Below are 288,358 nucleotides of genomic sequence, written 5' to 3'. Positions count from 1 at the left end.
CAGAGCAGGTTTGTGGCATAAAGGCTACATGTTAAACCATCCTCTAACAAGCTACAGCCTTGTGTTTGGCCTAACTTGTCCACGTCCACTTTCCTTTGAGTTGGACAAACACCATTGTAGCCTCCAGCTTGTGGGACGAACATGCGGGCACCATCTAAATACACAATCAGCGCGTAAAATCCTAGCTTGGGCTCCAACACTGAGATGATCGTGAAGGGACATGGAGTCAAATGTCTTGTGACACTTCCTTCCTGTGTGGTCATTTCATTTTGGCAAATCATGTACATGTACATGTGTGCACGTTATGCTGCAGCTCCATCCAGCTGGACAGAGGGCCATATTTTCTAAGAAGGGAGTTCCTATGTCGTGCATCACCTGCATAAACAAAATCCACTCTGCAAATCTAAATAAAAGCAGCTGTCATTGATGAAAGTTTTATATCTTCAATGATTATTATTGCCCACCTCCCCACATACAGAGGGATGCCGGTAGAACGCGGTAAATGACTTTTTAGATCACAAAGTAGGGCAACTTTAGATGCATTCTGTTGCTTGGAAGTTGATTCAGATCAAAAGACCCTTTATCAACAGTTACCAGACTCTCAGAGGACAACCAGACTGGCCCTGCCACCATGTGACTTGTGCTGTGTCGGTCTTGTGATTTTTGTGATGCTGTTTTTTTTTTTTTTGTGTTGTTGTTTTGTTTTTTGTTTTTTATAACCAAGAAGCCATTTAGAAACCACTGAACTTTGTACAGTAAAAAAATATTTTACATGGCCATATAATTGTTCCAAGATGAATGGTTTTAGTTGCATCTTTCTGCTAAAGGAGTTAAACTGCAACACAAGAGTTCTACAGCAATGGCAAGTATTAGAGCCTGCAGCAAATTAGGCTCATGGATATCAGTCTCCCAACTGGGAAATATACTGAAAAAAGGGAAACTTTTCCTGGTTCCCAATATCCATTGAGTTTGATTAAAAGATGTTCTTCCTGAGGTTTGTCTCTCTCAAGATTTGTAAAATATCTGTTGAAATCCAGATAAGTGACCAATTAAACACTGACAACAAAATCCACTGACTGGACTGATGTGGCACACCAGCATGCTGAGTACGAGATTATGACCAAAAAAATCCTGAGGAAGTTTCTATTCTTTGTTGAGTATAGATGAAATGATTCTACAATACTTTGCTGATGTGTAAGATGTGTATCTACTGATAATCAAAATTTGATGTGTCCATAATATACTTAGTGGCAGCCATTATAAAGGTCACAGAGGTCCTCCAGAATGCCCTGGGATGTTCTAATGGATGTTCCCCTGATGCCTCAACCAGCTCAAAGAAGCAGAGGCTGGTCCCTCTGGGTCCAGGAGCTCCTCCTCCACCTGCTGACTTTAGCCTCTCTGTATCTATGATTTCACGATTGCTATCATTGATTCCGCAGACTGTGAGCCAATGGAGAACATTTTCTGAACATTAAATGAAAAAATACCTTTGGGTCTGACTGTTTCACATCAGAAACACACACCAGTCCTCTCTTATCAGACGGCCCTGATGACAGAGCATCATCTGTGTTTGGATCAGCTTCATGCTGTGACAGCAGAAATCACATCAGATTGGAGACAACTTTATTTTCATTGAGCCGAGTGGCAAAGTCACTGCTGGGTCTATAAATGTTGAGTCTGGCTATGCAGCCATCACTGACATTAACACCATGTATGGAGTGACCAAGCAAAGCTCATAGTCTCATAGTCACAGAGGGGAGGAGGGGAAAAATCCACGGACACAAGCCAAGACAACTCTATTTTTTTGTTTATTTACCAGCAGCTTGGAAAACCCTCAAGTTTGTTTATTCACTGTTCTACTCAGTTCTTTACTGAGGTGTGGGCTACAGAGGTCTGGCTGTGCAGAGACAACTGCCAAGATTTCATTAAGGGTCTGTTCAAGAAGAACTTTTTGTTGAAGAAAATTCCAGACCTGAAGAACCTGGAAGTATCTCTGTAGCAGCCATGATTAGACTTCCAAATTTGATTAATCAGCACGAACAAATATGCAATGTATTGTCCTTATCTATCGGCCTTGGCCTTCTCCCAATGAGCTTCATGATGTCGTCACCTGAAATGGTTTTTATTTTACATGTTTATCTTGTCTGGGTTCATTTGTAGAATTTCTTGCCTCCTTAACGGGGTTGGGACCATCAGTTGTGTTGTGCAGAAGTCAGGTTGGTACACAGCTGACAGCTCTGTTTGACAACCATTACGATTCATGTTATGAAGAACCAATCAGCTCAGTAAAAAGAAACAACAGTCCATCATTACTTTGAGAATGGAAGGTCAGTCAGTCTAGAAAATTGCAAAAACTTTGAATGTGTTCCCAAGTGCAGCTGCAAAAGCCATCAAGCGTTACAACGAAACCGGCTCACATGAGGACCGTCCCAGGAAAGGAAGTCCAAGAGTCTCCTCTGCTGCTGAGGATGAGTTCATCAAGTCACCAGCCTCAGAAATCCCAAGCTAACAGCGCCTCAGAATTCTAGTAGCAGACACGTCTCTACATCAACTGTGCCAATCAGGCCTTTACAGTCGGATAGCTGCTAAGAAACCACAAGTAAGGAAAAGCAACAAGCAGAAGAGATTTGTTTGGGCCAAGAAACACAAGAAATAGACATTAGTCAAGTCAAGTCAAGTCAATTTTATTTGTAGAGTGCCAAATCACAACAAACGTTATCTCATGACACTTTACAGGTAGAGCAGGTCTAGTACCCCACTCCTTCAATAAATCTACACCTAACAATTCTCCATCAGCAAGCACATAAGGCAACAGCGGCCACCAAAACCTTCCTTTTAACAGGCAGGAACGTTGAGCAGATCCAGGATCAGTGGGGACGGCCTTCTGCTTTGACCGGTTAGGGGCAAAGAGAGATAATGGAGGAAGACAGATATGCAGAAGGAAAGAGAGGGACAGAGATAAAGAGAGAGAGAAAGGGAAGAGACTGATGGACAGACAGGGACGTGAGCAGGTGGAGCTACGGGTGGTAGCTTGAGCCTCTTCAGGTCTGCAGCCTCCTCCAGCAGCACCCGGGATCTGGGATGAGGGGAGCCCGAAGGCTCCGGAGAAGAAGGCGAGTTAGTAATACGTATGGGTATGATTTATGTATGAAACATATAGGAGGACAGAGAGGACAGAGAGGAGGAGAGAGAAGCCCAGTGCACCATGGGAGATCCCCCGGCAGTCTAAGCCTGTAGCAGCATATCTAAGGGCCAGCCTAAACCAGACCTAAGAAAAGATATAGGCCAAAACAAAGGCAACACAGACAGATGCAAGCAAGCTAGCAGAGCTACAATGAGGATCCATACTAGAGACACTTGAAACCGCTGAACAAACGCTAACAGCTCTGACCACCTGACTGAAGAGATACACCAAGGAGGTAGAGTCCAAGAGAATAAACAAGATGTTCTCCACTGATCCAGCCAAAGTGTACTCCCAGTGGCAGGGGAATAATGACCAACCAGACCCACCAAGAGCTGAGATGGAGAAGATGTGGGGAGTAAAGGCAACAGTGGTGCCAGTCGTCATCAGGCCACTGGGGGCTGTGACCCCGGTGCTTCAATAATCTCACAAGGAGTTTCCAAACTCAAAGCACAAGGAGAGTTAATTGTCTTTTAATGTTTCTGAGAGCTTGCACTTGTACTATTTGAGCTGGTAGAAACTAATTTGTCACAGGTTCACGCATTCATCAGCTCCTTGATTAGGCCCACATAATTTTCTGAAGGCCCACTCCTACCATTCTATGACTGATATACAAAATCAGAAATCTGAGGTCCTGGTTAGACCTGGTATTACGATGTGGTCACAAGAGGACAGCTAAGACTGTGTTCACACTTTAACATTCATCTCCAATGAGCACTTTTGATCGCATTTCAGTTCCCCACTCTATCTGCTCCACATTCAACAAAAGAGTGATGGGCAGAGCAAGCAATAGTCTTCCTGTCTTAAGTCACAAATTTAGAGCAAAAATGGGTAAAATCAAAGCCCCACACACCAGGTCTGCTCCTTGGCATGTTCGTGACAACCAAACCAATCGAAACATTTAAGGCAAATGTTTTGGATCAGGAGTCAACAGAGGACATAGGTTGATGAAGTGGTCCCTTAGTGTGGCCCAGGAGACATTTGCATTCCCACTATTGGAAAAATTGCCCACATGTGGCCCAGTCCTCCTCCAAATGTGCTAACAATGATCTTGTACAGTATATGCTCACCTGTTAACCACGGGTGTTTGTGATTGTATGGATTCCAGGGGCAGGTATGAGCGGTCACAGTCAGGGTTGGAGGGTTTGTCTGACCACTATTCACCCAATTAACTTCAGATTTGTAGGCGCTGGTGCCTTAAGGAGATGCAGTGCCATGTTTGAAGTCTGGAGGTCCAAGGCTCTTGAGTCAGACTGAGATGGCAGCCAGGATTTTGGATAGCTTTTGAGATGCTCTCAAAGGTTTTCGTGTGACTGACAGGATTCCTGCTTTGGTTCGGCCTTGACTGTACGTACATTATACTGTATGTGGTGACCGAAGTGGTTAGAGATCAAAGACAACAGAATGAATTCGGGCACTATATTGGCTGGGATAGCCAGCCAGTGCATAATGAGAGAGTTCAGACATGATGCTTGAACATGTTGCAGTGTTAGTTGCTGGAACTTTGTTTTTCAGAAGCAGCTGAGGTGAAAGAAGTATTCTCAGTGTTCCTGGAACAAAGTTAGTGAAGGCAGCTAACATCTCTGAGCCACTTATTGTGGCACCCTGCAGTATTTTGTAATTGTCTTCAAACTGAGTGAAAGACTGACCAATGAGTGCTCATGTAAATGTAGAAGTGGCTGGCTACTCATGCCCATGAGATCATGTAATAGTGACTATATGATCCCACTGCAGGATGGGCTGTAGATTCCCCTTCATATCCTGCGTGTCAGGTCTGTGTGATCCTTGCCAGCTGTGGGAAAGAGGATTTATCCTCACTACAGGCCTGGGGTCTAGGAAAACTCTGCTCTATCACGATTGGTCAGCCAACTCTGTCACTGGATCCTCATCTCTGGACACATGCTGTGGTTATATTTGGAAAATGCCATCTCTGTGACCTGCCCCCCCGACTACAGGGCAATACAAGAGGCACACACACTGTCATAGTCACATGGAAAGAGTCTGTGTGGAGGACTGGTCATGAGGCCAGAGGCACCATTTATGGTCTATACTGTATACAGGTGTGTGTGTGTGTGTGTGTGTGTGTGTGTGTGTGTGTGTGTGTGTGTGTGTGTGTGTGTGTGTGTGTGTGTGTGTATGGTCCATAACGGATAAAAAGTTGACCAGAAAACACCAGCTGAAACAATGTGTATGCAGTATATGTGTGTATTAATATCTAAAAACACACACTCCTACAGTATGTTTGTCTTAATGACATGGCACTAGTTAAATAAACTGCAGGAGGCTCATGTAAGATGTCAGCATAGGAGCGGTGACCCCCACGGCCCTGTACTGGTGGGATTCTGAGCAGGCGTTCCTGGTGGCTCTGCGCAGCTCTATTATTATCATAAAATGAGGTTCCAAGGCTCATTAATAGGCTGGATGTTGTTATCCTTGTTAGTTAATATTACAGTGAATGATACTAATAGCAGATGAACAATGCTGCCTAAAAATATATATACTCCTACTAGCTTGATGCTCAAACCAGTGGTAAACAAATATTAATATAGGAAGTAGGATGATGCCATGCCATTTTCGGTTGAAACTCTGTATGAAGGAGCGTTGACTCTGCATGTTTTTTGTTTGTGGTTTGTGTTTCTCTTTGTGTTTTGGAAAATACCTCATGGCAGTTTCTGTTTGATTCCTTGTTCTACTTTGTTTTTTGTTTTTTTTGTCTGCTCTTTTGAGCCATGTCAGCACATCAGCCCTGCAGCCACATCCTAATGCTAGCAGTACCCGCTAGTAGGGAGTGCTCGCTAAATTAAGCTTTGGTTTCTCCAAAAACCAAAAGTGGCATAACTCAAGTTTAACCACAGTAGAATACATCAGAGTTGGTCGCAACTTTTGGGATGATTTGCTGAGGCGAGGCTGTATTTGATGGCGGCCCAACGCCAAGAACAGTCTAACATGGGCAAAGCATGTGGAGGTTTGCTGCTGGCTTAGATGGCTGCAGTGAGATGTGAGGTCATGTGAGCAGGATATAGTTCATTTCGTGTTTATATTGCAGTCATTTAACTTTCTTCCAGCTACATGTTGGGCTGTATTTCCATCATGAATCAGGAATTTGTTTCGACTTCACCAACCCCAAAAGAAAAGTGGCTCAATCATATTGATTGTGTCAGATTGCCACGGACTCAGAGCATATAAGACAAGCTGGTTTGTTGATGGTCAGCTGTTATTTCATGACTCATGTCCGCCTCGTCTCTGCTCTCTCTCCTGCATGCTGCACAGAGTGGAGCAGCTCATTAAGAGCATGTTTATCAATGAACATAGAGACAGACATTCCTTTCTTTATAAAAGACTCCTGTAGACTGGTTGGGAAGCTTTGGCTGGCTGGATGCGGTCTGCAGGCTGTCAGTTGATGATCCGTGCTTTTAGGTGTCAAGTGTGTATCAGTGAGAGTCTCAGGGAACGCTAGAGGTTGGCATTTAACTCTGAAATCAGTGTTGAATAAATACTGTCCTGACTGGGATGAGGCTTTTTCAGTTCTCTTTGGTTTTGCGATGCAAAGCAGGTGGCCTGTAGGTTCAGTCCAGCTTAACTGGTCTTCGGTCACCATGATAGTCAGTGATTATGTCTGGCTCTTCTCACAAAACACATACAGTAACATGTTGGATTTAGTTTTACAATTTAGGGAACACTTGCACTATGTAATCTGCTTGGCAAGGGAAGCCCTCTGCTCCTCTCAAGACAACATGAGGGGGGTTCAGCGACAGTTCCAAACCAGGTGATAAAGTTTTAGAGTTACTGCCACTGCCTGGCTCTGCTCTCACGTTTTTCACATCCATGTGATGCTGGGGAGGAAACTGTTACCCGCTCATAATGCAGGTAGTCCACAAGCTGGCTCTTAGACTTTTCTTTGGTGTTTGTAAGTTTGGTTCCCACCTGTGTCTCTTCCGTGTGTCTCTCTTTGATTATTTTCTCCACATTTGCCATCTCTCTTCACCGCTTACTTTATGAAAGAAACACTCCCATGAAGTTACTTGATATGAAAGGAAAGACGTTCTCACTGCAAATCTGAAAAATGCTTTCAGGCTCAGTCGACCTCATTCAGTTATAGAGAGGAAACCGACAATAGATGCTCCATTCATAAAACGTCCTCAGAATGTTGCTGGGGGGAAATATGGTCTCATACCCCTTTCACACTGAAACACGCGTGTCAAACTGGGTTCTTAAGAATATTTAACTCTTTAGGAACCTTATTTATCAGGATGTTTAAGAATATATCCAAATTAAGATGAAAAGAAAACTGGAGGTGCATGCATCATGTGCAGCTCCTGTGTTGGTGATCGAAACTTTGCTCCGGCTGCTCTTCGGCAGCATGCAGTTCTTCTCACCTCATTTTGATTTTTTGATCCAGCTCCTGGACAAGACTTTTAAATTTTGTGTATCCCACAATCTATTTAATACAGACAAAGGCACAACACTGTTGTTCTCGTGTTATTCTGTGTGAAATGGTGACAGACATATAGCCCATTATGACGACACAAACTAGCATTTACTGAGGCAATTTCCTGGCAGAAAAAACTCTGATTTGCAAATTGTGTCAGAACTGCTGCGTTGTGTTTGTCTCTTAATGCACTGAAATGCTCCATCAATGAGAAGTTACAGCAACAGAATATCTGTCTTTGTTTTTTTTCTCTCCACCACAGCTTCCTAAAACCGTTCACAGGAGGTGCAGAGAGATATCTGACTCTCCCTAGCAGCTTTTCTCGTGCTATGGAAAGCACTTAGAGTCTCTCAGAAATGTTGCTAAATCAGGCACCAGGTGCTTTTTAAATGAAGGTCTCTAAAGTTGTCTAAGAAGTCAAGGGACGAGACTGAGAATGGAAAAGCTCAGAGACGAGCAGCTGACACGGCTCTCAGTCACATTCAGTCGTAAGTCACATTCACTGTGACTTGGAACATCAGTGTTTCAGTGAATCAGCTATGAATCAGAGCTTTGCATGTGTGTGTGTGTGTGTGTGTGTGTGTGTGGGGAGGGACATCATGTGTTGCCAGTGACTCTGTCTCCCAGTCCTTAAACACAAACCACCATCTTTTGTTAGTTTGCATCCATCAAAGTTTAGAATGTTCTTATTCTGGTTTCCATGCTGTCTCCCTCCAGAAGTTGACTCTGAACTGTTATTTTGGAACAGTGCTTTCAACAGTGGGCAGCTCTCCTTAATACTGTTGACATGTTAAGTGCAAACAAGATAGCAACACTCAGTGGAAGCTGCAACACAAGCTGTCAAGTTGTCTCACTGCCAAATGTTTTTCGGAATGCTGCAAAAAATTCCAGTCAACTTGTCCACAACAGTGGTTTTCAAAGTGCTGCTGGGGCGGGGGGGCTCAGAAAGTTGAAGGGAAATAAAATATATAGAGGGATGAAAACATGTTATTACATTTTGTATGCTAAACAATTGTAATAATTATTGAATGGTGAACACAAACACACAACTGAGAGAGGTTTGATTTCTTTTGTCCTGTTTTTGTCTGTCAACAATACAGGGGGGTACAACACAGTTATGAAAACATGTCAACAATGTTACTATGCTAAACAAATATAGTAATTTTTGAACAGTGGATGAAAGTAAGAAAATCTTTCTAAAAGTTGATGTTTCTTTACATATTCTGTACCATTGTCAGTGGGTTTGCAAAGGGGGTCCCCAGCCAGAAGCTCGTGCTGTTTGGGGGGTGGGGGGTGGGGTGGCATGGCATGGAAACGTTTGGGAACCCCTGGTCTACAACACACTTCAATATCAGAATCTTCCTTTATCTGATGACTGTTTACTCAGACTAAGTGGTTGCTTAGTGGCGTTCTCTGTTGGCCCTCGGTCCACCTGCGGTTCTTAAATGACTCTTGACGAGCACGCAGTGTGTTTGCTGAGTCACTCCTGATGGTATGTGTGGTGAGGTTTTTAGGTAATGCATCAGCCAATTGTTTTGGATCAGGAGTCAAACAAAGTGGCTGCCAAGCAACATGTGCAGGAGGATGAGCTCCTGAGCTCAGCATGGCAATATTTAGATGAAATGATGAAGACCCATGCCTGAGGAATTCCCAGCTGTGAGTTCAGCACAAGTCATTTGTAATTAAATTAAAACAAACATATGCTTGGAAATATAAGGATAGCACTCACCCCATTTGAGAAAACCTGAGACATACTTCTCCCTAGCAAAGGGTGAGGAGTAGAACTCCTGGTAGACGCCTACAAGTAGGTCCAACAAGGTCTGGAGCCCAACTGGTCCTGTGGCAAGGGGTGCCTCAGCCAGGTCTGGTGCACCAAGGCCAGGGCCTGATGACATGATGGCCTTTGGTTGGCTTTAGAGTTTCAGTGAGCCCCTGGTGTCCATGGTGCTGGATCTTCTTCCTCTTCTGGGTTTGCGGTTGCTCTAGTTCCTCTCTTGAGTTGATCACATGCACAGGGACCTCACCCTCCCCACCAACACAAACACACACAAGCAGTCCCTAGATGCTTGTATGGATCACAACCCGGCCCCCTGCCCCGCCTTTCCTGACTTTTTTTCACCCTACCTACTCCACTTGATGACAATACAATGTGTTCTCTATTTTAAGAGTCCATGTTCTCTCTTTCTCTACTTTTAGTTCCCTGTGCTTTTATTCTCTGCTTTGTGTCTGTCTACTTCTCTCTGCATGTTTCTCTCTGCGTAGTCGTCTTTCCCTGCGGCTGTGCAGCATCTGTCAAGCCTCCTATTTCCCCAGCAGCTCTGTATCCAGACCTTTTTTGGTCTTTGAGTCTCCCTCTCCCTCTCCTCCTGCTCCCTTTATTGAAAGTACTCCAAACTTGTGCCTACAACAGAGAGCTAATGCACAAGCACAAAGCCTACAGTGCATGCTTTTACACTCGTCTGGTTTTCACCCTTTTCTTTCTCTTGTTAATTCATGTTCATGAACAGATGTATTCGCTGTCCTTCTTTCTTTCCCATCCACTTTGACACGAATCATTGTCAGTTTATCAGAGCAAATCTCTCATTTTGTCAACCATCCAAGGTTTTTTTTGTCACCTTTGTTTTGATCCACTCTGTCTAACAACTTTTCAAGTAAACAGCCTCGATCATCTCCTTTCATAATCATCCTTGACCTCATTCTCTCTGTCTGTATTCTCTGTGACCACTACCTTCTCTTTCTCATTTCTAACTTTTATGTTGTAAGTTTTCAGACTGGTTCCTCCTTGCTAGAACAGTAATTCTTACTTACTTACTTACTTACTTTAATCTTTATTGTCCCTCTTGGGGAAATTTGTCTTGGACTCTGAAGCTGCACCATAAATGCCAACAGCAAACATGAAAGAAACAAACACAATAAAGCAACAAGCAATAGATCACATCCACCATCAGAACATGAATTACACAGCCGTATTTCACACATCCCATGGATATACATATTGCACTTGTGCTCATACACCCCGTAAAAACACATGTTAAAAGCCACTAATATAGATAAAAATGATCGCACGCCATTTAAACACATGCTTAAAGACACTAAAATAAATAAAAATGATTGCACGCTGTAGAAACACAAGCTGAAAGGCACTAAAATAAATAAAAATGATTGCACGCTGTAGAAACACAAGCTGAAAGGCACTAAAATATATAAAAATGATTGCACGCTGTAGAAACACAAGCTGAAAGGCACTAAAATAAATAAAAATGATTGCACGCTGTAGAAACACAAGCTGAAAGGCACTAAAATAAATAAAAATGATTGCACGCTGTAGAAACACAAGCTGAAAGGCACTAAAATAAATAAAAATGATTGCACGCTGTAGAAACACAAGCTGAAAGGCACTAAAATAAATAAAAATGATTGCACGCTGTAGAAACACAAGCTGAAAGGCGCTAAAATAAATAAAAATATTGCACGCTGTAGAAACACAAGCTGAAAGGCACTAAAATATATAAAAATGATTGCACGCTGTAGAAACACAAGCTGAAAGGCACTAAAATAAATAAAAATATTGCACGCTGTAGAAACACAAGCTGAAAGGCACTAAAATATATAAAAATGATTGCACGCTGTAGAAACACAAGCTGAAAGACACTAAAATAAATAAAAATGATTGCACGCTGTAGAAACACAAGCTGAAAGGCACTAAAATAAATAAAAATGATTGCACGCTGTAGAAACACAAGCTGAAAGGCACTAAAATATATAAAAATGATTGCACGCTGTAGAAACACAAGCTGAAAGGCACTAAAATAAATAAAAATGATTGCACGCTGTAGAAACACAAGCTGAAAGGCACTAAAATAAATAAAAATGATTGCACGCTGTAGAAACACAAGCTGAAAGGCACTAAAATAAATAAAAATGATTGCACGCTGTAGAAACACAAGCTGAAAGGCACTAAAATAAATAAAAATGATTGCACGCTGTAGAAACACAAGCTGAAAGGCGCTAAAATAAATAAAAATATTGCACGCTGTAGAAACACAAGCTGAAAGGCACTAAAATATATAAAAATGATTGCACGCTGTAGAAACACAAGCTGAAAGGCACTAAAATAAATAAAAATATTGCACGCTGTAGAAACACAAGCTGAAAGGCACTAAAATATATAAAAATGATTGCACGCTGTAGAAACACAAGCTGAAAGACACTAAAATAAATAAAAATGATTGCACGCTGTAGAAACACAAGCTGAAAGGCGCTAAAATAAATAAAAATATTGCACGCTGTAGAAACACAAGCTGAAAGGCACTAAAATAAATAAAAATATTGCACGCTGTAGAAACACAAGCTGAAAGGCACTAAAATAAATAAAAATGATTGCACGCTGTAGAAACACAAGCTGAAAGGCACTAAAATATATAAAAATGATTGCACGCTGTAGAAACACAAGCTGAAAGGCACTAAAATAAATAAAAATGATTGCACGCTGTAGAAACACAAGCTGAAAGACACTAAAATAAATAAAAATGATTGCACGCTGTAGAAACACAAGCTGAAAGGCACTAAAATAAATAAAAATGATTGCACGCTGTAGAAACACAAGCTGAAAGACACTAAAATAAATAAAAATGATTGCACGCTGTAGAAACACAAGCTGAAAGGCACTAAAATAAATAAAAATGATTGCACGCTGTAGAAACACAAGCTGAAAGGCGCTAAAATAAATAAAAATGATTGCACGCTGTAGAAACACAAGCTGAAAGACACTAAAATAAATAAAAATGATTGCACGCTGTAGAAACACAAGCTGAAAGGCACTAAAATAAATAAAAATGATTGCACGCTGTAGAAACACAAGCTGAAAGACACTAAAATAAATAAAAATGATTGCACGCTGTCGAAACACAAGCTGAAAGACACTAAAATAAATAAAAATGATTGCACGCTGTAGAAACACAAGCTGAAAGGCACTAAAATAAATAAAAATGATTGCACGCTGTAGAAACACAAGCTGAAAGGCGCTAAAATATATAAAAATGATTGCACGCTGTAGAAACACAAGCTGAAAGGCGCTAAAATAAATAAAAATATTGCACACTGTAGAAACACAAGCTGAAAGGCACTAAAATAAATAAAAATATTGCACGCTGTAAAAACACAAGCTGAAAGGCATTAAAATAAATAAAAATGATTGCACGCTGTAAAAACACAAGCTGAAAGGCACTAAAATAAATAAAAATGATTGCACGCTGTAGAAACACAAGCTGAAAGGCACTAAAATAAATAAAAATGATTGCACGCTGTAGAAACACAAGCTGAAAGGCACTAAAATGAATAAAATGAGCATTTTCTTCGTCAAACAGCCTTGTTTAGTAGTTTGACGTCGACAGTGACAAATGAGTTTTTAAAGCGTTTCAGTTTGCAGTTGGGGACTCTGCATTGTCTACCAGATGGCAACAGTTCACACTCTGTGAGGAGACTATGGGATGGATCGGTCACTATTCTCTGGGCCTGCCTAAGGACAGTCTTCTCACAAATGGACTCAGGACTCTAATAGTTATTCAATCCTATCACCTTCATGCCAGTGTGCACCAGACGAGTGAGTTTGTTTTGTCGTTTTACAGTGAGGTTGCCATACCAGGCTGACATCCTGTATCTTACTAAGCTCTCCAGTACCTCCTGGTAGAATAAAAACGTGAGTGATTTGTCCACACCATACAATCGGAGTCTGCGCAAGAAAAACAGTTTCTGCTCTAGAAGGGAGCAGACTGTCAATGCGAATGTTCCAGCTTAAAGAATTGTCTAGATGAACCCTGAGGTATTTGTATGAGCTGACCCGCTCTATGAGTGAATTGTGTATGATTGCAGGGCCACGATCCCCCACTGATCTCGGGTCCAAGACCATCTCCTTGTTTTTTTTTAACATTTAAAATGAGATCATTGGCATCACACCACAGCACAAAGTTTTCAAATTCCAGCTCGAGTCTTTGTGCAGCAGATTAAGGATGGCGGTATCATCTGAAAATTTAAGAACAAAGTACCTGGGTGGCTGTTTGAGTATTTGTTTGCATACAGAGTAAAAAGGACTGGCAAGCTAACGCAACCCTTCGGGGCAACTGTGTTGATTGATTTGTTATCTGAGAGGGTGTCAGTACCTCAAGTTTGAAGTGATTCATCTAATATTTGTGGTCATATAAGCTGTTCCACAAATGTGATCATGTTTATGTCAAAGTAAACTAACTTTACATCCCGATTAAAGTATCAAAATCATCGCATCTTACTTCTCAACATGGACTAACCCTCAAGATGTAAGCACTTTGACCAAATATCAACACACTTGGGATATTTTGTGTATTTCCATGCTCATGCGTACCATGTATTGCAACATGGTTATATACAAATGCTCCATTACTCAGCTGTTTCACCCTGTCTTCACCCGATGAGTTTCTCGAGGGGAAGCTCGTCTGTCAGCATGTGTAGAGCCTGCACTTAGTTTGATGGGGATGGAATGAGAAGAGAGGCAATGCTCATGATGGAGGAACAGGGAGTACATGAGTAAGCCTGAGGGGGAACATGAGGATTCTCCTTGGAGTAGATGCATGCATGCTGCTGCTGCTGCTGCTGCTGGTGAGGGTGGTGCATTAGCATGGATGGGCTCAGTAACATACCTGTGATGAATATGTTGAGGAACCACCATCAATGGCCTGAGGAAGAGGAACTGTGGAAGTCGAAGTGCAAAGTTAGGCTGGTGCTGATGAACCAAAACTGTGGTCAGGGTCAGATCCTGTTGGAGCACCGAGCACATACAAGGTAGAGTGATATAACTGAGTACATACAGTCCACAACAGCCCAACAAAGGATTTCCATTGCTCAAATGTTTGATGGCTGCTCAATTTGCCTTTAAAATGTGCAATAAATTTATCACCACTCTGCAGAATTCTAAAGCAGACTCGTGGATTGTGTTTCTCCAGATTGTCGATCAGTGCAAATGTCATTCCAGAGCAGGTGTCAAGCCAGTGTTTAACCAAACTCATTGAGGGAGGAGGCTTGTGGGTAGAATGGTCCACATGGTCTTCATGTCCCCTGGTGATGGTGTCAAAGTCTCCTTGAACAAAACACTGAGCACTTATTTGGTCCCACCCTTGGGACCCAAGTAGCAGTGCCAAGCTCGGATAAACAGGGGGGATATGTGAGGCGAGCCCTGCTAGGACCAGGACCAGAACTCCAGCTTCTGTCTTTCAGCTATGACAGTATTTGAGTGTACTGAAGTGTTGAATGTTTATGTTTAGCATCTCTCAATGAGCGCGTGATGTCTTAGTCCTTATTCATCTGTGCTCAAAATCCCAGCCTCATTCAGTTTATTCATGCAGCAGATGGTGTGTTAAAATGCAGGCTGTGCAGCCAAAGTTAGTTAGCACCTCCTGCTGGTCAGACAGGAAAATTACTCTTTTAGCCATATGGCAAGTAGGAGGGAGCACAAAGAACCCCTTTAGGTCTGACTTTTTATCAGGATCTTTTATCAGATTACTTTTAAATATTTTTCAGAAAAAGTTCCACGTAGTATTTCCAGCTAAAGGAATGTGTCAGCTACATCTGTTTGTCTCGGTATTTGTATCATTTATGTGATGAAAATATTGAAGTAATTTAATCAGCTTGGTCGAGAGCAGCTGGGTCACCTGTTTGTCTGTGAGCCTGAAGCACTGCGTTGCTGTTCGCTCACATGCTACATCAAGGATTTGTTTGTAATTGAAGGTGACACTAAGCAGGTTTGCATGTTGGCCTGAATGCGCAGGTTTGTGTGCGTCACTGAATGGGACACTGGGAAAACTGAACTGATGGGGAGGGGGGGGGGGGTGATGAGCTGAACCCGTGGAGGAGGAAAGTGAACAACACCACAGCTGAGGCCACACTTTTAGGCTTCGTTACTGTTTAGGTAAAGGAAGATATTTGGATTTTTCTTGATTAATTCTCTGGGGCTTTGTGTCATTGATCGAAGATGAGTTGTATTCCTGCCTCACACAGGTAAGCAACATCATTACAGGTTTTACAAACATGCTCAAAATACATTGGACATGACGCAACTCAGCTGCTGTAGCTTCTATAACCATGACTTGTCTTGTGTCATATTCCACTAAAACAGATTCAGGATTCTTACACTGCAAATGTATTGAAACATTAAAAACAAGTACACACCAATAGCAACAAGTAATTGTATCCGAACTGTGTGACTGAGTGGTGTAGAATTACCTTTCTCTGAGTGTCATGAGACAGCATAAAGCAGGAGATTATTCTGCTTTTGTGATTTTACTCAAATGTCTGACGCATGTTCCAACCATTCATTTACGTTCTAGCTAGAAAACAATGTTTACTTAATTTCTTAGTCATACCAATTCTTTTCACTTCCAACAACCAGCCATGTTCGGCCTGTTGGTCAAGCCTGTTATGTCATTAAGTGCTTATTTGCAGATTAAGACTGCAGCGATAAGTCATTGCCACACTTGTTCCTCCTCATCCCTGCACCTTTTAACATCAATCAAGTCAGCAGAATGATAACACACTCACTCCTCCCTCCACTCGTTGAGCCTCGTCCAAAATTTCATAAATAATCTAATGTACAAGCCTTAGTGGTCATGCAACTATCTCTCCCTTTAGTCAAATATTTTTGTGTTACTACATCAAGTTTATGGATGACTTTGGCTTATGTACCTAAGTGTGGTTTGAATGAATATAAAGTTTTACCATGAAAATTAGTTAAGCTGATTTGGACCAAACAAGATTCCGTTTCACGAGTGATTTTCAGTATGTTTTCATTGTCGCACTTGAAATATCATTCAAAAAGTGCAGAAGGAAAATTGAACATAACCATGAGTGATCATCAAAAACCAGATGATCACTCAAAATACTGAACTCTGAAATTCATTTATTGCAAAGTATTGAAAATGAGCCAGCTGTGTCACTTTAGACGGTCATCTGTCTTTCAACAGTGCACACTAGGCATGATGGAGGGCACCTTTAGACCTGCAACAGAAATATGACAAAACAAAGAATTTAATGATGAATATGAAACATCTGATTGTCTAAAGTACTATTTTGTGACAAAGCTTCAAACACGTCTTTTGTAGTATTTCGTCACTCAGGGTAATTCTCTCAGAGCACTGCTGTCTTGGGCAGGATCAGCTTGATCAGCATGGAGCAGCTCGAGGCCTCCTCACTCACTCTCTCACAGTCACCCTGACAGTCCAGGTGTTAGACAACCACTGACCCTCACCAGCCTTTGGCAACCGTGGTTCACACTTTTTTGTACAGCCTCAAGAGTGGCGCTCATATACCTCAGCTCCAGTCTGTCTTGCACTTTGTGGATAGATTCTGTAAAAAGGTTTGCCTGCTTCATTATAAGGTATGTCTGAAGCAGTGTTCCATCCAGGGAGCACATGTACATTTGTTATTAATTTTACTGGAGAAACCCAAGAACGTCACCTGTTGACCAATATTTAATTAACCCAAAATGTGTGTGTGTGTGTGTGTGTGTGTGTGTGTGTGTGTGTGTGTGTGTGTGTGTGCGTGCGCGCAGTATGAGCACTATTCTGACTCAAGTAGAATCTCAGATGGAGGAGCGTCCGGGTCAAAGAAGAGGGAGTAAAGCCTACCAGGTAAGTGACATCATCACTCAGGTGTCTTCACAGAACAGCTGACGAGTTCATTTGAAAGATTATATCACATAAATGTCACAGCATGAGCAATGTGGCACAGTCTGTGATACACACACACACACACACACACACACACACACACTCACACACACAAATGCACATCTCTTTACATGCCACATTTAATTTAAGTGGCTTTTTAGCAGAAATCCTTAAAGTCAAAAACAGGAGTGGCCTGTTTTCATGTTTTAGAGTTGATAACTAAATCTGTATCCTTTGATTTAAATGTCTGAAATAAATTAATTCTTTTTACTTTGTCTACAATCACTTTCCTTGCATCTTCATTGTCTGTGCCTGCCTCTCTCATATTCTGGTGTCCAGATATTTTCACTTTGACTTTCACTCCTCTGATATCTTTAACTGTTTGTACCATTTAAGTCAAACTAAATGATGAGACTGACCCTGACTTAAATCATTAGAGGGAATAATATGGAGCCTTGTTCATTTCTCCCTGGTGGAGATCTTTCCTGAGGTCAGCCAAGAGTCCGATCCCAGCTCCTACCCGGACGACATCTTGTTCAGGAGGGAGCGTCTCCCCTCCATCGTGGTGGAGCCCACTGAGCAGCTGGAGGGTGGAGAGCTGCACTGGCTTCCACGGTACAACAACAGCGACATCATTGGGGAGGAGCAGAGGGAGGAGGACTCTGGTGCTGACCAGACTGACGGCTCGGTGGATGGAGAAAACCAAGATGACATGATGGACGAAGGGTAAAAATCACACCGAAGAACGATTGAGATGTTAACGCTATGTGGATCATTCTTGATTGATTGGGATTTGGTTTCACCTGATGGCTCCCTTTCATTTTCGCTGTTGCAGCTCTGTTGTGAGGAAGTCATCTATTGGACCGTCTCAGAGTCAACTATCCCTCTCACGGCTGACCCCACCTCCCTCCCCCACCTCCCCTGAGGCTGCCCCACCCTGTTTGAGGAGCTGAACTAGAACTGCCAGTATGGCCTGACGGCACTGCACTTCACCTGAACTGTGTTTAACCATTAATGTGTAACCATGTTTGGCCATCCCACCCAAAGAGAACCCTTTTGGGATGTTGAGATGCATACACATGCCATGTTTGGCGAACTAATGCTAATCTGAGTCCAGTTTTGCTATTTTTGGAATGCAACCTGTTGCATATACTGGTGTTCTTTTTGAAGCAACTTTCATCTCTCATGTGATGACTGGTCCAGGCCCAACACCTCTGCAAAGGCTATTTCTGAGTTAATGAAATTAATTGTGTCATTGAATGATTCAGCCATGACATTGGACCAAGTGAAATGAGGGCGCCTCCATTGCACAGCTGCAGTGCATCAGATGTGTAGTTTCAGTTTTAGAAACAAGAAAATACACATAGTCGGCCCCATCAGAAGTAATCTGTGTGGTATAGTTTATAAATTGTTATCGTGTACAACCATACAACTTTTCTTTCCTTTCTGTGTACGGTCCCCCCTCAAAAAAAAAAGGACCAGAGACACACACACACTGTAGAGGTCTTTCCAAACGCGTCAAAATGTAGCGTATACTTGTGCCGTGTCCATTCTTTGGACATGTATCAAAGTCTTTCAATTTACAACTCTTAATAAATAAAGTTGCACTATGTTGGACAAACGCCCACCACAAAACATCAAAGCCGTCTAATCATCATGTGATGTCATTATTGCTTCATTCCCCACCCCTTGATCTAACTTCAAAAACAAAGGCAGCACATGCATACATACAGTTAGGGTGATGTAGACATGTGCTAGTCCTTGGCTAGTGAGGTGCCTGTGTGATGTCACAAAGCTTCCTTCTAATCTCCTACTTTGAGGTTCTGTCTTGGACATTGATCTTAGGGTCCAGGTGTTCACTTCTGACTTTGGTTCTCAACTTGCTTCGTGTAGATTGTTATCAAAGCTTTGCAGCCAACAGTATTAACCCTTCCTCAGCACTGATGAGATCGTTTGAGAACCAGTGTTATTGCTGGCATTCGGAATAGGGCGTTACTGTGCACCTTGTGACGAGAAAATCTTGGTCTGAAAATAATAGAGAAAAAGCTGTTGTGTTTCTCCGGGGGGAGGCTGCGGTGCTGAACCAGGCTGGCTGGAGAAGTTTAGTTGGGTAGAGCAGGTTGGGGGGGGGGGGGGGGTCAGTATTTTATACCACCAAATAAACCATACAAGCGAGAGCAAATCGACATATTAATAAATTCATGTACACCTCTTTTACAAAAATGTTTTTCAGCTTTTATCTGAACGTAACAGTTTTATGTGAAACAAATCCTCATTCAAATATGATAAAAAAGAATTTAAAAATGAAATTCTTCATTCAAAGAAAATTTAGGTTTTTCCCTTTCTTCTGATGAATTCAGCTTTTTCTTAATCATGGCACACAATTTTCTAGGGGGTTAAGCAGACAAGTGAAAACGTTAAAAAAACAACCCTGATGATGGCTGGCAACTGTTGACCACCCCAGTTTCTAGTTGATATCAGACTGCTGATTGCAGGCTTTTAGGCCTTCATGTTCCCTAGTTTACGCTTTTGTTTTTGAGGAAGGGGATGGAATAATTGAAGGATATCCACCCATCCATTTTCTTCCACTTATCCGGTTAAGGGTCGCAGGGGGCCAGCGGCCTTCAGCAAGAGGCGGGGTTCCCCTGGACAGGTCACCAGTCCATGGCAGGGCCAACACATATAGACAGACAACCATTGGCTCTCCCAGCCACGCTTACGGTCAATTTAGAGTCTGGATTAACCTGGTCCCCTCTTGATGTCTTTGGACTGTGGAGGAAGCTGGAGTACCAGAGGGAACCCACGCAGGAACAGGGAGAACATGGAGACTCACACAGAAAGATCCTGTGCTCCAGCTGGGGCTCCAACCTGGAACCTTCTTGCTGTGCGGCACAGTGCTGACCACTGCACCACTGTGCCGCACATGAAGATATCTTCATGCTATTTTCGTGCAGTGTGGATGTTTCTCTGACAGTCAGTTCTGACTTTTGGGTCCAAAACTTACTTCCTGTCATAAAATGATGCCCTGGTCTCATCCTCACACCATTCAAAATAACAAGCAGTGGCAGAACCATCAGTGCAATGTTCTGTAGTCAGGAATCACTTCAACAACAAGCAATTCATGCCCCTCTGGCTCGCCCTCACCCCCATCACCCAGATCATTTATGCCCCATATCATTCAGGCGCACTGAGCAGTGGGGTGCATCTCGGACAGGTCACCAGTCCATCACAGGGCTGACTTACTGAGGCAGACAAACATTCACAGTCATGCACAATTAAGGTACATTTCGACATGAAAGGCCCTTCGAAGAACAGAGTCTTTGTTTGTGTTTAAAAAAAAATTAAATCTGGATTTATTTGATCTGCAGTCGAATGCATTCTTTCACAGAGCTGAGAGCACCAACAAACAAGAAGGGGATACTCAGCACCTGTATGTTACACGTCTTTGCTGATCACAGTGGCACTGCATTAAGTCTAAATTTGGAGGAGCGCTAACCAACTGAGAAGAGGCAGCAACACAAACACCACTCATTTATCTGCCAATTATTATCACTGTAGTCCTCCATGGCTGTTTGACTGAAAACATGATATGCATTCCTGAGGTGGGGCTGTGACGTCACCCTTTGCACAGGGTATCATACTGCCTGTTAACATGGCGACAGATGGTTGCCTTTTCAGAAAGATTTCAGAAAAGATTCATGGACCCAAGTTTCAATTGTTTGAATTTTCAAGACCCCAAAACCATCATTGTCAAGGTTCCGGGTTCAAGTCCCGGCTCGGGCACGGGATCTTTCTGGGTGGAGTCTCCATGTTCTCCCTGTTCCTGTGTGGGTTCTCTCTGGTACTCCAGCTTCTTCCCACCATCCAAAAACATGCAATTGGGGACGAGGCTGATTGAATACTCTAAATTGACTGTAGGTATGAATGTGAGTGTGAATGGTTGTTCGTCTCTCTATGTTGGCCCTGCGATGGACTGGCGACCTGTCCAGGGTGAACCCCGCCTCTCGCCCGTTGACACTGGGATAGGCTCCAGCCCCCCCGCGACCCTTAATGTGTAGGAATAAGCGGAAGATGACGATGGACCCAGAGAGAAGGTGCGCAGGCATGGGGAGAGCATCCCAGCTGGGCCATTAGGAATAACAACACTGTGAGACAACAGTCAGAGTTTAGACTCACATGTCTCTGAGGTTCCTTGCTCGATAGATAACAGTGAACAAGCTAAACCATCCATCCATCCATCCATTTTCTACACTGCTATCCGTTACAGGTCGTGGGGGGGGGGGGGGGGGGCAGGGCTGGGGCTTCTTCCCACTGACATTGGACACGAGGTGGGGTTCACCCTGGACAAGATGGCAGTCCATCACACATCAGGAGCAATCAGGGGTTCAGTATCTTGCTTCGACCAGGGGAAGTGAGGATCGAACCAGTGACCCTCGGGTTGCTAGACCGCCGCTCTACCTGCGAGCCTCGCCGCCCCTTGCCATGCTTAACCTTGATAGAGATTTCTTAGAGAACCTCTTTCCAGGAATTCTCTCATTTTTCTGCACCGGGTGTCGTCATCGCTGTTTTGTTTAAATCATTTGCTCCTGAGTGATAATTCAAGGAAGATGCATTTTGCAGCTGATAGTTTAGAAGTTTTTCTCATTGTCTCATTTTTATTTATTCCCATTCTGAAACAATAACATGAACTTCCATATTGATACTATGCAAATGATCAATATAAGAAACATAGTTTTTTTACGCGAAGCATACAAGAGAAGTTTCTGAGAAAAATGTAGGCAGACAAAGCTAACATTAAAACCTGGATGTCATTGTTATCATCAATATTTTCGCTCTGTTCTTTCCCATGACACGTTCTTATGTCCTGGGCCAACTGTCTTTCTTTGAGATTCCACCCTAGCAATATTGTGTCCCCTGAAATATTTCTGTTGAACTTTATGAAAATGAAAATAAAAATTGAATCACAAAAAAAAACTAAAAAAATCTGGATGTCCTAACACTCCTGCTTCAAGACATAAAAAAATAAAGAAACACTCAAAGAGGCTTCAATACACAACCAAATCTTAGGGCTGTCTCTTCTATGAAAAATCACTTTAGAATAACCTTTGAATGCTCTACAATAATCTGAATGCATTAACCCCCCCCCCCCAGTGCATGCGTGTTCAGTGAGTGTGAGTAATGTTACCCTTTGTGAAGTCACATATTTTTGTCAGAGTTGTGCATGAGAAGCAGAAGCAGGTAGTGGATATGGATGTGAATAACGGTGGGATGACGTCCGTGTGACAGAGACTCACTGAGCCCCCAGTTTGGTTGTTGTCACAGTGCTCATCAGTGCGGATCGGCATTTGGGGCTTGCTATCTTAACTGTGATAGCTTGTACAAGCTTCTGGTGGGGGACCTGGTGAGACTGAGTGTTCCCAATTCTGTGCTCTCAATTGAGACTGCACATTTAGCACTGTTCCACCCGTCTGTGGAGCCTCTGTCCGGTGGTAACCTAGCAGGTAAGCTAGTAACATTTGCAGGTGACTTCTTTTTCTTGAGGAGTGATGTTAATGCTGCTGCCCTTAACAAAGCTGAAACATTTCCACACAAGAAGGGCTCTGCTTGCTACTGTCCTGCATTTGCACAACAAAACAGCATTAGCTTAGTTTACTGATATGTCAAAGGGCTTCAACAGGTCAAGCTGTTAGAACTTTTAGAGCTCCCTCTACTGGATAACAAGGGAGGTACTACAAAATTGTCCTGTGAGCTTTTAAAGACGTCACTTCAATCAGGTTATTAAAGTTTGAAGGTGACATTTTTACACCACCTTCAAATAAACAAAAATTAGAATAAAAAGTGACTACCTCCAGTTTAGAGAGAATGAAAGTGCTTTGAGTGAGGATCATCTCCTCTTGTTAGTTTTATTCAGCAGTGTGACTGCTGCAGGTATAAAACTGTTCCTGTAGAGTTTTGTTCTCCCCTCAGGCACTGCCAGAGCGAAGGAGCTGGAATTCAATGGGTGGGAAGAGTACTGGCCTTATGCCGCAGGCGTGTGCAGTCAAGGGCTGACAGGCTGAGCTGAAGTCTGCTGGCCCACTTGATACTTTGGCCACAATGGACGATGATGACCATGACTCATGAAAGCATGATTAAACAATCGTCAACATGGTTACATCAAAGTCAAGTAAATCACTCTTTCTTCAGGCAAAACTGGTGGTGATGTCTGTGTCTGCACTCCACCTCAGTGTTCCTATTTAAGGTTAAGATTTTGTTTTTTTTTAAGTAATGACTGCCCCAAGGTACTTGTCATTTTCCTCAAAGTCTCCATCATGGCCCTCAATAACTGAAAAAGCATGGATTGGAGCAAATCAAAAATCATCTCCTTTGTTTTGGTTGTTCAGCACCAACAAAAGAATCATCACATCCGCTGATAAAATCACGGGTTCAGAGGAGAATAATTGATAACTAAATAACGGATAAGAATGATGCCATTTAATGGTGAGCAATCAGTCCATTTTCTCTCTCTTTGTTTGCACAGTTGGAATCTGCTGTTACAGCTGTAGATAGACATCTAAAGCTACAAGGACTAAACGGAAAGTGCACCGAATCATTTGTGGACTCACAGATAGTTTGTACGCAGTTAATGACGAGCCATCTGGCACTGGCACAGTAGTTTATGTTGGCAATTTGCCTCCAGCCCAGGACACCCTAATCACACAACCCTCAAACCTCTGATTTTGGAGGTTAGCCTTTTTGTTGATGGAACTGAGTAGTGATATGTTTTCCCTCCCTGTTCATCTGTGAGGCAAATTATCCAGACTGCAAAATACATTTCTGACGAAGAGTTTTGAGGCCACGTTGTGGTTACAGGTGATGAGTAAAAAAGTGGTCAAAAGAGTCACAAGAATGAGTTATATAATACATACAGAGATATTTTAAATGCCATATCAAAATGTTTCTGCAAATAACAGCTGTAATTGTTTTCTATTATTTGCTGTGTTTCTGCAAAACAGAAACAGTGAACCCAGCTCATATTTGTATGTCATGTCTGTGCACCACCATCTCAAGTCCCAGACATTCCTTGGTGACAAAAAACATTTCTGTTCCACAAAAATTAGAAGCCGAACCTAACAAGCGAAAAAAAAAAACCTGGACAGCATTGACATGCCCATATATCTATGTGTTGGCAGCTGAATGTTAGGGCAGAGTCATGTCCGAGTTCCAAATCCATGATTTTTACACATTACAAGTACACTCCAGACAGTTCCAGGAAGTTATTGGACAGAAATTAGAATCCTTTAGACTTCCCAGGGTATCAGAACACGATCTTCTTGTCGGTAATAATACAGCATTCAAGGGCAGACACACTCTAACATCAGCAGGCAACACTGACTTTGCAAAACAGACTGGAGCAAAAGAACAAAAACAAAACAAAACAGACACACCGTTACCGTGTCCTCCATGCTGCCTTTACTACAGCTACCAAAGATAGTCTACAAGCCCGAGATGCTACCCTGGACAAATCTCTTCTGTCTGAAAAAAACAGAGCGATAGCTCCTCATTAACTTGGGATCGACTGGCTTTTATTAGCAGGTTTACACACATTGGAAACACTGTGTCTGCAGGTATGTGCAGTGGGGAAGGGCTATTAGTTTCAGCAGTGTTAATTGGAACTCAGACATCAACCCCATGTCAATACTGAGCTTAGCTTACTTTTCTTTAGTTTGCTTCATGTAACTAACTGACTAACAAAAACAAAAAAGATTAATGTCGGCAATTATATTCATAGAGGACTGCACTGGTTGGCAAAAAATGCATTGTGATGGGGCGTCCCAAATATTGAGAGTGGCATAACATCCAAATGTTTTTGGGAAGGAAGGATTTACTAACATTAGTTAGATGAGTGTGAACTAGGGTTTTTAGACTGTACATTTGTTAGGCCCATGTTGACCTCCCTCCTTTCTTGTGGCCTACCAGCCAGTCATAACAAATTGGAGACACGTTGTTTGGGGAAGTGCTGAAAGGCATTGGTATGTTTTTCCATTTTCCCTAAGTGAGTTTTTCAGGGAGTTATTTTTGTTGAATACACTTCATTTGGTGGAGTGCTTTGTGTTTTTGAACGCATCACGTCGGTCCAGTTTAACTGGCTGGGTGTGTGTGGGGGGGTCTTTAATGGGGAGATTTAGTTCTCATGCAAAAGCCACATGAGAGGGTTTTCCTTTGTGACTGCATAGTGAACTGTGTATGTAAATGTTTGTGTGCTCAGGGAAATGTACTTCAGGGTGAGTTTAATTTTGTTCTTCCAACGACTTTTTTTGTGTGTGTTGTTGCAAGGGAGAAAGATTTTCCTTTTTGTCATTTGGCGTAGGTTTGACATGGTCAATGTTGATGCAACTGTACTGTATGTCTGTGTGTGCATTACTTGTAGCAGTGGTTCCCCTGGTAGTTTTTAATCTCCCCTTTAGGTTTCATCACAGGAGGGGGGTCTTGTGGTGTTCGGGTATGACAGCTACAGCTTCCGTATCCCTTAAATTGCTCAGGAGCACAGCTGTGGTTTTGGGTGGTTGCCAGTTCATCTGGTTGCTTCCACTGGGGCAGCAGGCTCTAGTTACCTAAGTACCCACAACTACGCCTCATGAAGACAAGGGGGAATTATTTAGCCAATCATTAAATAGTCAGGTAGCAGGAAGGCTCTGTCTGAAGGCTGCATCGGCTTTTTTGTGCAAAGTGGTGGGTCTAAAACTTGAGTTACTCGTGGTCGTAGTCTCCTGTGTGGATGCACATATTTGTAAATTATGGATGAAGTGGTAAAACCATTTGTGGAGACACCATCTGAAAAGTTTCTAGATTAGTGCACAAGGTCGTTAGGTCAATACAATATTCTAGTGATGATCACAGAGATGAAAGAATCAAAGAGACAGTAAAATTTGAAAGTTAATTACAATCGATTCATCTTCAACTGCTTATCTAAAGTGGGAGGCAGCAGCTCCAGCTGGGAACCCCAAACTTTCCTGTCCCTGGCCACATCGACCGGCTCTCACTGCAGGATCACAAGGCGTACCTGCCTTCCCTCCACCTGGTTCTCAGTCTGCCCCACAACCTCATCCCAGCTGCACGTGCCTGCAACACCTCCGTAGGGAGGGGCCCAGGGGCATCCTAACTCGATGCCCAGGGGCATCCTAGCTCGATGCCCAGGGGCATCCTAACTCGATGCCCGAACTATCTCGACTGACTCCTTCTCAAAGATTACTGAGCTCCTCAGCAACTGAGGAAACCCATTTCAGCTCCTTGTGTTCATGATCTTCTTCTTTCAGTCATGACCCATGTTTCATAGATGACCAGTTTAGCATGTCATATAGTTCAAAATGGAAGTGTTGGGTGTGGCTGTGTCTTTGTCCACCCACACTGAGGGATCATTGTCTTCCACCAATGGCAAGTCCTGCGTTGTCTTTTTAACGGCAGGAGTTGCTCTTGTTACGAGGGAAACCAGCAAATGAGGAAGTGGTCATATGGGAAACAGCACAACATAGCATAGAATTTGGAGAAGATTTACCAGTAGAGAAGATGAGGCAGGAGACAGAGCAGGCAAAACCAGGGCTGCAGTGGTAGAAATGAGCTCTGATTAGTGAGGGGAAAGTTGTGGCCAATATTAAGTTTCCTGACATCCCTTTTGTTCCAAAGTGAGGCCTTGAGCAGGTCTGATGACTTGAATGATTTGAAGTTAGTTCATAGGCTTAACAAGAGAGATCCTGAAACCTTTTTCTCCTTATTTGAGAATCTTGCTGAGGTGCGTGGGTTGCCAGATTCCCCTCTCACTTTAATGTAGCAATGCACGCTGAGAGGCAGGGCCAAGGAGGCTTATTTGTCTTTGAGTCACACTGATGGCTCGAATTATGCTGTAGTCAAACTTGATGTTCTCAAAGCTTCTGAGCTTGCATCTTAAGCTTGCTGCTTAACAGTTAAGAAATTGGAAAAGCGGAAATAAGTGGACAAATTCCGATAGTGAGAAGAAGGTAAAGACTGTGGCCATGTGTGATTATGTTTTCAATATAGTGAGGATAGTTTTATCCTCTTGTCTGTAAAGGGCATGAGAATTCTGGAAAAAAATTTGGGGTTGAGGCAAAAACACCAGTTTACTGCATGTCCAACATTTCTAATTATTGTTACAAATGTGGTCACTGGAGATGGGACTGTTACACATACTAATCAGTGTGGTCTAAATCTAATGTTAACCCCAGATCAGCCTTATTTGTTGTACCTGTTTCTCAACAGGTGTTGCAGTCGTCACATGGTGAATTAGTCACAGTCCTCTCCTGCTCAGTCACACCCCTCATCAGCTTAACAACCTTCACCTGCTGCTCCCACCTGCACACCATCTCCAATCAAGCCAGAATATATGCCGCTTCACTCCACTCACTTGTCGCCAGATTGTCTTTGCGCTCATGCCTGCCTTGCCAGCATTTGGGCCCTCATTGGTTTCCCGGTATTGACCTGACTTGCTGCTGACTGTCGCCTCTTGTCTACGCCCTGGCAAACCCACCAGCCTTCTGCACCTGACTACAAGTGTTGCCTACCTGATCTCTGTTCCCCATCTGCCTGTGGCTGGTTGGTTCTGTCTGTTCCTGCTCAACCAAGAGACCCACCTCCCTGGGTGATGTTAGCCCCGCCAATTCCGTCTCAAGGTCCGGACCCACACCCAGCCCTAGCCCAAGCCACTTTCCAGCAAGATCCCCATCAGCAGTGAATTTGCACTACTTCCCCTTCGCTACACTCGTTGAGCCAGTCTCGAACTGTTGGACAACTACCTGCTCATGAGTCCCACAAACCCCATACCCTACCTGCCATACTCACCTGAATCCAGTCCTCTGCTGCCATCCTCTGGCTGGCTGTGTACCAGCTCTAACCTGCTGGATGACGACTGCTCAAAAATGAAAACTTTGTTCATTTGTGCTGCAGTTGGGTCCACTCCATATGTTACAGAACTTCATGTCTCTGACTCTTTCATGACTGAAGGTTTTGTTTCTCAAATAAGGAGTAATGTGAAAATTTTGCATGATAGTCATGCTTTTGATGCATTTGATGATACTTTAGCATCAGTCTTGCCATTTTCAGATGGGTTCATTCATACCAGTTTTCAGAATGGGATTAAATATTTTGTATGTTTGCATAAAGTGATGCTGTTATAGGATCTGTTACCAGGATCCTGGGTAATGATACAGTAGGGAGTTGGGTGTGGGCTAGTGTTGCACCCCCAGCTCTCTAGTGTAAGCCTACTCAGGGCTTAAAGCCAGCTGCATGGTCTCCCCCACCTGTTTTTTAGTCAGTCCTTTAACCATCTTTCTAGTGATCGATCATATACATTGTCAGTCCGTTGCCTCCATTACAGTCAGAGCCTAGTTACCTGTAAGCTGATTCCACAGTACAAGGTACCCCACTGTGTATAATTTTTGCACAATTACAGTCAGGTCTGTGGCCTGTGCATTGTTGCAGTTTTTCCATCCTTGGTTCTTGGTTTTCCTGGAGTCACTCAGTTGGACCACGGGTTTAAAAAAAAAAAAAACATGGTGCAATTATTTCCACAAGTGTAAAAACAGCTGCATGTTAAACACAATCAGGCCTCTGCATCCTGCAGCAGTTTCAACAAACTGAAGACTGTTATGTGCATAATGCATTCAAATGAATGAGAAGGAAGGGTTGTCGTGGCTTTTGTTTGCTGCCAGGCGAACACAGGGTTTAGCCTTCACTTGGTGTTTGGTCATGCTGTGTGCAGCCCCTTGGTACTGTTGTAGGATTTGAGGGCTGAGTCAAAACCCTCACTTTTGAGGATAAAGATTTTAAGTGAAGGCTTCATGGAGCTGCCACCTGGCCAGTGTTCCCAGGTCACTGAAACCCACCTGCCCAGACATTAATCACCTTTTCCACTGTGTTGCTTCCATTGCTGTCAGTCCCATCAACCATGTTGCCCTTAGTTTTGACAGAATACACATTTTTGGAGTAACTGTCACATGACACTGTGAAAGCATCCTCGTCTCTGATGTTTAGTCTCACTCCACTCACAGCAGCAAACAAAAAGTGAATGAAAATTACATTTCACCTTAAGAAACCTTGCATACAATTTTAAAATAAATGAAGAACATTAAAAGTTAAAGGTTCCAACCTTTCATATTTATTTTTTAAATGATCTAAATATTGCCCTGATTTGGCTCCATGGAGAACTGCTGCATCTGGAACCAGCAATGCTCATCAGTCGGAACAAATGCTGTTGTGGCAATCAAGTCAAAGACATACAAACAGATGTTTCTCGCATTTATTGTCAATTAGATTGATTTTACTTATTTTGGCCTGTAGCTGGAAAAAAAAATCACAAAATAACAGGAGAAAATCGTTCGCACCTTTTTTTAAAGTTGGTTTCAGACATTTGACATAAGAATGAACTGAGTAGAAGTATTAATCAAATTGGGCTAAGAAGAAAAAAAAATAGGTCAATCATTGTATCCCCCAAAGCACCAAAAATAAAAGCCACTCTGTCTCGCCCCTCCTTCACTATCACCCTCTCTGTCTGGCTAATCAAACCCAGATGAATGCACACACAGCCTTCTATCAGCCCTCTACCCCCCCCCCCAACACACACACACACACACACACACACACACACACACACACACACACACAGTCTCTCTAGCCCTTTTTCTTGTTTTTCGTTTTCTCCTCTAGCTGTGTGACTCTCTTCTCTTCTCATCGGCTCCTCCTCTTCTCTTGACTCTCCCCCCTTGCTCTCTGGCAAAGCAGGAAATACTCCAGGTTCCTGGCCCTGAAGTGAGCATGTTTCTTCTAACTATTAACAGATGGTGGGATGAAGGAGGGGAGGATATGAGAGTGAAAGGATGGCGGATGGAAAAAATATAAGCACAACCCTGAGATAGATTGTGGGATGATTAACAGCTTTGCACAAGTTTAAGGTCTGTTTTCCTTTGGATTTTAAATGAGTCATTCCCCGATGTCTTCTTTGTCCTCTTACCCACTTCTTTCTCCTCCATCCCAAACTGGGGTTGCTGGAACTGTCATTCCCTCCTGCAACAGTCCAGCCGCCCTTGGAAATCCCCCTTTAACACCCATGTACAAAAGTGAGTTTGAATGTAATGAATGATTGGTCTGATTGTTTGTGTTTGAAACAGTAGAATAAATCATTTGCAAACTGAGTGTACAGTGTACATGTATATGTGCAAGAGGCACATTGGTATTAGTAGTAGTACTGGTAGAAATAGTCATATAGATGTAATATAACAAAGTCAGCCGTTTTCATAGCAGTATCAACAGTTATGGAGTGCTGGAAGTTTTAGTACAAGCTGTACTGCCAGAACTATATTATCAGTAGAAGGCATTAAATACCAATAGTCTCCTGGATCATGAAATTCAGATGACCACACAGTCAGTCCACTCTTTTTCTAGTGTATCATTGTCAACATTTAACTTAAACAGGACAAAGTTTCCCATTGAGCCTTAAATTTAGACTTTAATCCCATCTGTCACCTCCCCCACCCTCTTTCTTCATACTTTTCAATCTTTCAGCACTGCCCTCAGTAACACCAGGCCCACGTCTTTCTGTATGAATGAAAGTATTGTGTGTTGCCTTTACCTGTGTCACTTCGTGTGGTCTACCTGGGAACAGTTAATGGCCATTCATTGACACCTATGTGCATTAAAAAGTTGACAGAACCACATGTTGATGAAGTTTTAGTAGACTTAGAAAGACACACAAGTACACTTACTTCAGCATTTTTTTAAACAAACGCTTTAATATACAGTGCATTTGGTAAAACACCATTGATACAAAAAGCTAATGGTGAGTCGGCTAGTGCACTTTCAATGATAATACTGTCCAATTCTCAAAGTGACATTGTAACATGAAAAACATTCTCTGGGCAGACACATTTTACTCGTCTCACAACCACAACAGTATAATGTAATTTGCTGCTTAACATTTTATATGAGTTCCCTTAAAAAATACTGTTTAGAAGTTTAATCTCAACCAAACATTTACATGTCAGTTTTGTACCTGCTCCTATTGGATCTTGTTGATTTGCTACAGTAAAATGTCAAGAATTGAAAGACATCTTTCATACTGAAAATAAATTCTTCTCCAGTGAGATTTACCATCTTAACCCAAATCTCCAGACAAAATATTTCTCAGGTACACTACAACAACTAATTTGTTCACTGTAGTAACACTTCTATATTTCTACTAAACTTACTCATAAAAGCTGACAGATCAAGTTCTTATTGCAAGTAGATGAGGAGTTGCCTTTTGGTGTTTTTTCTTTCGTGTGACAACTTTGACGTCGCAAACGCGGCCACTGTACCGGAATGATGAGAGCAGTGATGTCAAAGCAGCACCTGAGTATAGTATCTTGAGCTTGCATATGTCTTTGGTAGCTGTGGTAAGAGCAGCATGGAGGACAGTGACAGAGTTTCTGCTGTATAAATGTTATCGTCTGTTTTTAAAACTCAGCCCAAAAGAAACCAGTATCAAATTAAGAAACGTGTTTTTGCTAAGCACAAGACAACCTGGCCAAGTGGGTGCACTCAATAAGTGCACTGTCGGCTTTGGCCATGTTGACATCTCACTGCCATGCAGTGGTGTACCTCCTACCATCCCCTTGTGTGACTGGAACGTGTACTCACAATCTATGAAGTGTGAATGGACAATCCCCTACAGAGGAGACATCTTGTTTGGCAGTATAGCATGAAATAAAATTGAAGCTGCAAGCAGCCTTGAATGGGACTTTGCACCCTGACACGTGTGCAGTTGAAGGGCAGGCACGTAGATATTTTCAGACCTGGGCTGACAGCTCTGACTTTACCCACCTCCATCCTTCCTTCCCTCTTGTGTCCTGTCAGTTTGACAAGGATTTTAGAGTACTCTTGTGAAATATTCTCATAAATCCCATGACTTGAACAAATCTTACATTAGAATTCACATTTTAGAAGGAAAATTTGTCCCGAATCCTGTGATACAGGTTGGAAAGTGGTCAGATATAGTTAAGACATCAGAAGCCCCAGTTTGACACAAAGTATATGTCCAGAGATTGCCTCCCCATTGGTTTACACTGTAATAACTCAAGCGGTTTGGATTCTGTAAGCCCCAAAATTTGCCGTGCCACACTGTACCTTACAAAGTTGTCAACAACTTTTGTCAGCATAGTGCCACAAATCATGTATTAAAGCTTGAAGGCGATACCATTAACACCCTAGGGGCATTTGTTCAGGTTCCAAAATTGCAACAACATGCACCTTCACGTGCATATGTTGACAGCTTAAGGTCAGGGGTGTGGGTGTATGATTTGTAGGTCTTAATGAGATGAATAATTGAGTTTTGGTTTGATGTCTCTATGATATTCCAACGGCCATTGCGCCCCTTTTTAGATACCTAGGTGGTGCTGTGGAGCACATTTTGGCACATTGGGGTTTAATTTTTCCATTTTATAAACTTTTTCACCAGACCTGTTTGGTGAGCTTTTGAGCATATTTAGGGGGTCAAATTGAGGTCTAAAGTGGCAGAATAATTAGAAAGAAAGAAAGAAAGAAAGAAAGAAAAGGAACAGATACAATGAGGTCTTCGCCCCCTTTGGGGCTCAGGCCCTAATAATCCAATTCTATTAGGATGCCTTGATCACCCCCCAATATCTGATCTTTGAGGTCAGATGGGGACATCCAAATAACACACAATAAAGACAACAAACAGTTTACACCAGTGGCAGAGGACATTGTCATTTCAGTAACATATTGTACTGTGTATTGAAAATGTAGTGGTTTGGAAAGCATAGAAAAAACACAAGAAAGAACCTAAACCTAACCTAAAAGGATCCCTTTCAAGTTCTTTGAAGTTTAAGTGATGTGAAGCTCAGGGTTTCTTATTGTGAGGTTCCCATTCTGAGAGAATGTTCTTTGACCCCCCCCCCCCCCAAAAAAAAACCCAAACCAAAACAAAACAATACTGAAACAGAGAGCTGGTTTGGGTTTGGTGAAAGCTACTTCTTTCATGGCTTGTTAAGGCCATGGTACTTTTATGTACACATTGGAACTTGCATAATAAAATTTAAGGTCCCCTGTTCTACATAGTTCAAAGCTATGCAGCTGACATTAATTAAAGGAAAGCATAAACAAAAAGCTGTCCTGTAGCCACTAACTCACACATACAATGTTGTTGGATTCAACTTGTTCAATTATCCACTTTATACAGTTGTCATTACTTTCAATGAACCAGTGCGGAAGCGCAGGATTTTCTTCTTCAGGGCATGTGAGGCCTTAATCTTGACAAATGCCTTGGGCTGCAGAGGTGCCCCAGGTGGGGCAGGGGGTGATGGGAGGGAGAGATGGGGGGGTAGCTGTTGGGGCCAAACCAAACCACCACTCTCATCTGAGTCACTAGACAAAGAGCTGGAATCAGGGGAGTCAGCCTCACTCATGCTGGACTCAGACTCACCTTGTCCTGGAGGAGAGTAGTCCTCACTATTCTGACAAAGAGGCACTTGGTTCCTTTCCAACTGGTACTCGATGGGCTCATGCTTGTGGGAGTGGTGGTGGTTTAAGTTGTGGTGTGGGTAGACATATGATGCGTGTGCAGGACGAGGTTTGCGTGTGCGCCTTGCACAGTGGTCCCTTTGGTTTGAAGTTGAAGAGCTGTGCATGGGAGCTTGAGTGGGTGGCTGATCAGCCTCGTCTTGGCTGAGCTCCAAGGAAGACTGCCAGCGCCGATAGCTTCCGCTACCTTGCTGCTGTTTCTTGCCCCTAGATTGACTGTTGCGGCTTCCCTTTCCACCACTTCCACTTCCTCCTCCATCCCTCTCTACTGTATTGTATTTGCGCTCTGGCACCCTTTGCAAGCTATTCTCTGATTGAGACCGACATGCTTTTTTCCCGTGTTTCCTGCTGGCACCACTTTTATCTTCATTAGAACGACACTTTTTTGGGCCTCCTCCTCGAAATCTGGAGGTTTGGATCTGAGATGTGCTGGGCTGCTGTTCCTGATGGTGATGGCCTCTTTCTGGAGAATATGTACTTCGGTTAGGTTTGGGTACTCCAGAGCCCTTGTGTGGATTGGATGGGTAATGGGCATAAGCTTTGGCTAGGCATGGCTGGGCTGGTATGTATTCTGCCTTGACCAGCTGCTCATCAAATGAAGGCAGTTGTTGAGGCTTTGGCAGTGCTAGAGGGGAAGGGTAATTGTAGAAATGTTGAGGCAAATCAGGCTCACTGTTGTTGGAGTCTGGGTGGGCATGCAGGATTCTGCTAAATGCATAGTCAGGTAAGGTGGAGCGTAAGGTGTTGATTATGGAGGCTTGCTTGGGTTTGTGGCTCAACCCTGGCTGGTGCTTGATATTTTGCTGGGGAAGGTTTTGGTAGGGGGGTGGGGCCTCTTCAGGGAGCCCTGTTCCTAAGTACTGCTCCTCTTCCAAGTTCTGGCAAGCCTGTAGAGCAATGGCCTCTGAAAGCTGGGGCAGAGGGGAGTTCTCCTGAACAGACACTTGTTTAGATGGGTGTTTGTCATCCTTACAGCATATGCTGCTCTGCCTCACCACACTGACAGTTCGCATGTCATGTGCTGGGCTGGTGCGGGGCTTGGAGGGACGTGAGGGTAGGGCTCTGCGCTGGATCAATCCAACTATATAAGTCTCTAACTTTTGAACTTGATGACCTTCCTGACAAGAGGAAGCATCTGTCCTCTCCCCCAAAGTATTCGCGACTGAGGCCTGCCCTGCTATACTTGACAACCACTTTTCAGCTGCCTCTGTCTTTGGTGTCTTCTCAGGGGATGAGAAGGAACATGGTACCATGGTGGTGAAATTTAATACAGGGAATCCATCTTGCTTTGATACAAAGACATCTCCTGATAAGTGAGAACAGTGATAAAGTTTAGAGTCCTTTAAAACATAATAGAACATTAACATGTACAACAACCTGTAAAAACATTATCAATACTGCTACATGTATTGTACTGTACATGAAATAAATCAGCTGACTAAACTGGAGGCCTGTCAAAAGGAGATAAAAACTTGGATGACCCATAATTTCCTTCTATTAAACTCTGATAAAACTGAAGTCATTGTCCTGGGCCCAAAACATCTTAAGAGACACCCTATTTAATGAGATAGGTACCCTGGACGGCATTACCTTGGCCCCCAGCACGACCGTAAGGAACCTAGGGGTTCTCTTTGATCAGGATCTGTCCTTTAATGCTCACATTAAGTAAATTTCTAGGACTGCTTTCTTTCATTTATGAAACATCGCTAAGATCAGACACATCCTGTCTCAAAAAGATGCAGAAACACTAGTCCATGCCTTTGTCACTTCCAGGCTGGATTACTGCAATTCCCTCCTATCAGGCTGCACCAGTAGGTCCCTAAAGACTCTCCAGCTGGTCCAAAATGCTGCTACCCACATGTTGACGAGAACTAGTAGAAGAGACCATGTCTCTCCTGTACTGGCTTCTCTGCATGGCTCCCTGTCAAATTTAGAATAGAATTCAAAATTCTCCTTCTAACATACAAAGTCCTCAACAGTCAAGCTCCTTCATACCTGAAAGGGCTCCTAGTCCCCTATGATCCAGCTAGAACCCTTTGCTCCCAGGATGCGGGGTTACTGGTGGTTCCTAGAGTTTCTAAAAGTAGAATGGGAGCCAGAGCCTTCAGCTATCAGGCTCTCTACCTTTAAGAGCAGACTAAAGACCTTCCTTTTTGATCAGGCTTATAGTTGGGCTGCTTAGGCTGGCCCTTAGATATGCTGCTATAGGCTTAGACTGCTGGGGGATCTCCCATGGTGCACTGGGCTTCTCTCTCCTCCTCTCTTCCCTCTCTGTCCTCCTGTATGTGTCATACATAAATCATACTCATACATATTACTAACTCGTCTTCTTCTCCGAAGCCTTCAGGCTCCCCTCATCCCAGATCCTGGTGCTGCTGTAGGAGGCTGCAGACCTGAAGAGGCTCAAGCTACCACCCGTAGCTCCACCTGCTCACGTCCCCGTCTGTCCGTCAGTCTCTTCCCTTTCTCTCTCTCTTTATCTCTGTCCCTCTCTTTCCTTCTGCATATCTGTCTTCCTCCATTATCTGTCTTTGTCTCTGCCCCGCTCTCCTGCTCTCTTTCCCCCCAACCGATCAAAGCAGAAGGCCGTCCCCATTGAGCCTGGGTCTGCTCGACGTTCCTGCCTGTTAAAAGGAAGGTTTTCGCCGCCGCTGTTGCAGGATGTGCTTGCTGATGGAGAATTGTTGGGTGTAAATTCATTGAAGGAGTGTGGTACTAGACCTGCTCTACTTGGAAAGTGTCATGAGATAACTTTTGTTGTGATTTGGCACAATACAAATAAAACTGACTTGACTTGACGTGTTGAAATTTGTGATGTTAGCATATAAGTATTTTTGTAGTACAACATCTCAAAATATACCCCACATTTAAAAAAATATTAATTCTAGTAAGATTTCTGTATCTTAAAAAAGATGTGTCATTATTATCCAATTAAAGAAATCTCCTCCAACTTCCGTAATAACCTCCGAGATTACTGTTTGGGAAAAAATAGACCTGCTGTGAAAAAAATAGCAGTCAGTGTTAGCTACTCAAACTTGATTGACTGCCACGACCATCGCTACATTCAAAGTTATGCATTTAGTCTGAAAGGACTCCGTGTCTTTAGGGGGGTAAAAGTTATTTAGAATGACTGAGTCAGTTACTCTTACTCTGTGTTATTGAGCTTGTACATTTATATAAACAAGATCATGGGGAAGAGATAAGAATTTCATTAAAGCATTTTTTGGGGGGGGAAAAATTGAGATATTGAACATACTGGAAGAACAACCTCAGCAGAGTTGATGATTTTACCTGAACTGGGTGTCTGTCTGCCCTCCACCGTTCCAGGAGAGTTTACTGACTTGGCCCCAGCGTTGACCTTAAGTTCAGCTACCTGCTGCTCTAAGGATGCCATTATACCCCAGGGAGTACACTGTAGACTGCTCTGGAACACAGAAACATACAGAGAGTCAAGAGATTGTGTTTAAATGGGAGAAGAATAATTAACTGCACAAACAGAAGAGACACACGTAGGTTTGTCTTAAGAGCAGTAGAGGCCTCAGTGGTATCACACCCTACTAAGAGCAAGATCTAAATTTTGCAAGCATAATCATTTATGCAGTTGACAAAAATGAAGTTTTTACCATTATAGGATGTGGCTAACTATAATTACACTACATTTATAGCGGCATGCTCCCAATAACAACAACAAAATAATAATAATAAGAATAATCACCATCATTACATAACTGAAACATGATACACTTTTTAAAAAATGAAATTGCCGTTTTTCTTGATAATCCGAACTTTACCCGCCAACCACAGAAAAGATAAATTCTTGATAATTCACTCATGACCATCCACTTTGTCTACGTTCTGTCCTTTATTTATTTTGATGGAAATACATATTGATGTCTTTATTTTGATACATTTAAGATTTTTTTAAAAGCAACAAATGAACAAAAACAACAAAATGAACTTGAAAACCCCAAAACCCACCAAATATGATATGTAAAAATTAGTTAGAAGGTGTGATGGTGTCATCACTGATCTTTGATTATGCTTCTTGTGTTTAAATGCTTGTTAAAGGCTTTTATACTGCATGTTGTCATTTAAATATTAGTTCCTACCAAGTCATTTGACTGGACAAGGGTCATTCCATGGAGTCTCTATGTTCTCCCCGTGCCTGCGTGGGTTCTCTCCGGTACTCCGGCTTCCTCCCACAGTCATGCAAATGGCGGACTAGGTTAATTAAATACTCTACATTGACAGTAGGAGTGGCTGTGAGTGTGAATGGCTGTCTGTCTATGCGTGTTGGTCCTGCGAACTCCGCCTCTCGCCCAAAAGCCACTGGGATAAGCTCCAGCCCCCCCGCAACCCTTAATCAGGATAAGCAGAAGAAAATGGATGGATGGGTCATTCCATGATTGCCAGTATAGAGTAGAACACCACTGTATCACTCCCCCACACAAGTGTTCGCCCTGTGAATCAGCAAAGCCTGTCACTTTAATATTTGGTCCCTAGTTTACACTGTGACAACTGCACTGAAAGTTGGCATTTTTTTCCAGAGCCGTGAATGGTTGGAGGAAGGCCAAGAGATGGAAATAAGCCTCAATACTTCATGCAAACCTCCAGGTAAGCTTATATGACATCAGCTGGCCTGGAAAAATGATTAACACACTTGGCCAGGTCGCCCCGCACCAGCATGATTGCTCCCCTCCCCACTTCTCCACTCACACTGCTGCAGGTGTGAGCACGCTAACATCGTCATTGAGCTGCATGAGCCTACATGCGGTGACAAAGCCAAATGAATATTTAGACAAACAAGCATGTTGTGTTTTTACTTATTACTGCTAACTAATATCTGGTATGAGTAGAACTACAATCTCACACTCAAGGTTCTGATGTTCTACTGACATTTGGTAACAAACTGCAACCTGGGAACTCCAACAAAATGAGACCAGACAAGGATGCTTCCTAAGTGAGAGTCTCCTTCTGTGTTACAGATGTGGTTTGGTTTTGAAGAGTTGGACACAGGCCAGAAGACTAAAACCAACTTTGCAAAGTATGCCACTGTTACTGCAGACTGGTCCCCACAACACGTCTGACGTCTTGCTACCCCACAAGAATCGTGTCAAAGAGTATGGAGTACTTAGGAATGACATAGAAGTCCACTTAAGTGGTCAAACTCAACCCTAGAAACGGATGCTACAACACCGTATGATACAGAATCAGGACAATGAATAGATCTTTAAAGTTCATTACACAGGACTAAAATTAGTCAGCGTACTGAATAAAAGTGTGAGCAAAAACTTTATCTGCAATCTTATTTGAATTCTACAAAATAGGACTTTCCTTGTGGTGATTTTAAACAATTCATAAATTAAATCTTTGAATTAATTTGCTATATCAGGACACAAGACTTTTGCTTTTTTCTCTGAATATAAGGTTCCTATTCAGCAAAACCGCTTAAAATGGGGGGTCTTATGAGAGTCAAACTGGGCATCAGAGTATAAAAACCCTGATGTAAGTTTCCTCTTGGGGTTTAAAGGAAAACTGGTATTTTTGTTTTTGTGTCAAAGTCAGAACAGGTTGGTTTAAGTAAAACCACTAAGAGGAGAATTTTTCAGAGGATAGTTTTTTTTTCCTTTCTGCTAGTCTAGCCAATAGCTGACATCAGGTTGTGCTTCACTTTGTAAAATTTGTATCATCCCTTATTGAGGGTGAAAACAGCCACAGTCAGCACACAGTACGGGCCAGTTGCTCAGCTCACAAAAACAATTGGCCTTAATATCAAAGTGTATAATAATAATAAGAATAAGAATAATTTTGACCCTGTCAACAAAGTAGCAAAATAAGCTGTACTAAGAAGACTAGAACGTTCCTTTAAGAGACAGAGGGAGCCACGGCGTTAGCATTCACGGAAGCGTGTGACCACATTCTCTTGTTATCAAAACTGTGGAACAATTTACAGGTAGAGTTTGAAGGTACATTATATAAGAGGAGAGCAATCCACATCAACTCAAGAGACAAGCAAGCGACACCCCCCCCCCCCCCCACACACACACACACACTTTCATAATACTCCTCACTGCATTCATTCAATCTTCCATGAGGCCTGAGTAAAAACAACCCGTGGTCAACAGTCATGCACGAGGTGTCAGATCACCCCAGAATTCAGCATTCAGTCAGCTGATTTAAACAGGAATCCTCACGTTTAACCAAAGTCATATGTTTCAAATTTGAGATAAATCCAATGCGACACTTTCCCAATGCAGAAAATTCATCAGCACTCTGGACTGCTGTTGAAAAAAGCAGCGTTTGTTATACCAGACAGGCGTGAAGGGGCAGCTTGGCTCTTCCTTAAACCAGAGCAAATGATCTAAACTCCACAGGACACCACAAAACACTATCTAGCTGGATCAAGCTGCCACGATCTACCCGACTGGCAAAGAATAAATGTTGTTTTTAAAAAATGCTTAATAGAATTCAAAAGTATCAATGGAATTCATTACTTAATGTTGTAATTGAAATTATTAAATTTTTACAAATGTGTTTGTTGTTTCATTCTTGTGGTTCTTATTATTATTATTATGATTGTTATTAATAATAGTAGGAGTGGTGGTAGCAGTAGTGGTGGTAATCATCTAATAGCCTTCATTATTGAAATCATAATTTAAATCCATCCATCCATCCATCGTCTTCCGCTTATTCCTATTTAGAGTCGCGGGGGGTGGAGCCTATCCCAGCATCTACGGGCGAGAGGCAGGGTACACCCTGGACAGGTCGCCAGTCCATCGCAGGGCCAACACATAGAGACAAACAACCATTCACACTCACTTTCATACCTACGGTCAATTTAGAGTATCCAATCAGCCTCGTCCCCAGTTGCATGTCTTTGGACTGTGGGAGGAAGCCGGAGTACCAGAGAGAACCCACACAGGAACAGGGAGAACATGGAGACTCCACACAGAAAGATCCAGTGTCCGAGCCGGGAAAATTTAAATCTTCTTCATTCAGTCGTGTATCTTGTATAGTTGTCTTCCAGAATATTTAAAGCAGGAAAAAGAAAAAAAAAACAATCAAGAAAATCTTTAAAACATCAAAAAAATTTAACCATACAGATTCCCATGAATCTTTGTACTGCCATCATGATCTAAGCCCCACCAACTGGCCTCTGTTGACTGACAGATCAGTGGAACAGATCAGCGGAAGGCGGCAGGACATTCTTTCAAACTCACTCACTATAAATCAAAGCTTAAAATGTGTGGTTTCTTAGTTTTATGAACCAAATAGATTAGAACTTGGGCAGGTTTGTACTGTTCAGTATCAATCAATGGAAGTCAGCCTCAGAACGAGGTCCAGCAGAGGTAAGATGAATACGGAATATTTTTTCATGTGGGAGTTTCAGGTCGAACGTGTTGCGCAGTTGGCAGGAGCATCTATAGATGTTCTCGGTTGATCCAACCTGTTGTCTTGGGGTTCAAAAGAAAAAGTTTTGCAATTTTAAGGATTTTGCAACCTCAAAAAAAAAACAAAAAAACCTGCGCATCTCTTTGCTCATTAAAAAAAAAAAAAGAAAAAATGTACTAACACCCCAGGAATCTACACGTTACAATGAAATGATGTTTCATCAAGATTTAAAACCCCTGCCAGAGCCCAAAATGTTTGTATAACAAATTTTGTAAAAAGTCCCATAACATTGCGCTGGTATTGGTTCATTTACTGCTGTGATCGGTGCGAGGACCAGCCTGAAGAACCTGGCAAGTTCTGTGGCATCCAAAACCGTCGCTTTGATTTGTGCCCCTCATGATGCACTTGGATTCAAGGACGCTTGTCACTAAAACTCAGTGTACTGTATCTTGGATTTTCATCTCTAAATGTTGAACTGTCTTCTAACTGCTGAGGGGCACTCTTTCAGAATGCATTAGCATGTGTTTGAGTGTCGAGGAGAGACCTTAAAATATCTATAAATGTAACCCTTGTATATACTAAGAGGTGACTGATGGTAGAGGTATGTATATGTATGTATATACAGTATGTATATTTTCAGATGTTTGTATAGTAGCATATGTATGTATGTATATGAGTTTATGAAGATTGAGACTTTTGCACAATATTCATAAAGGATGAACAGAGTTTCGTCATTCATTCATGATGAACAAAAGTGAAGATATGTGGCAAGTCAAGTTTTTTTCTGCTTCCAATTGCATTAATTGTCATCAACGGTCTCTGTGCTATCAGCGTCACATGTGCCTTTGGCATACGGAACAAACGAATGAAAGCACTACCGGCAAAGCTACTGAGTGCGCGAGTCTTCAAGGACCCTTTCATTGAGGTGATGAGGTATTTGCAGAGACTGCCTGTAAGCAAAATCATATTTTGATTGATGGCAACAATCAAGATATTTCAATTGGATGTGGAATGGTAATCACTTCTTTCTTCATTCAGTGGGTTCCTGCGAAATGTCTCCCTTTGAGGAGAAGATTTCTCTGTCATTTTTTTCAGACAGCTCCACGCGCATGTCCGGCAGAAACGGACCAGGACGTGGTGGATTTCTCGTCTCCACTTGATGAAGCACTCTCTTCAGCAGATCCGCAGCTTCCAACACTTGACTGATAACTGTGAATGGAGGAGACTGGTATGCTGTTTTCCATTCTCGTGCTTGGGTTTCAGTCGGATGTGTCGGCGGTGATGGCATTCGTGTTGCGGTGTATCAGAAACAGAGTCATTGCTCAGACATTCTGAAAACCCTCTTGCAAAGACCCTTAAAGCATTTAACACTCAGGTTTGAAGAGACGAGTATCCAAGGTGTCAAAAATCTACAGGCCTCCGTAAACCAATACCACAAGGTGGAGAGGTACACAACACAACATGATTATAACACAATAATACGCTTCGAATCTTCAAACATCTTTATTATTCAATGATGGAATTGGGATTTTAAGTCATGTCGCAACCTGCTTCAGCGCGATGGAAATTTTGTGACGATAGGATTTTATATCAGTTCTTATCAAAATTATCATGACGAATGTCAAATTATAATTTCTTTGAGGTTTAGAGGCTGATATTTGCTCTTGAGTGAAAGCTGAAGGAACTGCTTCCATATTGCGAGACCTTCATCCAAACACAAAAACACTTGCAGTGAATCAGCAGAATATTTCACGACATATTATTATTATTGCGCAAACACCCAAGAGTAAGTCCCTCCTTGGCTAAATGAATATTTTGATGTAGTGATACAGCATACTCAAAATGTTCTTAAACTGCAATAAATTTAAAAAAAAAATTCCAATTAGCTCGTACAATCATTCTCACAGTGTTTCTCTGACATGTAACCAAAACGACTGAATAATTACATATTAGATCCAGATGTGTAACTGGATCACGTACTGGAAGGAACGCCGGTTTCGTCACCTCCTTCACTGGAAATCTCCTTGAGTCCTTCGTTGTCTACAGCAAAAGTAGTTTTTATCAGTGCTGGAAAGTGCTGATGCTTTGGTCCACTGCTGGGCTGCTTCGCTGGATGTCAACTGGCTGTTCGTCCGCAGTCCAGTCACACTCATTCAGGAAGCTCATGTTTGTTATGAAGATGAAACAGTTTGTTGTGTTCTTTGGCACAATTTGCCCTCTTTGACTCTCCAAAATGTAGAAGCTGAGTGACCTCCCTCTTCTCCGATGTCTTCATCCTTCCTGCCATTGCTTCACTTCCGAACCCACAGCTCACTTTGCTTATTTTGGTAACTTAGTTCAGACTAGTAGCCTGTTAGCCTAGCTTCTATGAACATAAACACAAAGGAGTTTTTGCTTTACTTCTACAGTTACAACTCACAGCAGCCTTGCAGACTAAAACCATGCTGTGTTCTAACAATGTCACACATTTTTCGCATTTCTATTGGGAAAATGTCCATCGTGATAATCATCGTTGTATCACCTAGTCCTACCCACACATTTAGCTTTGACTACCTTCTACATTCTACAACTTTCAAGGCCATAAAGAATATTCAGTATGCCTTTATGTCAGACTTGCAAAAGTCCGTCCTCAACACCCAGATAAGCCCAGAATATTGCCATCATTCTATGAACACAAAGCAGAGAGCAGACCAGCATTGCTCAGTGCTCTTCCTATATGTGATTATCATTTCACAATGCCCTCGCAGTCACACACCAGGAATTATTTCAGTGTGGCCTCTCATTAGTCCCCGGACATACAGGAGGCCAGTGACGGTTGTGCTGATTCCACAGCTGCTGTCGGCAGTCACATGGCTGTCAGCAGCTCCTGCTGAGGAATAAATACACATCTCTCTCTCTCTCTCTCTCTCTCCCTCCCTCCAACACACATACTTGCATTATTTCCCTGCCAAGCTCTGCTTCCCCAGCATCACACACATGCCATTACTCTTGCGCTTCAGCCCCCCTTATCCCTTCGTGCGCGCACACACACACGCACACGCACGACCACACACAAGCAACTGAATTAAAAATATCCAAGTTAGCAGAATCTTCTACAACTTTCATACTGTCTGAAAGCTACAGCTTTATGTGCTGAGTTACAACCCCTCTGATGCGCAGTAGGACGCTCATGCTGCAGCAGGCTACAAAATGACAGTGTTCATGAGGAGCACAAGACACCAGTGGACCCACAAACATGACAAATATGAGTACTGAGTAAGCAGATAGAAACGCTGTGGGAGAGGGATGATAGTACATGAAGAGAACTTAAGATTTGCTTGATACAAGTCACCAGCTCCACTAACAGCAACTGCAGACGGATACATGTGGTAAATATGGTTGTTCTAAGTAGAGTTAAACCAGTGCAGGACCTTCAGGGCCGATACTGATGCTAAGGAGTAAACAACTCCTGCGGGTGGATTGTTATGTGTGTGGAAAATGTATCCAATACATGGACAAATGCATGACGGTCATAAATCAGCACATAAAATTCCGCAGATTAGAGTCATGTCAGAACGAGGATGTCCTTGATGTGACGGCTTGAACGTCTTAAATGTCTACTGGTTTGGGCTCTAACTGCAGACAGTAAGCCTACAAAAATGTTTCTTAAATGGGGAGAACATTTACTGTGAGAGCCCATCAAATGATTGGCTGATCACCATTTGATTCCCTCCAACTGGGTTGACTCAAAAATGTGAGCTGAATAAAACTTATTTGATGTCCAGGAATAATTCATCTAGTGTGGAAGGATGCATTTGTTCAGCTGAGGGTCTTCAATCATCAACAGAGACCTGCGCTCACCTATGCAAGGTTTAATGCAGAACCACTGCAACAGAAATGCAAGCGTGTTATTGGGCTACAGTTGAGTGGTGAGTGTCAGGGTCTTAGGTCTAGAACCTTTGTGATGACACGCTGAGCTGAGAACTTTTGGCCGTACAGGTATTTTTATGACAGCAAAGTAAAACTTTCCAACAATACCTTCCTATTTATGTTCATCAATGATGGTAAAGTGAATAGCTCCGTCGCTAACGGTGAGGTTAGCTACACTAACGTGTTCAGCAGTAATTCAGCTCCTACAGCTACACATTAGCTTGCCGTTAGCTTTGTTCGACGCTAACGTCATTGCAGCTGTTGTTGACTGTTGTCTGCAGCATTAACTTCCAAAACTGAGTGTTTTCTGGTTATTCATCAACATTCCTAAGACATTTAACTTACAAAATGTATCCTTAAGAGAAATGGCACAACTAAAAACTTTGGTGAAGGGGGGGGGGGGGGGGGCTAGAGAGACTTGAGACCTGACCTGGACTTGCAAAACACTTGTGAACATCTCTGCCTTCAAACCTGAAGTGACCAAACAGAGAGCATATTTATGTCCTCGTCCCATTATAAAAGGAAACAGACAATATCTTCACTTTGATGTCAATCATCTTTCATACCTCACTTTCGTGTTTCTTAGAAACATTAAAGGCACAGACTAGAATTAGATGGTTACTCAGTGCCACAGCGTAAATGCCAGTGACGACGTACTTCTGTTGTCCTGGTTTCTGTCTACAAGCTGCAGATGAAGGGTGAAGTTTTTACTTAAAAAAAAAACATGAAAATCTTATTATATTTTCCAACCCATTGGAGAGACATTAACCACAATTTAAAATAAATACATCTGAATAATCCTCCATCATTGTGAACAGGAACAGCCATTAGTTCCCACTGATGTGTCCTTACATGGTCATGTGTGCCCTGAGACTGGCAGACTTCGAATTTAACATCAATCAGTGCTCAGTAATTAACTCCAGTCGACTACAAAGATTTGATTTGATGTATATTTCAGTCAGTTTCTTAATGCAGCTGCAGAAAAGGAAGCAGCTTTTTTTTCTCTTTTTTTTTTTTTTTTTTGTTGCTTCAGAACTACGTCAATACAAATGAATCCTCACAAATAAAACCTACCGTTTGAAGCCTGAGGCCATGCACATCCGATGCGTCTTTTTTGGGGGCGTCCGGGGCACAACTTTGCGACCCCAGAGCTCCCCAAACCTGGCGCCCTGGAAACGGAGAGTCCCCGAGACAGAGGGCGGTCAGAACTTGGTACTCCTGCCTCTGTTTGAGCAGCTGAAGCTCACATAAACCAGCCAGGCTCGCCTCCAAGCGCTCTTTATTTCGACTGCGCTCGGCTTTCATGGGCAGAGCAAACGCCGTGAATATTCCTCCGTTCGAGCCGGGTAATAAAGACATCCTCGCCTTCTTCTTCGATGTTTTCCAATCAAGCAAGTCTAAATGAATCCGTCTGTGGGTCTAATGACTCCTTTTATTAGCGCAAAGCTGAGCGGCATTGGCGCAGCTGCTGGACTCACCGCTGTCGGATCCGTTCCCCTCCTCTCCCTGTCTGCCGTCAAGTTTGGTCCATTACGGTGGCCCCGAAGTGCAAATCTCAACACAATAAGGACGGACCGAAACAAATCAAACAAGACTGGGCCAGGACGATCTGTTTTCTGCATTTCTGGATTCAATATTTTTGTGCAAATTTCTGTCCCAGTAAAATTTGATGGTAAATTAGCACTGGGATCAGGGTGCTGCTCGTCTTACCAGCCGCAACTGATCCTATTGACTGGACTGCTCCTGTAAATGTTAACATTTGCTCCAGTGAAAAACCACTCTTACAGTGTGCAGTTGCTCCTGGTCAGTTTATCATCCCTTCATTCAATTCTTCAGTTCATGCAGGCAGACTAAAAAAACAAGTGATAATATCGTTTGTTTTTCTACATTAACTAAATATTGAAAAAAGTATGTTTTTCCATCTTATGGTTGAAAGGAAAATTAAGATAAGTAAGGAAACAAAAACAAAATAAGTAAAATTTATATTGTTTTTTATTTAACAGATCAGGGGTATTTTTTTCCTTTCTTTCACACTCGTTTTGTTTTTTTCCCCCTGGCTGTATTAAAAAAATGGAACAAAAGGATGATACATTGATTGATACAGGACCTGTTCAGCAGGATACTGATGGCCCTGCTGGAACGGGAGTGTGAACAAATACAGTAAAGATAGATTACAGATTATAGGATCCAGTGCCATATTAATCATTTGAACATTGGAATTTCTCACGTTAGCGTAGGTTGAGGACGTCACCTCTCAGACTGCAACATTTCCAGTGCTCTGGAGTGTGTTTGCTTATAAATTAGAACAGACTTTGTTTTGCTACCAAGCGCATGAAAATCTGGACAATACAACATGATTTTTCTTACTCGGTGACTCTCAGGTGAAGCTGCTCTGAATCATCCACTCCTCAGGTATGATGGCATCCCTGCAGCTGTTCTTAACTTTGTTTGGAACATCATTTTGCTCCTCCACCCATCCATCCATCCATCCATCCATCCATCCATCCATCCATCATGCTCATATCCTGATGTGTCATTTCATTTCTTACCCAAGTGTTTGGTCTGCCTTCACAGATTATTTTAAAAGACCGTGAGTTTCAAAGTCTGGGCTGCGGGTTTATTGATTTAAGACTTACGAGATATTTTTCAGCAGTTTTGGATCAAACTTCTCTTCAGCAGCCAGGGCCGGATTAACACTCCACAGTGCCCCTGGGCAACAACCTGTTAGTGCCCCCCCCCCCAACCCCCCAAACCCACAAACCCAACCAACACCGCGGTATCAACAATTAACCACAGAAGATTATAATATTGTCCAGTCAGTGCTTTAATAACAAACAGTCTCCAAGTAGAAATTAAATCACAGAACATTTAACTTGGACTTTCTTTAGAACAAAAACAAAGAGATTATATAATAGTCACTCTCATCTTATCTGCTTATGGCTTTTCCTTTTGTAAGCATATCTATAGCATATGCTATGCCTTTGGTAAGCATATTTTACACTGGCCTCTTTCTTGACTTTAAATGGGCAAACTGGTGTATAATATCTTCAAAATCAAGACCACTAACAAGTTTGTGTTCAATGGCCAAGAGGGAAAGTGCAGAAAGCTGTCTCTGTGACATTGTGGTCCTCAGCTCATTTTTAACTCTTTTTAAAACAGAAAATGACCTCTCACCCTCACAGTTCGACACAGGCAAAGTTAGAAACATTTGGAGTGCAACATATACATTTAGAAATGTTGTTTTGAGCCCATTTCTCTCAAGAACTTGCAGCAACTGTCCAGCTGCGCTAACGTCAGCGGTTGCATCAGCAGGTGGAGAAATGCTGACGCCGTCAATTGATGAGCTGCTCTCCGCAGAGCAGGCGGGGACCGAAGGAAAAAAATTACCTATTTTCGGTATATTCTTTAAACTTTCCGCCTTTTTAAAATCCCTGTCCTTTTTTAATTTTCGTTTAGCGCTCCCACTAAGCTGACCACCAGGTTTCTCCATTTTCGTTTTTTTTTTTTTTTTTTTTTAATCGAAATCTCCCTTGCCTTGATTGGCATCACCATTGCTTTGACCCGCCCCATGGCGGGCTGACGACCAATGAGGGGGCTCTGCCCCTCAACTTGGACTTGCGCTGACAAAAGCTACAGCGGCAGCTGTCAGGCTTAAAGCATAGTGAGACTAATATTTTTTTTTGCTTTTGCACTGATTGCCGCGGGATCCTTAGAGGGCCCGCCGCGGGCCCTCTAAGGATCTAGGGCCCCTGGGCAACTGCCCAGTTGCCTTAATGGTTAATCCAGCCTTGTCAGCAGCCGGAAGGAAAGATGGAGAGACGTCAGTGATGGTGAGAGGATGTAGGCAGATTGGTAACCATCCTCATGAAACCTTACTGTGCAGATATGTTATGGTTTTGCAGCTAACAGACTTTTTGGCCTGTCGTCACTATATTTCCATTGTGTTCACAGGTCAAGAGCCATTAATCCTCTGTATGAGTTGGGCTTTCAAAAAAAGTTTCAATGCTTTGTTAATGTACTTATTAGGGTTTTTGCTTGGAGACAGAAAAAAAACCTTTATTAATGACAAATTAATATCAAGCAAAGCTACTTAGTTACTTAGAGGCAGTGCAATTATTTACTTCCAATAAATGTATTACAAAAGTAAGCACAAGCTAGAATACATATGCAGTTGTTGATCAGATACTTGCAGGCAGGTCTGATGCAACAGCTGGACGATATACAGACCCAGTGACAGCTGGTGCAGTTCAGTGTTGAGGTGCGTATGAAGGGCAGTGCCCTCTGTTGGTCGCTTTGAGAAATACAACATTACATTAGATGTGTGGCCAGCACTATAATGAGGAATTCTGACTTTTCTCTTCAATGATGAGTTGATTCTTCTGATTCCACAGTTAATTAATATGAACAACAAGAAAGCTCCATGTCTCTCATACCACTGCAGAGGCAAAGTGGCGATGAGCAGACACTCACTGTTCTGCAGAGCTGGAGGGAGGAGAGACCTGAGAATATGTAGATTTTGCACGATGGTAGTAGTGGTTCTGGACTCCTTTTTGGCTCAATCAATCAATGAGACTTTCATTGGTCAGGGAACACCAGAGGCAGAATAAAACATGACATTAATGGATGGTAAATGGACTCATTTTATGTAGCGCTTTTCTACATAAACAGCACTCAAATGCAAGGTGCCAACCTACTGATCAGGAGCAATTATGGGTTCAGCATCTTGCACAAGGACACTTTTACATGGTCACTGGGGGTGGGGATCGAACCAGCAACCCTTCCATTGCTAGACAGCCACTCTACCTCTGAGCCACACTTTCCATAAATAAAAAAACAGTCAATCACTGAGGGGTAAATCAGCAAGTAGGAACATGACAAAATATTAAATAAATTAGTTTTAATAGGGACACAATTAAATGATAAAAAACAGGATGGTAAATATTGTTTGTAAGCTGATATAAGATTTAGGAAAGCATTTTGAAATATATAAATAGTCAATAATTAAGAAGATAAGCTTATCAATGAGCAATAAACCTCATTTAAGCACCTTTAAATAAGTAATGAAGTTTCACACAATCCATGGTTGCTTGTGACGTTTTACTCTCCACTTGGTAAGAGAGGATGAGGAGGATTATTAAACCCTTAAAAAAACAAACGATGGAGAAATGACCCACATGTTCTTCCTTGAATCTGCTTTTTTCCATAGTTTTTCACTTATTTGTTAACCACTGACTCAGTCTTTTATAATAATAATTGTTTTTTTGATACTCGGTTACAGTGTTTTATAAAATCAGCAAGAAAAACATTCAATATATGGGATCAATTTCATCTCACAACTTGATCTTGATGTAGTTAACTGTTTTAACTTTGTGAATCAATAAATTCAAATTTAAAATAGTCAATCTTATGTGTCACATTGCATTAATTTTCTACTTTAAACAATAATCAACCCAGAGACCAGATTTATTAAGAATTAGTTGACCTCATTCAAGCAAAACAAAACAATATTATGCCAACATTGATAACAACAACTATCCACAATGATCAAATTAAATACAACCAGGCCAAAACTTGAAATGCTGCCACGAACCTGCTTCTGCACGTTTTTTCTTTTTTCTTTACCTTCCATGTAGTGTCAAAAAGCAAAAGACACTGGTAATGGTACAACTGTTACTAACTTCTAATATTTGTTCATCTCATTTATACAAAATATTAGGAACAGTTCTCAGTATAAGCTGGTACTCTACAACACTACCACAAATGACAGCACGGTGAAGTTAACTAAATTACAACCTGCACAATGATTAACACATCTGCTCAGAGGGCCTCCTCCTGAAGGGGGATTTATTGTAGTTGGTCTGTACTCATTATGAAAAGGTGATATGGCTGCTGGGAGAGTCAGAATTGTGGTAAGCCACAGCTGTTTGAGCCACCACCGAAATGTGGGCTCCATGACCTTGAGCGACATACAGTAGTAAGACTGGTATCTCTCAAATCTGACCGTTTCATTGACACATGCCTGCAGAAATGCTATATTCCCTCCAGACAATATTTTCATAACTGTTAGAGGATCGGAATGTAGTTTTTCATTGGGTGTGGTTTCAGATTACAATGCGACGCGTTTGCTCAGCAGTTAAATGACTTGGAGGGGATCAAAGAGCTAATGTTGCTACAGTTGAATCACGCTGACTTTTCTCTCCACTAGCACTTCCTGCTCACCTCTGTTGGGATGTTTGCCAGTTGAAAGTTCTGTTTTTGTTTTTGGATAATCAAAAACAGAGCAATGGAGAACAAGGATTTTATTGAGAAAAGTGCTGGAGCCCAAGCCCATGGGTAAATGAAAATGTTTTCTTAAGTTACATTTTTTATGTATTCAGATGTATTTCAGAAAAAGGTACATTTTGTCACTGAAAGTATCTGTTTGTCTGTATGAAGAAGGTCAGTCCAAGGAAGATGCAGTGAACATGGCGCTCAGATGAGCTCACACGTTGACCAAACAAATGCATTTTTAATAGGTTGATAATTTAACTTAAAAACCAGACCCAAAACACTTTAATTAATAGAGCAAATGTCCGGTGATTGACAAACAAGAAGGAAAGCAAAGGACCTTTTTAGACAGAGAATGTGCCAAATTTGCAGCAAGGTAGAGGTGGGAATGTAGGTCAAAAGAATATTTTGCCCGCTTGACAGAGGCAAATCTCGTGGTGTCCCAGTCCAACCTCCCTCTGCCGCTGCTGCAGTTGTGGTCATAGACCTGGTGGTACTTTATTTCATAAGTTTTTCAACTTGCTGGTGACATTTCGTCATCCAGGCTCTGCGACCTTTTCATACAACAAGCCAACCTTCATAGTCCCCTGAGGTGGTGATCCACGGTCCTCTCAGCAGTGATTGTTAGCAGCTCCCTGATCTCAGCGGCTCCCAGGTGCTATCACACATTGTCAATTGCTGAATTGACAATGTGTCAGAAGATTATTGAGCCCTGTGACATTTAGCAAGTTTCAAAACAGCAGTTCACTACTCTGGCTACCAGCAGCGTCAGTGTTGACATTCTCAGAGGTGTTTGATGCAGGAGAACCGGCGAGCGTTATGTTTGCGAGTTTGCGTCATCATCGACACCTCCACCCACCTCACACCGAGCCGGCACATTGATGGCTTGGATTCACATAGCAGTGGAGGCGGTAACAAGTGTACCCACAGAGGAGGAAAATTGCCAGACGAAGACTGACCCCAAATTTGCCGCACTCTGTCTGAAACCTCGGATCAAACAGGCGAATTAGCAGCTCGATGGCCAGTGTGAAAGCGCCTAAAGTTACAGCAAGAACAAGACATAGCCATGGCCATGAGTTGGCACACCCGTTGACTGCTAAGGACGTACCTGCCTGGGCCAAATTGCTACTCCGCAAGACCATGGCAGTTACAAAGTTGGAAATGAATGAGAGGTTTGAAACACTGGACGCTAACCTTGAGAATATGGAGAAATCCATCAAGTCAGTTCAAAAAGAAAACAAGGCCACCACAAACAGAATTTCTAAAGCGGAAAATCGCATCAGCACACTGGAAGACTCAAAAAATATCTACCATCTGAAGGTAAATACACTGGAAAGAGAAATAGTGAAGCTCCAGAGCCAGATGGATGACTTGTTCAGCAGAAGCAAATGAAACGACTTATACTTGGTGGGCGTGAAGGAAGGCACTGTGGCTGGTGGCATGGATTCATCCAAACCAAAAACACTGGGTTACATCTTGAACCTCAAAGACAATGAAAAACCCCCAGAGGTGGGTGCACAGGGCCCTTCACCCACGACCAGGCCCCAACCAGCCGGCCAGACCTGTTTACATCTGACTTCCCCGGTGGCCAGACTGGCAACGCATCCTATAGGCTGTGGGGAAGAGATCTACAACCTGGGATGATGAGCACTTCTACGTTCGGCAGGACCTTTACCCAGCAGCAACAGAGAGCAGCATACAGCAATATAATGACCCTGATCAAGGCTAAAGGATACAGATTCAGAATACTTCACCCAGCGAAACTGGTCATCACTATTGATGGACAAAGACTGACCTACATCTCAGCAACTGAGGCAGAGAGCAACCTTAAAGCCAGATTCCTCAGTCTGGAATGGGCTTGAGTGAGTATTTCGTGATCTAACTCACTTTATACCAACATCACTCTTCCCACTCTTGGTCTCAACACCCAACACCACGCCTGGATCCATTCCAGGGGTGGGCAATCATGTGCCATGGAGGGCCGTATGTATGCAGGTTTTCCTTCCAAACAAACACTTTAACAGGTGATTCCACTGATTAACACTCCTCTGTGGCTGAAGGTGTGTCAATCAGTGGAATCACCTGTTAAAGTGTTTGGTTGGAAGGAAAACCTGCATACACACGGCCCTCCATGGCACATGGTTGCCCACCCCTGCATTAGCCCATTCACTTTGTTGTGCTGAACCTGTATGGACAAACGGACTTCAAAGGGACATTAAAGCTGGGTCCATGACAAAATACAGAAGAGCTCATTTTGAGAAAGTAACACATTGAGTTGCTAGGCCTATCATCCATTGTTGGTGTTTTAGTCATAATAGTGATGATAATGGTAATTCTTATTTTTGCTATTGTTATTATTATGGTGATTATATGTTATTGCTGGTTGTTAGTGGGCTAGTCTTTACTTTTTATTTTTATCAGGCCTAAATGATTATCATACGCTCCTCCTGGCTCATAGATTGTATTTTGGTCCTTCTCTTTTTTTTTATTTTTTCGACTTTGGTCCGGCTCAAGTAGCCCGCCCTGTCATGATCCCTGTCTCATGTTCCTGTTTTGTATTTAGTATTTTGTATTTAAATTCTAAAAGATAAGGTGGGGAGATATTATATTTTGTCAGGAACTTTTCAAAATATTAAATGTGTGCTTGTGAACATATATGCTCCTGACACAGTACAAGCTGCTTTCTTAAAATCCTTCAGTCCTATACTCTCAAAGTTTTCAGGTTTACCCATGGTTATTGGAGAAGACTGGAATCTTGTACCTGACCCAGACATGGACAAATCCAAACACGCACTCCCTGCTGACAGGGCCTTATCTACTGCGTTCACTGAATTTCTCAATTCTCTAGGGTTATGTTGAGGTATGGTGCGCATTGTTTGCGGACGCAAAGGAAAATACCTTTTATTCTCTACCTCATAATTCCTTTTCCAGGATTGGCCACGTAGTTATCTTGAATCATATGCTGACCAATGTTATTAATTGTGAAAAACAAAATATAATTTGTGATCATGCTCCTTTGATATTTTCTTTTGTTTCTACGAGGAAAACAATGCCTCAATGCACTTGGACATTTAACAATTCCCTCCTTGGACACAAAAGTTTGTGTCTCTTATCAGGAGTAGGATTTCTGAATTATTTCACTAAACATTATTTCTATTTCATCCATTCAAACTGCATGGGAAGTGCTGAAAGCTACCAGCCGAGGCTGGATAATTAGCTATTCAACAGCTAAAGAGAAACAAAGTATTGAAGAGAAACAAACTACCGTTATTAAAGGAGCTGGAAAGAAAACACAACAAAAACTCTGATGAATTAGTTACAAAAAAGGAACTTTTCCTGATTAAAGCTGAACTTCATATTTTTCCAGAAGAGGAAAGATGGCCAGTGAGAGATTTTCGGCAGAGGAAGTGGCTGAAATGGTTCTTCAGTCGTCTTACTCGGAGGAGGAGCCTGAGGTTAACCTTGATTCCGTCGAGCAGTTTCTTGCAGGAGTGGACCCAGACATGGAGCTGTGAGTAACTGATCCAGTTGTACCAGATGCATGTTCATGTACAAACAATGAATAATCGCCGTTATTTTTTTTTACTTATCTATACTTATGCCGGCCAGTCAGCAGCCTAATTTGCATCTGAAATGTGTGAGTGGATAAAAGGCAAGTTTACTTTATTCGCCTAACATGAGGAATGTGTGAATTATGTGCGTGAGAGGAGGGATGGGCACGTTTTGTCTACAGTAAGTGTGTGAGTGGGATAGAGAGGGTGGAATAGCCTCACAAAAGCCAAACAATTTTAATTCAGAATTCTTTACTGGCGTGACACGGGCGTTTATATTGCCAAAGCAGGTACAATACAATGAACATAAAATTATTAATTGTACATGAATGTGTGCATATGTTCTGTGTGTGTGTGTGTGTGTGTGTGCGCGTGAATTTATTGTAGATTTGTATTTAGTGTCTGTGAGTGTATGTTGTTTACTTGAAAGGTAATAGTGTCTTGAAAATGTGTCCTGAGCCACCGGAGCCTGCTGATCCGGATTGGGTTCCAGATGTGGTCCTGGATGCAGATGAAGAGGAGGAGTGAGAGGAGCATGCTGGAGGATCCGGAGGGAGATAAAGACAAATAGGACAGAGAAGAGGAGAGAATGAGGAAGCCAGTGGGAGGGACAGGACACCTCTTCATGCTGCCAGAGGACGAGTGGACCCCCCAGAGCTAGCCAGAGGGAGAGGATGAGGAACGGGAAGGATGGTGCTGGCTGAACAAGGATGAGGATTACAGCGTGCTGCAGCTTTTCCAGCAGTTTTTCACGCCAGCCATGTTGCAGACGGTGGTCATGAACTCCCACCTGTATGGCCAGTGAGATCACCCAGCAGCATGGAAGCAGATAACTGTTGGGAATCTGTGCTCATACATTAGCTTGATCATCTACATGGGGCTGATGGAGACCAGGTCCATTAAGGACTATTGGAGGAGGGTCTGACCTCTACTGTATGACCTTCCCTCCCTCTCTGATGTCAGGATGGAAGTTCATGGCAGTGTCCTGCACCCTCCACCTCAGCTCCCCTGACAATGATGACGCCAATGACCGGCTGAGGGGCACAGCAGAGTATGAGCGGCTCTGCAAGGTCAAGCCATATATGAGGACATCTGTGTCACCTGCAAGGCTTGATACCATCCTTGGCAGAACATCATTGTGGATGAGAGGATGGTGAAGAGCAAGGCCCGTTTAGCCCTCCGTCAGTACATGAAGGACAAGCCCACCACGTGGGGTTATAAACTCTTTGTGCTGGCGGACTCCTCCAACGGCTATATGTGGGAGTTTTACATTTATCAAGGAAAGAGTGTTCCAGTCATCAGCAGGCTGTCATGGCCCTTGCAAATACTACAGAGCTGGGGTATGGTTATAAGCTGTTTTGCGACAACTTTGATACCAGCCCCACATTGTTTCAAGACCTCCTGGCACGCCATGTCTGGGCCGGTGGGACCATCTGGGAGAACCGTGTAGGATTCTCCCACAAGCAAGCCCCCACAAGATGTCTGCAGAGCAAGTCTCCCTGGGGCACCATCCGTTTGTTCCGCGAGGGTCCACTCTTGTTTGTCCAGTGGATGGACACCAGACAATTGTTGTTCTGCTCCACCATCCACACAGCACACAACACAAATATATACAACACTTTACAGTGTATATGTTTTTGATGTTGGTGTTGATGTTTTGCTGTATTGTTCTTTATTTGTTCTATTCGTTATTTATATATTTATTGTTGCACTACGAGCTGCCTGCATCCTCTGGCAAATAAAAAAAACAACTTTGACCTTTGTTATCCCGTCCTAAAATGACCAAAAATATCCAAATCCTCTGTAAGGCTGCATCCTGGCAGTGTTAGTTTTCATTAGAGACCAAGATTATGTTTGTAAGGCAAAGGGATCTGATGTTATTGTGTTTGGGTATCCAGATGTCCTTTTGGAGTCTCCAAATAGGACCCAAGGACAACACATAGGACTTTGTGTGCCAAACACTGTATACAGGTCATTTTTTGACATTTTGACTTCAGATTTGTACTGTATGAAGTCAGGACCTGTGTCTGTGGACCAGTGATGCCTGTTTCCCCTAGAAGGTTACAAACCTAGATTTTCCTTGTCAACATTCAGACGGATTAGTTAGGCGGAACTAAAAACCCTTTATTTTAACCACTGTATCTCCATGTTAGTAAATCACAGAATCAAACGGACACTTCTGCAAGATCCCTGTGAATGTAAACTTTCCAAAGAGACAAAGAAGACCACATCTGAGTCTTGAACTATGTGGCAATTTTGCTGCTTTGAATGTTGGCATGGCGTTTTAACAAAAACACTGAAAAATGCAGTGATCTTAAGGGGTTAAAAGAAGAATACATTCTGAATAAGTCTTTTTTATTCTTTCAACAACTATTCTCCTTAATTAAGGAAGAAATGCTGAAAGGCATACTTTTGGTGTTAACAAATCAATAGATGATAAGCTCCATAAAATGTCAGAAAGAGGACACGACAATAGCATTTATAAACTACTGAGCCTTTCCTCTAACCAGAACAACTCAGCAATACAAACATGTTGGGAGAAAGACATTGGTGCCCCTCTCCCATCAGCCAACTGGAAGAGAATTTAGAAAACTTCAAAAGTCTCTAAATGCATTAGATACAGAATAATCCAACTTAAAGTTCTTCATCGAGTGCATATCACCCCCGTCAAACAATAATGAAAAACACAGATAAATCATGGTTGCGGTGAGAGAGGCACCTTGTGACATTGTCTGGGGGATTGCCCTGCAGTGAGTTTGTTTTGGACCTAAGTAACAAATGCACTTTCAGAGTTTTTCCAGGTGCTTATCCCTTAATGCCATGCACTTTGTATATTTGGAGACAAAGTAGATGGTATATTGGTAAAAGAAATGAGGTTGTCTTGCTGCTAAAAGGAAAATAACTATACATATACTATACATATACTATACATAACACTGGGTCACGTGTTCGAACATACAGCAGTAATGGAAATCCAAAGGATACGGCATGTCAGTGAAGGTGATCATAAATGAACATGAAAGTAAAAACAAAGACCGTGGCGACTTTATAGCCACAATCAGATGTGGGTAACTGTACTTCGAGACAGCCCAGACAAGACAGCAGTAGAGTCCCGGTGAGTGGAGCACCACAGCGCACAGCCAGGCCTGATAAGCACACACACAAAACAACAATTACAAATATGCTGAAAATTCATGCAGAGAAACGGGGTAGCCTGGTTACAGGCCACCTACCACATGGAGCATCAGGACAACCTCCGGCAGAGAGAAGGAGGAGAGCAGCGGGCGGCAGTGAAACGCTGCTGAGACCAGAAAAATAGAGTTAGTGATCAGTTGGCGAGCTGAGTTACAGCTGCCGATTAGAGGAAAAATACCTAAGGAAAGTGGACTACAGCACAGGAAAGCAGAAAGCAGCGGACAAGTCGGGGCCCACACAGCCGCAGCCAGCAGGCACCAATTTTGGGAGAGGTGACGAAATCCATCACACTGTTCAGGCCACACAAAGTGCCACGCCACACATGTACACCAGCCCGAGGGAGATGAGAGAGCAACTGAACAAGGTAGGTAGGACACTCACCCGTAGCCACTCTGACACCATGTTGTGTTATGCAAATATAAAAAGAGGGTTCTGCTATGACGAGGTCCAATACTGTAGGCTTTATTTCATGTAGCTTTATTCACATGCCATTCACTGAACCAACCACTCACGCAGCGCGCACCCATCTAACATGTGCGGGCCAATGGACCATACCAAATACAAAGGGATGTCTGGGCCAAACTATTACACAGTGTTTCTAAACAGATCACACCACATCTCCCCTTTTAAGTAAAACAATGAATCTTTTATATTGTTTTTCTGCAGATATAAGCATGCACAACTCAGGTAACAAAATCAAATAGACTCTTCTTTTTGCCCAAATCACCACATTCCCTAATCAATTCCTACTCAAGCAAAATATGAACATCAAATGAACTATTTGCACTGTATGCTTCAATATGTAATAAAATAGCATCAACAGCTGCATCAAAAATCACTCACCAATCAGTTTACACCCATCCTTTTTTTTCACATTTTTTTTTCACAAGTACAGTCAAATGGGTTTCACTATAGGTCTCCCAGAATTCGTTCTGGGAATGCTGGATTGAGGGCTGGCCCTGGATGTTGGGGCCTTTGCGGCTGATACAGGAGTGGGTACAGCTGCTCGGGTAGTGCTAGTGTTCTCAGGCTCACCCATTGGAATCAAGTGATGCCAGTTTCTGCACACAGTCCCATAAGGCACATGGACCATGTAGGATTGTGGTGTTGCATGCTCGCCAACCACAGTCCCTGTGACCTTTGAGTCAGTCACCCACACCTCTTGTCCAGGTGCAAGCTTGCAAAGAACATGCACCCGGTGGCGTCTGTCAAAGCGTTTCTGCTCCGCCAGTCTCAGCTCCTCCTCCTTCGAGCTGACAGTCGCGCGGTGGGGAAGAGACGGGTTCAGCAGCGATGGGAGGGTAGGGACAGTGGTCCAGAGTCTACGACCCATCAGCAGTTCTGCTGGGCTGAAGCCGTTCTGGAGAGGAGTCGACCGGTACGCCAGCAAGGCAAGGTATGGATCCTCAGTTTTCTTGAGACCTTTTAATAGTCTGAACCGCGCGCTCAGCCTCACCGTTGCTCTGTGGGAACTTGGGACTGCTAGTGATGTGTTTGAATCCATAGTTTGCAGCGAAGGTGGAGAAGCCATGCGCAGCCAACTGGGGCCCACTGTCCGTCACCAAAGCCTCAGGCACCCCGTGACGGGCAAACATGGACTTGAGATGTACAGTGATGTCAGCAGCCTTTGTGAGGGAAAGGTTTGCTACTTCCACGTACCTGGAATAGTAGTCAATGACCAGCATGTACATTTTCCATCTCAAAGTGAACAGGTTGGCCCCCAGCTTTTGCCAGGGTCTCTCCGGGAGCTACGAGGGCATGAGTGGTTCGATGTGGTTTGTGCACTCCTTAATGCACCTTCTACATTTCTGGACCAGTTCATTGAGTTGTTGACTTAAGCCAGGCCACCACACACTTTGTCTTGCGCGCTCCCGGCACTTCACCACTCCCTGGTGACCCTCATGTAGCTTAGCTAGGACGTCGTTCCGCATGGCTGACAGAATAACTAGTCTTTGCCCCCTTTAACAGGAGACCATCGTGGACAGTGAGAAAGGCACGTTCCACCCAGTACAGCTTCAGGACACCGCCACAGGAACTGTTTTCAGTCCAACCATCTTGACACAGTTTCATGATGGCAGAGCGCATACTGTCGGCCCTGAGGTTCTCTCTCAGTGTGTCCATGTACATGGCACTCACCGGAAGATTGTCCATGATGCTGTCCACATAGATATTTGTGCTCTCCATGAACTCGTTGTCTGCGCATGTTGTTTCCGCACGCAACGGAGCACGCGACAGAGTGTCGGCTGTCCACAGGTTCTTTCCGGGAACATGAGACATTGTGTATGAGTATCCCATGAGCAACATCCTGAAGCACTGTATGCGTATGGGCAGAGTGTCCAAGGCTTGAGCCCCCAGGAGACTCAGCAGAGGCTTGTGATCAGTCTCTAATTCAAAGTGCTGTCCGAATAGGAAGTCTCTGAAGTGTTCACATGCCCACGTGGGTGACCTGTGCGTACCTCTGTTCCACAGCTGTAAGAGAACGTGATGCATAGGCTACAGGCCTCCATTCATCACTCCACTTTTGCAGAAGCACCGCTTCCAACCCAAAGGAAGACGCGTCCGCCGACACCTTAGTCTCCTTTTTTGGGTCCTATAGCGCCAGCACAGGTGTGGATGAGAGCTCCTCTTTCAGTCTTTTGAAAGCTTGGACTTTGTCAGCTCCCCAGACCCAGCAATTATTCTTTGAAATCAGGTCCCTTAGGGCTTTGTCCTTCTACAATTCTACGATTTCATTTAGCAGATGCTTTTGTCCAAAGCGACCTACAACACAAGCAAGAATTCAGACTTAAGGAAAAACCCATAGTAAGCGCAAAAGTGCGTCAGTCACAGGTATTGCCATTTAGTAGCAGAAGACGTGTCACCCCCCCCCCCTTCTCTGCTAGCTGCGGCACAAGTTTTCCCAGCTGGTTCACATGCCTAGGAAGCTGCGCAACTCACTGACGTTTGTCGGCTCAGCCATCTCTCTGACAGCTGACGTTTTGGCCGGATTGGACTTCACTCCCTTGTCTGAGATAATGTGGCCAACCACTCAAGCACTGCGCACCCATCTAACATGTGCGGGCCAATGGACCTTACCAAATACAAAGGGGTGTCTGGGCCAAACTATTGCACAGTGTATCCAAACAGATCACACCACAGAATCCATGCACGTTTCCTTTATACATCCCAATCAGCGTGGAATTGAGTGCAGATGTCGGAGGACCGGGCCCACCCCCATTACGCCCACCTATAAATACGCAAATTCATTTAAATAAGGTGTCCGCTGTCTACGCTCGCAAAATAATGTCAAAGAAAAGGAGGTTCACGGCGTGCGAGCTGGAGGTGCTGGTTGGGGAGGTGGAGGAGAGACAGCAGATTCTGTTTGGCAGCCTGTCCAGTGAGTGGTGTCAGTGTAAACAATAAACGTTGTGAGTGGGATAAGAAGTGCGAGAGGGTGAACGCGGTGGGTTCGGAGCAACGCACCCCCGCGGAGATGAAAAAAAAAAGTGGTTTGACCTGTTATTGGCTAAAGTTCCCTTCTTATCACCAGTGTTGTTTATCATCATGTTCATACATCTTAACCACTTCTAATGACGGAAAGAACGAGTTGCTACGCGTGTTTGAGGTTTTATGACGACAGTAGAAAAGTGTTGGCTCCTTCTTCACTGAACAATCAAAGTGATACAAAGCACAGTTTTCCTCACTAAACCTGCGCGAGCATAACTACGTCATCAGCTTGCACCACTGCTAGCGCTCTGAAAGATTTCCTCTCTATTTCTAATGCATGTCTGCAGTTCTAACTTCCTAAACAATGCAAGCTAAACGTAGGACTAAATTCAACACAGCGCAATCACTAAATGCAATAACTTCAATAATCAATTGGTGTAAATCTAAATTTAAATAATATGGAAAATGACACGAACATGACCTCAAGATGGAGGTCAAGTGGCGTACTGCTGCCCTCCGGAGGAGTGCGAGCCAGACAGGTGAGGGTCAGGGAGAGGGGTACCTGATGGAATTTGAGCAGCGGGTGGCGGCAGTCATGGGCAGCACCTCTGTGGGGGGGATTGTTGCCGCCACCCACGCTTAAGCCAAGAGACTGGAGGGTAAGTGGCAACTCCATTTCTTATGCAACATTTCCACATGCATTGCCACAAATGTAAAGACAACAAATACACAGAATCAGACATTTAAATAAACCAATGTTTTCAAGGGAAAACAGCAAAAAAGGAAAAGACCTTCAAAAACAGAATATCAAAATAAATACAGAAATGAAATTGCATCCATTACAAACTGAAAATGTATTACTGTGCTGCCCTATGATCCTACCAATCAAATAAATAAAATAAAATACAAAAATATGGCAGACAAAACAATACTTCCTTCAAAGAAAAAACACGTCTTGTGGAAAAAAAAAGTAAAATTATAATTAAATTAAAAGCTGAAAATACGTTACTGCTCTGTGATGCTCACTTGTTTGAGGCTGAGCCTGATACTTGGTGGTGTCGTGTTTTGTACAAGTTCATCAATGTTTTCGGGGTGAAGCTCTGAGCAGTGAAATGCCTTGAACTGGCGGTGATTTAAACCTTTGCCTCTGATGAAGTTAACTACTCGCGTTATGATGCCCATTACATGCTCCATTGTCAAGGTTTTGCCTTGATGCAATGATAAGCTGTCAGCTCACCTGTGACGTCTTCCTCCCACATCCTCTCTCGCATCCTTGCCACCAATCCACTCCTGTGCCCACACATCGCAGGTGCTCCGTCTGTTGTCAATCCCATGAGTTTTTCCCAAGGCAGATCCATCTCATCTACACATCTGGATACCTCTTCATACAGATCTTGTCCTGTAGTTGTGCCATGCATAGCTGCGTCCGAATTGCCAAGTAGGTCGGATCGTAGGTCGCAGAGTTGGTCGTAGGCTGTCCGAAACCACAACTGGCGCAAGTAGCGACCTACTTCGCAACCTAAATTTCAGCCTAAACACCCCCACATCATAGGTCGGTTCAGGTGCATCCTACGGAGCTACCTATGGCCCACAATGCACCGCGGACTTCTTCTTCGTCCCCGAAAAACTTGTGGACGCGCAATCCAAATTTGCGCCACCAACAGTCTCCCATTCTGATGAAATACAAGCGTCAGCTGTTTGCAGCCCGTTCTATGACATTCCTGGCCTTCCCATGTGTTGCGTTGAACCTGGCCTGCACTGGGTTTCCCACAGGCTCCCGGTAAGGCGTCAGGAGGCAGATGGGTGCTGCCAAACAGGGGTAGCCTCCATCCCCCAGAATGCACCAGCCCTCCGGAGGGTACAGCTGCCTGTAGTACACCAGGCTGTTCCGCAGCACACGGGCATCATGTGCAGACCCAGGGAAGCCCACACACACATCATAAAACCTCCCCTGGTGGTCGCAGATGGCCTGGAGCTGGATTGAATAGAACAGCTTGCGGTTCAGGTAGTCCTGCCGATGTGCAGCTGGTGGCTTGACTCGCACATGGCAGCCACCAATTGCCCCTGCTACTGTCCCAAAAGCTGGACAACCAGCAAGGTAACTGAATCCAGCGCCGATGTTCTCCAGCTGGTTGGGAGTGGGGAAGTGGATGGTGTGGCCCAGGATGGCAATGACAGCCTTGCTGACCCTGTGGACTATGTCGTGCACAGTAGATTTTGATACAGTATGTCAATGGCCGTACACATCAACCTGTAGGATGTAGCGTGGGCCAGCCAAAAAACAAAAACAGGAACTTCAATGTCCTTTGTCCAGCCACAGGTCACACTGAGGTCAAGGGCAGCAGTCAATGCAGCAAGGGACTTACGAGAGAGGCGAAGGTTGGGGCACAGGTCCACTGTGTCATCCAAAAATTGCTGAATGATGGGCACGGTGGTGTTCAGCTGGCAGTATGGGCCGCGGGGTCCACGCTGGAATGTCAGTGGCAATAAGTCAGTGGAATAATATCATTATATTGAGTGAATGTTGTAAAGTCATTACAACGGCTGTGCTCTCGGCTACGCTGATGACAACATCTGGTTTGCAGGTGCCAAACCTCAGACACTCCAACACGTCCTAAACACTACGTAGGGTTTTTTTTTTTACTCCCTTGGGTGAACAAGAAACATGGATAGGCTGTGTTACAGGTCTATATGACAAATAGCACTGATTTGTGACTGCTGTGTCAGTGTATCTCTGTAGGTGTGTACATTAACCACAAAAATATACCAGTGAAAGGAAAGCTATAACAGGAGGACTTCAAAGCTCTCAAATGTTGCACTTCATGTCATAGCTTACCTTTGCAAAGACATTCAATAAACCCTGAAACATGAGCCGTCTGCGGGCCCTGGCCCGGCATTGCCGTGCAGTCCTCCCTGACATCAGAAACTGCCCTACAGCAGACATGATGCTTTCGACAGTAAATGTGCCACTGCTAAGGCAACTACATTTATAGTCATTGTTAGGACTTGCAGGTGTGTTAATGTGCTTAATAATAGAAAATGAGTGAAAGGTGCGCTCAGAGTGGAGTGCAGTACAACAGCCAGGCCAGCAGGTGGGGGCTTTCGTTGGTGCTGTCTACCTAATTGTGGTATCTGTGCTATGCCAGCAGAGGTCGTGCTTCACCACCAATCCTCTAGGGTGTCCAAATGGTACTGCCGTATTTAGGTTGTAGGAGTAGGCTGTAGCGGTAGGTCGTAGCAGTAGGACGTAGGTTGCCACTTGGCAATTCAGACGCAGCCCATGACTCATCTTAACATCCTTGTGCTGCTTGATGTGTGATGCAGGCTGAGGAAACTGTGCATTCACTTCCTTCCTTTCCCTGATAACCAATAACAAGGCCTTAAGTCTCAGTATCCAAGCCATCACTCTTAAGAGACGTGTCCAGGACGTGTCTTGCTCCACAGACCCCACTTTAGCACATAGCCCTTTTAGGTCTTCATACAGGCATATAGCTTCCTGTTCTGAGGCCAATGAAACAAGGAGATCATCAACATAAAAGCTGTGCACAATGGTTTCAATCACCTGCTGGCTGAAGAGCTCTTTGTTGTCTTCAGCGCACCTCCGGAGAGCAAAATTAGCACAACTTGGAGAAGATGTAGCCCCAAACAGATGGACAACCATCCTGTATTCCACCGTACACTGGCTAAAGTCTCCATTGGGCCACCATAGAAAACGTAACAAGTCTACATCTTCCTCTGGAACTTGGACCTGATGAAACATAGCCTCAATGTTAGACATCAGAACAATGGGTTCCTTTCTGAACCTGGTTAAGACACCAATCAATGTGCTTGTGAGGTCTGGTCCTTGCAGGAGATGTGCATTAAGTGAGGCCCCTTTGAATGATGCTGCACAATCAAAAACGACACGTAGCTTGTTTTCTTGAGGATGGTATACCCCATGATGAGGGATATACCAAATCTTACCATCACTGTGCTCCAAATCTGTATCTGGCACTCTCTCTGCAAATCCACCTGCTATGAGGTTATTCATGACTGCAATGTAGTCCTTGTGAAATGATGGCTCTCTTACAAACCTCCTCCTCAGGTTAAGAATGCATTGCTCAGCAATTATGCAGTTATTAGGCATGTTGATATTTCTGTCTTTAAGAGGCAAAGCAATGCTGTAATTACCATTAACCAATTTCACAGATCTGTCAGCCATTTCCAGGAACCTGCAATCATCCCTTGACATCCCCAGCAGTTCATCTTGGTTGTTCTCAGGGAAGAAACAAAAATACTACGTGGCACCTACATGGGTGATGAAGAACATTTGTATTGGGGAAAAAGGCAACTGGAAACCCGTGCAGTAAAGTGTCATACTGTCCACATCATCAATTCTGGATGTTCCCTCTCAGGGCTTTACATATGTCCTGACATCTTGGTTCTCCCAGGTTTGCCTGGAAAATCTCTTTGACTGTATAAGGATGAGAAAACCAAAACCTACCACCCTTGAATTTAAGCTGGCAATTAAAGTCGTCATCACTGCACAGTTTTTGAAATGTCCTTCAAAGGGTAGTTACCAAGAAGATGATCGTGCTTTCCTGGCTGAGTTCCTTGATCAGCCAGGAAGCCCTGTCATTACCCTGCCTGTGGATCTGGAGTTGCAGGATCTTTCAACATCTACAGGGCTGGTAGATGCAGAAAGGTGCAGCCTACATGATGTTGGTGGGTACTGTATCAACAAAGTGCTAAAGCTGAAAAAACAGTGTTCAGAATGTGTGAATGCTGTGAAGGATGCTGCAACAAAGAAAGGTCAAAGGTTCAAAGGCTCACAGCTCTGAAGGAATAAAAGAAGGCTGTTTGGTGTTCTGCACAGATGTCTGCTAGGCTTCCATGTTTGGAAGCAGGGACACATTCGTAAAGCTAAACTGAAACAAACACAAGCAAGTGGAGTACTGGGGAGCAAGAGTATGGCCATGCGACAAATGGTTGAAAAGTTGAGGTAAAGTGAAATAGATTTGTATGGCTTTTGATTGTTGATTATGACATGATATATATCTTGATCTGTTTGTATATAACACTGGATGTTGGTCTTGTCTCATCTCGTCGTCCTCCGCTCATCCGGGTCCGGGTCGCGTCACAGGGGCAGCAGCCTCAACAAGGAAGCCCAGACTGTCCTCTCCCCAGCCACTTCCACCAGCTCTTCCAGGGGAACCTGGAGGTGTTCCCAGGCCAGCCAAGAGATATACAGCATGTAATACCTCCAGCATGTCCTGGGTCGGCCCCGAGGCTTCCTTCCAATTGGACATGCCTGGAAGACCTCCTGAGGGAGGCGTCCAGGAGGCATCCTCACCAGATGCCCAAAGCACCTCAACTGACTCCTCTCGACATGGAGGAGCTGCGGCTCTACTCTGAGTCCCTCCCGAATGACGGAGCTTCTCACGTTATCTCTAAGGGAGAGCCCAGCCACCCTGAGGAGGAAACTCATTTCACCCACTTGTATTTGCAATCTTGTTCTTTCAGTCATTACCTCCACCACCCGGCTGCGCCTAGAAATTCTGTGCATAAAAGTTATGAATAGAACTGGTGGCAAAGGGCAGCCTTGGCGGAGTCCAACCCTCAATGGGAACAACACTGACTTCCCTCCTGAGGTAACGGTCCATTCTCCATCATTAAAATTTACAGGTAAACCGAAATGTCCCCACACCGCAGATTTGAATGAAGCCAGTGCTTCTTCAAACTCTGGTCTCTCCACCCCTCTGCTCGCCATAATATTTTTTGTTATTTTCTTCGTCTCAGTGTGTGTGAGCCATGAGCTGCGCTGAGCTCTTAAGTGAGACAAGCCGCTGCTCCGCTATGTGCTTGGCTCATATTACACAGTAGGTGCTTGACAGCGGTTGGATATTTACTCGCGGGGCAGGTTTTTGTCCAGAGCTGTGCGAGGAGGGGGAGGAGGGGTTGTCTGCAGAGTCGGAAAGCAGGCGCTGGCTAGACAAATGTGTCCCACAGCTGTTAGAAATGAATTAATTGCAAGACCGAAAAACTAAAGGTGGTCACAAAGGTGTATTGAGCCGTGCATGGCGTACTGTACGGTTCAGTTTTACACCGTCAACCGTTGCACCCCTAGTGTCCACCACCGAGTTCGGGGATTACGACTACGACAGGCCCCAGCTGCAGCTCACAACAGCCGCTTCAACAATGGCAAAGTGGAACATGGTCCATTCGGACCCAATGTCCCCCACTGCTCCCAGGATACGGTCAAAGCTCTGCCAGAGTTGGGAGTTGAAGATCCTCCTGATAGTTTCTTCTGCCAGGTGTTCACATCAAACCCCTGGTGCCATGTGCACCAATGGACATCCTTATGTTCGAACATGGTGTTAGTTATGGACAAACTGTGGCTTACACTGAAGTCCAATAACTGCACACCACTAGGTTCAGGTTGTGCCTGTTCCTCCCAATCACCCCCCCCCCCCCCCCCGTCATACTCAAGTGGCAGCACTATTCTATCACCATCTAGTGGCCATTGTCAGCAACGCACCAAACTGTCCCCTCGACAGCCGTTTGTGCCAAGAAGAGAGTTCAGTGCATCTTCTCAACTCTCCCTTATCAGTCACCACTTTCCTCCCACTTGCTCCCAGGAAATAGATCTCAGAGCGCCGTTTTGAGGGACGTCTTGATTCCCACATTGCATCTGGAGGAGAGAGCAGGAGCTCGGATACGCAAGTGTATTAGGTACCACAGTTACAAGGGGCATGGCAAGCAGCACGAATCTACAATGTTTCTACTGTCCGAACCCAAACTTCGCCTGAATGAAAGCCGGTGCTGATCCAGACTACTGATCCAGTTCTTAAAATACAAGTGACAAAACTCTAGATTTAAAATAAAAAAAAATATTGTGTAAGTATAAAAGTGATCAGATAAGAGGTCAGGAAGACATACAAAGACAAAATGTTACACATTTCAATTTACTGGAATATAGAAGATGAAAAAAATTAAAAAGAGGCAGCATTATCTATCGAACAGATCATTATAATTGTTGAGGAATAAGGTTTTTTTCTTATCATGAATGGTTCAGAGACATGACGAGATATTGAAATTCCATGATGTATGCACTGAATAATTGTTGTGTTTGAGGCATTTATGACTGAAATAGCAAAGAATGTATCTTTTGGTTAAAGAGTGAGAGTCAGCAAGAAAAGGAGGCAGGTGTGAAATGGTGGGGTTGTCGACGTTGTCGTCTCATCTCGTCGTCCTCCGCTTATCCGGTTGGTCCATGTCGCGGGGGCAGCAGCCTCAGCAAGGAAGCCCAGACTGTCCTCTCCCCAGCCACGTCCACCAGCTCTTCAGGGGGAATCCCGAGAAGTTCCCAGGCCAGCCAAGAGATGTAATCCCTCCAGTGTGTCCTGGGTCGGCCCCGGGGCCTCCTCCCGGTCGGACATGCCTGGAACACCTCCCGAGGGAGGTGTCCTGGAGCTTCTCATGCTATCTCTAAGGGAGAGCCCAGCCGCCTTGCTGAGGAAACTCATTTCAGCCGCTTGTATTCACAATCTTGTTCTTTCGGTCATTACCCAAAGCTCATGACCATAGGTGAGGGTTGGAACATAGATTGACTGGTAAATCGAGAGTCTCGCCTTTTGGCTAAGCTCCCTCTTCACCACAACAGACTGGTTTAACAACCGCATCACTGCGGATGCTGCCCCAATCCGCCTGTCAATCTCTCGCTCCATCCATCCCTCACTTGTGAACAAGACCCTAGGATACTTAAACTCCTCCACCTGAGGTAGGACCTGCCCCCCGACCTGAAGTGGGCAAACCACCCTTTTCCAGCTGAGGACCATGGCCTCAGACTTGGAGGTGCTGATTCTCATCCCGGCTGCAAACTGCAGGTCATTGCTTGATGGAGCTTAGAAGACCACAGCATCTGCAAAAAGCAATGGTGTGGTTCCATTACTTAAATGATGAATTGAATGTTGTATTTGTGTTGATACAAACAGTATATTTAAATAATGGCACACACATGTTAGTGGTAAGGTTTATTGAAGTAGCAAATATTTGAAACATGTTCTGTGCCATGTGGGAGTTCCAGAATCGTGAAAGTCTCGTCTCGTCAAAGGACTGTTTCCCGTTAAAACGAAGCCTTGTTGTGTCCTAACGTTTGAGAGAAAAAAAACACGAGAAATAACACTTTGACTGTCTACATGTATCTTGACGCTTTCCTACCAGTAGGAGGCAGCAATTGTCCGCACGCCCCACTGGACCTAACAGAAGAAGAAGAACTACAGGAAGTGGTCATCGCTGTTTGACATCAGAGTTAGTGAAGTGTCAATAGATGAAGAGAGCGGTATGGGACTGCAGCAGTGGGCCGGCTAGGATGTTAATAACACTTTGCTACGTCTATCTTTGGGTGCGCTTCCACAAATTCTATTCGGTGCTGATCCGCAACAGACTGTCCGGGCGGACAAGCAGCAGCAGCAGCAGCAGTCTCAGTTTCAGCCTCCGATCAGACCCGGCCTCGGTATCAGCTCTGCCGCCGGGACGGCTACCTCCACCGGAGGACAACGTTTTTCTTCAGCTGGGAAACAAATCCGTCAATGTCACCGAACCTCAGGTGTGATAACTGAGCTCTTTTTTAGTTACTTCCGCCAGGTACAACTGTCCGACAGTGTCCAGGAAATTACTGGGCCTGTTTCTGTTGGTTTTGGGGACCTCCAGGATTGGAGGACATTAATGTCCCACCCATGAAAGGTCAATTATTCCACACACAAACGACTACAATATTGTCTTGTTGTTTGAATTATATTTGTCATGAGACAAGATGTAAACATTGATACAGCAAAGAAATACCACACAATTCTCAAGCAGCAAAATGTCATTTCTCTCTTGTCCCACCATCTCATCAACCAACTGCACTTCAAATGTAACAGAACTATGACAACAAGTTTGACCCTCAACATCTTACTGGCTTGAATCTAAGACTTAGAGAAGATGAGATTTAATGCCTGGCTGTCATAGTGGTTTTGTATGAAAAAATCAAGTGACTTCTTAGAGGCTGATTTTTTTGCTGCTGAAAGTTGATAATCAATGTAAAAACCTTCTTAATGGTTAGAACAGATCAAACAGTTTCAGCAAAACGCTGGAATGTTTTATTAATTCAAACAATTGTAGTGTCAAAAGTAGGCGTGGGTATGGGCAAGGACCTCACTGTACCTGGGTCACAGTGTCACAGTATCCTGATATCATGTGAGACTCCATATTTACGAATGACTTTATGGCTCTAATTTCTATAAAGCAGAAAAATCGGAGTTGCTGTGTGTATTTACTTCAGATGTCAAACAGGCGCTCTAAAGTTTCCAGGTGTGTTAAGTTTCTGTGCCCTCTGACGGGCCGCCTCCTCAACTGCCTCACTCACTCCCACAGGAAATGCTGGGCAGCGTAGTGGCTGTGCTCCTGCCACACCTACAGGAAGTGGAAGTGGCTTTGTACTTGCAGTCTGGGTAAAACGTGAATGAAAAAAAATTCTAAATCAAAATTAATTACTGAATTAAATAAATTCCCACACCTTGTTAAAACTGTAGCAATATAAATACAATAAAGTGTACGATCCTTCTTGTTCCATTTTCTTTATGATGTAAAAATGTAAGCTGACCTATCAGATGGCTCAGACTGCAGAGCCCCTCAGTCGTCATGGTGGTTTGGCAGAATTTTTTTCTCCGAATGCTGATTTTCACTGCTTTTACTGCAGCTGTAAACAAGACGGTTGCTGTGATCAATGCAAATGGTTACCAGTGGGTGTGTAATCAATATTTCATGAACTGTTAATCTTTGTTTAACAGCCATGGAGTTTGTTGACCTCTGTCCTGTCTGTCCTGTCCCCAGGTATGTGATGACCTCAGCAAATGGACTGTGTTGTTGGGGTCTTCTGTGGATTGTGGTCCACGAATAGAGAATATTTCATTCATCATAGAAGCTGCAGCACAAGGAGTTGGCTTCTGTGCGTCACACACATCCAACAAGAAAGTAGGCATCACACATTCTTCTCTAAATTATTTCTGTGCGTCAGATTCCCACTGAGGCTGATGTGTGATGTCGGTCATTCCCTCACCCCTTCGCCAGGCTGTAGTTATCACACCTAGATGACCTTGACCAAATTTTAGACATGGCCCTAAAACCAAGTCCTGACCTTCCAGCAGCATTTTTAAGTGGAGGAACGGCATTAGTGTCCTCACAAGTGTGCACACAACATTGGGGTTTTTTTGGTCATTTGTTGGTTCACATCAGAATCGGAGTATGTATGCGCGCACACAAATACACATGCTGCCTTAAGTTGAAGTCAGTGTTTGGTCAAGGTCTTCGGAAAGCACCAGCTAGAAGGATTCCCCACAGGACAGATGTGAGTCTCGAACATATGAATTCAGCCCACGTGCTTGGAGTTGAGGGAGATGTGACTACAGGGCGTCTCAGGTCAGGCGTCATGATGCTTCACGTCACCATCACCGCATGTTGCAACATCATCTCGCCTGAACTTAGTTCACACTCCCACTTTCATTAATGTTGAGTCGTGTGCGTGACATATCTTTTCTTTCCACCAGCTTGTGAGGACGTTAAAGAGGAGCGTGAAGGGGGAGGGCTTGTATTGTTTTAGCGAGGGTGGCAGCGGGTGGCACGTAGAGCACTGCAGGAGGAGAGGAAACCAGGCGCAGTAGCAATAAGAGTTTGCTTATGCCAGAAATAAAACACATGCGTGTCGTACTGAGCTCTGTTGATACAGTCTGAACCAAACTGATTCATCCACAATTGCCCTTCAGTCTTTTACTGATCCAGGCTCTCAACGGATGAAGCCATGTCTTACACATTAAAACTGAAGCATATCAGGTCTTTAGTGAATCTTTCCATTCCTAATCTCCACCTCAGTAGAGGCCTAGACTCTCCTTCTGGGGTTGGGACATTACCTCCACGACTGTCTTCCTCGTGAGTTCTCCTGTTCTCTTCTGTACACATGTAGGTTCTCCAAATCTTCTTCGATGGGACGCTCGATTTTTAAAGTCATGATTCAATTTGATTCTCGATCCTCTGTTTTGTTTTGAACCATCACACAGATGTTCTGTCACTGTGTGACTGTCCCATCTTGATTTGTAAAAATCTGTCATCAATTTTCTATCATATTAGTTTGCATTTTCAATTCTAAAGTTTTTGCAATGTATCTTATTAAAGCCAATGTGTCAGATTTGATCTCCATGTAAGAGTGTGTTCTTAGTGTGATCTACACTCAGCATGTCAGCCATGAAACCATTCAAAGGTATTAATCATCAGACTGGATCCCAGTGGATCATCAGGTTTGCGCGTGTTTATGTATTTGTGACCATCCTGCTCTGAGTCACATGATCCGTTGCCATCATCTGGTTTGAGTGGGGATGGAGGAGGAGCTGATGGCAAACGTATAAAAAAAACAAAAACAAAAACCAGTACAGTCTTTCCAGTAACACACCAATCTTCAATCCAGACATGCGGAACCAGGACTCTGGAAAGTTGCAGTTCTGCACACGTCAGTAGATGTGATGTGTCTCCAACTCCGGCGGCGGCCGCGGTTGCTGGGCTGCAGCTACTGCTTGCTAATGCTAATATACAAGTGGCAGCATCTCCATTTGTTGCGGGGAGCGTTTTTGCCTTGTACGGACCTGCGGGATGGACGATTTTTATCCTTTTTCAACTGAGAGTAGAGATTGTGACACTCTTAGTCACTTGCTAGTTTGATGATTGAATGTAGGTCAAGAATGATGGAGAGTTCAGGGTGAAACGTGTAAGATGCAGCAGATGCAGGGAGAGTGATCTACTTTGATCCCATTAACAAGGACCCAGTTTTCACAGTACGGCTGGGAAAGCGAGATATGCCTCCCTGTAGAATGTGTTAGTTCGATGTTCTTGTCCGAATTCTGTTAAACTCTTACACGTTACTATAGCAGAATGGCAGAGTAACTGTAGCAGATGATTTGATTATGTCTTATAACACAGCGACATTTTTTACTTGTTTGGCATTTCTAAAATATGATGACAAAATAGATATTTTACCAAACAACCAGACAATTAAACTACATCCAACCAACCTGTTAATAGAGATCAGGATCAGACTGGTCATTACTCAGAGGGTGAAATATTTTGTGTAAACAATAAAAGAAGGTGAAATAGCATTTACATGTAAGCGTGTTTTAATGTACATGTAAATAATTTCTTTGTATAGCTGTGACTTAAACTGTTTGTAGATTTCTCTGATGTCTGTAGTGTTTTTTTACCAAACACAGAGCAGCGGTCGAATCAGCTGATCTGATCAGAAACCTGAGAGCCTTTCCACTTTATTTTGTGTTGCAGTTTTATGACGTGTGTGTGTGTGCTGTGTGCAGGTGCTGAAGTGGTCGGAGTGCTGTCTCCCCGTGGCCTGTAGTCCCGATCGGCCTTTCAGGGCAGTGGCTCAGGCCAGTGTAGATAACTTCAGTCGGTTGGGGGTGGCTTTTATAGAGGATCGTCTGCAGCTGGATAAAGGACTTATGCCATCAAGGATAGTCCGTATGTTCTCTTTAATTACGTTTTATATTTACATGACCCCATCACAGCAAAATCTTAATGTTACCTGTTGCAATGTACTTGTTGAGGTGTTGTGGAGCTGTTCCAGTGTACTAAATGCCTCCAGTACTGCTGGTATCGTTAGGGGCACCAATCCATGTAATTTATCTGGTTTTAATGTCTAATTTATCCTCAAGCGCACACACCTGTCCACTGCCACCATGGAATCTCATTGAATTCTTTTCCAACAAAACCTGTAAATCATCTGATATTGAGTTTACTCAAGTATCAAAAGTAAAAGTACACATTCTGCATGATATTTGTGTATTCCCGTGCTGAGGAGCTTTCAATGTCATAACATGGTGTGTTATTATAAAATGGTATGCGTCCCAGTAATGCTGCCCTGATTATGTCCTCTGTTAAAATGCCTTATCTTCACGAGGCTTCGACAGGTTTTATGGGTAAATTCTTTCACTTCATTGAAGCCAGTAATGGATGGGCTCAGATAAATGTGTGAAGAAAGAAAAGAAAAAAAAGAAAAGAAAAGTGGAGGAATTAAAAAGTCCCATAAAATGCAAATAAATGACATTGAACACCTAATGGATGCTAACTAGATAGCACTCCTAGCAGGAATGGGGTCGCGGGTTTACTCCCTGTAATCAACAGGTGACGTTATGACTAAGATTAAGTAGAGAAAATTTGTGCACTTCCTATTCTTCAGCATTTATTTTACTGAAAAACTCTCCAAACAGCACCTATTAAGAATATCGTTGCTAGCTGCCTCACAGCAAATTAAAAAGTTACAAATGAAAAAGTGCAATATTTCCTGTCCAAAAGTGTAAACACAGGCGTAGAACAAAAATGTAGATGTGAAGCCTGACTGTCATATATGTATATATGTTTATGTATGTTTGTGTGTATATATACATATATATGCATATATATATGCATTTATATTTTAACTTATAAGTACACCTGGTATGGTTAGTTAGTAAACGCGTTGGGTTTTGGGGTGACTAAAACATCCTGCTTATGAAGTCAACAGATCAGACACAGAGAGGAAGAGAAACGTGCTGACTGTGTGTGTGTGTGTGTGTGTGTGTGTGTGTGTGTGTGTGTGTGTGTTGCACGTTGATGCAGGAAATGCATTGACGCAGAGAGGAGAGACACTGCAGCTGTGTGATAATAAATTATATCAAAACTTAAACCAAAGCTTATCAATAAACTGGTCTTAAATAATTTAGCTGTTTAATACCAAATTTCAGTGCCCACCCCGACGTGCAAAACAAAGTGCAGTTAAGAATTAAACGAGGTTTTTGCCTCGTGAATTTTAGTAATCAAATTACTCGAGTTATTCAAGGAATCATTTCAGCCCTAATGTGTAGAGAGAGAGAGATTCGACACGCTTTTAATTTTCCTCTATTCAATACTTCACACTTGCATATTAGTAAAATAAAGGGGTTTGCTCCACATTAAAGGTATCTAAAGTAAATTTTGTTTACTTCATTGGAAGTGTGACTTTTCATTTTTTCTTTTTCTTTTCTGTTTTTCTTCTTTTTTTTGCATGACCATAGCTGTCCTCCTTGAAGAATCCACTCTCAGTAAACTGTTGGAAAAGCATCACCCAAAGGGTGATATGACTCTGACCTCTCTGCGGCTCTGCAGCACCCAGACTGAAACAGGTCAGCCTTTACCTTGCCACCTGTCCGTGGACCACCAGCACCTACAGTCCCGCAAGGGCAGCCTTCTCCTCACACCAAAGGCAAAGAAGAGGCTAGAAGAGCGAAGAGGGTCGGAGCCAATCTGCAGCACCCAGGAACTCGGACCTGTAAGTGACATCGAGGACCATTCTCTGGGCAATCATCACCACATGGAGGGCCATGGACACCACCTCCACCTGTCTAGCTGCCATGAATGTTTGGAGCTAGAGAACAGCACCATCCTCTCTGTCAAATACGCCTCGACTGAGCACCTGCCAGACCTTCCTGATGATAACTCAGTTCAGTTGGATAGTGGGGATGAGACTCTTGATGACTGTGAACATGATGCCAAAGGTTTTTTTGGTCAAAGCAGTGGATTTGATACTTGTAACAAACCCCCAAATATTCTGATATACACCAGTGGTTGCCAGGAGCGTTTTGAAGCAGTGTGTCAAGTTTTAACAGAGTGTCTGAACATGGAAAACTACATCATTTATCCCCTGCAACCACAGCAGGTTCTGAGTGACCCTTGGATGGATAACACTAGGCTTCTGGTACTGGCAGATAAGGAAGCCCTGACCCCTGAGCTTCAGACTCACTTTCTCAACTACCTGAGCCAAGGTGGGAAGGTCCTCGGTCTATCCTCCTCGCTGTGCCCTGCAGGCCTCTCTGTGGAGGTCAGGGAGAGACTGTGCAGGCAGGTGCATAGGATGAGCTTCACTAGGGAAGACAGCACAGAACTGGAATTGAGCGTGCTGGCGAGTGGGAAGGTCTTCATCAGAGATATTCAGGGAGGAGGGGAAGTGGAGCTCTGGGGGGAGCTGAAAGGGGATGTGTCTCATCAGAGGGATATGGTTATCGTCAGGGTAACCCACGGAGAAGACGGCGGGGAAGCTGTCTTCTGCCAGGTAAAGATGCGTCATAATTGAAGTGATGATTGTCATATTTTACATGACTGCATATTGTTAGAAATGGTCAGTTGTCAGTTAGTATTTGTTCCTTATTCCTAAATCAAAATAGAATTTTGTTATAATAAACAGATGCAAACAGTGAGCAAATGAAAACAACAATTCGGGTGATAGAATTTTCCCCACCTAGAAATATGAGCAAGTTTTTTTTACACATTGGTGGGTAATGTCATGATGCAGCACGATTAGTTGTTGAAGCTGAATTTAAAAAAATAAGCAAAATGAAGCAGGCATAAAGCGATGACTTTCATATTGATTTAATCAGCTAATATCAGCCCATGAGACTGACTGATGGCTGGTGGACAGAGACACATTGCTCTCTACACATGCATCTATCATGCATCCAGCAGACCACTTGAAGTCTGATTTCTTTGCTCTCCACGTCAGTTCTGGTAAACTTTTCCTCTCATACCAACAATGCACAAATCTCTAAGAATGTTGCACCTGCAGCCTCCCATCATAATTTGATCGTGTATACAATGTGTCATGTCTTGGATAAAGATACAACCTGACACTAAGCTTTTGTAGCCATGGACTGGTCACGGGTGCTGGTGAATGCTAATGCAAGCTTAGCTAGCTTGTTCCACTTCCCGCATAACCTTCAGCGCCCATGTTGGTCCTCAATCAACAACAGCCCTCTTCATCAAACCATCCTCAAGTTTATCTGTTTAACAACCAAATCTGAGTCAACTGACTTGGGCACAATCCTTCATTCTCCATCTTTTAATTCTCCTGCATGTCATGATTCTGTTTAGCTGTAGTGTAACCGAGGCTCTTGGCCATGCCTACCACTTTGGCAAATGACAACATCCATGGTGAATTGTAACCAATGGACGATCACATCGTCATCATTTTGTTTTTTCACTTTTATTTGGTTCCCAGAAAACCCTCTAGCAAAGAGACTCCCATCCCTGTCAGGTCAATGTCCAACATGCATCCTCTTGCTGTGGTGAATTTGCTCCATGTTTCATGTTTCCACTCATAGGTAGTGTTATTACAAAGTTAGCCTGCTAGCTATACTGCAAAAGCTAAGCTAAAAAAAAAAAAAGCTGCTTGATCAACAGACACACGCAAACATTGACCCACAGAGAAGAAACGCAGCTGAACTGAGGTGACGTATAAATATGATAAACAGGACATTGAGACATAATATTAATTCAGTGACCAGCAGCTTTTTGTTTCCCGCTCACAAGTCAAAAGCGAAACAAATTTCCTGCCTTACAGCAAGTCTGAGTACAAAAGGCTCTTCAATCACAATGGTTCAGCTCCGCCATCAGCAGTCTGCACCAGGCTGCATCAATACTTGAGCTGCATCTAAAACATGCTCCGTGTTCCTTTATTAACCATTTATATGCTGTCAGCTGCCTCAGTTTAAAAGCTCCTCATTTCTCCAAAGGGCAAAATTTGGTGTAAAGTTCACAGTACCAGGATCAGTGCTACTTTCAAGTCTGTTTCTGTGCCGTGTATACGTCTCTAATCTTCTGTTGTGCTCGCGTCCATCATATGCACATACTGGGTCTGTTTGTTCATCAGTCATTCAGTGTATCTGTTTGTGTGTCGTTTTGTTGTGTTTTTTTATTTGGTAGTGTAATTTGAAATTGTCTCTTCCCGTCCTATTAATCTATTTGTCTACGTCAGTCTGGTCTCGGTCTTGTCATGTGCTGTCATGTCAGTCTGTCTATCAACCTGTTTACTGTGTGTTTTGTGCACAGGTAGGTGGAGTGAAGGCAACTTCATTTAGTGTGTTCAATTGATACATAAAATTACTTAAATACTAAAAACAATATCTCACCTCATGAAATTGTATTGACTTGCTGTAAGATGCATGTCTGGGCTCCGTCAAATAACATTTCTCTCCTACCAGACTGCAGTTAGAACAGTGTTGTACACTTGCTGTGTCACAGCTTCCTGTAGTTTCCACTTGTGGCAGCAGAGGCCGCAGTTGCTGAGGAAAAGTCAGAGTTGCATTTATTGAGGAAGGAGTTTGTCAGATAAAGTCTTCACTGATGAAGAATAATAGAAAAGCTGGGAAATAATTTTCCCCAAATGAGTATCTGAATGATTCTTGAGAGACGTTTGATTTCTTTTACAGGCTATCTGGAGGCTGTCTGTGTTGCTGAAGTGTTTACAAGATATGTTCCTGATCATTTTTCCACTCTTCTTTCTTATAGGATGAACAAAATATTTTGAACCAGCTCAGAATAAAAAAAAAACATTACATGCATACATATTATGCAAGAATAAATTAGATATTCAAATGATTAAATAACTGAAATATGTTATACAAAAGTTTATAAACTTTTTTACCACTAACCTGAGCTATCAAATTAAATATCCAATTTAAAACCAATAAGCTGGATGCATTGGTCTGTAACACAGTTAACAGGGTCTACTGTTTAAAGAAGCCCCCACGTACAGTATGTTTCATGGATGTCATACAGTACCAGACTGGAAAAGAATATTTCTAGCACAAATTTCTGTTTTTCAGGTCTTAATTTTTCCCCACAAAAAAATATGGCTGTAATTACATTTTGTTCTTTTAACATCTATGAAGACCATAAAGATTTGTTAGTAGCAAAGCAGAAAAATGTTCAAACTTACAGGAAGTAAGTGGTTTGGTTTGTTACAGGACTGGTGTTATCAGGAGAGTTTTCGAGTTGTGACACGCAGAGAATTAATATACAACATGTGTGAACCGCAAAACCAGCATTACACTATCAAGCTTGAACTAAAAATGTGTGTGCCCCCTGAATCCAGGTCCACCTGGAAATATCCCTGGAATCCCAGAACTTAACACCAGGGTCTGATGAACTGAAGGTGAGCAACGCACTACGTTTTGAAGTGTTGACAGAGATGCTCACCTCTCTGGGCCTTAGTTGCCAACAAAACCAGGTTCCAGCCCCGAGTCCAGTTCACCTGCTGTCCACTTCTCAGGTAAGACCCACAATATTCACTTCACTTTAACGACTTTACCAGGTCACTGAGGGGCTGTTCTTATGGATCAAAGGAGTTAATGATGTAACTGTTGAGAATGCAACAATGCCAATGGTTTTGAACAGAAGTCTCCTCATGAGTTGACTCCAGTCAACGCTAAAGTTTTAGAAAACTAGCAGCTGCAGCAGAGGTTCTACTTGGTTCCGTTTAAACAAAAGACCCAACTCTTCAACAATAACAAATACATAGGAGTACGTTGAAAGCCACAGCATAGACAGACAGACAACCAGGTGACCGGCCATGCAACCGCATGCTGACGGTGCCCCACCCCATGTCGGCAAATCATCCTGAAACTCGTCACCAGCTCAGATGTCCCTGCAGCAGTTTAACGTGATACACTAGTATTTATGTTTGACATGAACATTTGATAATCATTCTCAAAGTCGGCTATGGGTGACCACACATTACAACAAGCAGCTTCTCCTCCATGTTTTTCCTCTCCTTGGTGGCTGTTGGTGGATAGCATACAAGGTGAATGTGTGGACCCCTACCAACCTACAGATAAATGACAAAACCCACAATTTAGACACTTTCTCTGTAGATGGCTTTCAACAGCAACATGTTTCAGAGTGCTTGACTTAAATGTAACGCATGAATGTATTGTCTCCTGTTGTGATTGTGATGCAGTCACCAATTGTGTCTGGGAAATTACAATACAAAGAAATAATAATAATGCTTTAATTTATTGTACAATATTGTTTGGTTCTTTATGTAAAAGGAAGAGTTGAGTATTTGAACATCCATCCATCCATCCATTGCCTTCCACTTGTTCCGATTAAGGGTGGCGGGGGAGCTGGAACCTATCCCAGGCGACCTGTCCAGCGTGTACGTTGCGAGAGGCGGGGTACGCAGGGCCAACACATAGAGACTAACAACCATTCACACTCACATTCATACCTACGGTCAGTTTAGAGTATCAATTAGCTTAGTCCCCAATTGCATGTCTTTGGACTGTGGGAGGAAGCTGGAGTACCAGAGGGAACCCACGCAGGTACGGGAGAACATGGAGACTCCACACAGAAAGATCCCGTGTCCAAGCCGGGACTCGAACCCAGAACCTTCTTGCTGTGAGGCGACAGTGCTAACCACTGCACCACCATGCCGCCTGTATTTGAAAATGAAAAAGTTATATATATTTATTATTATTATTTTCATCTTAAAAATGACATTATTTTCCCTTATTTTGAAAATGACAGATTGTATCACTGCCTCTTCAGCTTCCATCGTCAGGTTCTCAGGAGATTTTACTTTACTTCTGCTCAAACTTCGGCATCAACAGGGTTAAATGGAATCAAATCAGACAGTTTCTTCATGAATCTTTAATCTCCCAACATTACTTAAAAAAAAGCAAAGTCATTTCCATGGTATTACTCCCATACTATACCACTGACATACTGTTACATGAGCTAACATGTAACAGAGCTGTCAGAAATGAGCGAAATTAACTTCAGCACTTTTACCATTGAAGTTTGAATTTAACATCAAACTATCGGGGCAGCACGGTGGTGCAGTGGTCAGCACTGTCGCCACACAGCAAGAAGGTTTCAGGTTCGAGCCCCGGCTCAAGCACAGGATCTTTCTGTGTGAGTCTCCATGTTCTCCCTGTGCCTGCGTGGGTTCTCTCTGGTACTCCAGCTTCCTCCCACAGTCCAAAGACATCAAGAGGGGACCAGGTTAATCCAGACTCTAAATTGACCGTAGGCATGGCTGGGAGAGCCAATGGTTGTCTGTCTATATGTGTTGGCCCTGCCATGGACTGGTGACCCGTCCGGGGTGAACCCCGCCTCTCACCTGAAAGCTGCTGTGATAGGCTCCACCCCCCACCCCCACCCCCCCACAGCCACCTTTAACAGGATAAGCGTAAGAAAATGGATGAATGGATGGATGGATGGATCAAACTATCGTCAAATATTAACATCAAACCATTATCTCACCAGTAGCATCCTGGAAATGGCCAGCACTTGAAGTCCTTCCCCAGTTCAAGTCAAGTCAATTTTATTTGCCTCGCGACAAATCACAACAAAAGTTCTCTCATGACTCTTTCCAAGTAGAGCAGGTCTAGTACCACACTCCTTCAATGAATCTACACCCAACAATTCTCCATCAGCAAGCACATCCTGCAACAGCAGCGACGAAAACCTTCCTTTTAACAGGCAGGAACGTTGAACAGATCCAGGATCAGTGGGGACGGCCTTCTGCTTTGACTGGTTGGGGGGAAAGAGTGCAGGGGAATGGGGCAGAGACAAAGACAGATAATGGAGGAAACAGATATGCAGAAGGAAAGAGAGGGACAGAAATAAAGAGAGAGAGAGAAAGGAGGGAGAGACTGATGGACAGACGGGGACGTGAGCAGGTGGAGCTACGGATGGCAGCTTGAGCCTCTTCAGGTCTGCAGCCTCCTCCAGCAGCACCTGGGATCTGGGATGAGGGGAGCCTGAAGGCTCCGGAGAAGAAGACGAGTTAGTAATACGTATGAGTATGATTTATATATGACACATATAGGAGGACAGAGAGGGAAGAGAGGAGGAGAGAGAAGCCCAGTGCACCATGGGAGATCCCCCAGCAGCCTAAGCCTATAGCAGCATATCTAAGGGCCAGCCTAAGCAGCCCTAACTGTAAGCCTGATCAAAAAGGAAGGTCTTAAGTCTGCTCTTAAAGGTCAAGAGGGTGTCTGCATCCCGGACCGAAACTGGGAGACGGTTCCACAGGAGGGGAGTCTGATAGCTGAAGGCTCTGGCTCCATTCTACTGTTACAAACTCTAGGAACCACCAGTAACCACTCATCCTGGGAGCGAAGGGTTCTAGTTGGATAATAGGGGACTATGAGCTCTGTCAGGGATGAAGGAGCCTGACTGTTGAGGACTTTGTATTTTAGAAGGACAATTTTGAATTCCATTCTAAATTTGACTGGGAGCCATGCAGAGAAGCCAGTACAGGAGAGACATGATCTCTTCTACTAGTTCTCGTCAACACGCCGGCAGCAGCGTTCTGGACCAGCTGGAAAGTCTTTTGGGACCTACTGGTGCAACCTGATAGGAGGGAACTGCAGTAATCCAGCCTGGAAGTGACAAAAGCATGGACTAGTTTTTCTGCATCTTTTTGAGACAGGATGTGTCTGATCTTAACGATGTTTCATAAATGAAAGAAAGCAGTCCTAGAAATTTGCTTAATGTGGGCATTAAAGGACAGATCCTGATCAAAGAGAACTCCTAGGTTCCTTACGGTCATGCTGGGGGCCAAGGTAATTCCTTCCAGGGTACCTATCTAATTAGATAGGGTGTCTCTAAGATGTTTTGGGCCCAGGACAATGACTTCAGTTTTGTCAGAGTTATATAAAAGGAAATTATAGGTCATCCAAGTTTTTATCTCCTTTAGACAGGCCTCCAGTTTAGTCAGCTGATTTATTTCATGTGGATGCATTGATAAGTACAGTTGTGTGTCGTCAGCATAGCAGTGAAAATTAATTGAGTGTTTCCTAATCATGTGAGCGAGAGGAAGCAGATAAAGGGTGAAGAGGACTGGTCCAAGCACTGAGCCTTGTGGAACACCATAAGTGACTTCAGTGGTTTCCGAGGGGTTACCATTAGTGAGTACAAACTGAGATTGACCTAGTAAATATGACCTAAACCAGTTTAGTGCAGTTCCTTTAATGCCAGTGACATGTTCCAGTCTCTGTGGAAGGATATGGTGGTCAATGGTAAAGTGAAAGTGAGGGACAGAAATAAAGAGAGAGAGAATGCTGGACTTGAATCATGGAATTCACCATCTATCTTCAACTGCAATTGACAACATGTGCTCCACAGTCGCTCACTACATGTGTTTGGAGATGAGTCTGTGCTTCCTGTTTTCTGGTTTGGGGACCATAAAGTCTCCATTTCCTTTTTCAAAATAAAAGTCTCTTGTGATCTGACAGCACATCCATAGACATGTCACCCTTCCCTTCCCTTCCCTTCCCTTGCCTTGCCTTTCCTTTCCTTTCCTTTTCTTTTTGCAATTCTCAGATACCACCATAAAATAAATGTATTTGATCTTTTTAAAAGAGAGGATGAACACTGCATCCTTTCTCTGTCATTATTTTATTGTTGAGGTTGTCAAGCGAGCAAAAGAGAGTCTTATTGATTGGTGTGTAAATCCCTCTACATCCACAATGTAACACCATTTCCTTGGTGATGTTGTGCTCCACTTCAGCTGCCGAGCTGACTTTGTCGGGAATGATTAAATCAGTTTCCTGCCCCCAAACTAACCTAGCCAGCAGGGTGGGGGTAGGTTGATCAGATTCATCCTCTGGCTTGTACTGTAGGTGCTAATTTCCAACCCAGACTATCTTTCTCTGCTCCTCTGTCTTCCTCACAGGAGGCCAAGACCGGCTTCCTGAAGTTGCTACAAAGACATGCAGATCAGAATGGCCTTGTCACATCCTTCAAAACCTCCTTCAGGATTATGTCCTGTTCTGATCTCCAGAACAGCCATGTGCTACCTGACAGCTCTTTGCCCCTGTTCACTGACACACCAGAGCCACAGAGTTGGGAGCACTTCTGTATGGAGACCTACAGCAAAAACCTGAAGACGAGTGTCCTGGGGCACACGCTGCTCTACGCAGAGGTTGTCACATCCACCATGGACCTGCTTGAAGGGTAACACACGCTTGTTTGTGACTGTTTATAAGATGCTATCCCAGGCTGGCAGCAGGGTACTCTCACAGGCTACCTAAAAGTTGTACTCTTTATTGTATTTGCTGCGATGTGCACAGGCGAAGCAGCAGGACCTCCATCCTTAATAAACAACAACCTTTCATCACAATGTGGTCCTTTAAAAAATACACATCAGTAGCAAAACAGAGTGCTATTTTTTCACATTTTATTACATGGCTAGCGCAGTGCCAGTTGGTGAGTAACGTTGTCATGATTGATGATCTCACAACCCATGAACTGGCCCCTTGTCCATTTTGCCCATAGTTTTAGGGGTAGTGCAACTTTACAAAACCACCCTGGCGAAGTGTGACTTTGATCAGTGATTGCTCTGATCACCCTGCACCAGGGCTGCCTCCATCTTCATTGTAGATCTGAAATCAATTGAAATGATGTTTAGTTTTCAACCGTTGAAATCAAAGGGGGTCATCCATTTAAATAAAAACTGAATTAACCTCTCCCAGTGTATTTTTTCCCTCCTCCCCTGCCGACTTGTTCACATCCAAAGGAAAAAAAAACAAAAAGTAGTAGCAAATCGTAGCTGCAGCCCAGCCGCCATGATCACTGCTAAAGGCCGCGATGCATGAACTGAACAACAGCCCTCGTCTACTTCCCTGAAATCAGATGAGCTTTAGTGAGCTCCAGAGCAGACCTGCACACAAATAGCTGAGCGATCTCACTTAGTATTTCAACTTGTACTTGTTCTACTTATGTGCACAGCAAATAGGTGTGTAAGTGGAATGCCCGTGCTGATTGTTGGTGTAATCATGTTTGCAATCAGTTCCTCCTTCATCCACACTCGAACCAGTTGATGGCGACAGATCATTCAAGTCAACAGTCAGAAACACAAATTCTCACACACACACACACACACACACACACGATGATCCATTAGAATCTAATCTGATGACCAATACAGTTTAAACAACTTCTCTGAAGACTAACATGCTGCTGAGTTTATATTCAATACACATTGAAACATTTCTATAAAAAAAAAACCTGACTAAATTTGTTTCATTTTTAACAAACATGGAGGGTTGGTATATCCCACAAACCATCAAGCATATTTATTATGTAAATCATAGCAAAAGACTTGAAATTAATGATCTTTCATGTATTTCTTTCACAGCAATATTTGATAGTCTCTCCATGGCATAGCATATCTGGCTGCTGATTTTTGATGAATTAATGAGAATCAAATTACAACCCTAAAAATCAAAAAGTCCATTTGAATGGAAGATTTGGACTTTTTTTTTTTTTCCACCCACACCACATAAAAAACATCAGAGCGATCGAGTGTCCTGTCATCTCAGTCTGTTATCTCCTTTCCTCCCACCAGTTTGACATCAGATGAACGGACGCTGAGGTAATGGAGTCAGACGTGTTCATGAACACAGCCAGACTTTCTGACTTGGGCCTTATTTCAGAACAATCTGTGAATAGAGAGATTTCTGTGTTTATTAGAACCAATAACAAATAGGTTAATTATACGACTATTAATACTGCATTGCGTTTGTATTAGAGCAGTGTCCATTGTTTAAGGGGCAGAGAGCATGAAATGTAATGACATCACAAAAAAACAAAGACATCATAATGTGATGTCCTTTGCATTCCAAGCTTATCTCGTTCCGTGGCTTTTATTTGTAGGGGTCAGTGCTTGTGTGATGTCACTAAACCTCCCACACAATCTCTGGCTTTGATCTCAGTTATTTTGATTGTCAGTTCTAACCTGGCGTCTCGTCATCTTTGATCTCTCACTGCTTTGATCAGCATCAAAGCTGTCCAAAAGCCAGTTTGTTTAGTTTTGTTTAACAGTTATCCTTATTTCCGTCTGTCATTCTCTCTGTCATTCTGACATCATCATCATCATCATCTCAGACCCCAGACTTAATGTTTGGTACTACACTTCCAAGTTTGACATTGATCAGATTAACAGAGGTTGAGATGATCTGGTCACTGAGAGATTTCTTGCTGGTACGGTCAGTTTAATGCCCTTAAGGCCACTGGCTGGCACAGGGAAGGGCTGAAATAGACCTCTTTGGCTGAGCTGCCCATCTGCTACCCGAGGGTTGAGCGTTGAGTTGGGCTCCTTCCTCAGTGTCATTTCAAAAGCTTGAATGTCTTTCTTGATTTTTCAAGAAACTTCAACATTCTGTAATTTCCCTTCAGTCTCATTCGTCAACTCACTACCTCTCGTCCTACCTCCTCTCCTGCTCAACAGGATTTCTTATTTAAGTGCGCGACTGAGACTGAAGGGAAATGAGTGCGACATTAATGAAAAGCAAACATTAATGAGGGAAAGACATTAAAAATACGATGAGGGGACAGTAGCAGAGAAGTGGTGTTTAGGACAGTTATTGAGATAAATGAATTGGCTTCAAACTGAGAGTTAAGCAAAGGAGAACGGGATTAAAGGAGAAAAGTCAGTGAGTCAATGCAGTTTTTCAGGCATTCTATTATTTCAAATGACCTGAAAATGAGTGAGTACGATTCCCATAATTTAAACAAAAAACAAAAAAAAACTCACCATATGTTTGGGTTAATTTCCAAATGTTTCCATCTTCTGGCTCCACCCCTGATAAATATGATTAGCCAGTAATTGCTAAATTGTATCAAGTTAAATCACTACTTCATCTTAATTTTAATTCGTTTTTGACTCACACACAGTGAGGCCATAGGATGACTTTATTTTACAAAAGTCCACCTTAAGACATTCACATTATGTGATAAGCTCAAAATGCTGGGTAACATGTAACCGGATGGGGCGTTCTGTTGGTAAGTGTTACTGTCAGGGTTTAACATTAAGATTAAATATGCCTGTCCCATCTAGGTCTCTATTTTCCCAGCCTAGTAGGTACCAGAATGTGAATTTCTCTCACAAAATACTAAAACGTAAAGTTGCCAGTTTATTGTGTGTAAACTTTAACAGAACACGCTGGTTATTAGCCATATGAACGGCACATATTTAATTGTAGATGAAACTTGCTTTTCCATGCAAGTGCAAATGTAGATTTACCCTCGCACATCAGTGCCTACCAAAAGAATATTCAACCCACCTCGCTCCCGGAGGGCTTCGTATAGAATTAGTTAAAACTCGGCTCTACCAGAAGGCTGAATACTTAATAAACACTAATTCTTGAAATAATAAAACAGTCATCAGCCTTTGTAATACTATTAATCAAGGCTTCCCAAGAGGGACATCTGGAAACTCAAATATTAGCAAGAAATGGCACTAAAGCAACAGGTTTGCGGTGATATGGCCGGCTCATTCATGACAACACTGTCTGCTCCAATCAGCTCAGCGCTGCTCCACAATCCATTTTTCAAACTATATGACAGTTTTAATTGCTCCCACCTGCTGCTTGATCGGCCTGCTCACTGGCCACTTTTCTCACGTGTTGATGTAGACAAAGAAGTCTATTAGGTGCAGCTTGCCTTCGCTGCAATGAGGTCACTCAGGCATTAAATTAGTTCCAGCCCATCTACCCTCCCACCCCGGAGCACATGTGCCAAATCCTGGATTCAGTGTACATTTTAATGTTCTGCGGGTCTTTGACCTCCACCCCCTTTACACTTGGCTGGTGTCGGCTTTATTTTCACGTGCAGCCAAGAAGCTGTTTTATTGACTTAATAATCACTGAACACAAAGCGATTTGGTTAGGATTTTGATTACGTCTCTATCTCTGATTTGGTTTTTTGAGTGTTTATTTGTTTTTCCAAGATGAAGATCCCTGATGTCTTTGCTCTACATTTGCTTTTTTTTTAATACACTTAAATTTACCTTGCACTTTTGCAGGCACAAAAGTGCCTTAAGGCATAAAAATATCGCTGTTTGTGTTTTATCCGAATTGTCGTTCCGTCTTATATCACAAATAACCTCACAATCGCAATATCTGAAAAAAAAATTACGTTTAGAAATTTTTTCCAAATCATGTAGCCTCGCTCCATAGCATCTGTAGCACTGCTCAGATATGTATAGATGACATTCTGAATTATTAGTGACTGATAAAGTTTGCGTGTCTTATTATTTTACATACACATCAGAATGTGAGCCTTTGTACATAACGTGACAAACGCGACCTGTTCGTTTGTTTATCATATTTGGGCGTGTTTGACTGTGCCGTCTTCCTCCTGTCCTCCATGTTCTCAGGCATGAAACCAGACAGGCGTCCAGTCCTGTGCCAAACTTTCTCCACGAACTTTGTGGTCCAGAAGTCCATGTGGTTGCGCTACAGCAATCGTCTAGTTTGAAAAAAAATCTCTCTCTAAAAATTCAGGCTATTGAGTCTTTATATCGTGATTAATCATCAGTACAAAAACTACCGTATATTGACAAATTTGTGATACTGGTTGATAACTTTCAAAATAATTTGTGGTATTAATGGCTTTTTTTTTTCTTTTTTTTTTTTTGGCTGTTGTGTATTTTACTGACTGCAAAAGCAATAAAAACTACACGATACAGAAAGAAGTCAGGGTAAAATTACCACAGAGACACGTCAGCCATAACTTGAGCACTTCGACCACATGAAAATGGTTGTAGTTTATTTGTTGAAACACCATTTTAACCTCCATCTAATGACATTAAGTTGCCATTGAGCATTGGAAAGAATGAAATCATGTTTGCATGTGCCTCATTTTAAACTGATTGGCAGAATATTCATCAACAATTAACTGGACAACTCATACCTGTTGACTATTTGATTTTCAACCAGTAATTTCATCTCTAGTCATATTCCTATAATTTAAATGGGGACTTGTTCTAGTTGCATTGAACACTCGGTTTCCCACAGAATTGGACTGTACTTGTGGTGAGTCAAACAGAGGACGACGGCATTTCGAGTTCACTTATTTTACTTGATCACACATTCACTGCACATGTATTTAACACAAAGGAATGATGTTGTTTAATGTGGAGAAAATGACACGTCAGGTTGCTTCTGATCCAGCGAGATGAGCTTTTTAATTATGTTCTCTTTTTTTAATATACTGTTCTGTCAAAGATCCCCCTTTGTATTGTGGGGCATGAAGAACAAATGGACACGGTGGGGTTGTCAATATTGTGTGTAGTTCAAGTGAACGTCGTTGTTGTTGCAGTGGTAGGTTATGACAAATTAATCAATGTACAGAAAACACAGACATGAGACTCTCTCTTGATAAACCTCATCATTTCATATCTGCTCAAAAGTGCCATTTTCTGTCCTTTCTGTTGGTCAACTTTTGCTATCTGACTGATATGTGAGGGTTGGCAACTTTTTTGTAGGTTTTTACCTGTAGACAATTAGCAGTGTGGAAGGGTTTATTTGTGAAGAATTTAAAATAAGAGATTTTGTGTTTTTCTATTTCCACTTGCCTGGTCCAGAGAGCATAATGACTCCTTTCCGGCTCTGCTGAACTTGATGCCTGTGCCTGGAGCAACACAGACTCACATAAAAAAAAAAAAAAACCCCAAGGGCCCACTTTTACTTTCGTGCCTCCCCCCATCTCCCCTTTACTTTTTCATGAAAGAGAGCACATATGAATGTATAGAAGGAGCAATGGATGTGAATCTAATTAATATTAAATTTTTCCCTCTGCTTGTGGTCATACAGATTATTTTTTCCATGCTGACTGCACACATGGAAAGGATTGTTGGCATTTGGTCAGTTGTTTTTTTAAGCATTCTCACTTACTTTCATTACTCTAAAATTGCCACTTCTATGAGTGCCTCTGTACTTTTTCAATACATACAGTGTTTAAACTGTATTCCAGTGACCACAGAATACTGTACAGTACCTGCAGTGTAGCACTTCTGTATTCTAAGGAACCTCCATCTGAGTGGTAAAACAGTCTTGACAGGGGACTTCTGGTAAATGCTGTTTTGGTTGCTGGGCTGAAGCCCTGGCAATCACTGTTTTAACAAGCAATCCAATATCCTAACTGACACTGTGTGTAATTAGAGGTCTGTTTCCTGTGAACAATACAAACCACAGGACATACATGGGGTTGGTGTAGAGAAAATTGATTCCTCATAACCGTGGCAACAGGTTCAACCATAAAAATTCAATTGGCCCAATTGACCTTGCATGCTCCACCTGTAATTATCAAAGATTGTAAGCAGATGCCTGCTGGTGCTCATGTCTTATCCCTTGAACATATGCTGTAGTGTTTGAATGTTTTATGTCCAGTGGAAGGTATGCTTTATTCTGGAGATGTAGGCTGCTGCACGCTGTGGTAGGGCTGCTTCTCATGTGGGGTTCAGGTTTCTAATGGTGCTCAACAACTTGATCACAAAAACATAGGAACATGGTGGAAAGCTAAATATGAACCACTGTTTATCAAATACTCTTTGTTTCACATACTCATGATATGAGTGGTGGTAAAATAGAGGTCTGGGTTGTGGTGTCTCCCCAAAACCTCCCCGAATTTGGTCTCAGAGTTCCCACTTTGATCTTTTGGAACTGACTTTGATCTCAAGGTTCTGATTTAGATCTTTCTTCTCAAACCATAAACTCCCTTAAACCGCAGACTTCAAACACAGCACTGCACGTCCTCAAGGTAAAAGCAAAGCCCATGCCAAGATTAATGATCCATTGTCAGGTTAATAGAGTCAGTCATACCCTCATGCCATATCATGCTTTTACCATTAGATTAGATGAACCTGTCTTGCAGTGGTTTGAATTCGGATGTGCTTCAGTCTACCGTGACTAATTTAAAAACAGAGCTGTGGTTTTCTTGTGTTAGCATTATTAAAAAGTGGGTGATAACTCATACCCCTGCTAATTATTTAGGAGCAAAATTCTTGTCTTCATTTAGACTGTGACATGATCTGAGTAGTTTTCATTAGCAGTGACGTCAGACGTGTGAGTCGTCTCAGAATGCCACCCAGTAGCCATGTGACCTACGGAGAGTAAGGTGCTCAGCTAGGGCTCTGCTCATTTTTTGTGTGACTTAGCTGCATGTGCACAGCGCATTTCCTTACAGCTTGTTGCGGCTCTAGTGATGTTAGCAAAAGCACACTTTGCGGGTGTTGGACCCCAGACCCTCAAACTCAGTTGTTGTTGTTGTTGTTGTTTTCGTTGAGATATTCGAGTCAAGGACAGACATACACTACCAGACAAAAGTTCGGACGAACCTTCTCATTCAATGTTTTGTCTTTATTTTCACTACTTTATACAATGTTGATAAATGGAATTATGTGGCAAAGAAAAAAGTTACATAACTGTAAATATGTTTTATATTTCAGATTCCTCAGAGTAGCCCCACTTTGCTTTGTTGCCAGCGCTGCAAACCCTTGGCCTTCTCCCAATGAGCTTCATGATGTCGTCACCTGAAATGGTTTTTATTTTACATGTTTATCTTGTCTGGGTTCATTTGTGGAATTTCTTGCCTCCTTAACGGGGTTGGGAGCATCAGTTGTGTGTTCCCAAGTGCAGTTGCAAAAACCGTCAAGCATTAAAACGAAACCGGCTCACACGAGGACCGTCCCAGGAAAGGAAGACCGAGAGTCTCCTCTGCTGCTGAGGATGAGTTCATCAAGTCACCAACCTCAGAAATCACAAGCTTACAGCGCCTCAGATTAGAGCCCAGATAAACGCCTCAGAATCCTAGTAGCAGACACGTCTCTACATCAACTGTTCAGAGGAGACTGTGCCAATCAATGGACATTAGACCAGTGGAGGTCTGTGCTTTGGTCTGATGAGTCCACATTTGAGATCTTTGGTTCGACCTGCTGTGTCTTTGTGTAACGCAGAAAAGGTGAACGGTGAACAGATGGTCTCTACATGCATGGTTCCCACCGTGAAGCATGGAGGAGGAAGTGTGATGTGTGTGGGGGGGCTTTGCTGGTGACGCTGTTGGGGATTTATTCAAAACTGAAGGCCCACTGAACCAGCATGGCTACCACAGCATCCTGCAGGTACATGCCATCCTATCTGGTTTGTGTTTAGCTGGACAATCATTTATTTTTCAACAGGACAGTGACCCCAGTGTGTAAGGGCTATTTGACCAAGATGGAGAGTGATGAGCGCAGCACCAGATGACCTGGCCTCCGCCATCCCCTGACCTAAACCCAATCCAGATGTTTGGGATGAGATGGACCACAGAGTACAGCAAAAGGGCCAACAAGTGCTCAGCATCTCTGGGAACTCCTTCAAGACTGTTGGAAAACCATTTCAGGGGACTACACCATGAAGCTCATTGACAGAATACCAAGAGCTTTCAAAGCAGTAATCAAAGCAAAGGGTGGCTGTTTTGAGGAATCTAAAATATAAAATATGTTTTGGGTTATTTTAAACTTTTTGTTTACTACATGATTCCATATGTGTTCATTCGTAGTTTTGATGCCCTCAGTGAGAATCTACAATGTTATTGTCATGGAAATAAAGAAAAACCATTAAATGAGAAGGTGCGTGCCAACTTTTGACAGGTAGTGTGCATGCAAAGATCTCCTTCATTTATTGTATACCATTCCAGTGTGTCGTCTCTATTCATCGAAGACCCTCGACCTTCAGAGTACTGACCTTTCTGACCTCAAACATTTTCAGTGTCATCTCGGCCAGTGTAGTGCCTGCTGGTGCCTCAAGAAAAGTAGTGCAGAGTTGGAAGTCTGGGGTCTGAGGGTTCATGGATTGTCAACTGGCTACCTTTTGTGTTACATACATGTTGGAGGTACTGCAGATAGACTGATCAAACAAACCCTCTGTAGCCTCCCTGATTGGCTCGCTCCTTGCTCACCACCCATTGCTTCAGCTCAGTGTCCTTTCTCTAGTGCTGCCGTCCTTGATGTGATCCTCCCATGGTAGTGTGAGCCCTACTTGGAGGCTTCTGTAACCAGCACCATGTCAGTGTTGTGGCAGTATTTTGGGGGGGGAAATTCAGTTGTTTAGTCTAGTGGACTTTCTCCTGCCAGTCTTTCACTGTTGCGATGAGGCCAGAGGAGTTGGTTTTCTTTCTCTGGAGAGAGGCGCTTGCACTGGCTAATCATACTGCAGATGCTGTGCACTACTCACCTGTTTAGTAATGGCCAACTGCTCTCAAACAGCAGTTGAGGATGTGCTCCTGGATAATTACCAAAAGGCACAGCTAAAAAATTTTGATGTGCTTGGCAGAGCATTTACAGCCTGGATTAAGAGTTTTATATAATGTGAGATTTCCAAAAATTCTGCCCACAAGGCTTTGCACTCCAGCCCTTCCTTCCTTCTTGTCCAGCGTCCCCGGTATCACATTCCAACCAGCCTGCTGGCTTGCTTGTCCTGGACTGTGGCTCACACCTCATCTACGATCAGCAGCCTCTTGCTCTTACCCCTGGCTTGTTTCTTTTGTCCAAGCCAGCCCTTCCCTGAACCTACAAGTGTCTTGTCCCTTAGCTGTGACTTGGTGACATTTTTGTCTTGCTGCCCTCCACCTCCATCCTGTCCTGACCTCGAGGCTCTTGGGTTGAGGACTAAATGTATGGAAAATGTGGAAATATTAATGAATATGCTACACCCCCTACGTCTGTGTCTGGTAATGAGTATGTTTGATACCCATCCATTCATCTTTTTTCGATACTGCTTATCCGTTCAGGGTATCCCAGCTGACATTTGAGAAAGGCGGGGTTCACCCTAACCCTGGACGGGTCGCCAGTCCGTTGCAGGGCAATCAGGAGCAAGCAGGGACTTACAGTAGTATCTTGCTCATACATCAGCATGGTCACCAGGGAAAGTGAGGATCGAACCGGCTAGACAGCCATGCTACCGCCAAGCCATGCCACTCCTATGTTTGACACCATCTTTATTTAAGGCTCTATCAGACATGAATGGTGGTTAGAAATCCAAGTCAAATGCAAAATTCCTCTGCGTCCAGTCTGCATTTCTTACTCCAGACCTCTGCCATTTGTGTCTCAGCCAACCTCCAAATCAAACTTACTCCCCTTGCCATTTCCATTTCCCTCCTACCTTTTCACTATTTGGTAACTGAATAGCTTACAAAAGTATGCAGAAGACATGTGTGTGCACTCTGTTATAATTAGGACAGATGTTTTCAAAGTGTGAGGCAGGCCTCCCCAGGGGGGACAAAACACATTTTCCGTGTTTTGACTGTACTCCTTTTTCGTCACCTCTATTGTGCAGTTTTATAGATAAGAACCCTGATGCCAGGTCTGCCGTCAGAAACTGAATGCAAGAATTTGAAAATGTCATTTATATTACAATGATTTGAGGGATAAATATCAGTAGTAGCACTACAATATTTTTTGGGAGCATATTGAAATTTAGTACTGACCAGTCAAGAACTGTTGCTCTGGTTTTTTGTTCTCTGCTGTTTAGTTGGTCTAATCAATAACTGTGCATCGGTCAAGAACCTGTGCTGGACCAGGCAAGCCCACTGAAGTCAAACAGTTGGCAAAAGCAAGGTCATTCATTAATGCTCCAGCTGCCCGGTGATGGTGCCACTTTTTCTCAATAGGCACTTCAATAGGACAGTGGGGCCATTTGGAAATAATTATCTTTGCTGTTTCTCAGAGAGGAAGAGGATTAGCTCAATTAATCACATTTACAGATTAGTTTGCCCCCTTTTATCGATCATCCATTTTGTGCTGCTGAATGATCAATGCAAACGTGCTTATGAACGGCAAATCCTGTTTCAAAAATGAGCATTGATGGCAAATTAATCTCCCAGTCTTAGATGCTTTAATCTGCAAAGTGAGAGCATATTGCGGGGGGATGACTTTAGTGGCATTGAGAACAATCTGTTAAAGGGCCATTGTTTTAAAACTGTTGTATTTTGTGCATGTAATATTGTGTTTCTGTAAATAGAATTCAGTCTCTTTTCCAAACGCCAACTATCCTGTGTGATTTGGGGAATGTCTATCCGAGGTGTGTCTGAAAAGATTAAAGTCGTGCTTTGGTGGGATCAGAGGGCCAAAGGGAAGCAAAACCTTCCCTCTTGTTTGAAAGGCATCAACCCTGTTGACATGCCTGCAGCTAAGATTTCGATGTCAACCATCTATTGTTTTCCTCACAGAGGAGACTTGTGGGCGTTTATCCTTCTGACCCAGTTTTTGTCTAGAAGGGTGACCCCTCTGAATGAACTGCCCTCTGACAGTCCTAAGCACTGATGGCCCGTGCTCTGTTTTCTTTGGACCACAGCTTCTTTCTTAAAATCCCCTCAGAAAATATCTGCTCGTAACACTCATGGAGCACCTACCTGGTGTAGCAGGTAGGAAGACCGGCTCTGTCAACACATTGCAGTGTTTGTGAGACTAAAATAATTGAAAATGTTTAATTTGTAATAAATTGTCTAAAGAACACAAATATGTATCGCTGTCGTGGTTTAATGTCGCTCTCCATCATTCTGGTCTCTCCTCAGGCTTTCTCTGCACTCACCAAAGGATGTGAGTTTAATAGCGGTGGCTGCTCAACAAAGCCAGGGCAAAGGTCAGTGCTGAAAGCCTGCTGACACGACAAACACATTCTCTGTTGCAGGCATTTTTGCTGTTTTATATTCATGTTATTTAGCTCTCAGAGCTGTGGGGTGGAATGTATTGATCCAGCTTTCATTAACGGGATCATGGCTATATCTGCTAAAAGTTACACAAGTTTCATATCCATGCAAGTGACAGTCACAGTAGAAACTGCACAGCACTCTGTTATCAAGAAAATACCCCCCTCTTTTTCCCTGTCAGTGAAATATTATTTTTTTTGTTAACTTCATTACACAGGGACCAAAATGAGGAAGTAGAACCCTTAATTCTAAGTGGTATCCCCTGTATTTCTTAAAATTCTCCCTGTTTAATTGATGATCAGGATTTTTTCGTCCACAATGTTGGTTCTTTCATATTTGGTCTTAAATCAGTGACATCTTCAGAGGTCTTCATTCCATCATGTTTTCAGCTTTATTCTCCCTGAAGATGGTTTTTGTTACTAGTGTTCATCTCCTTGTGTTTTACATAGTCCTGTGTTGACTGCTCCTCCAGGTCGGGGCAGGAACGCCTGGCTCAGTCCTCTGGGTTGTGCTATGTTCACGTTGAGTGTCCAGGTGGAGCTGAGCTCCAGACTTGGACAGAGGATTCCCTTCCTGCAGCACCTGACTGCTCTGGCTGTGATTGAGGCTGTCCGCACGCTTCCTGGCTACCAGGTATGATTTCCAGCCTTTGAAAATGCATATGAATGTTTCTTCAAGTTTAAACAACAAAGAAGCAAAAAAAAAATTATATGCAAGTTGAGAACTTGTGAAGGAAGCATGACGTCCAACAAGTTCCTTTGCTGTTCTTCATCTTTGGTAATCGAGGCAAAACCTTGAACATGTTTAAAAGCTCCAAACCACAAAATCCAATGCTTTGTATTTCACACCTTAAGACAGATGAACACACCCAAGTCCAAGTGCAAGAACAACTTCTCGACCCTGTATATCAAACCAGCCAGTTAGCACGTGAGTGCAGCATAAAGGCCACGCCCCTTCAGAATGCAAAACAAATGATGCAGATGAAGCTGAAAAATGCCATATGTGACATTAAGATTACGCAGTAATGTATTCTGATTAAATCAAATCATGTTTGTGCTGAATCTGAAAAAAATATGTTTGTATCACTGGCATATGGTCTCAAAGTGTCATATTAAAAATACAAGCTACATGCTACATTAGAATATCTTCCAACCCTCGTCAGGACATCGATCTGAGGGTGAAGTGGCCCAATGACATCTACTACGGTGACCAGATCAAGCTCGGGGGAGTTCTGGTGACTTCCACTGTTATTGGGTCAACCTTTCATCTGCTCATAGGTAACAAACTGACAGTTGCTGATTCACACCTTGAACCCATTCATACAATGTAGGAGGGGCTAAGTTGGGCATTTACTGTTTCACTGGTTCATAGTTTGGTTTATAATTCGGGCTCCTTGTTTAAAAAAATTCTAATTGTGATTATTTTGACCGATACTGCGATGTGATGTATTATTCTCATTTTCAGTGGAAAACTCATGACAGTGATTTTCTGGCATCTTGAGTGTGTCACCAGTGGTCATGACATCTCTGCAGCACAATGATATTTCATTCATATTGGTATTTTGACACACGATCCTGTTCCTCTCTGCTGTTTGAAAATTACACTCGGACATATAATAGTTTAGATTAATGTTTGATTACTTGTGCAGCCCTATTCAGAATGTTCTTTCGTCTTCATGTTGTGCATGTCAGGCTAATATATTCATCAAGTCTGGATTGTCAAAGTGTTTAAATAAACCAAGATTTCTGGAGATGGCAGCTGCTCCAACCAACATGGGGTGGCAGATGTCTGTCCTCCCCAAATATGTACACTCTTAAAAGGGATGCCAGTCTCCAGGCACCAGAGTCTCTAAGAGTTTGCATCTCTTCTTCATGATGTGTCCTACAGGCTGTGGCTTCAATGTGAGCAACAGCAACCCAACAGTGTGCATCAATGATCTCCTTCAGCAGTACAACACCCAGCACAACTGCAACCTGCAACCCCTCAGCTGCGCCCAGCTCATCGCTCGGACGGTCAGCTGCCTGGAGGCCCTCATCAGCAGCTTCCAACAAGGAGGCCCAGACGCTGTTCTCCCCATCTACTACAAAAGATGGCTTCACAGGTGAGCACAGTCCTGCACTTGGCCTTGGAACCACTTGGTCTTTAAACTTTATTCATTTAGGTGTTTTGTTTTTTTATTGTGCCGATGAATGACATAGAAGCAGATTGATTTTTTTTCTACCAATATGCAAATTCTGATTCATTGATTCAGCATATCTGCCAATAGTAAGCACTATTTCATACAAATTCCCTTTTGCATAAATTATAAATGGTACACCTTACTACAGAAAGTAAAAGAGTATATAATATGAAAGTCACTGGAAACATGTTTGTATAACATAGCACGAAGCCGATGAGACGCTGTTGCTTAACAGTTGTTTGGTTTGTGAATAAATGAAGCTGAATGTAAGAAACCCAATCAGGAAAAGATGGCGCTGGATGTTAACTTACAACTAAAAGCAGTTTCTCAAAAAAAAAAAAAAAACCTTTAACATGAATACAACAGCAATCGTTAAACAACAGTTAAAATAAGGCCTCCTTTTCTCATTTTTAAGGGTATTTCTGGATGTGATCCCACATTGTCTGACAAAGGTTTGCCATCGTAATCCCGTACCCATGTGGTTACGCCAACAATCGAGGAATGACGGATCCTTAAGGGGTTGGTGGTCAGGGGTGCTCCGTTAAAGCTTGGACCTTCGCCTTTTACGTGTTTAAACTCCACCAGATCTCATTCCTTTTAATCGAGGTAAAAGTCTGAAAGAATGGTGACCATTACCTCTTGATCAGTGGATATCACAACCTACCTTCAAACAAATAGTGAAGTTGGTGTCCAGCTGGGATTAAATGTTTACGCTGTGCAGGTGACTAAAATGGAGTTAAACCCGCTTGTGCACTTTTTTGGTACGATTCGTAACGCTCTCTTCTATAAATCTCAGTTGTGAAGTTGGGTCTTCCCCAAACCCAAGAAGTTTTCAGTTCATTTACAAAAATTGTGACAAATGTATTTGTCATGAAATGATTGAATAATAATTGGCAAGTCCAGATAATGTAAGTGATGAAAAAGAGATATTGACTGTGCGGCACCTTCTCCTCCGCCACGGCCGCTTCTTCTTTGTAGTGACTTGGCCCTGTGCTCACCTGGTTTTAATATCCACGCTCAGCAAGTGGACAGCTTGGGATGAACCAGGTATGAACACATTCAGTGTGGCCTGGGATCAGACCACAGATACCTCATTCAGAGATGTTCTGGGCCGCATTCTCTCAGTAGTGTGTGTGCAAATGCGTCCTGGGCCACATTGAAGGACTACCTCATCAGCTGATGTTCTTGGCTTACAACCTCTGATCGCATGAAAAACTCTTCAGCTCCTTTCACACTGCACCAAAAACGCGGGTGAACACGGGTTTTTGGGCACTCTGAAAGGGTCGACTCGGCATTTCGACCCGATTCCACCGACCCTCCAAGCAACCCGGGTGTTTCGTGGCTCGGCTCGGCTCTGCTCGGCTCACCTGCAGTGTGAAAAAGGCAACCCGCGTTGTCTCAGGTTTCCTGCGACCTTCCTGTCACATCCTGATTTTGTCGCTGTGCCGCCTGTCAGGCTGTCATTGTGGAAGCTCCGGAAAAAATGAATAAATAAATAACATAGGCTGCGCTGCGAGAGGTGCTCACTCATCTCTCAATCAAGTTTTGGCTTCTGCCGTAAGATCAGGCTTTCTGTTGATGTCCCCAAGACTCTAGTTCACTCCTTTTTTTAAACAATTTCCATGTGTATGATCTAACGTGAATTAATCTACGCTTGGGAACTCCCACCAGCCGTGTTTGCCAGCGCGACCGTGTTTCTAAACAACTTGTATCGCCATCTTCGCATCTTTTTATCGATGGTGGCAGCGCACTGGCAAGATTAGAGAGATTATTACAGCTGCAACGAAGGCTTTTGGTGGTTGGGTTTGTTAGGAACATACTGAGAAACAGACCTGGTCTGTTCCATTGTGATTTCTCTCTTTTTGTGTTTTTAATATCCGACTGATAAACACACAGTTCGCATCAGCAGCTGCTCCACTCGGTCTCTCATCAAGAGCGAATGTCTCACGTCCATCTGATCTCGTTCTCTCTCTCTGTCTCTGCTCAAACACATCAACACATCAACCCACAAGATGCTGCTTCCTTGAGTATTAAAATGTCAGTGATGGACATGGATGAGCCACAGCAACAAATATACAGCTGTTTCATCTGCACGCTGTGAGCAGCACACTCACTAAAGTGTGAACGCTCTTAGCCAAGCTGACCATTTGTGATCCAATAACATCTTGACAGATGTTATTACCAGATGTGCTCCGGGCCTTTGAATCCAGGGGCTACAGGATACTACCTCCTGGCTGTAGGAGCTCAGCAAACATGATTCAGTGATGGTAAAAATACAAGATGGTAACAGAGAGACTTGGTTGGACCAACTTAAAATCAGATGGGAGGAAAAGGGAGCATGTATATTGTCAGGAAAGAAGCCCCTCAGCTGTGGAGGAATAACACAGACATGAAGAGACAAACTGAGGACCAGAAACAGGTTTAAGCCAGTTACAATAAACATTGGTGTAGTGTTATGACAAGCATCTCTCAGCAATGCCCCAAAGCCAAATTGCTTTCATATGAAGGTTAAGCCTCACCGGCTAAGTTGCTTGTTGAAGACACCGTTGTTTCATCTGCATTCTCCAAAGCAGTCGGAGTCTTTTTTCCCCTTCACCCCTGAGGGTCTGACATAAGAAGGTGTTCTTCTGATGGTGAAGATCAATTTGTGATTTTTTTTTTGTAGTTTCAGCTGTTCGTAAAATTAGATTTTAAAATAATTCGAGCCACACTCCTCAAATCAAATAGACTAGACTGGTTATGTTATTGCCGTGTGCGTAATTAGAATCAGTTACAAAAGGATCATCAGTTTATGTCTCTTCATATATGACAGTAGAATTATATAACAAAGAATATGTGTTGTCAGATGCTCAATCAGAGTATCTCATGCACAGCCCTAAACCGTTCTCCTAAACTCTTAAGTCCTTCCTGAAATGTAAAAACAAAAACAAAAAAATACCACGTTTATTATTATTTATAAATTATTTCCATTCAGTCGCTCATGGCCATCATTTGCAATATTTATCTTTGACATTTGCAAAGTGTTGCAGAACAATGTGGATTAAGCTTCACACAGTTGCGGTACACCAAATTTACTTATTAACTCACCTTAATTGCCTTTCCCATTTATATCACCTTGAGTGGTTCTACTTAATACAATCTATGAACGGCGGAGGTGGGTTTCACCTGAGCTGCAGCATCCCCCCACCTGTCTGCCATGAGAGAAAACACTCATCCGAGGAATTAGCAATCTCCTTCTTTAACTCCTGTAAACACACGCTCTCTGGCCATACTTCCAGTGCATTTATTGTTTGACTTTGTGCAGGACACTCAGTCATTCAACAGATAAACACAACAAAATGCAGTCATTCGTGTTTCTGTCGTCATTTTGGGATGGGTGATGCATCTCTGCCTCCCAAAATATCAAAAAAGGAGTAGTGCTTTATCTTCTTATGCTGAAGTGCTGCTGTAAAGTCTCTTCACCCTGGAATGTCCTGCATGTCAAATTGACATGTTTTCTCTGTTTTTCTGGCTTCAGCGGCACTCGGGTGCGTCTGTGGAGTGAAGACGGCCTGGAGGCTGAGGTGGTGGGCCTGGATAACAACGGCTTCCTGCAAGTGCACAGCAGGGAGCAGGGCATCGTCTCAGTGGAGCCTGATGGGAACTCCTTTGACATGCTGAAGAACCTGGTGGTCATCAAGCAGCGTTAGGACCAAACATGATCACGTCATGACACACATGGAACTAATGATCGAGCTGTTTAGAAGGACAGAACATTTTATGTAACTATGTAAATGTTTCCTTGATTTGTATATGATGATGGTGATGATGATGATGATGATGTGTTACAGGTTTGAAGTGGAAGTCTTTGCAGCTTCTCCTTGTTAACCCAGAGCACATTTTGAAAAGTGTCATTCCTTGTCTCAACATTTTAGCTGTAACATCAGTTTGGATTAACATTAAACTCTATATTTCACATCTTGCAATGATTTCTGGGGGGAATGAATGTCTTTACTAAGCAGGTCACCTATTTTCACGGCAACATTGATGAGGTCATCGTGGCTTTTGCACCTTCAGCCAAGTACAGACTTCTGCAAGAGTGTATTTGTTTTTTCAAACTCGTCGTATCGTCTTAGTGGGAACACATTATCCAAATTATTAAAGAAAAAAAGAAAGGAGTAAGATGAAGGTAAAGGAGTATCAACTCTCAAGAGCAGTTTGTCCTTTCTGTCACCAGGCCTCTTAAAACAACAACAAAATGTGTAGTTTGAAGATACTGGGAAGGTCTGTGGATCAGGGGCCCAGTTATGAGGTACGAAATCATGAAATTGACCAACAGTAAAATAAAACTAAAGTTGTTGTCAAAGTATTGAAAAGACTGAGTAATCCAGAACTTCCGGAAACATCTTCAGTCATAGTTTATTTTCTGAATATCGCACTCTCACCCAGGTGACCTAAACAGGGCTGATCAGACCCTCTTAAGCCAGAGCCATCTTGACCCCTCAGCTGCACCCGAGGTGGTGCAGATGGCTCTCCTTGGTTTCTCGCCTCTGAAGTGACGTGTGCTGTCCCCACACCTGCTCACAAGCCAACACTTGACCCTCCAGCCTCTCTGTTAGCAGTTGTCGTATTTCGTAGGCCTCCTCCATCAGTTGTTCTACAGCACACAGGGCTCATTATAGGGCTTGTTATAGCACGTAGGCTGGTTTGCTATGAATCTAGGTGGTTGATGTGGCGCCACCATCAAGACGATTGGCTTATGAAGCCAGCTGAGGATGTTTGACAAAGGACCGGATCCCTGCAACGTTTGGTTTACTTCCTCCGCTTCTTTCCTCTGAGGAAGAAGATGACAAGAGGTTTGTGCCAGTTGAGCCCAGTTCAGTACCTTCACAGCAGCATGGCTGTTCCTCCGCGCTCAGACAGCCTGTGTAGTAAACTTCAATTCACTCAAGGCTAAAACTGTCACACAGAGCAGCAGCCAACAGAAAGACAAAGTTGAGCAAGCCAAATGGGGTTGGGCCCTGCGTTGAAATGTCTTATGGGCTGTCATCAGCCTACCAACCAGCAACTGTCTATACATTTCTACAGGTGTGGACACAGGTGTGGGTTGGGAACTCACCTGCCCACACACCACTTGCAACAGATGCAATAATTGACTCAAGAAGAATAGAAATTACCTGTGGGGGATAATTTTGGATTTAAACTAGATGTCACCAGCAACCTGGAAGACCTGAAAGACGCTTCATGCTTCCAAGACTAGGACTTGGATCATTACAAGGGCACAGGTGGGAGTGGCCCCACCCTCCACCTGTAATACTGCCGAGACCCCAACATCCTATGCCAGCCTCTTCCCTGGCTTGGCAGGGAGGGAAGTGTCGGTGGAACCATTCATTCTGTTGTCCCAGAACTAGGGATTGTGTTGAATAACCCAACCCACCCCTTTCTCCAACTTTCTTTGGTGTCTGTGGGAGTCCTAACCTACCCCAGCAGTTCGTAATGGGCTGTACTACACAGACCCCCTTCCCTAGCTGCAGTTGTACAGCTAAATGTTTAGGGTTATGCCAAAGTTGTTGGTTTAATGTAATTGACTCCAGGATGAACTGGTGTTGCTGGTTCGCCTTTCCCCTTTCAGGTGGACGCAGCATAATGAAAGAGTGCTGGTGTGTTAGCAGAAGCTGCCCTCACCACAACCGCGACATACAGCATGACCTGATGTTAGCTAGCGAGAAAAAAAAGTACCTAGATCAGCTCAGGGCTCCAGGATAACCTCATGGGCCAGCCGTGGACTGTGTCTACTGTTGAAGACTGCATTAAAAAAAACCTCCGTTTGTGGACGGTACATCAAACCTCTCCTTCATTCAGCCACGTAGACCGAACCGCTTGAAGCTAATCACCAACTAATAACAGGCCAAGATGTATTAATAAATGGCATGTTCCTTCTTACAGTTCGGAGCTGGCAAGGTTAACACTGGAGTGAGTTCTGAAATGTCTGAAATGTCCTATAAATGCATTGTTTACCTAATTTTTGGTGTATTTTAGCCTTACAAAGTTTAACATGTTGAAATGCCTGCTTGTCTGTGAGCCATCTGTTCTTTTATCAGAGTAAATTCATCCCAGCAGAAGAGGTGGAACCTGCACAAGTTCACAAATCTGTACTCTTGGTATAGATATATATATAGAGAGAGAGAGAGAGAGAGAGAGAGAGAGAGAGAGGTAGGTAGGTAGGTAGGTAGGTAGGTAGGTAGGTAGGTGGATGGATGGATGGATGGATGGATGGATGGATGGATAGAGAGAGAGATAGATATTTTTCAGAAATAAAATGCGGGGAATAAGACATGGTTTCACTTTGAAAGGAAAGGGCTTGTGAATATTTTAATTTTGTTCTTATAATTCTTGCCCCACTCTACCTTATTCTTTTGCAGTTGTTTGTTTTTATTGTTTGTTTCAAAGATGTAAGATGAGCAAAAGAGTTGTACGTTAGTTTTATTGTTTGCACTTTATTTTAAAAACAAAACAAAAACACCACCTCCACCAGTGGTGCCTTGACTTCCAGAAGGGGCTTGTGAATATCTTCATTTTGTTCTTATAATTCATGGCCCACACAAAATACCTCATTCTTTTGCAGTTGTTTTTTCATTGTTTGTTTTCAAAGATGTGAGATGATGAACAAAACAGATGGATGTTAGAATCACTGTTTTGCACATTATTATTGTTATTATTATTATTATTATTTTAAAAAGCTAATGGTTCATTGTTGTTGGCCTTATGTTAAGGATGGTTATTGTGTTAAGTTATTGAGGTAATATATATATATATATATATATATATATATATATATATATATATATATATTACCTAAATCAACACAATTTTAAAATTCAATTAAAAAAATCGGCCGATTAATCGGTTATCGGATTTTTTTCCTCCAATAATCGGCATCGGCATCGGCTTCAAAAAATCCATATCGGCCGGGCCCTACTACAAAATCACCACATGTTGGGAAGTATGACAGCTTTCTACCTGAAAGCATCCCAAGCGTTCCCCTGGTCTGTGCCCAGTGTCTCTTTCCTCTGAAGCCTTTGACAAAGTGGCCTTAGAGTTCCTGCGCAGGTGCAGTTGAAACAGTTTTATTTTTTTAGATTGAACACTTGGCGTCATTCTTGTTTAATGTTGACTCGTAATAAACACAAAATCTTGTTGTGAAAATGTGTTTATTTTAATTGCAGCTTGTAGAAGTTCTCAACCGGCTTGAAAAAGTTATTTCAAAGTTCTTTTATTGGTAATATTTATTTTTGTCAGAGTTTAATGGATGGTGAAAATGAAATAAGTGAAACATAAAAAATATAATCAAAGCAACCTGCATCAGGAATGTTCTTTGGAAGTTGTGTTTGAACTGAAGGTCAACGAGGCTTTGAAGAGCACAGGTGGTGCTGGAGTGAGGACCACTGGAGCAGCAACAATGGATCGTCGCTCATATTCTTCTTTGTAATGTCCCTTCTGGTGGTGCTCACAGAATCCACTGTCAGACGTTTTGTTGGTTCATCTATTTTGGCAGCAGCCACCAAAGGTTGCTGAGCATAAACTAACTTCTTAATGATGATGAACCAAAAACAGTGACTTTAAATCACTGCATCCAACAGGCCATTGCATTTTCTTATAACAAACAATCACAGGAGCCATATAGGACTGAGCAAAACAAAAAAAATATATATGTGTATATATATACATATATACACATATATATTTATTTATCGAATAGAATCAATTCTTTCAACAAAATGTAATTTTCTAAGCTTTTTATCTGAAAATTTATTTTTGATCAAATCAAGCCTACATATGATTTTTTTTTAATGGATGAACTTGCAAGTAACTTTTTTCCCTTTCAATGAAAAAAAAGAGGCTTTTTTCTTCTCATATCTTCAGGGTTTTTTTTTTTTCATAATCATTGCATTGTCATCTGGGTTCTTGAAAAGTTCGTGAAAACGTTTGAAACCACTGGTGCTGTCTGGCAACTTCTCCAAAAAAAAAAAACAAATTATCAGGGAATGAGTTAACAAAAACTTCTGTCTCGTCAGGAATCAGCCTGTAAATATCTGAAACTCACTGGGAATGCGTTTTCATGTCCCCTGTCTTCCTCTGGACTCACTGTAACATGGGTGTGTTGTACTGCAGTAGTTTCTGTAGTTCTAATGGGAGCGAATGAGAGCTTGCTGCAGGAGGACCTGATGTGTGCTCTTTGGCCCCTCCCACAGGTGTGCCTGAAACCTACTTCAGTGTACTGTTTGCCTGTTAACTAAGATTTGCAACTTCGCCACCATGTTGGGAACAACTGAAGCACCTCCCTGCCACACACAGTGTCATCAGCGGCGTCATCGGTTGCTGGAAATTGACAGGAATCTGCACAAATAACTACAAAAAAGGAAGACATCCGATGGATGTTTCACGGGAACATGGTGACCTGACCGTCTTATTCATTATATAACACATCATAGTTTATATAGTGAATCAGAGAGAATTATCTGTGGTTGAGTGTACGCGTCCTCAGAATGGACCGTAGGTATGGTCCACTTAGAAAGTGCTAACATTTGAAATGTCCTATTGAATGACAGACTAGGATTGCAAAAACGCAAGTATCAAAGAAAAGCGTCCTGGATCACCTCTCTTTAGCGATAATGACGGATGTGCCGATGTAATGTGGGATCTCCCTGTGGCTCCTACAGGGAGGGCGTGGGTTGGGGCTCGTGTTACATCTGCAGGAGGATGTCTCTTTACTGTGGTACCTGTAACTGTCAGTCATATGGGTCAGTGTGGAGAAAGGGGAGGTTTTAATAGAGCTGTGTTTACCTAACATCTGGTGAAAGTTCAAAGACACATATGGAGTTTGGGTTGGAAGCCCCATCCCAACCCCCATACCGATCCACATGTCCTTGTCCCTCTCAGCAGACCTGGGCTCCAGCTCTACTGTGGCTGCACGCTGTCCGTGGACATCTGCTGTTGGAGGATAAACTGCAGCTGCATGGCTGTAGGGAGCTTTCATCATATAGAGCATCCTCCGCTGCTCCAGGACCATCTGCACTGGGACAGGCTTGCCCAGCAGCCCCCCCTGCTCACCTTTACCCACCACCAGGCCACTGAGCAATGGGCAGCCTCTCTCAGTCAGAGGTCCATGATGTCCATCCTCACAAGACTTGTTGTCCCCATGAGGACCAGGATAAGGGGGTCCCTCAGACTCCTTGCTGTGGACCAGCGTGTAATGTAGGTAAGGTTCTTCCATCAACTTGGTGGCAGACTCACAGAACATTTTATCAGGGTACCTGTGGTCAGCTGCCAGCCTGGGGCCTGGTGAGGAGAACCCTCAGAATGAACACCTCAAAACATTCCAATGACTTATTTCTTCAATGATACAAACAATAATAATGTAATACACACAGTATGTAGTCACAGTAACTTGGTTACTACCTGTGTATTTGCTGGTTGCTCGGGAGCTATCCTGGCTTCTGGGATTGCCGATGTCCCAACCAACTGGCGCTCTGCTGTGGAAGGAGTCCATGATGTGCTGAGCCAACTGACAGGAGGGCACTGAGCTGGGCGTTTGGCTGTCCTGATGGTGATGGTTGAAGGGATAGTGAAGGGTCAGATTGGTGGTGGATCGGCGGGACTCCTGGCCTGCCTCAGAGTTTGACTCGGACCTCTGCTCCCTGCTGGTGGCCACAGGATGCAAGGATCTCTCCTTCCAGAGCCCCCTCTTTTGAGCATAGCTGGAGCGGTCCGTCTGATCTCCATAAATAACAGGACAGAAACAATCACAGTTGTAACACTGCTTGCAGCAGTAGATTTCTAAGTTTAACTGGCTTTCTAGCAGGATCCTCATTCAGTGAAACAAGATATAACGACTGCCATCCATTCTTGTTCTATACCACTTATCCATTAAAGGTCGCGGGGGAGCTGGAGCCTACCCCAGCCGACATTGGGTGAGAGGCGGGGTTCACCCTGGACGGGTCGCCAGTCCAATATAACTTGACTGCTGACATGAAATTAAACTGTGAAATATCAGTTGCTACTGTATGTCTTCATTTTGCTTTGCCAAATGTATGAAAGGAGTCCCAAACTCATCACATCTTATGGTACAATTCCAGCTCTACCAAACTTTCCTCATGACTTGACTTTCAGAACACATTTGAATCAGCTTTGGGTAACCAAATAGTAATTTATATATATTCTATAAATCGTATATTTTTCAGTTCAGGGCTTGCATCACATGGACGTATATCTCAGCTGCAGTCGTCTTCTCTCCTCTTTGGTCTGGACCAGGAGTCGACAACCCTAGAGGCTCAAGGAGCCATTTGGACCTGATGACCATCGGAAAGAAAACATCGGGAGCACAAAACTCCTTTGACATCTCAAATGAAGATAACCCCTCATATATAATTTTTGTTACCGTCATGAAATCATTGAACTGCTATGGAGAAAATGAAATTCTATTTCCACATGCAACAAATAGGTTTCTTCAGAAACGTTTCTTTTCTTGGATTTATCCACGGTTGGGCTGCTGGGGATCGAAAAGTTCAATAAACTGCGTGCCGGCGGGTGTTGCACATCCGCAAATGTAACGAGTGTTTTGAGCTTCAAGAAATTCATTTTATTTTGATGCCCTAAATTCAAAATAATCTTTAAATCTAGATTTACCTTAAAAAAAAAAAACCTGATGAATTAAAATAAAATCAGTTTAAATCAAATACTCGATCACTTTCCTAAACCACAGGGAGCCGCAGCTGAGGGATGAAAGCGCCGCATGGTAGCAGACCCCTGGTCTGGACAGATTCCATCCACAGAGACAGGGACATTTATGGGAACGCATGTCAACATGTTGTTTGCAAACATGAATAATCTGTGTACAATATTCATAATGTTGTTCACAAATGTTTTTTCTTTGTTCAAACAATTTATCGCTCCAAACACCAAAAATCTTTCCCAAAAGTAAAATTTGTTTGCAAATATTAAAATCTTGCAAATACCAATATCTGCCTCATGTCAAAGTGTATCATGCTTTCAGCTGTAAATGCCAACGTGTCCTCGGGTAAAACCGTAAATGCTGGATTATTTATCATTATTAGACAATACAACGTATCTTGTGCTGATGCTAAAGAAATGACAACAAAATGTACTAAATGGAAGACTGTGGTACAAACTCGGATTCCGTGAAAACCTTAGTTGCTATGCAGCTACAAGTCTTGTATTTAGGATTTTCTCCTATTTTTTATCATTTGAGCACATGATTCAGTTTTGCTTTCCCATCTTCACATCGAACTTCTTAGTGCTGTCCACCAGATGTAAAGCAAAGTCTCTTGGAAAGTCCCTTTCCCTGTGATGCCTGTATTGCATAATTTTTGCTTCCAAATCCAGAGAGTGGACAAGACAACCATCCCGAAGAACTGTATCCCAAAACTTCTGATCTTTTGATATTCCTGAAGCAGATTCCAAAAGAGCTGCATATCATGCTTCAGATCTGTTTATTTTTGGAAGAAAATATCACTGGGATACAGCACATTTCTTATCATGCATGAAAATTCAAACCTTTTTGTTTATCATGAAATGTGATCAAAATAGAAGTATGCCAAGTCCTACTTGAGGATAAGGGAGAGCTTGAAATTTGGTCTTCATCTTCGCGGCTTTCGTCCTGAATTGTTTGTGGTGGTCCTGAGAGCCAGTAAAACTGACACTGGGCTTCATGGCTCGACTCTGTTCTTCAGATAACTGCAGCTCCCTGCCTTCAATGTCACTGTGTGCACACAGACATGTAGGCATGAACTTTGTCCATACTGGTCTCACTGTAGCATTTACAAGAAGAAGAACAGGCAGAGAGAGAGACAACGGACTCACGTGAGAACATGGTTCACGCTGACAATGCAGTGAGGTCTGGAGGAGCGGCTGTTATGGACAATGGTGGCATAGCTCTGCACCCACACCCAGCCGCCATGTTTAGATAACATGCGGTAGTACTTAGTGGTGACCTGGCCCTTCACCAGTACTGCGGGAAGCACATAATCAAGAACAAAGGTTGAAAAATTATAAAACCAGCAATCAGGTCTTCAAATTATTTTATTCTTCTTTATTTTACTGTTTGTTCTGACTAGAGATGTAACAAGATATCATTTCTGCATCTGTTTCCAAATGGTAGACTAGAAATGGGTGTGGCCTTGACAGAAGTGCTTTTTCAATTGTTTAAGAAAACCAAACTGTAAAGAAGACATATTATGGTTCTTTTTTACGAGTCTCTAAAGGTCTCTGAGGTCCCCAAAACATGCCTTTGAAGCGTCATGCCTGTCAATCACTGGGGTCCCTTGTTTTAGCATCCCCTCATAGCCTCTGCTCCTGCCTGTCTCTGACAGTGCTGTTTCTGGGTGGTCACTTTAAATCTAAATGAGCTGTGGCTGATCACACCCCTCATAGACATTAACTTGGTCCATCCATCCAAGCATTTTCTTCCGCTTATCCTGTTAAGGGTCGCGGGGGGGGGGGTGGAGCCTATCCCCTTCAAAGCGCAATGTCTCAACATACATCTAGTGATGAATCTGTGGCATTTTTGCGGTGGAGGGTTTCTGCTTCATAGAGTTTCAAGCATTTATCACTTACATATTCCACTGAGACAGACTATAACTGGAGTAGACTCACGTAAGTGGTGAGCATATTGTAGATGTAAAGCATCGCAGGCGTGGACATGATGGTAGAGAGTCTTCTCAACCAGATCCTGAGGCTCATAGCCCACCAGCTCTGCCACCCTGCATCCAGGAGACAGAAGGTCCATGTGGACCTGGGTAAGCTCAAGTCCATCATGATGCACAAACATGCCGTACAGTTTTTAAATGTTTGTTCACAGGCCGGTGATGTTCACATATGGGATTCATCCCATCTTTTTTACATTCCTTGAAGATTTTACATGTGGCGTTGTATTCAAAACGATTATTTCTGTTTTTATATTTAAGTTTTAAAGACATCAAAGTACATATTTTTTTTTATCAATCTATTCACCTTTTCACTGAAGTTCTCTCATACCTGGAATCCAAGAAGATGAGTTTGAAGTCCAAGCTGGCACGGAACATGAACATGTTGCTGTGGAGTTTGATCTCAGTGATGCCGCTGGGAGGGAGGGAGTGACCCACCGCCACCAGACCCACGATGTGATAACAGGATTCATACAGCGGCATGTCCAGGATGTACTGACGCACCTTCAGGTAGCCGCTGCAGTGGATGACCTGGGAAACAGCAGCACGATGGCATTGGAAGACTGATGGAGTGACAGAGCCATCAAGATGGTAGACCAGGGTCCAAACCAGTGGTCCCCCATGTGCAACTAATCCTGCTCCTGCAGTTTGTAGCTAACACCATAATCATCCAGCAATGACTGAAACCACATTAATCATCCTGTTTTATGAAACTCAGCTGGACTTCAGTCAAGCTGAAATAAAAATGACTTTTAACCCCTGAAGTTCTGATCTTAGCTGACAAAGCTAAGCTAACTTGGGCTGTATGACAGAAAAATTGAAAGACTCTTTATATGTTTATTAGGGATGAATAGTGTGGTATTGGGTCGCTTCTATGTGCCTTGTGTCCACAAGCCAGAAGCCACAGTCCTACTTGCAGCTGCATTCGAACACAAAAAGCAGAGTTAGTGTTGCACAGAGGAACCACAGTGAGGGATTCAAATACCACCGCACTTTTGAATTTCTACTTTGTCTTTAAAAGCTGTTGAGGATCCAAGAAGCAGCTGTTATGGCCAGCACCTGCCCCCTCGCCCCCTTTCTGTGTGCTTCACCTATGTTATGCAAATAGGCTGTGTGGTTCCCGGTCCCTGATTGGATGCTGACAAGAGAGGTGTGGTTCCTGCCGGTGCTGCTGTGATTAGTGCGGCATCGACAAGCTCCATCAGTCACCCTTGACCCTTGAGCCGTTCAAGGGGGCGGCTGACATGCAGCACACCCAGGCAGAGCGAGGAGCAGCTTCGATAACTGAACACCACTATCATTTCACGCAGGGTTGTGATGTATGTCTCGACGCCACAGGACAGAGGGGCGCTGACTCGAATGTGTTCCTGTTTTCTCACCAGTGTTTAGGGTAGTGAGGATGTTATTCCCTTTTTAGTTCAACCTTCAGATAGTAAAGTAGTGGTAAATTCTCCTTATGAGGACTCTCTTTGTGTTTTATTCCCGTCTTTGAGTTGAGCAGCACCCACCAGCCCTTTTTCTTTCTTGTGCTTTTAACTTTGGACTTCAAACTTTAATAATAAACAGTGTTATTGATACCAATAACAACTGGGTTTATGTTGCTTCCCTTTTCCCTTGCCTGAGCTGGGTCGTAACAGCAGCCAACAGTCGTTCGTGGAGGAGAGAGTCACCAATTCAGTTTTCAAGTCTTTTGACTTTTCCAACCATCCAATGTTGAAACTCAGCCCCAAATATCAAGGGAGTTTATTGTCACTGGCATCAACATCATCATCATCCATCAGCGTTGAAGCCCGTCTTCAGTTGTGGCTCACTACCATCAACATTCAGAAAATGCGTGAGGCATCCACCTCAGTAGACTGGAACACACATCTAAGTATAAAACCAAATGATTAAAAAAAAACTAACATTCCAAAACACTGAAAAATTAATTTGATGTCCCACAAGATGTTTCTCCACAGGCAGCTGCTGCCTGATGCCACCAGCGACAGAGCATCTTGTGAAAAGTGAGTTTAGTTTAGTTCAGTTGACACAAAGATCAGCCATTCATTGTGCAAGGCTTTAAAATCTTGTCAAGGACCTCTGTGCTATAGGAACTGTAAATACTACATAACTGGACATATGAATTAAATAGATGATCAATAAATCTCCTCAAATTAAGAACCTTGCTACACAAATCCCAAGTCAAAATGGCTTCTTTCTAACTATGGCCAGACAGCAACCACTCGAGGTGCCCACATGTAACACAACACCATAATAGTGTCCAAACCTATAAATGGCAAAACCTACATGAAAATGAAAACTCGGACACCCAAAACGGATTTTAGTTATGAATAACGTGTTTGATGATGTATGACGTGTCAACACTGTAAAGAGGGTCTGACGGGGAAAACCACCTCAGCTTGGGTTGAACTCAGAACCATAAACTTACATGACTTCAGGATTTCAAATCATGGTTAAAATACTGGTGGAACTGCTGTTTTGTTTTAATTTCATAGCTTAAATGTCAATTAATATCTAAACCATTAAAAGTAACAGTTTTGTTCTCTTTTTTGTGAGTTATATAATTTGGTCCAGCCGGGACTGGAAAATTCTTATAAAAAAATAAAAACAAAAAAACCTTCATTTTCTTTTTTAAATTAGCCTCTCATTTGGAACAGAAATGATATTCACAGCCCAATTCTGGGTCCCTCAGTCACTAAACATACACTAATTGTGTGTGTGTGTGTGTGTGTGTGTGTGTGTGTGTGTGTGTGTGTGTGTGTGTGTGTGTGTGTGTGTGTGTGTGTGTGTGTGTGTGCTGGAGTGGGATGCACCCACCTTGTATCCTCCACACGTAAGTCCTGCATTTCTTTTTGCAAGAACGCACTTCATCCTCAAGAAGAAGGAGCGCTCGATTTCATAGTCTGTCACACAAACACACGTATCCCAGCCGTCACGCAGAGTCTTTTGATCATGTTACATGTGACACACAGTTAGGCAGATACAATTGCCTCATTGAAAAGAACTGAGTCTGCATTGTTCCCCTGAGCTCTCACCTTTGGGGAACAAAGGGAGGAGGAAGAGGAGGAAACAGTTCACTTGCAGATGAATTTAAATAAATAAGTTGTTTAGATAAATTTAAAATTACCTGGGGAGTAGTGATGATGTGGCGGCTGGTGGAGACTCAACATCGATGTCATCTCATCATGGTCTGATGGGTGAATATACTCAAATATACTATTTCCAGTTAACTCCACCTTTTCAGGAGGTAGCCACACCGGCAGGAACCAACCAAAAACAAACATAGAAACAGTCAAATCAGTGCAACGATCGCCGGTTTGGTGCAGCCTAAAACCACACTAAAGTGGACGAGAGTTGACAAACATTTACAGTGGAAAGTCAGGCTGCGTGATTGTAAGATGATTTTTCTCTCAAAGAACTGAGATCACAATCCCTTCACACAAATCTTTTTTTTGTAATGAAAACACATTCTTAACAAAAACTGCATCTGAGATGATTCCTGTATAGACAAAGATGAAAGAGTTAAAAAAGGGTGGGCAATAGAGGAAAATAAGAAGTAACAGTACACAAACGGGAAGTACAAACCAAAACAGATCCTGAACTCGGGGAAATGAACTTGAAACTCACAAAATTACTGAAATACAACTCAAATGTTGAGGGATCATGGCAGACCCAAATGTCACTGACCTAATATTACCATATTTGTTCATATCAACATATTTATAGTAACACTGGTCTGAGCATTTGTCTTGTAGCTCTGCAGACCTGAACATTAAAGTGATGAACAGTAGAATGTTTCCATTACTGAGGTTATTAATATATTTATTGTACTTGACGGTTATGTTCCGGGTGGCTGTGGAGGTCAGCCGCGCTATCTGCTGTGATTACTCCACTTTTTCACCCCCTGTTCAGTAAATCATCACTGGTTTAACCAAAGAAATCATTCCAAAAAGATGAAGTCAACACCTGTGACACGAATGCAGAGAAGATAAGGAGAAAGGTTTATTTATATGTTGCAGTGTGATCTGGTGGGTGGGTGTCACTAAAGTGTTCTCTTAGATCTATGTGACATAATCATCCTGAGTCAGCTGAAGTCTTACCTGGGACAGGCCGAGGTGCACTGATGCCGTCTCAGAGATGTACATGATTTTGCCATCAGAAGCCAGAACAAACACAAAGCCATCCAGAGTCTGAGGAGCGGTTATAAACAGGGTGATTTCAGTCACTGGTACAGCCTAAATCTGCCAATGTCAATCCCGCAGCCCCACCTGCAGCATGCAGTAGTTCTTGAATGAATTTTTTATTCATTTGTAGGACAAGTGCATAAAAATCAGCTCACTGGCAACGTTTTTTTTTCCACCTCCAGTCACAAACTGCATCAGGAGTGTTTGCTCTTAATTTCTTACATCCAGAGAAACAATCAGTTCTCTCTATTCGATGCAGGATGAAAAATTATGAAAGTGAAATTCATTCTAAATTTATCATTCAACTCTTATGTTGACAAAAACCTACCATGCTCTCTTTTAAATCTTATAATCTCTATATCTTTCATTAAGAGCAGTGCTCTGTTCGGGGAAACGTCCTGCACATTCACACAGGTCTGGCATCGATTCAGTACTGCCTGAGCTGAACTGGAATGGTTGGGGGGGTTCCAACCCTCCTCAGGGCCACTTCTGTGGCGGGGAAAGCACTGCTTCACAAATCACATGACAAATTATATTAAATGTTCAACAAATTACATTTACAGTAAATGTTCCATCAGGAACCGACATCCAGAAGCCGGGGTCACCAAGACTTGCTGGCCATGAAAAAAGACAGGTAAAATCTCCATGGAAGTACAAGACAAGAACAGTTTTATACTTACATGTCATTTTTTAAGAATGTTCCCTAAACAGTACATTTATGACCTCTAAAGTACAATATTGAGCTTCAAGAGGCCAGAAGAGTACCACATGACCAAGAGAAATGGTGCAAAGTGACGTGAGGGGTACCCAATTATCTTTCAAACAGTACCGCCCAGCAACGGCGTCTGCACCCACACAATGGTACCTCTGAGTCTGAGAAGTGGTTCCGATTGTTCTGGTCTTAATTTAGCCATTAACCCTTAATGTGTTGTCCATTACAGGACCCCTTCAGAAATGTGCTGTCACTGTCAGCAATGGCAGATTCAAAAAATGTTACAACATGCATTGTAAAAAAAATTGAGATTAAAAAATTAAAACAAACATTAGATGTAAGTTTTATTCACTATATATCCAAATAGGCCAAAAGTACTGACGCCAAATGTAGTGACAACAGACTCATTACAAATGTAATAGTTATCTCCTAATCAGGTGTGAGGTCGAGCCATGCTGCACATCATAGCAAAGTGTTATCACGACAGTCGAGCAGGAAGAGGTGCTGTAGCCTGTTATTTCATGTACTGACTTGTAAAAGGTGGGAACCCAGTTCTTTAATCATGCTGTCCAGAGGACTGAACCTTGTTGGCTGACCCCATCCATCACCCAGACCTAAGGGGAGAGGAAGACACAGTGAGACAAAAAGGGACTGACCCTCAATTTTCTTGCAACGAGAGAGTAGGGCGTGTTTTTCTAGTTGGTATGTGTGTGGTGATCAACAATGACAGGATGAAAGAAAACATTCAGGCACTAAACTGAGTTAAATGACAAATTTAGACTGAGATTAAAGCCTGAAATTGTCAGGGAGGTTTTATGACAACACAACCCATGGCCCCACCCCTCAAACAACAAGCAGTGCCATGTGCAAAGGGGCAGGGCATAGCCATCTATGTATAAAAGCAAGATATCTCTGTTTGCATTGTATGAATGTACAGAATCCATCCATTATTTCAACAATCATTCCTCCTATCAACACCAGAATTGGTGTGCATGTTGCTGGGACCCCGAGGAGGTGCAGTGCAGAATTTTAGGTTCTAGGACCTGCGATGATATACTCACTGAAAAGATACACTGAGATAACGAAACACAGGATTCTGGATCACTCTGATGGTGTCTTCTTGTACGTATGTATGTATGTATGTATAAATGTATGTATGAATTAATGTATGTATATAATAAGAGATCAAAGTAAACAAAGATCAAAGATGACAGGCTGAAAGACAGATTTCCTCTCAAATAATTGACACAGCATAAAGAGTAAGGCGATGACCTTGAAAAGAACAGGCCCTCAAATAATATTTGTAATGGAGGCAACAGAAGTGATGTCAGTAGTACGTCAAAACTCAGTCAGATATCAAAGTCAGAGCCCCAAGATCAAAGCAAAAACTTTGCAAGTCAAGTTGTGCCAATGAAAACTGAATGTTTCAAGTTTAACAACAATGGGCCTATTTTTAATGATGCAAAAATTAAACATGAATAATATTGTACCAGTGGCACGGTGGAGCAGTGGTCAGCACTGTCGCCTCACAGCAAGAACGTTCCGGGTTCGAGTCCCGGCTCAGGCACGGGATCTTTCTGTGTGGAGTCTGCATGTTCTCCCTGTTCCTGCGTGGGTTCTCTCTGGTACTCCAGCTTCCTCCCAGTCCAAAGACATCAAGAGGGGACGAGGCTGATTGATACTCTAAATTGACTGTAGGCGTGACTGTGAGAGTGAATGGTTGTCTGTCTCTATGTGTTGGCCCTGTGATGGACTGGTGACCTGTCCAGGGTGAACCCCGCCTCTCACCTGAAAGCCACTGGGATAGGCTCCACCCCTGGCGACCCTTAACAGGATAAGCAATGAAAATGGATGGGTGGATGGATGGGTGGGTGGATGGGTGGATGGATGGAATATTGTACCGATTGAATATCAGTGTCAATTGCCAAAATCCAGCTGGTCGCACACTATGAAGTCCCCACATGAACAGTATGTTAGTTTTATTGTCAGGCACCAAATTTGCTAAGCAACTAAATTAATTGCACTGCTCAGATATGTTAGTGCCAGTGGTCAATAGGAAGTCTCAATCTTATAACTTCACTGTCAAGACTCAACAAAACAAGGTGTCCTCTGTGTAGCCTGCAGTAACAGTTACAAGAAAGGATTCACTCTGACACCTGCTGGCGAGCACAAATTACAAAATTTCATTTTAAAGGGGAACCATATATGAACTGAAAAACTCACCCCAATTTTAATTTAAGAATGAATATCAACTTGAAGAGTATTTTCACACACTTTGAACATGCAACTCTTACTCTTACTGGTTTTATTCCAGACATACCAGGGGGCAATGGCAGCTACCTCGATCACTTTCTGTCCTCTGACCCCAGTAAGAGAACCAATGTTTGTTCATGCTCCTGTGAGAATCAAGTTGGTGTCACAACAGACATGTTCCCTAGGGAAATCAGATGTGCATGCAATTCAGGGGAAACACCTAAATCAATTCCAGGCCACATAAACAGCCCTGACTTGTGATGACATATATAGAACTAGGAATCAGAAAAACTAAATCATGCATGTATTCAGCATTGCCCCCTTTTAGACCAGAGACAACCAGAAATCTCCAGAAAACAGTCACCATGTCAAAACGTCACCACAGTGAAACCATCATTAGAGTGAAGCCATGACAACAAGCACTCAAGCGATATCTGTAGTAGAGGCAGTCATTGTAAAGTCAGGGGTAACTGGGAGATCAAAGACAAAGATTAAAGTCAGAGCCCTAAAATCAAAGTTAGAACTCTGAGCCCAAAGTCAGAAATTAGTTAAGTAGGTTTTCTACCTGTAGTTGGATTTGTTTTGCAGCAAAACAGATGATTGCACAAGAGACACAATGAAACAAAAAGCACACGACTCAGAGTACACTAAGTACAGAGTACTCTAAATCTAAATCTTACTGAGCAGAACTCAGCTTAGAGGATGGTACGAGACAGTGTTAGATCACTAAACTACCAGGATAAAAGTTTGATACAGACATAAATAAATAGAATTCCACAAAGTCTTTGTGTCAAGAATTGCTAGGAATTATTTAATTAAACAATTATAAACTCCTAAAATTTTGCCAATTTTGGGGGGGGCACGACCCACACATTTAGCTGGGTTGCACATTCCACCAATCAATGATCCTTACAAGTTGTACCTCATTGTAAAGGTGACTAATCAGGCTTTCCGGTGATTTGAAATAAAACACCAACTGGTATTATTAATAGGGAGAAATAATCGACTGAAATAACGTTTCCAAACTTTCTTTGGGGAGTTTAGATGTATTGAAGCACTTCATTTTGCACCTTGATACTTCAGAACCCCAGACTCAAGGGAAGACGGATGGGCATCATAGCTATTGCTGATTATCCTCTATGACTGTTTGTTAGGGGTGTAACGATTCATCTATAGATTGATGAATCGATTTCTATTCCTACAATTCAACTGCATTGATCTGTGCTAAGCGAACTGGCCTTCCCAATGACATAACAATTAAAAATAATTTTAAATGGTAAAGAATTGATTAAATCGATACTGTGAAAATGTACAGTGGATTTGAGCACGGCAAACTTGAGAGATTGTGTGTTTTTGGCGCTCTTAGACACGTTAAACCTTACTTGATTGAGTCTGCCTGTCTGTGACATCAGCAGTACGCGCCGGCAGAAGCTGGAATCTCAGGAACAACACAACATGGTGGGTGGCAGAGGAGAGAAAGAAATTTTCCAGCCATTGTTTCGGTCAAGTGTATAGAAACACTTTGGCTTTTATAAAGACGGAGGAGTTTTAAATAAGTCGGTCGCTGTTTGTAGAATATGTAAATGTGAAATAAAAAAAATCGAATCTGTTCAACCACCTACTGAGGTGCCATGGGATTTCGCACCGGCCGGCCAACCAGGACCGTCCAGGCAACTCCTCCAGCATGACCACTGCTGCAGTGGTAACGCCAGCTCTGTAGGAAGCTCGAGAGTCGCGAGCATGTTGGCAAAGAAACTCGGCCAAAACTCAGCTCGTGCAAAAGAAATTACACTAAAAATCCAAACCTGTTTCCCTTACAACAGCAGAGATCTATGAAACTTTGCCTGAACTGTCCAGTATCCAGGTATTTATTTCACAGTCACAATAGTTGAAGTTTTGGCAAAAAGTTACTGAATCGATTGCAAGACACTGAATCGAATCGAATCGTATCGTTCTAAATGAATTAAAATCGCCCATGAATCGAATCAGCAACCATGAATCGAATCAGCAACCATGAATCCTGATTCGAATCGAATCACTCTTAAAATGAATTGTTCCACCCTGACTGTTTGTTATATAAAGAATCACGTCACAAAATGTCTTATTCTGTATTTATGCTTCAGGGGTAGAGATGGGGACAGATGTTTCTGTACACTATCCCCGCCACTTGGTTGTGCCTCTCCATGTAGCTTTTGTGGCTTGCATCTTACACCCACCCACACACACACACACACACACTATGTGTTGGACTGTCTCAGGAGCATCCTTACACAGCCTGCACCTTGGGTCTGATCTGGTGTGGTAGACCTTGGCTCTATGGCTCTTGTGTTTAGGGCCTGCTCTTGAGCTGCCATGATGAATGCCTCTGTGCTGTCTTTCAGTCCAGCATGTTTCAGCCATTGGTTGGTCTTCTTGAGATAAGTCACTTCCTCAATCTGGCGGATGCACATGCCGTGTGGGGGCTTGTCTGTCCACGTCTGCTCTTCTCTCTCCTCACTCTCATAGGGTTTCAGCTGTCTGAGGCATTCACTAGCAGCTCATCCCAAGGGGCCATCTTCTCGATGTACTCTTGGATTTTCCATGTTTCATCCTGGACAGTGGCTCTGATGCTCACAAGTCCATGTCATCCCTCTTTCCACTGAATGTACAGCCTCAGGATGCTGGACTTAAGGTGCATGGTGAGGAGCTTTCTGTTCTTGACATCTATGGCGTCTGTCTCCTCCTTTGGCCAGTTTATGATAGAACCAAAACAGGATTTATAAATGACCACATTTATCTAACAAACACAGAGTAGTGTATAAACACATAACAAATCTATGAAACAAATGCACAACCTGGGGCGGCACGTTGGAGCAGTGGTCAGCGCTGTCGCCACACAGCAAGAAGGTTCTGGGTTTGAGTCCCGGCTGCAGCACGGGATCTTTCTGTGTGAGTCTCCATGTTCTCCCTGTCCCTGTGGGTTCTCGCTGGTACTCCAGCTTCCTCCACAGTCCAAAGACATTAAGAGGGGACCAGGTTAATCCAGACTCTAAATTGACCATAGGCATGGCTGGGAGAGCCAATGGTTGTCTGTCTCTATGTGTTGGCCCTGCCATGGGGTTCACCCTGGTGACCTGTCCAGGGTGAACCCCACCTTTCACCTGAAGGCTGCTGGGATCGGCTCCACCCTTCACAGGATAAGCAGTAGAACATGGATGGATCTTAACAGTGAACACTTGGTTTAACATTTACTCTAGATGCTGCAAGAGTTTAAACTCATTAGCTCACCCACTCACTCACTCACCCACTCACTCACTTACTCTTCCACCCATCCACCTACCATCTCACTCTCATTCACTCTCCCACTCTCAGTCTCTCTTTCACTCACTCTCTGTGGCTTCTGCCATCAAGCCAACAATCAAGATGGACTGAAGACTTTCATCTTAAATTGAAGGGGTACAGCGGTTTTATTCTGAGAACCTCTGAATAGCATACAACAAAATTAATTAATTATAAATATAACTACAGTTTTTGATACCTGGATGAAAATTCTTTGCAGTCAATGACTGGAGTCAGAATCAGAATCAGCATTACTGGCTGAGCATGCAACACACAAGAAATGATTAATGAGAGTCGAGTGAATGTGTACAAAATTAAACGTCAATATGGAAAAGGAAGAAATAAAAGATGAAATTGAAAATGTTTGAAATCAGAATGTATAGAATAATTATAGATTCATATAATAAAGAAATAAAAAGTGTAAATTTTAAGATTTGAAACTTTGTCCCCCAGCAGCCTCCCCAACACTCCTGCTCTGCTCTGGAGGACCAACCATCTATCTGATCTCTCCACACTCAAAACACTACAAACTTGAACATTGCATACACATTGTAAACCTTTCTTTACATAGAAACTAACATTACATGTCTGCTTAGGTGACTTCAGATGAAGCAAATCTCGAGAGATACGACATGTTTCAGTTCAGGGTTCCTACGCCACAGATATCGGCTGTAAAAAAAACAAAACAAAAACGAGGGAGCTCCTTGATTAAAGCCTCATCCGTAGTGAAGGGAGGAACACAGCCAGCCTTCACCACCACACCGCTGACCAAGAGCCTGTTCACCAGACTTTCCTCAACATAACAATTGCCTTATTCATCCAAGAAGCATAATTCCAGAGAGAGGCGAAAAATATTGCTGTGTAGCATCTTGGGCTAGTATTCAAGCTTTGGTAGCTACAGTAACAGCAGCATGGAGGACAGTGATGGAGTCTCTGTTGTATTTTATGGCTGCAGCAGGTTGTCAAACTCATGCCACTGTTTGAACACAGATGGCTTGAATTTGTGGCTGAGACGATAAAAGGTCACTGGAGGAACCAGCAGAGGCAACAAGCTGTCGTTGCCTCAGTGAATATTGTGACTAGCGTACATCCGGCTCATTGTCTTGTGGATGTCAGAGAAAGTGGAAGCTCCGGAGGGCAGCCACAAATAATCACGTTCATCCTTGTGTTCCAATCCTGATGAGCAATGATCGGAGCACCTACATACCTGTGTACGCCAGAGGTGCTCTACCAGAATCATCTCTGGCTGCAGAAAACTCTGAATTTTAATCTCCATTATTCATTACACTGGCCTGCCAAGAAAAAAAGGTCAAGCATGTGACAGGTGATCCTAGGTTAGTTTGCTCTGCAAAATCCAAAAATCATGCTCATTTTGTCCAATCAGGTCAAGTTTTTGAGATATGGGGTTGTAAAATAATTATTAACTCCCTTTATTACTATTTACTACCTTTTATTTTGGATAATGTGCTTCACAAAAAGCAAGCATTTTATCTAACAAACTTCAGAAAATGATGATTATACATTAGCCAAAAGCTAATCATGGATGAAGGCTTGTTTTTCTTGAATTGGTACTATTTGAGGGTCAAAACGTGCACTGATCATATCTTAAAAACTTGACCTGATCAAAGAAAATGGGTGGTATTTTTGGATTCAGCGCAACAAAATACACACAAATCAGGTGAAAAACCTTTGACCTTTCTAAAAAAGTTTTTAAACGCAGGCCAGTGTTATTCATGACATCCTGTATGAAATGACCTTAAGTTGCTCCTCTCTTGCCTCTCCAGACTTCAGTTAAAAGGTGCTGCTGTCAGACTCCCCACAAATTCAAACAACGAGAACCCTCCATTGCCCCCCAACGTTTTAGAATAGAGTCTAATATCTTAATGATCATCATTTGGACTGGAGTGGGACCTGAGATCCTCAGGGGGTCCCTTTTAGAGAGGTCTAGTTCCAGATTCAAAACCAGGGGTGAGCGGGCCTTTGCTGCCAAGACCCCATTACTCTGTCGGGACCCGGTGGTACACCAAATCCTTGTACACTTTTAAAACCACACATTTAAATTGTGTATCCAAATTTTGTATTATTCTATTCTATTTTATTATTTTTCTACTTCCACAATACTTTTATGTTTTTATTTTATTAGATTGTGCCTTTTAGTTTTCGCTGCTGTTTGTAACATTTATCAAAGGTGTTACAAGCTTATTATTGACGTGAATTATTAAGATTCTAAACAATTAATCCATTCCCAATCATAAACACTTAATTATTTTGCCCCCTTCTTTTGCTCCCTTCTGTCTCTTCAGAATTCCATGAACTTGCATGGAAATCAGTGGCGTGCATAGACTTTGGATGGTTTTGACAGAGACTTTGCGTCTGCCCCTGAAGTGCCTGCCCGTGGAAATGCTGGGTCCCTTTGATCAAAATCAATTTAAACAACGCGCTTCTGGACCTGCTCTTTTTCTGAAGTACGATGGGAAAACTTACGACTGGGGAGTCGGTGACATGAGTTCTCACAATTAAAACCAAAGTAACAGCGACGCATGTTGTACTCACTTACGTAGTACTTTTTCAAAACTCACACACTCCTGCAGATGTTTAATACTAATGTTTGTAATTTCACACACACACGAAGGTGTTCAGTATTGACTAGCTCTACTGCACTTCACGAGGAAGCGCGCGTGCAAAAACAGTTTGTCTTAGTTCTCACTGAGGATTTCAAGTAAAAAACATTAATACTAAGCTAAATTTGCTGTTTGATTTAGAGTAAACAGAACACACCTTGTTAAAATAGATTACAGGCCTCTAATACTTAGATGATGAGATGAACAGCTGACGACTGTTTTCAAACGATAATGAGATAATAATATTGTATCAAAGGAGCTGACAAAGATAAAGCATCAAAAATTTCCTATAAAATATCACGAACAGCTCTGACATGTCAAACTCTTGCCGATGTGGATGAGCATGTCGAGTGGATGAAGCCACGTTTACGGCGGGAGCACAGGTTGACGCCAAGTCCTGTTGGTGCTCCAGCCCTTCTCCTCTGACAGGCATCTTTTTAGCTAAAGGTTTTATTTTTCATTTTTATTTCAAATCTGGCTCATGATATCAATTCTCAATTAAAAGCACGCCGTAACAACTTCAACGGACCGAGCCTATCCCTGCCACACACACACTCTCTTGGTTTAATGCGCCATATTTGGGATCAGCAAGGTCAGCTGACCTGCCCCCTCCATGCGCAGTACATGCAGGTGACGTTGAAGTCAATTATTGATGCGCCACCTTCGCCAGTTCCTTGGTCAAAATATGAAGACACAGTACTTTGAACTGAATGTAGTTTTTTGCAGGATTTATCTACCCCGTCCTGGCGAACACCACCTGAAGTAGCTGCAATATCTATTTCTGTCACTTCGAACGAACATCTGTCACTCCAGCAATCAAAAACGGAATCCATCTGGCTGTGTGGTGAAATATTCCGGAAAAGTTCATGTATTAATGCTTTGATGCTACAAATGTCCCTTTTTTCCCCTTAGGGATAGCTTTTTACCCCCCACACAATTATTTACGACATATTTTAGTTCTGCACTCGTGGGTGGTCCACTGAGGAGGACCGGTCGATTCAGAGTTTCATTTATTTGAAGAAGAGTATTCTTTTCTCTTTGCATAAATGAAATGCTGATTCCTTTAAAATATGCAGCGAGGTTTGTTTTCTTTGTTTTTGCCCTGTGTTTTGCCATTGCTGAGGTAGAAATGGCGACGAAAAACCATCACGTCAGAGCGAGATAATCCGTTGATGAATGAGCACATGAAACATTGCATGAATGTACGGTTATTGACATAAATATTCTGTAAGAAAGAACGACTTTTTTTCAATTATGCAAGGTCAGGCCAACTCTAAAGTTAAAGTTAAAAGCAAAAACGGAAAAATTGAAACATGAGGAAAGCTGAAAAGCGATTTGAATGAAGTGGAACAGGCCGAAAACTGATGAAACTGACAGAATTCTAAAAGCAGAATTTTAGCATTGCCTCACTCACACCAACGGTATAAAATAGAAAAATGCTCAATATTTGTAGAAGTATATAAGGAAGACATCTGGAAAAGGTGATGTCAATAAGGACCTCCACATTTTGATAGTTGAAAGAATGAAATGTAATATTACACTTCAGAATGTCGTAAATTACTTTTTTTAAGTATAATTTAATTAGCCAGGCAAGCAGATGTGAACGGAGCCCTAAGAACCTGACGAAAACGAACCCGGTACCCTGGGTATAATCTTATTAATAATGTGTGTGTGTGCACACACACATTTACATTTAGATTTAGTGTGGAAGAGTATGACGGCCAAATATCATAAGAAGATCTCTGCTATTTACTCTGCTGCAACTTAAAAATAAAACGCACCTTCATCCACATAAGAACCGTTACAACTCGGGACACTCCAGCAGGCCCGCGGCTGCTGGACGAGGTCCAGGACGCACAACAATGTCCCCAGCAAAACCTTCGTCGGCTAAATCTGTCTTGAGTCCGTCTCTGAAATTCTCCCCTCCTCGTTTTTGCGTGACTCTCCAAATCACCCAGGGTCCAAGCTTTGCATCGTCACTGCCCCTCTTCATTCATTCTAATCAGTAGCTTTTAACGCCAAAAAGAGAAAAAAAACACTGAGTATTTTTTTCTTAGATTTAAGTATTTAAACAAAATGGAAGCATTTAAACTTTGTGTGTCTCTTTGAAAAATGTGCAGCGTCCACATTTAAAGCAAGAGCAAAAAGAACGTCAATAGCGTCCTGCATGAACTGCAGACCTTCTACTAAAAGCCTGTCAGTGCTCAAATCACAAGGCCTGCTCTTGGTTTTATTAGCGATGCGCTTTGGTTTAACGGTTTAAAGAAAATAATGGAATTTAGCAACTAGTTTCTCTCTACCATGACGGTTTAAGTGGAGCTCGGAGGATGAGACGGGACGCCGACTGTCCTGATCTGCATCTGCGGGACAGATATTATATATTATATATTTCGGGATTTGCTTGTTTGTTTTTGACTTTGACGCAATTCTTATTTGCCGGGATAAATAAATAAATAAATAAATAAATAAATAAATATAGTTATATAGTTATATATATAGTTATAGTTATAGTTATAAAATCGTGTAACCAAATATTTTCTGAAAACACCTTAAATTCACAAACAAATTGAGGCAACAGCACATCCGAAGTCTCGGTATCGGAGGAGTTTTTAGAGTTTCCCGGACACCGAGGTGGTATTGACGGAGCTGCTGGATCCAGGGGGCCTGGACCGAAGAGGTCTCCCGCCTGGGGGTGAAGATGGAGGGGAGACAGAGTCCCTCTCTCTAAATGTTAGTTATGAAACAATGATGGGGGGCTGGGGGGTGAAAGACCAGAAAGTTCACGACGTCCATGAAAACTCTGATAACGGAATCACCTCAGCAGCTTAGAATGACGGAAGGAATGAAGAAACTTCCGCTGAGCTTCATTTTCACACATGGAGAAAGACGACAAAGTAGATCCTGTTATTATTATTATTATTATTATTATTTGCTATTGTTGTTACTGTTGTTGTTATTGTTGTTGTTTTAGACAAAACCGTCTTAATGTGAAAACGTTCAACTTCATTCAGGCTAAACTTACATTTTTGTTCCTTTTTCCTCGTCTCCTCATTTGATCAGTTTTACCAAAAATAAGCGCTTTCACTGTTGTTTTTTAGCTCTGTTGAACCGGTTCAGAGGCGTTAGCGCCAGTGAATGTCTCTCCCTCCACCGCAGCATGACTACCACATTATTGGCCAACGAATATTTACAAGGGATTTAATTTCTTGTCAGTAAGTAGAGGAAGACTTGTAGGCCCGTATTGATCACCACTGGACTTCGTGGTCAATAATCACACTGAATCCCATTCTAACAGGCTGTTGTTCGTTTGATGGAGGAGTTGCCGTGGCCAGACTTCCTCAGTCCAGGGACTTGTTGATGGCCTGGTGTTGGCTCACCTTCGGGGAAGACTGCCCTCATCTTCAGGTAGCTGCTGGTCAGCCGGATGATGGAAGCCTTGTCCAGCTGGGACGTGATGGCCGACGGCAGAGGGAGCAGCTTGGCCAGCTCGTAAAACTCCCCGTTCTCTCGCTCCCTCCGCGTCTTCGCCGCGTTCTTTGATTTCTCCTTCATCTCCGCGGGGTTCCGACCTCTGAGGTTCACATTCAACTATAAGTCACATATTGCAGGGATGCCTATGAGAAGAGCATCCCTCATATCCAGGCTCCTGAAGATGAAACCCTGAATGAGGAGCAGGGTCACCTCCCTGCAGGCAGGCGGGTTTAGGTGAGCGGCTCCTCAGCCCGCTCCGGAGAACAGGCGCAATAGCGTATCTCCAAACTGTCCCAGAGCTGACCAGTCCCGCTGCGCCAGGTCAAAACACGCCGCGGCCCTCTTAACCAGCCAAACCTCCACCTCACGGCGTTTTCACGTTCCCGTTACATTTCCGTCCACACGGACGAAGATATCCGGTCATTTGTGCTCCTGCTCGGTAGATGTGGACGTCCAGGAGCATCGCGGAGAAAGGTAAGAGTCACGATGTAAGTGAGAGGACACACCGCTTAGAGTGTGTATGTGTGTGTGTGTGTGTGTATGAGAGAGAGAGAGAGAGAGAGAGACAGACAGACAGACAGACAGACAGACAGAGGGAGAGAGACAGACTGTTCATAGGCCAATAGTTTCACAAATTGAAATAAATAAGATAATGTGATTTCTTAGTTTTTGATCTCTTGAAATTTGACACAGCATATATGTATACATATATATACATATATATGTATACACATATGTGTATACATATATATGTATACACATATATGTATACATATATATGTATATATATGTATTTGTACACATATATGTATACATATATATGTATATGTATAAAGATGACAACTGGCGGCAAAAAACTAAAAATATTATACAAGACAATTTCCTGAAAACAAAACAACCGAATTACAGAATTGCAAAAAATAAAGTGGTTAAAAAAAGAATTATAGGCCTAAAAATGATGCATACATGATTTTGGTGGTTCAGCTCAGTGCCGGTTGATCAGATTTGTCGGCCCACATTCACCCGTCCAGGCAGAATCCTCCCTGGTACCGAACACAGCGGACCTGGCTTTGATCACATTCTGCTGTTGGAAGGTTCCTCAGGTTTACGACATGAGCAGCATAATCCGGCCGAGCAAACTTCTCCCACCTGGAGTTTGAAAGCTTCACGTCACCTGATCACCTGAACCTAAATTGACAGCCTGAAAAACTGGATCAGTGGGGTCAGAGTGAAAACTGCCTGACACGCCGACAGAGGTGCCTTCATCAATCGGTTTTAATCAGATTTTGATTAATGATGGTCGTCACTGATTCCTATCCGATATTCGGAGGGTCGCGTGGCTTAGCGGAGGAGTCGCAGAAGCACCAGTGCGCACGTCCAAGCATCCAAACCCTCCCTGACCCGTGCAATAGTGAGCAAGTAGCCCCTAAGCATGTCACACGCATTGATCAGATTATTATTTATGAATGTGGCTCCGTCATATCGCTATGAAACGACACAGCATTTGACTTTGAACCCTTCATTAAGTCCGCACATCGACTGTACAGTGAGCACGGATACGGAGTGCGTGGAGGTGAATCAACGGGCCTGTCGAGGAAAAAAAAGTACCTCGGTGATCTGCAGGATGGAGATGTGGACAGGGCCGCCCCAGAGATAAGCGAACTACTGCTTGGGGCATCATGGCCACCAGGGGGCCCCCCAGTCAGTGTTGTGATTGTTAACTTTTTGTTTGTTTGTTTTTTTGCTTCTTTTTGTTGTTGTTTTAAAACATATTAAATATCTTAAAGAAGTGACAACATAATTTAATGAATGAATGAATAATTCAATACAAGAAAATTAATCTTTCATGATCAGTATACCCGCCATCGCTTGAGTCGTGACTCGTGCGCATCGACCAGACAACTCGCAGCGTGCAGCCAGACACTGCAAGCTCAAGATTCGTTTAGGAGAGATGGTAATGTAATGTTCAGCATGACACTTAAAGGAAGCATCCCTCTGGTGCCCAGAAGAAAAGGACAGAGGATGAGAAAGTAGAACAAGATAGACGTGTGTTTGCATGATTATTTTGAACTCACTTGAGGTAGCAGCTCTAGCTATGATAGTGGCTAGCTAGCTAGCTAGCCGGCTAGCTAATGTAATGATCGGCTGTATGTCATGATCTTATATGCTACGACTCTGAACAAATTTAGGTATTGCCCTTCTCCAGCTGGCCATCTCAAAAATGCACCAGAATACAAGAAATCCCATCATCAAATTCAGAATTTTCCGGGGGAAGAGCACAAATTCTGCTTAGGGCCCCCTAAAGGCTCGGGCCAGCGCAGAGGGTGGAGATCAGTTCCTGTCCCAGAGACAACTGCTTGACGGCAGGTAGAGGAATTCTGAAGGTGGAGAGGAAGGAAAGAGGAAGGGTGCCTGAGTGAAAGAGGTGGATGCCAGGCAAGTTTCACTGAGTTTAAGGAGACATCTCCAAAGGCTGGATTTCTCTGACATCCAGAAATTTGTTGTTAAAGCCTTTTGGCATTTGTGACGCCATTTTATTAGAATTCCAAACTGTTGCAGGGGAATGCCATGTTTATTGGAAAGGAATGCACCATTGGGGAGGACTCCTTAGAACCTTGATGGACATTTGCTGCAATTCAATTTATGTAAATCAAAGACCACTTCTGTAACTCACCAACGGAACAATGAGTAGCGTAGTTCTGAATTGATTAGATAAGACAAACAAAATTCCTCTCAGTCCTTACTCATGGCCCATTAGGAGTGTGTGGCCCTGTCTGTCTCTGCAGTGTCTTCCATTTGCCTACATTTTATTATTTGTAGTTTTCATTTTGTTATGAGCACATTAGCTCAGGGCAGCTCCACCTGCTGTCCCCATTTACCCAGGGGGTGGGCATTTTATCCTGGAGGCTGTGACACTGCAGCCATTACGCCAATCTAGCAAATCACAAGTCACATTAAGTAAACAAGCAGATGCATCTCCCCTCTAAAAGTTCCCCCAGTTAGAAGTCAACAATATGCTGCTTTTACCTTTACTTTTGAGAAGAGGTCTAGAAGCTGAGGAAGAACTTGTGCATGTCTTGGCTGCTCAAACACAGCAGACTTCAACTTTGGAAGAAACTGTATGCAAGTCAAACAAACTTCACCACAGGCAGAGTGCTCCTGTGTGAGTTCGCACGTTTACATAGATGCCCCAGGTGTGCATGTGGCTTCCTAGCCTGAAATGGCCCAACAATATCAGCTAATTTAGCGAAGCTCCCTCTGCTTCGCTCACGTCAGTGGAAGGCTACGGTTCTGGTCGGTGCTACTGTTGTGCCACAGAATGAACTGGTTCAAGTGTCAAGTGTATGACGGGGAGAAATTTGTGACATATTCAAGTGTGTCTAGTTATTATTTTGTCGCTCTTTGCACGCCAGGATTTTGATAAAATTTCTTGGATATCTATTGAAAATAAAATAAATTTTTAAATGTAGACCAATGTAACCGGTCTGTGTTGATTAAATGCAAGTAGTCTGCAGGTTGGTATGTTAGCTCGGGCTAGGCTAGGCTAAGCTAGCCTACAGATTCGTAGCCTGTAGTAGGCTAAACAGCTATTCGGTACCTGAATAAAATGGATGTTCAATGTCTACCTAATATGCGTAATTCATAATGACGTTAGTTAGCAAAGATGTCAATACCTAACAGCGTTGATCCCGCTTCCTGCTGCCTGCAGCAGGCGGTCTCTGAGATATGCCACCGCGGTGATGACAGTTCCCAGAAGGAAGCAGACATCTGATTTGAGCCGGTGTGCAACTGTGAGCGCCGCTGAGCTGGTGCCAGACCAGCAGGAACCAAGAGAGCGGGAGGGTGTTCACAGTGAATGAGGGGTGGGCTTTCACCTCAGGAGAAGTTGGGCTGATGAGCGACGCGCAGTCGGCCTCGGCTGCTGAACAGGTGAAAGTCTGCTATGGGTTAGCTAAGCTCGCTAAAACGGGCCTTTACATAGTTGCATTGCAAATGTAACGAGCAACAAAGCTTGAAATTCACCACAACGTCTTCGATTCGAGCATCTGCAAAACATACAAATATTTTATGGTGTACGCTAATGCAACTGTAATTATACTGAGTAACTATGGATAGTAGTAACCAATAAATAAGTCTACACTTAATAAGACATTGATGGAGCCACAGCGGGAGCAAGACCAGTCAGAATGTACACGAGGGTTCAATGTTCAGTGAGATTCCTTTCTAGCTGAGGGGGGGGTGTGTTTGTCAGGGTTTTTTGGGGTGAGAGGAACGGGGAGGATTGTGTTTACTGAGAATACTGGAAGGAAAAAGCAACTGGGCCCTTTAAAATGAACATTTTATCATGTTTGTTGCCCAAGAACAATTCAGTTGCAGCTCCAATGAGCTGTATGCCACTAAAACTGATCAAGATTTACACACAACAATTTTTTTTTAACATCAGCTGACATTTTGAACATTTAATGGAAAATTTGTAAATGTATACAATAAGCTGCAAATCAAGTTTTCAAATATGAGCATATAAACTCACCCAGTTTTCAGTTCGCCTCATACTATTGGCAGAACCCCCCCACAGAGCAATAAAAATTTGACTTTATAATTTTTTTATTGAACTGGAAATATATTAATTTACATCCCAAAATCTGTCATTGTCTGTCTTACAACCTTAAAAAGAGCACATCTTGACATTGGGTTAATGTGAATGTAAATTTAGAATCTCCAGGAAACCTGTTCCTTGCTCTCCCAAAGGCGGCTTTCATAAGAGTGTAATCAGTCCGTTTATTTGCATTGGCAGTAATAGTCTGGATATCACTTTCTGCATGGCTGTCAGTGTTGATGGATGAATATTGCTCTGGCCCCAGAAGCAAAATTTGACCACAGGACACACTACGGACCTTTGAATCTTCACTTTCAGTCTGAAGAATGTCCTTGTGAAGGACCGATTCTCTGATTTTATGCATGCTCTCAACAAGTAAAAGTAGTCCTACCTTCGTTTTTTGGCTGAACTGGTAGTTTGTCCCTGCTATTACAGGAGGAAAGAGAATACTGTCTTGGTTTAGCATAGTAGCTGCCAGTTTTTGGTGTTCATGGCAAACAAATTGAGTGCTTTGTTTGACAGAAGTCTACTCTGTTTCTCCTATAAAAGATTTGTCTCTGGTTTGTAGATTGATTGAAGTTCTGCCAGTTGTTATATCTTCTGAATTTCTACAGTAGAAAAACGATACTAGAGGATAATGCTTATTGCAACAGTATTAATTCATTAAACCACTTTTAGTGCATCAGACAAATTAAGAACCTCTGCATCACCATCCTCAACATCCATTTTCTATACCCCTTGTCCATAACGGGTCGCGGGGGGCTATCCTAGCTGACTTCAGGCAGGAGGCGGGGTTCACCCTGGACAGAGAGCAAGTCTGCACATCAATATCCAGGTTTCCCTCAGCCTTTGTAATCTGTTCAAACCAGCTGCGATGTGAAATGCACTGAAGTTCTCTCATTACCAAACGAGCTCTCCATCCACGTGGACACTCAGCAGAGACAGACCAAACAGAGGAGGGATTTTAACACCACACCCTGATGCTTTCTGGCCTCAGCTGCCTCCAGAGGGTTATGGTCTCTGTGCTGAATGACAGTCCAGGCGCAGTTTTACACCTGAAGATGCTGTTGTGCAATCAGCGCTTAAATCCACCATGAGTGACTCCAGCGGGCCTTTTAGCCCTCAGCGCTGTGAGACGTTGAATTTGACCTCTCCAGTTGAACATGGGCCTCACACTGGGTAGGGGTCCATAGGTCCCACCGGGAAAAGAAGATGAACTCATATTGGGCCTGTCCTTGCCAGCTCACCTGGGTCCAGGTATCTCCTCAACAACATTACCCAGTGGCACCTGCCACCAAAAGTACCGTCTTCATCACACACAGCAGGTGAGACATCCCAAACCATCTCCACATGCACAGTGGTGTCTCAGGCAGCTCCTGCGAGGATCCCAGACAGTCCAGGGGCTCAGCTGCCCCTGCTTCCCTGTCTCTGCCTCAGGTCTCCCCCAACCTTTTCACCCCGTTTGGGGGGGGGGGGGGGGGGGGTTGTCTGTACGCACTGGCAAGGCAAGGCAATTTTATTTGTATAGCCTGTTTTCACCAACAGTTTGTCTCAAAGGGCTTCACATGGCATCATAGGGAGGAGGGGAGGAGGATCCCTCACCCAGGAGGGACAGACGTGCAGTCGATGTTGTTACAGACAAGAAAACAGTTTACAATACAAAATGTGGGAAACATGGAAATGTTAATAACTGGGTCATCATTGATACGTTAGGTTATAAAGGGGATAATTCTATTTTGCTGCAATCATTGTATTGTCTGAGCAAGTTGAGAAGTAAACAGAGAAGAATCCAAACACAATAAACATCACTAATGTGAATAAACTTCAGTCTACCACAGAGAGAAGTTGTTCTTGTTGTGCTTGCATGAATATTGTTTTCAGTTCTGCTTGTGAGTGTCAGTGCTCTAATTCCTGTTCACTGTTCATCTGGTGAGGGTCAGCGTTTTCCAGACTCTGGCATTTCTGGGTGACAACCCTGTAAACTGGTTATTGGTCCCTGATTCCAGGGCGGTGCACTGAGATGATAATAATTAATTAAAAACTATCTTCAATCTTTATCAGTTATCACTGATAACCAAACCTCACCTGAGGCAGGTGAGTGGCAGAGAGCGAGGCAGGAGACACAAATCTTTTGGAACCTCTGGACCGTCCCAAGCTGTCAAGACGTGGTTCCACCAGTAATCTGGAATCGGTCTACAGATAAACCTGGCGATGTTCTGTCCCCTCCGGAGGCGTTGTTATGGGACAGTTGTGACTAATTGTTTTAAGGGGTTTTGTGCTACATACCCAGTGACTTAGGTACCAGTCACATGCTTCATCAGAACTTTTCTGTCTGTGGGAACCTGCTAAACGTCAGCTTTTCACTCTATGGATTAAAAGTTGTGTCAACTCTGTAAATCAGTGTGACATGAACATTGTGATCAGATAAACGAGACGCTAAATTGTCATGAAAGCTGTGTGAGATGAGAGTTCCCAACAGCTGCACGATGTCCTCGTACAACCTGTTCATCTCCACGACGCTCCGCTGAGAAGGACTGACCCAAGGCACTACATAAAAGAAGACGCACACTCACACGGCGAGCCTTCGCTCATGAACTCTGACATCATTGTAACTGCTCCTCTTGTGCAAGATCAGTTAACAGCTTTCGATGCAACATACAGCGGCTGCCTCTGAAGGCTCGTTGACGATAACAAGAATAATAGAAAAGGGATTTTCTTTTAACACCTACTTTCTCCGTGAATTCATCCATGTGAGACTGGAGTGGTGGTGCTGCTGACAATTCAGACCTCAGAGACGTGACTCCCAGGTCCGGGTGTGTCGCTGTGTTAGAAGCCACAAAGAACTGATTTAACATTTAACAGTGTTCTGTTTTTCAGAACCCTTTTCATCATAACATTCATTGTGTTAGTTTTTCATCCAAAGTGTAATTTATTACTGTTTTGCATTTTTGTTTCATTATTATCTGAACTTTTGAAATAAACAAGTATTATAAAATCAAATGTATTCAGTAAGTAAATGTATAAACAGTTGTTGAAGTATTCAGATCCTTTACCTGGAAGTACTAATACAGTATTATATATATATATATATATATATATATATATATATATATATATATATATATAAGGGTTAGGGTTTATCTAGAACATTAATCGTAAATGTCTTCAGTGTAAATGGAAACTTCAATTAAATCCTATTTAATTGTGTAAAAAAGAGTGGATGAAATAAGCCAAAGTCTTCAAATCCTATGTGCTCAGGGATCGATAACTGAGCTATAAATTGAATTTGTGAATATTTGCCTCCCAGTTGGACTTGTGATGGCTGTACAGCCAATAATCTGTTAATCTGTTTACTATAATATGGGAGAATGCACAGACAGTCTCTGAGGAACAAAAGTCAGCAGTTGGAGGGATGAAACGGATTCTTGAGTGGATCGCTTAGATCCCACTCCCGGTGACTCAACGGAGGAAACTCATGACAGTGGAAAGCTAAATCTTGTGTTACTCCAAAATTACTGTAATTTCACAGACTTAATCTGAAAATTCCAGCTCCCTTAATCACCAAGTATGCACCAGTGCAGTACAACCTGTAAAAAGTGATGAAGCATGACGTGTGCATCATAGGCTGAGCGTGTTTTAGGAGAGGACTGACACCATAAATGATTTCTGCTCAAACCACACCACACCAATCTGCTGAGATTTAATTCCTATCACATTGCATTTGGGTTATTTATCAGACCCTTACGTCTAAAGCAGCTTACAATAATTTATATTTTGTCAACAATAATGAAACCAACCGTGCATCATCGTGAGAGGAGCGAGTACTGGTCTTAGAACCCTGTATCCATTTCCTGTCAGAGGTTTGTTTGCATAGACACGCCAGGTCTGGAAACAGAGTTGAGCAGGGAAACGTAAATTAACGTCGTCCAAACTGCGACTGCGAGGATGTTAAACTCAACGATATGGCGACATCTAGTGGCTGGTAGAGAACCTGCAGTGCGGCGTAACTCAGATGAGATTGAACACATTTGCGGCCGGTGATGACCTGACGAGGTTCATGACGTCAAAGTTAAATTTGCCTGCAGTTAATCTGATCGATGTTTTGTGTTCATTGGGACAGTAAAGCGTTTCATTCAAATGTCCCGTGTGTGCTGGGTTCGATTCAGTGAATTAATTTAGGTGCAGTTTTTTTTCTATAATTCGGCGTCCTTATGGATCAGAAACAGCAGCCGATCCTTTTTATTATTATTATTATTATTATTAACAAATGCAATATACAAAACAAAGCTGTTTAGCCAGGGGTACAACGACAACAACAACGCAGAAACGTAAAGCAATACAAAGAGATCATAACTTAGGATAAATAATCAGAAAAAACAGATGAAAAAAACATCAAACCCATAAAAACTTTTTTTTTCTCCAAAATAAAGGTTTGTTTTACGACTTTTGGGGTTTTAAGTCCATTTATGATGGCGCTGTACTGATGAAGTTCCTGCAGTCAGACCAGTTCAGGTGCAGTTAACAATCACGACTTGGTTCCGGCAGACATGATGGTTTAGCTCAGTCAGGGAACCAGGACCATGTCACGCTTCCCCGGGCACCACATCCCCGCGGGTAGGGCCTGCCGGAAACTCAACGGAAGAAGACGAGGGAAGAGGAGGAGGAGGAGGAGGACGTCCTGCACGTGTGGCGAGCCGTTCCAGGGGTGAGTGAGTTTGCGGATTTGTTAGCCGCTGTCGAAACAACTGACAACTGCGAGCGACACGGGAAAGAAGGCTACAGTGACGCCGGGGCTCGGTTTCGGAGACTCGGGGGAGATAAGGCTAACCCTGCACGCCTTTCACACGGGGAACACACGTGTTTGCGTTGTAAAACGTGCCAGAGCTCAACAACGTTGTTGGTCCGTTAATCAGGATGCGTGTTTTTCCAGATGCAACAACAAACCAGCAGAAGTAGGCTACCGAGGTTTCTCTCTCTCTGAAACCTTCCAGGAGAGGATACAAATGACACAACGGTCTTAGTCCATGTGTGATTTGTTATGACGTGACCCGGAAGTTGTTGTTCTTCTTCCCTGACGTTCTTACGCACCACAATCAGGTGCATACCGCCACCCGCTGTTCCTGCAACGTCAGCGAAACACACCCGCAAAGCCCGCACAGCCCTTCACTGCCTACTGCTGTGTTTGTGTTCTAAATTTCTATCTTTAGGAAATTTAAAGAATTGGTTTGCAGCACTCTAATTTCCACACTTGTGCCTAAATCCCACCTTCTGTCCTGTATTTACTCTCCCTCACTGTGACAAGCTCAGAGTTCTCAGGAACGTTCCACATCTCATTCATCCGATGTGCACAAGACAATCCAGTGTCAACGAATCGTATTCTTGCAAAAGTCATAAGCTCACCTGTCCTCCGCATCCCAGAAGTGAGACATCGATTCTGTCCGTTTGTACCTTAAACATGACTGGAACAACGAGTGACTGGAAGTGTAAACACGTCAGTCTTGAGGTGGGGGGAAGCTTTATTGGCACATTCTACTGGTTCATCACAGCTACTGGCTGACGTCACCCTCCATCCCACCGTTCTCTGTATTAAGGCGCTGTGTCCTCACTGCAACACAAAGTAGAGATTGTGAGAGCTCATTTGTTATCATTGCTAACATCAGGGTGTAGAAATGTTAAACCAAGTTTCTAAATGACCAGTAGATCAACAACATGTCCCAGCGCGTGTTTCACTGTTTTCGCTTTTGTTGCTCCTTACAGGAGGCAGGGCCCCCAGGCTGTTTGATCATTCAGTGACAGAGCTGTCATGTGTTCATGGCCTTTTATTCAGTAGGAATATATCTCAGAGGTTCGTATTTGGTGAATTTGTTGTGCCTGTAAAGTAAAGAAGGTCTTAAAGGTTTAGGTAAGAGGGTGACAGGTGCCGAGCACAGGAGAGGCCAAGCAGGAGGCGCGGAGGCCTGGTAGGTAGTGAAGGGCTTGAGTGTGACCCTCCCTGCTCCAGGAGACCACCTGATTTCAAAGTAGTGTTGGTGAGTCATTGTTTTGCTCGCTGCGTTTTGAATACTGGTGGTTTTATTTGAAGTGTTGATTTGTCCGTACCACGTGCACTTATCCATTTCTTTGAATCCAGTTTAATATCAAACCATGTTCTTGTACCTCTGTTTTATACAAATCTCAACTTTACTTCAAGTGCAGGGAATGACTTCATGTCAGCTCTAGAGAAGTTCTCTCTCTCCCTCTTCCCTTGCACGTTTGCAGGACAACAGGATGCCCCTAGTAATTGTAAAGTGCTGGTGTGGCTATTTGGTACGGGGACGTGTGCTAGTTGCTGAGGAGCAGGAGCAAGCTGCCAGTTTAGGATTGATTGATTTTCATCCCATATGGGAGAGCAATACCAGCAATCAAGTTCATAAGAGAGGGTCAGAAGCCACCAACCACAGCAACAGCAAGAACCAACCTGCTGTAAAAGGCCCAATCATGGGAAATGAAGGTAGACCTGGGGGGGAAGACTGCAGTTCCCCCTGGTTGTCCAGACAACCCTGAGGCCAGATGCGGTACTGTGGTCTGAAGAGACAAAGAAGATCATCCTCATCGAACTTACAGTCCCATGGGAAGAGGGTTGTGAGCAAGCGTTTGAGAGAAAGAGCGCCAAATACCAAGATCTCTTGCATGACTGCAGGGGGAAAGGATGGCAGGCATGGCTCTTCCCAGTCGAGGTCGGCTGTAGAGGATTCCCCGCCCAGTCAGTGTGGAGGATGCTCACAGCCATTGGGGTGACGGGGAGGGAGAGAAAGACAGCAGCTCGCAGGATGGGGGAGGCAGCAGAAAGAGCCTCTTGCTGGTTATGGAGCTGGAGAGAGGAGCTTAGCTGGAAGCCAGGGGGAGATGATGGGCAGTGACTTGGCCACCACTGCTGACCCACCAATGCTGAGGGTGTTGCGGTTCAGGGTTGAAACACCCAATGATCGTTGGATACCGCCGGATGACATCAACTCTTCCTGGCCAAGGCTACAGTCACCAAAGTGAATGAAGGAGAGGCATCTTTGGCTGTAATTGTAATCATCATGAAGACAAATGAATCCCAGATTAGCGCTGGATCAAAAACCTGTTCTAACGTGCAATACGTCACCGATCCATGCAGTTCAAATACATGAAATGAATTTTTTCTTTTTTTGCTGTGACAAAGTGCTGTGTGGTTTACAACAGCCTCAGGATGCCAAAAGTGACAATAATAATAATTGTAACATTCAATAAACAAGACTGTACTATCAATATCATGTATCAGAATCAGATTTTAACTGAAGAAAATTAATTTATATTCCTGATATTATTATTTGAACATTTTTCCTTCAGATTCAAATGCCAAAGAAGAACAAATCAACCGTTACAAAAAGACGGAGCAGCTCTGATGAGCAGCTCCCTGTCAAGCAGAGCAGAGAGGAAGCCGGTGAAGCTCCGTCTCCTCTCAGCTTCACCAGCCCTGCCAGCCTCTTTGAGAGCCTCATCCAGCCCATGGGGGTGGAACAGTTTTTCAAGGAATTCTGGGAGAAGAAACCCCTCCATCTGCAGAGGTCCAATCCCAGTACGGTCTCCTACTATCCATCCTTGTTCCAGTTGTCAGACCTTCAGAGCCTGTGCTCTCAGGGTCTGCAGTACTACCGGGATGTCAATGTAGTTTGCTGCATCAACGGCAAAAAGAAAGTGCTGACCAAGGATGGGCAGGTCAAGCATGGAGTTCTGATGAAGAACCTGTTCCAGAACAAAGCTACCTGCCAGTTTCACCAGCCACAGAGGTTTAAGGTGAGCGTGCTAATAGCAAGCATAAAGAACCTAAAAAAAACCCAAAACAATCTTATAATGTGTGTGTGTGTGTGTGTGTGTGTGTGTGTGTGTGTGTGTGTGTGTCCCGCCAGGCATAATGATGGCACAGTCTCCTGCTTTCCATTGCCAAAACTGTGAACCATCACAAATGACTCTTTAACTGTAAAGTAACTATGTTTCATGACGAAAGTGACCAATTTGGTGTTGCTAGCTAAGCTGTGACTGAAGTTGCTGTCCTATTAATGTGAGGCTGATGCTAACAACCTGCTGGTGAGTCCGCCTGCATGCTGGCTGATAACCAGGTCCCCTGGAAAACATGGCAAGGAATTTGAGCGACGGAACCAAGGCAGTGGTCCCTATTGAGCCCTGTCGTAACAAAGAAGTGAGGCAGCAGCACCATGTGTTTCATGGAATTGATGTCTATCAATGTTCCTGTAGTAACAGCAGGAGAACACTGAGCATCCTGTCAAAGTAAAAGAACATGTCGGCCGAGGTTTTCAAAGCGGGGTCCTTGCGGGTTGTCCCAGGGATCCTCGGTAAGATCAGGAATAGTTTTCTCTGCTGACTCTGCTGTTTTGCGTAACTGAAAAATCAGGCAGGGGCAAAAAAATAGTCATGAATTCAAGACCTGTACGATGAACGGATCGTTTCTGAGTGACTTCCTGATTTACCAGCTCCAGATGGTGAGGTCACACAACACGATTCCAGTCATGCATGTCATGAATTCAACAACTTAGGCTTTAACCTTGAAAGTTGTGTGTGTGTGGTGTGGACTTGATGCAACTGACTGAGCTCCGATCAGAGAATGATGTGTTGGTGGTCTGTGTGTTGTCAGGATGAGTTGTGGAGGATCCAGGAGAAGTTGGAGTGTTTCTTTGGAGCCCTGGTGGGTTCTAATGTCTACATCACACCGCAGGAGTCCCAAGGCCTTCCAGCTCACTACGATGATGTTGAGGTACAACAGTGAACGTATGACAGCAGCCATTTTGCATTTGTAACACCCTTTTCATTCCAAAGGTATCCATATGCTGAAAACCTTAGAAGGTATTTTGGATGATGACAGAGGCAAGAACCAGTCACTGAAGGGATTATTTCCTTATTTAAGAATATTCTCCAATTAATATCACATTGAATGCTGAAGTTCCTAACAGGAGTTTACGTTCAACACACACAAGATACCAAAACATTATGGTTTACACACTGGAAATTAGTGATGTCATCCAAATCCCCCAGCCCAAATGATCCATCCGCCATCCACCTGCGATAATTCTTCTAGATCAGCGTCGGTCTTGTTTCTGTCCCGTTCAGTGCGTGATTAAGGGACTAATAGTCCATCATGGAAGGCAGCAGAGCAGCAACGCAGGTCGCTGTTCTCCTTTACACACAAAGACTGTCGGTCAAAAACTTGACAGGATGGAGAAGCACAGAGAGAATCAGGAGGAGAGAGCGTCTTCACTCCCGGCTGATGGCAACTCAAACCCCCGTAGACCTCTCGAGCAGTCTTAGACAACTGGCAGAAAAAGATATTCCTCAAGAAGTTTGATGACTTCCCATTAATTTTCATTCTTAGATTTAAGATCAGGAATAAATGTCATGAATTCCTCTTTTTGATTACCTCCTTTTGTACATGAAATATTATACTTCGGGTGTTGTGCTAAAAATATTCCACTTTTTTCAGTTTTTTTTTTTTTTTGGATGGGAGTGAGAGGAAAAATTCTAAACTTGTTGTTTGGCTCATTCAGGTCTCTGCTTCAGTGGGTCATCACCACGCACCACCCGTGTTGAAAAGTACTCAACTATCTTTTCCTGTCTCAGGAACATGAACTTTATTTTTTCCAGGTGTTTATTCTGCAGCTGGAAGGACGTAAACGCTGGCGTCTGTACACGCCAACTGTTCCACTGGCAGCAGAGTACAGCGTGGTGTCACAGGAGCAGCTGGGCATCCCAACCCATGATATCATGCTGGAGGTGAATGATTCACAATATCAACCAATCAATCTTTATTATCCATCCATCCATTTATTGTCTTCTGCTTATTCCTGTTAAGGGTCAAGGGGGGGGGGTGGCTGGAGCCTATCCCAGCGGCTACGGGCAAGGGCAGGGTTCACCCTGGACAGGTCGCCAGTCCATGGCAGGGCCAACACATATAGACAGACAACCATTGGCTCTCCCAGCCACGCCTACGGTCAGTTTAGAGTCTGGATTAACCTGGTCCCTCTTGATGTCTTTGGACTGTGGAGGAAGCTGGAGTACCAGAGAGAACCCAGCAGGAACAGGGAGAACATGGAGACTCACACAGAAAGATCCTGTGCTCCAGCCGGGACTCAATCCCGGAACCTTCTTGTGGTGAGGCGACAGTGCTGACCACTGCACCACTGTGCTGCCTCTCAGTCTTTATTACATCGCGCCAAATCACTACAAAAGCCACCTTAAGGCTCTTCACACAAAGAGCAGGTCTAGAACCTTCCTCTTTAATTCAGATGAAAGAGACCCAACATTCTCACATGAGATCGGCGATGTTGGCGAGAAAAAACTTCCTTCTAAGAGGAAGAAACGCCAGGCAGAACCAGGCTAGGAGAGGATGGCCATCCGCCTCAGCCGGTTGGGGTTGGGAGGGCGGAGAGAGAGGGGGGGGGGTTTCACCCCTGGTATGTAAATTAGCAGTGTATTTATAAGCATGTCACCTCTCTCCACAGGAAGGAGATCTTCTGTACTTACCCAGAGGAACCATTCATCAAGCCAACACTCCAGCGGGAGTCAACCACTCCACCCACCTGACTCTCAGCACCTACCAGAAAATGCACGTTTGTAACCTCCACTGACAGACGCCATACTATGAAGCTTGTGTTTTTTTTGTGTGACTTGTACTGTCTCTTTTATCGGTGTGTGTAGGCTTTGCCGCTATGATGTGGCTGCTTACGTTCTCATGCTCGTTCTCTCACCTGTTTCTCACAGGTCCTGGGGAGATTTGCTCTTGGACACATTTCCCAGTGTACTCTTTGACAGTAGCAGGAATGATGTCAGCCTGAGAGAGGGAATGTGCAGAAGACTGTTACTGGTAAAACGTTTTGATTACTGTGATAAGTAAAATCATTTGTGTTTGGTTGCCACAGTCCTTCTGAGGTGATGTTTGTCATCTGTGTGAGACTCTGCAGACATCCATGCGAAGTCCGAATTTAGGGGCTTTGTGTCGTAGAGATGAGCTTATATCGATTTTTCTGGGCTGACTCAAAGATCTGATATTTATCATTTATGTATTCATTTTACTCCAACCTGCCAATACCAATTGTGGCTGATTCAGATTTTTTGTTTTTGTCTTAAGTTCAAGAACAAATATAATTGAAAGCATTTACCAACATTTTTAGTACTGTTAGAATGGAAAATCAAAACTTCCTTCGCATGTTCGTGAAACCGCTGCTTTTGCGCGCTCTCTCTCTCTCTCTCTCTCTCTCTCTCACACACACACACCACAATCTGAATAGAGTTTCACCTTCAAGCTTTCCACCTTCAGCTAAAGACATTTGAAAATAGCCTTTAATGTCAGGGTAGTGTCACTATAGGAAATATGAGTTACACCTTCAGCCACGGGTATTCACAGTGTGTGTGTGTGTGTGTGTGTGTGTAGGGTAACTGTGAAGGCCAGGACGCCAGCAAGCGGCTTGCAGTGTCTCTCAGGTCTTTGGCTGATGGACTGGACTCGGGGATGCTGCAGGTCCGCTCCACACACATGAAGAGAGACTTCATCATGAATAGACTCCCACCACACGGCATCCAAGAGCAGTTGCTTACACCATGTGAGCTTGGTCGTGGTCACTGTTGGGTGTTCAGTATGGTGTAGATTGTTTCCATGTAACTGTGCATATGTGTCACAGCTGGGAGGATTCCTGCCTTGGAGGATACGGTGGTTTTGAAGTTTAAAGATCACATGTTGATAACTGTGGAGCCGAGCCAAGAGAGAACAGTGAGTCCATTCAGGCCGTCATGTCACATATTCAGCTTGTGAATGCCATGAGTGAAAAGAAAAGATTGAATTCTGGGATATTGCGTGTACATTACAGGATGAAGCTACGGAACTGGTCGTCTTTGTCCTACATTCTTTGAGGAACCAGAGGGAGAAGCACATGATGGGTGAAGGAGGTGATGAAGAGGAGGAGCAGGACACCTCCAGCGTAAGCAGCTAACTGTTCAAACCTTTGTAGTAGCAGTTCTGGTACTTGTGGCTCTGACCAGACGTGGTGATTAAGATAAACAGGTCTGTACTTTGGAGATGTTAGATAGTTTACCAACTACTTATTCATAGTATTCTCAAGAGGTTTTTTTTTTAATTTGGCTTCCATTTTTATCCAGCCAATACTAAGCTATGCAAATGCACATGGTGCAATAATGTAACTTAACCATCACAAGAAATATTGAGTAATTGGCGTCAACCATCACCTGAATGTTTTATCATTTTAATAATGTTAGAAGTTGCTCAACACTCACACATCAGACTGGTTTGCAGTGATTCTCCTCTGGTTCTAGAGTGTAAAAGCAGTACCAAATGAATCTGGATTGTGAAACTTGTCGTAACACTTCTGGTTCCAAGGGGGCACGTACAGCCACTCCTCTCCCAGTCTGCATCCACCCACTTCTCTCATGGCCCTGTGTACTCTTGTTTGGGCGTTTCAACTGTGCAGCTCGGCAACCAAATAACAAATCTAATTTTAAAGCTAAACAGTCCACTTCATCACATTTCCGAAAACCTTTTTTTAGGTGAGAACGAGGCAGTGCAGCAACATAATCTCAATTTGTTTCATTCAAAAGAATCAAGCTCTAAAAACAGAGACTAACCAATGCACACGTCCAAGGTCCCCGTGGTTGTAACAGCCTTACCCAAGAAACCCAAACGTCCCGTTTGCCTGGCCTGGAATGAGAGGAGAGTGTAGAGACTCACCAGTGTGATGAGAGGAGACTGACACCTCGTTTCCACATACACACGTGACTGGTATCCGAAAACATGGATGGTGGAAATGCATTTCTTTCAGATGAATGAAAACCCGCCGTCGCCATGGGTGAAGGCTAGTTTTGCCTGCTTATTATCATCCAGTAGTTGGAGACATGCGATTGGTGCATTACCATGACAACAACAGGACCGATATTGCATGGAAACAAATACGTGAAGATGTTGGCCTGTTCTTTACTATATTCAGTACTACAGTGTATACAAATGATGAAAGATGATGACTTTACCAAGTGTTTTGTTTTTTAATATACAAACTCCCTTTTAACATGCTTTATGGGAATTACAGACCGAAATATTATGGAGAGCGTCAGTTTTTCAGGCAGGTAGCCTTTCATGAAGATTCACAAAGAACTGAACTGACTCGTAGTGGACTCGTCCCTGCACATACACAGAACGTGTGTGGGTATGAGGTGTAAGTGATGTCCATGCTAGGCAGGCACTTGATTGATCCCTGGGGAGACCATCTCAGGTCCTGTCATGCACTACACAGCGAACATGAGCCCTGGGTGGTAGTGAAAGACTTGAACTACCATCATGTTAGGTGTTTATGCAGCCGAGGTCTTTTGTTTGTGGCTGAGAACTGCATCCCTCATTGTTTTTATTCTAGAACGTGTGTGTGTGTGTGTGTGTGTGTGTGTGTGTGTCTGTGTGTCTCTACAGGGCGTGCAGTTCCCTCTCTCCCACCTGCAGGCCCTGCTGCAGCTCCAGCAGGCAGAGCAGCTGGAAGTGGCCCAGCTCCAGCTACCAACAACAGAGGCCAAACTCAGTCTGGTCCTGGCCCTCTGGAGTGAGAGCCTGCTGCATGTGCTTTAGCACACCAGCACCACCCCTAATTATGACTCAATTATAAATCCAGTTCTGTTGTTCAGCCTAAAAACATCTCTGCATCTTGGTGTTTTGCTCTGTAAATCAAAATTAAATGCAGTCGAATTCCACACCGTGCAGGATGTTCAAGATTCTTCTTGCAGTGTCTGAGCTTGTTCTGTTTTTTTCTAATTTATTAAGTCATCAATGGTTGTGGGTGGCAGTCTCCATGTTCTCCCTGTTCCTGCTGGGTTCTCTCTGGTACTCCAGCTTCCTCCCACAGTCCGAAGACATCAAGAGGGACCAGGTTAATCCAGACTCTAAATTGACCGTAGGTGTGGCTGTTAGAGCCAATGGTTGTCTGTCTCTATGTGTTGGCCCTGCCATGGACTGGTGACCTGTCCAGGGTGAACCCCGCCTCTCACCTGAAGGCTGCTGGGATAGGCTCCACCCCCCACCACCCTAACAGAATAAGCAGTAGAACATGGATGGATGGATCTATGGTTGTTATTTTAGTCTTAACATTAAGGTGCGTCTTTGAACTAAAGGCTTAGATGTGATTTATTTTCTTTTACAGCCGTGTTGATTAGGAGGGAACTGTCATCAGCATGTCAGTTTATTGGGACTCAAGTACTGAGAAACTAATCCTCCATAAAATTGACAGTAAATGATATGACGAGGGCAAAATACATCATAAGCCGCTCTGAGTTCTTCAAGGTTGATGTCATACCAGAACCTTTTTAAAAACCTGAATTTAACTGTGATTAGAATCATGGTTCTAAGTATCATCTTGGTGGACCCCCTTATTCAGATGTGCTCCCAGCAGTGTTCTGATGTGAGACGTATATAAGAAACTGAAGGGTCACCTCTTAAGCTGATGTGCTTTGTTATGCAGTGATTATCCTTAAAGAGCAACTAATGTCCACAATGACACAAGACCAAAGAACACTTCTCCCCAAACAAAACATGACTTGATCATTTGAGAGCATTCAAAAAGACACAATGCAGATTATAAATGATCTAGGGTCGTTGCAGCTCATGAAACACAATCTGGCCTTTTAGGTCTGTTAAAAGAACAAAAGGTTGGTTCTAGATTTAATTTATTACAATTCTATAAATCTATTGTACTATTTGGCAGCAGTTAAACATTATCCCTGGACTCTTACAAAACCTTGTTAGAAAAAGAAGTTGGACTTTCTTGTTAAAAACTTGATTTTGTGAGCGAGCCACTTTTTTCATAGATGCAAATCACCAAAGGTCAAAGCTCTGTATCGATGGATGGAACATCTGGTGCTGGAGTCCCTTCACCACATGATTGGGAAGCTACTGAATGAAAAAGTTTCCAATTGAAATATTCATAGATGAAGAAGAGGTTGTAGAATGGTAATGTGCCATTCTGAGAGTTAAGTATGAATTCTGTGCACAAGGAAACAGGTTGATTTTGGTCCCTTGTCCCTTGTTGATGGCTGGGCGCTGTGACAGACCCCTGATGACATAAGTTTCTATGAGTTGAGATGACAGGAGACGAAAGACCTCTGATGACAGCATAAATTCCTGTCATCTTCACAGACAGGGAGGGCACTGATGGCAGGACTGGACCTCTGTCATCTTGAAAGAATGATGACATCTCACAAAGTTAATCGGCATCTATAAATCCAATAAAGTGTTTTTTCTACACTTTATAGTGTTTATATTGAAAAGCTGGGCTGCTCGCACAATTGTGACTGAGCCAGTGGTTCAGTGATTTTCCGTTTGTATTATTCTGTTTGTATCCTGTGGCGCCATCCCTTCCCTGTATAAATTACTGCTGATGCAAGTATTTCACATCACTGTACTGTCGCACTAGAATAACTTACCTGGAGAAACGCCGTGCTACTCATTTTCAAGGGCAGATGGAACGTGAGCTTAGCATAATGTGCAATTGTTCTCCAATCTGCTCTTATGAAATAAATGGGAGGGAGAGAAAGCGGCATCAGGGTCTCATGAAATCACCTCAGAAGGACAAGGACAAATTATTATTTGACTTATTTAAGACAGTTTAATTCCATAAGCTTTCACCACCAGTTACAACAGCAGTCAGCTGTGAAATCTTGGCATTGTCCCTTTTATATGAAACGGAATGTATTAAGATTGGTTGCCCAAACAGATGTGCATGTTGATTGTCTTGTTTGTTTGTTTTTTTTTTTACCGTCCATACCCCTCCCTTTGTTTGGTGGGGGAGGAAAGGCAATAAATTGTAAAGAAAAATAACAGTTCATGTCAAATGTGCAACGTTTGCTTGTTTGTTTTAAAAAAGCAATAAATATAAGCATAATTAATCTCTGAGATTTAATAAGCTATTTCTTAATAGCTGGGATCGGCTGGACCCAGTCAACTGACAGGGTGAGAAAAATGAAAAACAGCTATCACACTGTCAAATACAACACATATAAATATGAAGCATTTGCCAAAACAAGCAACGATGATAAACAATCGGTAAACACACAGGAAAATACGACAGTTCTTGCTAATTTTTGTTGGGGAGCTTTGTTCGGGTTAAGAAACTATCAGCAAGCCGATAAGGCGCTTCCGATAGGAAAAAGAGTCTTTGGTAACTTCAAACATGAATTACAGCGTAGATCGTGTTCGACAACATGACAGACAAGGAATCGTGCAGGTGAAGCGGAACTACTGCGACCGGACCCTTTTCACTGCTGCACTCAAGTATCCCGGCTGAAGGCAGAAGTGGACAAACAACACAAAGGTAAATTGATGCTCTTGATAGTGTCTTGTTCTATGGATCAGCATCGACAGTAGTTTTCGTGGCTGTAGTCCGGTGTAGTTTATGTGTAACTACCACAAATGATGAGAGTTTTTTAAGCGAAGTGAAAGCCGGAAGTACAATTTATTGGTATGTTGTGAGGATGGGAAAGAGTAATATTGAAAAACTCAGGCAATGAAGTGAAGCCCACCTGTCAACCTTTAGTTTCTACTAACCCTACTCATGAATACTCAGACCTACATCCCATTCACTCTTCGAATGTTAATTCTCGACCATACAGTGTGTGTGAAAAAATGGTATTTTTGGTATTTGTTGAACGAGTTAGTTTACGAAGGATTGAAAATAATATCATAGAGGCTGGCTGTGAGCAAAGTAAGTACTAAATTAATTACATAATTACTTAAGAACCATTTGAAGCGTCTCTGCTGTTTTATAGAGGCTGCATGAAGAAATTATAGCTTCAGGTCAATAAAAGTTCCAGCAATTATATTTTAAAATTCAACTCTAATGATGATGTTGTGTTGCATTTTTTCAAGGTGGCAAAGAGACGATGCAAACAACAATCACACTCATTCATTTTTAGAATTCAATCGACTGTAGTGTGCAAACAGTGCAGTCTGGTCCAGTTTCATTTTTCTTTTATTATTTCAAATCAACTACTAAAACAGTCAGGTCTGGAAACAGTAAGGAAAAGTATCTGCATTATGTCTTCATGCATAAAGGTTTGTGTAATCTTTCATTAGAAATGTATGACATGACAAACAATGCCCCATGGTACATAAGAATGGGATTGAATTGGGACTCAGACCCCAGACTGAGGACTCAGCGCTGCACCTCTTTGAGCCAGTTTGTTGCATAGTTAGAAAAAAGATGTTCTGTTCTCCAGCGTTCCATAAATTGATGTGTGATTAATGCAGTTTTAGCGGGACAGCCATTTCCTCATTAAGCTTTACATGCTCCAGCACACAGAGCGAACACCACAGAAACATTTTCCCATTTTGGTGTAGAAAATAAACTGATGTACACAGAACCTTGGCGTTGACCCCATCTAGCCTTTTGGAATAAGCTTTATCACTACTGTTAGGCCATATTTTATCTCTGCCTAATTTGCTAATGCTCATCTGGCTGGCTGTTTTAAAATCTGCTGTAAAGCTTGTGGAGCTGCCCACTTCTGTCCAGAGTCTACTGAGAGACAGCCGCTTATATTCTCATTGTCAAACGTGTAATCACCTGTTATCTTGTGCAGCATTGGACATCTGTTGTAGATGCCACAAGCTCAAGACTTTATAAAAATCATCTGATTGTCTTTCTGTAGCTGATGTTGGCCTCTCTTTCTGCGATGATGTCACATGGTTTCAAGAGCAGTAAGCAGGACTTCACCTTCGGACCATGGAGAGTAACTGCTGCCAAAAATCACATCATGAAATCAAAAGACATTGAACGGTGAGATGAACCTGTTTCTATCAGCAGGTAGCAGAAGTGCGCTCTCCTCACTTTTACTACAGTGAAGACTAACACAGATATGTCCTGCTTCAAAGAATTGGGTTTTTACTTCGAGTGTCAGCAGGGTAGGACCTTGATATTTTTGTTAAAAATGTGTTAAAGTCTGTTTTAAGTCCTAGACACACAGGACTGGTGTTAGAACAAAATAACTGCCACATTCTGAAGAGTTACCACCAGTAATCCGCCGATTGCCTTTTGCTGTCCAGGTTAGCAGAAGAGATGAACATGCCCTCCCTCCCAGAGATGCTGTTTGGTGACAACATTCTGCGCATCCAACACAGAGATGGCTTTGGCATTGAATTTAATGCCATTGATGCCCTAAAAAGAGTCAACAACATGGAGGATGCTGTCAAGGTGGCTTGTGCTCAGGAATGGCAGGACAGCCGGTAAGGTGTTCTTCTTGGTGTCTTACCAAAGTCTCCTGGCAGGGGAGTCTTTAGTCAGCATTCGAAATGTCAAAGCTTTAGACTGTGAGACTAACGGTGAGATACCAAACTGTCTTGACTGTCTTGAATGCCACTGGGGGGATAAATATTGAACAAAGGACACATTTGTGGAATCAAATGTAATGCACAAAAGAGCTCAGATCAGGGAAGAGGAGAGCCAGAGGAGTAGATGATGTAAAAAGTGAGTGGAAATGTGACGTTATGGAGCACAGCAGGCACAGCAGTTGTGGTCTGCATCAACATGATGTGTACTTACATTTCTAGGTCAGTGCACGTCAGTCTATGAATCTGATGCTTTATGTTTTTGATTATTATTCTCCAACCCGATCAAACGTTACTCTTTGTAGTATGGAGGGACGGAGTGTGCAGGGCTGGGGAGAGTGGCTGAGAAAGGGGAGCACTACAGTCCCAGCTCTAACACACCAACTGTTCCCACGGTGCTGCGTGGTTTAATAATGTACTGAGATCAATTCAATCATCTCTGAGCTCAGGGTCAGCAGGGGGTTCAACTCACTGACTGTAAACTGCTTCTGGACAGAGATGCTGATTCTTTGATGTGATTGATCGTTTCCTGTTATTTAATCAGCTTCATCTAGTAGGTGTTGTGGTGCTGAGCTGGGTAACCTATTAGAAGCGTGGTGGTTGATGTTAGCCTCCCTGTAGTTAGAGGCCTTCCTTCAGACGGACATGTTTTCCTATTCTTAGTTTAATGAAGCTTTGCAGTTTTCTGGTGTCGGATGTGTGCGCCTTCTTTTTTGCACAAAGGGTCTGTTTTTCGATGTCCTTAGTTAGAAAGCAGCAGAGTTGTGGTACATGCTGCCTTGGCCCTGGACAACATTATTTCATCGGGGCCCTGCCTCTTCTCCAACTGGAATAAAACTTGATGTTTGTAGTCCTGGCTCATGACCTTGCTCAACACTAGGCTATGACACAGAGTGGGGGGATACACTTTAAAATTATCTGAAATAATCGACACAAATGGAAGGGCTGTATATCTTACCAAAAGTGGGTCTGATTAAAATTTTATTAGGTTCAGTCATTTCTCGTGCCCAATCGGCCCATGTGCAAAATTTGGTTTATGGTCCAATTTGCAGGATTTCCCCGGGGTACTGGGGCTTGTCATGCCCAGGGCTTGGCGTTTTACCAGTCCAACCAAAAAAATCCTCCTATCCTTTTTTTAATATGACCATCTTGCAAGTCCCCGTTAACCAATGCAAACTACGCCTGTGTGTACTCTGTACTTCCCAGCAAAGCTAGCTTCATGATAGTTATTGTGGATACAGTCCTGCTGTCCATGACGAGGGCCGAATCTTAAGATATATTCACAGCCTCGTTTAGCCAAACTAAAATGATGAACATCGCTTTTTAGACAAATATATCCATCATCGACTGAGCAGGGAATCATGTTTTTTGCTCACTGGTTCATATTCTCTTTGCGATATTGGTCTTTATTTTTTCACATCAATCAATAGAACTGAGACAAAAACAAATCGATGACATATTACTTCTATCACCAATGAAAAATTCCATAAATGAGGCAGAAACGCCATCGTAGATCCACTTGGGGATTGATAAGCAGAACAATAATGAGTGGAATAGCCAGCGTGGTTGTCTGTATTTAAGCAGCCATCATCTTAGCTACACACCACAGTCAGACTGGGAAACTCATGCCCCTGAGTCCCATCCATACCAGTTACACACACTGACCTGCATAACATGCATCTCTTTGATGATTTAAAGCCTCTGGCAGTCGAATCAGGTTCCTTCAAAGGATTCCTTGTATATCTGACTATTAATCGTCTATTCATCGACTATCGTCGGTGCAACGCTGGTAGGACACATTGTGATTCTGCATGACCTGACCCTACCGGGAGCGTGAAGAAAACCCAGAAAAGAGCCATGTGACACCCCACAGGTCGTGTGAGCAGTACAAGAGAAGCAGTACTCAAAATATTCTGTTTGAAAGACGCTTTTTAAACCAGTCACGGCAGACTTAAAACTATGATACAGATAATGTGTAACGTCTATTCGATGAAAGCTTGTTGAGTTAAAACCAAACAAATCTGACATCAATGGCCAGCCGTCATGAGCGAGGATCCCTCTTTGTCTTGGGCTGCGCTTGGGGCTGGGCCCTGGTCAACTTCCTGCAAAACTTGAATGAGCATACTAACTTAGCCAATGCGCTCTCTGCTGAAGCTCCAACATTACACAAGCTCACACACTTAAAGCTAGATGGCTCATGCTGTAGCTCTGCTCCGACCCATTATTTCAATGGACAGAAACATTATTTACTCATTAGAAGGTCATCTTTAGCTTTATGTTGTTCATGCAAATCTTCATAAACAGTAACTCCTGGTTCACTGCTTAAGAGTCAACAGATGAACAATGTCTCTATTCAAAGTTCAGGAAACTTTCAACATGTCCATTTGAAAACCAGATTTACATTGCTTTGTTTTTGTTTGCTGTTCTGTTGTCCAATTTTGGTTTTGAGTAAATAAACGTAATGGTAGTAGTAAGTGACATTCTTACACAAAGATGCAGACACAGTAACTTCCACTCAACCCTCTAGGTAGTACCCACATTTAGCTGGCCAGCTAGCATAGCCGTAAGCGTGAGCAATCGTTCAGCTGTCAGGAGAGTAAGGGATGGAGGCTTCTGAACTTGAAGTATGGAATCTCACCAACAAGCTAACAGCTCAGTGTTAAATTAACGCTCAGCAGACTCAATCCACCACTGCCCAGTGTTTCAAGAACACGTTAGCAACTTCCCCAGAAGACACTGCTTCGCTCTGCTGTCCGTCTGCTCAGCTGTGACAGATACACTGAGACAGCGTGTCAGATAGAGCTCTGCTGGACCGACTAACGACCTCCACCATTTTCTAAAGTACTAAAGCATCTTTTCTGCAATGTGATTTTTAAAATACAACACATTGTTAAATTCAGAAGGACATAAGCGTGAAATTAGACTCTCAAAATGCAAATGAAATGGAATGTGATTAGTTTGGCCGGGCAAAGAACTGCATGTGACCATACTTTGTGACTGCATGTGACTGCTGAACAAGCAGTCACAGATATCACAATCGGGGACAAAGTCAGGAAGAGCTCCAAAATTTTCATTTTGTCTTCTTATATTAGTGAAAGAAGTGTTTTCTTCTTTTCTTCAGACAAAGTAGTAGGATGATGTAAACATACCTTTGAGATGTTTCAGCTGTCAACCTGCAGCCTTCCTCAAAAACGTCATCTGACGCGTTGCTGATGCGTTATCAGCTATTTTTTGGAGCCGTGACCGTCCCAGCAAATCTATCAAATCTACTGGGACGGCATAAAGGTATGTTAACATCATCCTACCACTTTGTCTGGAGAAAAGAAACAAACCTTATATCATAAAGTCAAGAACTAAACATTGATTTGTGGAATCTAATTGTAGGGCTGATTCAGAACACTCCCAGGAGGTGGTGAGACCCTACGACTGGACGTATACCACTGATTACAGGGGCACTCTGATAGGAGAAAGTCTGCAGATCAAGGTGGGTCCTGCTGCTTTCCTCTGCATATCATCAAAGTCTTGATTTTCTGTGTTTGAGTTTGGCACTTCCACCCGTGCTCCGCTTCATCACATTCTTTATCTGAAGGTGATGGAGACAGCAGAACGAATCGACATGGAGAAGCTGAAGGCTCGGGAACAGATCATGTTCTTTGATGAGGTCCTGTTGTTTGAGGACGAGCTGCATGACCATGGAGTCTCAATGATCAGTGTCAAAATTGTGAGTGCTGCCTTGATATTATGGTTCCTCACGAGGACCACTTTTTTAAAACTTTTTTTTAATGAGCGCACAAATTAGGAGCCATAAAAATCCAGTTGTGTCAAGAGAGCTCAAGAAGCTGAAGCCTGAACTGCTGGAACTCCCTTGATTTTAAGAAGAAATTTGCTAGCTTTTGAAAATAAGATACTTCTGCACTGAGATGTTAAGCGGTTGTTCTGCAACAATCAGCATGTCAGTCTAAGTAGCAGCAGAGTCTCTAAGAGGATGGAAAGGCACTTATTAGGAGTTCTCAAAGGGAATTCTTTTTAATGCCAATTTCGAAACACATCTTAATGCCCATTTGTCAATTTAATCATTGGACTTTTGCAACCATCCGTGGAAGCTTTTTTTGACGGAGCACTCTTTGCAAAAGACTTAACACTGATTGACCTAATAATTGGACAGTCGGTGACCTTGAATGAGTTGATGCCATTAAACTCAGGGCAAGACAGTCCAAATACCAATGGCAGTGCCACATCAGTGAAGCGAGCAGGTAAAATGGTAAATAGACTCTATTTATATACGGTAGGCTTTTACAATGTCATCTCATTCACCCTTTCACACTCTGATGGTGGAGGCTGTCATGTAGGACGCCAGCCCGCTCATCAGGAGCCATTAGGGGATCAGTATCTTTCTCAAAAACGCTTCAGCAATGTCACCAGGGTGAGGATCTGGGTCGGGCCTGCATTGTCACGGATTTGTGTAGTGGGAAAAGGGTGTTAGTCAGGAAAAAAAACACAGCACGAGAGAACCAGTGGATTCTCTCCCTGTGGGGTTAAAGCATTCAGGCATGTCGGGTTCTCTTTGTAGACGGCATGCATGCATGCACTCATCCATCCATCAAGAATAAAGTTAAGGATGACTCATCGAACCAGATGACGTTTTCCACGTCTCGGGAGACCAGTGCAGCTGATTTACAGTCACCTGTGGAAGAGTAGCTGCTCTGGGTTTGGCTGTGGTACAGGAGGTTGTCTAGTGATCACAAGGTTGCCGGTTAAATATGTGAAACATGTCATCATAACTTAGCACAGAGTTACATTTGGTATAGATGGTATTGTTGAAATGTGATCGACTAATTTCATCAAGTCTTACATTTAAAAACTATAAATATAATTGTCAGCCTGTTCAGAACCAGCAGGTCCTGATGGGCTGTGTGACGCCATCAGGGATTACTCTTGGACAATCAGAATGTGATAAGTAATGTAATGCTGATTTGTGTGCGTGTGTGTGTGTGTGTGCGTGTGTGTGTGTGTGTGTGTGTGTGTGTGTGTGTGTGTGTGTGTGTGCTTTCATGATGCAGAGAGTGATGCCCACCAGTTTCTTCTTGTTACTGCGTTTCTTCCTACGAGTAGACGGAGTGCTGATCAGAATAAATGATACACGACTGTATCATGAGGCAAGTTCATCTTCCCCAGCCAGGACTGTAACTTCCACAGGACTTTTATGGACATGCTCGTCTTTGTCAGTTCCTCTCTGATTCAGATGCATAGCTGTAGTGTGTGTATTTAAAAAAAAAAAAAAAAAAAAATTTAACTGTCAGTGGTGTGTAAGGTTGCACGACGTTGTAAACCAAATACTTCTTCTCATTAATAGAGCAAGAAATATATAAAAGAATCAATTTAATTTGACCGTATTTCAAAGCAAATTAGTTGAACTGCAATTAGGCCTCACATGAAAACAGGTGTAGGACGACAGGGTACTATGAGTCCTTCAATGATTTGAAAAACCTGAACAAGTCAAGTGTAGAGAAGTGCATCTTCAGCAGATCAGTCCGTCAGCGTCCCTGCAAAATCCCCAACACTTAATCAGAAAAAGATTCAGTCCATGTTTTCTATTTTTAATGGAAACAAATGTATCAAACGTTTGCTCATTAATGTTTGAATGACATACGGGACATATCTACGTTTGAGTGTACTGTGGTGTAAGGTGAGACCAACAGCAGTGACTTCATATAGCAGATTTCAGAGAAGTCTCATCCAATCAGCTAAGCCGAATCAGATGAAAACCTTTACATATAGTTAGTGGTTTCCATGGTGATGGTAATTCCTTAGTTTGTCCTGAGTGGAGCAATGAATCAGCTGACAGCACCTCTATAGTCCAGGGGTATTACTGCAAGGCCCTGCTCAGACCCAGCAGTAAGATTGTATATATTTAAGCTTCTTATACATTGTAAGGGGCTTCATTGGAATAGGAACCACCCCGCATCTTTCTTGTTCCACCCATGATTCACTTTTCTTGCCTTCCACCCACAGTCAACCAATCAGAAGAGGGGTTCATTAATCGTAATGAGGCAGATATGCAATGTCCTGTGCTTTGAGGAGATAAAGAGAGAAGTCTGAGAGGGGAGGTATAAAACTACATTTAGATGATTTTTTATTCTGAAAAACACTTTTATCTTATTAGAGTTTTCAAAAGCCCAATTAAAAGCCAAAGGGGTAAAATATGTGACCTTTAAGCTGCGTGCGCAGTGACCAAAAATGATCAGATTTCACTTCCTGGCTCTGCATTTACTGCAAATTCATCCCTACATTATTTTCCTTTGTAAAGTTTAGAACTGACATTTGCCCCTGGAACAGTTTATAATTTCATGTGGGTCTGTCGCTGAAATAGGACTGTACTAAAATCCCCTGGTCATGCTCCTGACCAACCAAACCTCCCGGTAGGTTTGACACACTTGTACCTCTATGGGCTTTTCAAAATGATGAAATGTGTAGTTATAAAAATGCCCCACCATCAGCACCAGGTCAGTATGTATTTCTGCTTCAACAGAGGATGTCTCTTCATGAAGTAGGACACACAAAATTACCACCTCTAAATGTGGTCTGAGTGATTGCGTTTCAGTGTCTCCTGTAGTAAGGTCGGCCGTTTTGTTTGGTCAGTACGTGGATTGTCGACATCAGTAAGTGGAGCGAGAATGTCAGGTCGATACCCATGAGATAGACGAAGTACATCTATACGAGCACCCAGTACAGGTATTGGATTGGGCCCAGCTCTGGGGTTATGAGGGACAAATTACTGCGTTTCCGTGAAGTCGTGTTTGTCCCACCCTGGCAGTGGTAAAAGCACTATTAACAAGTGATGATGCTGATTCTGATTTCAGGCTGGAAAGAATTACATGCTGAGAGAGTTCAGCACAAGGGAAAACAGCATTGCAGAGCTAAAGGTGAGATGCACATCTGTTCAAAACTTGTCATGCACTTCCAACAAGGAAAAGAGGCACAAAGCTGGAACTTTCTGTACGTATGTCTTTATCGAGGAACGTCTGACTTCGACTAGATGAACTCTCAAGCCCTGACGTATACAGGACTGGTGCCTTGAGGAAGTACGGGGCTGAGTTTAAAACCTGAGGGTTTGGGCCGGGGGGGGGGGGGCATTTTGAATTCAAACAGGCCTACTTAGAGAAAATTTCCTCAAACAAAGGTCCAGAACATCACAACATTTAACTTCCATGATGACTCATTGTCAGAAGTGTTGAGGCAGCGTGGTAGTTTAATCAGTGTCTTAATGTGTATTTATACTTCTGGGCCTAGATAAATCAATCAGTCCTAATTTTATTTGGAACACCCAAAATTCCAAATGTTTTACCTCCAGAGGGCAGTACACGGCCGAAATCCCCAGTCCATAGACGCGTTATTAAGATGTGGAAAATGTCCCTAAAAACCCTTTTAAAGAGAAGAAATAAAAAATAAACCTCATCAGCCTTGTAATTCATCAGAAGCACCTTGAAATTTAACCTGACATGAAGCATTCGCCAGATGATCAAAGAAGACCCAATTGTAGCAACGCTCGATTCCATAGTTTCTCTGTTTACATGCTGTTGAGTAAACAACACACTCAAAGACGGACAATCAAATGAATGTGCAGGGTCACACCAGTGCTTCGGTGCTAATGGAGAATGTAGAGTATTTAGCCAAAACCACGTGACGTCTGCAGATCTTCAACTGTGTCAAAACCCAAAGAGAGATTTTTCCAGCTCCTTCCATCTCCTTCATGATTTCCTGCTTTGCTCTTCTTGTTTTTGCTGGTTTATGGCAATTGGAGGCGTAGGAATTGATTGTAACAGAGCTTGGGTTCCACTGCCTGCCATTGTGTCACACTTCTCATGCTTGTGACGCTCGGGCAGTAAAATGATAGACAAGAAGCAGAGACTAGCGACAGCCTCTCCACTAATCAGGACAGCCCGACCAGAGAGAGGTTTAAGCTAGGAAAGGGGTTGCATTTTCAAGAGTTCTGAATACAGAGGCCGGGGGAATCGGAGAACCAGAGTTCTGCTGACAAATTACAGATGTGGGAAAGGCCGTTATTACATTTTTATCAAATAAAACAAAAAGATAATTGCCTGCTACTGTATGAAAGTCAGTAGTGCCTCAAGTTCACAGTCAAAACGGAGCTCAAATTCAGCGCAACCCAGAGCTCCGCCCCTAAAACAACCAGCACTGACTGTACTCGAGCTTTTAATGAAGTGTGCATCCTGTTGCCCTTCCCATGTAAGGCTTGAAAAATCTCGTCTAAACTTTTTAACTCCATTGTCATTGCAGGCATTTCCTTCAAGAACAGAGTACATGTGATCGTAACACAGATGTTTCTCTCTTCCTCAGAGTGTCCCTGCTGCTCTGTACACTGATCCTAATGAGATTGCGCAGCATTTAACCTTGAAGCTAACAGAGTGTGAAAAGCTGGAGCTTCCTGAGATGCAGCATCAGACTGTAAATGAGGTGCATCAGTGACTCTTCAGTCCATGTTGATGTTGCATGATAAAAGCATCATTCATCTTACAGTACACCCTTCATGTTTGAGTCTCTTAATAACCATTGATGTCCCCCTCAGATGTGTGTACAGGAATATTTTTTATGTTACCACTGACAGTGTGTTCTTTAAATATTAAAACCTGACATTGTACAGTTTCAATAAGTTTGTAGCATCGCAGAAACTGTTAAACACCGTAGTCCCAATTCTGGCTTTGTTCATATTTGAACTAATTCTGCATTGTGTAAAAAAAAATGTTTTCACTGTCGACTTGATTACTTTTTGACATAATAATGGCCATTTCGATGCTTGTAATATTAGTGCAGTGGTAATGTGTTTGTAGAAAGCTAGGTATATATACTACAGGTGTATTTACTAAAGTGAAGGTCATGAACAATTCTGTAATTATGTCTACTGTATTTTCGACAGTGAATTATGTAAATGAATGAGAACATTTTGTTTCCTTTTGCAAGTAAAACCCTTCCAGAATCTGCATGGAAATGTGTACTATATGACCACATAATAGTTATTTTTATTTTGAGGGTGTGTGTGTGTGTGTGATTTCTTTACTCCATTTTTGTTTCCCAGTGAACTTTTAAGTGATTTTTTTTTAAAGGTAACAGATTTAATTCACTAAAACATTCCTTCAAAATTCGAGCAGCTCAAAGTTGATTTACAAATTTGCCCGCCTACCTACCAGATACACAGCATGAACAAATACTGTAGCTTCTTTTATGCAAGTTGTTACATTTTCAGCGGGTTAAATGTGTAGCTCTCAATATTTAGATAACCCCCAAATTCAATTTTTATTTTAATTGATGACATGTTAACTGACCACAACTTCTGAAGCAGTAGCATAACTAGTTTTGTGTGATTTAATGAGTTATAACATCATTGACAGGTCGATTAATTTTTTAATGGGTAAAATTTTTGTTGTGAATATTGTCATCAAATTTCTGAACCAATGAAATGATGAGTTGCGCAACAATGTTTATGTGATTTATGACATTGTCCGTTTTAACGGTACATTATTAACTGTTTAAAAAATGAGAATAATTACTGGCGCTCATAAGAGTGTACTTGAATGTCATATGATGCATAATGTGATCATTAAATAAGTGTCCAATCTAGGACACTTCTAGTAATTCAACTCCCTGCAGGCCTACATACCATCCAGTACATCGTACTGTGCCAGACTCCTGAACACACAGGACAGTGTATTACTAAATCAGAATACTTGCCACATTTACATCCCTGAAAATTTAAATTATTCCACTGAGTTCAAATCACATATGATTGGAAAACAATGTGAGAATAAACACACACTCACTCACACGCACACAGAAACTACTACTGCATCCTGTTAGTGGACTACAGGATCCAGGTCACACTCGTACCAAATGTAGTCCATTGAGCGGTTTTGGATAATGGCTCATTTTCAGTCACCGAGTAGCTCCTGGTACGATTCAAATACTTTTTGCCGGAAGAGGAGGGGCTTCCTGTCTTTTCCTGACAATTGGCCAATCACAAAGCGCGGCTGAGAGGAACTATTCAACATGGAGGCGACAGTTGAGAAGCTGGAGGCGATGGTAAGAAAAAGTGATGTTTCTTCTGTCACGGCGTGGTTTTCTCAGGAAACAACCAGCAGAACTAAGCTCATGGAGTGTCGATGAGATGTTCGTACTGGGTTCAGCCTCCCGCTGGAACAGCCCCGCCATGTTGCCCGCTTCGTCAGCGACGCTTCAGAGAACTTCAGTAACTCCTGGCGGAGAGAAGCAGTCCTCCCCCCGTGGTGACTTTTACTTTGTCGTTTGTTTCATTAAAGCAGCAACTTAACCACGAGCCTACAGTTGGGTAATCTGGTTAGTTCGGCGTGTGACCTTTCAAAGCTGCCTCCTTTGTGTGTCGGGCTAAAGACTTTTTATTATGATGAAGACCAAATAACCGAATGTCCTATAAAAAGTGGGGATGGCACCTGTTTCCAGGTGGACCACGGAGAAGTTCTTTGCCGACTGAGAGAAAACCCACTGATTTAATTTGCTCACACACGCAGATGGCGACTGTGAAGCTGCGAGGATAGAGAGAGAAAGAGGGAGGGAGAAGGGGCGGGGATTGTTTTGTTTTGATTTTAAAGGTGTATCCATCCATCCATTTCCTAGACCGCTAATCCGGGTGCTGGATCCTATCCCAGCTGACAATCCAGTGGAAAAGAAAGGTGTGGATACAATTGAAGGCGTGTTCGGAGTGGACAGTGAGCAGATTAATAACACAACTTACATGAAACTGCAGCAACAAGATACAAAGGCCACCTTGCACCTGCTCTCCTGAACTGTAACCAGTCCACCCAACTATTGGTGGGAAAGTTTGACAAAATAAAGAGCCTGACGAAAATGTATGGCTTCACATAATTTACTCAGCCTTGTAAATGACAGAGAACAATAATGAGCCACTTCTGTAGGTGGACCTGATTCAGTAGTCCCATAGTATCGGTAAGTAGGCCTCTGCCGTGGTGGAGCCTCCTCACATTTCTGTTGGGGAATTTCATGGGAGGACTGGGAGGTGTCGGCGTGGCTGAAGGAGGTTGCAGGTCAGTGGGCTTGTGATGATCTGAACTGGGACTTCATCAATATCTAGGCAGTATCACGATTGTTCCAAACTTTTACCTCAGTCACAGTGCATGAAGCACTATTACGGCTGTATACCTTCCCTGGCCTCATGAACATGTAGGATCATCCTGTCAGTGACAAGAATCCGCATCATGCCTCCTTCATATTCACCCCTGGTGATCTTGCAAGAGGAGCAGTCCAAAGCAGGGGTGTCACGTCGCATTCTTGCACACAAATTTGCTCTTACGTTTTGTAAGATTTTCTTTTTTTTTAGCCCTCAATTTATTCTTCAACTGGCGAAACGAAGATCACCCAGGCTTGTAAAGACACAACACATGTTAGGAGCAAGGAGTTGCAGATCGGGCTTCCTGTCTCTGGGATTAAATCAAGGGCTGAACACGTCCTGCACAGTACGTAAGAACACGTGTGTGCAAGAAGGTTTCATGAATGGAGCCTGTTGTCGTGAAGGAAACGCTTCCATCACCTGAAGCTTCAGCTGTTGGCAAATGCTCTGACTTCATTGCACTACTGTATCAGACAGCTAGCAGTGCAATAGTATTGTCAAAGCATCTGAAAATGGCAGGAACCAACTGCGCTGCTTTTCCATTCCTAGATGGGAGCAAACCAAGTTGAGGGTGCGGGAACAAACCGTCAGACAGAACCTTAGTTTGAGAACTCATCAGTCCAGTGGCCTCTGCTGAGCAGGCTGGCACGTTGGTGGGAGTGGGCTCAGCCCCCAAAAATCAAAGCTCCACATTGTTTTTCACACCGCAGCTGATTTTTTTTTTTTCATTAGTAACCAACTCAAATCAAAAGATAAAGAAACTGTTCAAATGTCAACAGTATTTGATGGTCATGTGTTCTTTGGTGATATCAAAAGGCACCTCATCTGTAATGTTCAGCGAATACTGCGTGAAGATGACTCCCCTTATTTCATATTGAAAGATAAAGGCTTTAACCAGTTGAGCTAGGAATGATGATCCCTTAGATCTTTAGAGACCTCAAGTTTTTCTCTTTTTATCAGAAGTGTAGCTCTCAGGGGACGTGTCATCTCATCAGCGCCGCTTTGCCTGGTTGCCTTTCTTCATGCTTAGGCCATGTTGAAACGATCGAGGTGTTGCTATTTCAGATGCTTCCCAAACCCTAATATTCCAACAGTAGTCCGAGAAGTGGTTCGTGGCATGATCCTTTCACAGAGCCCAATATGAACCATGTAGGCAGGGAATGTGGTACCAGAGTGTTTGCAGCCATTTTGAAGCAACTGTCGTTTGTATGTCCTACATTGTTTGTCTGGCACTCTGATATGAAATGACACGAACAGCAGTAGAAGATGGTGTTGTCAAAGCTTAAAGCCATGTGTCTTTGCAGTTCCAGAAGTCGGAGGCAGACCTGGAATACATTGAGAGGCGTCTGAAGCTGGACTTCATCAACAGCACTGCAGAGAATGGACGCTTCGCTGGGGTAGGAGACAAAGAGTTCTACAGCTTTTCTTCTCATGCAGACGAACAGTCTTCTAGACATAAGAACAGGAAGAGTTCCATCTATGCTCTATCACTTTGTTCTGTTCGTTGGGATGGGAACAGTCGCCTGCGTAGAAGTACCGTTGCTTGTAGCAAATCCTAGAAATGTGCTGCAGGTCTGTACCAAGGCTTGCCCACTCCTCTGTGACCTTCAGATCTACAAGTGAATGTCGAGATAGATTTCTAAAAGTATCAGAAATGTCCTCTTTTTGTCACTGACGTCCACCAAATATATTTCCAGAGAAACTGATGAGAATGACTTCAAACGTGACATGTTGCCCCATCACACAGTGGTGAAGAATCACTCAAAAATACTCCTAAATTACTGACTAAGTCTAACGACTTATGGGTGATGAGGCAGTACACCCGCTTCTTAGCTTCCATGTGAGAGCGAACGTTCATTTACTGTTATCAGTGGTCAGTTTTCTGTTTATGTGACCTGATCCACACACTACTCCCAATATTTGGAGACTTCTTTTAATAACTGTAATTCTAGCGAATGCAAAATGTTCCAAAGCTCATGTTTTGAGGATGTTCCCACAGGAGAACCCAGCGGTGATGCTGGAGAAGCTGAGAGCCATCAAGGCCAAACACACATCACTGTGTGATCAAGTGAAGGAGATTGCAGCGGCGCAGAAAGAGTCCATGGACTCCATCAGAGGCCATCTGAGCGGTGTCACGGAGCTGATCCAGAACCTCCAGCAGACTTCGGGTGTGGAGGTACCTGCACAGTTGTTCCCTGGAAACATGCTCATAAAAGCACTCGTGTTAAGAAGGATATTGAGATTATAGAGGAGAATATATGATGAACAAATGCTCATCAGTGAAAATACAGAGATTATTGATTGCTTTGAAAAAGGGTTATTTCGGGCGATTTATCGAATTTATCGATTAATTCATGTTTTTTGTTGCGGACGATTTAAAAAATCTGAAGTTCAAGTTTTTTTACTCCTCTTGCTATGGGGCACATTTTGTCCCCCAGGAGCTTCAATGGCTTTCCCCCTCACCCCTCCCCCTTGTTTCCTGTGCACACATAGCAGGAACATGGCTAACAGAAGAAAGAAAGTAGTAGTAGTAGTAGTAGTAGTAGTAGTATCGTCAGTGGTTTGGAACTGGTTTGGGTTTGTAGTGACAGCCGTTGAACAAGTGACTGCACGCTGCAAAGTTTGTTTGAAGTCCATTGCAAGGCAGCAGCACAACAAATTTATTCTAAAATTCATGATCTAAAACAGGGGCATCCAGCCGAGTGGGAGAAATGCCGCTGTTTGCGAAGGGAACAAGACCGACAAACTCCCACTAAAAAAAAAAGCTCACTGTGGTGGAATCATTTACCCACGGGTCACAAAATCATAAATCAATTTTTTTTGTGAAAAAAAATCAGAGATTTGATTTTTAGTCCATATCGCCCAGGGTTACGTTGCAATGTGTATTTCACAACGCACAACATAGAAATATCAAGTAGCATTAGAAATACGCAAATTAAAGTTGGAGATGCAGCAATCAAAAAAAACTTGTGCTGCTTGTATAATTTGTGTGGGCGTGGTTTTGCTTTGTCAGTGTTGAAAAAAGTGTGCGGTGTAAGTAACTATACACCCAATGATTTAAGAAAATTAATATTCAGAAAAAATAAATTTAAGTTAAAAAAGCTTTTCCTCTTCAGACAGTAGCAGTGTGGCACTTGTGTGAACTTAGCCGTGTTGTCTGTAGTCATGGCAACCTGATGCTGACGTTTGGTTCAGCTTTGGCAACTTTCAGTTGTGTCGTTTTTAGGGGTTGGGTATCGTTTGGATTTTACCGATTCCGAGTCCGATTCCGATTCTCTATATCGATTCCTGTTCTAACCAATTCTCGATTCCGATTCTTTGAGAAAGTCAACAGGCCACAGCCTATTCATCAGGAGAATTTTTTATAACGTTCCTATTTGGAACCGGTTCTCGGTGCCCAACCCTAGTCTTTTATCACATCAGTTGTGTTGCTGCAGGATGTAGCAACCCTACCTTAGCAGGTTTTACACTGTACGTCTTTCCGTTCAAGGTCACTGTGTTGATATCGTGATCTAATAGATGTCATGTCAGTTCAGCATTGGCCCGTTCATCATGCTCCTGCTGGTCAGCATCCATGTGGTCTCCAGTCATGTGACCACACACACCAGGAGAGCTGGAGGGTGGAGCTTAACAATCACTTTTGCGGTCATTTAATCACAGGCTGATATTTTGACCGCTAGATTATCAGCATCGTGCAGCACGAGTGGCGCTGTGTTTACATGTCAGAAAAGGTTGATGTATTTGTATTAGTCTTACATGAACAGGTCTTATCTGGGTGTCATCGTGGCAAGCAACTCAACAAGGCCTTTCTGGACAAACACGGACAAACTTTATACCGTCTCAGCTCAACGAATGCTTTTCTCTAGTGGCCTGCATGGCTGTGAGAGTGGCCATCTAATGTCCAAAAGGGTCTCTGTTTTGATCGTCACCCCCCCCGGACCGCCTAGAGCAAGATACTGAACTCCCTCATAGCTCCTGGCATGGCAGCCTCCACCATCAGTGTCTGTGTGTGTGAAAGAGGCAGCATTGAGTACCGCCAAGGTAGGAAAGTGCTGTGTCATTAGACATCGTAGAGGAAACGGCCACTTCTTCAAACACAGACCAACTTGTCTGTTTTGGAGTGAAATTCTCTGCTTGCTAAACACTTTCTCATGTTTGCTGCTGTGTTGTAAACAGAGAACTGAAATCACAGCTCGTGTGCCTCTGTATTCCATATAGGACATTCTGTCACAGCTCTGGCTAACCTGCTCTGTGAACACCCCACAGGTACCACCACCGACCGAGGCAGAGCAGGAGGCGGCTCAGCTCCTGAACCTGGGTCCCACTGACAGGCAGACCACAACCAAGGTCAGACCCAGTCAGCGCCAACAGACCCTTTGGCTACTTCGCAACGAAACCATTGAGGGTTTTTGTTGGTTGTAACCCACTAACGTAAAAAACTGAATTTCTGATTTATTACAGCTCAGTCCGGTTGTTTCGTCCAGTGGTTTTATTGACCTTTCTTCATTTTATACTAAACCAATTCTGAATATAGTGCAGAGAAATCTGGACCCACTAATATTCACCTATGGGTCTGACAGGGGTGTTAGCAACGCACATGTACCAAATCTAGCAGGACTCTGTGACATCTTGAGGGTCCAAAGCCTTTTTCCCCCAGGTTTTATCAATTTCTTCTCAGTTGTTTAATTATACACAACCACATATTTTTAGGAATTGAGAGGTTGCCAGGAGGTCCCTAACCACAGTGTTTTAATCATTGTCCTCTTTCCATCCACCTGCTGACCACAGGGGGACACAAACCAGGGCCAAACCCAATCTTCAAGGGCTCAAAAGTCATAGTTACCCTGTAGTGGAAGATTTCAGACTGGTGCAGACTAGGATTAGGGTTCTATTAGGATCCCCATCAGGGAATGTAAAAAAACATCAGCTATTCTTCCTGGGTCCACACCTAACCCAGTCCATGATAACAGAGACACTTGAAGACAGCAGAGCTACAAAGACGTCCTTCAGGACCACTTCAGTCGTGTCTCCTGCACCGATTAATGAGCAGGCTATTGAGGTGGTACACTGACGCAGTAATTGATGAGCCATGGGGGGGAACTGGTGACAGAGAGGTTATGTGAGCTCTTGAGAGTTGGTGCAGCTAAGCTAACTAGCAGCTGTGACTGGCACAAGTGCATGGTCCTTGGCCAGCGTCGGCTGGGTAGAAGGACCACAGATTAAAGGTCTAAAGACTTAACCAATGCTTGAGCTGTACATAAACAAACACGACCCACACACGTCAAGTCAGTTTTATTTGTCTGGCGCCAAATCACAACAAAAGTCATCTCATGACTCTTTACAGGTAGAGCAGGTCCAGTACCACACTCCTTCAATGAATCTACACCAGCGATTCTCCATCAGCAAGCACATCCTGCAACAGCGGCGTGATGTGAATGAACACCAATGATTGAGCATCCAAACTTGGTGGAAATAAAATAGATAATCCAGCAACCAAACTCCTGCGAACCTCAGTATTCTTTGTCAATCACATCACATTTTGACCTTGAAATGTTGATTTTTTTAATGTTGAATTCCAACTGGGCTTTTCAGGTCCATCACCCACTACTGGGAGACATGATGGGGCCTCGATAAACCCCTCCAGTTCAACCCTCTACAGCCTTTCTTTCCTCATTTACCAGCCAACTCAAAACTCAAACTGCATACTGACAGTACTGTTGTATCACACATGTGAGACACCCAAAACTGGCATGTATGAGTTCAGCCTGAACCAGGCGTGTCTAGTTCTGTTTATAATATAAATCCCAAAGTTGGTGTTGAAGGTCATGTTCGCCTGTGGTGAGTACATCAGGTCAAATGAGTGAAGCCATACAACTACATTTCAGACTTCGTAGTCCTGTGTTCACGAGCAAAACTAGAAACAAATGCATAAAATACAAATGATGCAAGATATCATCACAGTATTTGAATGGTTAAACCAGTTTTGCAGTTAAAACTGAAAATAATTAGTTCGTAAAACTTTGCCCGTCGTCTTTTTGCGTGCTTTATCTTTTGGAAGATGAGCGCACATACCTATTGAGAATAAAGAATCCGAGGATTTAATATATTCTTCTGCTGAAATAAATGATCGCATTATGATATTTGTGTCACGATGCCTTGTTGCTGTTTCCTTTGCAGTGACTTCCTCAAGAAAATGATGAAGAAGTGTGAAGCTGAGGTTCCTGCAGCACCTCTCTTTAGTCCAAGTGGACAGAAAGGCCACGTCCGCCTTCTGATGTAAGGTGGATGAACTCCTGGGAAAAGGCCGTGTTCCTATGCAAGCTTCCCATAACATGACCTGGATTACAAGAGGGGAATTTACTGAATAATTAGACTACAGAGGCACTGAGGCCATGGCCACACCACCATGAGGTGTATTTTCAGGACAGATATCAGCTTTCTACTGCAGAGCTGCGAGTGATGCAACCCTCCTGCACCTCCAGATTCACTGCCTGTTGACTCTTCATTTCTGTGGTGGCTTCAGCTTTTTCAAGGTGTTTTTTTTTTTTAAGTGAAATTAAATTTGATCATTTCCAGTGGGAAAAAAAAGTCAATGTATTTTTGAATATATTTATAATGTTTTTGATTGATTGAAATAAATTGGAAAAAAAAAGTACTTTAACTCCTTCACCAGGGGTGAGGACTCATTCCTTACCTGAAGTGGACAATCCTCTGCTTTCATCCTGAGAATCATGGCCTCAGATTTAGGTTTTGATCTGAGGCCAGCTGGATCAGAGAGTTGAGCTTAAACCCGGGACAGGATCTATCAGGTCGGTCCAGATTAATTCAGTGAAGCTCAGGGAAGCACTACCTCAACTTGGAAAGAGATGATCATCAACCCTATGTTAATTTGCAGTACTTGTATATACTAGTCATGGTAAAATGGTACAAGAACAATCAAGCAATACAGAGTTTAACTCCAATGATATCAAACTGATATGGAATTCTAAAATTAAGACTTTCCGACATACCAGAGATCAATTCTTGAGTTATTTCCAAATTTGTACCTGACAGAAATTTAGTTGTTGTTTTTTTTTTGCTGCAGTTACTCAACACTAAGAGGAACATTGAGAAAAGATTGTTGCAGTTACAATTTTTATGATGTAGAATAAATCCTTTATACTGTTACAATCATATTAACTAATACAGAATGACACCGAAATGCCAATTTTGACTGAATGTGTCCTTTTTTTTAATAAGATGTTTAATATGTCATTATTCATAGAAAGGATACATGTCCTTCAGGGTCAGTGTCGTTTCATTCACACTATGAAATGTCATTAAGGGATTTTTTTTTATTTTTTAGCTTTGTAACCTTGATGACCATAGCAATAGTCATGTGACTGAGCAAAATAAAAAAAAAATTAAGGTCATTCATTGTTAAACCATGAGTTTGTTTATTGGCAGCTCCAGACAGTTCAACTTTAATTTGAATCTATTAATAATACACTTTAACTTGCATGTTTTGCCTAGTTTGGATTTTTTTTATTATGTTACAAAATTAAATTTACTGTCGTAACAGTTCATTGCGATGACAATGACATAAACACATTTTGCTCACGTGCGTGTTGAAATTAGTGTTGGAGCCTTTCACCAAGAATATCCCTCGACCTACAGGTCCGTGTACCAGTGTTCTGATAAATACCAGGATGAATGACAGGGAGTCCTGGACTGCGCAATAATAAGATGCTTGTGCAATTCTATCACACACCACAATAGCTGATGCTGAGTGTGACACCAACATACATTGTTTTTTTTGGAAAGGGACCTTTATTACATGCCAAACGCCATTAGTTAGGTCTGCCTTACACAACTGTTGGACTGATGTGGATACCTGAAACACTGAATGCTAATATAGAATCCCATACAACACCGTACTGGTCAGAGCCTCTACATGTCTTGAACACCAGTCGAGAGTGCAACGACTCAGAGGAGGAGAAGTCAGGTTAGGAACGTGTTTAAGGGATATGAATCAGTACGGATGGGTAGAGAGTAGTTCAGTGTATCATGGCAAATCCCCCAAAACTCTTGGCCTACAGCAGCATAATTAGGGGGCGGGGCTAGCCTAAACCAGCCGAAACTAAGCTTTATCAAAAAGAAAGGAAAGATCTTAAGTCTAATATTAGACATAGTGAAGGGGGGTCTGTGTCTCAGAGTGAGACTGGAAGGCCAAAGAGGGCTTAACTGAAAAGGTTTGGGAACTAACTGAGCTAACGCTGGAAAGATTTGATCGTTTGGTTACACAGAAGTAAAACTACAACAGACAACCAGCTGGCCGGTGTACTTCAGTGGACCCTGATCGCCGAAGTTAAAGTTAAAGTCACGCTAATATATTCGCTCGCCATATGAAACAATGTTTTTACTCCAGTTTGCATTCAACTGTGCATCAAAAATATAAACTTCAAGTTATAAACTGACATGAAAATTACAGAAATCAGTGGACACAAACACAGTTGTCCACTTTAGTGGTCCATACTTTAATGTCTCTCCTGCGCATGTCTAGATCGTACATACACTAGTACAGATGCCCATAAGGGATCCCCCTACACCTCCCCTTCTCCAAAGTGTTCATATTGATAACCACAACATTTTCAACAAACATGCAAGGAATAAACAAGCATCCTCATTCTAAAGTAGCCTAACTGTTTTTTTCAATGGAGTTCTTAAAAAAAGAGAATAACAAGAATCACCATATCATGATGACACAGTAACTCAGAATCAGGATGTCATAACATTTCCACCTTCTTAATAAAAAGGAAAAACAAGTATTAACGTGTCAGTATGACATAACATCACTTTTCCCTGAAAAAAAGTGCACAACAAGTACTGCAACACAGTCATCACAGTAAGTGCACTTTGGAAATACACGGTGTATGTGTGTGTGTGTGTGTGTGTGGGGGGGGGGGGTCCAGTCTTTTCACCAAACACAGTCTGTCAGCCACCCTGGTGGCTTTACCTGCTGCCTTGGAGCATCTCTTACGCTTGGCGTCTGGAGTTCCTGCTCTCTGATTGGTGTACCATGTTCCCTATGTGGGGTTGGTGCTTCTTGTGGAACAAGCTTTGGCTCGAGATGTGGCTCAGGAATAGCTTGAAGATGGGCCCTGTTCCTCCTTACCTCCTCTGCTTCGGTACTGACCACATAGAGGCATGGTGTGTTACCTTCCCTGATTACAGTAGCTGACTTTTTGAGGGAGAGATCCAAACTGATGGTCCAGGCCTCTGGCCTGTGTGTGCCCCGATGTCTGCTGTCAAAGTTCTGAGCCTGTGTGCGTTTCAGTTGATAGTCCTTCTTCTCAAAGGCCTTTGTTTTGGGCCACTGTGGTTTGAGATTGGATGGTGCTAGTGACAGCGGAGAGCAGAGCCTTCTCCCCATCAGGAGCTTGGCTGGTAACGGTCCAAGGTGCAGTGGTGTGACTCTAGATGCCAACACTGCCCTGTGTGGGTACACATTCTTATGCAACAGCAACTTGACCGTCTTGACAGCCCTCTCCACCTCTCCATTGCTCTGGCTGAAGTAAGGGCATTGAGTCACTCATGAAAAGTCATGGTCTGTGGCAAAGGCTGCAAACTCTGCTGATGATAATTGTGGACCGTTGTCACTCGGCAGCTCCTCGGGAACTCCATACCTGGAAAACATGGACTTAAGCGCACTGATCAGTCCTTTAGTTGCGGTGATGGGGGTTCTTTCAATGTTAATGTATCTCGAATAGTAGTCTACTGCTAACAGTTAGGAGCTGCCTTTCAGGTAAAACATATCCACCTCTACTTTCTGCCAGGGTCGCTGGTGAAGTGTTGATGGGCTCATGGGCTCAGGATGTTGTGGCTGGTTCTTTATGCATGTTTCACATTGTGACCTGACTATTTATGCCCACCCACCACACTGACTGCTCTGCTCTTGCTTTACATTTAGAAATTGCCATGTGACCCTCATGCAACTGGGCCAGCATTTCTGCTTGCAAAAGCTCTGGAATCACGATGCTCTGACCTTTCAATAAAAGGGCTCCTGCACAGTAGATTTTGCTCTGGTAGGTCCAGTGTGGCTTTAGCCGCTCAGGCAACTCTTCTTGCCTTGGCCACCTTTTGCACAGCTCTATCGGCCATCTGCATAGAGAGTCCTTTTACTGTTCCTCTCCAATCTTCTGCAGCTTTGCCTTGGACACTATCAGGCACTGCTGACACAAACACTTTAACTTCCCCTTCCAGCTAATTTTCCTCTTCTGTACAGTAAATGTGCGCATGATGGGTGCCCGTGACAACGCATCTGTTGTTATCAGTGCTTTTCCTGGGACACGGATTATTTGATACAGTATGTACATCTGAATAAGCTGAACCAAAAGTGCTGGATTCTTGGGGGTAGGTCATCCACTGCCTTTGTTCTTAGTAGAGCGAACAGTGGCTTGTGGTCTGTTTCTGTTGTGAACTGCAGGCTTCCTTTGTATGAGCTGAGCCTTTTGCATGCCCATGTTACTGCAAGCACCTCCTTTTCTACCTGTGCATACCTCTCTTCAGCATCAGAGTCAGAGAGACTGCGTGATATGTGAGCTACTAGTTGCCACTCTGTGTTCTCTTGCATTTGGGTGAGAACCGCCCCCAGCCCAGAAGACGACACGTCTGCAGACAGTCCCATCTTGGCGCCTGGCTTGTATTGCGCTAGCTATCTGAGACCAGTTCACTTTTCAGCTTTTCAAAGTCTGCCTGCTGCACCTCTCCCCACACTCAATCTCTCTCTTTTGCCAACAAGTCCTATAGTGGTTTGGTAATGTCTGTGAACAGGGGTAAAAATTTACCCACATATGTTTCCATGCCTAGGAACCTTCATACCTTTGCCACGATTTTTGGACTGGGCATGTCCACCTTTGCTCTGACTTTCTCAGAGTCTGGTGCTATGCCCTCTGCACTGACTTTGTGGGACGTGAACACCACCTCTGGCTGTGTGAATTCACAGTTTTCATTTAGAATGAGACTTGCTTTCTAAAGTCTGGAGAGGACTGCTGTGAGTGTCTCATCATGTTGTTCCTTGTCAGCTCCACACACCAATATGTCATCCGCGTGACATACCACACCTGTCAGTCCGTCCAAGAGCTGCGACATGTGCCTCTGAAAATTCTCTGGCTCTGAGCTGATTCTAAACAGTAGGACACTGAAACAAATGCGGCCACAGGGAGTTACAAATGTAGTGAGTTCTCTGCTTTCTTCCAAGAAGGGCGTGTTTCTACTGGCTCACTTTGGCTCAGGTTGGGTGGAATCGGGTCGGTACAGCTTGGTATGGGTGCGTTTCCACTAGCACTGGGTACCACGTCAGTGTGGGCTGAGAGTTCCCCAGTATAATTTATGTGTGAAACAACAACAGCAATGGATGACATGGAGGCAGCATTATGCCTGTTACTCAGTCACTGGTATTTGCTTCATCTAAAAGTAAGGGACGACAATCAGGAAAGGCTTGAAGTGGCGAAACAGAACATACAAGAAAAGTACAAAAAACTTTACCAAGCGATCAACCAGTATTCCACCAAGGCCAAGATGATATGAAGTAGACGATGTAAGCGGGTAACTTAACCAATCAGTGCCCCGTTATGTGTTTACTGTACATCACATTTTAGTCCCCGCTTGGCTAGCGTGGAATCCCAGCGGAGCAGGGACCAAAATAGTAGTCAAGTCAAGTCAATTTTATTTGTATTGCGCCAAATCACAACAAAAGTTATCTCATGACACTTTCCAAGTAGAGCAGGTCTAGTACCACACTCCTTCAATGAATCTACACCCAACAATTCTCCATCAGCAAGCACATCCTGCAACAGCAGTGACAAAAACCTTCCTTTTAACAGGCAGGAACGTGGAGCAGACCCAGGATCAGTGGGGACGGCCTTCTGCTTTGACCGGTTGGGGGGACAGAGAGCAGGAGAGCAGGGCAGAGACAAAGACAGATAATGGGGGAGGACAGATATGCAGAAGAAAAGAGTGGGACAGAGATAGCGAGAGAGAGAATGGGAAGAGACTGATGGACAGACGGGGACGTGAGCAGGTGGAGCTATGGGTGGCAGCTTTAGCCTCTTCAGGTCTGCAGCCTCCTCCAGCAGCACCAGGATCTGGGATGAGGTGAGCCCGAAGGCTCCGGAGAAGAAGACGAGTTAGTAATACATATGAGTATGATTTATGTATGACACATATAGGAGGACAGAGAGGGAAGACAGGAGGAGAGAGAAGCCCAGTGCACCATGGGAGATCCCCCGGCAGTCTAATCCTATAGCAGCATATTTAAGGGCCAGCCTAAGCAGCCCAACTATAAGCCTGATCAAAAAGGAAGGTCTTTAGTCTGCTCTTGAAGGTTGAGAGGATGTCTGCATCCCGGACCGAAACTGGGAGACGGTTCCACAGGAGGGGAGCCCGATAGCTGAAGGCTCTGGCTCCCATTCTACTGTTAGAAATTCTTGGAACCACCAGTAACCCTGCATCCTGGGAGCAAAGGGTTCTAGCTGGATCATAAGGGACTATGAGCTCTGTCAGGTATGAAGGATCCTGACTGTTGAGGACTTTGTATGTTAGAAGGAGAATTTTGAATTCTATTCTAAATTTGACAGGGAGCCATGCAGAGAAGCCAGTACAGGAGAGACATGGTCTCTTCTTCGAGTTCTCGTCAACATGCGGGCAGCAGCGTTCTGGACCAGCTGGAGAGTCTTCAGGGACCTACTGGTGCAACCTGATAGGGAGGGAATTGCAGTAATCCAGCCTGGAAATGACAAAGGCATGGACTAGTGTTTCTGCATCTTTTTGAGACAGGATGTGTCTGATCTTAACGATGTTCCATAAATGAAAGAAAGCAGTCCTAGAAATTTGCTTAATGTGGGCATTACAGGACAGATCCTGATCAAAGAGAACTCCTAGGTTCCTTACGGTTGTGCTGGGGGCCAAGGTAATTCCTTCCAGGGTACCTATCTCATTAGATAGGGTGTCTCTAAGATGTTTTGGGCCCAGGGCAATGACTTCAGTTTTGTCAGAGTTTCATAAAAGGAAATTATGGGTCATCCAAGTTTTTACCTCCTTTAGACAGGCCTCCAGTTTAGTCAGCTGATTTATTTCATGTGGATGCATTGATAAGTACAGCTGTGTGTCGTCTGCATAGCAGTGAAAATTAATTGAGTGTTTCCTAATAATGTGACCGAGAGGAAGCAGATAAAGGGTGAAGAGGACTGGTCCAAGCACTGAGCCTTGTGGAACACCATAAGTGACTACAGTGGTTTCAGAGGGTTTATCATTAGTTAGTACGACCTGAGACTGACCAAGTAAATGTGACTTGAACCAGTCTAGTGCAGTTACTTGTTGTGCCATGTTGTCAGCTGATGGCAGGAGGAGGTGAATTGTCTCTCCAATAAGGACAATTTTGTCTTTAAAGAAGTCCATGAAATCTTTGCTGCCCAGGGAAACAGGAATGCTTGGTTCAGTAGAGCTGTGGCTCTCTGTCAGTCTGGCTACAAGACTGAAGAGGAACCTGGGGTTGTTCTTCTGCTCCTTTATTAGTGCTGACTGGTAGGCTGCTCTCGTTCTATGAAGGGCATTCTTATAATTTTTAAGGCTGTCTTGCCAGACTATATGTGACTCCTCCAGTTTGGAGGAGCACCATATTCTCTCTAACTTCGGGGTTTTTGTTTAAACTGTCTGGTTTCGGAATTGTACCAAGGTGCTTGTTTCCTTGGATTCATAGTTTTCTTTTTTAGTGGAACAATTGAGTCCAAAGTTGTTCTTAAGGTGCCGGCTGTACCATTGATAAAATGATGAATTTGGGGGGGGGCTAAGGTTGACAACAGTGTCCTCTGTAACAATGGGACATGACACTGAATTTAGCACCAATGGAATCCCTTCCTTAAATCTAGCTACAGCCTGATCAGATAAACATCTGGAAACCACTGTTTTCCTGAGTGGAGTGTAGTCGATTAGTGCAAATTCAAAAGTGATTAATTGATGGTCTGATAAAAGCGCGTTCTGTGGAAATACAACTAGATGTTCAGCTTCAATTCCATATGTTAGGACGAGGTCAAGGGTGTGGTTGTGACGGTGAGTCGGTTCATGAACAGACTGATGGAAACCAATTGTGTCTAGAAGAGAGAGAAATGCAGCACCAGACCGTCGTTATCAACATCCACATGAATACTGAAGTCACCTACAACAATGGCTTTATCTGATTTGAGGACTAAACTGGATATAAACGCTTGAGAATTCAGAGTGAGGACCAGGAGGGCGGTACACAATCATAAATAAGAGTGGCTGTATTGTTTTCCAGGCTGGAGGAGACAAACTAAGAATCAGGCTTTCAAATGAATTGAAACTTATTTTGGGTTTGGGATTTATTACTAAACGTCTGTCAAAAATGGCAGCAACTCCACCTCCTTGGCCAAAGCCTGGAGGAATATGAGTGTTAATGTGACTGGGAGGAGTGCATTCATTTAGACTAACATACTCATCAACATGCAGCCAGGTTTCAGTGAGACAGAGCAGGGGCCTCATGTATCAACGCGGTTTACGCAAGAACAACTTGCGTACGCCAGGATCGGCGCTCACATTCAAATGTATGAACGCGAAAAGTTGGTCGATTCTTGCGCTGTTTCACGCCAACACCAGAGGTGCCTTAGAAGTTGGCGGAGAGCCGATTCTTGCGTTAACTGCACTTTGGTCCGTTGGCGACACCCCGTGGCGGTGTTTGGTAACTGACATTATTTGACAACCGCACATACATCGGGCACAACAAAGACTGCAACACAAACACCTGATGGCATTACTTCAGCAGCTATAAAAGAGCCTTCACCATTAAGCTGAATGTGCAACTTTCAACAATGGCTGCTCTTGCGCTGTTGGAGGACGTGGCAAACGGTGCAATAAGACGGGAGCGACATTTCAGGGAGCGGGAGGATCTGCTGCACAATTCAGATGAGTTGCTGATGAGCGGTTTCCGGCTACCGCGGGCCATCCTCCTGCAAATTTAGAAGAAGCTGCGACCTGCACTCCAGCGCAGAACCGCCAGGAGCCGAGTAGTGCCGGTGCCAACACCGGTTCTGAGCACGCTCGGCTTCTTGGCCACTGGCTCCCTCCAGCGGGAGATGGCGGACCGTTCTGGGGTGAGTCAGTCGACCCTCAGCCGGGCCATGCCCTTGGTGGTGGACCTGATCATCCGCCTCTCCTGCAGGTACATTAAATTCCCTTACGGTGCGGTTGAACAGGCCAATATGAAAGCTAAATTTGCAGCAATAGCCGGATTCTCTAATGACTGCACTCATGTTGCCATAAGAGCGCCGTCCCATGAGGAACACGCTTACGTTCATCGTAAGGGTTTCCACTCCATCAATGCGCAGATCATCGATGCGCAGAGGCTGGAGGGATGGACGCCGATCCCGGCCAGGCAGCCGTCCTCGCACGCCAGAATTCATTTCCACAGTGTGAATGTGTAAGAAGCTACGACACGGTTCATGAAGCCTGATTAATTTATTTTGTCCACGAAACGTTCCAGAACATTTTTTCAGCCGGTCGAGCCGCTCATTGATCCCCTTTATTCCCCTGATGTCCTCCTGCGCCGTTGGGTCCGGGTGGGCTGGAGGACCGTCTTGTCGGCCTGGTGCTGGTGCTGGGGCCGGGGGACGGGCTGGCCCGAATGCCGCTGGTCTTGGCGGATGAATCTGAGTCGGCGGACGGGCTGCAGGGGTGCTACACGTCGGCAGCATGGCTGACGGATCAATTTCTATTAAACATTAAACATATTGGTTGATTTAAATGGCTGATTCTGTGTATTTTTGCCTTTACATCTGTGGCAAAGCAGGTGGAAATGTTGCGTAAGAAAAGGAAAACTGTGCTTTGAATCACTTTGATCGCTCAGTAAAGGAAAAGCGAACTCTTTTCCACTGTCGTCATCAAACCTCAGACACGCATAGCGACTCGTTCTTTCCGTCATTAGAAGAGGTTAAGATGTATGAACATGATGATCAACATCACTGGTGATTAGAAGGGAACTTTAGCCAATAAGCGAGAGGGGGAAGCCATCGCTAGCTTAGAGTGGAGAGTTTACAGAAAGAAAGACTGTCGCTACAAGACAGATGGTCTTTAAACTTCGGCCAAATAAAGCAAATAGACATGTAGTTTGGGCAGGTAATTGGTCAACGAATAAGGAATTAGCGGGGATGATCACACTGTAGCTAGCGCAATGAAGCAAAGCACTACGTTCAGCGATGCACAAACAGGAAGTGAGGTCACACGCTTACGCAACGCAGGTAGAGGAGGAGCGGTAACGGTTAGTACCATGTTTGGGCCAGTGGAAACAGGGCCAAACCGACCCGACCCGAGCTAAAGTGAGCCAGTGGAAACGCGCCCTAAGGGGAGCTGCCAGAATCCTGAGTGGGCAACTAGCTTAGTGAATACCTTTTCCCCATTTGACTGTGCAAGTGACTGCTCCACTGATGGCAAAATTTGTCTCTCCCCACATAGTGCCTCATTAAGTCTGGTCAATTCCATGAAGATTCTGATTTTTTCGTTAGGTTTCATCAGGAATACCATGTCTGCACACCACTCTGTCGGCCTTTCTACCCTTGAAATTACTCCCATGTATCCCTGACCTTTTCCATCAGCAAAATTGGCACCCTGCATGGTGTAGTGAGTGCATAGGGTCTTGCATCTTCCTTCAAGTGAATTCTGTGGCCTCCTTCTAGCCTACCCAGACCTGCAAATACTGTGGGGAATTTGTTTTTGAATGTTTCCCCTGGGTCCTCCAGTTCATCTAGTCGCTCCATCAGTCCTCCACAGCTGGCAGGCCCAGTTAAGTGTCTGACTCATGAGTCTCCCACAAACACATGCTGGGTGGCAGTTTCATTTTTTACCTTTAATCTGACATGTGATCTGCCCTCCGACTTGTAGTACTGTGTTATTGGGGCCGTACTGTCTTTTGTTTGTGTCCATCAAGTGGCCATCTCTGCTGTATTCATACAGCTTGGTGGGGATCACAGTGACTGCTGCACCTGTGCCTATTTTGAAGGAGATCACTTCTCCATTAAGTCCAATGTCTGTGTGCCAGCTGGAGTTTTGCTCCATCACCTCTCCCAGAAAGAGGGTGTCCTGTTGTAATTCTTCCTCTCGTACCTCATGCACTGGCTGAATTAAACAGCGCACTGCAGCAAAATGTCCTCTTTTACGGCACTCGCTGCATTCTGCACTATTAGCTGGGCATTCTCTCCAGTTCCGAAGGCCCCTTCCACACTCTAGTTGCTAGTTACTGTCCCTGTCTGCCTAGGTCTCGTCTGACTCGTCTGTTTGTGTCCATGCATTTCGTGCCTCCCAGGTGGGTGCAAGGTAGCGTCAACCTCTCTTCACTCTTCTTTGTGCAGAGCCCCAGCCCTCATCACAGCCTGGTGCTGCTTCACTGTTTCTGATTGTTTGACCTGACTGATAGTTGAGGTTAAGGTTGTTTGCATCCAGCTGTAGCTTTTCTGAAAGGGCTATATTTCATATCCCTACCACTAGACAGTCCTGCATTAACTCCCCCCGCAGTACCCCAAAGGTACAGTGTTCAGCCACTTTATGCAATGCAGTTATAAACCTATCAGCGGACTCACTAGGCCTTTGTTTATATACATGAAACTGCATGCTGTCAAATATGATGTGTCTCCCCACAAAGTAACAATCCAAACACTTGCGTGCATCACTGATGCATAGTTCTGTTGACCCTCGGGCACAACTGGGCAGCACTGAAAATGTCCTCTGCATCCTGTCCCATGAAGTACATCAGAGAATTGAGTTGCAAAGAATCCCTTTTCTCGTCAAGTCCCGATCCCACACAATACCTGTCAAATCTTTTCTTCCGTCTTGGCCAATTCTTGGCATCTGCACAGTCAAATTTCTCTGGCGGGCTGACTTGGAAGTCATCACTATGGTCACGGGCAGGAACCAGCACCTCATCTCCGTTTGACATTCTGATTCTGCTAGCCAGTTAGCTAGTTGCTGGACCACTTGCAGTAACTCACTTGTAAAAATGCTCTAACTGTGTGTTCACACCAAACACGAATGCTAATTTCGCGTTGCGTTATTCGCACGAATTTGACGCCGGATAATTTTCGTGTCCCTTTGTGTCATTCACGCGAATACGCAAATTCGCTCACCTGCCCGAGTAGCGAGTATTTCCGGCAACGTTTCTTTATGGCATTTCACCATGAATATTCACAGAACTGTTGCCCTGTACCTGCCGTGGAAGGCATGAATACGTCGGAAAACTAAACGCCGTCGTATGTGGGTTATCAACTTCATCTGGAGGCGAGCTCAGCTCTGTGAATTTCACCGCTCACTGAACCGAGCTCCTCCAGGGCATCCGTCTGGATAACCGCCGCTTCAAGCGGTATTTTCGGATGACAACTGGCCAGTTTGACGACCTGCTAGCTAGGACGGTGACAGAATTTCACGAATGGACACCAATTTATTCAACTGCTTCTTGTAATTTTGACACGTAGTGTCATATTGCACTGGGTTTCCACACATAGCCACAATCAACTTGTCCGCCATCTTGTCAGTCACAGTCAGCCGTGACGTCGGGACATCCTCAACGCTGATCGGCTGTCTTGACGCAAATTTTTCGCCAAAGTTCAATATTACCATAAAGAACCTTGGAGTTCTCTTGGATCAGGATCTGTCCTTTAATGCCCACATTAAGCAAATTTCTAGGACTGCTTTCTTTCATTTATGAAACATTGCTAAGATCAGACACATCCTGTCTCAAAAAGATGCAGAAAAACTAGTTCATGCCTTTGTCACTTCCAGGCTGGATTACTGCAGTTCCCTCCTATCAGGCTGCACCAGTATGTCCCTAAAGACTCTCCAGCTGGTCCAGAATGCTGCTGCCCACATGTTGACGAGAACTAATGGAAGAGACCATGTCTCTCCTGTACTGGCTTCTCTGCATGGCTCCCTGTCAAATTTAGAATAGAATTCAAAATTCTCCTTCTAACATACAAAGTCTTCAACAATCAGGCTCCTTCGTCCCTGACAGAGCTCATAGTCCCCTATTATCCAGCTAGAACCCTTCATTCCCAGGATGCAGGGTTACTGGTGGTTCCTAGAGTTCTAACAGTAGAATGGAGCCAGAGCCTTCAGCTATCAGACTCCGCTCCTGTGGAACCGTCTCCCAGTTTTGGTCTCTATGTTTAAAAGCAGACTTAAGACCTTCCTTTTTGATCAGGCTTATAGTTGGGCTGCTTAGGCTGGCCCTTAGATATTCTGCTATAGGCTTAGGCTGCTGGGGGATCTCCCATGGTGCACTGGGCTTCTCTCTACTGCTCTCTTCCCTCTCTGTCCTCCTGTATTTGTCATACATAAATCATACTCATACGTATTACTAACTCGTCTTCTTCTCCGGAGCCTTCAGGCTCCCCTCATCCCAGATCCTGGTGCTGCTGGAGGAGGCTGCAGACCTGAAGAGGCTCAAGCTGCCACCCGTAGCTCCACCTGCTCACGTCCCCGTCTGTCCTTCAGTCTCTTCCCATTCTCTCTCTCTTTATCTCTGTCCCTCTCTTTTCTTCCGCATATCTGTCTTCCTCCATTATCTGTCTTTGTGTCTGTCCTGTTCTCCTGCTCTCTTTCCCCCCAAACCGGTCAAAGCAGAAGGCCGTCCCCACTGATCCTGGATCTGCTCGACGTTCCTGCCTGTTAAAAGGAAGGTTTTTGTCACTGCTGTTGCAGGATGTGCTTGCTGATGGAGAATTGTTGGGTGTAAATTCATTGAAGGAGTGTGGTACTGGACCTGCTCTACTTGGAAAGAGTCATGAGAGAACTTTTGTTGTGATTTGGCGCAATACAAATAAAACTGACGACTTGACTTGGACTAAGAGGGTTATTTTGCTGGCAAGATCCGGGACCATTTTCCTGTATGGATGGTTATTGGCCAGTGGGTTGCTGTGATTTGCTTTTGCGTCCTGCTTTTGACCTGGTTTTGGGCTGTTGATGGTCTGGGCCCAGCCAGGAGTGTGTCTCACCCCTACAGTGGAGCCTGTTTGAGGACAGAGCACATATGACACAGGATTAGCGCTGACTGGATGTGACTCCTTGTGTTCTGGCTGAGTTTCCAGGGGAGACAGGCTGAGGGGACGGGGGCTTCTGGGGGCATGCTTCCCGCTGATTGGGTGGCGGGTACAAATCATTTTTCTCTGGGTGCCGAGGAGCCTCAGGGGTAAATGAACAGCAAAGCCTGTTAGAGCTGCGCACGTACTACATTCTACATGGCATCCAGTAACTGCTAATTCTTTGCACCAACTGCTCCACTTTTGTTTTCTCGTACATTTAATTTTCTCTCTTTCTCTTTAAATGAACTTGAGAACAATCTGATAAACTGTATTCTTGCTTGTTAACAGGTCATATAGTAGCTATATGTGCTAAAAACATGTTTATTTGACAACATATGTACCTTTACCCCAAGCTTTCTGCGGTTTACAGAGGTCAGAGGTGTGTCATGGGTCTTTGTGCTAAAACTAGGTTATTCGATCAAATTGAGAGGAGAAAGGCGAGAAGGAGGAGGAGGAGGAGGGATTTCCCTGTTTCCAAAAACTCAAGTCGCGAGTGTGTGTTTGGGGGCGATGGGCTGGACTTTTTCAGCATTCCTCTCATACTGCAGACCAGGCAGGGGGAAACTTCCTGCCACTTCCTCTGGCCCGCTTCCTTCACTTCTCTACCGTTAAACATGAAATCAACAGGGATTAACGAGGACACCGTAACCACGAACAGGCGACTTTTTCTGGAGAACGGATTAAACACCGGGATGGCAGAGACCGCGAGTTGAGTGTGCGTGTGTGTGTGTGTGTGTGTGTGTGTGTGTGTGTGTGTGTGTGTGTAGAGTTTGTATAGTGATAGGAGCAGCCTCGGTCCCACAGCAGCAGAGGAGGAGGAGGACAAGAATTGAAAATCGTCCTTCACTGACGGATAGTTGAAGAACCGGGAGAGGAAGTCCGAGGTAAACCAGTTCATCGAACATCCTCCGTTAGACTGGTAACGTTCCCGAAACCGGACGAAAACTTCGAAGAGTCGCTGTAGCCTGCGGCGGAGAAACGTCTCAGTCTTAACTCTGTCAGTTGAGTTTTCTTTGAGGCAACCCTAACAAAAAAAGCGATGCGCAGATTCGGCAAATGATTTTCATCTGGTTCGAATCCTCGTGCCGTTCACGTTGGTTTCAGACGGACCTCCGTAATGGCTGCTGGGGATTAGTGACCGACACCGAACTTTGAGGCAAATACTGTTTATGCTTTGATTAGGTGGGTGTTTCCTTCCCTGCATCCCAGTAGCGGTTCTTTCGGCGGCGTTTCTACATTTTCGTATGTGTGTGTGTGTGTGCGCGCGCGCGCGGGCCCGCGCGCGATCAGTTTTTGAACTGGTGTTGCATCAGGTTGCTTCACGTGCCATCAGGCTAAAATGACATTTTAGTCATGTACATAGTACACGGTACAACATGGTTTGACCTATAGGTAATGGAAGAGTGTGTTATTACATCAGTGACCTTTGACCTGTCGTGAAATGCAAAACAATTTTGTCATAGTCAAGTCACAGCGCCACCTAGTGGTCACAGAAAGTCAAACTGAGGTACAGTTTGATTTACTAATATTAAACTGAGTTGTCTTCTATGTGCGGGAATGTAGTTCATCGAACACGTATGTTCACTGTCATAATGAACTCAGATAATTGCTCCACACATTAGTGTCACACATGAGAGTCCAAATATGACCCGGTTCCACTCCTGCTCTTCAGAACAGACACGCGTGGCCCACTCACCCGTCACTGCCTCCAGCTTTGAGTGGGGCCTGATTCCTAGTTCCCCCTGATTATCAGCCGAACTACCCATATTCTGTCTTCTAGGTACCACTTGAAGTCCAGGAGTTGACCTGACAAGGTCAAAGGTTAAGCCTAGAGTGTCTGGGGTTAATACCACCAGTACCTGTGGTGTATGCTGCTCATGGCAGATTGTTGGGGGGGGGGGGGCTCTGCCTGGAGGTAGGAACACTTCGGCCTAGCAGGAGATCGCATTGAAACACCAGTAAATTAAAGACCAGTGGTTCCCAACCTTTTCCAAATCAGGGCCTACTTTTAAGTCCCAAAAATTTTAAGTTTTCACATCCCACCCCAGACGGCTGTCAATTCACCATCAGTGTCCTGTCTGGCTTTCCTTTTAATTGTCCCTGTTGCTAGCCAGCTATGCATCCTTAGACTCCAGTTTCAGCCATCGGCATCAAGCGTAAACAAGTCAAGTGCAATGTAAGCAGCGACAGAATTTCCCCTCTGTCATTTCCTTGTCACATGTCTAATACTTGAAGGAGAAACAAAACAAAATAATAAAAATAATATTTAAACATTTTCATTTTCTTTGAAATGTGACTGAGTTTTAACATTTGAAACATTATTCTCTATATTTTTATTTCTATATAATTACATTTCCCCCCACCCACCCACTTGCAGTACGCTGGGCCGTGGCCACAGGCTGGGAATCACTGTTGTAGACAATATCAGGATGAACATCGAGTTTCCAATGGCCAAAATATCCAGTAGCCTGAACTCAGGGGTTGTCCGACGTTTTCATAAGATTCATCAGTTGCTCTTAATCCTTTTCACACATCCTGATTCAAGATTTGAAGCTTTCTTTTTTCTCAAGGGATGTGATTCCATTAAAAACAACAATTAATCAGCAATAATAAATATGTCACATGTCCATAAACATCCTTTAGGTGGAGAGAGACGATGGAATCTATGATCCAACATCTTGATCGATAATCTTTCAAGTACTCATCACCTTGCTAGAGACCCCAGAAAACCCCCTCAAGTACCCCTGAGGGTCCCCAGTCCCCACTTTGAGAACTATTGCTGCATTTTGAAAAAAAATATCTGAATGTGTTCTCTTCAGGGAGAAAGAAATCTTTAGTGCAATAGGTCTCCTGTTACGTAACTAATATCAATAGGTGGTAATTGACTTGAGAACTCATTTCATAAATGTTAGAAAACACACACGCACACGCACACACACACACACACACACACACACGCCACAGAAAGGTTGAACCATCATAATTCTTAGAGCTGTATTTTTTGGACCCTGTAATTTCAGAGTCGGTACTTTAGTTATATTAAACCTGTTCACATATCGTTGCCTTCTTAAAATAATCACCTAAGTCATTTATTCAAGTTTTTTTTTGTAGAAAACAAAGACAGCTGGAGACTAAACATCATAAGGAGTTAATTTAAGCCCAAAAAAAAAAATGGTCAAAAAGTGACTGAGGCAGTTAGTTTAAGAAAGTGACGATATTTAACATGCAGTGGGTTTTTACCTTTCTACATTTGCAAGTGTTTGGCCACGAGATTCTTTATTTTAATGTACCTAATTTCTAATTTTGGATGCTTAATGAGTTTATTTCCTCCTCATGAATGGAGGCCGGTTATGAACGGGATCCTCTAGTATGCCCCTTTTGAAAGGAGGCGGGGAATACTGCGCTGCTGTTGTACTACTACTGTTTACAAGCATCTTTTAGGAGAGAATGTTGGTGTTTACACATTGGTCCTTCTGTCTGTATGATTCTTACACTTCATCAGCCTTACATAAAGTAGTTAACCGTTGACATTTCTATTTGAGCAGTCACTGCTGCCTGCTGGTTAGCTTAGCTGCTCCTGCTCTAACACACCATGTTTAATCACTGCAGAGACATTCAAGCCACCTCTACATGATTCGCCCATGTAAAGAGCATCCATCCATTCATCCATTTTCGATACCGCTTATCCCTTAAGGGTCGCGGGAGTGGGGGGGTGGAGCCTATCCCAGCTGACATTGGGCGAGTGGCTTGGATGGGTTGCCAGTCTGCTGCAGGGCCATCAGAAGCAATTAGGGTTTCAGTGCTCAAGGATACTTGGACAGGGTCACCGGACTTACATCATGATGCCATGTTGGAACCTACCTGTTGTGTTTTGCTGCTGCCACTGCTTCATCTACTCTAGCAGTTATGTGTCATGCTTGTACTTCCACTGTTGTGCGATCAGCAGTCATCGGTAATTTCGTGGTTGTGTGATAGAGTGCAGCAGTGCTCCACAAGACAGCTGTAGTTCAAAAACGGATGGCGGACATACATGTAACACAGCTGGTGGTGTGAGAGCTGCATCAGCCACGATTACTCCATCTAGATTATGTGAATATCACCTGAGTACATGAGCTGATGTAGCTCAACTGGACTTAGAAGACTGATGTTAAAAAAAAAACATGTAACTGAAGTCAGGTTTGACTCCACCTACCTTTGTTGGAGTGGCGGTGGTACCACTGTGTTCTGTGGCTCCTGTACACATACAGTCACGACCTGGACTTGCGACTCCGGGGATTTAGAATTCCTGAATTGCTCAGCTGTTTAAGCACTCACACCACACACACTCTTCAGCAGAGGTAGCATGTTTGGATCTCTGGTCCTCTGATTGTTTGGAACTTGGTGTGGATTCAATCTGACTCATCTTCTCCAAACATCATTCCCTGGCCTCCTTCACCAGTTTTCCCAGTACGTTCCTTTCTCTTTTTCTCTTTTGAGTTTTTGTTGCCATGGACTTGATGACTACGATAACAGTACAGTGTTGTTGTTTTTGTTGTTGACTACAATCGCTTCCAGCGTGGTTGGAGCGCCCCATAATGCAACACAACCTGACGCTGGCCCCTAGCCCAACACAGTCAGAGCTGTTGCAGCTATTAGAGGTATTCATTTCATCATTTCTTTGTGCGTGCTTGTGTATCCATGTATCTAATAGCAGACACGTGGGTGTGTTTGCATTTCATTTCTATGTCCTTGATGACCAAATCACTGTACAACATGGGCAGGGGTGGACAAACATTTTCCCTAGTAGGACAAATCTTTTTTGGAATTGACTTTTATCTGTGAAACTGTCTTGGGGGGGCTGGAGCCAGCTTTGACTTCGGGTGTGAGGCGGGATTCACCTTGGACAGGTCGCCAGTCCATCACAGGCCAACACATATAGACAGACAACCATTCACTCTCACAGCCACGCCTACGGTCAATTTAGAGTCTGCATTAACCTGGTCCCCTCTTGATGTCTTTGGACTGTGGGAGGAAGCTGGAGTACCAGAGAGAACCCACGCAGGCACAGGGAGAACATGGAGACTCACACAGAAAGATCCCGTGCCCCAGCTGGGGTTCGAACCACTGCACCACTGCGCCACCTGTATTATTATTAGTGTTCCATCCATCCATTGTCAATTGCTTATCCTGTTAAGTGTCGTGGGGGATGGAGCCTATACTAGCAGTGAGTGTAAATGGTTGTCTGTCTATATGTGTTGGCCCTGTGACGAACTGGCGATCTGTCCAGGGTGAACCCTGCCACAGACACAGTCAGTGAGAGCCAGTGATCCATCTCTCTGGTTACGTCTGCCTCTGCTAACTGGCAAATGGTAATAATGCCCTCAGTGGAAAAAACAATCAGGATTGTTCCCATTCGCACACTAATGTCAGATCATCAATACATGAATGTGACGACATTGCCACAAAGATGTGATTGGCCAGTAGGTGGAGATTATACATGTTCTGACTTGGTTTCTTAGCCCTCAACCTGCTACGGAGCAGGTTAGGTTTGTAGCATACTGCTGAGACACTTTTGGCTGAAAAGTCAGCCACCTTCGTAGATTTTGAGCCCGCAGTTATCTCACTAAACTCTCTAATGCTTATTTGTTGTACAGGGCCATGGACTAAGGTCCATCCTCAGGAACTCAAACACAAGTGGACAGGTGTGAACACACTCAATCCATCATGAGAGCTGACCTCTAAAACCACATCCAGAGGTGGTCTGGGACATATGGGCCACTTTCTTTCAGCAGGGTGGACAGAAATGCATCCAGGGCATAAGGTTTGCACACCAGGGAGCTCCCATGTAAGAATTTACAAAGCAAAAGCGATAGTGTGTGTGTGTGTGTGTGTGTGTGTGTGTGTGTGTGTGTGTCTCTCTCTCTCTCTCTCTGTCTCTGTCTCTCTCTCTGTCTGTCTCTCTCTCTGTCTGTCTGTCTCTCTCTCTCTCTGTCTAAGAAATGATCATCCAAACCAACAACCAACACAATAATTCCCAAAAACTTAAATGAAATAGACTGAATGGATGTGCAGCAGCTGAATAAACCTGTTTCATTTCGACATGATTGAATGACATACTCACTTAGGCTGCTTGTAATATATGCTGAGCTCTATGGGTAGATATGCTGATGAAGGGAAGTACTGTACGAGCTTATTGTCGTACAGAGCGGGGAAGTGAGATCCAATCACAGTGATCACAGGAGACACATGTAGAGACACATTTGAATCCAAGTGTGAACACACCTGAGTGAGCTGCCCACAATTGTTTGGATCATATCAGGATGCACCTTAAATCCGGTGTGCACAGGGCCGTTATGTATTTATTCAACACAGGTGTTTGTTTTTTTTTTTAGACATGCCAAGAACTGCATCCCTCAATTTCTTAAGTCAGGAACACTGAAACAATGGATGGAACCCATTAAAGTATGTGCTGATATTTTTACTGTGACTAATGAACCTGAGAGAGATGACTGTATTGTTTGTACGGAGTACTTTGCCTGAAAAATCATCACATCAAAACTTTTTAGCTTCTGTAAGGGGCTGCAGTTTTCAAACAGGCAGGTTGAACTTGATGTAACATCTGGAGGCTTTGCAGGTTGTTGAGTTGTCCCGTGAATGTGATAAAACACACTGCAGCTGGTTGAGTGGTTAAGAGCGGTGCAGGGATAATTGTACTGTATCAAATAGCTATTGATATGATTAGGACAACTACTGGAAATTGCAGGTAAATGTTTAAAATCCAGGAAGTAATATTATAGACACAGTGGTTGTTTGGCTTTGTCAGGGCACACAAACAGAAGATATCTTGAATATGCTGGAGCTGCATCGCAGTTTAAGCCCTCATAGTTGAATGTTTTGATTCCAGTGGAGCAGGTCCCTTCCACTGTCCAGCGGCCGTGTGGTGGCTGTGTGCCAGTTGTGCTGTCTGATGAGTTTTCTTAGGATATGTGAAAAGTGAGTCAGTGGTGGTCTAAAGGTGAAAAGGACTAAATTTATATAGCTCCTTTTTACCATAGTAGTACTCAGAGCACTTTACAATGTTGTGTCATCCACACACACACACACACTCATACTCAGATGGTGGAGGCTGCCATGCAAGGTGCTAAGTGGTTGCTCAGTATCTCAAGGTCAACAAGGTCATCAGGCACAGATAGGATTGAATCATCAGCCTTTGGGTTAGTAGATGGCCACTACATCAGAGGTAGAAGAGTTTCGCCCCAGGATGTCTCAACGTGAAGCAGCATCTCCTTGATTTGCCTGTGGTCCTGGGGAGGATTCTTGAATCACTGTTGTTTTCCCAGGATGATGGTATGACGCAGTCTCCGTGTGTGTGTGTGTGTGTGTGTGTGTGTGTGTGTGTGTGTGTGTGTGTGTGTGTGTGTGTGTGAGAGTAAATGTAATTCCAAATAAAATTGGAATTACTATTACAGGTGTTATTGAAGTTATTATTATGAACTAGTACAATATAGTACAAAGTACAATGAAAAAACATGTTTTAAATCTAACTGCATTTTCAATATATAATATAATGAGGTGTGAAATTACCCCAAATGTTGACATTGTTGTGAATGTGATGTATGACATCTGTCATATGACATCTGTCATCAGTTATGTGTGACATAAACAATATCAAGCTGTTTCAGATATCCAGTTTATTTCCAGGTTGATAATGAGTCATATCAACCCTGAAGTTCCAGTTACCCTCTATATCAGCATTGTCCATTATACTTTGGAAGTATCAAAGTTACTCGTTTCAAGTCAGGGCAGTTAACATCAGACAACCAGCTAAGTAGTCTCTAGCAGTTTGCAAAATGAACAGGTGCTCCAACTAATGGATATATATATTCCAACGGTACTGTTGCAGGGAAGTGTTTGGCACTTGTTCTATCCAATTCACCTCAAGAAAGATGATTTTATTAGGCATCAAATCACAACAAAACTTTGCATGAAACTTTACAAGCAGAGGAGCTCTAGAACTTGAAACCAGAAGAGACCCAACAATTCCCTATGAGGAAGTTCTTCTGTGACAGAGGTGATTTTAAGATACAGAAACATGGAGCATACCAAGGTTGGGAGGAATAAGAGCAGGAAAGAGAGAGACAGTCAGAAGAAGATGTAAAGAGAAAAGCAGAGACGGAAGGGATATAGACTGACAGGCAGGGATGTATAGAGAGAGATCGAGGCAGACAAGGAAAGAGGGACAGAGGGATGGAAAGACTTAGATGCCCAACAACAGAATAATAACAACAGCAGCAATGATAATAAAAAGAGCTAACATGATTACATCTATCAACTAGTACAACAACATTCTCAAGCATAAAACGAATGTCCAGGTATTGTTATCAATACACTGCTAGTACTGATTCTAGTAGAAATACAGTGCTAATATTGAAACAATGATTATGATAAGGCCAATTCTAAATACATTAATAAAGATGTCTATATTCATGTTAATACAATACAGTACTGATTGTATTTATACCAATGCTGATACTCAGCTACCACCTTATTGCAGTGGAGGAGTTTGTGTGTTACAATGATCCTAGAAGCTAAGTTGTCTGGGGCTTTTATGCCTCTGTTAGGGTCACCCAAGACAAACGGGTCCTAGGGAAGGGACCAGACAAAGAGTAGCTCAAAATCCCCCCCGTGAAGAAATACAACTTGGATCCAAGTTTTCCCTCTCCCGGACGGGCGTCTCTGGAGCCAGGCCTGGGTGCGGGCTCGGCGGCAAGCACTTGGTTTCCGAGCCTGCACTCATGGGGCCCAGCTGGGCACAGCCCCAAGAGGCTCACCACCGATGGGAGGTGCCAAAGGGGTTAGGTGCTATGTGAGAGACAGCCGAAAGCGGAGACAGGGGATGGGTCCTGACTGTTGTTTGCACTTCAGTTGCAGTTCAGAGCTACCCCTCTTTATGGATTCCCTGGTGGGAGTATTGGAGAGTCCCTCCTATGGGTATAGTATTGTTCTACTGGAGGACTGGAATGCTCGTATTAGTGATGACAGTGAGACCTGGAGAGGCGTGATTGGGAGGATTGGATTTGTTATTGGACTTCTGTGCTCATCACAGATTGACCATAATGAACACCATGTTCAAGCATAAGGGTGTCCAAATGTGCACTTGGCACCAGGACACCCTGGGCTGCAGTTGGATGATTGACATTGTTGTTATGTCGTCAGACTTCGGGTCATATGTTTTGATCACTCAGCTGAAGAGAGGGGCAGAGCTGCCAACTGATCAACACCTGGTCAGTTAGCGCTGATGGTGAGGGAGGATGCCGATGACTCGGCAGGCCTAAACGCATTGTGAGGGTCTGCTGGGAATGTCTGGTGGAGTCTCCCATCAGAAAGAGTTAAAATTTCCACCTCTGGGAGAGTTTTGACCATGTTTCGAGGGAGGCAGCGGATATTGATTCCAAGTGGGCCATGTTCTATGCCTCCATTGTTGAGGCGGCCCATCGGAGCTGTGGCCATAAGGTGATTGTTGCGTGTTGTGGTGATAATTGCAGAACCTGTTGGTAGACACCACCGGTGAGGGATGCCGTCAATCTGAAGAAGGAGACCTATTGGGACTTTTTGCCCCATGGGACTCCTGAGACAGCTGACAGCTACCAGCAGGCCAAGCAGAGTGCAACTTTGGCAGTTGCTGAGGCAAAAACTCGGACATGGAATGAATTCGGCAAGGCCATGGAGATAGACATCCGGACCATTATTAAGAGATTCTGGACCACCATCAACCGTCTCACGAGGGGAAAGTGGTGCACTGTCAACACTATGTATGGTGCGGGTGGCGAGCTACTGACTTTGACTCGAGATGTTGTGGACCGGTGGAGGGAATACTTTGAAGACCTTCTAATGAGGAAGCAGTGCCTGGGGACTCTATGGTGGACTCTCCTCTCTCTGAGGCTGAGGTTGCCGAGGTGCTCAAAAAGCAGGACCCTGGGGATGAATGAGATCCGCCCGGAGTTCCTCAAGGCCCTGGAAGCAGTGGGGATGTCTTGGTTGACAAAACGGTGGAGCATCCCGTGGACATCGAGGGTGGTGCCTCTGGATTGGCAGCCCAAGGTGGCGGTTCCCCTTTTTTAGAAGGGGGACTGGAGGGATGTTCCAACAGTTGTGGAATCACACTCCTCAGCCTTCCTGGTAAGGTCTATTCGAGATTTGTGGAGAGGAGGGTGGGTCAGATAGTTGAACCTCAGATCCAGGAGGAACAGTGGGTTTTTTGTCCTGTGTGGAACTGTTGTGCCTCACCAAGAGACTCTAGACAAAGAAGCCCATGCTTAAATAATAGACTGTCTTTGGGTCTACATGCACAGCCAAAGCCTGAAAACCACATGTTGCCAGCTGGAGAAGACAAAGAACCAGCTGAGCGACTCCCCCAACACGCGCAAGCGCAAGCGCCAGCGCCAGCGCCAGCGCCAGCGCCAGCGCCAGCTGATAAGCGGCGCCCCCCCCCCCCCCCAAAAAAACACACAGCTTCCATTGATTGAAATCCACCACTGTTCATCAAAAACTCTCTCCGCTTCTGGCGTGGACCTTCACTGCAAATGGCAAACCCGTCGCTGATAGATCTGTCTGCAGCGGCTCAAATATGTGTTGCTCTGCACTTGCAGTCAAGATCAGTACTTGCTGTGTTGGTTAAAGGTACAGACTCACACCTCTCATCAGCTGAGCTGAGCGAGTTTCTGTGTAACACAGACAAATACTGCTCCTCGACCGTGATCGTCAGAGAACTGCTGCTAAATATCGTTACCTCTTCCTTTCCACTAATGTACACATACACACTTTTTCCCACACACGTGCACACATCTGAGCGCCAGAGAGTTCCAACCTCAGTCGTTCTCCTTTATTGCAGTCACGTGTTACTTGTGAGCCGCCATTACACTCTGCCACCCTCCCTCTGACTGACCCTAGTAACACACACTGTGATCAGTTAGTAGTTGAAGCATATAATAGGATTTATCCGACAGGAGTGATCGTAATTGAGATTGATTTTCCTGATGTTAATAAATCCCATTGTATTTTATAGAGAAGTTGTCCGAGTGTTTTTGGTTGTGTATTGTGATAAAAGCTGGTTGACAGAGTCCGTTCTGACTTCCACTCCTTCTCTGTTCACTCTAGAAATGTCAACATTTCCCAGATATTGACACTTCTGGATGAACACCCTTTTGAGACTGCATTCACTTTTGGTTATTGGTTCGGATTTTCAAGTGGTTCCCCACTTTGTTATTAATTTTGATGAATACGTTTTATTATTTTAAGAATAATAAACAATTATCTTTGATGATTGTTAATTATAACTAATAACCAAATTTCGCTCCTGCACTGCACAACAGAATCGTAGACCAGCTCTACACTCTTGGCAGGGTCCTTTAGGGTGCATGGGATTTTGCCCAACCAGTCTACATGTGTTTTGTGGACTTGGAGAAGGCATTCAACTGTGTCCCTCGGGGAATCCAGTGGGGGTTGCTCTTGAAGTATGGAGTATTGGACTGCCTGATTCAGGCGATTTGCTCCCTGTAATGACCAGTGCCAGAGCTTGGTCCACATTTCTGGCAGTTTGACTCATTTCAGGTAAGGGTTGGACTCTGTCAGGGCTGTCCTTTGTCACCAATTCTTTTCATAACTTTTATGGGAAGAATCCAGGGTGTTGAGGGAATCTAGTTTGGTGGCTGCAGGATTGGGTCTCTGCTTTTATGGACGATGTGGTCCTGCTGACGTCATCAGGCTGTGACCCTAAGCTCTCACTGCATCAGTTCAGAGCCGAGTGTGGATCGGCCGGGATGAGAATCAGCGTCTCCAAGTGGATGGATAAAAACGTATGGAGTCTCTCCTTCTAATGTCAGTTAAATAAACCAAATGTGAGGTGAGAACTATTGGTTTTAACACAGACCCTTGTGGAGTTCCACCACTGACTAGTGTTCAGGTGAGAAACTTCATTAACAAGTGAGAACTGTGATCAACCCTCTGGGTGAGCTTCCTCTAGTGCTAACGACATGTTCTAGTCTTTGTTGTAGGTTAGGAGGGTCAAAAGTATCAAAAGCAGCAAGTACCAACACAAGTTCCGCATCTTATGTAGTTGAGCTCCTATTTTCAGAAAGACCAGCGGGAACTAGTCATGTTTATTTTGATCAGTTCTGTAGATGGATGGCCAGCACCCGTTAAACAATTTATTTAACAAGACTACAAATGGGCATGGAAATCTTTCTGTGACCCTTTAGAAAGTAAGATTTTGTCTTCAAATTTATTTGCAAATGAAGGAGACACATCTTTGCATCATCAAACACCTCTAACATTGCTGATAGCAGAGTAATGTTAAATGTAGCATGTTCTGTATAATAATGTAATAATTTAGGAAATTTCTTACCATAAAGAATAGTAAATAGTAAACAGCCTATTGCACAGTTGTGCCAGCACTTTAAACGGATTAAAAATAAACCTGCTTTCCTAAAAACAACCAATAGTATCATGTCACCATGCTTTTGGTCAGTCGGGTCCACAATCTGTTGTCCCCGTGGCTTCGTGATGTCCCAGGAATGCAGTGACGTGATAGCATGCGTAATTAGTTTTCCACCAGTGATTAGCATCTGATGAGGGGAGAATGTCATCCAGACGTCCACCTCGGGGTCATTCGCTTGTTGAGGGTGGCCGTAATTTTCTCACTAGAGCAGCACCAGAGCAGTGCTCTGATGGTGTCTGACCCCAGCTTGTGCAGCGACGCCAGTCTCTCATTGTGGAAAGTGGTCTTGGCTCTTTGAGTGGCACTGTAAATCCAAGTTACTTATTATTATTATTATTATTATTGTTGTTGTTGTTGCTACTATCATTATATTCCCTAGTATTTGGCTCTGACCTGGTAGAATATGGTTGTGAACCTGATGTGGGGTTGGTTGCACAGACTCCTATATTGATTGACATGTGGTCTACAGGCTGTTCTTTTACTATGTCGCAAACTGTTGATTGTGTAATTGGTTAAATTGTTAATGGTCAGTCGACGGTTGATATGGACATCTCCCGAGAAAGCTGAGTCATGATAACACATGAGCCGTGCTGTGAGTGCTGTCTCAGCTGCGCGTGTGTTTATACTCTCACATGTCCTGCTGTCGGTGCAGTGAGTTCCATCACAAAACAAAGAAGAAATGGCTTGACACGAAATACGATGCTTACAAAAACCATCTCACCAGAGCAACTAGATACTGTTTGATAGCACCAGGACGAGTCAATGGGGACACACAATTAACAAAGAGGGACGCGGGAACATGTGGGTCAGGTATTTCTGCTGATCCACCTCAGGATGTCAAACAATGACAACGGTATAAATATTTGTCCTCTTGAGAAAGATTCACGTGCACTTACATCATATTTAAATGTCAGGAGGAGGAACAGCTTTTCATTTTTATATTTCAGCTTTACACACCACACATGCACACACACACAGACAAGGAAAAGTGTAGTATTCAGACTCCAATTTACTTCAAAGGATTAGTCACCAAAGTTTTCGTGTGTGTTGGTCATGTGCAGTTGGTTGAACAGGTCTTCCACCAGATTTTATTCCTACTATGTATTGGTTATGGTATGGTTCTTTTATGGCATTGAGGGACAGCAGTGGAGGTGAGTGTCTGCCAATGCAAACTGTGTGTGGATTAGTAGTTCATTAGATTGGTTGCTCAAAGACTGCAGAGTAGTATATTTTCTATTATACTGATAATAATTTACTCATTAGATACATATCTTCCAACACAGGAGATGTAGACCATTAAAGGTAGAATTTGTAAACGGTCACTGCATGCTCCATTGATATAGGGGGCCATATTGCATCCAATGATGCTGCATGTCCAATGCACTTGGAGCCACAGGAGAACCTGCACAATGTATGTGCTCTTCAATTAGTACTTAAACCAGCCTCACAGTTGGCCTTATGTAACTTTACAGTTTAACGCTACATTGGAGCTTAGCACTGCTTTAGCAACAACACAGTGAATACCTACTGACGCGACAGTCCCATCATGCTGCCGGGGAAGTTTTTCCCCAAACGTGACAGTTTAGGTCATTACTTAAACTTGACAGTCAGTGTTTGTTGATACTTAACAAACCAAAAGAAACAATTTGGGTTCAGCATCAGACTTCATGTTTTTCTGAGCCAAGTGCTGTGTCTAATATGAGGAAGCCACGTCATCGTTTACTATCATCGAGCTTAGTTGTGCATCATTCCTCTTCTTAGTTTCTTTCTGGGAGGCTTGGATTCTGAACCGAGGACTTTTTCGGACCCTTAGCAACATACACTAGCTATCCCTCTAACAACTGAGTGGCTTGCAACAGAGGCTCCCTCCACCCGGGTCGACTTCTTCGTCCTACCGGCTGCAGCATAACAGAGGCTAAAGTGAGTGAGTATTGGCATCAAGTGGCCGAAGCTGTGTTACAATTACATGAGTGTTCAGCCGTCTGCATCTTTGCACTTCATATATGACACTTTGACATGCCACCGAACTTGGTACTTCTAGAAACTCTGTTGATTGGGATAGTTCTTTTTCTTTTCTTTTTTTTTTCAATTTTGATAAAAAAAATTCCTCTAGCCTCTACAAATTTCACCTTTAAACTAATTTAACAGTGCGGCAGCATAGCAGATTTCTGACGATTTGAGCCTTTGTGTATCCTCATCTTCCATGTTCATGCCCATGTTTTAAAGAGTCTGACAGTGATTAATAATCAGTTAATGAGTGTTGTTGGTGAGCATAAACATTCCGAATAGAAATTTAGCCAGAATCTAAACTCTAACTGCTGAAACTGGTTTGCTTCATGCAGGCTGACCACCACTTCTGCTCAAGCTATGACCTGGTAGATAGATGTGTTTGTTTTTTTGTTTGTTTTATTTTAAGGGGGGGGGTGATTTGTTGTTATTTTTTTCTATCTAACTTTACTTTGGCTTTGGCTTAAACACAGGTGTGCTTTCCTCAAAATGGTGCAATCTTCATCTTGTCGCAATTGTGATTAACTTTCATCCATCTTCAACTCTTCATATTATATGATATTGTGACATTTCTCCAGTCAGACATGGTGAACAGCTGATGGAAGGCATGTGTGGGGTAGACTGATCCACATATTGGATAATTTAATTTGTGTCATTATATTATTGCAATACAGGATGTGGTGAGATTGACCGGAACTCACAGTGTTGAAACTGATGAACAATTTGACTCACCTTCATCAAACATCATGAGCACAGAGTCACAATTTGGACTGTCTTTGTCATGCTTGTCCCTTTGCTTTAGAGAGATGGTCCGTTTTTGTGCTGCTTCACTTATTTTGTTCCTGCAAGCACAAGAAGACAAGCTAGCAAGGTTACAGGAAATTTGCAGTCAATAGCTTTTCCTCCTGTGAGATTGCAGCAGCCCCTAAAGAGTCTCCCCTTTCCATGTAGGAAATATTTGAGTGTGAATGAAAACCCCCTACAGATGAGAGACAGAGAGGCCCACTGGGTTTGACTTAGGGCCAAGAAATTCCTCTCCCAGCTCTGTGATATAAACACTCCTAGCTCTACTTTTACCACTTTCTTGCAGCTTCTGGCTCTCTCTTCCCCTCTCATTTACTTGTAATATATAACACACACACACAGTCACAATATTGTAAATTGTACCACTGACAACACTTGTGACAAATTGCCTATGTTTTCAAACAATGACCATGCACTCTGCAACCATGTCCCAGGTTTGCTCCAGTCTTGTTTCATGTATGTTTGAACTGCTGATAAAGTCAGTATTATGAGGATTGCTGTATCACTGTTTCTTGATAACACTTAGGGATCCCACACACAGATCACATGGTTCTCATTCTGTCTGTATCTACAGGCAGAATGCGACTGGAGGTCAGTCCAGGAGCAGACTGTGTCATGAACGAGTGCCTCAATGTATCAGATTCCGAGTACATGCAGATTACTGCTGCAAACTCCATAAAAAAAGCACAGCACTCATTTGAATTTTGCCTGGTACATTTGAGCTATGAATACTGTTTGTAATTTCAAAACCGTGATGGTTTACATTGACACATGGATGGAGAGAAAAAGTGAAGTGGACATCGATCTAATTCAATAACAGCCTCTCACCCTCCTTAGAAGTTGTCCCCAGGCTCTCAGAACCTTCACTCTCACAGTGTTATTCATCCCTTCAACCACTGTTACACTCTGGCTTTTCCCCCACTAATCTCTCACATGTTCTAATAGAACATGATCTCTTTCCACAATGGCTCTTCACAGCAGAGGCAAACCACAGTGAGGTGGGAGGGTAGGGAGACAAAATTGAAGAAGAGGGTGAACAAAGACCATTTTAAAACCTAGTACACTGTATGTATGCACCTTGTTGGTCGTTGTTTGAAAATGTGTATGAATTTCTGGATATTTAATGCTCATTTATTTAACTAAACTAAAAACAAAACACCATATTGCTTTTAATCCACTTAAAACTGTTAATTTGATTTTTGACCACCAGGGGGCAGAAATATTCCAAAACACAAGCTTGTTGAGCTGGCATATGATCTGGCTGCTGGTGATTGTTGGGTGGTCAGCATTCCATTAGTCAAGTAGCCAAACACTTGGGCGCTTGACTACTCGTGCACGTGTGATCAGGATGTCATTACGGGGACTACAGTGACTACTGATCAACCCAGTCAGCTTCTGTCTAGATGTGTTTGCAGGATTCTACAAAAAGCAATAGATGTATGTTGGCCCATGGAAGAATCTATCGAGGACCAATTCTTCACCATCACGTGACAGGGCAGAATTTGTCATTTGGAGTCATTATTATTAGCTTTGCACGGAATATTTTTCAACACTGAAAACAGCGTTGTTAGATGAGCGAGTGGCGATTTAATTCTGGACTGGTTTTATGGCCTAACAAGGATGTGCATCTCAGCTGCTGATGCAGGATACACATCTTTATCTTTGTCCACCAATATGTTGCATCTTGATGGTTTCAAATAGCCAAGTTATCAGGGTACAAATGGTTGTTGCTGGGGGCATACAGTTGTGTACCTTTCAGAGAGCTATGATCACTTTGAGTGGCACTATTTCATCCAATAGTCTGGTGACTCTTCCAGACTGATATTGCACCTCTGAGAGACATTTTTCGAGAGTGTTCCGGTAAGTACAGAACTGTTTTTGCCTGGACCCCTTAGTGTTGTGTAGTTTAGATGCTGGCTGCTAATATACAGACAGCAACATGTCTCCTTTCATCTACAGTGCAGTGCTTGCTGTTTGAGGGGCAGGGCCTTGGGTTTGGTGATGACAAAGCCCTCCTGACTTTGGTCTCTTTGGAGTTCTTACTTTGATCTTGCACCTTGATTTCTGAATTCTGATTTTGAGAATGGGGGCTCTGACTTTAATCTCTTACTTTGATCTGAATTAGCACTAACTTTACTCCTTCATGCCCTGCCCATTTAACCAACCAACCGACCAACCAACCAAATACAACTCCCTTGTATTTAGCAGCATTATGCAGTGAGTAAAATGATTGACATATTCCAGCTTGCACATGTCTGGAACTTGTTTTTCCTCTCCTATTGTCTCTTGTCCTCTCCTGTCCCTGTCAGGTTCACTTCTCCTGGATAACTGTATCACATTATTATCGGTTCCCTACTTATAAGTGGAAATCCTCCCCTCCTTGAAAGCTTTCCTCTCGGGATCCTCTCATACATTCAAGTGTGTGTATTCTGGCAAGGTGTGTTTTTAGACTGCATATACTCTGCTTGGCTTAATGCTGCACCTGACATTCTGCCAATATGTGATTTTGTTTACCACTTATTTATGTATTTATTTCTTAAATGTGACCCATATCTGATACCTGTATATACATCTGCTGCACACATCAGCCATGTGTATAGGGCAGTTTCAGTTACCCTTTAGGAAAAGAAAACAAAGTGGCGCATGACCGGCCCATGCCAGTTGTAATGAACTCAAACGAGACTGAGGAAATAATTGTATTTGCTGCTTTGAGAGGCCAACAAAATTTGGGCCTTATTTTGAGGTGGAGAGGAACGTGTTACTTAATGCAGTGTTGGTGTTTGCTGTTGTGATAAGAGGAACTGAAATTCTGAAAAAATTCTGATTGTTGGCACATTGATTGTGAAGCAAGAAATCATTAAAGGGAGCATCGGACTTATGCTTCATTCAGCAGAAAGTGTGTGTGTGTGTGTGTGTGTGTGTGTGTGTATGTGTGTGTGTGTGCGTGTGTGTCTGCTGCAGGCTGCAGCTCTGTCTTATGACCATCAGTAAAAGAATTATTTTGATTAAATTATAAACTGCCGTTACAGTAGTCTTATGGTTTTTGTTTACTGGAGAAAGAGCCTTGGAGGAAGAGACCAGGAGAAGCTCGTCTCCTGATGTTCATAAAAAGCATGTCGGGATGTCGGCTGTATTCTTCACATCCACCTTAAATGGGTAATGAAACGCCAATGTGTCACTGGTTGGATTTTAAAGATTTTGACTGAAAATGAACAAAAAAATGACATTCAAATATTCTTTAAAAAAATGCATTACTTTGAACCTATTTGACTTTTCCATGTCAATAATCATTGGGTGATTTCATGGAGGTTCTATCATTCTACAGTCAACAACACTGTAAGACTGGAGAAGTTGAATTTGCTTTGAAAAAAATTGAAGTCGCTAAAAAGATTTATTTTAATGATGAGAAATAAAAACTTAAGTGCATTTTATTTAACAGTGAGCTGAATCAATAATTTAAGTACAACAAACAATCCATCCATCCATTTTCTACCGCTTATCCTGTTAAGGGTCGTCGGGGGTGGAGCCTATCCCAGCAGCCTTCGGGTGAGAGGCGGGGTTCACCCTGGACAGGTTGCCAGTCTATCTCAGTGCCAACACAGAGACAAACAACCATTCACACTCACAGCCACGTTTAAAGAATCCAATTAACCTCGTTCCCTCTTGATGTCTTTGGACTGTGGGAGGAAGCCGGAGTACCAGAGAGAACCCACGCAGGCACAGGGAGAACAGCCATACTACAGAAAGACCCCGTGGCTCAAGCCAGGGCTTGAACCCACAACCTTCTTGCTGTGAGGCCACCACCGTGCCACCTTAAAAACTAAATGCTAAGTTGAAATCATTAATTGCACTGCACAATTATTATATTTAACACTTTTAAGTTCACGTACTCTTCCAAGTTCTTGAAATTTCACCCAGGTTTAGCATCCCCTGCTGGACAAAGAAGAGTATGTTTTTCACATCCTGGGGAGCATCAAGGTGCAGGGCGGAAATCAGTCCATAGAGGACACAGAAATGCTGAGGAAGGTTGGCTGGCAAGCCGATCTCTCACTGCACTGCCCTCCAAAACGACTCTGGATGGATTCGGCTGAGGATTGTCTTCAGTGCAGATTCCCGTTTCAGTTTGACTGTATGAGACCGTATTAGTTGCATCCTAACAGAGAAAAAAAAAATAGATGGAGAGGACACAAACATGCCAGTTATTAGCTTTGACTTTGAACATGCCTCTGTGCTCTTTTGACTGCACCTTGATTCACATGCCACCTCAGCAATGTGGAGCATTACGTCTGCTGAAGTGCAGTAAAGAGCAGTGCGAAGCCATCAGATGGAAAAGCAGGCAAAAACCATCCAAGGCACATATTTACTCGTTTGTTTACGAGGTAGATTACAGTTAGAGCATACAAATCATGAAGTCCTTCACTGTAAATTTTTGAAACGTTCATACAAACTTGGCTCTCTCTCTAAAGAGCTTGCCATCGCTTATTCATCTATCTGATGCCAGGCTAGTCTTCCCCATTTTCCTTTCTTTTGGGAACAAAGGTCACAGAGATATCTTTTGAAACAAGGGAGTCATCCGTTTTCATCATTTCATGGACCAGGATCTGACCTGATTAGTCCCCTCCAGATTGCGGTTATCCGTCCCCAGACCGGAAATTTGTTTCACCTTTCCTTGGCTTCTTGCCATCCTTGTAAGGAGTGGCACCATTTGTAGTGTATCTTTGACACCATTAACAGTGACATCAAGTTGACCAGAGGGCAAATTTTGGTCAGATGATTCCCCATCTTGAACTTCAGACTCTCTTTATCCTTGCGAAGCTAGAGGACGACCCTGACCCCAAATTTATCCTGGGCACATACTTTGAGTGACGGCTGTGGCACAGCTTGTGAGCTGATCAACTCTACCCTAGTCAGTGGTGCAATTTACACCAGAAGTGGGTTGATGTGCCACTAAATGAGAAATACTCAGTGAGTCGATGTTTGGTGGAGGCTGCGTCCGTCTGCACGGAGCAGATTGAGCCAGACAGGGAGTTCCCACATGAATGGCCTAGTGAGTCTGCTCAAAAAAGCATACATGTTCCCCGCTAGTTTGTTGAGGATGGGACGTTTCAGCCCTTTTGTCATTTTGAAGTAGGTTCCATCTCAGAGGTACAGCAGGTTACCTTGGTGGGGTCTATACACTATACTTATATAAAAAGGTGCTGTCATTTTGTAGCAGACAAACTAAATTTCTGCAGTTGCAGCCACGATGGCTTCAGTCAGGGAAAATTCTGGGAGACCTGAGCATTTGCCAGCAGACAGAATCATGCCTAGATGCCTGGATACTTGATTCCATCCACCCAGACAGATGATGCAGCAAGCAGTGATCCTGCCTGGTGTTGTAATGATTTGAGCATTTGCTGTCTGAACATCCCAAGGGAAAGAAGCTAGCAAATCTGGGGTAACCTTTGTCATCTCAGCTGATGGTCTGAAAAAAGATCTACAGTCAAGATGGTAACCAACTGCTTTTTGATGTTTAGTAACAAGCGTCATGGTAATTATTAGGGCCTGAGCCTGAAGGTACTTCAGGCGAAGACCCTATTGTGTTTGCCCGTTTTATTTAAGTTTTGAGCATTGCAAATCGCCCCTTTGAAAACCTCGCGCTTCTTCTTGAAGCACATTGTCCAAACCTGAGAGAGAGAGACAAATTTTCTTTCAGGCTGAGGTGATGTTTCACATTGCGATGCTTTGGCCTTGAATAAAAATGTGGAAATGTTGAGTGCAGCAAACTTCTTGTGGTCCGCTGTCTTGCAGGAAGTGCAGTGTCTCTTCAGTTTGCCTTGGTGCCACAGCAAACTCAATATCTTCTAGAGGCATGAGAATTTCCAGCCTACATGAACATGTGTACAATAAAGCGTTGTACACATACTCATATTGGGTGGAAAACCTCATGCCTGTTAAAGATATTATTGAGTTTGCTGTATATACATACTGTAGATCGACTGGTAAATTGAGAGCTTTGCCTTTCAGCTCAACTCAGACCGATGCAGAGTCCGCATCACAGTTAAGAGGAGAAATCAATACAACAAGACTTCATGTCTGTTCAGGCATCTACTGACACACATACGTTCTGCTTGCCTCACAGTACAAAAAAAGTGCTGCCTCTCCAAATGAAATCCTCTAAAAAACTTGATTAAACACTGTTAATACTTCGTTTGTACTCAACTTTATCTTAAGTTGCAAGTGCTCAGTCTGGTTGCAGCTTTCTTGTGCTGTTTTCCAGACAAAATTCATTCAGAACAAAACTGAAATATTTCTTGATGGATTTTTCAGATGTCTGAGGGTGCAAATCACTCTGAATCTGACAAAGACAACCTCAGTAACTGGATATGACCTCTCCATCACTGGTATGCTAGGGATCAGTCCGTCCTTGGTACGCTGCAGTGCTGTTGACTTCAGCCAGTGCTCACTGGTCTGAGGCTTCATCCTCCATGATGTTTCTTTCCCCATTTTCAGCAGTGGGTTTCAAAGGAACAAAGTAACCATAGTAACCAGTAATGTTGCTGTGGTCACATTTCGTAATCATGTCCAATTTGCTATGACAAGAATATCGGAATACAATTCATATCTGATTTAGTTCCACATATGATTGAAATCTGAAACGGATCTGACAGAATCTGACCCCGTGTGCTTCTGCCTTGTTCACACATTCATATTACAGATTAGATTTCTGCCACATGTTGCAAAAATTTGATTTGGGTCCCTGAAAGCAGATCATGTAAATGAGGCTGTACTGACAATGAATAAATAGTGAGACTTTTATGAGAAGAGAAAAGCAGATAGTTGCAAGTGTCGTCTTCTTTCTAAACTTTGAATGTTCTGAACAGAATTTTCTCCATTTTCTTTACCTGAATCTCCATTTAGTCATAACTTGTTGGTCACTTTTTGTACATTTGAAGACTTTATTGACGTTCAAGGTCCCTCCTCGTTTCACTTTCCATCCTCTCTGCATTCTTGGAGTATATCAGCAGTGTAAACAGACCGGGCAGGGTTGCTGGGAGACTTGGAGCGGAGGACAAATGTTTAGAGAACTTGTGGTGACCTTGGCAGCAGATACTATCTGCCTGTGATGCACAACGTCTCTCTCTCCTTTTTTTTTTTTTAACCTGTCCTGTTCAGTAGCCGGGGCAAGCAGCATCGGTATTCCTGGTGCCTTGTTGTACTGAAGCAGTTTTACTCTGCAAAGGAGGAATCTGATAAACTCCTATCGCCATTTATGCTTAACTTTATTAGAAATGGTATTGGTTCATTGATAAAGCTACAGGACTGAGGCTCAGGAGTGGACAGGAAGAGAGAACAGGGACAGGATAGGGAAGACAAGGGGGGGGGGCACCTAAACAACAACAACAATAGCAGAAAAAAACCAAAAACCAAACAAACAAACAAACAAAAAAAGTAACAACAATAACAACAGAGAGAGAAAAAAGAAAAAAACATTGGTTGCAGAATTTCCAGTGCAGGTTTACCATTTGGTTTAATATAATCTTAAAATAAATGTCTGAGTGTGTGACTGTGGATCAGTTGTGCACTGCATGCGTGTATGTGTGTATACGTGTGTGTGTGTGTGTGTGTGTGTGTGTGTGCTACGGTTTGTCTTGGATGCTGTGGGTAGCTGACTGTAGCTGATGTGGGGGGGCCAGGACATCGCACCCCCAGTCCAGGATAGCAGGCAGATCAGGACCAGGCCATCAGGGCACCCAGTAACACCCAGAACACGGGGAGCCCCAGGCCTCCTCCTCCCCAGGAAACAGCCACAGGCCCAGCCCATGCCAGGATCCGCAGGAAAGCATAGGAGCAGCAACCCCCACCCGGAAGCAACCCACAGAGAGGACCCCGGTCCCGCCGGGCACCCCCCCCTCCACAGCACGAGCAGAGCCCAGGGGCATAGGGCCCCTCTGGCCCGAGATCTGGCCAGAGCCCCCGAAGAGGTCCGCCAGCGGCGAGGCCGACACTCTCCCACACCCCACACCCAGGCGGGGCAACCACAGACCACCACAACGACCCGTACAGCGCTACCCCACCCCAACCCTCCATTCCCATCCCCTCCACCTATCCCCTGTTCTCCCCCTCCCCCCAGAGCAGGTGGGTTTCAGGCTATAGGGCACCACCAGCCAGCCAGGACCCCCCCACTCCCCCATGAGGCCCAGCCCACCGGCCGGAGTGAGCCGAAGGCACGCGTGTCCGGGACCACCACCCCCGGACAAAACAAATATACCCTCATGAGTTGAGGCTGAGTACTCCATAGATGCTGATACGGTCCAGGGCACAACGTCTCTCTCTAGTGAAGAGGGCATGAATGTACAGCATAAATGGTTGTGTGAAACTTGCAGGTGGTGGACAGTAATTCATCCAGATGAAGTAGGGTTGTCTTTTATAAGAATCACTACGAGAGAGAGAGAGAGAGAGAGAGAGAGAGAGAGAGAGATTTCATTGAAGTAATCTGTCAAGGACAGATGTTATCAATTTATTGAGAATGAACCCTTCCACCCCTTTCATTGCCCCCTAGTGTTCTGGAGTTGTATCATTTTTTGCTGAGGTTCCACAGAGCTATTTGAATCCTTTTTAGGAGTCAACAAAAACCATGATAGAAGGGCCAATGTGTAGATTGTGGTGAAAGAAGATTATAATTTCACATTTTATTTGCAAATATGCAAAAGCTATTGTTATGATGTGTGTTATACTATACAACATAGTTTGAGCAACACTGTTGCTTCACACTCTGTAGTGCCTTTAATGTATCAGGCTTTGAACTAGAAACCCAGATGTCCGAGCTATGATAAAGGCAGAGTCAAACATTTAGAAGGCAGGTTGTATTACTCGCTAATCTGGTAGAAAGCAGCCAATTGAACATCCGTATGGAAATTCCTCAATTCCCTGAGCTCCCACATTCCTCTTTGCAGCCTTTGTCTTTCTCCTTCAAAGGGCCTGTTTTTCTTGAGTGATCATTTTACTTGTGAACGCAGCAGAAAACACAGCACAGTTGTAACTGTGATGATTTTTCTTAAGGCAACATTGCCAATATTAAATCAAGAATTTTCGTAGCTCCATGTGGTAGCATAAGCTAACGAGTGCTGGTTAACATGTAAGGTTAATGAGGTGAGCTGTTTGTGTTGCTGTTCCATACCATTATTCGTCCCTATGTCCAACAACAGCAGCTAACTCATGCCTCATCCTGTTGTTGCAAAATAAAACACATGAACATTCTAGTAAACAAACCTTAGCACCAGCGCCAACTTGCTTTCCCACTCTTGGCCATAAAAACTTAATATGTATACTACTTTCTGTCAAATCAACTGCATTATTTGTTCAAATGGACTTAAAAGTAAAACTGCAATAATGCAGTGTAGGAATTAGAACAAAATCAATTTCTCAAATTCGACCCCAGTCCGTAAAGAAACTGAACTGCTCCAAGAACATTGAAATCTCCTCATTAAAAAACACTCAGTCCCCACTAACACCATGTAGATACACCCTAGTTTTCCTCTACACCTCAGACTTCAAATCACACAACACTTACATTCACAGTGGAATCACTCACATCCATCACTCATCCCAAAACAACTAATTCATGTCTTTTAATTGACTAATCCAGAGGTATGGGATTGGGACAGACCACGTCCGCCACAGCTAATATCTCTATAAACAGATTCTGCACATAAATCACATAAATACAGATTTTGTAAGAAACAGAGATAATGTTGGGAGAGGGAAGCTTCAGGTTTCGTTTTTTTTTTTTTTTTTTTTTTTTTTTTTTGGAGGCTTTGACGTATTTTCCGGTACGTCCATGTTAACAGTACATGTGGAGCATGGAACATTCACGAAATGCAAGGTTGGAAAAACGGCTGAAGTCTGATGAATCAACAACACAATGTTGTAGTGATTTTATGGAAGTCTTGGACCAGATATCTGCTTTACTACATAAGACCACCAAAATACTGGCCCTCGTTCCCCGAGGCCAAGTCATGAGGAGAAGCCCATGGGTTCTGAGATAGTTCACTACCAAAACCTAAAATCCATAATTTATGCCAAAATCAACAAAACAAATACACAGCTTATACAATATACAAGTACCTGTAGAACCCACATCACCTTAGGCAGAATGTTTGAATTAAGTTTGGTTTATACAGCTATTTGCTCACAATGCACTTTTTTTTTCTTTTTTTCTTTTTTTTAACAACACTTGGACATGTCAAGCAGTTCACCCTTTTCAGATCGCAGTCACTGAGCAACTCCCCTCTATCTTGGCCTGAAGAATCCCTCCGGCCCGTCGCCATTGCATGGCTAGCTGGGAGACTTGACAAGTTATTATACCAACCAAATACAATAACGTGCTACTAACTTCTCACTTCCATCGCAGGGCCAGCAGATATATACCCCTTTCACACTGAAAAACAATGCAGGTTTTTGTACCCACGTTTGCTCGGCATTAGGGTGCATTTAAGCTTCCAGCAGACGCGGGTCTGAGCTCCCGCTGTGAGGGCTGCGTGCCTGTGTTTTTCTATCTTGTACGTCATCGCGCTGATGACGTCATCATTACACATAAAAGTGTGCCATGTCTCAAAATGCCGGTGATGTTCCCATAAATCACCATGTCCCTTACTATTCCAGAAATCTCCTGCCAGATCTCCTCTTCACCGCGGATGGCAAGCAGCTCGTGGTGTTCATGATGGTAAATGTTAAATGGACTCAATTTTATATTGCGCTTGTCTACCTTGGCGGCACTCAAGCGCTTTACAGTGTCATCTCATTCACCCATTCACACACTGATGGTGAAGGCTGCCATGCAAGGCGCCAACCTACTCATCAGGAGCAATTATGGGTCCAGTATCTTGCTCAAGGACACTTTGACATGGTCACCTGGGTTGAGGATCGAACCAGCGACCCTTCGGATCCTGGACAGTGCGCTGCCATGATCAATAAAAAAGATGTAAAGATCACGATAGAAGTTGGTAACGTGGGTTGCCCTTTTCATACTGCAGGCGAGCCGAGGAGAGCCGCTAAACACCCGGGTCGCTTGGAGGGTTGGTGGACGCGGGTCGAAATTCCCAGTCGACCCTTTCAGAGTGCCCAAACACCCATGTTCACCCGCGTTTTTGGTGCAGTGTGAATGGGGCTATAGACAGACAGCCATTGGCTCTCACAGTCATACCTATGGTCAGTTTAGAGTATCCAGTCTGCCTAGTCCCCAATTGCATGTCTTTGGACTGTGGGAAGAAGCTGGAGTACCAGAGAGAACCCACACAGGCACAGGGAGAACATGGAGACTCCACACAGAAAGATCCTGTGCTCCAGCTGGGGCTTGAACATGGAATCTTCTCGCTGTGAGGCGACAGTGCTGACCACTGCACAACCGTACCGCGTGAAACAATATATTAGTCACTAATTAAACCAGGAATATATTCATAATTGATCTAAATCCCTATCAGAATCCAATCCAAAGCCACTTCACTTGAGCACGTTTCACTCAGGACTAACACACAGAGTAAAATCCTTTAATTTCTGCTTGTACCTCATCTCTCTTAAAAGGGACTTTTGCCTTTCATCACCCATCTTTGTTCTTTTCTTCTCCATAAGACACATTAAACTCACCTGTACTCACTTTTTTAGGGCCTGATCCTGGAGGTACTCCGGGGCGAAGACCCAATTACATTTGTTCGTTACATACTGACATTATAATCACTCTACGTCATTAGGTTTAGGTGCAATATTTATTTTAATATTATTATATTTTAATGGAACTTAAATACTTCACAGCATTCGCACCAAGAACCATTTCAAGGTGATGGGATGTGAGGTTGGATGGAGTTGGTTGGAGGGGTATCGTGCGTGATGGTCCCCTCCTGACTCGTGGCCCTCTGGTGGCATGATGCGCACCTCTGTCACCCCTAACTCAAAGAGGAAAGGGACAAGAGAGAGAAAGGAAAAGACAATAAAGTTAGGAGGGGGGTTCAGCCCTGTACGTCAATTTGATGTCGATTTAGATTCATTCCTTTATTCCCTCTTTCCTCTTATCTCTCAGAAATCTCTCTCCCTACACACATCCCAACACACAAACACATAAGCTGTAGACCCCCCCCATACACACACACACACACACACACACACCTTCTGTAGTCTCTGTCTCTGGATACTTACTCGAGCTTGTTTATTGTTTGCTGTTTCTCTACATTTATGTATTTATGGACCTTGAATGGTGCTGTCTGCAAACAAGTTATTCATTTTGTGAAAACAGTTTTAGTGTTTGCAAAGGGGAATGTTTCGATAACAAAATAAATGAAAACAAGTTATTCATGTTTGCATACAAGATATTGACACAAGAAAAAAATTGAAACAACAACGTACAACATCCTCAGTTTTGTAGTGATTCACAGACAGAAGACAAACATCAGTGACGTAGTGTGACAGTAGGGATCGGTGAAGGTGAATCTCCGACACGAGTGATCAGGGAAATCGTGATTCAGAAAACTCCTCAGACGTACCTAAAATGTTTTCATAGGTGAGCAGTGAGATTAACCACAGTAACCTTGTTAGTAAAAGACACCCTCAAGTAATCCAGTTTTCACCTAATTTACTCTTCAGATTATATTTGATGGTCAAATTTGATTTCTACAACCCTAAAAGAGTAAATGAGTGTTTTGTCCTCATCCTGTCTTTTCACAATCACAGGAGTGAAGATGACTAACATCATTGTGCATTTCTGCTGCTGGTGTTGTTGTCCTTTATTCACCTGGGTGACAGTTGGCAGAGTAAATGCTGGTAAAGCAGTTACACAGGTATGAGGGAGTGGCTCCAGGCTGAATGGTAGCCAGATCCACCTGCCTCTACCCCCCTACCCCCCACCCCCAGCCCTACCTGGTGGAGGGAAGGAGGGAGGAAAGAGGAGGAGCAGTGGTGGAAGTGGGAAGAATGGTATGCTAACTCATACCTGCACATTACATGAGCCCAACTTTTATTCCTACAAGATTGGTTTCAGGAGACAGGACCTCGATTTTCTACAGAAGACACACAGGTAGGAGATTATTTTTGAAAATTTAGATACTGCGAAAGAAATATGCTGTGAGGATGAAGACAGTGTCACTGAGACTGGGTTTGAAACCTCCTAATCTAGTGATTGGTATATTTGGTATATGGAGAGGTGATTAAACACTCGATTTGTGTTCTTCAGGGGTTTATGTTGCTCCCACTTGTGCAAAATCCTGTGTTTGATTTGTCATCCCTGGTAGTAGTTGGATTCACATTCCTCCGTTCTATGGTTTAGGTTTCATGAATGGACTCTTTATCAGCAGTAGATAATGGGACTGTATTGTTTTCAGTAACACTCTCACCTACCTCTCCTCTACCAGGACAAACAAATCAGAAAATGACAAAAGAATGTGGCATTGTAAGTTTTACTTATGAGCTGTAAGACACGGTGACTAACTGTCGCAAACCAACTTCAGTTTTACTTTTTAGATAGTCAACTCACGGGCAGCAGCATTCTGGACCAGCTGGAGAGTCTTTAGGGACATACTGGTGCAGCCTGATAGGAGGGAACTGCAGTAATCCAGCCTGGAAGTGACAAAGGCATGGACTAGTTTTTTTGCATCTTTTTGAGACAGGATGTGTCTGATCTTAGCGATGTTTCATAAATGAAAGAAAGCAGTCCTGGAGATTTGTTTAATGTGGGAGTTAAAGGACAGATCCTGATAAAGAGAACTCCTAGGTTCCTTACGGTCGTGCTGGGGGCCAGGGTGATGCCTTCCAGGGTACCTATCTCATTAGATAGGGTGTCTCTAAGATGTTTTGGGCCCAGGACAATGACTTCAGTTTTGTCAGAGTTATATAAAAGGACATTATAGGTCATCCAAGTTTTTATCTCCTTTAGACAGGCCTCCAGTTTAGTCAGCTGATTTATTTCATGTGGATGCATTGATAAGTACAGCTGTGTGTCGTCTGCATAGCAGTGAAAATTAATTGAGTGTTTCCTAATAATGTGACCGAGAGGAAGCAGATAAAGGGTGAAGAGGACTGGTCCAAGCACAGAGCCTTGTGGAACACCATAAGTGACTGTAGACTGTAAATATGACCTAAACCAGTTTAGTGTAGTTCCTTTAACGCCAATGACAGGTTCCAGTCTCTGTGGAAGGATATGATGGTCAGTGGTATCAAAAGTTGCACTGAGATCTAATAAAAGCAGCCCAGGGTGGAGTTTTTTTTGTTTTTGAGAAGGGGTTTAATTACTGCTATTTTAAAGGATTGTGGGATGTAACCAGATGACAGTACCCGTTGATCATATCTAAGAGAGAGATGCAAAACAAGGGGTAGAGAGTCCTTAAGCAGCTTCGTCAGGATGGGGTCGAGAAGACAGGTGGATGGTTTAGAGGAGTAGTAGGGCTTAAATCAGGAGAGGATGAGGTGGGATACCCAGATGAGATCTAGCTATGTATATATGTGGAAAAATGTATGTATGTGTATATATGTATATATGTGTGTATATGTTTGTATGTGTGTATATATATCTATATCTATCTATCTGTCTATCTATCTATCTATCTATCTATCTATCTATCTATCTATCTATCTATCTATCTATCTATCTATCTATCTATCTATCTATCTATATATATATACTGTGTATATATATATGTATATGTGTGTGTGTATGTATGAATATATTTTTTATATATATTTTGATTGAATGTATGTGGTTGGGTTAAATGTGGCCCCGTAACAAAGAGTCGTACTTTTAATCTTATTGCATTGCTTTTGGCAATATAATGGCAATGAAGGCATTTTGACTTCTCTGACTAGATTGACCCCAGTTGGGTTCTTGTCGATTAAGCACACTTTTATTGCTTTTGTAGGTGGTATCGATCAACATATCCACTCATGTGTATCACTGACATTGTCAAGTCTTAATGAACCAATGTCTTGTTTTGAATGGTTTGTCTGGTCTATATTTTGATTGGGGAGAGATCAGCTGATGGGTGAGAGACATTAGCTCTTCATAACAGAGCAAGTGATGCAGGCGTGATACTTTCCTGATGTTTATTAGTCAGAAAGTAACAGCAGAGGAGAGAGAAATCCCAACAATACCGACTGTGGCTGATTCTCAGTACAGCACAGAGACACCTGTGTGCAAAATTCAAGCACTGGAAGCAGCTATGCGCAGCAGAGCCACATCCCAGTACGAGGCATCATATCTCAACATAAAGTTACCATTGGGTCCTTAAAAGCCGCACAGCTGGCCAGTGACTCACACAGAGGTTCTTGACACACAATGGGGGACCGTTTTGGAAAAATGAACTACTGACAAATGAACGGATTGTGTCAATACCTCAGTGAAATGGTCCCTCTGTCTGAGAGGTCCACTACCTGTGACAGACAGGCACACACATTGTCAAGTGGATTTCATACGAGACACTCAAAAGCTACACAATGGTTTGAATTTTTTTCAGCGCTTTTGAGATCAAAAGCTATTAATTCAGCTGAAAATGTTTGTTTTTTTTTTGCAGCTAAACCAATAAATTAATAAAGCAGTTCATTTTTTTCAGATTGGCGGCACAGTGGTGCGGTGGTCAGTACTGTCGCTTCACAGCAAGAAGGTTCTGGTTCGAGTCCCGGCTGGAGCACGGGATCTTTCTGTGTGGAGTCTGCATGTTCTCCCTGTGCCTGCGTGGGTTCTCTCCAGTACTCCAGCTTCTTCCCACAGTCCAAAGACATGCGATTGGGGACGAGGCTGATTGGATACTCTAAATTGACTGTAGGTATGAATGAGAGTGTGAATGGTTGTCTGTCTCTATGTGTTGGCCCTGCGATGGACTGGCGACCTGTCCAGGGTGAACCCCGCCTCTCGCTTGAAGGCTCCTGGGATAGGCTCCAGCTCCCCTTTGACCCTTAATAGGAATAAGCGGAAGACAATGTATGGATGGATTTTTTTCAGATTATGAAAATAATCTGGCAGGCCAGATGTCATTCCTAGGGGGCCAGCCGTGGACTACGGGCCACCAGTTGCAGGCCATACTGGCATTATACTACAACACAAAGCTAAACAATTGTAGCAGCTGCACTTTTTAATTCACAGGATTACTTCATTAAATGGCTGCAAAACTGGCCGGTACAAACGGCCTTTAACCTGCATGTACAGGTCTGTGTAAGGCGGTGGCCTCATGGACTAATTTTCATTTCTTAACTCCAGTCAAAGACTCTGCTGTGCCTGAACTTTAAGGCAAAGTCATCGTTTGCATGTTCGAGTGGCTGATCTAGTAGTTAGGTGTAAAGTAAATGCCATCCACTCAAGTCTGCAAGCGTCTGTAGGCTCGGTCCACACACTGCCCCAAAATTTGTACAGAAATTGTGCCAATGTGTATGCTTCAGAATACAAGCTGCCATACCACCTTCCAGTAGGTGGCGTATGCAGCTGACAAACAACAAAGACTTGCGTTCCTTGAGCTCATTACGACATATTTTTGCCCTTTGCATTACTTCTTTCTGACTCCAGAATGTAAATACAGCCAGCCACGTCCTGTTTATTTAGCTCGAAATTAATGGGGCCTGGTTGGCACCAACGAGTAGCAACAGTAAAACTTTTCAAAATGTCTCAAGCACATTTGCTCAGTATTATCCACATCTTCTTTATCCAGCTACAATTCACAACACTTGAAAGAGTTACAGTTTGTAAGCAGCTCAGATTAAAGTGCTGGTGGACAAAGAATACTTTGATTATTCCAGACAAAATTATTTGTTTCAAAATAGACATTTTTGGTCAGTTTTGCTTTTGTTTTGTTGTTGGTGGCAATGGAGCACCATTAGCTACAAGCTCAATATACATGGCTGGCTCTCTGCTTCTTGAGTCAAAAATAAAACAGCATGAAAGGAACAACTTTGGGACACCTGTTTGGGAGTAGTTGAAAGATGAAATCTACCTGTTGGGTGAAGTATGGTTCAAAAAATAACTATAAGAAATATTTGAGTAATTATTATTTAAATTAAAACGATCTCACTTGGGTTTAATTAGCCTTGTAGTACCACCCTGCTGATATACAATTATTACTTCAATTGAAGTATTAAAAAAGTGTCCCTTTGTAAACGATGCCATTAAATGTAGAAGTACAATACAATTAGAATCAGTAGGGCATCAAAGGGTTCAGAAGTTTTATGTGAGGAGGAGATTGCCATGTCATTGTACAAAATCAAAGACCACAGTATTTTTAAGTATTTATTCTACAGGACAAATAATGCTGAAGTCCAAATGGCTGGTAGGTTCTGGCTTGCATCCCATTGAATCCTGACTAACTGTATGTAAACCACTCCCTTCTGATCGCATACGGTCCCACAACTGTAAATGGAGCTGGTCTGTTACTCATAGTTTAGTTTTGCCTGTCATCAAGTTCTTGTCAGTGCAGTATCTAGTCAACACTTTCAGGGAATTTCCTTCAAATTGATTCCTCACATCTGAAACATTTTATGACCCTGATTGTTCAGGAAGGCCTTGAGGGAATTTTTTTTGTGGGTATCTGGAAAAAATGTGTGTTTGGATTCAATGATTTACTGATTGGAAGACATTTTTCATCATAGTCTAAAATTTGTATGAAACTTTTCACACGCATACAAAGAATAAACTTATGAAATGATGATATCCATCCATCCATCCATTTTCTACTGCTTCACGTCACGGTCGCGGGGGTGCTGGAGCCTATCCCAGCAACCTTTGGGTGAGAGGCAGGTTCACCCTGGACGGGTCACCAGTCCACTGCCGGGCCAACACATAAAGACAGACAACCATTCACACTCACATTCATACCTACGGTCAATTTAGAGTATCAATCAGCCTAGTCCCCAATTGCATGTCTTTGGACTGTGGGAGGAAGCTGGAGTACCCAGAGAGAACCCACGCAGGCATAGGGAGAACATGGAGACTCCACACAGAAAGATCCCATGCCCGAGCCGGGGACTTGAACCCGCAACCCTCTTGCTGTGTGCTGACCACTGCACCACCGTGCTGCCCATTTACATCATAAATGCAAAAGGTCAATGTCGTTGTGACAACGTTCGACAAATAGCATTATTCAACCCTGTAACTCAGGAGTAACCTTGTTTCACACTTGTGGTCACGGTAATGGTGATTGATCTTGGCGGCCCACCTTGAAATTGTGACAGGATAAGATCTTCTTTGTTACTGGCTGGAACATGTGAAGCATCATTTTAGGGTCAGTTTCTCTGATCCCTCTGAGTTTGCCACACTGCTATGACTCCACGCTCTTCTTTTCCTCCAGCTGGATGACATCCTGGACAGGACAGGGTGCCCTTGTTCCTCTGATAGTCCTCCACAAGCCTGGTGGTTTTGCTAATATTGAGATTGTTGCTTCACGATGTGACTCTATCAGTGCCATGTAATCCTCTAACAAGTAGCCTCAAAGTGAAGACGGTGCGTTCATCTTTGGAAATTATGAACTGGAATCACACGTCAGTTTGTGAATATATTTAAAATTTATTAAATCCCTTTATTCTTCCATCCATCCATCCATCCATCCAGATTAAGGATGCTACAAGGCTGCTTTACGACAGTATTTTACATTGTTACTGAAATCTGTGTTTACTTTTTTGTATTCATTTTTTTGTAACGTCAACATTGGCACAAATATGTCACAAATAAAAGCAGCAAACAAGAGAGAAAATGCCTGTTACTTGTATTTCATTCGCAGGATTATCAGAAATAGTCATGAAACATGTAGTTCATAGACAAGCCACTTTATACAAGTTCACATGTGCTGTAGATCCGTCAACCATGTGTATATGTAGTTTACCTACACAGCCAAAAGCTAACCTCATGTGTGTCTTTACAGACGTTTTGGGTCTTCCCATCTACATCAAGCGGCACCTTTACGTCCCAGAGCCCCATGAGGACCTCCTGAAACTGCAGAGAGGCCAAAACCAGAAGTTGATCCACCTGCCAGCACCAGGCTATCTGCAGCAGGCACCACACCACCTCAACTCACAACCACATAGTTAGCTCTGTCTTCCTCCTCATCTCCCCCTTACCGAGCGTGTCCAGGTCTCCCAGTTGGCCCGCCAAAACATTTCAGCATGAGCAGCTGTTACCACTGACCCCTTCCAGGAGAGCACAGTGGGAGCAGCCACACAAGTAGGTATGGGAGTCAGCAGATTTACAAAATCTGGAGAAATATGTGGAGAAATGATGCGGTAATTTTGGCAGTGCAACTAAGCACAGTTCCAAGCCCCCTTCCATTCAAAAGTTCAAGCTGATTTTTAGTGAAAACTTGTTGCTGTCCGTTAGTTTTGAGTCATCTCAATCTGAAGTTTTTAAGTAAATGAGTCAAAGTCCTAATTTGATTGTTAAAGTGAAAATCTCATCTTGAAACCCACTCCATACTTAAATTATCCCAACAAAAAATGCAAGGAATTAGAAATGACAGCAAGACCGGTCACGTTGCAAATACCAAGCAATTTGTTAACGTGCAGGATTACTTGTGCTTATTCAAGTAACTATGAAGGAACGCTGCCTGTTGCTAAGGGGCATGGTTTGTAAGATGTCACAAAACATCAATGCATCACTATGTGATGTCAGTGCAAGATGTGCCAAGGGTTAGGTGACAGACAAACAGGTATCACCCGTCAGCCATGGACTTGCCCCATCACAGGTTGTTTTTTTTGGGAGCAGTTATTTTTTTGGTCTGTTTTTCCACATTTTATTTTGCATTTTTGATTGGTCTGCTTCCTTCAAAAATCATCTCAATAAATAATGTCCACGTAAGCACAGTTCAGAACATGCACATATGCCTGCACACGTGTGTCAGCCAACCTTGGTTGAAGGGCTGATGATGGCCATTTGGAACATTTGAACATATTGCCGATATTTTAACAATGTCCCACTTCTATGCCTCGTGCACAGCCCTCATTTGATGGCCATTCTCACCTTCTATATATCAACAACCCGGACTTTGTTCTCTGACTGATTTGATCATGACAGACAGAATCCTGTCATCATCTCACTCTTTTGTTCTGACTGTCATCTTGCTCTTTGTTCATTACTATCATCCCAGTCTTTTATCCCGACTCTTATCTCACTCCTTCAGGCTGACTATCATGTGGTCTTTCATTCTGATTTATCGTCTCACTCTTTGATCGTGGCTATCGTAGATCACCCAGTATGCTATCATCTCAGTCTTTCATCCTGATTTATCTTCTCACTCTTTAATAATGGCTATCACCTCAGTCTTTAATCCTGACTATCATCTCACTCTTTAATAATGGCTATCATCTCAGTCTTTAATCCTGACTATCATCTCAATCTCTCATGATGACCATCACCTCAGTCTTTCATCCTGATTTATAATCTCACTCTTTAATAATGGCTGTCATCTCAGTCTTTATTCCCGACTGTCATCTCACTCTTTAATAATGGCTATCATCTCAGTCTTTAATCCTGATTTATCATCTCAGTCTTTAATAATGGCTATCATCTCAGTCTTTAATCCTGATTTATCATCTCACTCTTTAATAATGGCTGTCATCTCAGTCTTTATTCCCGACTATCATCTCACGCTTTAATAATGGCTATCATCTCAGTCTTTAATCCTGATTTATCATCTCAGTCTTTAATCCTGATTTATCATCTCACTCTTAATAATGGCTATCATCTCAGTCTTTAATCCTGATTTATCATCTCACTCTTTAATAATGGCTGTCATCTCAGTCTTTAATCCCGACTATCATCTCACTCTTTAATAATGGCTATCATCTCAGTCTTTAATCCTGATTTATCATCTCAGTTTTTAATCCTAATTTATCATCTCACTCTTAATAATGGCTATCATCTCAGTCTTTAATCTTGGCTATCATCTCACTCTTTAATAATGGCTATCATCTCATTCTTTAATCCTAACTATCATCTCACTCTTAAATAATGGCTATCATCCCAGTCTTTAATCCTGACTATCATCTCACTCTTTAATAATGGCTATCATCTCAGTCTTTAATCCTGACTATCATCTCACTCTTTAATAATGGCTATCATCTCAGTCTTTAATCCTGACTATCATCTCACTCTGTCATCTCAGTTCTCACTCTGTCATCTCAGTTTTTCTTTTCCGTGATCCTGCTGTCATCTCAGACCCCAAGTCAGAGACATCCAGACAAAGATCTGGTTTCAAACTACGTGGACTGAGTCAAATTTTGAAATACTGCACCATAAAATTTTCGTGGAAATATTAAGATTTGAAAAAGGTTTTTACAGTTGCATGAGGTGTTTTTTGTTTTTTTTATCTTTTGAAAAAAAGGTGAAGGTGCGAAACAGTAAACCCCTGTTTCAATCAAGCTCTGATTAAGCCGGACTTTGACTCGTGACGAACCAGCTGTTTCTGCGGGCGTCGTCTTCAGATATATTCCCAAACTATGTCTTAGACTACAGACAGCAGCAGCTTGTGCAATGCTGTGTGGTAACTGAGAACAATTACTACTTGTCCAACTGAAGGAAATTGCTCAAGACCTCTATCCATTTTTCACTGATAGATGAAGCTTCTTCTTTGGTCCTCTCTACAGCCACAGCCATATGTCATGTTGCCTGTACTGACTTTACTCAGCCCATTTTCCAAAAGGGTTGATGGAAACACACCCAATTTCCTTTTGTCACATTTTTGTGAAATGCTCACAGTTGCCTAAAATTTGCATTGCAGTTAAATGGAAACATAATTTGACAGCCCCTCATGACCAAGACTTTAACCAGGTGTTCTTTCTCTACCATTAGAACCCTGGCAGGCTCTGTAGTATTTTAAAGTGATCACTCATTTGGATGCTTTTTTTCCCTGTGGGTGCATGTGTGTGCATGTGCGCAGGCCATGCTGTTAACAGTGTGCGTATGAACAGTGAGCCACTGCCTCCCTTGCAACACCTGCCCTGCCATCTCATCTTGTCTCAGCTCTCTTTTTGCCTCCTTTTTTTATGATAATATATACATCCTTTGTTTTCCTCTTATCCTAAACAGAAGGTGAGTCAAAAGGTATTGAGGGAAAAAAAAACAGCAGAAAATTTTAGTTGAAGTATGCTGGATAAAGTACACATCAGCAGTGGTAGTAGAAATACAGGTCATTCTGACGCTGCCAAGTATCATTAGAAAGCCATTAAAAGTGTGCTTTAATGTGTTATTGTTACAGTAGTATTTCATTTTTCCCCTGTTGACAAAATGATTCCACCATTCATTCATAGATTCCCTCACATCAAAATGACCAAAACTTTGTTTTTGGTTGTTGTTTTTTCTAAGTCTTATTTTATGAACCTCCCATCATTTTCTCACCTGTCACCTGTGCTTCGTTGCTGCTGGGTTGTGTATCGTGTGTGCTGATCTTTGCAGCCACAACCACAAAACCTTCAGACGATTAAAGTAAATTAGCAAAAGTTCTCTCCTTTCACAACTATATATAGCTGAGCGACATCAGTGTGACAAGGAAAACAGTTACAACCCCAGTGGCAGATAAAATGTCATAAAGGAGCATGTATACAGGACTGAGACAGCCGGGGGTGGAGGACCACAACTGTACAGCATACACAGGGCCTGCAATTTGAGCAGCACGAAGAAATCAACATTTTCCAGCCTACTTCAGAAGCTCTTTTAGCTCACATCGTTAAATTGTTCAATATAAGTTACGAGAAGAATGCAAAATATAAGAAATCATTTATATCCACACAGCAGCATTAAACAGTGGTCCAAAGTTAAAAACCTGTTCCTGGCGAGGGCAAACGTTTTCTCCTTGTTCTGAAATCATTCCCTCCTCAGCTCACTAATGTCTACGGAGAAGACGTTTGTGAGCTCATTGGCAAAATGTTCACACACTTTCTGCACGACTCAAGTCGTTGAATTGCATCATTCCCCATGCGTGATAGTGACATGCACCCCCCCCCCCGCCACCACCAAACTGAACCAGATGTGAATACAACAAGGTAACAAAAAATTAGGGTTTATGGAATATAAAGCACTGGTTAAAGCCATTGATTTGCTGTGTGTTCTGTAAACCTGATTTAGGCCAGGCTTGAATTCATCGATACAAATCAAATGTTTTCATCCACAAATTTTCACATTTTCTGTTGATAAAATTGTTTACGATTGGGAGCCTCTGGGTCACATACCAAGGAAGCTATGAGAAAATAATAATAACTTAAAATAATACATTACAAATAAGAATAATATTGAAATAAAAAAACAGAAACCAAGTATTTGACAACTCAAAAATCTTGGCTAAAAATACCTTTGAGGATCTTCGGTAGAGGAGTCAGACTGAGCAGATACAGTCGACAAAAGTTTGTGAAGAATCCTGAGAGGAGAGAAAAGAAGAACTTAAAGTTTAGCTATGGTTAACTGATGTTTGCAATCCTGGGTTTTAGCTTTTTTTGTTGTTTTTTATTGGTTATTTATCATGAGAATTGTACTGTAAGCTTTTGCATTTGCACTATCCAGCTCTTTATGCTCCTTAAATATTTTTTCTTTCCATTTGCTGACTTCCTGCTGAAGCTAACAATTTTCCCTTTGTTTCATATGATTTATTTACCCACAGATGTTTCGGAAAAAAGCATCTTCCTCCTTGAGAATGAGAAGAATAACAGAAAGCACTAGATGTAATATTTCCTTTCTTTCTTATTTCCAGTCAAAGTGTAAAGTTGTGGAACTGTTTACATTTAGTGATGTCAAAAAAGAAACCACATGCATGTAAACACAGCCCTTCTCTTCCCTACAAACACACTTGACTCCAAATCAGTAATCCTATTTATTTCCTGGACTGGGAGAAAGATTTTATCATCTGTTTTGATGTCAAACCTAATTGATTACTTTTGTCTTTATTGGCTCTCGTGGAAGTAGCTTAGCCTACATCCTGGCTGGTTTCAGCTTTGACAATCTTAGATGTTAACAGGAAACACACTTTTATCTGTCCTTAGCGCTGTATGAAAGCCATCAAACGCCTTTCTTGGGATTAACTGTGAATTTTCATGGATTTTGTTGTCAGTGGGTATCAGCCTGAACCATTACTTGTTTCTGGGAAAAAACCCTTCCTGCTCTTTTGAACGGGTGAATCCCAGTGATCCTGGGTGCATCTTTGATTCTGGGGGTGGAAAGAATATGGTCACCAAGTTCTGTTGATGATGTGGTGTCACTTACAAGCTCTAACCACACCAGTGTTCAGACTGTTAGATTTACTCCCCTGAAGCCTGATCTCTAATCAGTTCTTTATGTTTCGGAGTGCAGTGATGCGTCCTCGTCTTTTAAAGCCCACAGCTGCTCGACACTGAGGCAGCAGTTTCTCAATATTTGGAAGCTCTACTTTTATCTAACGTTTGTAGGATGGTCCACTATTAATCTGTTCACCTTTAACTTTCCCCCCACAACTATTTTCTCCTCTTCCTTCCCCGCTCCAGCGAAGGCAGAGGGTAGTCACCTCACCCTGGTCTTGAAACCGGGTCCATGGGTACCAAACATGCTCACTGACCACCGGATCTGGAGCAGGATAGGTTGACTACTCTCAGTCTTAGTTATAACTTGTATCTAGCCTGACTTCATCTGACTTAGTTTCATTTCTATCATGTTCTGACAGTGGTTTGCTTTGTATTTCTTATTCTTTTGTTGGCAAGTTAGGTGTTAAAATGTCAAAAGGAGCATGTGCAGTATGTAACAGGACTTCATAGTGTGATTCATGTGTATTTATGTCTTCAAAATGTGACACAGGTTGAAATACTCAGTATGTCGTCATTTGTTTATGTCTTAGTCTGACTTTGACCTTATTCCCGTTAAGGTTGTCAGAAAAAGCTTTTCATTGGCCAGTGACTAATATTCCAAATCCTGGGAATCAGGTTGATAGTGGAATTTTGGAGCTCATTTCATCAAACTGTGTCACAAATCTTGATCCCTCATGATAAGAAGATGACTGGCTTTATCCCCTCAAAACAAGCAACTAATTCCTTTTTATTTTTAAATACAGGCTCAACATAGTTTTAAGAAATAATGCATTTGTTTTATTTGTCACAGTGTATGTGCATTCGTTTCATAGAAGCTCTCTTTCATTCTCTCTCTCTCTTTCCTCTCTCTCTCTCACTAGTTGTTTCATATAAAAGCAAAAAGAGACAGATTGGACGGGGACATTTGAGTGGACACAAACCCTTTCCGGTAGACATCACCCCTGAAATGGACCTTCATAATCCGATAGTTGCACTGACACGGCTCAAATATCTGCCAGGGGAATGCAGCATCGGCTAGCAGTTAGTGACTGCTATGACTGTCATGTCAAAATGTGGATCACAAAGACTGTTGAGCAGCTGAAAGTTCAGAAATACGGCATACAGAGCAATTTCACAGTCAAGGCTGTGCTGGAGTCAAACCTGCTTCTCCTGGACTTTGTCAAGTTCCTGTAGACAACCCTCATGGTAAAACAGGCCAAAGAGTTTAAAGAGTAGCACAAGAACACAAAGAACTCAAACCAAAGTATAAAAACAGTTCACGTAAACTCAGCCCTGCTCTTCCTCAGACCTCACTTAATACAAACAGCAGGTTTGAAGGAGAGGGGTTGATGGTTGTTGAGGAAAAGCAGGTAAAACAGAGAAACACACTCATCTTGAGTTTTATTTTTCAGGTCTTTCCACTCAGATTTTGTTGCAAGTGAGGGACTGGGATTAATAAAAGCTCTGCTGAGGCTCACAGGGGGTCCTTGCTGTTCTCAACACATCTTCTTGGGGTCATGTGTTTTCCAAGTCTTTTCAAAACGTTTAGCCTGAATCAGGGTTTTGGGTTTGGCTCCGGGGGTTTATCCGAAAATTTGCATCGATTTCATCTTCCTTGGCTTTGTGTGGAGGACAGGATGGTGCATCTATGGAGAGGAACTGCTGACAGGTGAACTCAACAACATACAACATTGCCTTGACAGCGAGTGGAAATAACTCTGAGGAAACGTTACATCAGTGGAATGAGACACAAGACATGAAAGAAAACAACAGAAAGAAATTATCATGGAAATTCCCGACTTTGAAACAATATTTAATCAAGCATAGGGCACACTGTAGTGGTAAGTCCATGCAGTGCTGAATCTATGCCATGGCAGTTAGCATGCCTCAAATTTGCATTCTAAATTGAACTTTATTTTAAGAACAGTAATTTATAAACCGAAGAGAGGAATTTGAAGGAAACAAAAACAAAGGGTGATTTCAAAACAAAAGACAAGTTTTCAACATCATAAATTCATCTTACTGTTGAAGATATGAACGATAATGTAACTGAATCAGTCCACATTCTTCCATGATGCTGTTGTTTTGCTGCAAGTCCGGTTGTTGCAGGCAAAAACATGCAGAGTTTCTGAATGAGTGATGAAGGCTGTCTTTGTGTATTTGTAGAACTGTTGAGTTCAAATATCAGCATGCCTTGTTCTTTTCTTTCCTTCTTGAACCCTCTATTTCTGGATTTTTTTTTTTTGTTGCTCTATAGATCAGTTCCCTTCCCATACCTTGACACCCCCTCTTCTCTTCCTCTCAGGGAGTATAGACCGTGGGCGCAGCTTGTCCTTCCATGAAGTGCATAGTCAGCGCGAGACGGAGATGAGGGCCGCAGTTGAGGATTCGTCAAACAGCGGCAGTGTTGGAGGTGGCAGCAGCAATGTCTTGCAGCGCCTCCTGCAGGAACAGATCAATCGAAATTACGTGCTGCAACAACAACAACCAGGTGGAGGAGGTGGAGGAGCAGGAGGGGGATGTGGAGGAGGTTACTCAGGTCAAGGTCAGGGAGGGCCCTCTGATGAGCACTCCATGACCCCCCACATTGCCCGCCAAGAGCCCCAGGGACAGGAGCTACAAACAGACAACAGTCTGGAAAAGTTGGGCTCCACCAGAGGAGGGGGAGGAGGGGGTGGTGGAAGCAGTGGAGGGGGTGGTGGTTTAGGGACTGGAGGAGGCAGCAGCGGAGGTGGTGGGAGCGGTCAAGGGCAGTGCCTGAACCCAGAGGACCTCCCTACATATGAGGAGGCCAAAGTGCAGTCCCAGTACTTTCGAGGCCATGGTGCACCTCCTCAGCCTCAGCAGCAGAGCAATCAGCCCCAGCAGCCTCCTCTCCCTACCTCAGTGGGCACCACCTTCTACGTCACTGGGGTGACCAATGCCAAGGTGCGCACTGAGGGTCGCCCGACGGTACAGCGTGTGAGCAGTGCAGGGAAGGTACACCAGGATGATGGACTGAAAGATCTGAAGCAAGGACATGTTCGGTCTCTCAGCGAACGACTAATGCAGCTCTCCCTGGCCACAAGTGGTGTCAAAGCACATGCTCCCATCACCAGCGCCCCACTCTCCCCCCAGCTACCCCCTCCAGGACCGCCAGGGGACTACTACAAGCCGCAGCCCCGTGGCCCTCCTCCTGACTACCCCTTTAAAGGAATGGGTTCGCCTACCAAGCAGCAGGAGCTTGGAGGCCATTTTTACCAGGAGCAGAGAGGAAGGGAGCACTCGAGGGAGGTTCCCCATGTCCGATATCAGCCCCCGCCTGAGTATGGCTCCTTCAGGTAAGAAACTTGCATACTCATATGTACAAACACTTAAACAGTGAACATTAAATCATTGTCATATGAGGGTGAGTAACAGTAGAGATTGAAAACTTCAAACGCAGTGCACAGGGAATTGTCTATGGAGAGGAGAGTCCATTCATGTGAATAAGTTGACCCTTTTTAAAACCGAGGAAATGAAAAGTGGCCGTCAGTCAATCAATCAATCTTCATATATGTAGCGCCAAATCACAACAAAGGTCATCTCAAGGCACTTAACACAAGGAGCAGGTCTAGAACCTTACTCTTTAATTCATATAAAAGAGACCCAAATTTCCCACATGAGCAACCACTCGGTGACGGTCGCGAGAAAAAAAAAACTTTAACAGGAAGAAACCTCAGGCAGAACCAGGCTCGACCGATTGAGGTTGAGAGGGAGAAGGAGAGAGATGGGCTTGAGGGTAGAGAGGAGAGAGAGAAGTGGAGGAGGGGGGAAGGGGAATAAGAGAGAGAGGGAGAGATGGACAGGAGAGAGAGAAACACAGGGCCAGGGCGAGCGAGTGGTTGGTCCGGGACAGGAAGGGAACAACCCAACATCTACAGCCCTGGGTGACCTGCAGGGCAAGAGAGCACAAACAACTCTGGGGAAGAAGTTGAGGTTAATGTATGCATTGATACATGTGAATGTTATGGCATTGCAGTGAACCTGACAGCTTTTCTATCACAGAATTATCCAGTCCAGTTTCTAGAGGTGGAAAACCTGCAGTTGGAGCTGGAACATGGATTTGGATAACAGTGCACACTCACAGATGAATTAACAGCAGAAGACGCAGCTGCTCAATATCTCCTTCCACTCTGCGTCCAGATTTTGGTGCAACATAAGTATGATCCTTCCATCCATCCATCCATCCATTTTCCACTGCTTGTCCTGTTCAGGGTTGCGGGGGGGCTGGAGCCGATCCCAGCTGCCTTTGGGAGTGAGGCAGGGTACACCCTGGACGGGTCACCAGTCCATCGCAGGGCCAACACATGTAGACAGACAACCATTGGCTCTCCCAGCCACGCCTACGGTCAATTTAGAGTCTGGATTAACCTGGTCCCCTCTTGATGTCTTTGGACTGTGGGAGGAACCTGGAGTACCAGATATAATTATACCATACTGCGACAGACTGGCAACCCGTCCAGGGTGAACCTGCCTATCGCCCAATGTCAGCTGGGATAGCCCCCCTCCCACGGCCCTTAACCGATGAGCAGTATAGAAAATGGATGCATGGATGAATTACACCATAAAATGCCCCAATACTGTTCGTCCAAAGTCAGCCCATTTCTCAAAATAAATTGACATGTCGAGGTTTCAGGACACTTGGATTATTTTGGACCAGCAGCATGGAGGAAATTTTTTATTTTAATTCTTTTGATTGCTTGAAAATTGCTCATCTTTCACTTAAATTATTTGCAAGATTACCAAAAAGCCTTTTCCCGTGGATCTCCACCACTGTTTTTTTGGACTTGCAATCATTCCAAAAATAAAAGTCACCATCTACTCGTCCTCATATTGATAGAATGTCAATGAGTGTGCAGAGGCATGCTGCTGAAACGTTAAAGAAGCGCTACGGTCTGCTTCTTCATTGTATAAGTCATGATGTCATGTTATTTGAAATCTATCTAAATAGTCTTTAGACATAAGCATTTCTATTCGGACCTGAAGGTTCCTCAGGCTCATATTCATGCGATTGCTCTCAACAAACACCATCAGTTTGATCAGTCGCCTGGCGCCAGCGAGCCTGCTGACGTCAGTGTTTCTCTCTTAGACTTTTTCCCACACAGCATCACAAACACACATTTTCATACGCATTGTTCAATGATGATGTAAATTTGGCTACAGGGTTGGTTTTCACTCTGACAGTATTATTTCAGAAGCTTCTCATGCTCATACCCCATCTTCTTGCCCCTGTTTTTGCTGTGTTTCGCTGAATGGACTAGACAGATCCTGTTGGGCCTGTTTTACACTCATCTGTTAACCTCAGAATGAACCAGATTCAAACAGCTATGACAGCATTTTAATAATCGCCATTCAACAAGTTGAGACATGACCTGCTTGGCTTTGACATGTTCCTTCAAGGGCCAAAAGCAGGAACATTTTCTCCTCACAAAGCCAGTCAACACCTTGTGGTTTCCACATTACTTAAAAACAAGCCCCACTTCATGAGTAATGGTGAATCAGTCTGTGTGAGAGAACACCTGGTGGACCGTCATGCTAAAAGATCACTCATAGAAAAGTAGACAGTGGATTTTTAGCGCTGTCTTGCTGGTAAGCTCGTAAGAACATGAATGTGGTTGAAGATGAGACAAATGAAGGTGACTGGAGAGTGTGAGTTGCTGCAGTGGCCCTGTTTGAGAGCAGCAACTTAACATACTAAAACCACTGGAAAAATACAAATGACACTCTGTGATGGCACGACTTTAGAGGATACAATAACAGACGCTCCCCTAATGTTTTAATGTGGTCTTCCATTCAAACAACCTGCCCCCTTGTCTTTCATCTGGTTGTGAAAAAATATAAGAAGAAAGTGCTGTTGAAATATTGAACAGACATTTATTGGCTGTAATTAGATTATACTTAAATGCAATTTCAAATTCAAAGGTGTTTATCAAACAGTACTGGCTCTCTACAAGCTCATGTAGGCTGCAGAAAAAACCCTGCTGCTTTGGATGTTGGTGGTAACTACGGCCTGACCTGTATGGATTTTTGGGGGCCGATTTGGGGCCAACTTTTGGCCAATTACTGATTATGCTCTTATGGCTATAATCGGCCTATTAAATAGGCCAGCCAATTAATCGGCCGGGCCCAAATGATAATGTTAAGAGAATCTCTAATCAATTCACCAACTCATCTTCTGTGCTGTTTCCTGTCTCCAAAATATTGGTACGCGTGGCTCAGAGATTACACAGTGCACACCATCTCCCTTCATTTCTTTTTATGAATTTATAAATGGGATCCCTGATCAGTTCTCCTCTAGACTTCTTCCAGATAATTTCAAACACAAATGTTCCGTGTCATTACTGCAGTCAAAACTCCCTTTAAATTTTGTGACGTTACTAAATCAGGTTGTCCCTCAAATTTGGCTCCCAGGCTTCTGTCCAGTGGGCCCAGCCTTACGGCGCCCAAGATGTGGCCCCACTGCCCCTGCAGCTTATCCCTGTCCACTGGCAAGAGAGTGATGTTTTGCAGGAAAGCAGCAATAAGGCAAAGCTCCTTTCATTCCCAGAGACAGAACCCAAGTTTCAGGCACCAGTGCCCTCTGCTGCTTCAACAGAAGGGTGGGGCTACAGCAGCAGAGGGTTTGTGGCTGATTTTACAAAGCTGTTTATCATGGCAGGGATGGTGTTGGTTGCAGGTTACCATTTAACTGAGTAGTCCAGTGAATAAAACAAATTGGCTGATATAGTAGCTAGAGGTCATGCAACGAACAGCCTATCACTGGGGCCACTGGGTTGTCAGGATTCTGACCATCAGCAGAGGAACTGTGTATGGCATAATAAAACTAACCTCAGTGTTCACACTCTTCCCAGGTCCAGTAAGGAGGGTTCTGTCCACTCTCAGAGGCCCCTTCACCAGCACAGTCCAACCTCCTCTGTCACCTCTGTGGGCTCTTTGTCCCGGGCCCAGTCCTCCACCCTCAGCAGCATCCTCAGCGCCTCTCATTCCTCCCATCCCTCCTTCCCTCACCAGCACCCTCAGAGTCTCGGAGAACCCTTTCCCTGCATGGGGCCCCGTAATCCACAGGGGTCCAGTGCCCACCAGCCAGCGGAGCCCTTCACACCTGGAACTGGTCACATTACACCACAGAGGTGTCATGTTTTCCCTCCTGACCCCTATAACTCCAACACACGGATGCACCATCAGCAGCAACAGCACCATCAGTATCAACAACAAGGACCTGTGCCTTCCCAGCCTCAGCCACCTGTCCAGGCTGGACATTTCCCCCATCCACTTTCCTACTCCCACATTCAGGGGGAGCCGTTTGCAATGATGGCACGAGCTCAGCAAATGGCTGATATGGTGACTGAGGAGAACAGAATGCTGAGGCAGGAGATGGAGGCCTGCCGGGAGAAAGTCACCAAACTGCATAAGGTAACATTCTCTGCAGAGGAGCTTTTATTCAAGTTTCACTGGAATATTTGAAGGCCCCATTTAAATGATCCCTGGGACACTGTCAAAGGATGCATGCTCCAGCGCATTCAAATCAGTTAAACATGAATAATCGGGGAAAGAAGTCTAGCACAAGGCACAAAGGGGTTGTCAATACTCTCCTTGATAAGAATCCATCAGTTGAACTGTCTGGATCATTAAAACTTGAAGTCAAGTCTCGAATACCCCTGCTGGCATAGTTCGGCTGAGTGACGGCTGGGTTATTCCACTTCTATCACTGATCTCCCTATGAAAGGACCTGGTGGCCAAAAACCCCAAGGTGGATAGCACCTGCACTGGCACAGGTATGGCGTTGGAACGCCAGGTTTCTCTCCTTAATTGGGGTTCTAGGTTGAAGCATAACTCCAGGAGATGCCTAGGGAGATGAAAATGACTCATGAGCCACTCATCACTCTCCTGGAATAAATCTTTGCGGTCCTGAAAAACCCTGAAAAATCACCTGATGCGTGTGTGTTAAGGTCTATTAACAGAGTCAGATCTGGCATCGCTGAGCCTTAACCATGTCACAGCCAGAGCTGTCGTTTAAATAGGCGACTGACTAAAGTTCCACCTATCACGTCACAGATCCGTTAATATAATAATTTCTTTCAATTACTGCATTGTTTGTCGACCTATGCCTAACTAAAGCAGTGTTCTATGCACCAATTCAAATTGAAAGGGTAATCAGGTACACAATTATATATTTAAAGATTATCTTAACAAGTCACCTCACGTCAAATCTATATTTGCATACACAAACTCAGACCTATCGTAAGATTTCACCGCAGAATACGCTCACGTTTAAATTCATAAATGCCACAGCTTGTGTAGAAGTAAATGTACGCATGTTTTACGCTCGTTTTCGGTTGTACGCTTGTTTGATAAATGAGGGACAATGAGTCTTAGACTGAAGCCCTGCAAATGACCACATTCATCTGAGGTTTGTGTTCCTTCAGTGCTGATCAGATCCAAGCTCTTAACTTCACCTGAAGACAAACAGATCAGCTCTTTTGGGGACTGTTAGGGTGAGAAAAGTAGGGCTGAGCTGTAAACCGGAAGTGCACATTGGGCTCTATCGCGCTAACAAAAATTTAGCAGGATCCGTACACAATCTAAAAGACAGATATTACCATGTTCGATGTGAATGATTTATTCCATAAAGGCCCATGTTATATTTTCTGAGATATAAATGAAATTGTCAAAAAAGAGATGTTGTTCAAGGAAATCCCAACTCACAGTCTGGAAATATTTCTAAAAATAATGGAAATATGCAAGTTTTTTTCACAGTCAACATGAAATTGCCTTCGAGATTACTGAAAATGTAAACAGAAGGCAGCTTCAGGCTCCAGTACATTGTCACGGTCATTGTAAAAATATCTGATGCGTGGATGATTTTTATTCCCTGATATTGGTATCAACATCCATTAAGGCTGGTCCGGTAAAGAGCCCAAAAAAATCCTGTATTATCTGTGTGAACAAGAACTATGACCTGAATACTTTACAGGACAAAGAAGACACTGTTTCTTTTTGTGGTCTTTTTTTGTGTTTTCACTGTTTGAATGAGGGTTTTTTTTTTATGTTAAGGCCAATCATCAATTTATCAGGCCTCACTTTGTCCTCTTTGAATTGAGAAATCTCACAGCCTGAGCAGCTTTGGTTCTGTGTTGAACAGTTTAACCCATGTAACGAGTTTTGAGAGAGAAATAATTTCTCTCTGTCTGTCGGCAGTTGGAAACTGAAATCCAGCTTGTGTCAGAGGCCTATGAAAACCTGGCCAAGTCCTCCTCAAAGAGGGAAGCCCTGGAGAAAACCATGAGGAACAAGCTGGAGCTGGAGGTGCGCCGGCTTCATGACTTCAACAGGGACCTTCGAGGTGAGAGAGCAGGAAGATGCTTGAGCTGTGGAAATCATGCTGCTACTGCATTTGATTACAGATTCATTTACGCGATATATATTTTTTCAAATGTACTTTGTCCTCATCTAATATACATGAACACCCTTTCCTTTACTTGCCGATCATTATGGTGTTGGTGTGCTGCAGTTGGTGTGCTGCAGTAGTAAACCTAATGCACCTGCTTGGTTTTGGACACATGGACCCCCGTTTATCAAATCACCGCAAACACGAGCGGAGAAATCAGTGTACGACTGGACTCACACAAGATTGACATAACATGCATATCACACCAATCCCAGCATAAGAACAAGTGGCTGTTGATAAATTCAGTGGCTGAAACCAATGGTAACTATCATATCACGCCCTCTATAAAGGCACTGCTTAGAAGCCGCACCCCTAGAGTTTGTGACATGGAGAGACGCAAGCCAGCAGAGAGAAGAAACTGTTCAGATGCTGAAGTGGAGACACTCACGAGTCTGGTAGACACGCATGGTTAAGTATTGTTTGGTAGCCTGAAATCAGGTATAAAAGGCAAGCAGAAAAATGCAGTGTGGAGAGAAATTACAGCTGCAGTCAACAGTGTTTCCACAGTGGCCTGTGTGCGCGTGTAAGCGCGATTGAAACATCTCTCCTGCTCTTTCTGGGGATTTGCCAGAGGTGTAATGAGGCGTTCGGCCAGAGGATAGCCACTCATCACTCCCATCATTTGAATAGGCGACCGACTTAAGTTTCACATTAAAAATCTGTTAATGAAGTAATTACTTTCAATTACAGCATTGTTTGTCGACCTATGCCTAATTAAAGCAGCGTTCCATGCACCAACTCAAATTGAAAGGGTAATCAGGTACACAATTATGTATATAAAATCATTTTTCAATTAAGAAGCTACACATTTACCATAAGGGTTTGTCGTGATGCTCACGTTTGAAATTGATAAATGCCACAGTTTGCATAGAATTGAATGTACGCAGATTTTAAGCTTCTTTTCTGTCGTCGGCTTGTTTGATTAATGAGGGCCATGGGCTCCAGTTTTTGCTACTTGGCAACAACTAAATCTGTACCGGGAATGATTCAAGGAAGACATGGTGAAAAATAGCTGCTCAAACAGGTGAAAAGAAAGAGGCAAACATAAAAATCTTCCATTCTTCCAAGTTCCCATTTCACAAGTTTCCAAAAATCCCCCATAAGTGTTCAGACCACAAAGTCTGCAGTGTGTGATTTTCATGCTCACGAGACATTCTTGTCCTCTATGGACATGGGACATATTAGGACATTGTTTCTCAACTCATTTATTTAGCTTCTTCCTTAAAGCGATGTTTCACCCAAAGTGTGCATTTTGCTTTTTAACGTACTTACATCTACCCAGTGTTTTTTCTTGGTTCCTTTCTTGGTTCTTCTTAGCTTGTAGCTTATGGATACTGATGGCCTCCAAGTACAAACTTAATGTTGTACAAAACCATCAGTTTAGGTGATTTTACAAGGTTGAGTCCATTGCATGGTTTGTTGAAGCTTGTCACCACAACATTCAGTCCCCCTCCTCTGTGGCTCAGTGGCGCTTGAAGCATACCCCCTTCCCCCTAACAACAGAACTCAGGCTAACCGCTGGCTAGCACAAGCTAACCACTGGGAAACATACATTAAACTCTGACTAGGACTAGCAAACTGCAGGCTAGCACAAGCTACATGTTGGCTAGCACAAGCTGAACACTGCCTAGCGTGAGCATAACGCCAGCTAGGATAAGCAAACTGCAGGCTTGGACAGGCTAAATCGTGACTAGCACAAGCAAACCGCTGGTGTTTGTCACTTCCCTGTCCAGCAGAAAGCAGCCCAACTCCTCATCACTCGTCATCCCCAGCCTCTCAGCCTTCAGTATTTGAAAGTGAGTGAAAGCCACACTGAGATTCACTCTCATTCTGGAATGAGCTTCATCTGCTTTCCTCAGGAGGGCTGTATTTCCTTTCCTTCACTGTTCTGTGCACGTCTGCCATTTTCTCAGGGTCCATTTTATTGTTTCATCCACGCCAACCTCACCTGCATTTGTCCTGGTTTGGGGCCGCAAAAAAAGATCATTGAAATCCAGCGCTCTGCAGTCACTGCTCAATGTAAAATACAAGTTTTGGGTGAAATGATGCTTTAAAGGTGTCATTTCTGCTGAAAATCTGGGACTATTTATTTATTAACAGATGCGTGTGTATCACACAGAGTTAAATCCAATCTAATCACCGTCTGGGGACAAAATTGTTTTCCATTTAGTTGCTTTTACTACAAAATATTTGAAAAAGATCACTACAAGTGAGCATTTCTTGCTATTTTTGTGAAAATGAAGTTGTTCAGCAATTACTGGAAGGTCTTTTAAGCTTGGCTCAGTAATTAACTGGGAGATCAAAGGAGCTTCTGTAGTCCATTTTCTTTGATCCAAGCTGGTGCTTGCTTGCTTTTTACACTGTCCTTGATTATACTCACCAATTTTTGTTGCCACAGTATGGAACCACTTCTTCCATTCAAGAAATCCAGTTGAAAACAACTGAATATAGTTTTAACTTCTGTTATCAAGAGTCCAAAACTGAAGTCCGCCAGGACACAAAAGTTGCAAATCTCCCAATTTTCTGAATGAAGATTCATGCAACAACTAATTAAAAATTTATCATGTGATGGCATGAAGTCAGACTCTTGATGACTTGGCATCGTTTGTGTTGTGTGTCCTTGTTTTTAAAGAGCGCATGGAGACGGCCAATAAACAGCTGGCAGCCAAAGAGTGTGATGGCTCAGAGGACAACCGCAAGACCATCTCCCAGCTGCTCACACAGAGTGAGAACCCCAAAACTCAGATCTGCTTCTGTGTGACTCTGTAAAGACTCAGAACCCTAATGTGACTGTTTTGTAGTTTAATAAAGTAAAAAGAAAAAAGAAAAAAAAAGATAATAATAGTAGACCTTACAAAAACGGGGATGAAAGACAGTGTGTTCGTGTCTTTGTGTGCACCTCTGTTCAGACAAAGAGACGCTCCGTGAGAAGGAAAAACTGGAGATGGAGCTGAACGCACTACGCTCCACCACAGAGGACCAGAGGAGACACATTGAAATTAGAGATCAGGCACTCAACAACGCCCAGGCCAAAGTAGTCAAGCTGGAGGAAGAGGTGAGAATACTACCTGTCACTTTGGTTTACTGCTGGTTGTCCCCCGTCACCATAAATGTATTGTTGTGGTGTGTTGTGTTCATATATTTCCACTGTGACAGTTTACTCCCATTACCTTCCTAGTTATTGTTGTTACTGGCCATTACATTGTGTCTGTCCTGTTGAGTCCATCAGTACAGAACAGGAAACAGCCTGTCAAAACAAAACAGCTGCAGATGGCCCCAGATGTGATCCCATCAGAAGTGGTCAGCCTGGCTGAGTTTGTTCAAACTTGGCTTTAAAATGAGTCCCTACATCCATCTCCTGTGATGGGGTCTCACCTCCCCACATAGTTTGATTAAACGCGTAGGATACATGCATTTACAATATTTTAGTCTGTATTTACCCACGGCAGTTCTATTTAGTGCAAGCAACACATGCCAGGATGTTGCTCAGATGATGCAGAGATGAAACGTGTGAATTTTTTTTTTACAGACACCTTTATGTGGTGGTTCATACCAAGAAATATGAGCCAATGTTTTTCAATAAACGAACCATGAAATTACAAGTGTATTTCAGTGTACTGCAAATGTGTCTAATTTAATGGGTAGACATGTCAAACATAAATTACATCACCTGCTGTAATTAAGCTAGATGTATTCACAAGAGGGCGGCACGGTGGTGGTGTTGGCCCTGCCATGGACTGGTGACCCGTCCAGGGTGAACCCTCCCTCTCGCCTGAAGGCTGCTGGGATAGGCTCCACCCCCCCATGACCCTTAACAGGATGAGCAGTAGAAGATGGATGGATATTCACAAGATATTCTATATCTTTAAAATAAACCATTCCATTTTTTTATATTTTATTTATTATTCATTAGCCTACTTCACATTGTGTGATTTCATGTGTAGTATATTAAATAGAACTTCGTAAATGATATTCCCTGAGGACGTTGAATGATGTAAAAAAAAGTGTTTGCTATACTTTCCCACTATATAGTTAGCTATACTTTATTGTGAGAAGTTGAACAGGTGAGGAGAAAATGACAGTGCAGGAGAAACGACATTTTTTGGCCAGGTACACAGAGAGGGTGTGGAGCAGTGTGCTGCTGCTGCTGCTGCTGCTGCTGCTGGAGTGGTCACCATGGTAACAACTCAGCAGCAGGAAGCAGGAAGTGGCATGTGCAGTCTGAGTAGTACGTTGGAATTGAAGCATGCTATTGAGATTTACTCAAATATGTGCCGAATTTAAGTGTACTTTTTGAGTATATGGTGTTTAGTATGGCATTTCACTCTTTAGTAAGAGAGCAAGAGGTGCACCTGTGGATACTTTCCTCGTGTTTCGGGAAGTACAAACCAGATCTGAGCATGTCCCAAACAAAACAAACCACCTAAGATGTTTGATGCAACCATATTGATCTCTGTATATGAGCTTTAAACATGATCCGACATTGTGATAAGATGCCACTGTTAACATGCTCAGTCATAATTCCACTTAAATAAAGGACATCGGAAGATGAGGCAGTCCTTCAGTGTGGCTCAGGATAGAATTTCTTACACACTGCTGACAAAATGTGGGTCCGTGTGGCCCAGACCAGAATGTGGTTTCAGTGATCAGATCTCAGGACACATTCAGGCTACCTGGAGTGTGTTCACACCTGGTATCAAAGTTGTCCACTCATGATTGGACGTATCTTCATACCAGGTGTGTACAGAGTTCCTCTCAGCTCTCTTTTCTCTTTGCTAACAGTCACTTTGATTGAAATCACTGTTGTTAAGCAGCAGCATTTAAAAAGGTAGAGATTCCAGGGGCACCAAACCTGGCTGGGACAAGTGATGCTATGTTGTAGTTGACACTTGTGTGTGTGTGTGTGTGTGTGGGGGGGGGCACACAGCTAAAGAAGAAGCAGGTTTATGTGGAGAAGGTGGAGAGGATGCAGCAGGCTCTTGCTCAGCTCCAAGCAGCCTGTGAGAAGAGAGAACAACTCGAGCATCGTCTCCGTACCAGACTGGAGCGAGAGCTGGAGTCGCTCCGCATGCAGCAGGTAACACCACCAGTGAGGGCCATGCAAAGCTCTATACGTCATCACAGGGACCTTCTGAAGAAGATAGGGAGCCAGTGAAGACTAGCCTTGGTAGACAAGACGATATAAAAGTATGGATTAACAATTCCATCTCCATTTGACACACAACAGGCCTTAACTTGGCAATGTTCCTTTGCTGGTAAAAGCAGGAGCAGACCAAAGACCCAACATGTTTCTCAAGATTTACAGCTTAACCCATAGAGGGTTTAACTAGTGACCCACAAGCATCATTTACAGTGGACACAACACTGGACCAGGACGTCTGTTTTATCTGAATGAACTGCAAAAAGTTGGGATCCATTTGGATTAACTGGAGCATATTAATCAACCAATAGAGCAGACCTATAAATAAGTCAAACTTGCTTTTCTGTGCTTGTTCAGTAGAATAAAGCGTTTAAATAAATACCCTCAGGTGTATTAGTACACCTGAAGAAGGACCCTGACCTAAACTTGCAACAAAATGAGCTCTTTTTTTGGTTCAGATAGTGTGCAGGTGGACTATTCAGGTGGTCAAGATATTTTTTTCTGATGAATCTTTGTCTTCTACCAAACCATAACTCTTTACAATTGCTGTTCATATGCACAATGTAAAGTTCAAGTACCAGTAAAGTGAAACTCTGCCTGGACCATAGTCAGTTATTGGGAGCTCCAATTTTCTGATTGCAAAATGTCACCGATTCACTCAGAGAACATAAAAGTCTGTAGTGATGCTAGCAGGTGGGTGTGGCTGCGCTTGGGTAGAGTTATCGATGTCTGTACAATCCATATTTGTTGCAGTATTTCTATCCACACTAAAACAGTCGCTCATTGCAAAATAAAAATCCTATCAATCTAAAAGCTCTCTGTGTCTTTGATCCATGGCAGCGTCAGGGGGGCAGCCAGAGCAACGGCTCGCTCCCATCTGAGTACAACGCCACAGCGCTGATGGAGCACCTTCGGGAGAAAGAGGAGCGAATCCTGGCCCTGGAAGCTGACATGACCAAGTGGGAGCAGAAGTACCTTGAGGAGAGTGTGATGAGGCAGTTCGCCCTGGACGCTGCTGCTTCTGTTGCCACTCAGAGGTAGAAGTGCAGAACAGCCGACATTCATTGTATGAGCATGAAAAACATCCTTCTGCAAAAGACATGCGATGACTCCTGACTTGTCCTTCTCACCAGCTCACCTCCACCACAGTCCTCAGCAGTAATGCAAACAGATACTCACGCAGTATCAACTGGCTTCAATTAAATTTCTCCTCTTTCTACACTATCAAAGCGCTGTAAACACATTTGACGTGACATTGTGTTAAACAACTGCCTCCTGTGTTGCAGGGACACATCTGCAGCCGTGATAAGCCACTCCCCCAGCAGCAGCTACGAAACATCAGTGGAGGCTCGAATCCAGAAGGAAGAAGAGGAGATTCTCATGGCTAATCGCCGCTGCCTGGACATGGAAAGCAGGCAAGATGTTTGGTTTGGTTCTGGAGGTTTTACAGCAACCAAGCAAGCTTGGTTCTATTCATGGGGTCCAAAGTTGTATGTCTTTAGTTTTAAGGAGTGAGTCAGGGCAAGTCAATTTGTTTGTCTGGTGCCAAATCACAACAGAAGTGATCTCATGACACTTAACAAGTAGAGCAGGTCCAGTACCACAGTCCTTCAGTGAATCTACACCCAACAATTCTCCATCAGCAAGTAACTGGTGCATGTGGAGATGGACTACCAGTTGTATCCACATGGGAGTAAAGCAAATAACAAGCACGCGTTATCCAGCTAACAGAGACCTGCAAGTACAAGTAACATGAGGGGCCTCCAGTCTGAACACATCAGTCGTATGTCACAGTAACCGTGGCTCCATCCTCTTCCTCATCATTTCCTCATGCTCTTCCTCATACTCTGCTCCTCCAGGATCAAGAACCTACATGCCCAGATCATAGAGAAAGATGCTATGATCAAGGTGCTCCACCAGCGCTCCAAGAAGGAGCCCATCAAGTCAGATGGGCCACCTATAATGAGGCCTTCAAAGTCTCTGATGTCCATCTCCAACACTGGATCTAGTGGTTCAGGACTGCTCTCCCACAGCCTGGGACTCAGTAGCTCCCCCATTACTGAAGAACGCAAGGACACCAGCTGGAAGGGGAGTCTGGGTAAGAACCAGATGACGTTTTTGGCTCCGGCAGAAACAGGCTGACTTGAAGTAAAACTTGTGCTCTTTACATTCCTGTAGGGGTTCTTCTGGGTCCAGAGTTCCGCACTGAGTCTCTCAGAACAGATTCAATCTCATCATCCCCCTCCCCAGTGCTTCCTTCCACTCCAATGACAGCAGGCCACTCGAAGACCGGCAGCAGGGACAGTTGCACGCAGACCGAGAAGGGCCAGAGTCAGGAAACCAGCAAACCCAGCACGCCAGCCCTGCAGAGCATGACACTGCCCGCACGTCTGTCCAGCCCCAGTCCTGTGTACATCCCAGACCGCATAGCAGGTCAGATCCCTCTGTCTGTCACACATCTTAGATTGAGCTGGCTAATGCTAAATGCTAATGCTCTGAGGCCTCATTTAGAAAAGAAAAAAAAGTATATTGGATCCTTACTCAAAGTTTAAATGCACACAAACATGGAGGCCTGATACGAATAACAGCAAGACGATATGAAACTTCCCTTTTCAGCAGGGTCTAGTAGAGTCCACATCTTTACACCCAGCAGCTCCGTATAACACAAACACTTAACGCTAAAAATAATGACAGTACATTAATACGATGTCAACTGGATATGCAGCTGCTCCACAAAAGACGATGCATTTGATAGTTTGTAAATGGATGTTTTGCACAGTTTTACAGTTAGTAGTCAACGTTAAATGCAATATATCCAGACTCTGCATGTGCAGATGGTGAAGTTGAAGCACTTAAAGTGGCAGGGGAAGGTGGAATGTGTGTGGCGTGGTGTCTCCTGAGAGCTCTGTGCAGCTCACAGCTCCTGGTCACTGCTGTGATTGACACACAAACACTTCAGTGGTACTTATTGATACTCACAGCATTAGATGATATTACTCATTTATTTAATTCTTAAGTGTGATCATGGGTTTGTACCAGCCGTGGTGGTGGTGGTGATGACGATGATGATGCTGATGATGATGATCTCCTCGGTGCTCCGGAGGGGGGAAGTGTGACACAGGGAGAAATCACTGATGATTTCTGAAACTGTTTGGAATTACAGTCGGCTTCTACCATTTATTTCATGCAGCCCATCGTTGTTTATAGAGTGTACTCACATCTTGTCCTCTCCAAGTGGACCAACAGAAAATGAGCTCAGTTCTTTTTGAGCTCACATTTATCAGTTGGAATTGGACTTAGTTCTCTCACTGGTCCCCTTCAGCTCTGGGGACGTAGTCCTCTTTCTTTTCACACTATCTGGAGCTCAGACCTTGACTGCTTTGGATCATGGGTAATTTTCACTTAGAACAAGATAGCTGCTGCTATATGATCTGTGTATGGCAAGCCTAGAGGGCTGTAATACAAAGACAAAGTGAACCTGGAGAGTTTTCGTGTTCACAATCCACAGATTAGCAGAACACAACCGAGACTGTGAACTGAACTGAACTCAGATCACTTTAGTTTTCACATAAATTGCTTGTTTTATTTTATGTGGGTATTAATCTCAGTGTTGACTTTTTTTTTTTACCAGATTATTATTTTAGTAAATGTGTGTGAAAAAGCTCAGGATATTTTCGGATGGGACATCTTTTACGGTGTCTCTCTGTTCTTCTGTCTGTCTAAGACCATCTAAAAGCAGCTTAGGAAGTGGAACAGTGAACAGATGAGTATCAAGGGACTCTATAGAAGATAGTGACTGGTCTCAGATGCAGTATTGCAGTATAATATTGGCTGTATCTCATTGATTCTGAGTGATATTTTGACTTGTTTTCATGTTCTTGGTTTGTCTTTTTGCAGACGTTCCAGTGTTTCTCAGCAGTACCCTGGAGAGGAGGGTTCCCATCCAGTCGCATTCACAGCAACAAGCCCCGCCACCTGCCCCACCCACCCAACAAGAAGTTGACAATGACATGGTGGAGATCCTGATTTGACCCCATGACCTCATTGTCCAAATGCGTGGATGTAAGGCAGCTCCATTGGAACGAAGATCCCGTCAGACTTGTCAAAGGCAGACGACGCTGCAGGTGACTGGCAGATGTCACGTTTACACTCCGTGTTCATTGAAGCACTTCCAGCATGACTGGGGATTTGACACATTTCCTTCATTCTGTCACTGACCTCCTGCCCTGTTTAAAACGTAAACAACTGTGAATAGTGCTCATGACACACACATCTCAAAATAATTACCATCTAATTGATCATCAAAGCAGTAGATTTATTTTCTTTCATCTGTCTCATTAATTAAGTCATTGTCTTGACTGGAAGCGAAAAAGGTCAAAGTCCAGAGCTTCATATTCATTTTCTGATGCAAGACGGTATTTGGAGATTTTTGGTTCACAAAATGGTTGAATGTTTGAAGGTGAATGCAAGTTTCCCTGTAAAACGTCAACACACGAGCTCAGAAAAGACACTTGGAGATGGAAAAAGAAGATCTGCTTCTACTTAGGCTCATTCAACAAACTATACAGGTGTATAGATATTTTAATGTTGAATTAAAGATGAAGTCCCTTTTTTTGGTGACTTTATCTCATGTCTGGTGTAAACCACAGCGGCGGTGTCATTGCTAGTCTCAGACCGTGCTCATTCTCTGCTCCAGTGCCAATGTTGGCTCAGTCGCTTGCACCCGTCTGTGTGCCCATGAGTGTATCTGTCTTAAAATATTGCTGCCACATTCCTATCTTCATGCAGCACAAAGCATTTGTGCCATTGACCAACAATAACGATGTATAAAGGAACTATTCAGACATGAAGTGGTTCATAACAGGAGTACATTCTGTTAGTGTCAGCAACTCAGCAGCTCATGTGCTTCTGCTGCCCTCCATTAGCCTCCATTCAAAGCTGTGTTCACTGCAGTGCTCTCCTAACAGCAGAGCATGAAGCACAGCAGCGTTAACTGATTCAGTTTCAACTCAAGTATTGCTGGACTCAGCCTCTTATCTCTATAATCTCACTCCAGCGTCCCTGCAGCAGGTATTGTGGGACATTTAAGTAGCAAAACCAAACTGCAGTTGACAGAGGAACCACAGTGAAACATTTTGCTTCTGAATTTTTTTAGACAGAAAAGGAAAGAAAACATTCCTTCTCTCCAGCTTGCAGAGTTTGTTTGTCAGTGGCAGATGGTAAAATTTACATGATGTCTTAAACACACCTGAGATTACTTTAGCAACTCATCGTGTTTGTGACATTGACACTGCTCACGTTCGACTAATTCAGATGGACTGAACGCCCCAAAGTTGCACCTGTGCCATCAGCTTCGGAACCATTCATGTCCTACACTATATCACCTAAATAGGGTCCAGAGGCTTTTTACTATTTATACTATTCTGAGGACTTTCTTGATCTTCATCTTTTAAGTTTAGCAGTAACAGAATTTTATTCTTCTGCCAACGTGCCAGCGACCACGTCGCTGTAAGAGAGCAGCGTGTAAACTCTCCTGTCCGGTGTCGCTGCTTAGTTGGACCAAATCTAACCGCTACCTTTCAGTTGCATTTATTGCACTAGTTATTATTTTTTTCTTGTTTTTTTGTTTTGTTTTTTTGTCTTATTACTTAAACACGTCTGACATTAGGTATTGTATTTATGTGTAATGTTTTTTGAACGATATTTAGACATGGCACTGGGTAATCAAAAGTATCAAACACTCTTAACATTGTCAGCGTGCAATGGCCCGTGTAGCTGAAGGGTCCCAGAGAGGGGGCTTTCAGCTCTGTTGCATTTCCAGGGCCACTGACTGCAAGTGTCATACACGCGTTTGACCTTGTTTAAAGCAGCACTTCAGCAGCCTTGTTTGGATCTGTGGCAGGAGAGCGTGACAGTTAATTCTGCTACATGCATGACCCCACGGGTTGGGGTCACTCTCAAACAGCAGAGGCTCTTTAAGTGGGAGCTCAGGGGTTTGATTGGGAGGTGTTGCTTGTCATGTGACCTAGACAATGATGGTTTGTAGCCTAAACGTGCTCCGCTCCATCTGGGTGCTTGTGTCAGAGCTGGCGAAGGTTCCAGATGGACAAATTGCTGCATTGATGTGCCTCCACTGCCTCTAACTGCAGCTTCACATGGCGAGCAGCGAGGCCGTCAACATTCATCCTGAGTGTGCGAGGATTGGACATACACATGCGTATGAGACAGACACCCACAAGGTTCTTCTAGAGAGTTCTTTTTTGTTATGCAAACAGTAACCTATCGTGTTTTGTTCTTGTTGCGTATTCCTTCATGTTGTAAACATCAGCATCAACCAACGTTGTGTTGCATGGTATGACAGAGTGTTAGGAAGCCATTCCCTCTTATTTTCACGTCATATATATGCACCCACCTAGAAGACCAATTCTTTCAGACACCTTGGTCCGTGTGTCTCTTTGTTTTTAATGTACATTGTTCCATTATGTTTGGGAACTAATGTTCAGTAGGAACCAAAGTGGTGATTGTATTCTCTGGGACTCTCAATAGCAGTGTACATAGTTTAGTACTTGACTCTGACCCACAGGGATCAAGCGTCCCCCGGATGCTGGTCCGGCTGCTTGCTGAGACGTTGGCAGAGTGTGTGACTGCACAGTTGAAAGTTCTTTTCCGTCCAATGTTTCCACATAATTCAGCATTTCGCCTCCCATTTGAGTATCATCACATTCTGCATTGTGACAGAATCAACTGGATATACTTCATGATGAATATTTAGGCACTTGTTTTACTATCACTTTCATCTATTTAAAATGTTTGCCAATAAAATTATGAAAATCATGAAGGCTACTTTCAAATGGCATTTTGACTGACTTGAGGTTTGATTTGATGTGATGTAGCTGATCGTCAAAGTGCAGCTACAGCAAAGGTATAACTGCCAGTCTGCCATTTTATTAGCATTATGATCATTTTGGTAAGTTCTCTACTAACGTTTAATCACCCTGCATGTCTGTTAGATTACAGTGGTTCCCTCTGATTTGGCTGATCTGGCAACGGGAAACTAAACATGTGATGTCTTGTTAAAAAAGTGGTGTCGTTTATGTGGATCATTCCCCGATTTCATTTCTCCAGTCATTTTTAATAAGCTGGAGTCACACTGTTGCCCTAAATGTCATCATGTCAACCGAAGCAGCAGCTGAAAAAAAAAAAAAAGCAAAAACAAAGCATGAGCCACAAAGTCACTATCGCTCATCACGGTTCTCATTTTGTGCTTATTTCGTTTCCATCCAGGTTAGTGTTGCAAGGTCCAAGATATTCACTTCAAAACCAAAAACAACAACAAAAAAACATAGGACCAAAGAAGCTCACTGAAGCGAACAGACGGTGTCGTTTCATTGAAGGCAGTTTCATCAGGGGGATGCTAATTGGAGTGCACTGATACCTTTAATTAGATAGTTCAGGCTTAAAAAGGATGCGCCTTCCTTGTGTTTGTTTGTAGTGCAAATTCAACATTTCATTTCATTCCTATTTTAAATACTCTATGGTAAAGCGGTAGCATGCGCGCGCACACACACACACCCACACTCAAACGTACACACATCTCAGTTACGCTAATTTATTTTGGCCATGCCGATCACGCCTGGTAGTCTTCATCAGAGAAGATATTTAATTATTTATAACAGCTGGTGTAGCAAGAAGAACTGAACACCACTACTTCACCTACATTTATTGATATAATAAAATATTTAATGTTATAACTGCTACATATTTCTGCAGCTAAGGGCAATCATTTAAACTTCAGCTGACTGAAATATGTAGCTGAGTGCTGCCAACACACTTAACACACGCTTCCTGAAGGATCTTAGATTCTTTGAGGACGAGTGAGGAAAACAGACAGGATGGTTGACGTGCTCATGCACCAATAGTGCCTCTGAAAATGCTGCCCTTTTTGTACACGGAAGTAGAAGCACAGCTGATTGCCAGGACAGCATGAAGAGGGACGAGGTAGCTGTAGCTCTGGTGTCCAGCTACAGATGAGAGTTGGTGGGTCCCAAAAGAAATAGGTCTTGGTAATGTTGGTGTGTGTGTGTGTGTGTGTGTGTGTGTGTGTGTGTGTGTGTGTGTGTGTGTGTGTGTGTGTGATACATGATTACAAAAAGCACAAAACTAGTATTCATTAAAGACACAATGTGTAGACAACCTGAACAAGCTGGCGTTTTGACCCATAACCTGGATAACTAATCCTTCTTCTGTCACATCATTTTCACCTTCATGTCAAATTTGTGAGTGTAATCACCCTGTAAGATAATACACCAATTCACAACATTCCAAGGCAATGCTAACTTCCTTAGCATGAGCATATGTACCATGGGCCACTGCTCTCGTGCTAACCAGCGCTAGCTTGTTCAGGTGCTTACAACTTGTCCCTTCAATAAATGTTCACTAATTTATGCCAGCACATGAGCAAGCGTCTCCTCTGCTGGTGTAGTGTAATATATGCATGTACATGTGCTTTAGACAATGGACTGTGTGGGAGCTTGAGGTGGGATCACTGCAGGCACTGCAAACAAAATACGTTTCCTCGATGTTTGTCATTCCCGTAGAACTGTGAAATAAACGTTTCACGAGGGTCGCTTTTATAAAAAAAGACCTTTCATATTAAGATCAGGACTCTCGCAATGTCAGATTTGCACTACAAGATTATTTGCAAACAAAATAATTGTCAGTAACAGTATTATCCATGAAAGTGTACAAACTTAGAAAAGGACAGTATTGATAATGCTGTCACTTCAACTGAGGGAGTAATACGTCCACCTACTGTGCTGGAGTGTGAACCTGTTATTCCTCTATTATTGTCATTGTTTCGGTCATACACAGCCCTTCTGACTTAAACATACATTTTACTATTGAGCTGAAAATATGGACCAAAACTGGTGAAATCATAAATGCATGTTGAAATAAATCCTCCGTTTTCACATAAATGTTAAAAAAAACTTGTTGTATGTTAATATTTCAAACATTTTCTTGAGTTAATGTTCATTTTTGTTTATTTTATGAAAAGGAATTGCATAAAAAAATTAATGAAAATAAATGTGTACAAAGGAAGTGATTTGTATTTATGATTATGGCAGTTTTACTTGGCTATAGACTGTTCACATAATATTCAGGGTTGATAGTGTTCGTCTTGTTTTTTTGTGAACTGACAGACCTGCATGTTCCCCCTGAGCTCGCCTCAGCGCTCAGTCCGGCCTCCAGCTTCTACCAAAGCTTCCTGCAGTTCAGTCCAACCAGTTACTGAGATTTATTAAAAATCAGACCATAACCTGTGTGCTAAACGCTGAAGCCATTTTCCTAACCAACTATGCAGTTTTGAGAACTCCACTGGGACTCCACGCGATGAAAACAGATGACTCATAAAACCTGTTATTTCTGCACCAGACACTTGTCACAAAATCTTTTTGCACTGGCACACCATCAAAAACATCATCTGTCATTATGAGATCATCACTCGCTTTACATGTACAATCACGTGACAAATGCGTGGCAAAGAAAAGCTCCAGTCTGACGTTCCTGTGCTCCGACAACTGGTTTCTACTGCAAACAGTAACAAGTGTAACGTTGTCTGAATGATAGAGATTTCTGTTCAACCAACTTTGTCATTGCTGTCCAATCACAATTCACTTTTTACAAAATGTTTTGATTAATCAGTTTTACAACATTCATCTCAGTTCCTTGTATTATGGTATGACCTAATTTTCTTTCTGTGTAACCTTTCTGACCAACTCCCCAACAACTAGACTCCATGTTTGTAATGTATGATAAATCAGATGAATTCCTCCGTAAAATAAATGAATGTTGAGACTTCTTGTGGTACAGTGACTCATTTACTGCTCTGCACATCAGCTTCTATGTCCTTTTAATCTTCTGCAAAATAAAAAACAACAAATCAAATGGGAAGTGTTGTATTTTCCATTTCCTTGGGAAAACAGTAAAAAATGTTTTTAATAGACCCCAGTTTATTTTTTAAAATTGTCAGCTGCAAATGGTTACAGTGTCATTTCATAGTAAAATACACGTACGAATACTAATGCGCAAAACTTATATTTGATAAGATTTGATTATCATTGTTTTTGAATGAATAAATGAAACTTGCTCAAGTGTTGCTGTTCATCAGATTCACTTCTGGTATGAAGCTTGCTGTTTACCATCAAGTGGAACCAAAATGGGGGCCAGAAAAAGGGAAAACAATATAAACAAGTATCTGATGCTGGATTTACTCAACTAGCCCTGCGACGGATGGGCGACCTGGCCAGGGGGGGCCTGCCCAATGTCAGCTGGGATTGGCTCCAGCCCCCCTGCAACCCTTAAGGGATAAGCAATGTAGAAAATGGACGGGTGGATGGAAGTTACTCAACTATCAAGTAGATTATTCTACATTTGTGCATTTCAGTGCTTGGAGCATTCAATCCTGGAACCACTGACTGACAGCTGAAGGTCGTGTGATCCAGGAGCGTCGGTCTGACTGTGTCCTCTTGAAGTTGTCAGGCTTCACATTTAAAAGTAGTTAATCTTCACTAGGTTTTCTATACAAAACCTCTCTCCTAAGAACCTGAAGGGTTCAGATAAATGTAGTAGAATTACAATATTTCCAATGAAATCCAGCAGAGTTAAAGTACAAAGTCCCCTAAAATAAATGTACTCAAGAAATATAGATATCTTGAAATTGTACTGAAGTATAGATCTTGAATAAAAATACTCTATTACTTGGGCGGCACGGTGGTGCAGTGGAGCAAGAATGTTCCGGGTTTGAGTACTGACTCGGGGCACGGGATCTTTCTGTGTGGACTTTGCATGTTTGCAGTCTTAAAACATCAAGGCTGGGCTGATTGATACTCTAAATCGACCGCAGGTGTGACTGTGAGTGTGAATGGTTGTTTGTCTCTATGTGTTGGCCCTGGGATGGACTGGTGATCCGTCCAGGGTGAACCCCGCCTCTCACCCGAAGGCTGCTGGGATAGGCTCCGCCCCCCTCGACTCTTAACAGGATAAGCAAAAGAAAATGGATGGATGGATGGACTCTACTACTTTTCACCAATGAATGTCACACAAGTACGAGTACTTCACACCAGCAGTTTGCAGCCGTTTTAGGGCAAACTCATTTCAACATGGTTCTGATGCTAAGATGTGCTGCGTCCTCACATCAGTTCAGCATCAAAACCATGTTGAAATGATGTGAGGGCGATGACACTGGTGTGGCTTCTTCTGCACGACGTCATTTAAGCCAATCCATGAGGGGAACACCACCTAGGCAGTAGCGCTGCGAAATAGACGATGGCATCCGAGAAGACAGAAGTAAATACACGGCACATCAGCCGTGGAAGAGCCCACTGGGGTTACGGACCTGCTGCACATCACTACTATTTAAAGTTGAAACCTAAATTGATTGTTTTAACAGGATCATACACAGAATTGATCTTCTTTCTCTCTCCATCCATCTACAGGCAAGTTAGAGTTCTAATGAACGTGTATTTGGTGTGTGGGAGGAAGCTGCAGCACCTGGTGAGAACCCACACAGACACAGGGGAGAACGTGACGCAGAAAAGCTCCGGCTGGTCGGCAGATTTGAACCCTGAACGAGTGAGACTCCACTTTCATGACCCTCAGCATTGTTCTGCATCTTCACAGGCTCTCATTTATCAACGGAATGAGGAATTATCTCACGACCAGTTTCATCTATCTGGTCGTTTCAAAGATGAAACCTCTGTTAATGCATACGGCTGAAAACAGTTGACATTTAAATACCCCACGCAAGTCATTCTGGATTTGAAGTTTCCCCCCTCAATTTTACAGTACAGCTCTGGCTGAGAACCTCCAACCTGGAGACTGAAACCTCCACGTCACCTGAACGTGACTGAACAAATGACTGAGGAGCGAAATAAGAGAGAAAAAAATGTGGTTTTGATTGTAATCGCTGACACATGATTAACAGGGCTGCTGTCATTAATCAAAGGCTGGCAAATGTTTTAATGCATAATTGATAATGACAATTGAGAGAGGATCATTGGATAGTGGGAGGGTTGCTGGAGACACAGAAGCACCGCTGTACTGTACACTTCTGAACATTCAGTATCACCCTGATCAGTGCAATATGGCACAGAAGCCCCTACAACATGTCGCTGAAGTGTAACCCTTGCTGTTTGCAACTGTACACGAGTGCTACGGGTCCAAATCAACAGTAATGATGGGTTTCACAGTAGAACCACAGTCCTCATAGGCTTCAGGCTACATCATGTTACAATCGTGCTAATTCTTCATTTAACGGATTCGACTTGTTGTCATCTTTCACACTGGAGACTCCCAGCGCAGTCAACGGCAGGTTGGAGCTTCCTCTGAACCTCAGGGGTGAGACTCTTCACAGCGTTGCAAACCTAAGCAGAATTCTACCAACATCGTGAAGAGGAGCTGCTGTAAAGACCAGGAGATGACGAGCCTGCAAATGTGGACGAGTTCACCCATTCTGGGTCAAAGCGTTAAAGTTGGTATTTCCTCCAAGGACGAGAGGAATGAACGTTGGATGTTATTTGCGGATCCACAGCCACATGTTGAGTAGACAGGCAGAGAACAGCAGCGAGAACAGGACTACTTCAGTGTTCCTCCGCTCCAGGTTGTGCCTCTCCAGAGCAGCCAGCCGACGGCTCATCTTCATGACCTACGTGTACACACAGATGGACAGATGAAGAGAAGAAGACAGAAACAAATACAACACGCAAGCCTTTATCGCTACCAACCTGTCTCCTGAGCACGATGAATTCAACAGCAGCTCCTCCTGCTTCCTCTGCGCCCCAGTTGTCCACAGCTCTGAAAACAAGAATAATAAGAGTAGATGGTGCAAGACAAGCAGCTCAGAGTGGCTCCACGTTTGTTCGCTTTTACTTTCTTGCCAATCATATACGACTGCATGCAATTGATATAGGACGAAACCACCTGACAAAGAGTCTAGGTTTTAAAAATATGCAGACAGAGTAAAACTGTATATGGGTAAAACACGTACTCACCTACAGAAATTAATAGTCTCAACAAAAACAAAATAAACCCAACTTTTAATTGGCTGTATGGTCACGCTCCATCCTGTAGACATATTTGATTTGTATCCAACTGAGCAATCGTTCATCCAATTCAAAGTGATTAATTTTCTTTCAACAAGCAACAGAATATGCAGAATATAGCAATGGTCATATTCAGGAGATATTTCAGACAGTCCCTCTAGTGGGATGTCCAAGTCGAAGATATTCTCAATTTCAGTTTTAACAGTTTCCCAAAATGCCTGTATGTAAATGGGGCAGTCCCAAAAAATACCACAAATCTACAAACATCTTTTGATGGGTTCAGTTTAGTAGAAGCAACACCTCAAGACGCAAAGAGGGCAGCATGGGCTCAGAGGTGGAGTGGCCGTCCAGCAACTGCAGGGTTGCTGGTTTGAGCCACACTTCCCCCAGTGACCATGTTGGAGTACATCTGAGCAAGATACTGAGCACCGAATTGCTCCTGATGACCCTGAAATGGACTGGTGATGTGTCCAGGTTGAACCCTGCTTTTTGCTGCTTGCCCAGTGTCAGCCTTCAACCCCCCCCCCCCCCCCCCCCCACAACCCTTAACAGATAAGCGGTATAGAAAATGGATGGATGGATGGACGTTAAAAAGTGAAGTCCAGCTGCTGGTCCTCCTCAATTAATTGATGAATAATTTACTCTATAAACCATAAGGGAAGTTCAAAAGAGGCTTATCACAATTCCCATCCACCACAGACTCTTCACCTTTTTGTTTGCTGGCAGACTCATTTAATGAGAATACACAAATATTAGGTTTGTTCTCAGAGTCCCTGATGACTTGAACACTGCCTGTTTATTGTTCAGGAGTGGTCCTCCTCATCCTCTCTTACAAAGTCCCTTTTCTAGTTCTCAATGAAGCATTTGAGGTACTGCGTCTTCTCTGCATGGACAGAAAAGTAGTTCCCGGTGTGGTTCGGACTCTTAAAAGAACATCTCTCTCCTTGACGTATTTTACAGTCTCTGGGAGACAGGCATCACTAATCAGCAAGAGTTATAAATGCTGTGGTATGTGGATTCATCTAATACTACATACTCGTCCCTACACAAATGAACATTGAATGAATACAACTATAAATATGTCCTCGATGAGCTAAAACGGCTCGTTCCAGACTCAAGATAAACAAAGGAGCCGTGTCAGAAAGGTAAGGATATTTTTTTAGCAGACTAACCTTTTCTCTCTGTGCTCCAGGTGTACAGAGGCAGAGCCCTCGGTCGTCGTGCTCACCGTTGGATGCTTCTTTTGGTTGCCAAATCTTCAACAGAGAAAGAAAAATAACTACACAAAATTTAGGAAACCGCAAAGATTTTCACATGTAGCTGGCAGTGAGCTGACATCTAAGCAGATACAGTCACTGGAACTGTTGGTTTATGACCCTTATTGTTCAAAACCCATCAGGGCTCCAGGACATTTTCAGTGATGGCACCTACAGACATGATGTGTAGGGCACAGCAACAAAGGAGCACAAATAAAACACACATATAGAAACACAAATAACATGGAATAACATATGACATCATAGTAATTATTGCACTCTTCCGGAAATGGTGGATGGGTTTGAGTGCCTTAAGGACCCTAGGAGCTATGCTGTCAGGGGCATTTTGCCCCTGGTTGGCTCACCAAAGGCAGACTGGTCCTAGGTGAAGGGCCAGACAAAGAATGGTTCAAAAGACCCTTCATGGAAAATAAGAGCAACAGTTGGTGAACCTAGCCCAGAGAGTTCCCAGGGCCCCGCCCTGGAAACAGGCTCGGGGTAGGGGCCCGTGGGCGAGCACCTGGTGGCCGAGACTTCGCCCATGGGGTCCTCTCGGGCCCAGCCTGATAAGGTTACATGGACTTGTTACCCTCATGGGCCCACCAACTGCAGAAGGAACCTGAAGGGTCTGGTGCAATGTGGTTTGGGCAGCAGACCAAGGTGGGGGCCTTGGTCTGACCCTGGACACGGAAGCTGGCTTCAAATGTCACCTCTCTGGTGGGGAAGGAGACGGAGCTGGTGGAAGAGGTTGAGCATTACCGGCTAGATATAGTCGGCCTCACCACCACACATAGCTCCGGGTCCAGAACCCAAGTCCTTGAGAGGGGATTCTCTCCTTGGCCAGACTTGCTCTGGGTGAGAGCTGCTTAGGGTCGCAGGGGGTGGAGCGTATTCCAGCTGCCTTGGGGTGAGAGGCGGGGTTCACCCTGATCGGGTCACCAGTCCATGGCAGGGCCAACACATATAGACAGACAACCACTGGCTCTCCCAGTCACACCTACGGTCAATTTAGAGTCTGGATTAACCTGGTCCCCTCTTGATGTCTTTGGACTGTGGAGGAAGCAGGAGTACCAAAGAGAACCCAGCAGGAACAGGGAGAACATGGAGACTCACCCAGAAAGATCCTGTGCTCCAGCCGGGGCTCAAACCCAGAACCTTCTTGCTGTGAGGTGACAGTGCTAACCACTGCAACAACATGCTGCCTTTTTTAAATTTTCTTTTTCAAAAATTAAAAATAATATTTGAGCATTATTTGTTGAAGGCTTTGACAGCCTCAATTGGTAAATGCATAATCGGCCAAATTCTCAAATATTTTGGGATAGAGTATAGACAATGCTTTGAGATGAAAATCTGACCTGTATTTATGGACAGCCTGCAGGAGGCGCTGTGAGGCATGCAGGCCCAGCTGCCTGGCTGCCTGCAGCAGCGACTGTGAAGAGAGCAGGCTGAGATGGGGGGCAAGGAGAGGCTGGACCTGCTGACTGGTGGTCTGGGTGGAAGGAGAAGCAGTAGAGCACTGGTGGTAGGCATGGCCTGGACTCTGACTACAGCCAAGGAGGCACAGTGAAGGGATGACACGAGGTGGAGAGGATCAGAAGGAGGATGATGGAAGAAGGAATAATGGAGAAATAATACAAGAGGATGACTTTTAGATGAAAGATAAATTGCAGAACATCCAAAACACACTTCAAGTCCTACAGGAATCTCACAGTCAACCAGTTGAGCCACATGGTTATGAACCAACCAGTCACTGACAGGATATTAACAGTCCTGGAAAGATGCTATGATCATCAGCCCCTGGTTTGTTGTTTTGACCTCCAGCAGTATCATTACATTAAACTCCCTGCTACCAATCTGACTGGCAACCTGGGAAAGTACGTTCAATTAAGCCAAATGCTTTATGCATTGTACAGAGTTCTTGTGTATTTTCATTGGCTGGCTCACATTACCAACAATGACGTGACTTTCATCTGGACTAAAACCCACACACATCTATAGCTTATAAAAACTGCATTATTTGCTCTGACATACAAGGTGGATGGGTGTCTGGGCAATGCCAGCAGCAGTTGGGTTGGTGTGCCAGTTGGCGTCCTGCCAAAGCTTTGGTCACTGTAAGATCTCCGTATGGGACTCTGTCACAGAGGAAGACACATATCAGTCAAAGAAATCCCTCGCACGGATCTCACTGCACACACAGCTCAGCAAGGCCATCTAATTTGCTCTGGTTGCTCTGCCGACAACGCTGTCTGAGATGGGGTCCATCCATGTTAAGTAGCTGTGTGCTCTGGCTCTGCAGTGTAGGAACTTCTTTATTTCAAATAACTGCCATCGATCAGCATTGTTACTTGCGGCCATAGAATTACTTGGACTTCAGCTTCAGTCCGATGCACATGGCCAAGATGCTCGACACACATTAACGTTCTGCATGCACACAGTGGTATTTATGCACGTTAACATTTAGAGATTACTGAGCACATGGCTGGATGAAGAGGACATGGACCATATGAGATGATGTGTTTGAGATTTGAAATGAAAGAACCAGAGGAAGCATGAAAATGATTATTCAAGGCTTGGATTTTCATGGACTGGTACTGAAGATGCTCTACTGCCACAGTGTGCTACATGGCTGATGACAATGTGGGACCATGTAAACTCCAGCGTCACACTGACACATAGCACCAGGGTTTGGTAACCAAGCCGCTGGAGATTTTTTGACAGGAAGCTGAGTGACTTTCAGAAGACAGCATTTGAGAGGTTTAGCCGAGACAACGCAAGCATCATATGGCATGGCGTTATGTAGAGCAAACGCGGGAAAAACTTTACAATATCGGTAAAACCTTACTTACTTACTACTACTACTCCTACTACTACTACTAAATCATCAAGTCTGCTCATGCGGCTACCCCTGCTCAGCGAACGCTGTATGTGTGCTGCATTAAACAGGTCAATGTCTAGGAGGATTTTTTGTGGTGTCATGCCCTGCCAGCTCACACCACAGCAGGAGAAACCTCAAAGTCTTTCAACGGCTGCACTCTAGAGAATCATGTTGAGTGGGGCTGCTGTGGTGGAATACAGCCTGTTTAAAGTGTTCAAAAAGATGTCGAAATTTTTGATGGACTCATTTAAATAAGACGTTAAACAGATGAAATAACAGATTGTTATTCATTTAATAATATAAAGAATGTTCACACACTTGTTGTTAAAATCCCTATTCATTTGTGTTTGAGCGAAACAGAATTCAGTTACCGCAAATAATGACACTACTTTTTTCCGTCGTCTCCAGACTTCAGATTAATTACAGTGTTGACTAACCAAAGACAGAAGATTGCATGCTGTGTGAGAGAGAAAAAGAGAAAGAAAAGGAAGTGACTGAAAACAAAAGATAAAAGTGTTCAACGATAGCAGCTGAGATTTTAAGACTTCTAAAAGCAAAGCTTTCTTCAGATTCAGCCAAGGCGCTTTCGCTGGGTGTCATGACCGCTTCTTTCATTCAGCCACTCTGCTGTTCCTGTTCCTGTCTGGAATCTCTGTCTTACATGTGTAGAACACCAATTAGGAGCTCAGTCAGACAGGTACTTTGCCAAGCAAGTGTTTCACCAGACTAATCGAGCAGAGGAAACCAGGTGTCTTTAATCCCCTTCATGGGTCAAGGACTGTTTTTCTAAATGGGTCACACATTGACAGGATAAAATGCAGAGCAACAATCGGTGACAGCCATATCTAAATCTCATTTCAAATCAATTTTCCTAATTAAGACTCTAACTTCTTTTGGTAAATCCAAGGCAAACACACAAACTCAAAACACCTCTTCTGTCGAACCAGGACCTGAAGACTTGATTGCATTTTGGGATTCCTTGACTCTTAATAAAGTGAAAACAAGGATCTTCTAAATGTTGGCGTCACCTCAGCCATTTGTAATACTGAGGATATGTCTGTGCTTTACCATGTAGATGTGAGGATGATTTATGATGTGCTTGAAACCCCTGCTCTATTTTCTTTATGAATCCTGCAAAGTGGGGTTAAAATATGCAGGCACACTATTTTCACCACAAATATCAGTATCAGTAAAAACTGGTGGTTCCTCACCTAATGAAGTATTTTTGGCTTTGGTATCCAGTTAATATCAAAAATGGACTATGAAGTACCTGCAGTACTTCTCTTTGGAGGACCTCTCCGGCCGGACTGTCCCAGGATGCTTCTACACTCAGAGGGCTGCAGACTGTTGGTGTGGCTGGGGTGAACAGGGGTCTGGGACTCATATCAGGAGCTTCTACGGGTGACGCGTCAAAGGTGGAAGACAGAACACAAGATCAGACCATTTCTGGAGAAAAATGTGACTAAAATATAACAAGACAACACTATACCAACATATAACACGAGAACAACTGCCATTCCAGTTCCCCCATGAACCACCAGGTGGGGTTTTTCTTACTCCCTGTGGGTGTCAACAGTTGCAAAAATGGCATTTCTTGAAACAGTTTCTTCATTTGTGTTCTCTGAAAATGTATGCTACAAATGAGAAAATAAAGTCACCCACATAATTAAATTAAACCCACTGTAGAATGAGAAAACAGATTTTTGATAGAGTGTGTGTTATTTTGGGAATAAAATAACAGGGGGCTTGCTGTTATGAATCTGTCAATTCACTGAAGGCTACGGTAAACAAGGTGCAAAGTTCTGGAGCCCCCGCCCTCGCTCTATCATACCTGCTGCCTTTACAAGCTCCGCCTGTTCACCCTTAGCATATACATGTTTGCAGTAGGGCTGAAATAACTCCAGTGATGAGTTGGGACCATATATTGTGACAAAAAACCCTCAATCTACTTGTTATTAAACCAATAACTGCCGTGTCTGATGAACACTCCGCATCAGGTAAAAATGTCCCATCACTGATCATTGGTCATTGATCTCCTCCATCTGATAGTCCCTAAATCATATCCTGGGACACTGACTTAACTTTTAGAACATTTATACTTAGAGAGTTCAAATTTATCAAAAGATATGGTAAATGTTAAATGGACTCAATTTATATAGCACACTTATTTTATGAAGTGGCTCCTTTGCGGGTGAAAATGACCCAACAGTGGTTCCAGAACTTAAAAAAAACATTTTAGAAAAACATTGCTTACAGTTGATTTGAACACTTACATGCATTTAGAAATGCCAGAAAGGTAAAAATGACTAGCTGGGCAGCCCTACTCTGTACTCGGTTGATGTGGTGCATGGCAGTTTAAAACCTACCTGTGTATGTCAGTCTATCAGGAACCTGCATGGTGTAAGAAGGCTTTTGCTCCGCTGGCCTCCCCCTGGCCTCACTTCCTTCCTCCAGCCTCCACTGCTGTCTGGGGTCCACACTCAGACGCTCAGGGACACACATGCTTTTACTGATGGCCTCTGTGAAGGACAGATCCTGACCTCTGACTTCGGACATCCCTCTTGGGTTCAAAGAGAATGCCATCATCATCATCATCATCATCATCATCATCATCATCAAATTATTTACAAGCATCTTACTTGGTAAAGGTCCTTGAGTAACAAAACTAAACAGTAATTAAATAATAATCCATCCATCCACCCATTTTCTATAACTTCTATCCATTAAGGGTGGCCAGGGGTGGAGCCTATCCCAGCAGCCTTCATGCAAGAGGCGGGGTTCACCCGGGGCGGGTCGCCAGTCCATCATAGGGCCAACACATATAGACAGACAACCATGCACATTCACAGCCGCGCCTACGGTCAATTTAGAGTATCAATCAGCCTCGTCCCCTCTTGATGTCTTTGGACTGTAGGGGGAAGCTGGAGTACCAGAGAGAACCCACGCAGGCACAGGGAGAACATGGAGACTCCACACAGAAAGACCCCAGGCTTGAACCAGGACTCGAACCTGGAACCTTCATGCTGTGAGGCGACAGTGCTGACCACTGCACCATAATAATAACAACAATAACAATAAAAACTGCAACTCCAACATATTTCAAATTTTGTGTACACTTGCAACATTCTCATACACAGTAATTGTTGCCATGAAAGGCCGCAGGGCCGATCTAACAGTCCACCATGGACAACAGTCTCCTGTCAGTTTGTCTTTTAGAACTCTGGCTGCACCTACAACATTAAAGTGGCGTCTCAATTTGTCGAATAAAACAGTAGAGTTGTCAGAGTAGCGATTTAAAATGCTGTTCAGATCTAACCCAATTTAAGAGAATGCAAAAAAAAAGCAAAAAGGACATGATGAAAGATTTGACTGATATTAGTGGTGAAGTAGCAGAAACTGTTTAATATCGTGTGCTGCTGACTCCACCTGGGTCCACATTTGGTGGTGTTATTAAAAATGGGGCAAGAATGATAAGGTTTTCCACTTCCTCCTCCTGTTCATGGAATTTGGACAAGCATTGTGGCTGAAAGGTATATAAAGAGTTAATTTTAATGAAATTATGCACGATATGAAATAAAAAGTAATAAATAAGTAAGTATAAAGTGGGGGCGAGTAAAGAGGGAATAAGCTATTTACCAGCGCGCTCGAGTCTCTGTAACCAGGGTAACGATGACGTAAAATGACGGGCTTGTCTGTTAAACACAAACTTCTCCGCTGTTACTCGAAAAAAGGTTGCGTTAGTGCTGTAATTCCAGGTAAATACAAATATACGGAACGACTCGTTACCCGTCTAGTCCCTACCTATTCGAATGGAAGTATAACACAACCGTAACACATAAACCTCGTTATAATCACCAATATTTCAAACTTATATTGATTGCTATAATATTCTGGACCGAGATTCTGAATGAACCATCCATTCAGTTTTCAAGTCAATGACTCATAAATTGTTGAGCTGCAATGTAAACACTTGGCGTCAGTCACTCTCGCCGAGTAGACGGACACTAGCAACAGGCGGCTACACAAGAGGTCAAACTTTATATCTCACACCACAGAAACACAGTAACAACACACAACAATACACGAAGTAGTATGGTAAAAAAGTGACAACTCCGTAGGAGTAGACAAACCTTGAAAGTAGTTGAAAAACACAAATTAGAATATGTCACGGTCGTTTTCTTCTTCGTCTTCCACAGGTTGGACTCTTCACTTCTTCTGTTGGTTTACGGCAGGCTAGAGGCCTTGCGGCACATTACTGCCTCTCTCAGGTCAGACTTGGTAGCACCCGAAGGTTCCACAATTTTCAGAAGAATAATTATATTGTAGATTAAAAAGTCCAGGAATGCTTTCACATTTTGTGACTGGTTTTCAGACGGATTTAGTAGATGTCCCAATTTGGGCTGTTCACTTCCTCGTTGGATATTTACGGCACCTGATATGCATAGTGTGTCTTTTCTGGCCCCTTCAGGTTCTTCTCACTTTCATGCGGGAGCCAGTCGTCTAAACAACCTAAGTACGACTTACCGTCCTCAACACCAGAAAGAGGTCACGTTTTAAATTTTTTTCTTTTAAGTTTCGCCCAAAAACCTCAAAACAGGAATCCAGCTCGTTATTTTTTCCCCCTTAATTCAGAAAACAAGATTTAAAAAAAACAAACAATCAAACAAAAAAAGTGATTTCTTGTCTGCTTTTCTTGCAGATGAAACTACTCAATGTGGATGGATGGAGGGACCTCTCATTTGTGCTGGGGCAGAGAAAAATATGCAGCTGTCAAAAAAAAGAGCTATGTGGAGCAGACGTGATAAAGGCGAAAAAAGAGTTAGAGAAGAGCAGCAGATTCAGGTTATTGTAAAGTGTACCGAAGTGCTAATTTTTAAGTGTTGTCCCTTTACGCATATTGCACGTAACCATAAAACTAAGTTAAGTCACAATAATAATAACTAAGATCTGCACATTTTTCCCCAAACTTCACATGTGCTGCGGATGTGTGAAAAAGTTTTGCACACACAAAAGCAAGGCTAGCAAAAATATGTTTCTTTGTGATTTGTTCATACAGGGGCAGTTAATACTTTGCAAAAGTTAGGAAAGAAAACAAATTAAACCAAAATTTTTCTCTTTAACTTCAAATTTCAATCATTTAAATGTTTTTCTGGTACCTGCATGCCTCAGGACTGGCCTATGGATATAATTTAACAATTTTGCGCATGCTGCCTGTCCCCCATTAATGCTACAACTGATATGCTGATTCATGTCCATCCATCCATCCATCTTCTACTGCTTATCCTGTTAAGGGTCACAGGGGGGCTGGAGCCTATCACAGCAGCTTTTGGGAGTGAGGCGGGGTTCACCCTGGCCAAGTCGCCTGTCCATCACAGGGCCAACACATAGAGACAGACAACCATTCACACTCACAGTCACACCTACGGTCAATTTAGAGTATTCAATTAACCTCATCGTCATTTGCATGTCTTTGGACTGTGGGAGGAAGCTTGAGTACCGGAGAGAACCCATGCAGGCACAGGGAGAACATGGAGACTCTTGTGACCCTTAACAGGATAAGAGGATGGATGGATGGATGGATGGATGAATGGATGGATGAATGGATGGATGGACGGACTTTCTGAACTCCTCAACAACTCAGAATTATATTTCACGCTGGCTCCTCTTTAGCATTTCCAGCATGAGCACTATATTGCATTTAAATAATACTAATACTACTAATAATATTAATAATAATAATAATAATATTAATAACAACAACAATAATCATCATCATCATCATCATAACAACAATAATATTACCATCGTTATTATCATCATTATTATTATCATCATCATCATCATCATCATTATTATTATTATTATTATTATTATGATAAAAAGTAGTTTTGAAAGGACAAAGTGAAGGCACGACGTACATGACGGTTTCAGTTAAATATAAAGCAGTGAGTTCTACGGGCTGAGCTCTGCCCTCTCCGTATATGTTTGTTTAAACATGAATGCGTGGTCGGGTCCGCGTCGTGAATGTTGGGAAACTGAGTATTTCTTTATAAGGTGTGGCTTGGGGAGTTTTGTGTCCCTCCTGATGCTCACGGTCCGAACAGACGATGTGACGGGCGGAACATCTGTGACAGATGTAGGCGTTACATCTACCGTCCCCGCGCGAGGTAAAGACGTACGTAAGTCCCGAATATTTACAAGTCCACCGTGTTGTTTCTTCTCCGTTCGTCCCTCTTTCCTCATCGCACGGAGCCAGATTTTTCTCGTTGCGATTGGTCAGACGGAACGATTCTCTCCTCCCATTGGTCCTTGGTTACGTCGGTCACGGCCGCGTCGTTGCGAGAGTTGTCTCGGCAAAGTCGCAGAAGAAGGAGACGAGCGCTCAGACAGCGGGATGAAGGTAAGCCAGAGATGATGTGCCTGAGCTAAAACACGCTTAGAGACGGGGCTGAAACCGAATGAGCCTGATTGAACTCACTAGTCTGAAGCTTCGGGCTGCTGTATCCAGGTTTATGTTACATGTATCTGTGCCACTGGAGGAAAAATGCCTTGAAGACTCTTTACGATGATTTGTTCATGTATAGAAGCAAACAACTCCAGCAGCCTGTTCTTCTCCCGCTATAAACACACCTGTTCTAGAGAATTATTAGTGACTTCTATATCGAGAATGTTTGGGCTCACAGTTGTGAAGCCTATTCGGAGCGGCTGAGGACGCGTGTACGTGCGTGTGTGCCGTACCCTTGTGCGTTTGTCTCAAATGTCAGCTCTTGGAGTCTCTCTGTTTTAATTTCCGAGATACATCTTGAAGCGTTAACCCCACGTAATCTAATTATTCAAGGTGGTCCAGATTCAGAGTCTCTCATATTTCTGTCTCTGTTGCTATGGAAACCCCCACCCCATCTCTCTCCTCCCTCGCCCATCTTTATTTATAGTAGCCCATATTAGGCCTAAATGGAGGCCGCCTGCATGTAAAACACTTCCTGTCATAGTTAAGAGAGCAGCATCATACATTAATGACAACCCAGGTGATGTCACTCGATTACCCCAAATAATTCTCAGTGATAACAGCCAACAGGAAAGCAATGACTTGGATGAAGAAATTACAGAAAACATGACAATAAGAGCTTGCAGAGTTTCCATGCTGGCAGGTGGATGATTTTTGGTTATTAAAATTTTGATCATCCTTCAGTTTATTTTCTGCTTTCAAGTGGTGCCATGCGTTACCTATGGATATTTTATTGATAGTTTCTGGCTTCCAACAAGCAGAACAGGCCAGCTGTGTCCATACTGGCTCCCAAATAAGTCAAAGGCAACATGAGGAACTGAACCAGAGGCCCCCCCATGTTTGTCGAGAATAGAAGAAACTGCTGCACCACCTGGTTTTGATATTTAGGGAGGGGGATCACTCATTTGGATTGATAATACATGTCTACTTAACACTAGGAGCAAATTTACAGAAGAGTCTTTTCACACAGCAAATGTGTGAAAATCAGACAAAAGAGAACTGTGTAATTCACAAACGTGCTGCCAAGCAGTTTGTGTCTCATTGATACTTGTGTGAGGTCTGAGGATGTGTTTGCATACATCCTGAGTAAAATGCGGCTCCTCTCTATGCAAATGAGCGCCATTTGAAACAGAATCCAATTCATAAACACCAGCATCTCCAGGATGGGGCACGTTCATAGCAGCGGATGATCTCCAGATGTTGGGTTACTGACCACCGTCTCAGAACAGGAATCGCCTGATTTTAGGCAACTGATCTCATTTACATCCTGAAACATGGTCAATAATAACATGATAATATGACCATCGTCTTGACGTTGACACACGCGCGTCTGTCACAGCTGTCATTGTGATTTATATTCCTTTTTCCTCCATTTCAAATCCTGACATCCTCAAATTACAATCTGACCGTGCAATCAACACCACCAGCACTCAAAGTCTGGAATATTAAATCCCATACAAACTGCAGATTCTCCCCTCAAGATTAATTTCCTGCTTGAAATTTTCAAGAATCTCTGTAGAGCTCCTGGCCTGAAAATCTCTCTCTCTCTCTCTCTCTCTCTCTCTCTCTCTCTCTCTCTCTCTCTCTCTCTCTCTCTAATTTTACCCTGTCTTTATCAGTACACCTTTTGATAATTTTCCATAGCTCAAAGATGACAATAGATTTTTAACAGAACATGTCTTTAGACAAAAACTTAAAATTGGGAGTTTGGTTCACACGAGCTCCAAGTTTTGTTCGCCTGCATTAATAATGTTGTAAAATACTGCAGTTTCAGTGTGTTTATAAGACTGTGAACCTGCAGGCGCTACTGAATGGCCGTATGAGTCTGTAGGGGTTGTTGTAGCAAACGTCATCTAAAAACAGAAAAAAGAGCAAAACCAGTTCTGCTGATGTTGAACTCATGCATCCGCTGTTGAGACCCTCCATAGCCTGATTTGTATCGTGCATCCACTTGATTGCATTTATGCTTTGAAAACAATCAAAGAGGTGTTAAGTTGTTCACACTGGAGCAAAGTAGGGCGAACAAGGCCAATCAGTGTTCTACTCCCATCGGTATTCCTGTTGTGCTGACGTGTTCATGAATTGTCATGGCTAACAGCTCAACAACCAGCGCAAACAGCAGGGAGACGAGGGACAGGTCTTGTTCCTCGATTAGGTTAAAGGGAGTTGATGTTCATCAAATATTCATTTTGCGGATTAGAGTAGAGCCACAATTTGCTGCCACTTAAGAAAACCTCCTTCTGGACCAAATGTTTCCAGTGCTTCCAATAGATAATGCCACTCAGCACTGTGGAAGGCCTTTTTGGAATCCAAGGACAGAATAGCATGGTCAGAGTTGCCAGATTTCTCAGAGAGCACATTAAGCACCCTTCTTGTGTTGTGACAGTCCCACCTCCCTTGTCCAAGACATTCTTTTTGTATATATGTAGCTGATTTGGAATATCCTGGTCTGTATACATTATGCTAAAAGTTATGATTCATGTTTTTAGCTTGTAAAACTGGCCTCTCACACAAGCTGTAAAGGCTTCCAGCTCAGAGATGTCTGGTCAGTATCATTTTCAAAATAAGAATCTATGGTATGCTGGAGCTTATCCCAGCTGACATTGAGCAAGAGGCAGGGTTTCCCCCGAACAGGTCGTTTGCAGGACCATCAGGAGCAATTAGGGGTTCAGTATCTTGCTCTCGGATACTTCAACATGGTCTCCAGGGGAAGTGAGGATCGAACCAGTGACCCTTCGGTTGCTAGCCGGCCACTCTACCTCTGAGCCATGCTTCCCCGTGTACACAAACCATTATGGAAATTAGAGGCTGTTGCACATCATATCAATCACCAGTGCCAATCATTAATTTTCAATTAATTTTTAATTTTCGAACACCAGCACAGTGGTGCAGTGGTCAGCACTGTCGCCTCACCGCAAGAAGGCTGCGGGTTCCAGTCCCGGCTCCAGCACGGGGTCTTTCTGTGTGAGTCTGCTTGTTCTCCCTGTTCCTGCTGGGTTCTCTCTGGTACTCCAGCTTCCTCCACAGTCCAAAGACATCAAGAGGGGACCAGGTTAATCCAGACTCTAAATTGACCGTAGGCGTGGCTGGGAGAGCCAATGGTTGTCTGTCTCTATGTGTTGGCCCTGTGATGGACTGGCGACCCATCCAGGGTGAACCTGGAACCACCCGAAGGCTGCTGGGATAGGCTCCGCCCCCCTTAACAGGATAAGTGGTAGAAAATGGATGAATGGATGGATGGACACCATATCTAAGCCAACCTCATGCACTGACAGAAGGAGAGAGAGCTTTTATCCTAATCGCTCTGTAGGAGTGTCTTCCTCCCCCACCACAGTCTGGTATTTTCACCATCTTCCTCAGACTGGCATTGACGTTTATTCACGATATATTTTTCATCATTTTTATGTACTCCGGCTCCACAGAGATGCCTTACTGCTGCCTCCACTAAGTCGGTCATGCTGTCATCACTGGGCCACCCCAGGGCAAGCAGCAAACGTGCCTGGATTTTATTTTTAAAAGCATATACTGATGCCAGTCCAGTCGTAAGGACTCAGTATTTAATAGAGACTGATACTTTTGATGGATCAAAGTTTCCCAATCAGGTGCCTGTTTATATAATAGGTTTAACAAACTCTAGGCGTAACCCTGAACTGAATGATCGAATCCTAAAACAGCTGATTAGAACTGGCTGAATCAACTCTGAGTATGTCAGTGTGTTGAAGAAGCCTCTTGGATGAGAGGTGAAATTGAAACGAGTCCAGTTGCCTAAGAGCCTTGAACGTTCACTCAAGAGTTACAAGAGTGCTTGACTTCTACAAAGAGGCAGCATTCATGGAGCTCCGATATCAGGATGAGCTATTAACTATGATCACCATAGATAAAAGTCATCCCACTGAACACCAGTGGAGCTGGAAATTTTGATGTGTGCTTATGGGGAGAGGAGAAAAAAAAGCAAGAGAAAGAATTGATGGGGTGACAATTGCACAAATTTAGTCTCTTTAATCTTTATTTGAAAAGGTGCTAATTTTTGGATTGTGGAGAATATTTTGAAATTATAAAGTCTTCCTTATTTTCTTTTCCAAAATTATGGACATTGAATTCAGGCTGTGATCCGAGAGGTCACTCGTCCCTATTGTACAAGCTCTTATTCTGCATCTATATGCACTACATAAAAAAATAGTTGATCATCAAATACACGGAGTGTGGGAAGGAGCAGTGTGGTCTCTAAGGAGAGTAAACACATCTATTATGCCCAGCTCTCCCATTAATGATTTCCCTTTCCTAGCCAGAGAGTGGTTTTGAGCCAGAACTCATGTCTGGCGGAGGGTTCAATCAGAAAATCTCAATCAATCACACGAGATTTGACAGTCAGTGGGGATTTTAGAATTTGAGACGACATCACTGGCGGTGGGAGGGTCCCTGGAGTTTGAACATGATCTTTCCTGGTGAATGGCTCTGTTAAACATACTGATGCTTTCTCTGCAGAGGGGATTATCCGCATTTGCCAGTTAGTGGAAGCATACATCCAGTGAGACGAATCACAGACTCATAGACTGTCTCCTCTGCGTTTGGTACTAACTGACACATTTCTGTATTGAGACCCAGCTGCAGCTTAAAGAATGACGCTAATACTGGTTTATACGCTGTAATCCATGCCACCCATTCATTGATTGGCAGTTAAAGGTGATTATAGCCAGATCTACTCATGTCTTAATGTTGAACAATTACATTGAAAAGTCAGTCATGTACACATTCACATAGTCAACTATTTGTTGCAGCTCTCACTCCTGCCTTGGCTGCAGAAACTGATGTGTTGTGGATTTATATTCCTCACATTTGTGAAGGGTCATAGTTTGTCCCTCTTGAATGAAATACGCACCTCTCTGTGTTGATGATTAGTTGTCCAGGCCTGGCTCTACCCCTACCATGCAAACGATAAGTGAGTTGATAACCCCTGGACCCTGATCCCTGACCGTGGTTGTTTCACCTGGATCATGGTGCAGGCCCAGGTCCAATAACAGCGCCACCCAAAAAACACACTAACACATTCATGGCATTTAAAGCATAACAAAAATCCTGCTCTACATGTGTGAACAATGTACCTTATCCAAGAGACAGTGCAATGCAGTACTATTCCATCTATGATACAGCTTTATTAAAGTCATGTTGTAAAAAAAAATGTGAATAAACTGATCAGATCATTTTAATATACGTGTTGAAAAGTGGTGATCATATTCAGGGTTTCCTGCAGAAATGTTGTTAGTTAAGGTGGTGGGGTGTGACGGGGGGTGGCGGTGTTGTTGTGCAGGGGTGATGTTTTGCGATACAGACTACAGACTCTGCGCTACATTGAACAATTATTTAATACACTAAATATTACAATTATTGTATTTAATAGAAGAAGAAGAAGTCAGTCGGCTAACTAAATTATAATTATCCTGTTAAGGGTCGCCGGGGGGGGGGGGGGGGGGGGGGGCTGGAGCCTATCCCAGCAGCTTTTAGGCGAGAGGCGGGGTTCACCCTGAACGGGTCACCAGTCCATGGCAGGGCCAACACATAGAGACAGACAACCATTGGCTCTCCCAGCCACGCCTACGGTCAGTTTAGAGTCTGGATTAACCTGGTCCCCTCTTGATGTCTTTGGACTGTGGAGGAAGCTGGAGTACCAGAGAGAACCCAGCAGGAACAGGGAGAACATGCAGACTCCACACAGAAAGATCCCGCGCCGAACCAGGGCTCGAACCCACCGTGCCGCCCTGAATATCTTCCCAAAAAGTTTTCTTTTTCTTACTGGAAGATGTCAGATAGCGACAGAGCGCAATGACGTTCAACCAGCAGATGCCGCTGTTCAGATGCATCCCATGATTTTAAGGCAAACCACATAGCCCCACTGTACTTAAAGATTTTAAACACTTATTCCTTTCCGATTCATGACACGTTTTTTTAACGCATTCTGCTGAGAAGTGAGACTGTCGTTGGTCACGGTTTGGAAAGAAAGGAAGAAAGCTGGACAGAATAACATGGCCAATATTGTTTTTTTTTCAAACATGTTAGTTAAGGCGGCATTTGTTGCCAAAGCGGCTGTCTAAGCTGTAAAGTGCTGCGGGAAACCCTGTAATATTTAATTATTTGGATGGAGGAGATGGCTCATGGTCTGCTGCTCCACTTCAGTGAGTTCAGTGTTACTTCATAGCTGCAGTCCAGACTCAATATTAAAATGTTGCATTTCTGGGGTTTCTGCTTCAGTCACATAAGTCATCTGAGAAGCTACTGCAGACTTCCCTGTGCCAGTGTCAAACACAATCATTTCTCTTTAATCAGAAATTTTACAGGCTGTCTCGGCTGTTTGTCAGAGAAGGGTCCGGTCACGCATCTGTGAATCAGCTCGGGTCATATAGCGGTGAAGCAGTATGGCCTCCAGAAAGTAGGTGGTGATCACCACCTCCTGCTGCTCTGGTGCTGCTGCTCTCTGTCTGCCACACACATTCAGAGCTTTGTAAAGGTGGTGTCCTGAGGGGTGTACTATAAAGCGAGATAAGAGGGTTAGCGAGGTTATGATGAGACTGAAGCCAGGGTTTCAATGTCACAAAGGTGTCTCTCTTGTTACTTGGATAGATCTCCATGGTAACTGATGTGGCAAATTTAACCTGGTCCGGAGTAGGTTATGTTCCGAGTTTCGGCTTAAATCGGCTATAAAAAGCGCTGCCCTTTCACTAACCACCTCTTGTGAAAATGGCGTCACCATTTTTGAATAATCCGGTGGACCTCAGGGCAAGGATAGTGCAAGGTCCTCTCCAGAGGGAGAGAGTATTTAGAGACCGGAGTGATCCGCTATCTTTTCCTGACGTCATTCCCTATGAGCGCTACAGATTCTCAGCTGAGGGAATACATTATTTATGCAAACTGCTGGAGCAGCCGTATGTGAGGAACTCCACAATAAGGAGCCATGCACTCACAGGAGTTTTTTTCTTTCTACGTGCATTCAGTTAGTGATGCAGAAAATGTGAGCAAGAATACTCTGCAGCGCTATTCGCAAAGTTGTACTCGCTCTCACTGAACTACTGAATATGTTTGTAGTCCCTGGCCATTTGTCCATGATGGCTATAAAAGAGGCCCCCTACAAAATGGCAGGTTACATACATTTATGGTTCACTATATTAATAATCAGCGTGACACATACTTGTGAAATATAATGTATAAATCGAATTCCTTCATAGGATCCCCTTGGGAGTTTAAGAGCTTTGGATGTGGGAGGCACAGAGAGTACATTGAGTGGTAAAATAAAAATATAAACGTACAAATTTACACGATCTGCAATTTTCTGCAGCATTCCTCTCTCGCCTTATTTGCAGCAGCTGTGTTGCTCTTTGCTGTTTCACTATAACCATAATTGTTTGTAATGGTTATCGTTCATAACCCTCCATTATAGTCATTTGTCCTTCTTGACTAAAGCAGGCGCCACACAAGCTCTCCATTTCCAAAGAGTCAAATGACGCGTTCAGTGTCCCTTTTTATGGGGACGTGCACAGAGCCCGAAGCAGAAAGCCTGAATTGACAAAGAAAGATCGCATCCACCGTCGTGATACCGGTTACCTCTGATTGCCAGTGTAGGGGTTGTCACCTTATTGAAAGAAAGCCTTGCTTTGTCGTCCACCCCTCTGGTGACGAAGCTAAGCTAACAAGAGTAGCTGCTTGATTGAGAGACGCTCACATATCAGTGAGCTGTAGAAAAGAAGCACAGCTGTCACTGATGTAACCACACATCTTGGGTTCACCAAACTGAGCAGGTTGAATGAGAAAATAAGTGGAATACAGAAATACAGAAAGCGGGCTCAGTGGATGATGAGGGTCAGCCATCAGCACTGGACCGTGGCACTGACCACTGAAGCAACACGAGGTACAGTGAATGGTTCAGTGTTTTGTCGTGCTCAGACCTTAGCTGGGTATACTGGGTTTCCTTTTGATATTGTGATTATTTAGTAAAGGTTTTGAAGCATTTTTGGGGGTTGTTTGATTGATTGTTTCGTTTTTTTATTTTAACTGCGCGATGCAACTGCAACAGTTGACAATGTCCATTAAATAGAAGAATACAGTCAAGTCGGTAAAGTTAATTGAATTCATATTTAACTTTATCCTTTCAATAAAAAAAGAACTATTGTAGCGTAATACCCTGCTAGAGACACCAGTTAACCTACTTGAATGTCTGCGGCATTAACAGTGTACAGGTTCTGATGGGAGGTTTTAAAAAATGTTGGGCTTTTTTGCGGGTTTGGGCCTGAGAATTCTGAAAACCTGTCAGGCGGGCCGGACCCTCAGATTTTACTAAGACTGCTTTCTGAATCTTGTTTCAACAAAAATAAATGCATCTTTTATTAATATATATATAAAAACATCGTTCATATTTGTCGCAGGTGCAGGAGACGATACAAGAAGAATGCCAGAAGATATAGTCTCGAAAAGGAGTGTTAAAGTGGCTTGCGTGCCTGAGAGTGGTAAGGAACTTTTTTTCTAACAATTCATTAAAAAGCAAAAAAAAAGACACAGTTACCAAAGTCATTAACCAGTGGGATGTATTTTGGATCGGGGTCATTGAAAAAAATACTTTAGTTTGGGTAGTACAGTCATTTTTACTGCTGTAATCCTTCTGTTTCTTTCTGTGTAGCCCTCCACTTTGATAGCATGAGTGATAATGATAGCATGTTAGCATCGTCTATTTAGACTAGTTTATGGAGTCGACTGAGATTTTGGAATAATCAGAAAGTTGAGTGTTGATGGTTTGTTAGATTTAGAAGTATGTTGTCTGCATATGAATAGTATACCTGTAATGTTATAGTTTTGAGTCTGCGACAGGTTCAGTGAAGCTTTAAAGTAAGTAAGTTGATGTTGGAGGATGAAACCTGTATGGTAATGTAACGCCTATTATTTTGATATATCACATTTCTCACAAGTCCATTGACTGTATTTCTTTTTTGATTGGACCAATCTTATTTATTCAAAGAGCAGCCCCTCTTTTCCAAAGTTATTGCCAGAATTTTCAAAATGACCAAACTTAAAGATTGACATTGTAACTTGTTCTATGAGCTGTTTTTCTTATCAGATGAACCTCTGTCCCTCAGAAATGTTGATTAACGTAAACTTGATTATCATTTAGCTTACTGTTTATTGCATTAGGAACAGGGTGCTTCTTTGAATTATATGCAAAAAACTAACCGATTAACAGAGAAGTAAGCGTGTGCACATGTGTTTCCAGGGAGTTAGTGTGTTGCAGTGGCTTGGAAAAGTTTCCAAAAATTCACTTTTATAACATGGTGAGATTAACATGGTTTTTGCTATTTTTAGCCTTTGTTCTAAGTTCTTTTTGCTGGAAATGTTCAAATTTGCCAAGGATAGGATGGTGTCTGTGTTCCATGCAAGGGCTCAGTGTTGCTGATGGTTAGAGCAGTGTGCATGAAGCTTTTAACCATGATTTATGTGTGACGAGTTGTGGTTTGAACATTAAGATCGTATCATCCATGCTTCTGGTTTGGAAATCAAAAAGTTTCTTTCAGTGTTTTTTTTGTTTTGTGTTTTTGGGGAGTCTATCCATGGAAGGTTTGAGTTTGGCATTATTTCTCTAGAGATCATCTCCTTATTGGTGTGTGAACTCTAGGCTAGTTCTCAGTAGGGATGCACCAATTGCCCGATCAGGGACTGGGATCGGCCAGTTTTCAGCATGACCAGCACTGACCAGTGACCAGCTGGTCAGTGTCACGGTTTTCCTATTCCTAACTGATGCAGTGCTTCGCTGTGAATAGCGCTGAGTCTGTTTTTGATGGATGGCGTGTCTATCTGCACAGAGCTGAATGGGCCAGACAGGAAATTTCCACATGAATGACATAGTAAATCATGTCAAACTTCAAAATAAAAGATCATGTGCAGGCTCCTGATTGCAAAAACAGCCCTGAAAAGAGCACTGTATAAGCATGTACGCTACGTAGATGTGATAGAAACACATAAATCAAGAGACAACAACCAAACCTGCAGAATATGAGCAAGTTAACAAAGCCAACTGGCAGTTGGAGATGTCAGCTGTGAGGAGGACCGACGTGACTGGCATTGCAGCCGGAACGTGGTGCCGGTGGTAGAAGTTGAAATTCAAGTGTGGAAGTTCTTCACTGTAAATAATGAGGATATAAAGCTCGTAATTTGTAAAATGTGTCAGATAGAAAACAAATCTCCTCAAACAAATCTACTTAGGCACTTTAAACTCCATCAGCCCAGTTTGCGGAAGTTAACATGGGAGAGCCGGTGAGGCTAGTTGGCAGAGTGTAGAACTAGCCTGCAGCCTCTCCTGTCCTTCACTGGCTGCTGCGTTCAACTGCTTTTGTTTCATCAGTAAAAGATATTGTTACGCTCATAGTTTGTGTGTGTGTGGTTGTGTGCGCATATCGCTCCCCCTTTGTCTTTCACCGGGCTCCGCCCTCCTTGTGGTCACTGCTGGTGAACACACCTGACATCATTTGGCTCCTCAAGGCTGGGTGACTTGCAGATGGAGCCAATGTGCCACTCGGCAGAACTGGAATGTTCTTTGTCGTGCCAATCGATCAGGTTGTTTGTGTGCAGGGATCGGAAAAAAAATTGATCTCACTTCCTGTCTTAGGGAGTGTGTGCCAGCGTTGTGCTGGTCTACTTTCTAGTGCAACAGTTCAGCTATTTTTGTCTACATATTGGATTGGCCCATTTTCCCTTACTTTAGGTTTAGGGACAGCTGTTTTTTGAGTTTCCGACCAGGTGGTCGGGGTTCCTTTGTTTACCTTTGTTTTTGTAATTATTTCATACTTCTTATTTTGCTATCTGTTGTTCGTGTTCTCTTTTTCACCAGTATTCAACTTTGTTACCCCCCCCCCCCATCCCTTACACCTGTGGGGACGTAGCAGATATGATAGACGCAGCTGGATTATGCTCATTATCATAAGATTTTGTTTCCTCTTTCCAGAAGTAGAGCACTTAATTTATTTATGTAATTTTAAGGGTTGCTAAAGTGAGAAAAGATGCAGGAACCTGCTACAAATTGTCAGTAAGACAAACAGTAAGAGTAATATTTCATGTAGTTATGAGAAGACAAACAGTCTCCATTGAAGTGGATTTTTTACATTTTCATATTCTGTCAAGTGTGGTTCTTGGACAGAAAATCGTCAATGGCAAAATTTGGTATAGGCAAGTCACGTTAACAAAAAAATCAGGAATCGGCTAAGAAAAATGCAATCGGTGCATCTCTCGTTTCAGGTCTTTAATCCAGTGTCTTAGTCATAGAGTCTACCGCACTGACCTTTATACTGGTGGTGTTCACTCCGTCTGTGCCAGTGGATGAATCAGTCTGATCTTTTTCACAGGGTTGTTGCTGTCATTGTCTAGGTTTTCAGCTCATCTTAGTCCACCAGTCTGGAAGGGAGGTGTATTGCTCTTTGTTTTGAGCAAATTCTAGTACCCAAAAAGTAAGTTTCAGTCATAATTTGCTTGTGGTTTTTAGAAGGATTTTTGAGTCAAATCTAGCAGAAGGGCACTGCCATGTTCAATATCACATCTCACAGTTGTGGTTTCGCAATCTCATGGCATCTCGAAGCTCCCTGTCCCTTTTGACAGTTCTTTTTGCATACTCTGTCTGCTCTCCTCCACCTCCAGATATCCTCTCTCCACCTCTCTCTCCGGCAATGTCCCCTCACTTTCCAGTAACGCATCCTGTGGAGACGGTGTAGAGGAGAGTAAAATAAATACAGTTGAAACTTAGACTTTAATGTTGGTTAAATTTATGATGTGTGCACTTAAGAAACGAGGAACAAGTCATCGTTTGTCTGATTGCTATTGAGAGTACTATTGAACAGAATCCTGTTGAAGTCCATCAGAATGTTGTAAACCACAATGCTGTGCAGGTTATTTAAACAAGACTGGGTGTAAACCTGTGTATGGCTTGTCACATGGTCAGTGAGCTGAGATTTGAAGATTTTGTTGCTTGTGTGAGTTTGTAGTTGTTTCATAATGTGTATTTCTGGATATTATATGTCCATGTGTTTTCTGCAGTTTTTCAGTAATATTAGTCCTTGAAAAGTACTGAAACAGCAGAACACATAACATGGTTGTTAAAAGACATTGTTCAGCTCGGGGAGACAGCTCCCTACTGTCTTCACCACCATTAACAATAATAGGGTTGAACTGCATCACTGATTATCAGATTAGTTAAATCAGTAATATTGTAAGATCGGCTGAGGGGGAATTGTGTGATTACGTGTGATTAAGAGTATTGCTCAGGCTGGCCAGTCACCAGGATGTGAACTTGCATCTCAAGCAGGTGGAGCCCATATCACCACAGAATTACAGTGCTGGGACCACTGGCGATTGGTGACTTACGGTTGTTTTCTAGTCTGTAACAACATCTACTGCACGTCTGTCCGTCCTGGGTGAGGGATCCTCCTCTGTTGCTCACCCTGAGGTTTCTCAGATTTTTCCCTGTTAAAAGGGTTTTCTATGGAGTTTTTCCTCAGTGGATGTGAGGGTCTAAGGACAGAGGATGTTGTTATGATGCCATGTGAAGCCCTTTGAGACAAACTGTTTGTGAAAACGGGCTATACAAATAAAATTGTCTTGCCTTGCCTTACCTTACGGTGAGCTACTAGAACACAGCAGATGTAAAACTCAACAGAAAAACAATATCCAACACTTTCATGTCACTAGACATGACTTGCAAGATGGTGTTTCAGGTCAGGTTCTCCAGGACTGTGCAAGTCAACTAGCTGGAGTGTTCACAGATGTATTCAGCATGTCTCTGTCTGTGGCAACAGTCCCAAAGTGCCTGAAATCTGCCATCATTGTGCCAGTGCCTCAGAAGTCCAACATCACCTCTGTGAAAGACTATCGGCCAGTGGGCCTCACTCCGACAGTGATGAGGTGTTTTGAGAGACTCCTCCTCTCTCACATGGAGAACTCCATCCCAGTCTCACTAGACCCTCACCAGTTTGACTGCAGAGCAATCAGATCCACAGAAAACGCCATCTTGCTCTCTTCTTCGCACCGCTCTGTCTCACCTGGAGAGGGTGAGCACACGTGTGAGGATGTTATTGGTGGACTTTACAGTAGCTCTGCTTTGAACACCTGTGTGTGCTTAGTCCCATCCTGTACTCCCTGTTCACCCACGATTGTGTCCCAGAATTTCACAACAACACAATAGTGAAATTGGAAGATGACACGACTGTGGTGGGGCTGAGCAGAGATTCACAAGCTGGTGCACCGGTGCTCAGAAAACAACCTCCGTCTAAATGCTGGAGAGACTAAGGAACTCCTTAACTCCTCAACTTCAGGAAACACAAGGCTGCTGACTTCACTCTGATCTTCACTGGGGGTAAAAGAGTGGGGAGGGTGTCCAGCATCAGGTTCCTGGGAGCTCACATATTTGAGGAATTCACATGGACTACACACACCACCGCACAAGTTAAAAAGGCACAGCAGCGGCTGGCACAAGAAAGGCTGGCAACCTTCTACCGCTGCTCCATAGAGAGCATCTTAACGTACCACATCTCAACATGGTACTGCAGTTGCTCAGCAGCAGACAGGAAGGCACTACAGCACGTGGTGTCGAGTGCACAGAAAATATTTGTAACTCCTTCGGACTATTTTTGACTCCCTGTGCTGCATGAGATCTACACCACCAGGTGCCTCAGAAAAGCAACCAGCATCTGCAAAGACCGCACACGTCCTTGGCATCACCTGTTTGAACTGTTGTCACCAGGCAAATGTTACAGAGCCCTCTGCACTCACACAAGCAGACTGAACAATAGTCTCTTCCCCAGGGCTGTGGCTGTCCTAAAGCTCCAAATAAAAATCCAATAAACTCTCCACTTGACACACTATTACAGCACAGAACATGTTGCTTCTATATGACAATATTTGCTCTGTTAAATTATTGAGTCTTTATATTTGCACACTATTTGCACAATGCGTGAAATTACATTTGCAACTATTCATATTTGATCCATATTCTATCTATTTCCTGTTGTTTTTTTATATATCATTGTTGTATAGAACCATAACAAAATTTCGTTGCACAGTCCTCGTATTCCGCAATGACAATAAAGGCTTATTCTGTTCTATTCTTTTCGAACGTGAATAAGCCATTCTCTTCTTCCTGGCTGCTGAGAGGGTGAAAGCACGAGCATATTTAAATGTTTACACTCACTCGTTCACTCACTCAGTGACCAGGACTTCCTGCCTCAGGCCGGTGTTTGGGTGTCATTGTTAGTATGACCTGATAGGTGTGCTGACAAGTCATTTGTAATTTTGCATCAAGAAAAAACAATCAGGCTCCCCTGATGCCTGACAACCAAACATTATGGTGGCGATTGTAAGAAAGAGAAGGCAAGGCTTCAAGCCTCTGGTAAGTCAGGTATGAACAACACAAAGCTTCAGCAGTCTGGCATTGCTCTTCACTGGCTGTTAGGTATTGATTCATTGTCCTTGTAACAACATTGAGTTAATCATGATGTCTAACACTGGCCTGTGTTCTCCCTGCAGGTCTGTATTTGGTCGGTGTGTGTGTGTCTGTCACAAGGCAGGAGCATGGCTGCAGGTGAGCACAAACCACTCGTACTGTCTCGGATCGATAATGATCATGAACACACGCACATACACACACACACACACACACACACACACACACACACACACACACACACACACACACACACACACACTATGTGATGTTGGTTTGGGAAATGAATGAATGTAACCATTGCCCAGAGGATCATATTAGGAGTTTGTAAATGGCCTGATGTTGGGTGACCAGCCGGGCTCTTATACCCAAGGAAATGCGGAGGGCAATTCCAACACAGGTCTAGAGCCAGCTTTTAGGGATTGGTGTGATTCTGAATCAGTCACAAGTCATTGGTAGCTGCCCTTGCAGTAGAAGGCAAATGATCAACTACACTACATCCACCTGGGGCTTCTGAACCAACCAGACCAGACGTTAAAAACACTGCTTCAAAGAGAGAAATAGGAAAGAATATCTTCAATGGCCTCTTTGTTTTTTTGGTACATGCCTTTGGAGAGCAAATGTGGCACAAAAGAGTCTGCATGTGATTCCCAGGGGTAAGGGTTCCGTGTCAGCCCCCGTATTCCTCCAGATAAGACCAATAAGTGTTTGGTGCTCTTGAAGGAGGTAAATCTGGTGGAACATTGTGCAGATGTCCTCCCTGAGCAATTGACAAAACTGCAGGAAGGCTCCAAACAGTGATGAACCCAGTGGAGGGCTGGGAGAAAAGGAGAGGAAAAGAGGCAATTAACCACCAGTCAGCCCTTATCATTGTGGTCAACAAGGTGATGTGGACAGAACCAGGATTCAGATGCATGATTTTAAGCTCCAGGGTCCATCTTTATAATGCATTCTCCATTAAAAAGGTAATGATTATACATGTCAGGACCCTCCGCAGAGCTAGTGCCAATCATTTCTTGGTGCTCTTGAGATGTAACAGGATACTTTCTTTGTGGCCCTCAGCAGAGGTGCTCCCTTTGCATGCAAGAGTGGTGTAGCATTATGTAGACCTCTTTTAGTGAGGACGTGCGTCGTCCTGCCTCGAGAATAGCAATAGCACCGTGATCTGCACTGGATTGTTCTGTAAGTGTCTCACTCCTGTAATGGAGAATATCAGGACTGCCTGCTTAGGTGCACTACATCTGGAGACAGTCTGGAGAGCCAAATTTCATCCCCTGTAGTTCTGTAGTTGTGCAGCAGCTGGAAAGAGGATTATGGTTTGTTAGGTCCCATCAGCAGGTTTTGCAAAGTTATGGCACGATTTCTGTTAACTCTTGAATCATACCAGGACGACCTTTAAGTACACTTTCATACTGACATTTGCAATAATACATGGTGTTATTTATGTCATTAAATTCATATAGTTAAAAAGATACTAGAAAATGTAATTCATTTTCATCCTTTTTTATGCAATAAGGGGGACTACCAAAGTAAGAATTTAATCGTCCAAGTAACCACTTCTTATTACCGTGGTTATGACAACTACACTCCCTTGACCTCTCAGATATATTAATAGAAAACACAGTGCAAATGGAAATAGCAAGTGCTTATTCAAATTATCAGAACTGAGAGTTCTGTTAGGTCCATTCACGTCAAGAAACACAGAGATGATAATGAGCTTGATTTGTTTATTATAGTACAAATTGGCAGTATGGCTCTGTTCAGAGGAGTCCCCTGATAATTTTTCATGAGCACCATGAAACAGGGGACCAGCAGCGTGAGGGAAGGTTCTCCCAGTTTAAGACTGGAAGAGCAAACATACCCCTGTGAACAGAGGAGCAACATGACATAGAAGGAACTATGCCATGTACAGTATACACGACAAGGTGGAGCTGGGGAGGTAGAGGGTAGCAAGTTGCGAGCAGGAGCAACTGTGCAGCAAATAGCAGCAGATAGCAGCAGGTAGCAGCAGATAGCAGTAGATAGCAGTAGATAGCAGCAGATAGCAGTAGATAGCAGCAGATAGCAGTAGATAGCAGTAGATAGCAGCAGATAGCAGTAGATAGCAGCAGATAGCAGCAGATAGCAGCAGATAGCAGTAGATAGCAGCAGATAGCAGTAGATAGCAGCAGATAGCAAAAGATGGCAGCAGATGGCAGTAGATAGCAGTAGATAGCAGCAGATAGCAGCAGATAGCAGCAGATAGCAGTAGATAGCAGTAGATGACAGCAAATGACAGTGGGCAGAGCAGCATAGTCAGAAGCTAGCAGAGTGGTAGTTGAGGCCGCGTGACATTTAAGTTGAGAGGGGCCGATCAGAAGCGAGGGATTTGATCAGTTGATGCGGAGCAGCTGTAGATCAGCTGATTGATCAGTTTGATTGATGGACGGGAAAGCCAATAGCGCTTGACTACCACGGCCTGACAGAACAAACGCTGACGCTCGATTTCTACAAGGGTCAAGAAAAATCTAAACAAGGCAAATTTCACAAATATATTAACTGTCCTTAAATGACCGAAATGTCTCAAGATGATTTGTATTTGAGCCTCTTGCAGAAGCCATACATCCAAACATAAAGATTATGCAATAATAGCTAGAAATGGGTCAACTCAAGAGATAGCCCTGTTTGCAGATGATATTGTACATTTTGTTCCATCCTTGAACTTAAGCAATGTCTTTGCAGCTACTGCTCAGTCTCAGGGTATAAAAAGAAATTCAACCAAAGGCAATGATGATCTCTCTTTTTGCTGGTCCTGAAGGTTTTAGGTACTTGGAGGTTATTTTAACATCTAGCCCCACAAAGCTATTTGCTGCTTATAACGAAGAGTTAATTAAACAACTCAAACCAAGTGAACACAATCGTAAGTCCTTCCCCTCTTTGCCCGAGAGAGTTGTTAATTTGCTTTAATTAGTCCCGGTAAGAGTACCAGTGTCCATCCTCGATATGATCTCCAAATGTTTTTACTGTGAGAAAAAGAGGATTAGGCTAAGACTAAAAGCCCTGCTCTTATCCAAAGATAGGCCTAACTCTTAGAAAAAATGCTAACTAGATCCATATTGGATTCTCCATCCTATCCCCATAGGAGAACCCTGTTTGGTTCCCCTGTTCATTAGGAATCCTCTGTTGTAACCCCCCTGTTCTCTGCAGGGCTTTCATCAAGATCCCTCCAAGCAATTTCTACCAAGAACCCTTTTATACTACAAGTGTTTCAACTTCATTAGTTAAAAAAAATAAAAATCAAATAAAAGTTTCACCTCAATCTTCTTGTTATTTTTTGACCAAATTGTGTTATTGACTCCCATATATTGTATATTGTGGTGATTCATCATTATTTTGCAATTAGCACTGTTTAAAACGTTGACACTGGGAAAAGACTCAAGCAGTTTTAATGAGAAGTTTTTCACTGAGTATGTCAAGGACAGTGATGATTTGAATATACTTTTTAAAACAGAAAATTACAAAAATATGGTTTAACTTTGACATTTATCATGTAACCAGTAGAACCAGCAAACACAGTTACAGTGTAATTCATATTAGCCTTTCTTTTTTTGTTGAATGGATTCTCTTGGAATCAATATTTAAAACGTATCGTTCCAGGATGGATATCAAAGTCATTGGTAAAAGTTTCAATATAAAGGGAAAAAAGCATGATACACAGCTGTACTGGTGACTGCTTCATGACTATTGTGGATTAATTTTCCATGCACTTCTTTTTTGTAGCATTCCTTGATGGTAGGGATGCACATTCCATCCTGAAGCGTTTACCTCGAGCTAATGGCTTCCTGGAGGAATTTCGACAGGGGAACATTGAAAGGGAGTGTGGTGAAGAGAGCTGCAGCTTCGAGGAAGCCAATGAAGTATTTGAGAATAAAGAGAGAACGGTGAGATGGTGTTTTACTGTTCAACGCTTTTAACAAGAGAACTGAACAATTTCTCCATCAGTCAGAAGTACATTGTAGAAATAACATTATTACTATGTTATCCAATCATATAACTAGTAATAAAACAGCCATTTTTTTTTCAATTTTTGCATAAATGTAATGAATTGGATTTCATATTTCCCTCCTACCCGGACTGGTGTGTGTTGACTTTGAGTTCAGTAAAGACCTGCCAATGTTAACCTAAAACATGTTTTCTTACCCTACAGATGGAATTTTGGAAAACTCGCAGTGTCTACACAGTGAGCAGCAACAACGGGGGGCGCTCTGAGCGTGCTGACACCGTGTACATGGTGGTCCCCCTCCTAGGGGTGGCCCTGCTAATCATCATTGGCCTCTTTCTCCTTTGGAGGTGCCAGCTTCAGAAGGCCACACGTCGACGACCAGCCTACACCCAGAACCGTTACTTAGCCAACAACCGCAGTACCCGCAGTTTACCACGCATTCTGGTTCACAGAGAAACACCTGCACACACCGATAGCTCGCACCCGGAGTCCAGCTCACGTCCCACTATCACAATAAGTGGTGCTGAGAGAGGAGGAGGTTTCCAATCTGACTCCCATGGTGTCCAGAACACTCGGACCCTCTATGTTCAGGACTCCTCCTTGTCGGTGGCATCAAGGTTGTCTGGCGCCACGCCCCCACCATCATATGAGGAGGTTACAGGACACCTGGAAAGCAGTGGGGATGAGACCTTGGGACCTGCATACAGCGACCCTCCACCCAAATATGAGGAGATCATCAAGGAGAAATGAGACAGAGGGTAAAATAATGCTCAGAGCTCCCCCATTGTGTCTGACGGTGGTCAAGGCTGGCAGAAAGAGTGACTCACTTGGTGCTGGAGATCGCTTAAACGCATCTTTTTTTTCACCATACATTTGCTTTACTCGTGTATTCAGCTGAAAGCCACTCATTCTCATGAGCGCCAGGATCAGTGTTTTCTCAAAACACCTTGTCAGATACATCATTTTCAGTCAAATTTTGTTTTGCTAGATGCGAAGACCTGACTGTGTCCTTCCTGCTGCCACAATAGGGAAGAATGTACTCTGAGGGGGAGGGAGAGGCTTTGGCCCTGGAAGTAGGCTAAAGAAGCACCCAGGATGGGATGTGGGCTCAATGCTGCAGTTGGGATCAACAGAGTGTGAAAATTTGCCAACAAGCTTGTGCTGCATTTCTTATCTGTCTGTATATTCATTGCTCTGTGTGTGGTGCTCATACTGTAACTATAGTTCTGGGTATATAGACTGACTTACATATTTAAGACATTTTGGGATTTTGTGTCCAAGTCGCTGTTTAGTTTTCTTGGTTCAAGTGTTGCTTTAGATCATAAACAGTTTTAGTTGTCATAGAAAATATGAAAACTTTTAGTGAAATAGCCAGATCGGCTCTGGTCAAACTCATGACAGTTGCAATGATCGAGCCTTCACCTTTAATCAGTGTTGTGAAAACTCATTGGCATACTTAACTAATTAATTAACTAGTAACACATTATGACATCAGTTTATCCTAGTGCGCTCATAAGTACCCACAAAGCCGCTGACACCTTCTGTGCTCAGTCTATGTGAATATTAGGGTTGACCAAATACCGAGGACTCGTATTTGACCAATTATAGTGACAGATTCATTCCTCTCAACCAACAGTAGGAATGATGACAAATATGCAATTTAATTCAAAGACTCAACACTCACATCTTGATTTTCTCTCGCTTACCTGATTTGAAAATGATAATTGTTTCACTGTCTACAAAAATGTGAACACGTATTTTTGCTCCCATTTTCTTGAGTTCAAGGAAAAGATCCAATACTTCTAATATACGCTTAATATTTTTTACTAACATTTTTTTTAAAAAATCCTTTCGTTAGCACTTCATATTCACCAAAAAAATCCCTCCACCTGACAGGTGTTGGATGCCAGCGTGAAAGATTACAGGTGATTCTTGGACTTCTGTCAAAACACCTCTTGACAGGTTTTGATGGAGCGAGCAGTTGGCATGCTGACTCCAGAAATGCCCACTAGAACTGTTGAACATCAACTGAATGTCCTTTTCATGATCATCAGCTGTCTCCGACAGTGTTCCTGGGAAGTTGGCATTGTAACTACACCAGCCAAGGACACATCTGGCTTCTTCACTTGCAAGATGGTCTGAGACCAACTAGCCAGACAGCTCATGCAACAGTTGGTTTGTACAATCAAAGAATTTCTTTACAAACTGTTAGAAAGCATCTCAGGGAAGCTTATCTGAGAGCTCGTCCTCCTCTGGGGGATTTGGGCCTGACTGCAGTTTGTCGTTCTGACTGACTTAAGTACGCAAATGCTTTGCTATTAGCTTGGAGAAGTGTTCTCATTATCCTTGTTGACACTGTTCTGAGCAGACGGCAGCATGTAGTGTATGGTGTTGTGTGGGCAAGCAGTTTGATGATGTCAGCCCATGGTGGTGGTGGTGGTGGTGGTGGGAGGGTGGGGTTCCCAGGTGTTGCATGGCCTGCTTCCTCACTAGCCATGTCACCCACTCAGCATGTTTGGGAGCAGGATCTCTGGATCAAGAGTGTGTGCAAGAGTGTATTCCAGTTCCTGCCAATACCTTGCCAGCACCAAGAGGAAGTGGCAGTGTATTGTATATCTCAGTTGCGCTGGAGCCAGGGGGCTACTTGGTAGCAGTGAGAGTCCCAACGTGAATCATGACATCATTTATAGAAATACATTTGATGGCTGCATTACATCAGCAACGGTTTGTGATGCGGAATTTTTGCATTGGGTATTTTTTATAAAATAATATACAAAGTCTCAGAATAAACCAAAAATGTTGCACCGTCTTAGGTATTCCAGAGGTTTCTTCAAGGTTGGCAGGTAAGCAGAAGCTTCATAGTCACTTTTCATTCAGGCCAGGGTTAGAAGTACATGGTGGCAGAGGCTAATTGTCCTGTTAGCCCTGCCACTGAACATGTCGCTTGCAAACACACATAGAAGTGTGCAGGAGCCTGTAAGCCCCTGGCTATGGTGCAGAGTACTATAGCCAAACAGCCAATGTAAATACATTGCTTGTGCACGGATGCACACACGACTGTCGCACCGCACTCACCTCGGCCCAGCACAGATATGCTTTCACATTCAACAACACATAATGGGTGAGTTGAGCAGAGGGCACGGCACATCATGTCTGAAAAAGGTTTTACTGCAAAAATTATTACATTTTGTATTGGGGTTGGTCGACCATCTCTACTTTCAGATCGTCCAGTTGGGCTTAATAGAGACTGCCAATCAATGATCCAATGACCGAGGGGATGGGAGGAGTGACATCACAGCACATCAACGTACTGCCTTGTACTGTGCTGAAGCAGGCTTGTCCACCATCCCCTGCACTCATAGTACCCAGGGCCTGAGCAGGCAGCTCAGTTTGGTATTTGGTGAAGTAATATTTCATCACAGGAGCAGGATGGGAGTAAAAATCCACTCCTGCGTCAGTCTCTGTGCACTTCACATTTTAAGAAACACTAACTAGAAGTAACACAAGTTTGCACCCCAAATATTAGCACCACCATCGTCATCGTCACTGGGGGAAGTGAGGATCGAACCAGTGACCCTTTGGTTGCCAGACGGTCACTCTACCTCTGAGCCATGCCGCCCCTCACAGTGAGTCAATATTGGCAGGTAAATATCCTCAGGCTAGATCAGAGTCAAGCTAGAACCACTTCCTAGAAACCAAAATGTATTCAAAATGGCTGTCCTCCTGTTGGTCCATTCAAAACTTATATACTCTAGATTCTCTGTCTGACACGTGCAGTTTTATTCCTTCACAAATGCACTTTCAACTGGGGCAAATCCCTGCCTTTCTGCTTCCTTCTCACATGCTCAATGTTAACTGATTTTAAAGTCTCAAATCCACACAGAACCATGGACCTCAGAGAGGACAGCCTCAAATTCTAATTCATCTTTGCCTTCAGAAAATGTGTGGTTCTTGTGGCCTTACAGTGATGACAGTGGGGGGGAAATTGCTTCACTCCCCTTTCAAATACAAATGAGTGGTGACTTTCTTGTGAAACCAACAATTTCGTAGTTGAAGTTACTGCTGCACTGTGCCATACAGAGGCGAGTTTACTTGTTACTAATTGTTAATGGTCTTAAAAGTTTTCTCTATGTGCTAACTTACTATGACTGCCAGTTGTACTGTCAAACTGATATTTCTCTCTGGACGAGCCTTTTCTGCTGCAGTTTGTGGTGGCAACTTTGTATTAATGCGTTAAATTCAGGGAGACTTTTTTTTTAACCCAACTCTCATATTCTTTTACATCTGTTAAGACTCCAGATTAATTTTACAACAAGCAATTTAATAGATGCTATATATTTGGGTTTTTCGGCTTTTGGTACTAAGATACAAATTTCAAAAACAATTCATTGATGAAAAGCAAGTGATTGTATTTCCTCTAGTTATTTTGGTTGTCTACTAGAGTAGTTTTACATACTTTACTGCTGCTGCAGCACCTCTACTCACCCTGTCTACAAAGCTCTGTTCTAGATCTCAGTCGACTCTGATTTCTGTTCTAGATCTCAGTCAACTCTGATTTCTGTTCTAGAGCTCAGTCTACTTTGATTTCTGTTCTAGATCTCAGTCGACTCTGATTTCTGTTCTAGAGCTCAGTCTACTTTGATTTCTGTTCTAGATCTCAGTCGACTCTGATTTCTGTTCAAGATCTCAGTCAACTCTGACTTCTGTTCAAGATCTCAGTCTACTCTGATTTCTGTTCAAGATCTCAGTCGACTCTGATGTCTGTTCTAGATCTCAGTCGACTCTGATTTCTGTTCTAGATCTCAGTCGACTCTGATTTCTGTTCTAGAGCTCAGTCTACTTTGATTTCTGTTCTAGATCTCAGTCTACTCTGATTTCTGTTCAAGATCTCAGTTGACTCTGATGTCTGTTCTAGATCTCAGTCGACTCTGATTTCTGTTCTAGAGCTCAGTCGACTCTGATGTCTGTTCTAGATCTCAGTCTACTTTGATTTCTGTTCTAGATCTCAGTTGACTCTGATTTCTGTTCAAGATCTCAGTCAACTCTGATTTCTGTTCAAGATCTCAGTCTACTCTGATTTCTGTTCAAGATCTCAGTCGACTCTGATGTCTGTTCTAGATCTCAGTCTACTCTGATTTCTGTTCTAGATCTCAGTCGACTCTGATTTCTGTTCTAGAGCTCAGTCTACTTTGATTTCTTTTCTAGATCTCAGTCGACTCTGATTTCTGTTCAAGATCTCAGTCAACTCTGATTTCTGTTCAAGATCTCAGTCTACTCTGATTTCTGTTCTAGACCTCAGTCGACTCTGATGTCTGTTCTAGATCTCAGTCGACTCTGATTTCTGTTCTAGAGCTCAGTCAACTTTGATTTCTGTTTTAGATCTCAGTCGACTCTGATTTCTGTTCTAGATCTCAGTCGACTCTGATTTCTGTTCAAGAGCCCATTTATTCTAATTTCTGTTCTAGATCTCAGTCAACTCTAATTTCTGTTCTAGATCTCAGTCTACTCTGATTTCTGTTCTAGATCTCAGTCGACTCTGATTTCGGTTCTAGATCTCAGTCGACTCTGATGTCTGTTCTAGAGCTCTGTCTACTCTGATTTCTGTTCTAGATCTCAGTCGACTCTGATTTCTGTTCTAGAGCCCATTTACTCTGATTTCTGTTCTAGATCTCAGTCGACTCTGATTTCTGTTCTAGAGCTCAGTCTACTCTGATTTCTGTTCTAGATCTCAGTCAACTCTAATTTCTGTTCTAGAGCTCAGTCTACTCTGATTTCTGTTCTAGAGCCCATTTACTCTGATTTCTGTTCTAGATCTCAGTCAACTCTGATTTCTGTTCTAGAGCCCATTTACTCTGATTTCTGTTCTAGATCTCAGTCGACTCTGATTTCTGTTCTAGAGCTCAGTCTACTCTGATTTCAGTTCTAGAGCTCAGTCTACTCTGATTTCTGTTCTAGATCTCAGTCAACTCTAATTTCTGTTCTAGATCTCAGTCTACTCTGATTTCTGTTCTAGATCTCAGTCGACTCTGATTTCTGTTCTAGATCTCAGTTGACTCTGATGTCTGTTCTAGAGTTCAGTCTACTCTGATTTCTGTTCTAGATCTCAGTCGACTCTGATGTCTGTTCTAGAGCTCAGTCTACTCTGATTTCTGTTCTAGAGCCCATTTACTCTGATTTCTGTTCTAGATCTCAGTCAACTCTGATTTCTGTTCTAGAGCCCATTTACTCTGATTTCTGTTCTAGATCTCAGTCGACTCTGATTTCTGTTCTAGAGCCCATTACTCTGATTTCTGTTGTAGAGCCCATTACTCTGATTTCTGTTCTAGATCTCAGTCGACTCTGATTTCTGTTGTAGAGCCCATTTACCCTGATTTCTGTTCTAGATTTCAGTCGACACTGATGTCTGTTCTAGAGCTCAGTCTACTCTGATTTCTGTTCTAGATCTCAGTCGACTCTGATTTCTGTTCTAGAGCTCATTTACTCTGATTTCTGAGCAAATACCATCTACAGCTCACAGCTTTGTCGTTGCTCTTCTACCACAAACCTCATTATTAATGTTAAAATACCAACCTTTGAGAGGGTTCCATGTGTGGGACGGCAACCACATCAAACTCAACATGCTAATGAAAGATCGGAACCTAGATCGGTACCAGTCAGTCGGTGAGTTTGACCTATTAACTGACTGTTGATGAAACAGTCTAGAGGAGTCAATTTCCAGATTTCTGTACATGTACATTTTTTTCACATCTGTACCAAAAATAACCTTACTCCACTAGCTCTTGACAACTTAAGATGGTGTTGTAGATTTTGATACATACACAATAATAAACGCATATTGTGACCAACAAAACAATCTGACACACTGATGACAAGCACTGTCTTACTGTTAGGTTCACAAAACTTCGATCTAAAATCCTCACCTTGTTTTAAGTGGTGTTCCTAGCAGTGCTACAAATAACTAACTACTGTTAAATGAAGGAAAAACTTCCTTATTTCAGTTCAAGGGAGAATTCTCCACCTCCATGATCCAAATACTGTACGCACTAACATATTCACAATCACAGTGAGGTGTGTGTATTACCTGTGTGTGATGTATGGTGCGTGTTCCTGCATGTTTGTGAGTTTCACCTCTACTCCACAGAATCATGACTCCCTCAGTCGTATTTATAGCAGAGTGGAATGAACTGAACTCAGCTCAGTTTGCAGTTGGTACATTTACGTCAACTGAGTTGTTTACAGCAGGATGCTTGTGTAGGACCAGGCACGGGCAAACGAAGATTGTACAAATTTTGCAAACTTTGCCCATATTGTGCAAACGTTTAAGGTTAGAGGTTGGCAACCTGGAAACAGCCGCAGGTCTGTCTTGGCAGATGTCCACATCGGAGCTTGGCCTGTAGTTTCACGATCCTCTGGTAGGGCTGCCATCTCCAGTATATTCAAGACACATGAAAGAAAGTCTCAGTCATGGTGCTCAGAGGAGTCAAATCCCCTGAAGTTGTGATTCAGTGGTGTGTGGTGTCGAGTTCTCATTGCTGGACTCATGCAAATCAACAATATAATGCATTGTTTTTCTTTCTCTGAAGTCCACGGTTCAGTTCACATTGTAGCTTTCATCTTCCTTTGCTGGTATTTTGGATCAATTCTGTACAGATTTGATGTTTATGTGGATTACACATTTCGAGTTGGAAGAGTTTGGTGATAGATTTGAAATGGATGGAAAGTGCAAGGAAATACAATCCAAACAATCTTTAACAGCATGGTTTTCCAGATGGTTTGCCATGATGAAAACACACATTTCATTCATAGAACATACAGTGTGGTTGTATTTTTACTTCACATGTAAAATGCTCCTTTTGCAGCCATCATATTGTTAGATATTAATGTGTAACGGATGTGATCATGATCACTTACATATCAGTCTATGTTCCAATAATGAGTGTCTTCAAGTTGTTTCTATTTTGCAGAGTGACGTTTACATTCTTGAGAGTTTTACCTCACCACGTCTTAAATGGTGCACTTACAGCTTTCCACCAGTGGCTTATATTTGTATTTTATTCGACTGATTTCTAATTTATTCACTGCCTTTCCTACAGCCTACAACATGTTTCTTTGTTTTACCACATTCTGAAAAAATGTTACTGTTTGGAAAATATATTAAAAGACTGATTAACTGTATATTTCACAAAAGTCACTGATTTTCATTGTTCACAAAATGTGTGTATTTTAATATAAATTCTCTTGTACTGTTTTCACTGTGGCCTTTTTTTGAAACCTAAATTGCTATCAGTCGTAGTGATTTTCAAACATAGCACGTATTGTTATTTCATTGTGTTTGTTTTTATGGTTAACAGAGAGCTGACATCTGCATTCTGTCTCATCAGATCATGGTAACAGACGTACTGGACTGAAATTTTTGACGAGGTGAAATGATGTTTCGGATTTCTCTTGTTTTTTCTTCACTACCCTCCTCTGCAAAAGTCACCATAGAAAAAATTCCTCGCCAAACTACATCCAAAAGACGATAAACTTGTTTAAATCGTCTCGATCCCTTCGTACATCTGCTGACGGTACCTCGAACTGGAATTATGACCACAGGTAAAATGACAGTTGTGATATCTCAAATGCAAGTCAAAGATAGCCATGAGTTATTACATGTAATCAGCGCTGCATCATTGATTTATGAAACTGAATGCAACAATTCATTACAAATTATTAATGTCCTTTTATCCTAAGGTAAAGCTTTAACATTTAGCTGACGGATTTAAAGGGTCAGATGTTGACTAGCTCGTCTAAGAGATGCTAAAAAAGCTTTATCATTGTGCTTTGCAACGATGTAGTAGCACTGCTGTGTACTGTGTATATCAGTCCTGTAGGGTTAGAACGACTCCGCACCCTTCATATTCCAATCAGGCCGACTGGGGTAAGGTGGGACTTTTGTTTTTATGTGTAATGATTTTGCTGCAAATATATTTGTTTCAATTAGTGTTTCCTGTACATACCCAAGTTGTTGTGTACCCATGGAAATAAGTTAACTATTTATGGTTGTAGAAAAATGGCCATTGTAATAAAAAGTGTTACTATGACACAACTTACGCCGAGGTGGGGTCAGTTGGACATGGGTTTGGGGTCAATTTAGCCTTCGATTGGTAAAGAACCAGCCCTAAATACCATATGTTTGACTTCACTTGTAAAAGATGCTAACCAAACATTTTCATTATTATAATTTTTTTTTTTTTTACTGCAATCTTTGTGTTTTAACCACGGAAAGTATAAATGTCTAAATTCTCCATGGTGGGGCAGGATCCAAATTGATACATGCAAGATGAAGATTGTTCTTCAAAGATAAACTAAAACAGGACTGAGACCGACAAGAGAAGATGGGATGAACAACAAGATGGTGTGAAGAACTGGAGGATCCAGCAAGTCAAAGTAAAATCCAAAAGGAATCCAACCATTCAATAAGTAACTAACGGAGCCCTGATACTGTTCCACGATTCACCGTGGCAACCACTAACAAAGAGATGCCTGCAGACTTCCCCCCTCATGGAATTAGAAATCCTCATGAGTTCAAGTGTGAACATAATTTAGATAAAAAGTGATTCAGCCACAGTGGCAAATGAGAGACACAATTAGACAGGCGATGCTTTAGTGTCAATGTGGTGCATTCATTTAATGTCTGATCGAAAGACACTTCAGGTGAAAAACTAGTGCAATGCTACTGGAGCTGGAACTTATTTTTTATTTAGGTGTAGTCCCACGAACAAAAAGTGAACATGGAAGATTTCTAATTCCAGGAGGGAGTAATTATCATTTGGGGGCCATTTCAACATGCAGTGAATTTGGTGTTGGTGATGTCAGGTAGGTTAGAGATTGTGCAGATATGAAATGTAAAGAAAACCTGCACCAGGCGTAGAATAACAATATATCTAATCAGGGTCTCCAAACTGTCTCCAAGCAAACACATAATACCTGTCAAAGTGATGAGCCTCTTCATCGGCAGGATCCTTCACAAGGGGCATGCCTTATTTGGCAAGAAGTACTTTTTATATAACATCATAAATACCAACTGGGATTTTTATCTAGGGCGGCACGGTGGTGCAGTGGTTAGCACTGTCGCCTCACAGCAAGAAGATTCGTTGTGTGGAGTCTCCATGTTCTCCCTGTTCCTGCGTGGGTTCTCTCCGGGACTCCGGGTTCCTCCCACAGTCCAAAGACTTTCAGAGGGGACCAGGTTAATCCAGACTCTACACTGACTTTAGGCATGGCTTTTGGGAAAAATAAATTCTTTCTATCTCTCTCTCTATATATAGTATATAGAACATCCCAATGATCTAATGCTAAAGATCTGCTCAATTAATTTTGCCATTTTAGTTATTTGTGATATATATTTTCTGTT

At 43.2% G+C, this 288,358-nt stretch overlaps 12 protein-coding genes and 1 long non-coding RNA gene across 23 annotated transcripts in view; 8 read left to right on the top strand and 5 right to left on the bottom strand.

Moving 5' to 3' along the window:
- dmpk (DM1 protein kinase) overlaps window positions 1-9,628 on the bottom strand; it is a 23,962-nt gene extending 14,334 nt beyond the window's left edge. For both annotated transcript variants that reach the window (XM_086227065.1, XM_086227066.1), the window contains exon 1: window positions 9,340-9,628. In XM_086227065.1, the coding sequence (XP_086083191.1) occupies window positions 9,340-9,505 (166 nt within the window). In that variant the 5' untranslated portion in view covers window positions 9,506-9,628. The remainder of the gene's footprint in view (window positions 1-9,339) is intronic.
- A 5,821-nt stretch (window positions 9,629-15,449) lies between these two features.
- On the top strand, window positions 15,450-19,376 carry LOC147249216 (uncharacterized). Its single transcript, XM_086179087.1, has 4 exons — window positions 15,450-15,635; window positions 17,185-17,263; window positions 17,781-18,028; window positions 18,138-19,376. Exons 1-4 carry the CDS (start codon window positions 15,610-15,612, stop codon window positions 18,253-18,255), a joined length of 471 nt encoding a protein of 156 aa, XP_086035213.1. The 5' UTR covers window positions 15,450-15,609; the 3' UTR covers window positions 18,256-19,376.
- An 11,702-nt stretch (window positions 19,377-31,078) lies between these two features.
- Window positions 31,079-46,669, bottom strand: LOC147249215 (dapper homolog 1-like). The gene is made up of 3 exons (XM_086179033.1): window positions 46,241-46,669; window positions 37,157-37,289; window positions 31,079-35,171 (listed from the first exon to the last, which is right to left on the bottom strand). Exons 1-3 carry the CDS (start codon window positions 46,523-46,525, stop codon window positions 33,517-33,519), a joined length of 2,073 nt encoding a protein of 690 aa, XP_086035159.1. The 5' UTR covers window positions 46,526-46,669; the 3' UTR covers window positions 31,079-33,516.
- Window positions 46,670-69,860: 23,191 nt separating this feature from the next.
- Window positions 69,861-102,097, top strand: hlcs (holocarboxylase synthetase (biotin-(proprionyl-CoA-carboxylase (ATP-hydrolysing)) ligase)). Of its 3 annotated transcripts, XM_086226219.1 has the most exons (11): window positions 69,861-70,192; window positions 71,461-71,601; window positions 73,980-74,142; window positions 75,714-76,747; window positions 79,565-79,741; window positions 84,155-84,435; window positions 95,815-95,882; window positions 96,422-96,582; window positions 97,112-97,226; window positions 97,837-98,050; window positions 101,646-102,097. In XM_086226219.1, the coding sequence occupies exons 1-11, from the start codon at window positions 69,914-69,916 to the stop codon at window positions 101,815-101,817; spliced, it is 2,805 nt and encodes a 934-aa protein (XP_086082345.1). In that variant the 5' UTR covers window positions 69,861-69,913; the 3' UTR covers window positions 101,818-102,097. The 3 variants fall into 3 exon arrangements, with proteins under 3 accessions (XP_086082345.1, XP_086082346.1, XP_086082347.1); XM_086226220.1 differs by lacking the exon at window positions 71,461-71,601; XM_086226221.1 differs by lacking the exons at window positions 97,112-97,226; window positions 101,646-102,097 and having other exon boundaries at window positions 97,837-98,000.
- A 3,779-nt stretch (window positions 102,098-105,876) lies between these two features.
- Window positions 105,877-107,675, bottom strand: LOC147249213 (uncharacterized). The gene is made up of 3 exons (XM_086226222.1): window positions 107,567-107,675; window positions 107,422-107,446; window positions 105,877-107,343 (listed from the first exon to the last, which is right to left on the bottom strand). The coding sequence occupies exons 1-3, from the start codon at window positions 107,655-107,657 to the stop codon at window positions 106,761-106,763; spliced, it is 699 nt and encodes a 232-aa protein (XP_086082348.1). The 5' UTR covers window positions 107,658-107,675; the 3' UTR covers window positions 105,877-106,760.
- LOC147249212 (single-minded homolog 2-like) lies at window positions 107,658-118,203 on the bottom strand (the record flags this gene model as incomplete). Its single annotated transcript, XM_086225760.1, has 10 exons — window positions 118,046-118,203; window positions 116,257-116,339; window positions 114,930-115,019; window positions 113,957-114,065; window positions 113,647-113,732; window positions 111,161-111,360; window positions 110,780-110,886; window positions 109,988-110,135; window positions 109,733-109,886; window positions 107,658-107,879 (listed from the first exon to the last, which is right to left on the bottom strand). Coding segments are annotated over exons 2-10 (1,149 nt in total), but the record flags the coding sequence as incomplete, so codon positions are not given.
- An 18,335-nt stretch (window positions 118,204-136,538) lies between these two features.
- riox2 (ribosomal oxygenase 2) lies at window positions 136,539-145,764 on the top strand. Of its 2 annotated transcripts, none has more exons than XM_086226193.1 (10): window positions 136,539-136,690; window positions 139,339-139,785; window positions 140,642-140,761; window positions 141,646-141,774; window positions 142,503-142,606; window positions 142,762-142,864; window positions 143,432-143,600; window positions 143,679-143,767; window positions 143,865-143,975; window positions 145,469-145,763. In XM_086226193.1, exons 2-10 carry the CDS (start codon window positions 139,345-139,347, stop codon window positions 145,619-145,621), a joined length of 1,419 nt encoding a protein of 472 aa, XP_086082319.1. In that variant the 5' UTR covers window positions 136,539-136,690; window positions 139,339-139,344; the 3' UTR covers window positions 145,622-145,763. The 2 variants fall into 2 exon arrangements, with proteins under 2 accessions (XP_086082319.1, XP_086082320.1); XM_086226194.1 differs by lacking the exon at window positions 136,539-136,690 and adding an exon at window positions 136,795-138,014 and having other exon boundaries at window positions 145,469-145,764.
- A 2,472-nt stretch (window positions 145,765-148,236) lies between these two features.
- tiprl (TIP41, TOR signaling pathway regulator-like (S. cerevisiae)) lies at window positions 148,237-159,375 on the top strand. Of its 2 annotated transcripts, none has more exons than XM_086226283.1 (8): window positions 148,237-148,355; window positions 149,689-149,816; window positions 150,083-150,262; window positions 153,749-153,848; window positions 153,954-154,085; window positions 155,425-155,520; window positions 157,225-157,287; window positions 158,723-159,374. In XM_086226283.1, exons 2-8 carry the CDS (start codon window positions 149,692-149,694, stop codon window positions 158,849-158,851), a joined length of 825 nt encoding a protein of 274 aa, XP_086082409.1. In that variant the 5' UTR covers window positions 148,237-148,355; window positions 149,689-149,691; the 3' UTR covers window positions 158,852-159,374. The 2 variants fall into 2 exon arrangements, with proteins under 2 accessions (XP_086082409.1, XP_086082410.1); XM_086226284.1 differs by lacking the exon at window positions 148,237-148,355 and adding an exon at window positions 148,366-148,502 and having other exon boundaries at window positions 158,723-159,375.
- A 934-nt stretch (window positions 159,376-160,309) lies between these two features.
- Window positions 160,310-168,934, top strand: ska2 (spindle and kinetochore associated complex subunit 2). Of its 2 annotated transcripts, none has more exons than XM_086227290.1 (5): window positions 160,310-160,459; window positions 162,845-162,937; window positions 163,540-163,720; window positions 165,811-165,887; window positions 166,885-167,682. In XM_086227290.1, exons 1-5 carry the CDS (start codon window positions 160,427-160,429, stop codon window positions 166,987-166,989), a joined length of 489 nt encoding a protein of 162 aa, XP_086083416.1. In that variant the 5' UTR covers window positions 160,310-160,426; the 3' UTR covers window positions 166,990-167,682. The 2 variants fall into 2 exon arrangements, with proteins under 2 accessions (XP_086083416.1, XP_086083417.1); XM_086227291.1 differs by lacking the exon at window positions 166,885-167,682 and adding an exon at window positions 167,718-168,934 and having other exon boundaries at window positions 160,315-160,459.
- A 13,281-nt stretch (window positions 168,935-182,215) lies between these two features.
- On the top strand, window positions 182,216-243,017 carry amot (angiomotin). Of its 4 annotated transcripts, none has more exons than XM_086227185.1 (14): window positions 182,216-182,541; window positions 215,804-216,106; window positions 220,526-220,586; window positions 223,483-224,497; window positions 228,050-228,611; window positions 230,397-230,541; window positions 233,279-233,371; window positions 233,556-233,701; window positions 235,574-235,723; window positions 236,627-236,823; window positions 237,073-237,201; window positions 237,646-237,884; window positions 237,965-238,219; window positions 239,684-243,017. In XM_086227185.1, exons 3-14 carry the CDS (start codon window positions 220,526-220,528, stop codon window positions 239,815-239,817), a joined length of 3,126 nt encoding a protein of 1,041 aa, XP_086083311.1. In that variant the 5' UTR covers window positions 182,216-182,541; window positions 215,804-216,106; the 3' UTR covers window positions 239,818-243,017. The 4 variants fall into 4 exon arrangements, with proteins under 4 accessions (XP_086083311.1, XP_086083314.1, XP_086083313.1 ...); XM_086227186.1 differs by lacking the exon at window positions 182,216-182,541 and adding an exon at window positions 209,870-209,988; XM_086227188.1 differs by lacking the exon at window positions 220,526-220,586 and having other exon boundaries at window positions 215,804-216,102.
- A 3,263-nt stretch (window positions 243,018-246,280) lies between these two features.
- On the bottom strand, window positions 246,281-257,305 carry LOC147249207 (mitochondrial fission factor-like). Of its 2 annotated transcripts, XM_086227195.1 has the most exons (8): window positions 257,148-257,305; window positions 255,384-255,577; window positions 254,288-254,412; window positions 252,174-252,274; window positions 251,498-251,686; window positions 250,059-250,142; window positions 248,569-248,638; window positions 246,281-248,489 (listed from the first exon to the last, which is right to left on the bottom strand). In XM_086227195.1, the coding sequence occupies exons 2-8, from the start codon at window positions 255,571-255,573 to the stop codon at window positions 248,358-248,360; spliced, it is 891 nt and encodes a 296-aa protein (XP_086083321.1). In that variant the 5' UTR covers window positions 255,574-255,577; window positions 257,148-257,305; the 3' UTR covers window positions 246,281-248,357. The 2 variants fall into 2 exon arrangements, with proteins under 2 accessions (XP_086083321.1, XP_086083322.1); XM_086227196.1 differs by lacking the exon at window positions 251,498-251,686.
- LOC147249206 (uncharacterized) lies at window positions 256,737-257,526 on the top strand. The gene is made up of 3 exons (XR_015119558.1): window positions 256,737-256,772; window positions 257,214-257,285; window positions 257,486-257,526. It is a non-coding gene; the product is annotated as an uncharacterized LOC147249206 (long non-coding RNA).
- Window positions 257,527-259,332: 1,806 nt separating this feature from the next.
- prrg3 (proline rich and Gla domain 3) lies at window positions 259,333-280,380 on the top strand. The gene is made up of 5 exons (XM_086227198.1): window positions 259,333-259,417; window positions 267,934-268,014; window positions 274,064-274,118; window positions 277,740-277,900; window positions 278,167-280,380. Exons 3-5 carry the CDS (start codon window positions 274,109-274,111, stop codon window positions 278,710-278,712), a joined length of 717 nt encoding a protein of 238 aa, XP_086083324.1. The 5' UTR covers window positions 259,333-259,417; window positions 267,934-268,014; window positions 274,064-274,108; the 3' UTR covers window positions 278,713-280,380.
- The last annotated feature ends 7,978 nt before the right edge of the window (window positions 280,381-288,358 follow it).

This window comes from Aulostomus chinensis, chromosome 15 (assembly GCF_037954235.1).
Source record: "Aulostomus chinensis isolate RoL2024-O1b breed Wild chromosome 15, RoL_Achi_v1.0, whole genome shotgun sequence".
In the NCBI taxonomy this organism is placed as follows: domain Eukaryota; kingdom Metazoa; phylum Chordata; class Actinopteri; order Syngnathiformes; family Aulostomidae; genus Aulostomus; species Aulostomus chinensis.
Note: the sequence above shows the minus strand (reverse complement) of the source record. Positions and strands in the feature narration are given on the sequence as shown.

Coding starts and splice junctions, on each gene's coding strand:
- LOC147249216 (XM_086179087.1), top strand. CDS start 15,610: ATGAGTTGTATTCCTGCCTCACACAG. Junction 17,264..17,780: donor GAGGGAGTAAAGCCTACCAG/GTAAGTGACATC, acceptor TCCCTGGTGGAG/ATCTTTCCTGAGGTCAGCCA. Junction 18,029..18,137: donor GATGACATGATGGACGAAGG/GTAAAAATCACA, acceptor TCGCTGTTGCAG/CTCTGTTGTGAGGAAGTCAT.
- LOC147249215 (XM_086179033.1), bottom strand. CDS start 46,525: ATGTCTTTATTACCCGGCTCGAACGGAGGAATATTCACGGCGTTTGCT. Junction 37,290..46,240: donor ATGGCCTCAGGCTTCAAACG/GTAGGTTTTATT, acceptor TCTGTGTTCCAG/AGCAGTCTACAGTGTACTCC. Junction 35,172..37,156: donor CAGACAGACACCCAGTTCAG/GTAAAATCATCA, acceptor CTCACTTATCAG/GAGATGTCTTTGTATCAAAG.
- hlcs (XM_086226219.1), top strand. CDS start 69,914: ATGAAGAGAGCGGTATGGGACTGCAGCAGTGGGCCGGCTAGGATGTTA. Junction 70,193..71,460: donor TCAATGTCACCGAACCTCAG/GTGTGATAACTG, acceptor TCCTGTCCCCAG/GTATGTGATGACCTCAGCAA. Junction 71,602..73,979: donor CACACACATCCAACAAGAAA/GTAGGCATCACA, acceptor TGCTGTGTGCAG/GTGCTGAAGTGGTCGGAGTG.
- LOC147249213 (XM_086226222.1), bottom strand. CDS start 107,657: ATGGACTCCTTCCACAGCAGAGCGCCAGTTGGTTGGGACATCGGCAAT. Junction 107,447..107,566: donor AGCAACCAGCAAATACACAG/GTAGTAACCAAG, acceptor TCTCCTCACCAG/GCCCCAGGCTGGCAGCTGAC. Junction 107,344..107,421: donor AGGCTGGCAGCTGACCACAG/GTACCCTGATAA, acceptor GCTGGTCCACAG/CAAGGAGTCTGAGGGACCCC.
- riox2 (XM_086226194.1), top strand. CDS start 139,345: ATGCCAAAGAAGAACAAATCAACCGTTACAAAAAGACGGAGCAGCTCT. Junction 142,607..142,761: donor CTCAGCACCTACCAGAAAAT/GCACGTTTGTAA, acceptor TGTTTCTCACAG/GTCCTGGGGAGATTTGCTCT. Junction 143,601..143,678: donor AGAGCAGTTGCTTACACCAT/GTGAGCTTGGTC, acceptor TATGTGTCACAG/CTGGGAGGATTCCTGCCTTG.
- tiprl (XM_086226284.1), top strand. CDS start 149,692: ATGTTGGCCTCTCTTTCTGCGATGATGTCACATGGTTTCAAGAGCAGT. Junction 149,817..150,082: donor AAATCAAAAGACATTGAACG/GTGAGATGAACC, acceptor TTTGCTGTCCAG/GTTAGCAGAAGAGATGAACA. Junction 153,849..153,953: donor GAGAAAGTCTGCAGATCAAG/GTGGGTCCTGCT, acceptor CTTTATCTGAAG/GTGATGGAGACAGCAGAACG.
- ska2 (XM_086227290.1), top strand. CDS start 160,427: ATGGAGGCGACAGTTGAGAAGCTGGAGGCGATG. Junction 160,460..162,844: donor TTGAGAAGCTGGAGGCGATG/GTAAGAAAAAGT, acceptor GTGTCTTTGCAG/TTCCAGAAGTCGGAGGCAGA. Junction 162,938..163,539: donor AGAATGGACGCTTCGCTGGG/GTAGGAGACAAA, acceptor ATGTTCCCACAG/GAGAACCCAGCGGTGATGCT.
- amot (XM_086227185.1), top strand. CDS start 220,526: ATGTTTCGGAAAAAAGCATCTTCCTCCTTGAGAATGAGAAGAATAACA. Junction 233,702..235,573: donor TAGTCAAGCTGGAGGAAGAG/GTGAGAATACTA, acceptor GGGGGCACACAG/CTAAAGAAGAAGCAGGTTTA. Junction 235,724..236,626: donor AGTCGCTCCGCATGCAGCAG/GTAACACCACCA, acceptor GATCCATGGCAG/CGTCAGGGGGGCAGCCAGAG.
- LOC147249207 (XM_086227195.1), bottom strand. CDS start 255,573: ATGTCCGAAGTCAGAGGTCAGGATCTGTCCTTCACAGAGGCCATCAGT. Junction 254,413..255,383: donor TGATAGACTGACATACACAG/GTAGGTTTTAAA, acceptor CGTCACCCGTAG/AAGCTCCTGATATGAGTCCC. Junction 250,143..251,497: donor CAGGCTGTCCATAAATACAG/GTCAGATTTTCA, acceptor TCTCTGTTGAAG/ATTTGGCAACCAAAAGAAGC.
- prrg3 (XM_086227198.1), top strand. Junction 277,901..278,166: donor TTGAGAATAAAGAGAGAACG/GTGAGATGGTGT, acceptor CTTACCCTACAG/ATGGAATTTTGGAAAACTCG.